The sequence below is a fragment of the Metopolophium dirhodum genome, chromosome 8 (genome assembly GCF_019925205.1).
Source record: "Metopolophium dirhodum isolate CAU chromosome 8, ASM1992520v1, whole genome shotgun sequence".
NCBI lineage: Eukaryota > Metazoa > Arthropoda > Insecta > Hemiptera > Aphididae > Metopolophium > Metopolophium dirhodum.
Genome location: NC_083567.1, coordinates 7,410,665 through 7,640,361, shown reverse-complemented (window position 1 = coordinate 7,640,361; position 229,697 = coordinate 7,410,665). Strand labels below are relative to the sequence as shown.

Below are 229,697 nucleotides of genomic sequence, written 5' to 3'. Positions count from 1 at the left end.
TAACTAGTATAATATATATATTATATAGGTGTTAGCTAAAGTGTTAGTCATAATGTTTGAACTACCAAATCACATGCCTACTAAAGTTATAACCCTCAAACTTTTAAGTTCTCTATATAAAACCAAATTATGTTTATTATGTATAATTAGGCCAAGATACATTGAAATTTACGTATCCAAAACGTGCAAGCAACCATATGGTAATCCAAGGACTCAAAGAACATTGAAGAATCGGCATCTGGGTCATCGTGTACGATTATGTATATGATTCACAGTGATAAATTATTTATTATTCTTTGATGACAACGTATATATCCAATGCTTTTTAAAATCATATCACGATGTAAATAGCTAATATATTATGAACGAATAACTATTGTTTTAAATTTATAATAGATAATATTACTCCAAGTTGCAACTGAAATTAATATGTGATAAATAATAAGAACAGTCCGATTTTCCGAAGTAGTAGGTACCCATAGTACCTATATATATATATATATATATATATATATTTATACCTAATACATTACACATTATGCCAATTAGTCGGACGATATAAATTACAAATTTGTTCGTAATCAATCTACCGACAAATTAAATTAATTAAGACAAGACTTAATATATTATATGTGTATATATATATTCATGCCCAGAACAATTCGAATACCATTTAAAAAAAGTTATTATTCATCGAATTAGTTGACACGTGTTGCGCAGGTGTTCGACTTGTCCATTTTTGAGTAAAGACAGATCAAGGTTAAAACATAATTAGAATTGATTAGGTATTTAAAAAAACAAGCAGGATAACATAGGTAGGTACTATCTTAATAAAATAATTCAATATTCTGTTTTAAATCCACGTATATAATAAGTATAGGTTGGTATATAGAGATAACGATATAGTAAATTAGATAACCAATATTATAGAACAATATAGTTTAAAACATTGTTTAAAAAATGAACATTTATGGTAGGTACCTACTATTATTGTTTTTGTAAAAGATTCTTTGAACATATAGACATTAATAGTACGAGAACATTTTAGACTATAATAATTTATAGTGTAATACAATAATATTATACCTAAGTGTCACTATCCAGTAAGGATGGGCATTAATACGAGTATATAAGTTAAAAATTAAGCTTATTTCAGCTTATTAACTCAATAATTACAACAGTTTGATTATTTTATAAACTTAACTTTAACTTAACTAATCTATTTCCACGTTAACTTAAACTGATTAGTTATTACTTATTAATTATTATATATGTTACTGTTTACTTTTCCTATTAGGCATACAGTAAAATTTACTGAGTCAAGTGTAAAAGTTAATTAAGTCAAGACTCAATAAAGTTTTAATAAGTTTATAATAACATTATAAAGATATACTTGAACATCTTGAAAACAGTAACAATTATTACTATACATATAGTACATACATTATACACTATACACCTTTATAGTACATAAACATTATATTCATTAATGTCAGTAGGTAACAAATTGAAGAGAACATATTATTTGGAAAATAAAAATATGAAACAATGAATTATTCTTTGAATTAGCGTTAAAATTTAATTCCTCGACGAGTTAAAGCGATCACAGTAAAAGTATGTAAATACATAATTCTAATTCTAATACCTACCCAGAAAGGGGGGACGTACTCTGAAGGGAGTAGGTGAACGGAAACTAACCCTCTCCCCGCCCACCAAGGTCTTTTAATATTTTCATAAGTACATATTTCCTGCCACACAACCGAATACCGCTGATACTAAAAACTAAAAGTAAAAACCATAACCGTATTCAAGGGAGGGGTGAACACCCTAAATGGATCTTTTTACACGGACATACTTGTAATTATAATTATTTTAACTATAAATATTTATGTATAGTAAAGCATGCTGGTGATTCATTGTCTAAGCAAAATAAGAATGCGTACCCTCATTGTATCTTTTAAAATTTTAATAATGCATTAATTTAAACAATTTAAGCCTTAAGGAAGATTTTCTGGCAACATAATATTGTGGCAATGTGTCCTTTTTAAACAAGAATCTGTGCTAAGGATAATATCCCTTCAAATGCATATGGTTTTACATAGAATAGAAAATAGATGTAATGCTTAGAGCTTTAGACTAGTATTTAATTCAGTGATTGAAGTGATATAGGGGGGGGGGAAGGGCAAAGTCCCTCTAATTAAAAAAAAAAATTTTAGCATACCCCAGACCTGTTCTAATTATTTCTTATATAAATCATTGGGCACACACATTTTTTTTACTCGTTTGTACCCCACTTCCAATTTTTTTTCAATCAAGCACTGAGCCATTTAATTATATTCAGACAATTTTTACAAGTCACAAAATGTTAATTGACTAATATTAGGTAATGACTAATCTAATAATAATTACTATAATATTCGAGCCCAAGTAATTCTTAAACTTATTATATCGTGGACTATTAGACTATTATTATAGTATTATATTTAGTATAGGAAGCTTAATAGGTAACTCAGAAACTACTCGTTTGAATTGTGATTTATAGTTTATACTTTATGCATACAAACATTTTCAAAGAAAATCATCTGCTTTGTGTGCCTAATATAAACATTATTTAACCCTTGTATTATTAAGCTCTTAGTTTATTTTCTTATCATTATAACGGGTCGTAGAAGTGCTCGAATAACTGGTGTGTATTCGCTCTATAAGGAACTTATTTGATGTAAGTATTACAGATGAGCCTAGTCTCGGCTCATTGCCTTCGGAAAACGGGCCACCCATTTCTATACTCGTACCATTTGAACTTGGTCGCACCGCACACTACTACCATTGATTTCATAATAATATATTTCTATAGTATACTATTATAAAATCAACGCTACTATAGTAAAGTCACTACCTATATTAATATACGTACTTGACACTTGGTACTCGTGGACGACAATATTGTCGTTAATGCGAAAATGGTTTGATCGACAATCGAAAGGCACGACGGACGCGGAGGAAAAGTCCGGTGACGACTACGTTTTTTTTAAAGACAACTGACCAACGACGATGGAAAATATCTTGCGATTTGCGAGTACACCGTAACGGCGTTAGTGCGTTTCCGTTTACTGAATTCATTCACTGTGGCAGTGTGGTCGGAGCTACAGCCGTCCATTTAATAATTATTGATGTCACTCGTTGGCGGATACATTGACGAGATTGGTTAGTCTTATAGGAAAACTGTGGCCATCGACTGTTTTCTCTGAGTTCACCACGGCACCTGTTCGATTCCCAACGGTTCTCGATTGAACAGTTTTTGCGCTAGCGTTTGTGACTTGTGAGTGCGTTTACCTACTGTGTTGTAGCAGTGCGGATAGTACGATGAAATTCTGATGAATCGAATCTGGCGAGACTCATCAGTATGGCTTGGAATGTCATTCCATTAAAATTCTAAATAATGTACCAATAAAATGTATTTTGATTTTAATATTTTACACAAGTTTTGAACCAAACAATATTTTTTATTAAATTAAAAAAAAAAGTTTTGTAGGACGCACAATTTCGTGTACTTTTAATCTGATAAATTCATTTTTCCATCGTCACTCGTAATCTCAATTTTTACGTTTGAAAAATTATGATTAATTTAATATTCAATTTTATACAACCTTATAAGCACGTTACAATTATTTTTTTAAGTAAGAATCTTTAAGTAAAATTAAAAAAAAAAAACCTGGGGTTTTAGTGGTAAAAGTCTCTTGAGCAAAAATTGCCTAAAAATTTAAAATTGTCATAAAAAAATAAAAATTCAGATTTTGATTAAAAAATACATGCAATTTAAATGTTATAAAATGAATATTGCATTACTAGCTTTGGAAACAATGCAAATTTCATCGAAACCCCAGCCCTACTCATCTGTAATCACTTTCAGTTAGACATCTTAGAAGATGCGGTATCGGTCACTTAATATGACATACCTACCTACATTATTAGACGGTTCTCCGGTTCTCCCGTCCCCGTATTATATAGTATGCCTCTTTGCAACCTTAGTATTAAAGTTTATTGTTTGATTGCAGATTTTTACATAATGAAGTACTTATACGCTTGTAAAATCCGATTAAAACTTAATGAAATAGTCGCGTAACCGCCAAGTCCTAAAATGTCATGAAAAATAATTTTAAAATAAATGGTTTTTAAATTCCAAGTATACTTAAAAATATGTATCTACATTTGTTGTTCATTTGAAATTAAAAAATATTTCTCTTTTTACACGAACACACTCGCACTGTCAGTAATACCTACTTCATTTTAACAATTTTTACTGCCTATAGGTAACTAAATAATTTATGACTTATATATGCGAACGTTAAAATACTTAAAATAACTTATTAGTATAACAACCACGAACTAAGATATAATTACATAATGTCTATTAGTTCGTGATGATAACACAAGTTACTATACCATTCTATTCCAGCTATTGCGCTATACAGCTAGGTACTAATGTACTATATAGGTAGGTGATATTTACCGAACATAATGATAATATTATTTTGTATATACTTAGATACTATACTACCATATACCTACCTAGTTAGTATTCAAAATTATACAGTGCAACATGAAACGCGTTTGTAAAATTTAAAATATATTTTTATAAGAACATAACAATTGTACTATATTGATTAATGATTATGGATGATTGATAAATTAGTACCATGTATAGGAAATTGTCGGGAAATTTTTACCATGACATACTAAAATAAATATTTTCCTTTGCTTAAAAAATCAAATAGGTACTAATATTTCATAATAATATGTAATTCGTTAACTAATTATTTATATAGGGATCATTAGATTTCAAAAAGCATTTATATAAATACTTATAGAATGTCCAAAAAATAATATTAAAATACTTAAAATGCTTTTATGATCTACTTAATCATCAACATTTGAACTTTAAATGTATATAAAAAAATCAAGGAGTATACGCACTGAATGTAGGACATAGGTATATACTTTATAGGTATATCGTATATGTATATAGTATATGTTTAGTAAATTTAATACATTTCATCGCTACGCTCAGAATCTAAAAAAGTATAATGAGGTAGTTATGGTAACTTATATATATTAGTTATTGGTTGCTAGGGGCAACCTAGGAAGTTTATAATATTAATTTCATGTTTGTTTTTGTTTAGTTGTCATGGCAACTGTAATGTGTAATCGCTCAGATAATATTTTAGGCTCCCTGCAGATGATGTTTCTAACCACGATAACGCTGATGTGTCAAAATAATTGTGAATATAATGTTTATTAAATTGAGTAGGTCCTTTCAGTGTCGGCCTGGCACACCAAAGTCCCATGGATCAATTTTTTTAGGGGGGGACCTATAATAAACAGTCTTGGGCCCTGTAGAGAAAAATTGAACTTAAAAATTACGAATGGTTAAATATTTTGTTGAGTTATATACTCCTTATATAGGAACACGCCTAGCAAATAAACAATTTACAAGACCCTAAAAAAAATTACAAACCTAATAAAATGTTCCTCTGAAGCACGAAGCTTTGGCTCTTCTATTAGGTACTAGGTATAGGTTTAAACTTGAGTATTTTACCGAGCAACAATAGTAGTATATAACATCGTGCCAAAGATTAAAAGACAAAGAAGTATACCTACGTTTTTTTTCCTTCCTACGATATTATAAAAAATATAAAAAAGAATGTTATCTACGAGCCATCTGACCACAGTAGGTATTGTTGTTACCGAGTCATTTGCGGAAATTAAAGCGCAGTATGTAGGTACTATGTGGCAATATGTATTTGACATTACAACTCATCGTCAAAGTACAATATTTACAAACTACAGTTCCTCAAAAAATAACAATGCATGGGTAAATGATATACAACCAGATTTGGTAGAAATTTAGAATATATTTATAAATGGAATTTTGATGCCTTGACGGAAGTTCTACTCAAAAAGAATACAAACAGAAATAATTAAATTATGTCGTATGTGATTCAAATCGTTTACATTATTGTACCAATTAAATTCGACTATATGAAATTTAAATAAACAAATAATTATTCGGAAAAATCCACTTCTATCGTCGATTAGGATTTAGGTTTTGAATACCTGTTCAGATTTTGTTAAAAAAAAAAACAAGAAGATGTCATTAAATATGGAGGAACGTATAAGTTATAATGGAAATCAAATAGTTAATAGACTATCGTGAACTAAGTTCAACTAACCAAACTCCAAAGTAATTATTGGTATAACAAATCTATACATCGATCATAAATTGTTGTTTACCATGGTGATGGCGGAAGAGTGTGCAATGCCAATAACCGTCACAAGTTCCCTGGCTTATTAGTTATTATTTATTACATTTGGGCTAGGTACCTCCAATAAATACTATAATAAGTAATAACTTTGAAAAATAGAACAACTAGGTAATAATGTAGGTACCTATAGACTTTTTCGTTTGGATTGTTAAAACTTTTAGTGACATTTTTTTAAATTCGCTTTCTTTAAGAATTTATGATATCAAATAATTTGTCTATATTTTCCTTTTCTTCTTTCCCCAAATTATGTAAATCATGTTATTTGTTTCCCTCTTATCGCACATATACTCATTATGTCTTAGACTCTTAGATATAGATTGTATATTTTCTTCTTCTAAAAAAAAAAAATATTTTCCTTTTTCAGTAAATTATTTTGTTGATTTTGAACTTATGAAGAAAACTCAAATTTGTTACTAGCAAGGTTATACCTACCTCCTTACACTATTCATGAATAATTGTGCAGCCAAAAAAACTTTCATTTTCTCAAATGGTCCAGGAAAAATACGGGGATTTGTCAGTTTTGGGACTGCTTTTAAATCACGTTTACAGTCTTGTTAAAAATAATGATTCTAATATTGCTTTCAATTAAGTTATTATTCAATTTTAAATTATGTTAAATACACAATTCTAGTCGATTTTAATAAATTAAGAGGGTCAAAAATATATATTATACCTACCTACATCTTATTTTTTTCATGGTCCAGACGAAATTGTATGCATAATTTTTCGTCACACTGATTTCGTCGTGGTAATAAACATCATCGTTATTGTTTTCATCCCCGCTGAGCCACCTGTTTATACCCTAGACCTATAAAAATATTTATTTAAATTATAACGGAAATCTTCATAATGTCAGGGTGCGGCAGTCAAATCTGATGATTTGAAAAAATACAAAAAAATAGAAAACAAGTTTTTATTAATTTTTCGCCAAACAAATAAAAATTACACAAGTAGAATTTTATGTTTTAAAAACTTCATTTTTTAAAGATTGTGTCAGGCAAATGCCTTCCTTGGTTGGCCACACGTTAGTACTACATATTATTGTATCATTACTTTGGTAATGCACTTTTACCGCGAACGCACGCTGTTCACTCGACCAATGCTCCATGATTACTAAATTCCAGGTATTTAAAAGCGATAAAAACATGAAATCATGTTAAAATCGTCGGGTTTGACTGCCGCACCCTGTATAATTTAACTATGACGAAGATAACATAGATTAAATAACACTATAAACCTTATTATATACAATCGTAATAAGATCTAAGTTAGTAGGTACTTATCACTTATGTATCACACTCTACTGACTACTAGCCCTAGCAAATACAAACGTTAGGTATATAATTCGATAGTGTGTTATTTATATTATGAAAATATAAACTAATTATAAAATAATTTGTACAAACCAGCTTTATATTTTTATTAATTTACACACCTATTGTCTTTATTTTTTATAATTTGATTTGGTGTAAATAATCTAATTTATAAAAATCACGTACCATCACGGTGTTTGTCGTCGCACTTCTCCAAAACGGCTTGAACGATTTTAATGATTTATTTTTTTATGTTTGGTAGGTATGAAAATGGGTGGTTAAGTATTTTTCACCCTACTAAGTTCAACCCGGGGAAGTGTTTAAAAGAGGATTTTGAGATTTACGGTGGACATTTATGTTAATAAATAGTTGCCATTGGTTAATCGAACAGATCAGGTGCAAGCATGCATCAAATCAAATTTTCGCACATTGCGTCATTGCCTACTTGATAATATGCTGTCACACATTGTCAAATGTAGTCGGATTGGCCCTACCTGGGATGCCGATTGTAGTGTTCCACCTTGCACCCAAAAGGAGTTGAGCAACCACAATTTTTTTGAAAAGTTGTAATTTTTTACGAGCAATGAAGTGCATGGGATCAGCTATAAGTATTATATAGTAGGTAATATTGTACCCATGGCTTTAATATACATTATATTTAAACCATGATTATACCGTAGAACACTAGAACAATAATAAATATACTAAATATTGGTATTGAATAATATCAAGATTGTCGTGATCATTTAGTAGATCGCGCAACAAGGCTGTGAGTTTTTAATATTTTTTATAAGAACCTTTGTCGCCGAAATATCCGAGCACGATTTAAGATAGTACTATCTTAAATCGTGTATCCGAGCGATCGAGATATAGATAAAATCATGAAAAAAATCTTCATCGTGGGACAGATCATAAATTTACAGAATATATAAATCGGATCAAAGTACAGAATCGATGAAACGTCATCATTCTATTCTGTGATCAATAAATCAGACCTTGTCGTGTAACCACAGAATAGCAAGTAACCATAGATAATATTATTAATATTCGTGGGAAGAACTGACCCAACCTCTCAATCATGGTATAAGTATTCTCTTTGAACAACGATGTAGATAAATCGTAGATTATCTACATTCTACTTCTACATCGTGCTTTGAACAACAATAATATTAAGATAATATTATCACAGATAGATCTGTGGCCTGTAATTATAGACTATATAATTATTGGTATACACAGATATTATTATTTATTATTAAAATGTACAATAAATTATTTTACTCCTGATCGTGAATTTGTCACAATCGCATTATTCAGTTATTCACTCAACTTCAGTGTCGTACTGTCGTGAACTCGTGATCAGTGATTACTAAATAATACAATAACAATTATCAATACAATTACACTAGTTTGTGTTACAGATCATTTATTTTAAAAATGAGAAGAAAACCAAATATTCTAATTACTGGTACGTATTTATAGTTGGGTTTTAAGTAGGTAGTGCTGAAAAATATAACACGTCTGATCCTTGACTGTCTAGCAGAGTTCTGAACACGATGGTTGTATTGATACTAAATTGACTAAATTACCTACTCTATAGATTCATAATTTGATTATTTTCATTGTAATTACATTTTATTTGCATATTTGTTCCGTTTAGGTACACCTGGTGTGGGAAAATCAAAACTGTGCGAAGAATTAATTCGTAATGGATTAGATATGGAATGGATTGAAGTTGGTCAAGTGGCTAAGCAGTGTAATTGTTATTCTGGATACGATGAAGAATTGGAATGCCATATCCTTAATGAAGACAAAGTAAGTATTAATAGAGAGTTTATTGTATTGCTAATTTGTAAATACCTAATTGTTTTAAAAAATGTAGGTGTTGGACGAGTTAGAATCAAGAATGGAAGAAGGAGGTAAAATAATTGATTACCATGGCTGTGATTTCTTTCCCGAACGATGGTTTGATGTAGTATTTGTTTTGAGAACTAATAACACATTATTGTATGATCGGCTTGAAAAAAGGTTTGTTACACAGACTAAAGTAGGTCAGAAACATACAATTTGTAAAACTTAGATTCTAAAACCTGAGAAAACTGTAAAAATTAAGTATATTGGTTTTACAATATTAGGCTTTTTCTTCGGTTAATCTTTGTTAGTAGAAAATCCCTAAAAAGTTTATGCTGTAGTTCTTTAGATTGGAATTTGAATGCAAATTTTATTTTAGACAGGTTAGGTTAGGTTGGGTTAGGTGTCTCTGTAGTTAAGTGATATTGCTAGGTTTGTAATAAATAGTAAGCAAGATTTATGCGCCTATAATTATGTGCTATTTAACAAATATTTTTTTGTTTTTTTGGGATATTTTTTAGTAAACCACTTAGAACCTGTTAAGTATTTATATTGCTTTGTTACAGTTTATTAATTATTTTATCCTTAGCATAGTAAATCATACCAGAAAACAACCATTTGATGATCTGTTCTCTCCATAGCAAATAGGAATTTTTGGCCTTAGTACTATTTTGTAGAGAAGTATGACAGAATTTAGAAAATATAAGAACACACCACATCCCCGTAAATTATGTGGCGTCTTCGTAAGCCTAAGTATAACCATTTAATCATCAAAATTATAAACTTGTAACCAATAATTTTGTTTCAACATTTATTTGATATTTCGGCCTGTTATATACAAAAACACTACTATACCCTGTCCAGCGAGAAAACATGCCAAACTCGACGGAAATCAGTTCTTTTGCGCATCCACTTGTAACACCCTGCTATAAAGGAACTGGTCTTGATGGCAGAGTGATAGTTGCATGGGGATATGCAGAATCGGTGTGTATTTTTGTTGGACAGAGTATATAAAGGCTGATAAGGTTGGATAAAATAATTTTGACCATTTCTAACACAATTTATGTCACTCTATTAAATAAATACATAATAAAAATTAATTATTTGTTCCATCGTTTACTTTTAATTTTAGAGGATATTCAACTAAAAAGCTTCAAAATAATGTAGAATGTGAAATATTCCAAACTTTACTTGAAGAGGCAATGGAATCATATGATAACAATATTGTACACGAGTTACGCAATGAAACCTATGCAGATATGGAACGCAATATCACTCATATAGGTGCTTGGGTAAACCAGTGGATTAAAGACAATGTTAACAAATAGAATTAAGTATATTAATTGTACACTTGTACATCCCAAAAAGTAAAACTTTTTTTTATTTAACATAACTCAAACTGTTACTTGATAAATAATTTAATTTTGATATTTTCTTTAATTCTTGTTATTACATTTTGTTAAAATTGAAAAAAAAAATCAATAACGAACATTTTTATATTATTTAGTAACTAAAATATTGTGTTGATTAAAAGAATAAATAAATTTGAAATAAAATAAAATAAATTGTTTTTATCACATAGCCATATTATTATACTATATAAGTATAGGGAATGGCTATACTTGTTATACTTTAACTTTACTTATTGCATTTGTATAATAATATGCTGTTGAAATAACCGAATCGGGATTACTGACAATCGTTGGTAGTCACAATAACTGAAAAGTACCAAATAATATGTCTGTATGTTTATAAAAACTAATACTTCCTTGGTCTTACTGTAATTAATTATTATATTATGGTTAGTAAAAAATACATATTTTCACTAGACAATGTAAGGAAATTGGTTTCATAGTATTTTCCAATATTATTTATGTTCCTAAATGTTCACCTACAAATAAAACTCATCCAATAATATTATGTGGTAATTACTTAATATAAATTAAAAATAATGTTTATTAAATAATGGATTCATGAAAGATAATTGAAGTCTTATAAATAATAATTATTTATTTAATTGTTCTCTTAGTTTCTGGAATTTTTTCGATCACATTGAAATACGTTTTTCTCAAGCAGTGGTGTTGAGTTAAGTTAAAAAAGGTAGTTTATTACCTGTGGTTCTCCAACTGAGGACTACCCATCTAGCTCAACATTCAAGAACCATGAAAAACGCTAAAATATTAATAATTATTTCTCAATATTAAAATCTAAAAATATTTTGATATTACTGTCCTGTCACAGGTTATGTATGTGAGATAATTTCAAGAGTAATAAATAATAAAGATAAAAGTCAAGATAAATTTAGATTTTTAGTTACCAATTTCGTCCTAAGAGAATTATTGCTATTCAATAAAACTAAAATATATAGAAATCATACAATCTGTGCATATTAATTCCATCAAAGGTATGAGTAATAACTTATGAGACAATACATCTGCAGATGGGTAATTTTTTTACATGGAAATAAACTATAAACCCTTTATCAATTCTCAATACCAAAAAACTTTCTAATAGTCCTTGTAATAAGGTACTCCATAAGTATGATTTTATATATTTTAAAATAGAGTGCGTTTGATCTATTACCAAAAACTTGTAGTTATAATACATTAGCTTAAAATTCAAGCCTTCTGTAATATTATTAAATTGCATTTCAATCTGAGGTTGCCTCAAGCCTGGATTGCAGTGGTGGACCTTAAGAGGGCGCTAGACAGCCGTTTCTTGTCTCCGTCTTACAAGTGCGTAACATACCAAATTTACGTTCCGCACATACTTAATAATACCTTAATATAGGTATTTTTAAGTTTTACCTACTTTATACTCACTAACTTATAATACTTCGGCATACACAAAATACTGATGATACTAAAAGATATAGCTGATGTAATATGCAGACCTAATGTAGACATTTTCTTGACTCGCTGGAAAAAAAAAAATTGCGTCACTACTTTGCCAGCCACCAGTCATGGTTTTTAGTTTTATTAAATGTGCAACCAACTAAATGACCCATAAGTATTGTAATTATAATTGTTTTCTTTTTTTATTTTAGCACCCTTTTAACACACAGATATTTGCCATCTGCGTCTTACAAGTATGTAACATACCAAATTTACGCTCAGCAAATCCTGTTTAGCTCCATTAGTTTAAAAATTAGAGTTAATTCGACCTATTATGAAAATTTATGGTAGGAACATTATCTGGGGTTTTTACGATAGTAAACATTTTTTTAGTAAATATTTTAGTAAGTTTTGCATATAGAATATAGTGTAAATTAAAAACTGAATTATTGTACAAAAAACCACATACAAATACATTTAATGTTCCTACCAAGGCCTATCTGGGGGGGGGGGGGGGGTTCAAACCCCCCCCCAAAATTTTTCGCGTTATTTTATGTTGTAATAAAATAACTATTTCAGTCTAGAATAATCGATAAACATTGATACGTGCATATACGAATGACAGCTATGGTCTACGTTATAAACTTAAAAATAACAATTTGTACCAGATAAATTCACTTTGGGTGTATCAGCCGGATTTCTTGATAATATTATAGGTACATACTACATAGGTATATATGTATAATACATTACCACCAGAATGTGTAATCGACAAAGAACTATTTCTTAGTATTTTAGTAATCTTATCTTAATAGTCTTTGATAATAGTTAAAACTTTTTCACAGGCAATATTAATTTCCAATATTTAGTTGACATTTGGTTTACGTTCTGACGTTTTAGTGTGCTACGATTTACGAAGTGTTTAATTTATTTATTTGAAATGGCAAAAAGACTGATGAATAATTTGAAAAATGAAAATTTTTTTAATGTGAATTTCATTAATAAATACTATTTATAATTCTACAATATTATGAATTTTTAACCATATTTTATTACCTACACAATATTATAATACAATTAGAACACACATTTTTGGCTTACAACCCCCCCCCCCCCCCAAAAAAAAAAATTAATTTCCAGTTACGGCCTTGGTTCCTACTATAAATTTGAAATCTAGTATCTTATATCTATATGTAAAAAATTAAAAAAACAAAGTTAAGTAACTACAATCTGTCAATCTAGAATATTTTCAAAAATGTTGAATATATCTTGTATCAGATATTTGTGAACATATCACAAAGGCTGTTAATGCCTACTATAAAAATTAAAAACTATAGATGTTTAGCTTTTTTTTTCACTCTGAATTAAAAATATATTATTTTACTCAAACAAAAATTAATTCCTACTTTTTATTATTAAAATACTTCTACCTTAAATATATAGTTTTGTTTGATACATTAATTCAATATATGAATGCATAATATACACAATCTGTATTAAAAAAAAAAATAAACTTAATTAGATTTAATAATGTTCCCATGGTTTTTCTGGTCTTTCTTGATCCCAAGGATTTGGGGACTTGTATCTTGGATCTTCTTCTAACCGTACACCGCCTTTTAATAAGTTTTCTAGTAATGCCTCAAGCTGTAATTTAAGTATATAAATATAATTATTGACTGAAATTAAATAAAACTAAATAATATTGTAAAATAATACTTACTTTACTATTTGGCAAAACTTCATGAGTATTAATCATATCAGAAATACCACATTCCAAACAGCGTTGTGCTAACACTTTTCCAATAGTTATGTATGCCATTTTATCTAAAGTGCTAAATAATAATATAAAAAAGATAATCAATAGTAAATAAACCACAACTAAATCAAATTTTTTATACTCATAGGTATTCTCATTATATTGTATTGAAAATGAATAATTAAAATAATTTGTACGACTATTTGTCAATAAAAATGTTTATAAAGTACGCATAAGATATTAAGGAACAATACATACCTAAATAATTATTTATTTACGACTTCTTTTAACATTTACTTGGGTACCTATTAGAAAAATAAACAAACCTGAATAGCTGTTTGCGTACAGCCCATTCTGCAGTAGTTGCCATTACCGGAACCACGCCTGTATGGTGTAAGACACTAGCTGTCACGTGTCTTTTACTAGTTGTTACTTGTAGTCTGAGAAAAAAATACATAACGCGAATATGAAAACTATTTTATGATACCTGACAAGACTATGAGCACCATGCGCACTTACTTATGCCAAAACTCACGACCCGGTTTTTCGAGATGGTAACCAGCCGGTTTGTAAGCAATTCTTAACTTCTCCAAATTTCTAGGGTTGCGATTGTATACAAATTGAGCATGGCCTGAATCTTCAGCCGCTGTGCCAAGACACCTTTTTATGTTTGTATTTTTTACACTGGATAAAATGTTTTTTGATTGCCGACCGACCAACATGTTAAAATAATTTTTTTTCCTTATTATTTAAATAAAACACTTATTTCATATAAGACTTGATTTGATAATTGATGGTGGTGGGTGATCTGTGAACGTGAAAACTAAAAAGTCTTCATCATAAAATATTAATCATAGATGATGCTTCATGGTAAAACGTAAATTGTAAATAATAAATATCATAATCATAGATAATATATTATCACTCAAGTGAGCCTTCCGGTCATTCTGTGATATAACGTGATATAACCTTAGACCTATAAACCAATGGACAGCGCTTAGAGAGAGAGGTCAGGGGTACGATATAGAGCAAATGAGAAAAGAGAACGTGGGGGGAAATATAGTATTAGTTTCGTACGTCAATGATTACCCCCTTTATGCCCTTTCTCTCTTTTCTCTTTTCGTTCTTTCTCTTATATGATTCCCGTGTATTGATGGCAGGGCCGACTGGGCCGAGTGGAATGCGCTGTCCGCGGTCTTAGAAGACCGTGGCGCTGTTCTTTAGTTTATAGGTCTATGGATATAACCACAGACATCGAGATGTATATACTATGTTGTGTATGATCCAAGCCCATAGATAATAAGGATATGGATAGGGCATAATGGTGTTATCAGCGGTCTTTGAGAAGAACAATATTGAGCCCAAATAAAGTACACCTAAATCGAGTGTCGACTATCAATTACGGCTATGGATGAAGGAGCCTCAATGCCTTCCCCTCCGGGAACGCGGCCTCAAATATATTTAACATAGCCGTGGCCACGAATTAAGATATATCTTAATTCGTGGCCGTGGCCTATCCATATCTTTATTATCTATGTCATGAAGATGATAGTTCATGATAGTTACCCTCGGACACGGACTAAGATAGAGAGAGGAATGGAAACGAGTACATTTTTTACATGGATAATAAATATATCTTTATTATCTATGATTTTTAACGGGTCCGAACACGGTCTAAGATAGTCTATCTTAAATCGTGGTCCGAACTCCGAAGTGCCTCTGCTGATTTCCGTTGTACACAGCAGCTGGTCTTAACGCTGCCTAGTGGCTGGGTGGAAAATGTAATGATGGTAAGAATTAAAATTATATTATACAAATAGTTGATATTTTACCAAGCAGATAGCGTGCGTGTTAGCTGTGTACAAATTTGGGCGGGGAAGAGTAGAGGGGCCGAGGCAATGCGGTCCGGCTCCCCGTCACCCGCCAATCATATCGTTTCCAGTCCTCTTTATCTTAGCAAATACTGTTGATTAGAAATCCATAGTATTTGATCTTAGTCCGTGCCCTCAGATCAACAGGAGTCTTCGAGCGTGGGTTGGAGATGTCGCATTATTATTTATTGTTACATTCTAAATTTCCGAGCCTTTAAATGACCACAAGCCAAATTGTGATCTGTAATGACAACTGACTAGAACAAATTACGATACCTTGGTAGGTAATTGGTTTGTAAGTAGGTACTTGAACTTCAAATCTGAAATTCCAATCTTCGGCTCGAAATCTTGAAACTACCTTTTATTAATATGTTTTTTTTGTAGGTACTTACATCTCCAGGACTACAAGATTGTTAATTGCACAGAACATACAACGACGTATTAATATAAATGTGTTATTATGCGTTCCGAAAATGATTCAACAGACACACAGGATTGTGTAGAATTATTTGAGGAAACTTTAATTCAAGTTGTCATGGATAATGCTGATGAAATGTCAATTTTGAACGCAAACAGCAATGTACGAGTGATAGCTGTGGACTCTGATTCTCCAGCATTACAAATTGAAAACAAGGTACTTACCTAGTTTTTAACTATTTTTTTATTAGTTTTTGTATCAAATTGATTGCGATTTGGGTTTAATATTGATTGACCAGCGGTGTACGAAATGTAAATTAACTTGGGGTAAATTCTTGATTTACATGTTCTAAGCGCTAGGCATTTAACTAGATTTCTTTGGATGATCATTGTGTAAACATTTTTTTAGGCCGCTATAACAACACTATAAAGACTAACCGATTTAAATATTTTTTAACTAAGTAGGTATAAAAATTAAATCAACTCATACCTAGTGTAGCAGGGGTGGACTGGCTAGGATGGCGGGTGAGTGATCCCCGCCTGGGCCTGGCAAAAATTTGGGCCGATAATTTATAAATATATTATTATTAATCCAAATTGGGCCCAATTTTCTTTTTCCCCGTGGCCAATTTTTATTCTCTGTTTGCCCCTGAAGTGTAGGTACCAATGGCAGTTATAGGTACAGTTCATATTATGTACATGCAAGATCTATGATGACATCCATAGCAAATAGGCAAAGGTAAAGTTTTCAGTGGACTCGACTCATCAATGGTAAAATTAAAAGATTTACTACAGATCAGTTGTCAATATTAATTTATGTACCTATAAGTGTTTTAATTATAAACAAAATAAGTAGGTACCTAACCCAAACCTAACCTAACCTTCTAATATTTAAATTTATTTTTCAAACATATTTTTTTTTAATATTACATACTTATATTTGAAATTTTTTTTTAAATAACATGCTGATTAGTTATTGAGCAGGGTAAATTACTTGTTGTAACAGACAATTGCCTATGTAGACTTTTTATTATTTGAGTGAACAAACTTTAGTCTGTTGACAATTGACATTGACCAATGTGTTAATGTGATGAAAATTGTTTATCACAACCGGGCAGGGGCAGATTTACCCATAGGCCACCAAGGCACTTGCCTAGGACGCAATATTTTTTGGGGCGCAATTGTTTAGTTAATTTTTACTTTTTAGTTTTTCATAATTTCATAATTATATATACCTAAATTTATATTTTATATTAATTTTTTTTTGTATACAACTGGCTCATGTAGTCACGTCGCAGTCAAGCCCGGATTAAGGGGTGGCACGGTCCCGGGGTCCATTGATTTATGGGGCTCATCTTTATCCCCAAAATATATTTTTTTAACGCGTCTATTAGTTTTCAAAAAAAAATTATTTAACTTGTAAATTAGGTATTTAAGTTAAAAGTATTTATGCATATTATACTAAATTTTAGAGGACCATACTTAATAACCTAGTGAACCAAAATTGATTATTTGACCGTCAAAATGTTAAAGAAAAACTTTACCGGAATCCATCAAAAAATATAGTGGTTACCATTTGAACAAACAAAGTCGATTTTATTATTGGTACAACTACGTGTTAAAAACTTTTGAAAATCTTATAATAAAATTGCCTGTTAAAAATAAAGAAACATCCGTTTTTTTGTATTTTAACAAAACTCCATATCATCGATCCATAATTGTTAAAAAAAAATCCACATACACTTTATATATTTTGTTGTATAGTAAAAAATTATACAATAATATAAAGTCGTTAATATGTAATGATACAATTATTTTGAAGTTAAAGTTGAAAGGGGGCCCACTAAGTGTATGGTGTCCCGGGGCCCAATTGATCCTTAATCTGGGCTTGGTCGCAGTAACGTTTTAATTTATAAGCTATAATAACCTTTCCGTTTGAGTTTAATCCAGCGACCGGCGCACGCCCCGCCGCGCCGCCACCGCTAGAGGTTCGACGAGGCAGTTGCCTATGTTAATGCACGGGAGGTGGTATACCCGGTGTGCGGCGTAAACACATACAATATTGTGAATGGCGCATGCGTAAAACGCCAGCCAAGGCAGTCAAATATACCGCCTCGGGCCGCTGGGTACATAGTATATAGCCGCTCTACTAGCTAGGTGGGGGACAGTGCTTAGCAAGTAAATTATTTGATATTAACTGGAATGACCCGCCTCACCCCGCACAGGGCACCAGTGTGCGCAGGCGCGCAGCCACCAAACTAGTCTATTCTTAGAATGCTGGAATTAATTCTGGAAATCAGATGTCTTGATAAAGTAATTAATAATAATAAACATTGCGACGACGGCAATGTCGCCCGTCTCTTGCATAGTGCATACTGTTCAGAAATCTGCTGATCGATTACGATTATAGACTAGAGTGCTCACCACTTTAATCAGTACCTACCAGGCTAGCTATAAGAAAGATTAAACATGTCCAGTAAAAAGAGTGGGCACCAGTTTAAAAAAATAAGGCAAGAAAAGTTGGCCAAACAAGAAGAGGTATTAAATAAATCAAAAAAACTTGATGGATTCGTATGCAAAGTATGTTTAAATTAGTAATTACTAATTACAAAACCATCTTTATTTAATTTTTATATTTTATAATAATATTTTATATAGTAGGATATTAATATATAATAATTAGTAATTATTATTTATATTTTTTCATTCTTTATTACAAAAATTATAACTTTCTTAGAATTCAGTAAAAACACCTATGGAGTTCAGAATTAAAAAGTTTATCGCTTATGTCCAAGGTATAAAATATAATATATGAATGGATTTGAATAAGAAAATAATTAATTTAAATAAACTTGTGATCGCATCTTGTACACTGTTATCCTTATCGGTCAAACTGCACGCATTATGCACTTATGCCGTTATACACGTCTTGTACAACAGTAGTTGTATGTTATTATTATACATAGTATCTATGAACAAACAATTTACCTTGAAATTACGTTTACAAATTTGGTTATTATTCTCCGTCCTCCGATTCCATATTAATTATGCATGCGTAGTTTATTATATTTTATTTTGTTTACAGTAATATGTCTGCGTGTGTGTGACTTTAAAGAAATATTTTGTTTGAAGTTCAAATTCTTACAAATTTATAAAATTGCCGGTTCTTATTAACGAAATTATTATATCAAAAATATAAAATGTTTAGGTTGATTTGAGTGGTGTAAATGTCGACGAAATGTGTAATGGTAAAAATTTGATGGAGGTGCAAGATCACAATTCAACAGAAGAAGTTCAGCGTTTTCCTACCGATCCGGCAGATTGGTTACGTACTTCAAGTTTTATAAAATTTTGTGCAGTACATGGGGTAGATCAAAATAAAAATGACAATTTTATTGAATCAAAAAATCAATATTCTGTAGGCAACGTGAGATTTTGTAACAAAACTATGTTTTTTTCAAAATTACCAAATGGTGAACAAATTTCACGTTCATGGCTTGTTTACTCTCATAAATTAGGAAAAGTTTTTTGCGCACCTTGTTGGTTATTTAAAAACGAATCTTCTAATTTAGCTTATGGTGGTTTTAATGATTGGAAAAATGCACATAAGCGTCTTAAAGAACACGAAGCATCGTTAAATCACAAAACATGTTTACTAAAATTGAAAAATTTAGGACAAAAACAAAGAAGATTAGATTCTATGTTATTGGTTCAAATTAACCATGAAAAAATGTATTGGAGAAGTGTTTTAGAAAGAGTAGTATCTGTAATTAAAACATTAGCTTCACGCGGACTTCCATTCCGGGGACAAGAAGAGATTTTCGGATCGCCTAAAAATGGAAATTACCTGATGCTTCTTGAATTGTTATCCGAATTTGACCCTTTCTTAGCACAACATATTTCGAAATACGGTAATTCTGCTAGTGGTACTTCATTGTACTTATCATCGACAATTTGTGATGAAATTATTGTATTAATGTCCAAAAAAGTTAAGGAAGTTATCATAAATGAGGTTAAAAGTCGTAAATATTATTCGATTGTCGTCGACTCTACACCAGATATAACACATTCTGGCCAACTTGCTTTTATGCTTCGCTATGTAAGTGATAAAGGTATACCGACAGAACGATTTTTAGAATTTATACCAAAAGTTGGTCATACATCTTTGGAAATAGCTGAAACAGTCATTATGACAATCGACAATTTAAAATTAAATATATCAGACTGTCGTGGACAATCATATGACACAGCTAAAAATATGTCAGGTTGTTATAATGGTCTTCAAGCTCGAATAAAAAATATAAATCCTTTGACATTTTATATCCCATGCGCAGCTCATTCACTTAACCTAGTAGGGTCGCATGCAGTTGAATGTTGTAATGAAGCAGCTACATTTTTTGGACTAATGCAAAATATCTATATATTTTTTTCGAGTAGTACACATAGATGGGATCTCCTCAATAATAATATGGTATTAAAATCACGTACATTAAAAGCCGTTTCCAATACGAGATGGTCATCGAGAGATTCTGCATGCCTGAGTTTAAATAAAAATTGGTCTGCCGTTTTAGCTACATTAACATATATAATGGATGATAACACTGAAAATAATATTACTAGAAATGAAGCAAAAGGACTAATGAATAAAATGAGTTCTTTGGAAACTGCAATCATGACAGTTGTGTGGAGTTTTTTGCTTAGTCAATTAAACTTTACAAGTAATAAGTTACAAAATGTCAATATTGATTGTTTGGATGTACTTCAGTTATACGATAGTTTAATTAGATTAATAGAACAGACTCGTGAAAATTTTGATGATTTTGAAACGGAAGCATTGGCAAAGGCAGTTAGGAAGGATTACAAAATAACTACAATAAGAGAAAAAAAGCGAAAAATTTTCCATGACGAATCTAATTCTAAAAATGTAAATTTATTGGCACGATACAGATTTAAAATATTTACATTTATTCCCATCTTAGATAAATTAAAAACTGAATTAGAAACTAGGCGACATGCATATGATATTTTCTGTAAACCATTTACATTTTTAACGCAAATTAAGGAATTGAACAATCAAGAAATTAAAAAATCGGTTGAATTACTTCAAAATATTTATAAAAATGATGTAGAATTTAACGATTTTATAAATGAAGTGTCACATTTAAAAGCTCATGTCGATCTAATCTCTATAGGGGGAAAACACAACTTACTAAGTCTTCAAACATTTCTATATGAAAAAGACTTAACAAATATTTACCCAAACATAGAAATAATACTACGCATTTTTACTTGCACAGCTGTCACCAATTGTTCAGCTGAAAGATCGTTTTCATGTTTAAAAAGAGTAAAAAATTACTTATGTTCTACTATGACTCAACAAAAAATGAACTCACTTGCGATTCTAAACATTGAAAATCAAATAACTCGTCAGTTATCATTTGATGAAATCATAGATAATTTTGCTACAGATAAATCAAGGCGCAAAATGATTTAATTATTGTACAAGTGTACAAATGTACCTTTGCAAAATTGTATTAATTTTTATTTGTTTAGCTGGTATGTATAAATATAAAAATACCTAAATACAATTTTTATGGTTTTGTTTTATTTCATGGACAATTGTTGTGGGGGGGCTAAATCTTAGTCAGCTGAGCCCCCTCGCCCCTCCCCTTAGTTGCGCCTATGCTGATACCAGGGGCGTATTTACGGGGTTAAGATCCACCCCCATGGATACATGTACTATTATATAGTATTTTTTATTTATTGTAGCGCATACCACAGTTCTGTAAGCTAAAATTCTTATTATCTTATTATCCCCTTAAAAAAAAATGCTAAATACACCATCGAGTAATACCCGAGTATTTTGCTAACAATATTGTATTTATATTTGATCGAGAATAAGTAGGTTAGATCTACAGACTATAAACATCCAATTATATATTTTAAACATGATTAAATCATATGAATTTATTAAAGATAAATAAAAAAAATTATAGGTATATAATTTTTCTTTGAAGTAGGGTCATTGGACCCCCCCCCCCATTTTATCATGTCGTCACGTCTTGTATACTTATACCCATATTACCTATTGTATAAATTATTACAGATTGTATATATTATTATATTCTTGTTTTCTAATAAAAAAAAATTTAAAAAAAATGTATCTATATTTATAAAAATGGAGCGTGAAAAATGTCGTTACCTCATCAATCGAGAACGGCTGGTCCGATTTGGCTCAAATTTTTTTTAAGATGTTCGTAATTGCCAGGAGAATGTTTTTACGAAAGAATATTTTAGGAAAATCTGGATGTAAAAAATACAACAGTGGCGTAACAGTGTATTATATTTTATATATTGGTTGGTATCGGTTAATCGGGCGTGTTTGTTGATTTGTATTATTATTTTTTGTCAATATATACATAAGAATGAATGTTTGTGTGTAGATTAGACCTCTGGGAAGATGACTGGCTAATTTAAAAATGGTTAAATTTGGTTTTTTTTTATTCATCGGATTTTAGTACGGTTAGGTAAGGTAAATTTGGTATAACTTAGATACTTTATAGTTAAATCATAAACTTACGAACTTACAGCACGATGTCCGCGATCTACCGCAGGTAGATTGCCTACCTGATAATATAGTGCTGCGAATCAGAATTTTTATTCCGGGCAACGGAAAAGTTAAGATAAATTTTGTACACCATACACCAAATATTAAATAACGATTTGAACAAAGTTTGAGTCGTATAGAGTTGGTACATTTAACGGGCAACGAAGTGCACGGGATCAGCTAGTTTATTATGTATATTCAATATTGTTAATTTCTGTTTTTAGATTTTTCATTTTAACGAATGGAGATATATACCTGGGACAGCTATGTTTTTTGAGCGGAAGAATGAAGTAAAAAAAATTGATCCTCTGTATGATAATAGATGTGGAACTGTTATGCAATATGTTGGTTCCACTAGCAAATGTTTAGAAATGACAAAAAAGGAAAATACACCTTAATCTTATTATTTTTCCATAGTTTAGAGTACTGAATTTGATATTTTTAATTTTAACATAATATAATTTAAATAATTTCGTACATAATATTATAAGCATTTTTTTTTTCAAAAATGTATTTATATTTTACATTATAGGCTTAATCATTGCAAACACCATATTCGTTGTTTTATTTTTTAATAAGACGTATTGTGTTTCTTAAATTAAGCATAATATAGTTGTTTAATGTTTTTACATGTGCCCCCTCCCCCTATTTGCGCCTATGCTTGTTGTTTCTTTACAAATTACTGTCCAATGGGTGTACACATTTTTTTTTTATTGAGCAATTTTATTAAAAATGTTGGCGACAAATATGAATAAAATTAATAGGTAGTGAAACATTTGTATCTATTAAATTATTTTTACGCTAATAGTTAATAAATAAATTATATTACAATAATAAAGATAAATACCTATAACATTATATAATAATTATAATAATAAGTAGTAATAGTAATAATATAATAATAATAATTAATAAATAATAATAATATAAAATAAATTTATAACATTGATTTACCGTTCAGTCAATTTTTTTAATTAAAAATACTAGGCGGGTAACTAAAAATAATGACTTGTACAAATTAGTCAAAATATAGGTATACATACAAGATGGAAGTGGAGAATAGTTAAAATATAATATACCTAATTGGAGAAATCGGTAGTATTTTAATGACCAAATATGCAAATCTATGTAAGTAATTATCATTTTTACTGATGCAATTAAATTATTAAAAAATCAGATTTTCTCTAAGATAGTACTAATAAAGTAAATGTAGCCACTGAAAAATCCATAAGATTTGAACAAGTCTATAATAAAGACTGATTTTTGGATCACCCTGTGGATAGAATAAATAATACAAGTTATCCAAATAAAAACCTAAATACAAGTTACTTTAAAAATTCTAAGTTTAAATGTGTTCAATTCGTAATATATAAGTACAATACATGACAGTAAAACGCTAAGTGCAGTAATCGTACTTGAAAATTGACAAGTTATTTCAAATTAGGAACAACCAATGAGACCTTATTTGAAAAAAAATAAATATTTGTCGTTTTTTTTGTTGTCCCTTGGTACGGTTACATATTTAAATTTTCTTTATAAATTTATCTTATTTATTAAGTCATTCGAGAGTAAATACTAAATAGGTACCACTCATGAACAATTATTAACATCCTCACAATAAGTAATAATTATTATGTTCTAAGAAAACACAAATGAACAATGAACGTTAACACTCAACAGTGTTATTCTCTAGTCTATGTACACATAGTAATAACTATTAATAATACAAAGTAAACGAATCAAAGTGAAAATTCATAGCTAATATATTTATCTAACTCTTTTTAATTTTTGAGAAAATATATTTATAATAAACTCTAAATCATACAAATAGATATTTTGTTAGAATATAATGACATAGTATAATATGTGATAATTAAAACAGTTGAAAATTAAAAATTGCAGTGATTTTTAACTTGCCATTGTAAAATTAAAACTTATTTTAACAACAGTTTGTCTATCTAAGTAAACATTACTATATAAAATATAGATAAAATTATATGTTTATTAGTCATAAACTAAAAATAATAAATATAATATAGACTTCAATATTGAAGTATTTAAAGTAAATCTTTTTACGCTGTTTATGTTGTAATGGTCCAAATATAAATGTAAGAATGATATCACAAGCTAGCTTCATATTTCTGCCCTGGAAAATATAAATCAATAAACAATTATTATACATTTGGTAAGTAGAGAATTAAAATAACTGCATTTTAATCAGGGGCGGCTCCAGAGACATGGTTTGAGGGGGGGGGGGGTGGGCAAGTCATAACTTTTAGAGAATGTCTATGATTTTTTTTTATAATTTTGTTTTTAACAGTAATTATAAAATTATTTAGAAATACAGCTTATTGGGGAGTGGCTCCTAGTGATCCCCCCCTGAGCCTCCCCTGATTTTAATGTATTATATTTTAAATACACAAGTTAGATAATTCTATATTTATTTAATTATATTATATGATATTGCTGTATATATTAGTTAATTTATAAACGGGTAGGTACCCTTTAGACTTAAGTAGTAATAGTACAGTAGGTAAGTATATTAATATAACATAATACATACCTAATACATATAACAGTGAAATTAAATAATATATTGTTTTAAACGAGTTAATATTTTTAAAATTAATCGTATTCCTGCTTATGAATCCCAACATATTAAATGATTTTTTAATTAAAGTATTAATATGTAATATACTACAAGTATTATCAATTTTATAATTATAGGTAAGTATTAACATCTCGATATTATATAAAAAATATAAAATACTTATTTAAAAAAACCAAAAATGTTACGCTCAGCAGATCATGTTAGATTAAAAATTAGAATGAGTTGACCTCTTATAAAATTTAAAGATAAGATTATCATATAGGAAATATCATAGGCTTTTTATTATATTTTAATTTTAAAGCTAGTTATGAGTATTTAAGATGTATAGTTATATTATATAAGTATTTGCTTTAAGGATTTTTTTCCGACAGTCACGAGAGCAGACTGGAACATATCGAAGAACAAAGAAAAATGGAAATACTTAGTTTCAGCAGCTAAAAGCCTACATATAGCTTGTAAAGCTCAAAAAAATAAAAATAAAAACAAGTGATATTTTTCATAGAATTGTATGTAGGGTTAATTTCACAAAAAAAATAATATATAGGTAGGAAATAGGTACCTAAATAATAATGAACGTTTTTTAGGCCAAAGAGCGAGATAAACATTTTGATGATGATTGACGCTTATAACTACCTACATGATAAAAAAATTATTAGCAGACTACATAGACCCAAAGAGCGTATTTTCTAAACAAAATAAAAACGATATATTTTATTATTATTATTATGTGACATGTAACATAGTACGGTAGGTAGTCGATTTACCATATTTAGATATCTACCTATTTAAAATTATCGTGTAATGAAAATAATGATGTAACCTTATTGTGTTATACCATTGATTATAAATACTATTAATAGTATTTATAATCAATGGTTATACTAATAAAGAAAAATATTAGAGAATTAGAATTCATGACCACCATGATGTGTCGATGCCATAATAAACTAGTTTATAGGTCTAGGGTCGATGTGGATATCTACAATATGGTTAGATCACTGAGTCACTCCTCAGTTTGATAAAGATAATTTCCACATTTTTATAATGGAAATTATTTAGAATTTAGGATAATTTATAGTTAAATTCTTAAGTAATATATAAGTAAACTAGCTTTATTGGAAATAATATAAGACTTACATCACACTATAAATAAGAGTTAAGATACGATTCGTATAAGCTATCTCACATAAACGGTGTTCAAATTACTTCAATTCAATAAAAAGAGCGTAGAAAAAATGTATATAATATCTATTAATACCTATACCTAACTTATTAGTTCATTAAGTGAATACATAAATTAATACAAATCGAATTTCATCATATAAAACATCTAAATACGCCGCAGTGACTCAGCGAACACGACCACCTCATGGAGACAAATATGTAATATATAATATCAGCTTTATATCGAACAATACGAGCAAGGTTAGTGAATTAAAATAGTATTCACATAACATCAGCTATACGTATAAAATAGTAGAGTAATATTGTATACAATATAGGTACACGGTACACCTTTTACTTTTTAGACTAATAATGTAAAACCACTAATCAACCTTAAATGACTCCAGGACTTGTCAACACAATAATATAATATAATACATCCATATAATCCATCATATATCATGTTACATAATATTATTATAAAAATACATACTATAATTTATTACACCGTTTAAACACGTGTAGCATTAGTAGCATGGCTCGTCGTGGTATCTTCCTTTTAGAAGAACCACGTCATGCGAACGGCTCACCAAAACTTGTCCTATGTAGGTATCTCTCTCTCGGACCCCCTGGACTCCACAGTTACGGCCTTGAAGTGGGGGGAGGGGGTACAACAACAAAACCCACCCCTTACATAGATGTTTAAATAAAGTATACACATTACACAGTAGGTACTCATAAAACGATAATAAACTAAATGCTTAACTATAAAATATTGATAACAATAATAAATTGAACTTTTAGATTATTTTACTAATTTTGTACAGTAAATATAATACAAATACTTATTACCTAACACCTAATGTCTAATGCCAAGATAAAACTTACATTATTGGAATTGATCTGACAAACACTTGTTGAATCCGTTATATTATCATGAAACGTTTATCCAACGATCTATGCTATACTCTAGAGCAGCTATCCATCTAATATAAATCAAGAAAATATACGATCGTTATAAATAATGCATTTCAATTGGTAATCCAATAATTATCATCACGTGATTTTCGTCAGTACCTTCTTTTGTCTACCTCGGTGTCTGTATAAAAATAAAAATATCTAAATGACAAGTCGGGTGGTATAAGCTCGAACGCAAATTTCCTTACGCTAGCGTTAACGGAACTTTGCACTTTGTAACCGTGGAGACAAGCCATTCCTGTGAATTTAAGAAACACGATAACTTCCAACGATTCAAAAATATTATTAAACGAATAAATAAATAAACGAATAATAGTTATACCGTTGGCAAATCGGGTTACGCTGTCTACGAAAAAATACAGCCTAGCACCTTTAAGAACGCAGTAGTATTTTTTCCACGATTTTCCACAGTGGTGTACCAACGTGGAGAGGAAACCCTGGCAGTCCGATTGCGGATCGATGGTGACAACAGATTTCAAGTTATCTTCGTCGAGCCATTCCATCGACTGTAAGAAGCGTGACAAATACATATATATTATAATATTATATTTGACTATTGCTGACGTGGTAACATATCGCGAATAGGGATAAATGGGCGTGGCCATTAGGACGTAGGGACAATTTGGATTGTACATAGGTATTATATTTTTAAAATGTTTGAATAATTTAATATACTGATCTATTTTTGGCGTATTATGATAAATATGTAGCACTTATTTGTTACTGTGTTTGAGTATTTTATTAGTAATATATATGTACTTTGTTTATTTTTTTTAACGTCCGTACGACCATGTCCATTTGTCTTAGATCAAACATATCATTGCAGACAAGTGACAACTGTACTTACTGGAGATTTGGTAGCTTCGCTGAGCGCTCCGATCCAGCGGTCCGCGTTTTCTGCACTGTTCGCTGCTATGTGTAACCTTGTTTTTTTGTGGTCTTTTCTTTCCAGTCGGAAGCTGTACATTCTTCCCGTGTCCGATGTCTGAATTACGGTGAAACCTTTGAGATTCAGTGCTCCCAGAGGATGTCTGTCCTAAAGGCATAGTAATGTATTAATACCTACAGAAATAAACAGAACTACGGGCGATTGCGAAAACGTACTCGCTTCAAAGACGCAGACTTATAGTAGTAGAGACAATTATCGGTCTTGAGACAAAAATATCTGGGCTGCCAACAGTTTTTCATTTTTTTCGTTCCAATGCTGAATTTCCACAGCTTACTGGCTATAACAATGCGGTCTTCAATTGTCGACGGATCGATCACTGGTGTTAGGATATCACATGTCCTGGCGACTTCCAATTCCAAGACGTCAGAACCACTATGTGCAACATTGACAAACTCGGAGTGTGACGCATCGAGAACACACATGTCATTGATGCTGATAATTATGTCACCCACTTGGAGACCAGAGTTTTCTGCAGCTGTTCCCGTTTCAATTGCTGACACTACGACCGGCTTAGCCCCATGAATACGAAAACCGAACTCTCCAGATTCGCGTTTTACCATTAAGCGTTCGTCACTATCTGTAAATATTTAAACACCATGTCGATATTCGTTTAATATCCAGACATTTTACAACATACCGAACGATTTTGAAGCTATTCTTTTGAACATTTCTAAACTCGATTTTCTGTGTACCATTCTGTGCGTGATTGTTTGGTATTTTACTCGGAACTCGTGCTCTGAACATGTGGATTCAATTGAATCTCTTCGTTTTAACTCAGGGGAACATTTTATGTCTAGATTAAAAAAAAAATAAATATTAAATATTTTACTCAAATCTAAAAAAAATAATAAAATAATAATAAATATGAATGCATGGCACATCTATTTGATACCTGGCAAATCCGAAGGTTTTTTCCATACATAGAACTCTTCTATTTCGTCTATGTATACCCACGAGAAAGATGTAAACGGTGTTGTATAGACGCCAGACCAATCATCATCATCTGAATGAAGGCTAGAACTACTTCCATTTAATCTTTCCATACTTACATTGGTCGATCTAGTCATTGGCCTATAATAAGTACATATTATACCAAAACATTTTACTATATTTTATATTTTACCTACCTCCCTTTTTCTTTTGTATGTTTTACCCTTTCTTCAGACTTAGCTCGAGTCTGTTCTGATCTAGTGTTTCTTCTTCTATCTTCTGAACGATATCGTTTGGTCAGTCGTTTTATAGGCGTATTAGGGGGTTCTTCTGGAGAATCCCCAAAACCTTCAGGTGGTTTAACAATATTTATGATATCACTATTTGTATTACTAGTATAATCTACATCAACTTCGGTATTACATAGTGTGCATCTAGATAATAATGATACCCTACTGCATGGTTCACTGTAGAAAACTGAATCACTTCCTGGGCTAATAGAACGCAGAGATTCTGCGCTCACTGTCTTCAAGTTCAAATTATTAATTTGAGATAAATAATTCATTTGGGACGACTTTGTTTGTATTGAACATTTAGGTTTGTCTTCTAGGTGAAATTCAGTTTTTGATTTTTCCATAGTATCTAGAGTTATTTGTGGTTTTCTAAGAATTTCGGGAAGCGACTCCCTCCGTTTTTCTGGTTTATTTACTACCGAAGGTTTCTTATCAATAGCGCTGAAAATTAATTTTAGTATTAATACATTATAAACATTTTATTATTTAACTTACTTAATTATTGTTAAAGCTCCTATACTTTTTCGTCTAGGGCTTGGCCTTCTACGTCGTTCTGGCGCTTTCGAAGATTCGTCGGAAGAATAGACAGGTTGTGATATTTTAGTCGCAAAACCGTTGCCCATCATCTTCTAAAACAAAACATTTTTAGCAAATTAACTCAAAGCATAATATAAATAATTAAAAAGTATTTACCTTAATTAAATTGGAATTAGTATCATCTGTATGGCATTTGGCTGTTACACAATTACCTGTAAAATATTTAATTTTATAGTAATTAGTTCATTTTTTTTAAATAATCAATTAATGCGTCATTACTTGATATTAGATCTGGATTATTCAACTTATTTGATTCTTCTAATGATTTTGGTTTGCTATTTGGTATGGACCTAAAATTATAAATTAATTATACGAAAATAAGTTTGTTTCACAAATGGATATTTCAAATGCATTAAATAGTTAGTATAAGTAAATAAAAGCAATAGAGTAGTGCACAGTAAGCGATTATTGATTTTGAAATTGTCTAAGCTTTACACATGCATTTCCATGAAATTTTATATTATTTGTATATGTACAATATATATATATAATATTTATATACTCTGAATGTTATTCTTCAACCTCCAATCGCGACCTAAGGTAAGGATTCTATGCTTAACGACCTGCAACGAGCGGACCCTAATAAGCTCTATTTTCTTGTCTAGAATTTTGCTTTATTACAACCTATCGTTGATGTGCTCACTTAGCCAATTTTAAGATGGATTTCGGTCTTATTCTTGTATTCTCGTCTGATGAACCAGAACTCCTATTATCCTCTATACTGCACTTCACGCTGTAACTAAAATAGTGATCGTGTTTATTCACTATCGAAATGTAATGTGTTGGTTTTTTTTTATTGTTTTAAAGTAAATCAAACTATCAAATGTGGGAGTATATTATGTGAAGTATAGAAAATGTGTGCTTGTCATGCATATAATAGATTGAGTAATAAAATGATAATAATGTATAGAAAATGTTAAGTAACCAAGAAGTCATACGTGTAAGAGAACGAAATATTATCAATAATACTTTTTTTGAAGTACCTAACGGAAACAAAATAATAAAATATGTACCTTCCGGATGTACTGCTTTCGTCATCACTTGAGTCTTCGCCGTCTCCGAGTTCTTCATCAATTGGGTCAGTTGGATCAAGCGTAGTCTGTAAATAACAGCCATACCTGTTGTAGTAATGTATTTATTTTTACTTTTTCGATACACTTACGTCGTGATCAAACATAGGATGAGGTAAACTGTATTTAGAAGATTCACTGTCAAATGAACTACTTGTAACTGACGGACCTTGAGTTGGGGTAGTGGTGTAAGAAGCACTGTCTGTAGCTGTTACATAATCTTCAGTAGAAGTTGAAACTTCAGACGGCTCCACCGCCGTCGGGCAATTAGTTCCTAAAGTGTTTTGACCATTTCCTTGTTCAATCAGGTCTGAAGATTTCAATGGCAGATCGGTGTATCTTATTATCTTCTTTTGTACTACATCACACAAGTTATCTTCTTTTAGTTTTGTTTTCTTGGATATACTTTCAAACTGCAAGACCTAAGCAATTATATTAGTGTTTTATTAAGTGAAATTACATCCAACGCAACTATTTTGAGTTCAATAGAAAATAATAAATACCTAATATTGTACATTTTCCATTTAAATATTAAAAATGCCCGAACACTTATCAGGTAGGTTCGCATTTATTAATTTAGAAGTATTTTAATTTTAATCAAGTCACGTATTTATTAATTATTATGTGGTAGAAAACTAAACGGGTACCTATTTTTTTCATTGGATGAAATTTACGAACAACATAGTTGTTGGTTCCCCTAATATAAATTATTAAACTATATGAGTAAAATTTGTATGTTAACTGAAATTGTTTAGTGTTTAAACAAGGTATATCAAAAATAATTGAATTTAAGTGGTATTTAAATACGAATTGAAGGGATGGGATTAACTCAGATTTTTTTAATCATATCATACAATTAATCTGTTATAGTGTTATTGCTTATAACATAATATTTTACAAACAAAGATAGTAATAACACTTAAGTATTTACAATAATAAAATTAAATATTGTTATATCGAGTTTCATTAAATTAAATATTGAACGGTGATAGGAACGCGCGCGTGGTATAGTTAATACTACTAATAATAATAATAAATTAAAAAACAAAATTATGTTAGGTTTACAGACGTTCTTCGCTCAGAATAGTTTCTCATCATATAAAATGATTCATTATTAATATGATACCATTTAATACTAATTTAACACATCCATATAAATTACCAACTCATTGACTAAGTACACTTGACATCTGCTAGGTATACAACAGAGTGAGTTTCCCTATTTTTATTAACACTTATTTTGTGGTTAAATTCTACTTACAGTAGTTTGAGATAGATCACTTGGTTCTTGTTCATTTGAAGACGATGGCGTTTTTGCTCTACATTTATTTGGCGACTCAGATAAACAAACACTACTTTTAGACTTATACATTTTTTCACAAAGAATGCTTTCGTTTTCGTGAAAATTCTCCAAAGAACCTTCAATAGTCTAGAAATACATTTCAGCGTTAATTTTTTTGGTTATCAATGTAAAAGAAAGAATAAAAACTATTTTTTCATAGGTTAATTTTAAATTTAATCATACTATATTATATAATTATATTTTATGGTTCTTACGTATAATGTGTTTAATATGATAATTTATGATAACGTGCGAGGAAAATAAAATTAAACTTATTCAAAACACAAATATCATATTTATGTTTTAAATATACCTAGCCTAATAACTAATAACTAATAAGTAATAACTAGTTGAATAAATAGTTTATATCATTCATTTTTAATTATACGAGTATATTAACTATAGTTAAAAATGATTAGTAATAGATAATATTATAGTTTTTATTAAGATTTTGATTATTTAATGGCTAACAACGTTTATCGAAAACAACTATAAATGTTATGACTTATAAATCTCGGGTAAACTATTATTATCATTAAATTATATGGTGTACAGTTATACTCACGCAAGAAGCAGCCACCAAATTTTTGTAGCATTGTTCACCATCAGACACCGATGCCTCTACATCCTCTCGACTCCTGCATCTTGCTATCTCACCGATTAAAATTTCACCGTCTGACACGGTTTTATGTAAGACCGTTTTGTTTTGCTTCCGATAAGGAGGATCTTTGGGCTCAAAGTCAATTAGTATCTCATTACTGAGAGGTTCCGATTGCCTGTGGTATATTATATTAATGGATGTTTAATTACGTACTGATTAGTACATTATAATATTATAATATATTAATATCTAATATTCATATAAACATTGAACATATGCACACAATCAGAGATTAAACATTGTTATATCAAATTATGAAGCAGGTATAAACTTAATTAATTCATTTCTTTCAAAACGTATATAATTTTATATTATGTTAAGTTCTATATAGTTTAGGAGTAGTATTGTTCACACAGAACCACCTCTGCTGTCGTCGGCTAATGAGGGAAAAAAAGTAGTATTTAATTTGAAATAAATCATAATAATATGCTGTGGTATCGTTAACATTGTATTTATATTATGCAACAACTAGTTATGGGTATAGTATATGGGTGGATGTGGGTGTTAGTAGAAGGAAAATAGGACATTTTAAAAGTTGGTAAAAAATCATTTGAGCAACACCAATTTTTTTTATATACCAAACTGACTATATAGGTTTTCCTATTTACCTATCCAATATAGAATTTATATAAAAGCGATGCCGATAAAAAGTTCAATACATCGATGATGGATACAAATATATATTTATATTAGCAATTTATATTTAGCTATATTAGCTTTACTTTACCTGATAATCGATTTCTGTATCTCATTTTGTTGTGTATTTTTTTTCATTACTGATTTAATTTTATGTGGCGTTGCTGGACTTGTATCTCTTGCTCCGTCTGTTTGTGTAGCTTGAACCTTTTGTGCTCTTTTTATCTTTTCTGTAACACACAAACATACTAGATGATTACTTACTCGACATCAATATTAATTATAATAATAGTTAAGATTTTAGTTTTTGGGTTTTAAATGATCACGCTAGTGCGTGTAAATACCTAATACAATAATTTTCGGAGATTCGACCGAGGAAACAGGTTCTGGAGCTTTTCTACCATCAATTAGCCTTTCTAACGATTTGCTACTGTTGGCTGATTTTAAAGAAACATTGTCGAATGAGGTCACAGTGTGTGATCTGGCAAAACTGACATGTCTCATTCTGAAAATACACATAGTAAAATATCATTATAAAATTTGAATTTGTTTATATTATTTTATCCAATATTCACTTAGTAAAATATAAATCTCTGTAATTGTTTAAATTTGTATGTAAATGTTAATATCAAATATTTTCATTGATTTAGATATTATTAAAATTCGTTTAGAATATTATCTTACTTATCAAAATTATAGACCTTAAGCGTTTCATTACCTCTTTATATAATATACAAATATGAAATAGTTTTTAATACGACTGGTGAATATTTTATAATTCATAATTAAATATTTATATGTAAATAATTAATAACAATTAAAATAAAATTGTGGTTAAGCTTCAAAAAACCTCTGTAATGCATACACATTTATTTTATGTTAATAATTGTTTGTTTTTAATTTTAACATTTTTAAATATTGTACTAACAAAAAAAATTACCAGAGTGTGAAATGTGATTAAATTGTACAATGCAGACGATTGGTTGTTAGCATTTATAATATTTTTGTGTGTACTCGTGGGCGTAACTAGGATTGAATAGTTACAGGGGCTAGAGTCTTACAAAACCAAAGTGTAAAATAACACGTGGAGGGTAAAGCCCTCCACTCCCCCCTTATAAGATTCACTGTAATTTAGTTGTTACAAAATGTCCGCTAAAACCAAAATTTATTATAAACCATAATTTTTTTAGGTCATCTTCGTTCTTAGCACTAAGTACTTGATTTTTTTAATTTTAATATACTGAACATTTTGATAATTGTATACAATAAAATCTAACGTATTTACGTATACCGTATGCGTACTCAAAAATAAAAATAACGGCTGTGACAGTTTGTAATAGTACCTACCTACTTTGCAGTCTGCACATACGCACAGTAAATTGAGAACTGAGAATTGGAAAATAAAATGATTATATAATAGTATTCAGCCACTGTACGAAAGGGCGATACAACTAATATAGGTAATACGAATACGGGACACGGGTACCAGCTATTTAAAGGTAATAAAATAATATATTAATATTATATATAATAGGGGCGTTATATAGGTAAGCTTGAAGCTAATAATATGCAATAAGCAGATAAGCTATTACTCTATTACCTTAAACACATAAATACATTTCTTATTTTACACATTATTTTTTTTTCGTAACGATTTGGGTTTTAACTACAAGTCTAAGGAGGGGCTAAAAAGTAAAACCTCATAGGGGGGCTAAATAGAAGTACGGATAGGCTAAGCCCCTAATCCCCTAAGTCCCCCTAGTTACACCGATTTGTGTACTGAATGAATGAAGCATACAATATTATAACGTATGTTTTTTAATATAATAATATGTAAAATAAGTAATAACATATTAGGTAATTAATAGCTATGGAAAATTCTGGACATAGATATAAATATCATGGTTTCAAATGTATATGTACAATGTACATTGTAAAAACAATAATAGCAACCAAAATAAATACGGATCCAAAAAATCTAGATACAAATTTTTTTTTGGTATTTGGATTTTACCAGCATCGACCGGCGTGTTGTATAGGCAATTTCGGTACATCACCATAAATTTGTCTTTCAAATGGTACAACGATGTGCTGACTGCCGGTGCAGACAAATGCGGTTACTATTTAAACGCAAACGATGACAATTCACGGAATTTAAATAGCGTGATAGTGCATACATAGATAGTGACTGTTGTAGTGATAGAGGAAATTTAAATCAAATAGGCAAACACAGAGACGTGCTCAGAATTTTTACTTCATCTTTTTGCTCCTCTTTCCATATGATTCAAAATATAATTTTCTGAAAATATCAGAACATGACGCTTTTCTGTGTGTTGCTAAATGATCGGTTGATCGGTGTATAACAATATTAAAACATTAATAATATTATAAAAATTATAAATGAAAAATGCCATATAGTGCCAAGTTTACCTGGCATACATATCTGATCCACGAGTATAAATAATTACAGGGTGATTTTTTAACCCATTACTATGCTTAAACTATAAAATTATAGTTAAAATGTTTATACATTTTTATAAATTTCGATGAATTTTAATAAATATATAGTTTAATTAATAAAATGTTAATCTAATTAATTTATTTATTTCGTAGGCTTTGTCCAGTAATTTATACATCAAAGAAAAAAACTTTATTCTGTATGAATTAGGCAATTAATATGTAACCTCATCAAACAAGTTAATAGCATAACCGTCACTATACTTAACGTTATACTAATTGGTTAGTGGAATTTTGAGTTTAGTACTTTGTCTATTGTCCTGATAGGTATTACCAAAACTATAGGTTTTTGTTTTGTTGGTACTTTTTTGATTCACGTTTAGATTTTATGTTGGGTAGTTTGTAAGATTTTACTTACCACGACGAGCATGTTTAGCATTGTAAACTGTAGTATAAATGTATAATTACCTGGAAGTCGATTGCTGCGGTGGGGGTGGAGGTGGAGGAGGAGGTAAATAGTGAGGCGTACATGGATGGAATTCGGGACAATCGAATCCCGCGACCCGTCTGTGGCAAGTTGGATGACACGTCCTATGTGGACAACCCTATAACAAATAGCAAATTGTCAAATATTCTATGCTACCTATATCATATTATTCTAGTTAAGGTTTTTATTTAAAACTGACATTCACATTATTTATACATAACACTCTTTCGTATAATATGAAGATGTCATAAAAAACTGAATAAACTGTTTCCTTGCTGTCATGTCATAAGTCTTAACCTAATTATTAATATTTTTTATTTATTGTTTGAAAATAAACATCGGCAATACAGGCCACTAGTTAACACGACCTAAATTATTATCTTTGATGTTTTGGTTGTTTTTCATATCATAGTCACTCAGTAGTGTATCGTTGTTTTTGAACGGAGAAGAATCAATGAGATGGGAAATAAACTACCTAAACAGTAGCTATTTTTTTAACTACAAACTTCCAAGAAACGATTAGTCCTTAGCCATATAAATATATGATATCCATTTTTATCGTTATAATTATGACTTTCTGCAACTAACCACCCTAACCTACATTAAGCATAATATATTGTAATAGGTATGCCGCATAATTTTAGACTATATCGCTATCCGACGGTCACCCCCACCAATATGATTATGATAAAAATATTATCATGTGCAGATTACTTCGTCTTCGGGGGGCCAACATTTGTGGCGTCTTGCGGCCGGCGATCGTTGGCACGGTGGTGGAGGCGGTGCTTCGGCCAAGTCCGATTGGTGGCAGTGATGCACGGGATATACGTCAGGATGGCAGTGATGGTATCTCGACCACCGTGAATATGGAGCGCAGTCTGCGGGTAGTCGCTTGTACAGGTCTTGGAGGTTCTCATCACTCGGTATTCGTCGCCGAACGCAGGCGGTCAACAGATTCGGTGAGCTCCTAGCACCACAAGAAGACGACTCCTGGAAAGTGTAAAAAAAAGTATACAATTTATTACTGTCAATACGTCTTTCTCTCAATATTTAAAATATGTGTTCTATGATCATGTTTTTTTTTTATAGCTACAGTAAATATATAAATCACTAAACATTAAGAAATAATAAATTTTACCGAAATTTAATCTTTTTAATTTTTGAAATAAATACGTATAAAATTATATTAATATACGAATTCATACAAAAATAAATAAATATGTTTAGTAGTTACAATTATAATCAATATCCTTACTCTGTGACTGGATATGCACCCAAATAACGCTGGAGGCTGTCTAACCCTGTTTAATACTTGTAATTGCTTATCGCTTAGGCAGTACTGTTCCACAATATCTTGTTTGGAATAGAATTGCTGGCTCCGACTTTTTGGCCCTAGTTTTTTATTCTCGTCTGACTCCATTAAATCGGCAGAGTTCATGTTAGCCTAAATTATAAATACCATATACATTTTTACCATTGCTGATATAATTGCCGTATTACATCATTAATTATTAGTTCATAATAATATATATTATACATGTGTCAATAAAAATTTAAAACTTAGGAAATTAAAATACAAGGTATAATATTTTTCTTGATAATTATAACGGTTTATTGACTTTACCTTGTAAGGTGTTACCACTGGGTAACCCCCCTAGTCTTACAACTAGTACTACAAAATAATTAATAAATTATAAATTTGATAAATGAACTTTAAATGCTTATAAAAAAAAATTGTGCCTATGTATTTTTAATATTTTTCAACTGCTATTAGAACGATAAATCAGGAGCCTTATATTAAACTTTCACGCTTTTTTACCCAACAAAAAAAATTTTATTGATATTTATGGAAAAAAAAAACTAAAAAAATTGAAAAATTACAATGTCCGTAAACCGCTCAAAAAGAGTCAAAATATTTTCAAAATTGTATGGTGTATAGAAAATGCTAATATAAACATTCAGTCAAAATTTCATGTCCCTACAGTCATTTGTTTTAGAGTTACACCAAAAACCAAAATCTATTTTCTCGAAAACAAATTTTGCGTAAAAATTCCCGTTTTTCCTTAATTTTTCTTTTGTTTTTCATGTCGCTTTTGAAAACTACTGGGAAATTTTTATTTTTGACCCCCCAAAGTACCAACTAGATTCACTTTCCATTCAGAAAAGTTCCTGTTGAAGAAAATCCAAGCACTTTTACTGTCCTAAAAGGTGTTGACAGACACAAAAATAAAAAAATTAAAAAATTAAAAAATTAAAAAAAAAACACACATCATTGTAAAATCAATACATTCATCGCTTCGCTCAGAATCTAAATAATCAATTTATGAACATTAAATTAAAAAGTAAAAACTTGGTTGACACTGCACTGCCCCACCACTGCATGCCATATTTCCATAAGACTATAAAAGTAACGTTCTGACGTTCATAATCAAGGGTAATACAAACCACTAAGTAAAAAAAAAATTTTTAAAAATATATTTAAAAAATATTTATTTTGTCATATTGTGTAATTTAAATATTTCGTTGGATACTTAAAAATACTATAATTAGATAGGTATTAAAATACTAGTTGTTAACTTAAATGAACCGTATAAAATATATATTCAAAAGATTTCTGTTTTTTATTTGTTTTATAATTATTTTATTCTTTAATTAAAACGTTTGTTCTAAAAAACTATAATTTTTAGGTCATATAGTAAGCCATAGTTTATGCAACTATAAAATAAACATTAAAAAGATTTATATTGAATACACAAAGGTGAATTCAACTGTAATAAATTGTGAATTGTTTTTATATAAAATGTTCCAGTGTTTAATAAAAATCTAAATACCTTCTGAATTTTGTATCTGAACCAGAAAAATTACCCCAATATTTGATCAACGAAGAAAGTTTCTAATTTACATAAAATACATTTCATAAGGTATACCTACTTTTTGTTGTTCATAACATAACAGGTAATGAAATTATTTACATTAAAAACATTTCAAAGTTTTGATGATGTTATTACAAGAGTATGTGTTTATTATATTAAACAAAAGGGCTTTCTAAAGAGTTTCTGAGTATATTATTAAACACGTTGTTTCGTGTTTGATAAAATTAAAGTAATGTGTCAGGTAACTAAGTCGGAATAATCGTTCCAATACTATTTCTACCAAAATAATATTGGCCGACATCCGTTTCCAACAAGACTCGTTTCTGCCAAAAATTAAAAAATATTCAATTTCCGTTTACGCCAAAAAAAAGTTTGAAAACTAAAATAAATACTATAATTTTTAAGTAATGCATTGCGTGCCAAATAATATTACATGTATACAATAGTGCTTTCAAATTAGTGAATATAACCGCTAAGACCGTATGTACAGTAATATATAGTAGTATACTAGTATCGTAGAGCGATAACCGTCAATAATGGTAAGTAAGTAGTTTATTTTATACAGTTTTTCTAAAATTATAAATAAAGTGGGTAAGTGGATGTCGCTCTGCTGTCAGTAGGTTACAAGTGATTCACTGTAATGGATGATGTTAAATTTGAATTCAATGATATAATATCATTGTATTAGAAAAACGATTCTGAGCGAAAACGATCAGTCAGCCTACTACATTACCAAGTATATTTGATGATATTATTGTGAATAAAGTAATTTATATACAACCTATTTACGTGGAGCCTTGTTCTAATTTTCAATCCTTAGCTATAAAAGTTGAACATTTTATAATTTTTTAACTACAAAATAATTATTAAATTTTATATTTGACAAATTTTGAACTTTAAATGCTTATAAAAATAAATTGTGCCAATGTATTTTTAATATTTTTCAACTGCTATTAGAACGATATATCAGGAGCCTTATATTAAATTTCCACGCTTTTTTACTCAACAAATAAAATTTTATTGATATTTATAGAAAAAAAAACTTAAAAAATTAAAAAATAACAATGTCCGTAAACAGCTCAAAAAGAGTCAAATTATTTTCAAAATTTTATCGTGTATAGAAAATGCTAGTATAAACATTCAGTTAAATTTTCAAATATCTGCAGTCATGCGTTTTTTAATTACAATAAAATAAGAAAATCGTTACATGAGAAATCGAGTGAATATCAAATGTTGTAAAAATATGAATTTTAAACGCTCATAAAAATTTAATTTGACTTTTTTGTAGACATTTTTTTTTTGGTAAGGGTAGACGAACTTATGGATAATCTTGTATTAAATTTTCAAATCTTAGATTTAAAAAGAAAAATTTTTATGTATTCTCAACTCAAAATAATTTGCTAATTTTCGTGATTTTTCCGTATTTTGTCAAGATTTGAACTTTAAATGCTTATAAATAAAAACTGTGACTAAGGATTTTTAATATTTTTCAAATATCACAGTAACAATATCGTAGGAGCCTTGTATTAAATTTTAAAGCTTTTTTAATCAACAAATAAAGTTTAATTGACATCCATAGAAAAAATTAGTAATACAATTGGAAACAAAAATGTTCCTAAACAGTTCAAAACAAATCAAAATATTTTTAAAATTTTATCGTGTATAGAAAATGCAAATATAAACAACCAGTGAAAATTTCATATATATACGTTCATTTGTTTTAGAGTTACACTAAAAACCAAAATCGATTTTCTCAAAAACAGATTTTGCGTAAAAATTCCCGTTTTTCCTTAATTTTTCTTTTGTTTTTCACGTCGCTTTTGAAAACTACTGAGAAATTTTTACTTTTGACCCCCCAAAGTACCAACCAGATTCACTTTCCTATCAGAAAAGTTACTGTCGAAGAAAATCCAAGCACTTTTACTTTACTGTCCTAAAAGGTGTTGACAGACACAAAAATAAATAAAAAAAAAACACACATCATTGTAAAATCAATACATTCATCGCTTCGCTCAGAATCTAAATATAATTTTAAAATAAAATAAAATAACATATAACATTTTTTATTTATTTGAACAAAGATATAGTATTTTATTACAGAGAATAATTGATTGATTCCATTATTTATGTTTTCTCATTAATATTTAATTTAAAAACAATTTTAATAAAAGGGAAAGTTTAGGTGACTTCTCTGCTGTACAGTAGGTGTCAAGTGTACCATGCCATTTAGTAAGTTACTGTGATGTATGTGTTAATAATTTGAATTCAATGATAAATCTCCTTCCAAAAACCGATCTGGTCTTGTCAGCCTATATTACCCTGTATGTTTTATGATATATTTATTTTGCCGGCAAAGTAACTTATTTTACTATCAGTAACATTAAGTAGTATTCCCAGTCATTTTCAAAAGGGTCAGGAACAAAATGAAAAATAAAAAAATAAGGAAAAACTGGAATTTTTAAGCTTTGACAATTACATAATATTCTTATTCTTATTTAAAATTGTAATATATGTAATTTACTGCTATTTCATATTTTAAAATTTTTAGTTTATTACAAATCAATTGACATGTTTGCACAAAAAAATTGAATAAATCTACTATACCGTCATGTTTCTTTTGGAAATACGTATTCTTTTTTATTGCACTGATTCAGGATTTGAAAAAAGGTACTTTATTGAGTAAAAACTAAAAACAAAAAGGGGCGATTGTAGGTAATATAATTTCGCATCCAAGAAATATAACAATATGAAAAGCTTTTCTTTAGGTTTCGGTGTATTCTTTTATAGGAAACTAGAACTTTATAATTTTTTTTATTCTTTTGAACAATGATATTATTAATCACGTTAGTAAATTATTATTTGACATTATGTTAGGTTAGGTTCGTAGCTATACCTACTGACAAACGTCTTAGCTTAAATTGTCACCCTAAATGTTTTATCAAGTCTTTTGATAGTTATTAATGGATATTTTTCATAATACGCAGTGCAATTATTTGAATATAAATTATAATAATATAATGTTTGTGTGAAGATTTTATATAAACACAGATTTTAACGAAATAACTATTAATTCTGATATTCATCTAAAACCAGTAAATAAACGAAAATTAAAATTAATAATTATTATTTTGTAAATATGTTTTTTTCAAATCCAATAGCTATTTTTTCAATAGGAATATTTTGTAATACTTCATTTTTAAATATGCAAAAGTACCAATTAGACCTAATTTGCTATCAGAAACCACCATCAAAGTTGACGATCGAAGCATTTTTCTACTATATACCTATATCTTGAATACAGACATACAAAAAAAATGATTACAGACTGTTACAGAATATTTCTTTAGTAGGATTACACATAGTATATCAATGCAATAGATTCAAACGACACTGTATTCTAGGGCTATCTCAACACAGCAACACGACCTGCTGATTGGTCTTAATATCCATTTTAATATCACAGTCATTAATCATAATAATTATGCACACAAAAACAATGTCACACAACCTTTATCATATTAAGGGAGAAATAAACACAGTAGGCAAATACTTATCGTATTTAATGAGTATCGGCCATTGAATCCACCTTTTTCTAATGTACACGAACAATCACACGAGGTCATGGAACGGGAAGTAGCGAGCGAACGTCATAAAAATACAGAAGTATATACATTATACACGTTATTGTACATTAACTCGTATACATTTATTATACATACATATATATTATATTTATACAATAAAATATAGTCAAAGAACAAACGTCTTGTGTTTTAACAAAAACAATAAGGGGAGTAAATAGGAGTTGCAGTGACCGATAAATAAACGAAAGGTTAGAAAACCACCCCGTTGTGCGACCACAATCTTACTAAACACAACGACCGGTTCGGTGTAATTACTTGTAAAATCGGTATTGTCCGAGTTGCGGTCGCAATAGACGAATTGCGGTCTTAATAATATTGAAGGTAAAATTAACGTCTTAATTGCGGTCAGTATCCGGTTATCGATTATCCGATGAGCTCTTATCCAATTTTGTGCATCGTTTGTGCAGAAATGTGCACCAGATCCCGACGTTTGTGCACAAAAACTCCCAGCGCTATCCAAAAAACAAAGTGAGGGGTATTAACACGAGGGTCCCCCTTTTTTGAAATTTTAAATATTTGTCATATTAATAAATGTTGTTTACGTACCTAATAGGTTTAATAGAATTTTACTATTGCCATGTAAACGTATGACAAATAAAATCTTCAAATATTTTTAATTTATCAAGAAAGCATTATCTTGTTCTAATGTTTTTGATTTCAAAATTGTATGAATAAATACAGTTTTTTCTTTATGCATTTCTTTACTTTATATTTTATATTCAAAATTTGTATTTTGACCGTTTCATTTTTGTATTTAGCATAATAATATGTAACTATGTCAATATTTAAAACATAGTATTTTGATATTTAACCTGTTTTGATCCCGACCGCAACTCGGATTTTTTTTTTTACCTGTTATAATTTCGACCGCAACTCGGTATCAACCGTAAAATCGCATTACTACCATCGTGTTCTTATCTTTCTCTCACCAGTCATCACACAGTCTTAATTTCATACACCCTTTCACATACTATCCGCTTGGGAAACACGGAATATTCGTGCTCGGGTCAAAATAAAGTGTACGCGAATCGGTTACCGAAAAAAATATTTATCATCAACTGTTCGAATTGGTTCCCATACGACTGCCGTAGTCCGCCAAAAATTTGGGCAGAATTTTAATCTACTTCAGAATGAAAAAACAACTGTCGCGTTTCGTTTGATGGACAACTAAGTTCGGAATTGTATTCCTCCCACTTAAATGTTTTTTTATCAATTGAAAAATATATCCATTGTGAATTTTTGAAATATATTATCTAAAACAAAGAACCACACAATTTAAGTCAAGAAAAACAGCTGAAAAGGAAAAGTTTGTCGGTGAAATGGTAAACAAATGAAAACATTGAACGACTGCCAAATTTGAGCTTATAATTTATAAATAATTTATGTTGCAAATACCTAACACATTAATCTTTTTATTATTATTTATTTATTTTTTGAAGGAATTTAGACTTTTTCTGTATTGAGTTGAAATACTTTATACCTAACTATATATTATTATTTTAAGTGTTATATAGAATACATATTATTCTAAACACTGTGTGTAAAATAGAAAGGAAATTGTTGTTGGTTACAACAATAGTCGTAGAAGTTAATTATTTTAACATACATTTCGTATTATAATGAAAGTTTATTGAAACCAATTTGTACTTTACCTAAACTCCTATAGACCATTCGGAAACCAATTTGAATATAACCTATGGTCTATGGAGTATCTGAGAACAAATTTGTTGAGTGGGAACCAACTCGGAGCCCGAAAGCGTCCATTGGCATTACCTCTTTCTTAATCTTCTCTTAAATTTAATTTAATTCAAAAACAATTAAACATAATAATATATTATAATGTACTATTATTTTTAATTCTTAATGGATTTCATCCTTATACTTAATGATTATCTACATAAAATCATACTTCTAGAAAATCTTTTAAATAATCCCGTGTTTTGATTTTTAGCAAAAATTACAAATACTGAAATACCTAACTAATTATTGTCCAGTTTGTATCCAGAATAAGTTAAATATTAATATGTGCATGTTTGTAATTCTTTTTTTTTGTTAGAGTATTTATCAGTTTAAATTTGACAACTATAATAATAACGGCTTGATTTCAATATTTTATAAATATAATAATATATACCTGTCTAGTGTTTATAGTAAGACAAACTTATTTTTACAAATTTGTTTAAATAAGAGTACTTAATATCTTAAGTTTTTATATACTTCATTATAAGTTTAGTAATCTTATTATTCATATACGATCAACACGGTATTGTAGCGTTAATAAGTGTCGCAAGTATTTGTCTATACATCAAACCTTTTTTAAGTAAATTTATATTTTATATTTTTCGAGAAAACTAAATTAGAAGGTAAACTTTAATAAGTGTCAAGTTTAAATGCGTATTAGAAATATTTTACAAGAAAATAAAACAATTCGTATAATTATAGGAGTGTTTTATTAATAATTACTGTTGAACATTTATGTCGACGTGAATCATCATTTTTTTTTCATCAGGTGTATTATTAGCGTGTATTGTTGCACGTTCATGGGTATCAAATGACCGAATAAAAAGGTAATAAAAGTAATTTTCTTTTCTTTAAGATAGACAAGAGATCGGACAAACAGCTTTGTTGTACCTAATCTGTTTTTTCTTTGGAAGAAAACGTTTTGTATATACCCGCTATGTATATAATATATATATTTATTAAAATACGAATATAAACTCGTATAAAAGTTACCTACATACAATATATACAGCCGTACAACATACCTACGCAGATGAATTCAAAACGGCGTTAACGTTTATTCCGATCGGACGATAAAAGCATAAAACAGTTTTTTGCCGTACAGTCGTATTCTCGCTAGGCGTGGAAAAAGTTTTTTCGTTATTTTCACCCGGCCGTTTAGTTTTTTTTTTCAGTCTCGCCTGTAAATTTTATCGCGATGACACACGGACACGTTGGCGGAGAAGAGCGGACGCATTGCCGGAATAGGTGGCAGGATAAGGATCGATGGGCGACTGGACGAGTGCGAACGGAGGTAGGTATATAAATATATAATAATATATAGTGTACCCATGCGCTCAAAACTAATCCACTCAAATCGCTCAGACGGGAGAATAGCATCGCCACCACCGATTTAGACCATCGTCCAACAACTGCAATAGTATTGTTTATTACCTGTGTTGTCGCATGATTAGTCTTCCCTTTGGTACTGGCAGTATCCGGTGCCGCTGCCGCCGGTGTGATGAATATCCGCTGAGACGCACGATTGAATTGCCCTGTAAACACAAATGCAGAGCTATATAGTATATATATTATTATAATTTATAGTACAACATTACAATAATAATTTTCGTATAATTGTTATACGATAGCTACGAGAGTTTCGTCTGTTTTCCGGATTTAGATTCGTGTCAACTACTTGACTATACTACTATCTGCTGCAGGCTAACGTGTAGTTAGTAAGTTAGTTAGTTATAATATTATGTATTTTAAAGTTTAAATTTTATAGCGGAGTGGAGTGGCATGCGGGAAAACCCCGAAAATTGTTAGTCCACTATACTAGCTACTCCTCTCATCCAAACTTTTAATTCTTATTTTAAATTAATAACTATATAAATATATTATATAAATAGGTGTATTACATTTTTAGATTCTATGTATATTATGCGGAGCAATAAGTGTATAATTTTACAATGATGTGATTTTTTTTTTTTGTAAATGTTTACATTCTACTTAATTGTGACTTGAGGTAGAAAAAATACTTTCATTTTCATTTTTGGGAGTAGTTTCTGGTACCAAATTGGATCTAGTTCGTATATTTAAGAGGTCAAAATAATAAATTTTTTATTTATCCAAAAAATGTATTAAACGTTCAATTCAGTTAAATCTTGAAAACTTAATACAAAGTTTTTTAGAAGTAATCAATAGTGGAACCCAAAAAACTAAAAAATATATAAACACAATTTATTTTATTGACATATTAGGAACATATTAGGCTAGGTACATTTTATACTATAGCCTATTTATTCCACGGACCTATTTCTGCGATAAGTAGGTATAAACTCAAAATTTAATAACCATATAATATAAAATATATATATAATTATAACAATAATTACATAATAATAAATAATAATATAATAAATGCAATATTTTCAGCTAAAGTTATTTTAACATTACTGATAGATAGTAAAATAAGTTACTTTTCCAGCAAAATAAATATATCATAAAATATACAGGGTAATAATATATAGGCTGACAAGACCAGATCGTTTTTTGTATGAAATGATTTATCATTGAATTCAAATTATTAACACATACATTACAGTAACTTACTAAATGGCATGGTATACTTGACACCTACTGTACAGCAGAACGGTCACCTAAACTTTCCCTTTTTTTAAAATTGTTTTTAAATTAAATATTAATGAGAAAACGTAAATAATGGAATCAATCAATATTATTCTCTGTAATAAAATACTATATCTTTGTTCAAATAAATAAAAAATGTTATGTTATTTTATTTTATTTAAACATTTTTTTTTTATTTTGAACTTATAATATTATAGCCATGTATTGATTAAAATATATTGGATATACTTTTAAATGATTTTTCTGCACAACGTAATTTAAAATACAGAATTAAGCTGACAAGTTAATATTACCTAAGATGTTAAAAATGATTGCTATTTTAACGGTTCATAGACCTTTAGCCACTAAAATTGTATAAAAAAGTTAAAAATAGTAGATATTCATAAAATAATTGATAAAAGTCTGAGAAATCAAATACAAATAATATGGATAGATACCTTCTTAATAATACCAATAACAGTTTACAATACCTACTTAAAAGCTGTATTAAAATATTTTTATATAGTTTAAATCCATTTTACACTTTAAGTGAATAAATAATATACTGGTTTCACATAATAAATACATTTTTATATTTAGTTGGTTTCTTTTGATAGGTTAAGTCATCATTTTGTGATTAATTACTATAGATTAGAACTATTATATTTTTTTATAACTTTAGCGGTATAATTTTTTTTACTCAAATGATTGTTCATTGTTTTCCTTTATTGTGAATAAGAAAAATCATAAAAAAATTGAGATTGAAAGGTGAATTTTAAACAGTTTTTCCAAGCGCTCAGAGAATTTACTGGCTAAGTAAAAAATAACCATCTTAAGGACCAACTATAGACTCGATTTTAAATATATTGATAGATAGGTAGGTAACAGACACACACGGAACTTTTGCACAGTTTTTATTGCTTGGAAAAGCATCCATAGAAAAAAAGGAAAGCTACATAATTGTTAAATCAATACAATCCTCGTTTCTCCTAGAATTTAGAATTGAAAACTTGGGAGTTATTCTGATTTTAAAATAACCATCAAGCAAATATAAAACCGAATTGTATCCACAATCACAGGTTGAAATTATATAAGATAAGTAGGTAGGTACTTATTGAATACACTCTAATTTTAGATTCAATACTAATTTTTATTTAATTTAAATAAAACAAAAGCATTTCCATTTTTAATTTTTATATTTTACTAGGTATAATGTATATACATTATAATATTATGTTTGTACGATTGTCAATTAATTTAAACACCTCATGACAATTTGATACTAATATATCCTGAATGGATAAATTATTTCTAACCATTATTTTCAAACTAAACATTTGAACGATTTCCATATTTATTTCGTCACTATTTTCACTATTGTTAAAGGCAATAATTTATTATTTTTATTTGTAAGATATTATATTTTACTGTACTTATTCAATTTATTATGATCAAAAGATTTGTAAATATTTACGGTTTCAAAAATTACACTCCGGACAAACATTAAATAATTTCAAAATCTCGATCTTAGTTTTCATTCAGAATCTAAAATGGCAATCTAGACAGAAAAGAAAAATACTATATTTAAGACTTATAAAATCCTCATTATGTCAGCTCGACATGCCTAGAAAATAAACAAAAAATGTGCCGAGTATTTTAATTAAATATAAGGGTATGCGGATAGTGCCCAAAAGAGACTTTTTTTTCATTGACATACGGCGCCTACCCTCCATCTCTGGTAAAGGTCCTTTCATGTATCGATCCTTTTTGCTTTCATTTCCATACGAACCCAAATTAACCCGTTGTTTTGTGGTGAATTCCTGTATAATGACATATACACCACACCACCATAGCCTATACAAACCCACGGTCACGATTCTGGGTTGAAATTGATATCCCAACGCTCGTTTTTCAACTGCTGCAGCTGGTCACCACGGCGCCGGCGCGTCGGAAGAATTAATTAATGAGTTAGCTCAGTAGCTACCATAAGTGCAGTGATAAAATAATGTGAAATCTATGTGATTATAACATGCGAACATTAACGAATTTAAAACTATTCACAAATATGTCACATTTTTTGGGTACAACCTATAATATTATTATAGTCGATGATAGAATATTTTAGATTATTAAAAATAATATTATCGTTCTCTAAACACTTTGTAATTAAATGTGAATTTTCGATTTTGTAAAAATCTTAAGTACCTATAGCTGTATGGATTTGTACATCTGACTTACGTCTATAATAAAATTATAACCACGGTAGATTATAATCAACCATGATTATAACTAAAGATAGTATCATTATTATATAGCATATTGCATTATAGATAATGATAATGGGAACGTATAACGTTAAGCCACCTTAATCACTAATAATATTTCTAAATAATGCTACATTTTCTCTTAAATTAAAATAAAAGCATCATTAAGAAATACAAATGTGAGCCCTAGTAATGCAACATAATATTTATATATTTTAAAACTAAATTTATAATATCATACTCAATAGGTACTCATCTTTTAATAGCACCTATATAATATAATCGTTGTTTATGTATAGGTACCTAGTAAAATAATATTAATAGTTTTTTTATTAAAATCAGCATGTTTCTATATTGTACACTGCGTTCACTCAGTAAGATAAAGATATACAACTAATATTACTAAATTAGGTTTTATAAGTAACATTTTATTTACATTACTCATATTCTACCAGACGTAATTTAGACTACTGATAATTTATTGGATAAAAAAAGCACCCTAAAAAAATATGATAATTACTGGATTCTGACATAAGAAAACCATTGAAATAAAAATATATAAATAATTTATTGTATGGATGTATGATGTACTTTTATACATTTTTACCTATGAATGATGCTTGGTAATTATATTAAAAAAAAATTCCCATGTTTACATGATAGGTCAAATACAAGTATAATAGCTAATTAGTATAATATGATAGTGCCTTTATAAATTATACCTATTGGCTATTATGATTATTATTATTTTAGTATTAAAATATCTGTATTATAAAATAATACGCATTAATTTAACGCTCCAATCAACCTTGTATTTCTTTTCATATTTTATTGTATTTTATTGTACCTGTTTCATTTTTTATTTGATTGGAATTGGGTAAAGTGATTAGGTGACCAAAGTTTCTCGACAAAGGAATTTGTTCGTGTTCTATTTCAGCGATTTCTGATCGATCTAGAGATGCGAATATGCTATTGAGATTTTTAAAACACTGAAATCTACTTAAAAATGACTTTCCCCCACTTGAAGTTTTATCCACTTAAGTAATTTAAATGCTTTTGAAAAATTACAAATCTTATGATTCAACTGACTGGAAACTTAAAGAAAAAAAAAACAATAGTGGGAATTTTGTCTTAAAGCAGATTTCCCGTTGAATTTAAATATGTTTTCAACATGTTTATCAAATCGCTTGATCGATCATGCAAATATAAAATATATTATAGAATGCGACTAATCTCTTATGTTTTATGTGTGACTTATCAGAGCAAACAGATCACTGCACTATCAAATGTCCTTTAATGTAAATTAATGTTGTACGTATATGTTAATCGAAAAATTTAAAGAAGTTTCTTTTCTGTCAACGTATTTAACAGGAATTCGGGATTACTTAAAAAATTTAAAATACGAAAAGTCAAATAATCAGCGCTTAACATGGTATATATTAAGAAACTGTACTAATCACAATATTTATTGACGCTTACTGCTTATAGTTTACATAATATTATAATAATTTTGTCGTTTATATGAAAAAATAATTTATTTAATATCATCTACCTATCTACCCACAACATGAAGCTAATTAATTTCGAACTTTTCTAGTGACAACACAATGAATTAATATCACGCGACAATTATATGGACGGTATTAGTGCAAGTCATTATAATGGTTTCTGTATACGACTGTAGGAAAGTATAGAATGGATTGAGGAATTTGGTGTGCGTGAACGCAAGTCACCGGTGACATACATAAAATACGAGTTTGTTGTACCTAAGTTTTTATATCTATACACAAAAGTCCGATCAAATTGTAAGCACTTAAAGTGTCTCTGTATACTTCAGTTTTGGAGGAGGTTTGAATTTGTTGTTCTGTTTTTACTTTAAAGTTTAAACAGATAATATAGGTAGGTACATTAATTGTCAAGGCGAAAAATGTATTCTACATTAACGTTGTTATGAAACTAAAGCATACACAAACTATAATTGGTTTGAAGTTCAAATCATATGTAAAACAAATGTATGTTAATAACTAATGGCCTAGTATAGCTGATGTTTTTATGTTCAATAAAAAAAAAAAACTATATGCCTACATTAAACCGATATTCATTTTAAACAAACTAAGAATAAATTAATACTTTTATAAAATATTGTTTGATATGTGAATTGGTCAAAATATGAGATGCACTCAATACCAGATTCAATACGGAGTACGTGATTTATAATACTCATATACTCAATTCTTGGAATTATAATTTTTTAAACTAAAAATATATTATAATATAGGTAGCTATATATAAATAATGTAACAGACAAAAGAAATATAAAAAAAAATACTCATCATGCTTGATGTGTAAAAGTACATGATAATAACGTGAACGATTTGTTTATAAAAAATGATGTTAATTTAATATTTAATTTTTTTTATCTAAATTAAATTATGATAACATTTTTTGCATTGGCTTAAATAATGCCCTTGGACATGTTTATATCCTTAGTATTTTTTCATATTGCAATTAAATTTAGTTACATAATACCATTTATAAAGGTGAAATATTTCAAACCTATGTAATACATAATTTCTTAACTTTAATCCAACTTTCTATTAAGTGTCCCCAAAAGGCAACTTGAAGGGTTGTATTGTTGTAATCTATTTTAATTACCGAATAATGTTTTATAATTTAAATTAATGCCATGGTGTCACCATTAGAAGACTTTTTCCATTTAAATTCATAAATATTCTATTATTCTTTAGGATTTGAAATGCTATATACCTACCCATGTTTCTACATTCGTTATGATGGACTAATATTATGTTAAAAACGTGAATATCAAACATATTTGATACATTTGTAATATCTTATAATTTAATTAATAATCTAAGTTTATCAAACATTTTGGGGATAAATTAAAATACTAAGATGTTACATTTTATAATTCGACGAGTTCTTTACATCTGAAACTCTTATAATTTATTTTTGATCTTCCCTAGTGACTTGTAAAAACTTTTATTGGATTTATGAAAATATGCGAATTCCAGTATTTGAAACCCCTTCTTCATTTTATTAAACTTTCTCCATAAGTCACATATTAAATAATATTTATCAAAACGACAAAATAAAAATAAAATACTTATCACTATTTGAATAGTTAATATTAATTTACTTTACAAATATTTTAGATTCTGAACAAAGCAAGGATGTTTATTTAACATTGTAGTGTTTCTACTTTGTATCTTTTACTATATTATATTATTTAAATCATACTTTCATAATAATATATTATGTAGCCATATAAATAGATCAATTATAAATGTAAGTATACAAATAAATATTGACAAATTTATTATTAACAAAACAATATAATTAAAATTAAAAAATATAATATGGCATAAAATATTATTTTATTTTGTAATTCAGGATAATGTAAAAGCTTTTAAAGGCTTGCAAACTGACATAATCTTATAAATTAAATAGGTAATTATTAAACCATGCTGGCTAAATAAATATGCATGCATGCTATATATAAAGTTTGTAAATTGTATGTATAAGTTTTAGTTTTAAAAAATTAACAATTTAAAACAAGGCTTACTATACGCGCTGGGTAATCCATTTAACGTAAAAACACTCATAATTTCTGAAAAGAATAATGTTTTAGAAAATATTTCTTGTACATAATGTTAAGTCATTACAAAACAAGATTTTTGGAAAAAAAACTAAATTTGTTTACACTTTTACATGACAATATCCATTTTAATTTAATATTTTGAAGCAGAATATTGTTTGGAGTATTTCGATCTATATCAAATTCCTGACAAACATTAGTTATAAATATTTAAAGTTTAGACAAGTGGAGAATGAACCAACAATTTACGGGATACCTACCCTTGTACCCTACTACTCGCTCATCAAAACATTAAATACTTATAACTGATAAACTACTCGTCCAAAACTCGATTTCTACTTTTTAAAAAACTCTAAACATTATTTCACTCTGAAATAATGAAAACTTTTTAAAAATAATAACGATAAAAACTATATATTTTTAGATGAAATGTTGTTTTTTATAGCAACTTAAAATTATTTACAAAAATGTTAGTGTTGAAATGATGATGACTGTTTTACGAGAAATGGACCACCCGGTATATCATAATTTTAATTTTGAGCATTGATAACATTAAAAGCATTAAAAAAACATCATTGAAACATCAATACAATTATTCCTAATTTCTTCCTCTCTTCGAAATCTCAAATTTACAAAAGTATTATGATGTTTACCAAAATAATGCAGCATGTATTTAAAATATTAATCAGTTTTATTCTATATAATCATGTCAAATTTTAATAATAATTAAATGGTGCAGATACTGGGGAAAATAATAAGTAATAACTAAAAGTAAACGACAAATTTAAATATGTAAGGTATATGAAGAGCAGCAATTTAAATATACTATAATTGAATTATTAAATTAATTATACCAACAGTTTGAGTAATTTGTAATTTGAAAGTTATAAATTAGTTTTTAAAAATAAACTTAAAATCAAAATGTATTAGACTTTTGCTGAATTAAACTGTTTTGCAAAATAACTTAATGAATAATTTGACAAGCCTTCAGAAACATACACATTCAGCATGGATTTTTTTAAACAAATAAATATAATAAATATATTTTAGCTTCTAAGTTCTAATGTTTATTTATATTTCCATCAATTTAGATTAATAAGCGTCACGTAGTTAGTTAATATTTAATTTTCTAAAAATATAAATGTACCCACTAAATGGAGAATATATAATATTATCCAATAGCCGAGGAATATTTTATTATTTTCAGAAGCTAAGTAACTAAACAAATGTAATTTAATAATAAATGTTGTGTTCAAAAAAATGTTTGTCACTTTAATCAAGTATAATTAATTCATACGTTACCTACATTGTTATTTATAACTCAATCTGTTTATCTTGATTTGGAATGGATTCTCATTTCTTTATGTGTGTGGGGATGGCTGACGAATGAATGTAAATAGAATATTTGTATTTATTGATTTGGTTAACAATATTTCAAAATATATTTTCCATAAGTATGTTATAAATTATAATATATTATATGATGTATTTTGTTTTAAAATTATCATATCGATGGCTTAATTAAAAAATGTTGTATGTAAAAAATAATGAAGTTTACAGTAGAGCCAATTCAATTTTGTATGTATCACTGAAGAGATTATATGGCGGGAAAAATTTCGTAGACGGTAGAAATGTTGTAAGTGCTCACGTAACACATTATTGCAAAACTGTTATTAGTACACAATTACAGGACTTAACACTTTTTAGAAATAACAATATTTATTTATAGTACTTATCACATAATAGTCCGCTATCTATTGACTTAAACATGTACAATATCACTTACCACATATTTGCAAACATACAATTATTCTTTATTTACATCTTATACTATTATGCACTTGACTCATTTTCGTCAAAAAATGTACTTACAACATTTTTGAATTAAGCCATCGATATGTAATAATTTCATTTAAAATAATATGTTAGTATACGCTTATTAACATAGTAAGTTCATAACAAATAATACGTTTTTAGATAAAAATAAAAATAAACCATAAAATAAACATTTTTTATGCATTTTAATATAACTTTCTAAAAATATATCTATATTTTTCAAATATATTTATTTCGTAATTCCATCTGAAATCTTTTTATTATTATATTTCATAAATATAGTTTTTAATATAGGATATTCAATTTTTAGTGCCTACCAAATTCATTTATAAATTATTAAATTTATATAAGCATAGCTAAAAACGTTTTATTACGTGTTTCCTTCCCACAACAAGTCAATATTTAATATTCTCTTAAAGAATATTTTATTACTGAAAATGTTATAATATTCATATAATTATAGTTAATGAATTTATGATTTAATTTTAATACTAAAAAGAAGTGTTCAAAAAGTTTTTAAGTAGCTACTTATAGAATATTTAAAAATCAAAAACATAGTTTATGTGGAAGTTTGAGGAGTTAATTTTTATTAGTTTCTTCGAATTTAAATACAAATTACTAACAATATTGTAGACAATTTTTTTGAGAAATAAAATATAGAAGTTATAAGCTGACATCCACTATTGTAGGTAATCATCTTTTAGAATGCAATGATTTATTATTGATTTCAATTTAATTTCATAATGTATAGGTACAAAATACTGTTATTAATCCTATACCTATGTGGTTTCTGTCTATATATATTCCACGGAGTTTTTGCAGTTTTGATTTTTATAAAATTAAATATAATTATAATTTTGACGATTCTCAAATATCTTTTAAATAATTGTCTAATAATTTAAAAGTTTTATTTAAATAATTTAGGACACATATTATGATACATTATGATTTTTAGAATTTTAGATTTATTTTTATCACAAGCGTTCATTAATTTAGTACAACAAAATAGTGTAATTTTGTCATTACATCTTATTTATTTAGCTATACACCTATATAATTTCCAAATACATAATAATATTTAAAACATTTTTAGGGTGTACTACTGTTGGCATTGAATATTTGTTTATTAATAAATATTAATATTATTCAATGCTCGACATTTTACCATAAAAATTGTTTTAATTGTAAAATCAACATACCCTGAAATATTGCATTTCATATCACACATTCAGTTCAGTACCGGTGTTTGTACTTCTTTTCCTTTATTTAAAATTCGAATGAACGTTTTAATATGGAACAACTATAAGTATTTTGTATTATAATTTTTGAGTCTATGTAAGCTACAAACATTCGGACATTGCCTTTTGATGTACATTTAAAATTTAAAATAATAAAAAATAACTAACGATTTTTTTTTTAACCAAATAAATTGGCTTAGAAAGGGCTTTTTATATTTTGTTATTATTTATAACTTCGTCCTACAAAATTTTTTTTTAAATTTTTTTTTGAGATATTTTAATAATTTATTGGTCAGATGGCGCTACTATAGTGTATTTCTATTTTCGTATTTTATTTCATAGTATGTCACGTCCAAAGTATTACTGATGTAATACTTATTGGCTCCTTTAATATTATAATAATTACCATAAACATAGACCTATATCAAATATTATGATTATTTAGATTATTGTAAATAAACCTTTATAGATTTTATATTTCAAATAATCGTTAAAAAAATTATGTGTTAAATTTTCATTTTTGCAATTTTACTCAAAAATACCTTTCCAATGATATATCTATTTTTCCCTTTCTATGTATACTAAAGAGGGAGTTATTGACCCGACAAAAAAATGCTTGCATTTAATATAGAATATAAAATATGTATAGAGCTGAGTCATTGCTGACATCGAAATTGAAAAAAAAATATCACTGAAATTATATCACAAATTTAAACATAACCATTTTAATGAAAGAAGGCGACTATATTTTTAAATTTTAACTTTACAAGTCCTGTGAAAATACAATAGAAAAACTTAATTCCGTATAGGTATAAAAATCTGATATAGTGTTTGGTTCAAAAAAGTTTGTTTATTGTGTCACGGTCCAAAAATCACTTTAAAAACTTTTAAGGTAGCTACAGAAAATGAAATACACGAAAATACCGCTGTGGTGGTGGTGAAACAATATATAGGTAGTATGATTACATCGTATATTCAGTCTCATACAAATTTTAAAAATAACTATAAACCAATTTGCAGACGCCTAATTTTAATTGATTTAAACTTTTTAATATAATGAAAAAAAAATAAAAAAAATCAAACAGTCTCAAAATTCACAATATATTTGATTCTGAGTGGAGCGATGAATGTATATTGATCTAACAATGATTTTTTTTTGTCTGTCGTCACCGTTTGGAGCAACCCCTAAGCAATTTATGGATGCAAAACGTAACACATTAAAAAGGGTAAATAACGCATTTCAAGTGTTTGGGTCTATTTTTGCATAGTAAAAAGACCCTAAACAGAAATCAACACTAGAATATAAAAAGACAACAAGTGATACTTCTGACCAGGGTTGACACTGTTAATAATGTAAATTTCGCGGATTCAAATAACAAAAGGTGGGTAAGTGGATGTCGCTCTGCTGTCAGTAGGTTACAAGTGATTCACTGTAATGGATGGTGTTAAATTTGAATTCAATGATATAATATCATTGTATTAGAAAAACGATTCTGAGCGAAAACGATCAGTCAGCCTACTACATTACCAAGTATATTTGATGATATTATTGTGAATAAAGTAATTTATATACAACCTATTTACGTGGAGCCTTGTTTTAAATTTTCAATCCTTAGCTATAAAAGTTGAACATTTTATACATTTTTAACTACAAAATAATTATTAAATTTTATATTTGATAAATTTTTAAAATAATTATTATATTTTAAATGTGATAATTTTTGTCAAAATTTGAAATTTAAATGCTTATAAAAAAAAACTGTATCTATGTATTTTTAATATTTTTCAACTGCTATTGTAACAATATATCAAGAGCCTCGCATTAAATTTTCACGCTTTTTTACCCACCAAATACTATTTTATTGATATATATACTAAAAAAAACTAAATAAATTGAAACCTGACAATGTCTGTAAACAGCTTAAAAAGAGTCAAATTATTTTCAAAATTTTATCGTGTATAGAAAATGCTAGTATAAACATTCAGTTAAATTTTCAAATATCTGCAGTCATGCGTTTTTTAATTACAATAAAATAAGAAAATCGTTACATGAGAAATCGAGTGAATATCAAATGTTGTAAAAATATGAATTTTAAACGCTCATAAAAATTTAATTTGACTTTCTTGTAGACATTTTTTTTTGATAAGGGTAGACAAACTTATGGATAATCTTGTATTACATTTACAAATCTCAGAAATTAAAAAGAAAAATTTTTATGAATTCTCAACTCAAAATAATTTGCTAATTTCCGTGATTTTTCCGTATTTTGTCAAGATTTGAACTTTAAATGCTTATAAATAAAAACTGTGACTAAGGATTTTTAATATTTTTCAAATATCACAGTAACAATATAGTAGGAGCCTTGTATTAAATTGTCAAGCTTTTTTAATCAACAAACTAAAGTTTTATTGACATCCATAGAAAAAATACAAATAAAATTGGAAACTGAAAATGTTCCTTAACAGTTCAAAACAAATCAAAATATTTTTAAAATTTTATCGTGTATAGAAAATGCAAATATAAACAACCAGTGAAAATTTCATATATATACGTTCATTTGTTTTAAAGTTACACTAAAAACCAAAATCAATTTTCGAGAAATTTTTACTTTTGACCCCGCCAAAGTACCAACTAGATTCACTTTCCTATCAGAAAAGTTATTGTCAAAGAAAATCCAAGCATTTTTACTGTCCTAAAAGGTGATGAAAGACACAAAAATAAATAAAAAAAAAACACACATCATTATAAAATCAATACATTTATCGCTTCGCTCAGAATCTAAAACTCTCAAGATATACGTGTAGTAATGCTTTTGATTTCAATAGAAGTTTAGCGTTGAGTTTCCACCGTGATTCAGTGGAATAGCTATGGGGAGTGCTAAACAAATTTCATCTATCTACAAAATTTCAGGAAAGTTTAAAAATGTTTTCAGTTTTCTGTAAACCTATTACTTAAGACCATATATTAAACTTGTAATATATATGGAGGTTGCTAAAAATCTAAAATTGTATAAACCCACGTCAACTGCAGCATACCAAACTTACCAGGGATCCGAGTACGCTATACAGCAAATGACCAGTCCCTACAAAGAAAAATTCTGACAACGCAACTGCTGAAACGCACGATACTCCAATTGAGTAAAATCAGCAAGGCTCTTCTTAAAAAAAAAACGCTTGCCAAGTCAGAGATTAGCATGTAAACTTTCTTGATTCTTAATTTTTAGAAATATATTAACTGATATCACATCCAAGTGGTATAACAATTTGAATCCAGAAAAATGTCGGTGTGAACAGCCTCACAAAAAATCATTTTTATTTTCATTTAGTGAGATAGATCTTCGAAACTGGAGAGCGGATTTTGTTGTTTGGGGTCTTGTTAGATTCACATTGGCTAGGAGAAGTGCACCGAAGATTTTCAGAACTTTACCTTTAATAGTTAATTCACTACAGAACTTTAAAAAAAATTAAAACACATTTTATTGGGCGTTTTTAGATGTTTTTTCAGCTTTTTAACCATATAGTGAATTAAAAATTGAAGATAAAGTTCTGAAATTCTTCACTGCACTTCTCCTAGCCAATGTGAATCTAACAAGACTTCAAACAACAAAATCCTTTATCCAGTTTCGGAAATCAACGTCGTTAAATGAAAATCTAGCAAAAAGTAACTCTTTTTTTTCTACAATTTTTAATTCCACATTTTATATTTACTTGTATCCCTTTTTAATGAGTGAACAACCAGCTTTCTAGCTATCATAGTTTAGGAGAAAAGTTAAAAATAGAAATGTTGGGACTGTTCACGCCGAAATTTTTATGGATTCGAATCGTTATACCGTTTGGTTGTGATATTAAATCTCCCTCAATAATATTTTATATTGAAGCTAGCTAAATTATCTACCTACTCATCATTACTGAGTTACAATTTTATTATTTTCCTATTTAACACAAATTCTTGAAGTTTTCAAAATGTACACTTTTTTCATTTCAATTATCACTTTTACTCGATTAAAAATCAAGAAAGTAATAAAAATTACTTTGAATAATGATCATTAATTTACCTATGTCTTTAATTCACGGTTTTACATCGAGATATAATATTATACATAGGTAATTTGTAATTAAGTTTTAGTTATTTGCAACGTTATATCCCAAACTTCCATGCTAAATTTGAATTAAATTATTAATATGGATTCAAATATTAAATAATTGTTTTAATTTAAAGATCTTTAAACGTAATAAAAATATGCAGGTGAATTTTTAAGATTTCCTACTTGCAACAAGAATAAATTATCCTTTTTAATTGAATAAGAGTGTGCTCAGCAGCTTGTGAGAATGATTTATAGAATAACAATGTACAAGCACTTAAGAAATTTAGACGTACAATTTTATTGACATCAATTTTTTGTTGTAATTCTAATTCACTTTACACTGATATCATATAACCAAGCCAACAGTTTTGAAATGATCGATTTTACATTACTTTTGATTACCTATTACATATTATTTTTCATTTGAATTGTTCTTATCGATAGTTATTAACTCATGACTTATATAAAGTTATATTAGAAAAAGCAGAAATATTTAATAAGTGTTTACACTTTTAGCATAGTATACGCAAAGGTCATAAGTCATAACTCATAGATGTAGGTATATCATTATGAAAAAAGTGGATTTAGAGGACGATTAACGTACATAGAATAAATGGATCTATATAATAAAACATAAAAAAAACAACCCACCTCATCAGTTTCACCAGTTTGGCTTTAACCCCTCCATTATAATACATGTCATCAAGTATAACGGATTTCCAATATAATAATGAATGGATTTGAACATAAATTATACACAACCACACTTTCCTTGACATGGAACAAGCATTCGACAAAGTTTGTCACCTAGGACTACTATATAAACAACACAAATTAAACCTACCGACATAATATCTTTACAATATAGACTAATAATTTACCACAAAATATACCTTCCATATACGAATAGGAATCGAATCTCTCAAATACTCTCTAACTTTATTTCAAATCAATAATCAATTAATTCGTTGGAATTATAAAGACTAGTCAGTTAATAAATATCTCGGAATCACCCTCGATGAATAACTTGTTGGAAAATACAAATCAATAAACACTTAACCAAGCCTATACAGTATACGTGATTGAAAATCTTGTATCCATTGGTAGTATTGGTACCCCTGGTGAACTCATCAATGTAGATTATATATCCAGTACTACTCTCCACATCAATCATAAAAATCCTCCTAATAGCTATACGCATTCCAGAGTATCTTAAACAAAAATAAGTAAGCTGAATAAATTTCGTAGAAAAGCCCTCTGGTTCATGCAATCGTGCATAATAAGCAACTCTAAAACGATACCGGATTATCGCGTATATGGCCGATTGGATCAAAGAACATGTCAAGCAATTATATACAAAATTCAATTCTAAATAAAGCTATATAGCTCTATATAACAAAATTTGAAATTAAAAAAACGAAATATAACTGACTGAGACTTTAATTATTATTAGAATCTAGTAATATAAACTAATTTGTTCATATTTATGTATCGGAATTAAACTGAATTAAAATTGTATAGCTAAATAAATTGTATGTTGAAATAATTAAATCAATATAAAACAAAACAAAAATGCCTGGAACAATGCAAAATATTGAGTAAATAATAGGCAAGGTTAGAGCCTGTCGTGACCAAATTTAGTTAAATAAAAATTGACGTTTTATCATTTTTTTTATTAATGTATACAACAAAATACTTTTCATTCGAACATTGATGTATCTATAAAATCGATTACCTAAGATTTTCTTGATTTTTGTTAAGATAAAGTATATAGGTAGGTAAGTGTATTAGTGTAGGTACCTATAACACATCCAAACCCGAATCTTAATTTTCTATTTACTAGAACGAAAACTAATAACTTAGTTTATTATTTTGACGAACCGAAACAGGAAATATCCATTAAAGTTCCAGTTCCCTATACATATATTGTTCAGGTTATTTGTTTCACGAGTGATAGTTGGCCACAGTTCATCGTAATTGTAATGAGAATGGACAAGTATTGGAAAATCAATTGATAGGTATAATATGGTGTTTCCTTGAAAATGTATAGTTATAGTTAGATCTGTTTGATGTGATAGTCGTTTCAAATGAAAGTGAGACGTCAGTGATACGAATAAATAATGAAAACAAAATTGTAGTATGTACATCACAGGGATGAAAGAAGATAGTGTTTTTTCCACTAGAATCTTATCAATTTTAGAATCAAACGCATGAAGTTATGTTATATATACGGTAGGACGATAATTTAATAATTTTAATTTTAATCATGCATTAGTTAGTGTTTATAGCTTTGCATAAATGCCATAAATATATCACACTAGTAAAACACATATGACATATTATAACTCAGTTTTAAATATTATGTTATATATTAATATGATGGTAAGGTCGATATTACTATTTAGAAATAATTAATGCCTTATATAATATATTGATTATACATGGGTGTATATATGCATAGGAGTAATTACCATAAAAATAAATACCAACGTTATTTCTCGTCCTTTTGAAATATCTAAAAAAGTTTATAATAACAAAAAGTGTTGTGACATGAATTTGATTTCAGCGGTGGTTTTTTTAAGAAAAGTGCCGTCAAGTTAAGCTTATGGGAAATTTTTAAGCAAACAATGGACTCTTAATTTACATAAATTCACTGTTGAATATTAAGTATAATTTATAAAAACACATCTTATATGACACATTTGTGTATATTTATTACACATTTGTTGATTACACAACCAAAATGATTTAAATAATTTATTAGTTTTAATACCTTTTATTTTTATCTTGAGAGGTTTGTCCACCTAATAATTATAGATGTATTCGTATTCTTATACACAATTGTAGTGTATGTTTATAGTGTATTTTAATTACAGTGTAAAATGTTAAAAGATTATTCCACGCGGACTTTGTAAAGGTAGGTAGTTGTCAAAATTCATGTCAAAATTGTATTTATTTCAGAAGAATTGAAAAACAAATACAATTTGTAAGTTTATTTTACATTATATACAGACAGTTATATTTGTTAGATTATTTAATGCAAAAACGTTGTGATTTCAGTTTTTTAAACAAATACGTTTATCACATAACCTAAACATACTTTTTTAGATTTTTTAGATAATACACAAAAAGTAATAACAAAAAAAATTTTTTTTTAGTACTTACCTTATATTTTAAGAAAAACACATTTTTAAAAAAGAACATTTATTTAAATACGCTGGGATGCTAAACAGTTTTTTTTTAGCACAACATGTACATTTAATTAATTCACTGAAATTTTAGATAATACCTTCTTCCAGCGATGAAAGTGGATGACTAGAGAAACATAATATGATCGTTTTTTTTCGCTATTTCCATCTATTAATATAATATCATGTCTCGAAGACAAAGGTGTTATTGCGATGAAAATTTTTCAAAAATTATCGCGTCATGCGTCATGCGTGCTTCCAAACGAATAAGTTGTATAAGAGAATGCAGGAAAACTGTCGAAAATCTTTTATTGCCGAACACGCACATTTATTCGAAAAACTAAGTCAGGTATTTCATTATCTGCTAGGGTGTCAGGGATGAATTAAGATTTAAAAATAATTCGGTCCTTATCTGACCGCCATCAGAAGCTTTATAGTATTTATAATGAGGCTTCAGGATAAAAAAACTTTTGAGTTGTCGCTTTCATTAAAACAGAAGTACAGAACTGTCACACTATCACACATACCATCAAACATACAAGTTTAAGTGAATAATATAGGCAAGTAAATTACAACATACAATTTAACTTGCTTAAGTCAAAGAACTATTGAAGAATACCTTTTCTATGATTTTGTGAGTAATTTATTGTAAAATACAATAATTTATAAAATTGCCAATATTATTAATTTCTAAGATTATGGTAAGTATTTACTATTTTGTTGTTGAATAACAAAAAGTATTTGAATCATTTGAGTCGTTTGCAAAAAATTTAGAACATCAAATATTTGTACAGGCACTTAAAATCAATCATCACTGCTTCTAAACAATTGTAAAAACGTAAATGAAACGCTATATTGACAAACTAAATGTAAAAAAAATCATATTATATTGATTTATTTTTAAATAAATATCATTCAAATTTTAAATCATAGACCTTTCATCATAATTAATATATTCACTCAAGATAATATTATTTATATAACATTATATCCTAAAAACAATTTAATACTGTATTTACTATTTATACTTTTAACAATCAATGAGCATAAATATCACTATATTATTATATGAACGTGACATAATAAAATACAGTATGCATTTTATGGTCTATACTCTATAGGGTATCTATGTAGTTTAAACAATACTATAAGGTATAAAAACAAATTTGATGGGTACCTACCTAATCATAATAAATCATGTGTTTATGTCTAGGATATTTTTCCGTAGTGAATTTCGTCGAATTAAATGGTGAAATAAAAGACCATGGGGCATAGAGGCATATTATTCCTAGTACCGTATAATATACCAAAGCTATACAATCAATACGAATTGCATAGGATATAATATTTTAGTATGATAAATGATAATACTTATCATATTGTTCGCGTCAGTACAATAATCGTAAAAATAACTTAATTTGAATATTGTATGGTAGGTATTTTGGACTACAAAATTATGTCCGTTGAAACATTATTAACAGCTAGTATATCCGTTTAATATCATAAATGCGTACTATTTCCTCTGAATATGTTATTTGGAATAGCTAAATAATTAACTTGATAATAGCTTGTCAATATTTGTTATCATTTATTTCATGTTTGATAGGTGTTATTACCTATTTTATTGTTTTTGATATTGTAGGTATTCAACTAATGATATTGTTAAATAAAAAATTGCGATGAAATATAGTACCTATAGTGTATAGTTTTTAAAATTTATATTGCAATTTTTATGTAGATAATTGCCACAGGTAAGTAGTACCTAAATACTATCCAGATGACTAACAAACAATTAATTTTTATCAATTATAATTATAATTATTTTGACCATTTTTTGTTTTATGATATCAACGAGTATAGGTACTGCCTTACTGGTACTTATCCTGAATTAAAATACACTTGCATCGTTTGACTTTAGATAATTGTTTCGTAATATCTTATTTCACACACAATGTCAAGTGTATTTTAACGTTTGTAAATTGAATTTAAAGGCTGTTGAGTTTAACGTCAAATGTATTAGTTGTCAGAGAGACAAAATTAATTATAGTGAATGCTTTCATCAACGCTGTTTTCGATTTGAAAGATATAGGTACATTGTTTAAATAATTACATTTTAGAATATATCTCAATTTATTTGTAGAACTCTTTTATGTAGGTATACCAAAATATATTTGTGGGACTGAACTATACGCCTGCTTAAACAAATTGCATTACATTATAACCCTACAAAAAAATTTAAATTTAAATGTAAAAATTATTAGGAGTTATTAAAATATGGACGATTGACAAAAATTATTGTGTCTTTTAATTTTAATTTTACTTTTACATTTTATAGTTTATTAAAAACAAACGTTTATCTTAAAAAATTAAGATAAAAACTATTTAGTCATCCAATAATGTGTGATAGTAATGATTTGTTACAATTCATAAAACACGAGATAAAAATATGAATATATTTTTACTTAAGTAGAAAAGGTTACAGCGTTTTTTATAAATTCATATTTATTTATGTTTACAATATTGTATTCAACTATTATATTGTGAAATGATAATAATATATTATTAGTTGGTCGTTAGTAGCAATTAAGGTGCATTCTATTATTAAAATGTAGACATTATTTTCATGTTTTAATTTTAGAACTCGATTTGGTTCCGATAGGCGATAATATAGGTAATGTACCTACTAATGTATTATAATTTATATGTTAATAATAGGTAGTAAAATGCATTCGACTCACCGTTATTATTCGATGCGTTTTCCCTTACCTGCAACAAAATTATACCATTATTAATGTTAATATATAACTATGTTTTTTTTTTATTGGCATGTATAATTATTTTGTCTATTGGCTCAAAGGATCATATAGCAATCAGGAATGTGTAAGGCGCTTCTTTGTTATACTTGAAGCAAATTTGATAGGGGAACAGCATATATTTTGTTATTACGACGAACACGAAAAATAATGTAAAATTAAAACTATAATATATACAATATACATTATACTTGATAATAATGTTATGAGTTGCTATGGTCTAGTCGTCATTTCGTCAAGACGAACGCATAAATCATATATAGGATTATAATCATTATTTCAATAGAATTTAAAATACACGTTGATGATCCAATATGTCTTCTCAAATAATTTTTGTTGTAGATCATTGACATAATAATATACAGGTAAGGGGGGACGAGATGGCCGAGCGGTCTAACGCGACGGATTCGGCACAGCCGGTCCGAGTTTGATCCTCGACCACCGGGCGGCATTTTTCTCCGTGCAAGTCACGGTGTCCGGAAAACAAGTGCCGCCATCCCCCCACCCGGGGCACGGCAGAAACCTACGGGTGCCCCATTAGAAATTCTGCCAAAACACAACACACACGTGTACCAACCTACCCAATATAAAAACCTACAGTGCCCTCCCCCACACCCAATGGCCTATGTTGCCACGGTTGATACCGAGTTGCGGTCGAAATTATAACAGGTAAAAAAAAAAATCCGAGTTGCGGTCGGGATCAAAACAGGTTAAATATCAAAATACTATGTTTTAAATATTGACATAGTTACATATTATTATGCTAAATACAAAAATGAAACGGTCAATATACAAATTTTGAATATAAAATATAAAGTAAAGAAATGCATAAAGAAAAAACTGTATTTATTCATACAATTTTGAAATCAAAAACATTAGAACAAGATAATGCTTTTTTGATAAATTAAAAATATTTGAAGATTTTATTTGTCATACGTTTACATGGCAATAGTAAAATTCTATTAAACCTATTAGGTACGTAAACAACATTTATTAATATGACAAATATTTAAAATTTCAAAAAAGGGGGACCCTCGTGTTAATACCCCTCACTTTGTTTTTTGGATAGCGCTGGGAGTTTTTGTGCACAAACGTCGGGATCTGGTGCACATTTCTGCACAAACGATGCACAAAATTGGATAAGAGCTCATCGGATAATCGATAACCGGATACTGACCGCAATTAAGACGTTAATTTTACCTTCAATATTATTAAGACCGCAATTCGTCTATTGCGACCGCAACTCGGACAATACCGTTGCCGCGGGTTACCCAACAAAAAAAAAAAAATATACAGGTAAACCAGTAAGGCATGGCAGTTAAAATATCCAACTTTTGTTCTAATCAATTTTTTTTTTATGTCATTTACAAACACGAGCGTTGCACGTAGAATATCACTTTTTATATTTTTATTGTTTCATACTGAAAACAAAAAAATTCAAAATAGCCAATTTGTAAATCTGGTTTTTAGAAAAATGTCGACTGTAAAAATATATATTTAAGTCATGTAGTTTATTTTTTGAAATCTCATTAATTTGTAAAGTTGATACAGTCGTGAAAATCATTTAATTTCAAAAAGTATAAACTTTTTTAAATATTATATTATAATTTTTAAAAAGCTACTTATTAAATATATATATATTTTTTTAAAGGGTTATTACACAAAATCATAAAGATCATAAAAAACAAACCACTTGCCTTAGATAAATGTTTTTACAATCTAAAGACCAGAATTACAAATTGGCTATTTTAAAATTTTCAAAAATACTTTAAATTGAATTTAAAATGTTCAGTATTAAAAAATAAGAAATTTGATATTATACGTGTAGCGTTCGATTCAATAGGTTAATTAGAAAAGAAAATTAACAATTAATATTGATCAGAATAAGTTATTAATTAGTTATTTAATTTGTCAGGTCTTACTGTTACACCCTGTAGTATACCTATACGATATACATGTCCTGCTTCTGCAATTTAAGGACAACGTTAAATACACTTTATCTCATTAATACAACGAAATATTATAATTTAATTTTATAACACGTTAAATTATAATTACATTGGTTTTAAATTGTAAGTAAAATATAATAATATTAGGTCCAATACCTATGTTTCTATTAATGCTCAACCATTAATTTACAAATCATATTATAATAATACTATCATTGTATTATATTGTCAAACAAGTGTATAATATATATGCTACTTGAACTATATTAATACATTTTATGATATTCATTGTTCTCGACTACTGTATGAAATAGCTCCGAAAATGAGCAAACATTTTGTCAGTGGTTACATACGACAGCGTTGATGAAACATAACCCGTTGAAGCCTTGATGGTGTGGGTTGTGAATTTATTATTTACCTGTCTTAGGTATTTGCACAAATTTACCACACATGGAAAGCATTACCAAAAACCGCATAATAAACACATAGGTGGGTAAAATATGTCATGTTTTTACTTTTTTTTTTCCATTTAATCTCCTGCATGTATTAATGTATTATAGGGCAGTAATAATATTCCACTGCAGTGAGAAGTGTGTCATATACACAGACGGAAATGTCAAACTAAAAAATTCCATCAGCAGGGTTATTAATTTAGCTGTATACGAAATATTTTAATCTCGAATTCCAAAATTATTTTCATCACAATGCGGTTTAATAATGATGTTCATGAATCTTTATAGTAATTACGAATGGTTGGAATATCCCTACTTCGCTCACTTCCACTGACAAATTAATATAATATGTTTTTTTTATTATTGTGTGAAGGTGGACGAATTGGTGCAATATTTTGGTACAAGTATAAAGACACCTGCAGTTACGCTGAATAATGATATAATATGATTTAATATTTACCATTACCACCCTAGATGTAGACAATTCGATGTAATGTCACAGCAAAATCAATTTGTTAAAGCTATACTATCATATAGCAAGATGTGTCCATACTCGAAAGAGTAGAAACATTTTTTTTTTAAATTCACAATAAAATGAGGAGAGGTTTGCGGGTGTGTAAGTTATACATATAGCAATATACGTACAATGTACACGTGGACTGACGCATACCTGATGTTATACATGAGTGTCTGATACGCAGCCGATAATAATATAATAATTCCATCAAAATCCAATATTTTAATAACCAACCATTAACTATTACTATACGATGATGTTGCAGCAGTATATTTCGTGGAATTAAAATATTTGTTATGAGTTTATAATACAACACGAACACTGTGGACCGATCGACCACGTACAATATAATATGACCTTTACAGTTTGTATAATGTATTTGTGGAATATTAATTAGTGGTGGGAGAAAGGGGGGGGGGGGGCTACAGTGATCACATAGTACAAACTGTAAAAATATTGAATTTGTATGTACAGGATAACGTTTTTACTCATCTCTGGATTTATTATCCGTATGGACTATAGAGTGTTTGGCTCCTAAAACCAAATTGCTAGTGACTCATAAGATTCTTTCAATTGTCTTGATATTTTCGCTCAACCGATTCAAAAATAGTTTCTGAGCCCGACACGTCCAATGGCGTCGTATCAGGCTGTTACGTGCTGCCCCTTCAGGGATCCAGAATGATGATGATTTGAAATGAAATGGTAGTCAAATTTGAATAGTAAATGCAATGTTATTTATTAGAACAGAATAAATGTATAATATCGTCGTTTGTCGTGCAGAATATGGCTGAGTGTGGAGTGAAGTAGCTCTTGTTGTTAACGGCTGTGGTCCAGGTGGCAGGTACATCTGATTATGCTGTGCTCCTGGCGTCCCTATATACGATGTCGGCTCCTTGTTCGACACCTCGTAATGGCAATTATGTTATGCTCGCTCAGTTTGATTAATTGTAAAGTGCATTTAAGTGGTTTGCTGAAATGTTCCTTATATGGAATATTTTGCAACTACGAGATCATAACATCTCAAGGAGAAACGCTTCTGCCCTGAGTAACAATTATATACCAACACGTGAATCGATTACCTATATACATATTATATATTAGTACGTAAAGCTATTCCTTTACAAGGCTTTCGTTTAGAAAACCATAGTTATTATTCTTCTCGATATATTTAATGATATTCTATTATTGGTAATTGGTAAAGAATGAGGATTCAGGCGATAATATTATTTTATATTCGTTGGTCGTTACAGTCGATTTCCGTATCACGGAGTGTATTGGTGAGATTCGATCGGTGTAATACCAAACTGTTCTTGGATTCTAAATAGTTTAATGGATAACATGGATGTATAGACGGATGCCGTTGATATTTTCCGTTTTAACGATGTTTTATTCTACTAGGTATATGAATTTTAAATACCACGACAACGGAGTTACTTTATTAATGATAAATGATGATACCTCAATCGCAGACAACTTTTCATGTAAGATTACATCCATTAGGTATAATCGTAGTCCGTAGATAACATACGGATATAAATAATAAAATATTTTTACAAATAAAATAATACTTTAATGTAATAATTAAGGTATAAAATATAATACTACTTACAAGTCAATTATTATGGTAATTACGTACCTACTGCAGTGTAGTAATGTGTTCAAATGTTTTAATTCAATTTTAACACGTCTACATAAAACGAAATGTATATTTAACACAATTGCACACGAGTCGATTGACATACCGGGTACTATCAAATTACTAGCAATATACTCGTAATAATAACGGTTTCGCAATAAATTAGGTACGTTGAAATAAAATTATATTACTTGTGAGTCCAGTGTAATTTTAGTTTATAACGTCTTACACTATCTATCTATAGGTACTATAAGAGTCTGCTGCACAAAATAGTACTGGTGGACCTCTCTTTCCCACAACAATTCGACTGATAACGTTGTCTCTTTTCAACACAAAGTGCATGTGCACCATAGACATATATGTTTATATATGTCTATGATGTGCACGACTCAGCAGTGCAGCCAACTGTGTTTTTAATTATTTACGATCTAATATAAATTATTTAACGTCAATTGGTTATTCGGGCAGATTAGGCATGCATCAAATCGAATTTTCGAGCATTGTTTACCAGGGTGGCTGAGTTACACTTACTGCAGCGTGTTCCACCCAAAAGGAGTTGAACAATCATAATTTTTTTTTAAGAGTTATTATATTTTACGGTTGACTAAGTGCGCGGGATCAGCTAGTACATAATAATAATTATTATATTATATTATATATATAGGTATTATTGAATTATTAATTTATTTTATACAAATAGTTTTTATTTTAATACCAAATAAAATAAATAAATGATATAATGAATATTCAAAATTTTATAAATTACGATGTACGAGCATTATAATATTTGATTGGATATTAGAGCCCGTCGAAAAGATTTATTTTAATTATAACAATTCACCATAATTTATTCTCAATTGCTTCGAAAGTCTAATAATTTAATCAGATAGTTTTAATAGTGGTGACTACGTCTTTTTCGAGACTATATATGGGTGGTTTTAGAACTTAATTCTAAATCTATAACGGGCACATAAATATATCAATTAGATAACATGATAATGAAAAGTGATGGGTAAGTAATAATTAGTATTTATTGTTTTCAACTATGGTTAAAACACCATTCAGTATGATATACTGGAACTGTTATTGGTAATTGGATTAAGTTTTTGTACGTCCATTGTAAATTATCAGTATACGCGAGTTCAGACGACAAAAGCACACGGCGAAACAATAATAAAAACAATACAGGCAGGTACATTTTAAGTAATTAAATAATTAAATAATTACATTTTTATATAACCTATAATAATTAATATAAAAAAATATCCTGATGACATTTATTTTATTCGGCAATCATTAGGAAATTAATTGCGTTTTATTTTATTTTATCTCAAAAATTTCACTATTTTTAGTTACGAGGAAAATATAAATGAAATACTTATACTGCTTTCTATCCTTTTTGTGTTGTTGTTGTTGACGTTTGGAACTAAAATATCAGCCCAGAGTCGCTCACTACGTTTATAGTAATGCATGGCGCATGCATATATTTTGTTTTCACATTTATTAATATAATAGTCTAATACTTCATATCAATGTGACTTATACTCACAGAGTAAACTTTAGTGGCACTTTGAGTTACACAGTCTGTCTGTTATGTGGAATGTATAGTTGTTTGTTTTACATTTCATTTTGTAATACCGTTTTTCAAAACTTAGAAAACTAGTCATGCTGTTTGTTTTGCCGGCAACTTTCCATGGATCTATTTTATTTTTAAGTTGACTTATATAATAGGTTGTAAATTGAGAAGTTTGTTTATATACATAAATTTATTCCCTTTCTATTTCTGCAATGAAATATATGACTTTTATTCAAAATACTGCTTCCAATATGTTTTGCTATTCATTTTCTGATATTTTTTATGTACATAAAGTGAATAATAATTATTATATTATTATACACGTATTTTTTAATACATAGATAAAATAATATTTTTAGAGATGCCTACATATATAAATATATTATACTTCAGATACAGAATACTATATTATTGTTTGATGTAAATTATTATTTTAAAATGTTCGCTTTTTTTTACAATACCATCAATAAACAATGAACAAGAATTGTATTCATTTATTAAGATATTTAAAAATATATATTTTGTTTTAAACCGTGATTATTATTTATTATTACTTTATAGGTACTATAGATCTGCGGATACCGGTAATTAGTTTTTTTTGCTGTTATAAATTGTAACGTCTTATAATTATACAATCAATCACTTGGAGTTGCCCACTGATGAGCAAGCGTTATTGTATTATAGTGAATTAAATTAATTCAAACAAACGGATGATTCTTTAAGAAATTATAGGTAATTGTATTATTATAATTAAACACTTTAATTATTTTTAGTTTAATTACTATGAAAGAATAAATAATACTGTCCGTGGTTTAAAAAAAGTATGACTAATAAAATTATCGATTATTATAATTATATTTGAACAATTTATTTCACTGTGAACTATAAAATATTATACTTGAGTAATTCATATGCAGTGTTTGTATTTATACCCATGCCTGCTTGCAGTGATATATTTTTATTTGGTTTTAATTTTCGAGTGCAAAATATGGTTATTGTAGATACAATTAATTTTGAGTTCGATTTGATATGGTGTAGAACCCAAAATGTAAATATTATGACACCTTTTCTATCCCTGAAGCATACTTTACACGCCATTAAACATTGATTTGAATAAAGTCACTGACTTATTTTTTATTGAGTTTATTTGAGAATATGATGGAAATAATCGTGTATACCCCACAAAAAAATTAGCCGTTTAACATTACTTTTACTTACATTTAAATTTTTTGTAAAATTGGCATAAGTTAGGCTCATATTAATAAATATGTATAACTGAAATACCATACCGCTGGTGTAGTTAACTAATCATACATCGTTGCAATGATATAAAAAGTTATTAAGAATCACAGACTTGTATATAATATTCTGTATTATATATAGAAGTTTGTGTAAGTCTGTGTTCACAGTTATTAAAGTTTTAATAAGGATTCCTAATATGTTTCAACTACACAAAATTTCAAAATGTTTAAAATATTTATCTCAGTAGTTTCTATTAAGTTATTAAGTTATTAATATTGTATAATATTAACGTCTGTCGGCTAAAATAAATATGGCCAATGTGGGTTAGGAGGGAGCTAAATATCCTCTTAACCAACCCCTGACTATGCTTTTGGATGGGCTTAGCAACATTTTAGGTGAATTCCTGTGAATATTTTTAGCTGTAGCAGTATTCTATCAAATATAGATTATATTGTTCTGGCTGTATCGCCCGACTTCGCCTAGGAGAAAATGAACACACCTAAAATTCGGTGCTACGTATATCGGCGTATCTCGGTATTAGATAATGTCATAAAGACAATACATTACCTACTAATCATTATAGTAGGTAATGTAAATGTCAAAACTACATTTTTTCGATAATGCAGTTTATATAATTCAGCTAGTCGCGTGACTCGTGGTATAAAAATAAAGTGATCGGTGTTTTCCATACAAATCTCATGAATTTAATATTAAAACTATAGTTTTACATATATGTAAGTAAGTAACAAAATGTATATTAATCTGTAGTTTATAATTTCGGTTAGTCTTTATCTATGACAGAGTGGGTAAACGATTATAATATAATCGGTGCATGTACATTTCTCGCAAACAACAGACATTAAAAGTATATTTCAAACAACAGGAATTGCATTTTTCTAAATAACAATACAATTTGAAATAATATATCACTTGGAGAAGTATTTGAAACAATTCTGTGAAAAAAAATCGTTAAATTATTTAAATGACATGCTAAAAACCCGTAAGATTTAAATACAATACACCCCCTCCCCACCACCACAGACAAAAAAATGAAAAATCGGGTGATATGGTGACACACGAGAAAGTCTTTGGAACAAGTCTGTGAAAACAAAATAGGCTAAAAAAATTGCTATAAAAACAGGCCTGTTATTTTATATAGGTACATAATAGGTATATAAGGATTCTAGTTTTTTTAGAAACATATTACGTTGAATGAGACTAAAAAATATATATCATTGATAGAAACGAGGAAAATATTAAAAATTCATTGTGTTGAATACCTAGCGTTAGAAGAATTGATAACACGATTTCCATAATATATACCTTATAGATTATTTATAAAGATTACAAATGCGATCGGGAATTGAATATCTGATGTGAAATTGCATTCTGAACATTACATATGTGAGATTTGAATCATTTTTAAATTACAATGTTTATGATTATAAGCGCAGACATATTTTTTGTAAGTGATATTTTTTACTCAAGTCGAAAAATATTTTCATTTCATAAGTATATTGATGTGTTATCATTTAATTTATCAGCTGTTACGGTTGAATTTTCTTTCGTGATCTAAATGTTATTTATTTTGGTCATGTCTGTTTGAATTATTTGGTATTATATTGAAGAACATTTTTAAAGAAAAAAAATTGTAAATATTGTAAATATGTGGAATTCATTTTTGGAATCCAATTACATATTTTAAGTATATAGGACATAGGTATAATTTAGGACATTGTTGTGATATGTTAAATAAAACAACATCCATTGTTCCTCGGTTCCGTGGTTTACTAACTATTTACTATACCCATCGTGAATGTACATTTTCTAATTTACTTTACGAATTATCTTTATGAAATTCCATTAATGATAACTGTACGTTAAGTTGTAGGTATACACGTTCTCATGTGTATGCTTTTAGAATAGTTAGTTCAAAGTGAATTTCTATATTTGTCTCTTAAATTCACGTGCAAATACTTTAGGTATCCAAGTAAAACTGCGTGGCATGCCATAATTTCCACTTTCTCCTAAAGGGGTTAAAATATTATCTTCTTACTTTGTAACTTTGGGGGATAAAAGTTTCTGTTTAATTGCCCTTAAATGTCTAACGATAACGAAAATTAATCATCGGTGTAATATTAAATTCACACTGCGCGCGACAAAAATGTATTCGAATAAAGTTTAAGCTTAATTATACGAAGATTTAATAATAAAATATTATTTTAACTCTAATAGCTTTTAACTCATATTTGAACGATGGTATATATTGTGGATTTATATTTGTTGTAAGTAACCCTCAAACTGCAAATATTATAAAATACTCTGATAAAAAATTTAAGAGGACTTAATAATATTATAAATTATTTGCGCGTGAAAGAACAACGGAAATAAGAATATAAAAATATATGATCAATTTACATAAAAATGTTGAACCATTCTAAAATAAATGAATCATGAATTACTGTCATTAATAATAATAATTAAATATTATTACCTATTTATAAGTATTTCATTTCGGACATGAATGAACCGACGAAGAATTCAAATATAATTTTTTTTGTAAACTATTTTTAAATCACAATAGTAAACATATGTATGTACAAAAACTAATGATAATTTTACTTAAGTATATTGAACAAAAATATTAAGTTAGTCTATCATCTACGCCCCTAATGAATATTTTTTCTTGATTTTATTTATAATATACCGATACTTAGATCATATAAGTTATATTAATTAGCACTATTTCCGGAAATTAAATTCGTTCTATGAGTGTTTAACAAGTTCAAAAACCAAAATAGTGTTAGAACAATGGAACCTCCAGTTGATGCTAAATATGCAACTAAATCAACATTTATTTTAGGTACTTACCTACCAATAATAATACGTTAAAACTAGTTTTCTTCACTTTTAATTTAATTAAAAAATTCAAAAGGCTTACTATATCTTTTTATGAATTTATAGATACGTAATTTAGTATTTACTAATAACGTATCATTAAGCAACGTAGATATTATTACGTATAAACACATCATATTTATTGTAGCTAAATATGTATTTTAAAATACAATTTAATATTAAAAATTTCAGCCCCATTATTTTTTTTACCATAAAAAAATCGATTAAAAAATGAGGCGATGGTAATCTTTAGAAAAAATGCATAAAACTTTACTAGCAAAATAGTAAACTAATTGTAACCAATGTAAAATATGTAGGTAATTTTTTTACATTTAATTTTACATTAATAAGCTTTAAGTTTTAATGATTGAATATAATAGAGTTCACTAGGTATTACCTACTCATTAGTTATTTGAAAACGTGGTTGTTAAAGGGAACTATAATTATTATAATTACATTTTTTCAGTTTGCCAGTTTGGTTTTGTTGTTGTCTGCGTATATAGTCAAGTGCAAAATATAGTTTTTAAGATTGTTACATTTTAATTAAAATGTTCCTATTTGCTTAGAAATGTATTTAATATCTATTTTCAGCAATTTTTTATTTATAATTATTTATACTTACGTATTTATCAAATTCTGTACTAATCTTTTTTTCAATTAATACTCGCTTAGTGTTTCTGCCCTATGAGATCGTATACCTACCTATTTAATAAAAATACGTCAAAAAGTTCCAACTAAGAGAATTAATTTACGTGTGGAACAATAATCTGATAACGTCCGTCGGCCAATGTTATTTACCGGTATGGCCCGACAAAATGGGATCGCCAATTACTATTTTTAGAACACCGACAGTTGATAAATCTAATATCGTAATTAGTTGTTAGTGGTTATATTGGCTTATCGTTGTTGATGCTACGTTGTTGCAACCGCCACGTGCGATCGTATCAACCGCATGGCGTTTTTCGAACCTTCATCAATTTTCCGCAAACTTCAATCTCGACCCGACGGCTGCACCACGCCATTATTATTTATCCCCTCTCCTCTGTTCGACACACCACCCCGCAGACATTTTGAAAAGGACTTTCGAACGCGTAGACGCAGACTTTAGAGTTAAGAGGATTCTTTAACTCTCGGACACCTACTATTAGGCGATCTACTTACGTTATAATGGCCGTTTTTAAATTAATCGGAACTGTATAATTATTATTGGAAAAACAGCGATAACGGTGCTGAGGAAACTCACCACACCTTGATTAGAAAAAGGGAGGGTCCTTGCACGGGCAACAGCGTAACAAGGGTGGTTAGGGTGTTGTATATCACTACCACCACATCCATTTTTTTTTTCGTCACGGATCCCTTGGTTGTATATTTTGCAGATACACTTGTGTTTATATTATATAATATACAATATACACAAAAGATTATAATATTATTATAATTTGTACCTACCTACTTTTTGAACCGCACCGATCGTGGTGAAGTAAGAATAATAATAATAAAATAATAATGGTATCTGGCGGTAGCAGTGCAATAAATTAAAATTTAAATAATACACCGTGTTAATAACATAATGGTCTTGTGCCAATGTGGTACACTCGCTGTTTTATGCTTAAATACGGGTAAGGTGGAGTGGGAATGGTTGAGTGATCTTAATCCTATAAAATAAGTACCAAGCCACAGAAAAAATCATTTCCTAGAATTTCCTATGGTTTTTCTTATAATATCTTTAAGATATAATTTTACTTCCATATTTTAAAATATACTAAATGTACTTTTTTCAATACATTACATTTATAAATACTGGTGTATAATAATAATATAATGGTACACTAACATCTAACAACACTACATATTATACTACGACTGTTTCAGCCTTTAGGTGTAGGGTATAAAATATAAATACGGTCAATTCAACACGCCAATATCACTCGAACGACACATAGAATAATTGATTCCTACTTCCTGTTATTAGTATTATATTCGAAGTAACAATGTATTTACAGACACAAACAATTTGTATAGGCGATTTTGATAGAATAGGTGTTCACTTATTTATGTTATTGTGCTCGGAACGTAACGTCCGAGTCGATTTCGGGAAAATAAAATAATTAAACCGTACCTATAATATTTTTCCAATCCTGTTTTCGATGATTCGCCACTTCGTCGAAAACTGATGAAATTTTATAATGCTTTTTTATTATATTTGTTATAAATTAATTGATTTAACTTTCACTAAATGGGTTTTTTCGGGGGAAAAATATTTTTAAAAAAATTAGCAAGTCTACAAGAGTCTTGCAGTGTCTTGTTTTGGTCTTATAGTTTTGTATAATCAATCTTGATCTTGGCCATGGTATAACCAGTACTGTTTTGGTCGTGGTCTTGCTGCAAGACAAAATACTAATTTGTTCTCGTTAGTTGTAGAATATAATATTCAATTATTACAACTGTAATTTAATTATTTTATTTATGCGAACAATGTATAAACGCCCCAGTGAACACTGAGGACAAATTAAAATTAAATATAAATAGTAATTAATATTATGTTGTACATTATTGAAGTAGGTAATATTGTTACTGAAGTAATAATTTGTATGGAGTTTAAAAAATAAACATCAGGTTTTATACCTGCAGTTAGGTAGGTACTTATATTTTTATACGCTACGTGCTTGTCGGTATTTGAATTATTAGTTATAATTTAAGTTGAATTTAGTTCTGACTATGCAAAATACATGCATTTTAATTATACTAGTTTGTTATGTGAAACCTTATATTCATTTTTTAAGCCTTGGGTATTAAAATGTAGAATTGTACAAATTTAATAACCGTAAAATAGTTTACTAATGTTCGTACTTCGTGATCTGTTTTAAGTACATACTACATTTATAATTATTATTTAAATACACAAGACATGAAAATAAATGTTATTGAAAAACACACTTACGTATAGTTGAATAAATTGGAGTTGATACAGTGGAAATATAATAATAGATTATTCCTCGATATTTAATTTAATTGAATATATGGGTTCAAATATTAAATGGTAATTATTGGTCTCTGAAATTTGATGATTATTGATTAGCTTTTGCGTCATATTAACAAATGACTAGTAGGTATTTGACGAAGAGGAGTTTCCAAAAATTAACAGAAATTACCTTTGATTTAAGTCAATTAATACGAATAAAACAAAAACCCATAATGTAAATTTTAATTTTAATTTTTAATCACATAAGTATCACAGGTGTTCAGTTAAAATTATAATTTATTTGTTTATCTCATAATTGTTTAGTTCTTTTCGATTCTCCATTCACAATCATTTTTTTATATTATCTGAGACTTTTTTTATGCCTGATAATCACCCAATTAACCAACTAATAAACTTTACTAATAACCCAAAAACGATTAGGAGAAAATTATAACGGTTTTTTTAAGTAAATTGTATATATAATGAAGTGACGATACCTATATAGTTTGTGTCTATGGAATAAATATTGATTTTCTGCTAAATATAAATTATACACTATATTCATCCAAAATGTAGAAGTTCAAATGTGTGATTTATAATATTATGTCACTAAAATAATAGTTACCTAATTTACATTAATTTACATTATAACCAATAGACTGTGTTATAAATAGTTTTACATTCATTATCCACCTTATAATATTACTTTAGCACATTTAGGATTCCGAAAAAATGCACGTTAGACGACGTTTAATAACGTTTTGTTTAAGTACGAAACTAATACTTACAAGACTGACGACATATTGTAATATCAAAATTAGATTTAGATGTTTCAATTTGTATTACTTAGTTGAATTGGTTACATATAGGTGCATGGTTATATTGATCTAAGATGTATACATAATTTAAGTGGTAAGTTGGTTATAATAATTTCTAAATAGCTAAACAATTTGCCTCTCCTAAAACTTTAATAATTTCCTATTTTAATTAGTATTTTTTTCCGTATGATAATTATGAGAGTTGCCCTCGAAGAGAACGCTATAACGAGCGAACAAATTATGAATTCAACATTTCAACGTGATAATATTATCTTAGCATTTGTGGTATTCAGATGCAGATATTTATGCTGTGAAACAGGATATTAAGTCACTTGATGTCAATATAACAACTCGAATTGCCTAGAGGGTAACTGTAACGTTATACTCGTATAAGATAAGAAAATAGAACTTTATGAAACATTTCAAACAATTTGCTCTAAATTACTCTTGGTATCTTATATTCTTATGAAATACGGTATATCTATAGAGTATAGACAATAAAAAAAACAAAAATGCATATTATTATATGATATTATTTTATATTGCTAACATTTATTAATAAAAAAAATGTATATTAAGAAGAAATACGGATAGGAAACAGAGAAATCCATTAGAGAGGAGGAGTCAACGTTTTTTTTTTTATTATAGTAAGCTTCGGCTACTACGATACCCGGCAAGGTAATCATTTAAATCATTAAATAAGTTAATATAAATAATATTATTTTCATTGAACAACATTTATTTTAAAATGTTTTTTTTTCTTTTATGGAGGGATGACTTAGTAACTGGAATGTCTTCAGAGAGCGATAGTCGTGTAGATCTCTTCATTCCGAAGTACATGACTACTTAACTTGACTAATTTTAATATTATTAACGCTCAATTCTATACCACAAGTAGCTAGAATATAAAAAAAAAATTATAAAAAATTATAGTTATATTTTGTTTTTCAAGATTATTTTAAAAGTATGACTGGGAAATTTCTTCTTTTGATCCCCTCAAATTTAAAAACCAGATCCAATTTGTTACTAGAGACCTCATTCAAAGTTGATGATCGGAGCATTTTTCTACTAGAATAACTGACTTCATACACAAAAAAAGCACACACACACACACCGAAATCGTATTCAAACCATTATATTCAATCATGCCTCGCTCGGAATCTAAAAAATATTAATGTATTTAATATCGTGTTATTTGTTTTAAATTGTAGTGAGTAGTGATATTGGTACCTTGTAATTATCAAGTAACTTACATAAAGGCGTGAATCCGTAATCTTATTACAGTGTGTAAAGAGGAGAACCGTTCAGTTGGCCCCTCAACCCTTAGTACATACATTTCGTATTAGATATCTATAATTGTTTGCACATGACGTGCTTGACAATAAGTCTAGAGCATTAATTGCTATTCCTATCAAAGCATTGTTTACTAAGCGTCTGATTGTGCTATTAGAGTTGTACACTCTATAGTCGCTCTATAAAATTTAACAGCTGATATTTTCTTAACATTATTTTTGACCTTCACACTTCTTTTGAAATATCTTTGGTATGTATATAGAAATGAGTCAAATTGTTGTGTTTACTATGTATAGATAACCATTTAAAAAAATAATATTTATCGATGTTGAATAACGTTATTGGCGTTAAGATTGTGTCTCTATTTGAATGATGACTGTCCTAGAAATGTGATAACTATAATGAGGTAATATTGTAATAAGTAGCACGAATTGCATTGTAAAATGACGCATAAAAAACCTACATAGTAGGGATTTAAGAATACTCCAATTACCGAAACTTTTAGGTATTTGTATAGGAATAAAAATATGATTATGGTAAAAACTTACTTTACTTTTTAAAATGATTTCATTTTGTGAAGTAAATATAAACATTTAACATCCACTTCTAACAAATAAGTTAGTTAGCTACTTGCATTATTAATACAAAGTTGTTTGGTAATTTTTCAATTCGTTTGATGATGTCAACATTTGGCATTATTTACAAGACATTTCGTTGAAGGAAACATTGTTTGTTGGACTCATTATTTTTGTCTGAAATAATGTTCATTTGATCGTTTGTCTACATATAGTGATACTTGACTGGGATTTGTGACTATTGCGTTTGATTAAGTGCTTATCATATATCAGGAAAGAGACTGGAAGAATAACCTTTTAACAAATCTTTCAATAGTTACGTGTCAATGATTTGGAAATAAAGTGATAAAGTATCTATAGTACGTTCAGATGGCTATTACCGTGATCGTTGTATTCGGGTATCTATGTGAAATGAAGGAGAAGTGATAATTCAAGATAATATTTAGAAATACATTGCCTCTGAAACTATATTTTGGTCTAGAGCCAAATTTCACATTGATATCTCATTCTATAGTAAAATATTTTATTTTTAGTGTACCTATAGAGAAATTGAGGTCGAGCGATTTTTTATTGATCACCCCACGTAAGTTTTAGTTTGTAAATGTTCAAATATATGATCTCGATTGGAGATATTATGACGTTGAACAAAAAAAATAACAACTTCGTTTGATAACGTTATCATAACTATACAATAAATTGCAGTAGGTATTATGTAAAAACTAAAAATTAATAATCGTGTGTTAGTTGTGACATTTTGACTCAGAGACCTGAGTTACTAATATTTGTCTATCTGCAGTAGTATCTTAGTATAATATACCTATTAGGGATGTACAAATATAAATAATATGTAGATATTCATGGGGTTTTATTGGTATATTACTATTACAGCTGTGTGCCAAAAACACATTTTGATTTTATCAAACGTTAGTCCTATTACTATTTAATCGATTACGGTTATTATAGTTATAAACATCCATTGTTAGTAGGTATTTTGAATTTATGATATCGAACATCATTATTTTCATACTTTCGTGTAAAATGTATGTACTTATTACCAATACATGATTAACTTGGAAATTGTTTTCATAATAAATTCATAATTCAAAACTGTTGTGTATATAATAATAATATCTTCTTAGTAATTCTTTTAATCATGTATTACGTCGAAGAGTATAACAGTTTTTAAAAATGTTTTTTTTTACATAATTTTATATTGCGACAACATTTTTCGCTTTATGTTTTATCGTTGTTATTTTAAAGTTTTTTATATTTTGAAAGACATCATATATTTTAAGTTTCATATACCTTAACAGAATTTTTGTGATAAATGACATACAATAATTGAATTCCGACGAGAAGGTAGTTAATTAGGTAATTATCATTGTTTAAAGTTTGGACGAGCGATAAGAAGTAGTGTACCAATATTTTGCACATAATCCTATGTCCTTTTTCTCGTCAAAATATTATAAATAGTATATAGGTAACCAATCGTTCTATTAAATGAGTTGATGAAGGAAAATAGCATCTTAAATCTTAAATTAAATGTTTTCATATCAAAGTCTTAGAAAGTATGTTTTAAAATATGAAATTAAAAATGTGTATGCTATTATTTAAAATACTCGAAATTTCAAAATATTAACGATAAAAATGTTGTTCCGTAACGACATACAATTATGTAAAGTAATTTCGTTCGTATATTATATATTAATAAGTAGCTATTAGGTATTTTTCCACCGTGAGGAAAATCGATAAATCATAGACATGATTTTGCGGTACAGTGCAGCAAAAAATGTTGTGAGGAATTTAATTACATTTTTTATTTGTTTTAATTGTTGATGTTCGTTTCTATGACAATAAATAAAGCTTTACGAAAATCGGCCTCAGAACAATCGGTTTATTATTATGGATGTGGTTGCGTGTAGCTCTGCCAGTGATCCAGATTGTTATAACTGTTAATTTATTTATGGACGACTTCCAACAGTATAATAATATGTGAAATCACCGAAATGGTTATTTATTGAACAGAACACAAGTCGTAGATGTAATTTTACATGCCGCGTCACGTTGTTCAGGACCACGGTTAAAGATAGTACCTATACCACGATTAAAGATAGTATATTATATTTAGTCGTGTAAAAGGACTCGACGGCCATAATATATGGCACCTACTATACATCTCGAAACGCTGTACTGCGGACTTCCTTATATAACTATATAAGAATCAAGAGTCGTTCCCGCCTCTCTTTCTTAGGTCGTGGATAGTCGCGTGGTCAACGTCCTTGTAGCTGTCGTTCGTTGGAAACGATGATATTGTATCCGTAATAATGCGAATAGTTGGGTTTACCATTAGAATGTTAACATCGGATGGGTCATCCAGGAATGGCCATATGATAACTTATAAAATATTGTCATTGTATCTGCTGCAATTGTTGAGCCGATTAAGCTAATCGGCTCATATGGGAAAACACAGTTTTATTAAGAGGATGTCAGCGCACTATTTGTTTTCTCTATCTGGCCCACGCGCAACATTATTTTTGAAGTCTAATACAACGTCAAATAGCAATAAAATATAAAATCGATATGTCATTCCCACAAAAATTTTATTTTCTATCTTTTTTATAATGGGTGATTCTACCATTTTTTGGTCATTCAATTTTTTTGAATTTAATTTATGTAGCTACTTAATCCTTGCTTCACAGTGTCCTATAAATAATGAATTTCCAATAAAATCTAGTATTAGAAAGTAATCAATTACATTTGCCGTCCTTAAAACACCACTGCTTATATTCAGGTGGTTGTATATTATTTCAATGTTATTCATTAAATATTGTTATAGTTTCTAGGAATCGTCACGATTTCATTAAATCATATTATATAACCACAGTATATTACCTAAGAGCAGTTGAAAAAAATCGTTTATAAAATATATATTACATACCTATTATAAGTATCATGCCGATAGATATTTTTCCTCTGCAAGGTAAATTGAGGAACTATAGATATGTTTTTGGGTATAGTGCACTGGAAAAATATCTATAGTAACATGATACATTTAGTTTAATTTAATTACATTTTTTTGTTTTATTTTTATTGTTGATTTGCGTTTCTATGGCAATAACCAAAGCGTTACAAAAAGTTGTACCCAGTCCAAAAACATATCTATGTCAAAAAAAATTCTTTCATTTTCGCATCACCTTCGTTTATCTATATATATATAGAGAGAGATAAAAATGATTGTTTGTGTGTGTCTGTGTGTGTGTGTGTGTGTCCTTTATGCATTCTTAAACCGTTCATCCGATTGCGATGACATTTGGTACAGAGATAGATTAGACCTCTGGGAAGATGATAGGCTAATTTAAAAAGGTTAAATTAGAGGTCCGAACCGGAGAGATGCACAAGCCACAAATAACAGGGATTTTGAGATTCACGATGGAAATGTTTGTATGTAAAATATAGTTGCTATTGGTTTTAATAACAATAATAATAACCGTTAATGCCTGTTGGCCTAGTGCAGGCGTTTCAATGTATTTCAGTACAGAGAGTCTGAAGATTAAATCACGGTTTTGGTGGACCAATTTTTGCATTGTTTTTTCTTATTTTTACTTTTTATTTTTCTCCTTTATCTATACACACAATGACACGAATGTTTGTTTTTTTTTTATTCATCAAATTTCAGTACGGTTAGGTTAGGTTAGGATTTTGTATTGGTCCGCCGTATGTTGAATTAAGTAAAAACGATAAACTTGGTATAACTTTGATATTTTAGAGTTAAATTATACACTCAAGAATATACCACACGGGGTCCTCGATCTATTGCAGGTAACTGGCCTACCTGATAATATACTGCTCGGGTAATCACAAGCAAATATTACGAACAACACCGGTCGGGTGGCCACACATTAAAATATAATATAATATACACCCAAAAGGATTGAACAATCACAATTTTTTTCCCGGACAACGCCGGGTAATTCAGCTAGTATAATATATACCTACCTATATCATAAAAATATGGTAGTGAATACCATTTAGTAATATACGAATAAAATATGATATAATTTTTATTTTAATATGATACATTCATAAATTATCATGTGGTTTAGCAAAAGTGACAATGCATATCATAATATAATATAATATTGTATTGATTGATAAGGTATATTGATATTGATGGACATCCTGTAATAATTCTACGTGTTGAACTAGAAATATGGATCGACAAAAGAAAAAAAAATAAACAGTACAATATTACTATATTAGTGTAATATATTTATTAATTCAGTAATCATAGAGAGCATTTGATTCGAGTTTATAATATACACCTATATAAGTGACCTTATGACTCTGTTACAGAAATACTCAATCTTCGCATGATTTATATTCGCAATGATAAAGTATATGATTTGGATAATTAATACCTATGCGGTATGTGTAGTCTTATATTAATTATATTTTCAACTATACCTATTATATCTCAGGTAGACTCGAAGTATATAATATATATACAGTTATTTTATAATCTATACCTGTTATTAGAAACAATATTCTTCTGCACAAAACTCGTCATAGTTAATACCTATTTGAAAATGGACAAGTGGGTTGGAAAAGTTGCTGTAGTGACTGGTGCATCTTTTGGTATTGGAGAAGCAATATGTAGGAAATTAGTTAAAAATGGAATGATTGTTGTTGGATTTGCTAGAAACGAATATAAATTACAGGTATGTAGCAAATTTGTTGTAAATCAAATAAAAATTACATTTTTAATTATTTCATTGGTTTAAAGTAAAAATATATGTATTTGAATGGTAAATTGAAAAAAATATTTTTTTGTTTTATATTTCATTTAAATTTTATAGTCTTAAAAATGTTAAGTAAGAAACTTTCAGTTTAATAAATTGTGACTGGTTTGGTTTTGCAGGAATTGAAAAATGAATTAAAAGACAATTTTCATTACGTAAACGTTGACTTATGTTCGGAAAAAAATATTTTAGATGCTTTTGGGTGGGTAAAAATACATTCAAATCTATAGATGTTTTAATTAATAATGCTGGAGTTTTGAAGCTAACTGATGTATTAGGTAAGTTTTAATAGTGTTAATATTATGTAAATAAATCAGGTATAAAATGTGTATTTTATAGATATTAATACAATTGTATGAATGGTTTTCAAATAATTTTACACTATACGTAGCTTTTATAGGTATAGATACATCCATCTATACCTTTGTTGGCTTTTGGATATTGTATGTTTCAAATTTCAATTTATTTTGTAACGCTTTAAATAAGTATATTTAATATTTATATAATTGCTAACGTTACACTTCCGATGATTTTTTTTAAACAATGTAGATACTTATAATTATATATAAATGATTATTAAGCTTATAATTAATTATTATTAAGCCATCTCGATTCTCGACTGGGGGTGCGGAAACCACTGTTTTGATGAATCTATATAGATAGTTGATACCTACCTATATCTTGTTATATCTAAAATGAACTACGGATCAATTTGTTATAGCAGTGCAAATACTAACATTCTAAAAAAAAACTGAACACAATGCATTATGGCGGTTTGAACCTAACTTTGGAGCATTTTGTAGTGACCTAATTTCAAGCATTCTATGCATTTCTAGAGAATTACCGCCTCTTTACTTTCGTAGAATTAAATTGTCTCTCAACTACATAGCTACAGTTTTATCAAATCCGGAAAACCCAAAATTATACAGCGTGTAACAGACCTGACAAAATAAATAAAATATGCTACTCAAACGTATGACAAAAATTGTGAAAATGTTATGATTAGTAAATAATTTAAGAAATATACTCATGTCAGGAAATTCCAAAAATAATATTTTGAAAAAAGTTATTACGTTCTAAATTAATTTACTCAAAAAAATATTGATATTTAAAAAAATTCTAAAATATAAACTAATTGACTTAGATACATTTTTTTACCATCAAAATTTTTCTTATAATCAGATTTACAAATTTGCTATTTTGAATTTTTCCAATAAAATCGTCCAGATAGCCACTTTGCAGTTGCCTAACCCCACAATTTATATTTGTACGGATTCCGGATTCACTGAGTGAACTTAACAGTCTAAAATATAATTTTCATTCAAGCACTCTAAGCAATTAAAATAGATAACATCATCTCAAGAGTAAGAATTGTAGCAAGATATGAAGAACATACGTTTTTATGGACATACCCGGTCATTGTGGCATTGTAGGAAACGAAGTGGTCTATAGACGATAGCCAAGTGGACTATAGCCACATCAATAAGCAATGCAAACACGGGAATACGTTCTTATTCCACTCTAATTGAACTACCATGTGGGAATTTGAAAGGCGCACATAGGGAATAATAAACTAAGGGAAATTATAAACACGCACAGTCGAATACTGGCTTAAACCCTAATCGTTTGATCGTAAAGATGAAGTAATTATCAACAGACTATACGAATAACTAACTACGACTAACTGGCACTCCAAGATGTGTCACGGCCATCTTATGAGAAGAGATAATCCAGTATTGTGCAAAACCTGTGGAGAACCTTTATCAGTAAAACGCCTTCTTTCTATAACAGTCGAAACCACGCCTAAAATATTAGATCAAATCTATAAACTTCAAACAACCTATACGAAGTACTGAACCCACAAGATGACAATTCTAAAAAGATACTTTCATTTAAAAAAAAATTAACATAATATACAACTTAATTTAAATACTAGGTATATTGTATTTACACTTATGCGACATAGGTATATAGTAAGACTATACAATACTACGGAGTCTCGCGGGCAACAAAAGCAATTCATATTATAAAGAATTTCGTTGAATATTATTAAATACATTTGGTTCTAATTTGATTTGGTTCTCAAAAATATTTCGTTAGACAGAAAATGTTGTTATTAAATGTTAGTTTGTTATATGTAAGTTTCACTGTAATTTTTATTTTTGTAAGCTAATAATAAATTTAGTAGTTGAATTTGTATCATGATTAATAATAATAAAAACAAAATATTATTAATATAAATTTAAACTAAATAAGAGCAGAGTGCAAGATAATATCATTAGGTATGACATATATTATACATATTTAACTACCTCTTCTATACTACCTCTATAAAAAATATTTTTATAAAAATTTTAATCCAAAAGATTATTTTTTTCGTATTTTTTTCCCATTTTAATAATGTCAATATAGTTACGTAAATATTATATTGACATTTATATTGAAATGTCAACATAGGTATTTTATTATAGATTAATATTTTAAATCTATACGGACAATATAATATAGATATAGTATTATTTAGGTAAATTTAGAGCATTAGTTTAGTATTCAATAATGTATGTAAATATTTAAAAAAATATTGTTTTATAAAATAAATAAAAGAATGTGCAACTCAAAATAGGGTTAAGATAAAAAAAAAATAGAAATTAAGATTATATTTGTAAATTGACCTGTGTTATAGCAACTTTGAAATTAACTTTCAACGTCTATACTCTATACATATCTATTATTTTTCTAACTCATTTGGTTATCCATTGTTCAACAGACAATTATTTTTAAACTGTAGTATCAGTATTCGACATTCGGATACGATCGGTCTATACTATGAAACTTTTGCAATACATCAACATTCGACATATTATTTGATTTGTATAATATTTTACTGTTTTAGTTTCATTTTACTCACTATATACCATTTTATAAACACAACCATCCTCGTGATGATTTAATGGTTGTGTAAACATAAAACAGTCCATCACAGATTTGTATAATATTCTGTCAGATATTGTATACTTATTGTTCAGTATTTATAGGTAGGTACTTTATTATAATTATAATCGCAATGCCACCACAGTGCCAGTGTGTGTTAATAATTATTTATTGTAATTTTTCGAGTCATTCCCCTATGATTAATAATTATTATATGCAATATTGTACATAATACTTTTATGCATAGGTTCAGTCAGTTCAATCGCATTAATTGTAATCAACTATATAAACTTCTAAACCTATATCTTTCAGAAGGACGTCTTAGGTAGATGTGTTGGTATAAATTATTATTATTACATTTGAAGAAACACGTTTCATTAATAATTTATCCCAAACACCTGCTTTGCCAATGTTGTGAAATTTAATCATTTTTAATAAATCGATAGAAACTATTTGACCAGCATTAAATATTTATGCGATGGTAAAATTCGGTTTTTTATATTTCCCCCTTTAGATCCGAAATTTATTTCAAATTTATTCAAGCGATACAGTTCATAAGTTGTAATAAAAAAAATAAGTCTCATGCACGGCCGGTTCTTGAAATGTTAGTTTATTTTATAATAATTGTTGAGCTGTTATTATTTCATTATAATTACGATCGTTAAAAATGAGTAAAAATGTAATGAAAAATCCTATGTGTAAAGTGTAACAGGTTAATTAGATCATAAAGTATTATCATTATCTAGATTAAATTTATTGCAGGCGCATAACAAATGTAATATTGTTAAATTTTGTCAAATTTTGTTCTAGGCGACACAAATGATTGGAAACTTATGTTTGATACGAATGTCTTGGGTCTACACATTTGCTGTAGAGAAGCTATTAAAATTATGAAGGAAAACGAAATTAAAGAAGGTCACATAATAAACGTTAACAGGTAGGCGTTAAACGAAATATTATATTTTTAATAGTTGATATGTAAGATGTAACTAAACTCCTGGGACTGCTGGAAGTAGCTGAGACCTTAAATAAAGTTTACCAATAGATAAATACGTTTAGTGTTAAATTTAAATATTCAAAATTATACATGTGATTTGAATGATAAATATAAATACCTACCTAACACAGTGTAACGATTTTTGGTCGAAGCTTTAGATCAAACAATGAAAATAAATAAATACAATTGTATTACGTATTGTGAATTAAAATTAAAAAATCTATGTTAAAATCCGACTACAACCAACAGATTATTTAAATTAATTGTTTTCATACATTTAAATTTCCATATACTTAGCAGTATCGAACCTTTTGTTTAGTTTTTATCATAAAATAGGTAGTAAAAAATATTTAAAATTCAAATTATTTACAAATTATACGAAATCTTAAAATTTTCTTTTTTTTTTGCCATGCACTAATCGTGAAATAGATACAAGTTTCAAACTACAAATTTATAAGTAATTAAAATAATTACACATTAATCTTGGTTTTTAAGCCTCATTGTAACACGTTATAACTGATAATATTTTAATTTTAAAGTACAATATTTTACCTGAAAAAAATATTGTCTAACACATAATATCGTGCGCCGTGTATTATTTAGGTATTACAATTAATATTATAGTCAATGAAAAATATTATAATCTGTATACAATATACCTGCACTTACAATGTATAATAATATATTTGATATCTTGAATATTTTGAAGAAAATATTGTTTTATATACCTTCATAATAATTTTGAAACATTTCTCGTTAAACATTAAATTAGTTTATTTATCTAAATAATAAATATTTACTCAGCAACTGTTTTTTTTTATTTTTAGTATAACCGGTCATTACATAATGTCTCGAATGAAAGATTTTTCAGTTTATGGTTCTACTAAGTTTAGCGTCACTGCGCTTACAGAATACTTAAGAGAGTTTATGAGCATGGAAAATCTACCTATCGGAGTGACGGTACTAAATGTATTCATTTTTTAAATAATATAGAAAAATTGTGATTGTAATATTATGTTTATCAATGAAATAAGACATAAGTTGATTTTTATATTAAAATACCTAACCTTACCTAACCTAGTTATTTTATATGAGTGCCTGGTGGCTGGTAGGTAGGTACTTACTTATTTTATTTTTTTTTTAAATGCACAACCACAGTTTGATTTTTCGATAATATCAGAAATTCTTATTTTTATAGTTAAAAGTCATTACAATATTACTATTAAATTGGTGCCGTTTTTATTCTAAAAGATATCTAATTATGTCAGATCAGTTTTAAAATTGTTTTATTTTAATTTTTTCTACGTTTTTTATACAAATTTGCAGGGCTTGAAACCGGTTACCGGTTTTTACCAAAAACCGGTAATTTCCCGGAATTTTGGGGAACCTATAATCGGTTACCGTTATTATAAACCTATTTTTACCCCCGGTTATCGGTTACCGGTTACTGTGACCATTTTTCAGCTAACATAAAACGTTATAATAACGTAATATGTTTTAACCGGTTAAGAACCGATTACCGGTATTTATAAATACTGACTACCGTTACGTATGAACTATAATAATATTATGTTTAATTTATCTAACCGATTAAATTAATAACGGTTTCAAGCCATGCAAATTTGTATTATTATTGCATAATAATTTTACATGAATATTAAATATACAATAAATTATCACATTCAATGATTATATCCGTTTAGGATTTATTATATTTTGTACTTACATAGTTTTAATGAAATTATTTTGTGTTTTTTTTTTTAACATCAGAGTATCAGCCCGGGATTTGTTGATACTAAAATGATCGCAAAATTCAACTTAGATAAAGTTGAAGATAATGCAACATTGCAAACAATTGATATTGCTGACGCCATGTTATATGCATTAAGTGCACCTAAACGTGTTAACGTAAGTCTGAAATGTATAAATATTTGAGTGTTTCCGAAAAAACCTATGAAATTATTATAAGATATAACCATGTAGGTATTTCCCGAATAATATTTCTCTTTGGTTTAAACATTGGGTCGCACATACTTGGAACAATGTTTCCTTAATGAGGCGTGTACCCGATAATAATAATTATAAGTAATAACATTAGTATTATACTATTATATATATGCCAAATACCTACCCATATATAACTTGATATACATTTATAGACATATTTATTTATATGTTTGATATGTTTCAGGTTGCTGAAATAATTTTAAGACCATCAATTGATAACATGGCACATATCGTTAACAGTTCATAAAAATATAATATCGTCTGTCATGTATGGTTAGACTTGGAGTTTATCCACAGGGGAAAAAATAATTGTATTAGACACTTAACTGATATTCTCCCATGAAATATAATAATATCTTATTGTGATTATTTTTAAATAAATTATTCATACATTTATATGGTAATTTGATTACAATTAATTAAAATATGTTGTAACGGGTACATCATATTAAACAAAATAAACAATTTACATTTATGGAAAAAGTGTTATAGTATCGGAAGCTATTCAATATTCTACAGTATAGTTTTGTTAATAATTGTTTGCACCTATATACTCAATTATACCACAAATAATCGCTATTTAAGTTAAGTTGGAATCGGATCAATAAACCCGCGTGTACTTCAGAGATCAAGCGGATTCAGGCCGCTACAGCTGAAGTATTATTTGTAAAGGTTTAAAACTAAAACTATTTAAAAGGATGGGCTGTAGTAGAGTACTGACGGTGACTCACGCGTAGATCACTCGTTTTGCATTGAAAATATATTTATTGAGCATTTGATATATTATGCATACATATGATACATCTGGGCCTAAATCTACAAATAAAAAGCACCAGAGAATTTTTTTCCTGTTATACGTAAAACAAATAAAGGCATCATCCTTTATAATACAGTAAACAGTTTTTTTATCCCGTCGATATAATGTTATTTCATTTGAAATCGGTTGGTGAGACGAAATTGTAACACCGTAAGATTCTTGTGAAACAAAGAAAAAAAACGTATTATAACGTAGATAGATACCACTTATTTTGGTAAGTTAATAATAACGTTAAACATATTATAAATAGGTAATGTGTTAAAATTTGTGAAATCGTATGTGAAAAAGATGTGATCAATTCTTCGTTAAAAAAAGAATTGTAAAACCCATTATAGGTACCTACATTCTTCATCTACCCCGGTCATAGAACATAAACATATATTTTTGTTATCCGCTTAAAAATGGCATATATATATACCTCTGAATCTTAAACGTGTCAGCATATATTATAAAATGTTATATACACGTGAATTCACAATGTTATCACATTGCACAAATTCAATAATGTTAAATTGTGTACAGTGTATACTGTATTTTTATGTGAAATATATTATGCATACATGCATATTATGACGTATTGTTTTTTTTTTAATTTATATTTATTCCACTTGGACGACTTGGCCATCAGTGTTCATAAATAATTGACACTCTTGCAATTTCATATATATTTTGGTTTGTTGAAATGTTGTACATAATAATATATTATATGAATGAAACATAAAACAAACCCAATATTGTTCGCAAATGCACTCAGTTGAATAATTATATGGTTAAAATATATAAATTTATAAATATGTATGAAGGTACCTACATAGTCTGACTATTGTATACCCGGTAAAATAATTTATTGTTAAATTATTGAAGATGTAGATTTTTGTTTTAAATTATACGTACCAATAATTTTAATGTTTAACTACCGAAGTTCATTTTTTTCAACAATTATACTTTCTGATTAACATTATAAGGCGGTCCCTAAAAATGAACTAAAAAGGTACGTTTAACTGTCATTAACAAAACATCACAGTAATCCCAATGCACTGTGTGCACAATAATATACCATCAAAATTTCCAATAAGTACTGAATACTAATATAGTGATATGTAATTAATTAGAGACGTACGCTGCTGGACTATAGGGTCGAGCACAAATTAAACACTGCGAGTCTGCAGTTTTACTTGATGGTATTTTTAATCCAACCAAGAGTATAACTTTTTAACAAACTTATCCGTCATTGAGAGTAATAATATATAATAAAGGGTAAACGAAAAACGCAGTCCGTAATAACTGTTGTGGACTTATACTTCTCTTAAAGTCTTAAATATAAATATACAATATATCTTAGGCGCCCGACATCCGTAACTATAATGTTTTACCTACATCGACATGGATCCCGCGAAACTATATGTAAATACTGCTATGGTAGTCAAACATCGTTAGCATAATATTAGCCTTACGTCTATATGAACTTAAAAAAAAAACACGATCATCATTCATTCTCGCTTAAGACTATAATTATGTTGAGAGATTTATGATAGGTAGTTTTAATAATGTTTATTGAACCTAGCTTAGGCAAGTGTAATTTACGATAGCCTGCAGTAGTTATTATTGTCAGAATTAATTTATCCGATGACCAAATGTTTAATTTGTTTTCCATGTTTTTTAAAAAGGTTAAGTAGCTTGGATATAAATAACTTAGATATATGTATACCTATGTATTTAAATTATTTAACTATGTATTCAGCTCATCGTAATAGATTAAGGGCGTCGGATCCGGTGCGTTTTTTAGTACAAAAACATGTACCTATTACAGGAAAAATTCTAACGCCCCGTAAAATAGTCGGATTTTGTTAATTTTTTTTTATTTTAAAGAAGAGAACATTTTGCAGGTCGGATCAAAGCCCGATTTTCAAAATTATAATTACAGCTAGATGCTAAAATATGCATTTGAATAACGCACAATATATTTTGTTCTTGTTCAAACGCATTTTTCTACCACTATTTAAAGTAAAAGAAAATTTGGCCTTTGATCTGACCCTGAAAAATTATCTCTTCTTTTAAATAAAAAAAAACTAACGAAATCAACTATTCTACAGGGCTTGAGAATTTTCCCAGTGAAGTCATTTTTGTTGATATAATACCTCCCCCTTAATAGGCATCGAGCTGTAGATTAGTGGAAAAGTATAACAATTAAGACAATAACTAAAATTTAAAATATAATTTTCAAATCTTATAGAATTTTGAAAAATTGGAAAACCCCTTAATTATTATTTTTTTACTTTTATTATTTCTAACTTTAAGGGTTTGTTATGTTTTTCGTAAAAATGTAATAGAATAAATATTCTCATGAATTTATTTAACGATCAATGAATAACTTTCTATGTATTTAATTGTAATAAAAAACAAAAGGAATAAGATAAAATAAATTCTCGTCTATTTCAACATTTAACCAGGTATCGGATATTAGGTATATTTATGTTTTAATTAATGAATATGTTTTTATTTTAGTTAAATAATAAAATTCATAAAAAATATTGATTTTTTAAATTTTCCTACAGATTAATTTTACAATATAAATTGATACGAACATAGATGCTTATATCGAGTTACAGACTACATCTGGTATATTCAATACTAAAAATATTCTATTTCTATTTTTATGACTATATTTTTATTTTAGTATTTTAAATTTTCTCTACAGATTAATTTTTCCACATAAATTGTTACGAACTCAGACGTTTCTAGTGAGTTATAATTCCCTTACTGCAGACTACAGCTGTTATACTCAAAAGTAACAATAAATTCAATTACGAAACGGAAAAGTGGGTAGGAACAGTTGCTGTATAGTCATAGACGCTGCATTTGTAGGTGGAGTCGCAATCAGTAGATTGCTGGTTAAAAGAGAAATTATCGTTGTTGGATTTGATATTGTAAATCGAAAATTTACTAAATGAAGTTATTTGTTTTAGTAAAAAATATTATTAATAGGTTGTATGATAGTAGATCGGAATTAATAAATCGTTTTAACTGTGTGTTTTCGAGAGTCAAGCAAAAAATGTATTGACCGGTGACTCAACCGTATTCCATAACATTTTCATAACTTACGTCTAAAAAAAAATATACTTTATGCTTTTGAATGGATAAAAAACGATACTGAAATGTGTTGAGGTTCTAGTTAATAATGATGGTGCAGTTTTGAAATGCACCGATTTGTTGGGTACCTATCTACGCTTCATTTTATTCTTCAATATAAATTCATATTATTTGTGTGTGGGGATTATGATTTACTTTATTTGTGCTAGTAATGCTTAGTACAAAACAGTAAAACGACGATGATATAAAATGCCTATGATGATGCTTGAATTAAAAAATATACATGATGTAATAATTAATATTTTTACAATTTTTAAAAGTTATGAGATAGGATCAAAGTCGTGGTGGGTACTTAATACTTATACCACGAATCACGAATCACGATACGCAATATCGTGTTTTGTAAACTGTCTTTGAATTCAGTAATTGTATAGGTAAGATTATCAATGTGAAAAAAATTAATTACTATATGTATTTAAATTATTATTAATTATTTATATTTTCTTTATGTATAACGGAGACATAAGTGATTGGAAAACGATGTTTGAAATGTTTGAATGTTTGATACGAACGTCTTAGGCCGTAGATTTGTAACTATGGCAAAGAAGCAGTGACAATCATGAATGAAAATATTATGAAAATGGTAAGACATCATAAATATTAATAGCAGGTAATATTTCCTATTTGGAGTTTCAATTATTATAAATACCTAGTTATTGAATAAATCCGCTTATGCAATCTATACGAATACTATATGACGTATAAGATGGGTACATTTATTGAAGTTATAAAATGCAAGTCCTTATAATATTACTATACTATTTAATAATATATAATTTATACTATATATATAGTATAATATCATAATATACTGCAAAACTTTCCAATCAGGGTCATGGTATTTTTTACTCGGTTTTAAAATTTTGTATTTCACTTTACTTTGCGTATTTTAAATAAAATTGCATTTTAGCTGCTGACATTCTAAGCACACGTGAGTGAACTTCATGAACGTTTAATTTAGGTGTTTCAAAACATATTTATATTTCACGGCTCTTGGACATATTCATAGCTTTTTTGTCCTTTTCAATTTTAGATTCTCGGTACTGGACTAATTGACGTGGAATTGTCTGCAGGGACCTCTGAAACGGAAGTTCCAAAATTGAAAGCCACAGAAGTAGTTGATACGATTGTAAATATTTTATTTTTTTCACAAAACATAAACGTAAGTAGAATAAAATATTTTTTTGATTTATTTGTAAAACATATAAAATATTAAGAGGACCCCAAATGCATGGGTAGCATCCTCTTGACTAGAATTTGTAAAATTGAATCTTTAACTAATAATAATTAATATATTTATATTATTTTATGTATTTATTATTTAAGTATCAACTAAATCAATTATGAATTACGTAAATATAATATTATTTCCAATGCACGGCTTTATAAAATATATAATAATAGTACCTACTGTAATTATATTTAAAAAATTGCATTTCAATTAGTTTTTTAGGTTTTAAAGGTTTCAATTAGACCTATAGTGAAACGTATCAACATTTTGTCGAGGGCAAATTAATATTGAATGATACAATATACTTGAACTATTAATTTAGTTTCAAACATAGGTTTCAAACATAGAATTCTAGATTTTCATATATATTTCAGTTATTATTTTTGGGTTTTTGTATGAGATAGTATTATGATACATTTTGAATTGATTATAAAAAAAGCTTTTTATGTTTTTTGATTTAATTACATTTTCTCGGAATCCGTGGAAATGCAGAAATGTAATAATGCAGAAATGCAGAAATGCAGAAATGCAGGGACATCTAGAGTAATTTTGAAATTTAACTATAATAAATGACATAAAACAAACTATACAATTATTCACATACAATATTTTAGCAATAAATTACAACAAAACTACGGAACACAAAGCAAAATATAAAATCTGGAGAACAGAAAAAATACGATACTAAAATATACAAGATAAGATATAATATTTTTTTTATTTTATTTTTATTTTTAATCTAGAGTTTAGTACAATCTGTACATAAAAAAAAAGTACAATAAGCATAAATGATGTTTTCGTTAAAATTATAATATACGTAGTAGCTTGAGCATCTTGAGGGAAGAACCAACCAGCGAAGGCACTTCAGCGTGAATTTACTAACTATTTAGGTTTTTTTTTTTATATGTTTAATTTATAAGATCTCGAGGCCATTGTCGCTTGAGTCTTCTTGGGGGGTTTTCAGGGATGTAGATGGATAGTAGCTTCTTAACATGAGAGTTGGTGTGATTATGAAGGCGATTTCTGAATTTAGAGTAAAAGAGCTTGGCTGTTTCAGTGAATTTAAGAATATGGAGATCTGTATGAAGGGTATAAGGAGGAGAATTGTTTATAAGTCTGAGGATTTTAGATTGGAACACTTATATTTTTTGTAAATTCGACTTTTTGGCAGTGCCCCAGACCTGTATGCCGTACAACCATATTGGCTTGAGGAGAAGATTATAAATGTGGATTTCGGTTCCAAGGGATAGTTTTGAGAACTTACCAAGGATGGGTCTGAGAGAGTAGAATCGTTTGTTTAATTTTATTTTTATTGTATGAATGTGTTTAGCCCATGTTAGACGTTTGTCGAAAATTAGACCTAGATATTTGGCTGTGTCGGGATTTGGTATGGGTTTGTTGTTTATATAAGATATAATATTAATTTATATTTTATAATTTCGCTTATTATTATGAGAAGACTAAAAATCGATCACATTTACATAGGCACTAGCATTCAATGACAGTGAACGGCTGGTCGAACGCATATTAAAGGAAAAGCTTAAATTAAAAACATATTGATATCTGCTAATTTACCTACGTCTACACATTTTAAATAATAAAATAATTTCAAATTTTGACTAATATAATAACCATTAATTAGGTATGAAATCGTAATGTATCTTAAATATTCAACGAATGCATAAAAAGACTCATGTATTTATAAATAGTATTATGCATAAATGTACTTTGAGACCAAGTGGATGACTTTATAAGACTTTGTAAGTTTGTAAAAAAATAATATTTTTAATTTTAATAATTATAACATTTTAAGTTTTATCAAAACTTGTTTTTACATGCATATAATATTAGGTTATTTATGAATGACATCTATAACCTACAAGCTATTAACACATTTTAAAAACTTCGTTCTTCAATTAAAATGTCAGGCTGCGTTTAATGTGGATAAAAGGATACACTGTCGGGCATAAAATATGACGTCGGATTAACAGTAAAACATAACATTATTCTTGCCATATAAGTTGAAGAGTAATAAGGAAAATACAAAATTTTAGCCAATATTTTTGGAAATAATCGACCCAGGTACAAGTTAAATAGAGTACAGACGACGGTTTACACATTATAGGGGTTAGTGGGTGACTGGATTAGACCAACAGATTCAGCCCATTAAACTCATTAAAATATATGACTATACATTTATAATTTAAAAAAAAAATTCCATTAAGTTCTGTAGGTTTTATACTTTTTCAAGTGATGATAAATTTTACTTTATTTAAATTTAATCACAAAACGTACCTACACAAGTTTTATGCACATAGTTATTATTCAATACTGTTTAATTCAATATGTATACAAATACATGTAAGTGTTGTCCTATAATACTCACATTGGCGTGTTTTATTGTTTGTTATTATTTATTAATATCTTAAATTAATGTTAAAACTTACTTTTAATCTTTTTTTTTTTTTTTAATTGATCTTGAGCCCGGCAGCTGAGGCCATTAGCTATTTTTAGTTTACTGTAGGTTATTAAGTCGGTAGGGGGAGGAACACGTGTGTGTTTTGTTTGGCAGAATTTTTGATTGGGCACCCGTAGGTATCTGCCATGCCCGGGTGGGGGGATGGCGACACTTGTTCTCCGGACACCATGACTTGTCCCAAGAAAAATGCCACCCATGACCGAGGAATCGAACTCGGGCCGACTGCGTCGCAGCCGACGCCTTAGTCCGCTCGGCCACTCCATCCCCCTTTTTTTTAATCTTTTAATAAATGTTTGTTCTGTTATTGTCTTTTATTTCTAGTGTCTGACCGGGATACATAATAACCGAATTATGTTTTTGTCCCAAGAATAAAGAAACAAATAACTTTTTTTTTTAAAACAAATGATATTACTATTTATATATTTCATTTGATGATAATATATTATTAGATTCTGATGTTATTTTATATGATTCGAAAGGATCACAAAAATATTATCGATTGTTATTTTTGACACCTTTAGTTTTTTTTTTACCAAAAATAGATATTCTGTGAAAAGCATACCTTACAAAAGCCTACGATTAACGTCATGCAATAGTGTTTAGTTTATATAGTTTTGAAAAATTAAGCTATTTATATATTATTTTAATTCTTGGTGTCTTATATTAGTGCTTATTGTTGAATATTAATATGTAGTATGTGAATAAAATCTTGACATAGATAATACAATATTATGAATTTAATAAATAAATAAGAAGTATCAATAACATGATACCTATTATTATTTTTTGAAAAAAAACTTATTCGTAAACATCTCAAGTTAAGTCAACTCTAGACTACACCTGCTCCATCCACTTCTCCTGTCCAAAATATTCAAGACATATATACTTTTAATTTATATAGCTGTTATCAGACCAGCGTGGTCCTAAGGCATCCAAATAATATTATAGCAGCTGTGGCTCTGCCAAACCTTGAAACTTAAGAACAATAACTTCAGTCCTACCAATCGATTTGCCTTTGTCAACATTGTCTCTGCTCCTTGGTTCATCAAAAATATTTATCCACACTTTGACTTAAAAAATCCAACACTTACTGAATCGACTTTTATACTACTTTTCATTCCATTCAAAGCTAAATCACCATCAAAACCCACTTATGATTTATGAACCAACCACTCTCCTGCTCAATCCTTAACATCCCTCAGAGACGTTTTGAACGGACCTCTTCTAGAGATATACTAATTTAATCTGTCGGGTGGCACTACTGAGTGGTTTCCCAATTCAGTTATTCCCCTCACTTTCACTTTTAAATTTTAATCAAAATGAAATTGCTAATTGTACTTTTTATGTATATATTGTAATAATTATTCATTGTAAATAATAATAATGATGTCTCAAATAAATAGATTTTCATCGCTACACTTATATAGCATAGATTTTAATTTTTAACAAAGTAATTAAAATAATATCACTGTTGAAATAAAAAATTAAAATTGTATACTTTCGATATTTTTAGAATTTCGCCATTCTAAATCTTTCATATAAGTATTCCAATGTTGCATTTTTTTTTTTTGTTGGTGAAGAATATGTTATCTACTTTTATATAGGTGGATGTAATCAGTGCCTAACTAATTTTGTTCTGTTAATTTTAAATGTGAAAACAATCTAAAGCCTTATTTGGCCACCTGGCTGCTCTTAACCACACAATAAATTAGTTACACACTAATAAGTAATAACTATACAGCGATATACTAGCCTTGAAGTACTACATTTGGGATGATAAATCTATCAAAAAGTATCAAAAAATAGTATGCACAAACCATGAAATGGATTTCTATTTGCCAAACTTCAATTCAAAGCCCACTTTCATTCCAAACTCTTTCTTCTCTAACGCAAGAACTCCCCGCCGCAATAAAAGATAAATAACTCTGCTAAGAAAATCCAATTACAAATTAAAACAATAAAATGTACAGGATACACTGCTGGTGGATAGCTTTATTTTTGAGTGTAGCAATTATTTGTATAATATCGTTATGTTAATTTTGTCAGTTTCATTGTAAATAATAATAATGACACTCAAATAAAGTAAAGGAAAACAATTAATTTTTATAATATTTTTGGTATAGTTTATCAAATATTGAATAAACAATTAATTATTTATAATTATTTTAAGTTCAGATAAGTGGATTGATGTAACACACATTTGAGAAGTTGTAGTCTCACTTCCTAGTCTATAGGTGCTATATTTATTATATTACGTACTATACTATATTACTAATTTACTATATTACGTACCTACCTACTGAAAAAATCTAATAAAATAATTCGATAAGAATTCGATATTTGATATTCAAACAACAACATACCAACTATACTATTTGGATATTATTATTTTATTTATTCATTCAGCCAAGACAATATTACAATTAAATAATTATAATAAATTGCATTAATAATAGCTGATACGAATACCAACTGAGCTTTAATCTCGTATCTGGTGTTCTGGTATACATAGTTCATTGTTATAACACTTCGTTTTTTAGTAAAATAAGATTAAATTAACTAAACATAGTATTATATAGTAAATAGATACTTTAGAAACAAAATTAACATCAGCATTACTGTTACATATAGGTACCTACATATTATTAAAAGATATTATGTTTAGACATATAGACTTATTATAATTTTATTGATACATACATTATCATCAAGATCACCAAATATTTTATTTATTGCCTTTTTCATATGAATATTACAGTTGATAATACCATAGAACAGTTCTAATTGGTTCGTTTTTTTGTTTATTATTTAACAACAACTATAGATGACATTTATAAAGAGTCCAACATTGTTGGATTATAAATCGTCATATTTCGTTTGAATATCTAATTTGGTCAACATTTTAACTTCAAAATAAATAAAAACGTTTGTTAATATTTTTTTTTTATATTTAAAAACCAACCGTAATAAAACCTCCTTGTGTAACTAAAAAACATAACTTTGCATAATCTAATAACTGTATTTATTGTTTTCGAAAAAATATGTGTACCTATGTAAACACTTTAAAGTATAATTGGTATATCAACAATATTAATTTAATGCGAAAATAATTTGTGAGTATGTATTTTGCCACACTTTATATAAACAATCCAAAGGGTATCTATCAAATTTATCTACAAATCTCGTGACTCCATACTTTTTGTAATGTAGGTATAATCTCCTATTAGTGTCATAGAATAAAAATCGGGAATTTAAATCATTGTGCGGATACTTGAATATATCTTTTTAATTTCTACGTTTATTTAACATTAATTGTTTTATTTATAGCATATATTTTCTTTCGTTTTTTTTTTTATTTGACCCTTATACATTATAGAAAATAATATGTCCGACAAATTGTCAGTTATCGCGAGGGATTATAGGTCAAATGATTAAATTTTCAATACGTTGCTAGTATGCTCTCTTCACTCATCAATTAGCTTTTGGTTGTCAATATTTCAAACTTTCCATAAATGATTTTTCACAAGTGTTTCATTAAAAATATTTTGCAAAAGTTTTGACGTTGTTAAAAATAAGAAAAAAAATAAATTAAAAAAACTTTCAATCGTTACAATAATAATTGCTTCTATTGCGTTATACGCATAGTGATGTGTTTGCGTCGATGGTAATACTAAAAAATCAGAATGAATATTTCTCAGAACATATTTTGAAATGGTTTTTTTTCTAATTTTTGAAAACTTTTAACAATATAATATATGGAATATATTCTGTATTTTATCAAAACTGTATGATGCGATTAACAAGTGGATCTTGAGTATAATTAATACTTTTGTTCATGTTATATAATAAATAAAATATGAATAAATTATACCTTGAAAAATTTCTTCATATATGAATACTATACGACGGTTTGACGATCATCTTTTTTAAACGTTCTTATCGTAACGAACATAATCGTTCAACGCATTTTAAAAATATTTTCACTGGTTTACCAAAAAAATAAAATTCAATGTTCGAACTGATTGCAGTGAAAACTATAAACATAAAATATCGTATTTATAAAACCGATGCTATGATACTCTGTTAGGTAGTCGTTATAACTTCCACTATTTCCAGATCATGATTTATTCTACACGTCATAATACATATATTATAGTCCTTTCTCCTTACAATATACTATGGATTTATCGTTAAGAGATTTCGGGTGGGACAATATCTCACGGGCATAATCGAAAAAATTGTGGCGGAAGAATGTCCCCTACCAGACCTTCAAAACAAATGGTGTCTGTCAAAACTAAGATGGGCAGGTTGGGTAGTATCCCGCATCGTACCTCTCTGCCCTCATCTCTACGGTGTTGCAGTCTTCATCTTCAGTAATGATTTATGGATTTTAAAATTTTAAACAAAATAAGTTAAATTATTCATAATGAAAATGCACGACTTTACGAAAACTTGGCAGGTACCTATTATACTTGTTTGTTATTATTGCCCCCGCCCGCCACCGAACCGTATAAAATGTATCACCTCGCCATCGGGTGACTTTACGGCTGGCTATTGATCTAAAAATTCGATATTTCTCTGTATCTCGATATCTTACGTACCTACCCAAATGTGGTAGGTATGTGATATGTTTATGGAAAAAGTAAGCATCTCATTAAATATATTATGTAAGAAATGCCGTTCTTAAAATATTTTTAAATGTATTTTATTATAATATTATAACCATATAAGTACAATATAATATTTTGTGTGCGGCTTGACACTATATTGTAGCGTGCACATATATTACAAAACGGTACGTATGAAATTAATTAAAAATTATATCAAAAATTAATTTTGATGAGCTTTTTTCCGCAATATTTGACACTGGGATTCAAGTTTACTACTATTGTGAAAATATAATATCGTTACAACAAATAAAATGTATCAGTGTGTGACATTCGAGGATCTTTAGGAAATTGTCTTATTGTTTTGAGTTTATTTACGTATGGTTATGAAATGTTGATACTATTGTATTGTTTATTATTAATGTTATAAACCTTATAATTTATTTATTATTATTTACTTTTGTTTGAAAGTTTTGTATTGGTATAGGACATAGGTATATACAAGTATAACGGATCGTCATCTATGGTGGGACAGTGATCAATTGTACGTTACGTTTGCAGGGCGATAACAAACTAGTACTAAATGATTTTAGAAAAATCAGGTCTATGAATTGTGTATATATCTACGATTATTCTTAAATAAGACGATAATTAATATAAACAATTTGTTTTCAGCTTATCACGATTAAAAAATAAATCCAATAAATTATTATTAACAAATATAATCAAATGATTGACTTGAATCAAATGGTAGCAAATGGATTTGAATAACAATAAAAAATACTAATAATTTTTAATAGGTATACCTACAAATTTTGTATTCTGTACTTATGGTTAGCTTAAGTTAGGTTATACAACTAACCAAACATATAGGTACATAACCTCTATAACATGGATGATACGCAGAGTAGTTGAGTCTTACATTGGATGTGTAATACTATGGATTTTTATACATTTTAATTTTCACCACAGACATGATACAATTATGTTATTTATTATAGTAATAGAAAAAAAAAATATGACTTGAGAAGTACAATATATTTATTTTTTTTTTACATCGAGCGAATTATCCGCACTTAAAATTCTTCTGTTTTGTAGCAATGAGTAGCTCACGTCGGTGATATAATGTTGCAACGAACATGAACAAATTTGTAATCGTACTACATTTAAACCAATTGAATAACATTTATACTAATGGGGAACGTATAGCTTACACCGTATTGTTGTCACGCATCTTGCCGGTCTTGTTATTATTATATTTCAACGACAATATTATTATAATATTGTCCTAATAATATGTACACATTACGCAATTTACACGTACATATCAACCCGGAAACCGACAGACCGGAAGAGCGGTTATATTGCATGGTACTATATAATAATTGCAGTGTACAAAAATATTGTGCCATCTTACGCGTCATGTAAATTATTATGTTGTGTACGTAATGCAAACAATTACGATATAATATATTATGACATCGGTTTAAGTCAAGATACGCACCAGACGACGACTATATTATAATATCCGCAATTCAATATATATGTATTGCTATATTTTCCATGGTGGAATAAACCCAGAGTATTTCTGTATGAAACTATTATAATTTATGACTAGAATAATACGAGTTACAGCGTTCTAAAATTTGACTTTGGGTATTAATGGTTGTATTGTTCCACTGCGATCCAATACGCGTTTGAGTTCAAAATACGAAAAAAAAACATTGTTCGACATAAGACGTCTCGATCTCAACTTACTTACATATATAGGCGCAGATCCAGGAGGGGAGGGGGCTAAAGGGCTACCCTCTCGAAAAAATATATATAATATATATTTATTACTATACCTACAATATAAGTCATATATTATTAATTATTATTAAATTATAGTTCATACATCTTAAATTCCATACATTTAAAATATAGATACAATTATAACTATTGTTATCAAATCTAACCAATTTGTTATGAATTAAAATTAAAATTGTATTTATTCTGAAAAAAATTCAAAATTTAGCCCCCCCCCCCCCTCCCCATTTAACATTTTTAGATCCGTGACTGTACATAATCTACAGAGGAGTGCTCAGGTTTTTGAAAGGCAGGGGGTTGACTATGAATTTTTGGCCATTCTCAGACAACGTTATATAGTGAGAAATATACGTACTGGTATTGATTATCATACAATATTAATGTTAATGACAAAAATATGCAAAAAGGGGCAGGGCCTGACCGGGAATTGGTCCCCAATAAACAGAAAATTTGGCTCAATTTCGGGCTAATTATAAGATATTTATAAGTCATCGTCCCAAATTTATTCAAGCAGTCCAAATTTTCACCAGGCTTAGGCGGAGATCAACCCCCCCCCCCCCACCCTAGCCAGTCCACCCCTCAAAGAGGGGAGTTACGAAACCTATCCACCGTGAGTATACGCCCATGTCACGTATATCATCGTATGCGTGGTGTAAATTATGTTGTGTATTATGTAATGCAATTTGCAAAGAATTTATTATAATAATATATACCTATTACCTAGTATATGGTATCGATTGAAGTCAAGATATACGCACAAGACGTCAGTAATACCCACAATGCGATTGCTATATTTTCCATGGTAGAATAATTCCAGTGTCCCATTTCAATATTATTATAATTTATAACTCATATAGTGTACGAGTTACGCAGTATTCTGCAATTTGACTTTTGGCATTAATGGTTATTGTTCCACTGCGATCCGCGATACGCGTATGAGTATAATATTTAAAATACGAAAAAAAAAAACATTGTTCGACGGAAACACATATTTTATTCCCAAGTCGAACGGCTCTTTGAAAAAAAAAAACAAATAGGACAAGGCGAATGTTTTATTATTATTATTATTATTATAGTCTACTGTTGGCTTTCGTTATTTATATAATACTCTCTTTATTGTTCATTTACTCATGATAGCACAGTCATCTCTGATCTTACTGAAATAATTTATGGTTATTATTTTTTCGATTGTTGAAATAGTAGTCAGAACACAACATCTAACACTCTACATATCATATTATATAAATTCAGAAATCTTTTGTCTATTTTAGTTGATTGATTCGACCTGTAATTTAAATTTGCTTCCATCGATTCTTAGTGATATTGCGCAAACATTCGACAATTAATCAGTAGGTTTCACTATTCACATTTGTTCAAAAACAACTGAGGGAAGCGTGGGGATAGATGCACAACAACTTGCCTACCGACGAGTATGAAGCTTTCAAGATTTTAATGATGCGCCTAGGCCCTCTTGACTAAATGAGTATAAGTTTTATACTCCCCCCCCCCCCCCCCCCCCCAAACCATTTCAAACTCGTAGCACACAGATTTAAGGTTGTCTAGACTCAAGAGGAACTCCCTTACAGAAATTATAAAATATTAAAATACATAATAATAATATTACTCACATAATTTACTGCATTAGTAATTACTAATTAGCTGCATCATAAAATTTAAAATTAATAAAAAATATATTTCGATATTTACCAATAGTACCTACCTATAATTGTATGAAATCACTGATTGTGTATATTATTTATGTAGGTATTGCCATATTATTAAAGTATGATACATAAATATTTATTTATTGATTTTAGCTGTTTAGGTTAATTTTATAGTTGGTTTGTTTTTTTTTACTTAAAATAATATATAAGGACGTACCTCGTCATTATGACAAATATTATCCATGATTTTTATTTAATTTGGTTTTAATTATGACTGTTGGTTTACGTGACTTAAATGTCTTTGGTATGATCTCTTAGTAGGATGTAATGATAAAAAATTAAACATTGGCTACAATTTTATTTCACATTTTTCGCTCTTAAATATTTTTTTAATATAAATATATAATTTTTTTAATATACATTCAATGATTACATAAATATTCTAAAAATATATTTAATTTATATATTTTACATAAAATGTGAATCTTTTTCTGTTGGTTTGCATAAAATGTACCTAATACTAATGAAGTAGTCGCGAGATATTTAACTACTTTTTATTTTTGGTACAGGTGTTAATGATCATAATATAGTTTCATAGCATACTGCATAATTTAAATTTGCACTGTGTATAGAATTGTTGAATGAAAATTACACTTTTCAATTATTGTGTCGAACCACCTATAACCACACTATATAATAATCAGGCAATGTTTACGTTCTCTTTTTTGAAACTATTTACGTACTTAGTTGATTGTATTTTGCACAATACTTTTATACTTATTGCCAGTGAAAACAATTATTACAGTTCAATAATTATAATATGAAACAGATAGTCGAAACTATTGAAATTAAACAAATATAATTATAACAGCTTTAAAAAGTATTATTTATATGAACATTGAACCAAAAAGTTAAGTACAATAAAGATCGACAAAACTGATTATTAAGTGTTTAACGAGATGAATAAGAATATGAAAAGTGCTCATTTCATTGTTGAAAAGAGTAAGGCCACTAAAAATATGAATTAAATCGAAAAAAATGTTCATAAAAACTTAGATACAATATTTATACACATTGTTAACCACCTATAGTGCGTAATTGCGTATACCTATAACGGATTAATGTCATACTTTTGGATTAGTTGTCGGCGTAAAGTACGGTAAGTAATTTTAAAATGATGTTATTTGTTCACAATAATTATCTTTACGACTTAATTCATATAATTTTATTTCCATTAGCCATTTATGAATTTAAGTTATTATTATTAGAGTTAATTGTCATATTAATAATTATTAGTATTTTACTTATGTGCGTTTAGGGTTTCGTACGTTAAATACTTAAATGGACACGGATACAACCTAAGTTATTTTGGTTGATATGAGAAAAAAACTTCATTTTCGACAAAACTAGGTTTACAGTACGGTGAGATGTCTAAAAGTTTTTGGTCATTTTCGAGAGAAACAAATTGATGACTCAATCTGTAATATCTCTATAGTGCCCATAATAGTTGAAAACTTTTAAATTGGTAGACGGTATAGTCACATGTCTTCCAATAAACCAATCATTTTCCTTTATTCAATAAATATAACTTCTTAACGCTAATCAAAAAGATAGCACTAAATAATTTGATTGAATTTCATACACAGCATTTTTTGTTTCGTGACGAATCTAAAGAGTTTTCGTTTTTTTTTCGTGAACAAGAAGAATAAAAATACGAGCTTCGATAAAAAGATATTATTGCGATGAATAATACGCGTCTCACACATTCATCAACTTGGATCGTACTAAACATTATTTTAAATTATTGATTTTGGTAAGACCGCGGTACATATTTTAGTAACCGCGTTTACATAATATAGCTGATATCCGTTACATTATTGTCTTGACACAGCGATGATGTGACAATTTCCCGAATATTAGCGTCATCGTTAGTGGCACCTACAGAATTTAATACTTTGTATAGGATTTGCATGAAAGTAGGCATCTGACTGCACGATATGAAATAGGTACATGTTGATTGTTTTATGACTAAACGGTTATTTTCTCGTTAGAGTGAATTTATTTTTTTTGGAATCATTCTGATTTTTTTTTCTATGTTTTTTTTAACAAAACGATTGGGCCAACTGTTACAGTATACGAATAATAAGCTTAATTTATGATAGTACCATATTGACGATGTTTATAACAGAGTGAATAGGTCTCCCAGCGGAGTATGAAATATTAGTCATGATTATCTTATAATAGTAATAATAATAATAATAAACTGATGACAATGGCAATAGTTATAGACGTATCTATATTATATGTACAATGTATGTTGCAGTGTTTATGTATAATGCAACCAAATCGTGTGGAAATAAAAAGGTTTTCAAGATCTGTGCATCGATAAAATGACCGTTATAAGTGATACAAAAATATTACCCCGTATAATATATATAATATATAATATTATTATGAACGTATGTCATCGGTGGAGTCGACCTATGCCGTCTGCGTGCAGGTAACGATTTAGTCACACAATACAAATGTATAGGACGTATTATTATTTAAAGCAAAACTGAGTACCGAGTTCGCTATATTATAAGACCGGAGGGATATGTCATCCAGCGGCATCGGGCCGTCGTCCAAAAAACGAGTCTAATAAATCGTTTTCGGATGCTTTAAGAATTGCACAGCACTTATCGAAAATTCGAAACAAACTCAAACGACTTTATACCGTCGCCGTGCCACCGCCGCCGTTTGACACTCTCGTGGAAAAAAAACAACAAAAACCTTAACGGATCTCGTATATATTTATTTTTTTTCCAGCTCTGCACAATGCGGCGGAGTCCGGTAAGTCCTGAAATATATTATGCATATAGGAATTTAAAAAATGTATTGTGTTTATCTGCCCGAGTGCTCTACGGCGGGACGTAGTGTTGTAACACGTCGAGTAAAAATGTTAATTTGTTTTTTTTCCACAGCAATTTCACGCCCCACGTGACTGCGACGAGATTTTGGGCATATTTTTTTTTCTCTAGCGCGAAAATAATAGGTAGACACGTTTTTTGAGGTGGTCATAAAAACACTCATAAGTTCATAACGCATAGATCATTAATTATTAATTCATTTTCATCGCAATCAAGTGTACACTGTACGGTAGTGTATCATATTTGTTGCATATAAATCTGTGTTGGATCTAAATTATAATAGTTAAGGTATCGAGGAGTTTGGATAAAAAACATAATCCTATGTAATATAAATATTATTACTTTCCATGGTAACTGTAAATTCTTTAAAACATGAAGGATGTACAGTCGACTTTTCAAAGACATAGTGTTCAGATTACTATGTAGGTAGATATCTATTTATATACGATATTATTTACCATACATTTTATTTCAATCATATCGGAACAGGATATCTGTACAATATTTAATATATATATCACAAATAATAATAATAATAATCATAATATTGTATGTCACATAAGCTAGGACGTTATTAGAAATATATATTATGATTCCGAGTGGAACTCAATCAACTTTAGTGCTTAGATCGAGACGGAAAACCGACATTTTTAATACACGATGCGGCTAAGATTAAAATGCCACAAGTAGGTCAGCACTAGCCATGTTTTCTCGATTGTTCACTTCGGTATGATACGTATACGGTATTGTGTGCCATCAATAGAAATATACTTCGACTGTAAAAAGATTCCGTAATATTATACTGGTATGCTGACCATGATAACTATATTTTTAATACAGCGAAGCGATATGTGAGTTATACAAACCACTAAATGAATTATAAATTATACTTGATAGGCGAGCTAGTCTAATATCACAATGATGACGTAGTAGATACGCCTAAAAAACAATAAATGCATTTTTAAAACAATGTCATGTTTTGTAAAACGGTGCTTTGTGTCGTACGATTGTATTGTAACGAATGTTAAAATCAAAAATCATTGTAAATCAAAGCGATTACAAGACAAAAAGACCATAATAGTTGATATTGTGTTATGAAATTGGATATTTATATATTATCATTGTATCTAATTATTATCATTTTATTTCCTCACATTAGATATTTTTAAACGAAGAACTGCGTATTGATATTAGGTACTGCAATAAATCGACCAATAATTATAGGTACTTAAATGCTCGACCGGAAAATGTACGGTTAAAACTGCTTATGAGTAGTAGTAATAAAGATAGTATGTTTATTGAAATAAAATGTACAAAAAAACGATTAAAACATCATGTCGAGCCTCCACTGCTAACATCATGTCGAGCCTTCAGAATAATGTGAGCAAATCGATCAGCTGTTTGACCGTCGATTCTATTATGTTCTATATTATACTTCTATATGACGTCGGATTGCCAGTGATATCAACTGATGTATAATATAATAGGATTGTGTTAAACACATTTAACGTTTTGATTCTCTTACATCGACCCTAATTGTGGCTTCGATAAAACCGTATCTTATATTGTGTATTTAGTCGTTGTCGGACTGTTGGAGGTTGCCGCATGTATACTTGTTCTCGAATCAATAGATATTATTAATATATAAAGTTATTATTTTTTTTTTTTTTACAAATCTTAACTCTATGTCTGCTTGAATTGTGGTTTTTATTACGAACAAAAAGCAGTTGAGTACTAGAATAAATGCTTGCAAAGCACAAATAATTATAAGACGACCAAAGGTTAAGGGGCACCAAAAGGTCGGCACGTCATCAATCCGATGCGATAAACTGTAATATGGAACCATAGATTAGTATATTATAACTCATGGAACGTCATTCTTCGTCAGACGTCCCTTTGTCAGTGCTATCAGCTAATGTATATGATAGGATTACAATGATTCTCTTACATCGATCCTACTTGGGACCTGGCCATCTACGTACCTACCTATCTTATGTTTTGTTTTTACTCATTGTTGCCTTACTTGTTATCGACTATACTCAATAACGTTTTGCAGATAAATTATTATTATTCTAAGTGATTTCATTTTTTATTTTTTACAAATTATGACACAGCGTTTGTGCGACTTTCAGTTTTTATTATGAACAAAAAGTCGTTGAAGCCATCGAACAAAAAATTAAAATAGGTACCTACCTAGCTATATAATGTGTCAACAAATGCATTTTCACCATACTATGCATACTATGCATAATACAAAATATAATATAGGTATAACAAGAAAAACTTTGAACAGCCGGTGTCATCCACAAGTTTCCTGAAAATAATTGATCATAAACTTTTATAATAATAATAATAATAATATGTATATAGAAACAAGTATAACAACGGAATATCATTCCGTCTCAGTTAAATATTTCACGTGCCATTTCATTGACTTTAATAATACTACATTTTTAGTACGCTCAGTCGTTATGATTTATGAATCTATATTATAATTAATATTATTATTATCGAATAAAATTACATAATATATAATATCATAAATTGTAATAAATAATCATAATACTACTGCAGGTAATATATCATTGACCGATATCATGTCAAATAGAATATACATCAGGTTTTATATTTAAAATATTTTGATATAAATGGTCACCATTTAAGTACGGACTTTATAATATATAGGTAACAATGTAGCACATAACATCTATAATATTTCATAAAATGTTATACGAGTTTTATTCGTTATACATATTATACACACACCGACGACATGTGCAAAAGTGTATTCAATATTATTAGTAGGAAATAGAAAACGATCAAAGTCACATTAAATGTGTATGGGTTTTTTATTATATTATATTAGTATAATAATATAAATGTGTTATACGCTATTAACTAACGCATAACTATATTATATTATATTATACGATCGTAGGAAGCGATCAAAACATTCGGAACGCATATTATTATATTTGGTTGTGGGTTTGTGGCACATGTTTGAACATCTAGAGTGCTTCCATCTGATAGCACTACAATAATGGTGAGAGATTTAGAACAAGTTTTGAAAATTCAATTATACCGACAAATTTCAAAGAAAATTGAAATAATTTATTAGAACCGTACTCCGAGAAACATCTCCGGTTTATGCACGGAAAATCGTATCCATTATCTGAGTTCCCCGGGCGGCGTTGCAAAGAGATGACTCGTTCGGGAAATTGTTCGTGCAGTATAAAGCAACAGTCTCGCGGGATGTGTGACAGGTCGCCTCGTCTTGTACGAACCGCAAATTGTCACCATTCGTAATAACATATCTTCCAGAGTAGATCGTACCACTGAGAAACCGTGGCGTGGTAAAGGATATTTCAACTGTCGCAGGAATAAAAATGACGCCGAATTCCAAACCGTCGCCGTATGATATAATATTGTCTTAAGCACCATATTTCGCAATAATTATTATAATATTGTAAACAAGTAGTATATTAAGATGTCTTGTATTAATTTAGTAGGTATGCCATGAGTTAGATGTTCCCATTGAACAATTAATTATTGTATTAATTTAGAACACAAACATTTTTTTTCAAACTGAAAAATGTTTTAAATGCTTCTAAAAATATAAATTTTACCTAACTTTTTCAAATACAAAGTATAATTTGCGATTTTTATGTTCGACGCATACCTATTACATGCGTCTAGTATTTATTCGACATGCGAATAATTTATCTAATGTTACGTATTGACGTATTGTATAAAATGTTACTATATCAGTATTTAAATATCGATACTTTAATACAATACAACCAATAGTAATTATTAGTCGGTACCGTTTCTATTGGAGATACAAAAGTATTCAACTATCAACGTTTCTCATTAATCAGCAGGTATAGTCTGTAAGTTGACTATAATATATGCATCAGTGACTGAAATTAATTGAAAAATAAAATGCAGAATTTCGCCGACCGTCAAGGACATCACAAAATTAAATAATAATGAAATTACCTAGTATCTCGAGTATAAGCTTAAAAAACCTTTTTATTTAAAAACTAATTGGCAAGAAATGGGGGTTTTTTTTTTTTAAAATTAAATAATGATAAAGTATAGTGTTAATCAAATTATTCACCAATCACCGTAATATAATCTTCTAAGGATATTACTGGCGATTTGATTGCATCTATTTCCAATATCTTATACCAATTTGTTTATGAATTAAATTGCATTAGTCCACATACCGGCCTCCTACAAACAGTTCTATAATTACACTTTTTCCCAAATGCCTCATATTTCCTAATCTCCGTCTTTTAACACGTAAATAAATAATCAGAATTTGTTTTATGTTTATAGCTAAATTTTCTTTAATTTTTGTTTTATAATCACTCATGTCAATTTAAAATTCACTATTTAGCAGTTAACATTAACTACATCGATGTATTACTTTTACTTTAATAGTTTGTATTTAATATTATAAAGATAATTATCGTAAGGCTTATTAGCAAAATCTTATTAAAATATATATATAATAACATAATCTGTAAAATAAATAACATCTAAATGTTTAAGCATTTAAAACTATAATATACTTTTAAGACGAAAGAAAAATATCATTTAATATGTACTAATTGAAAAAATGTATTAATTTCAAACAACATTTTTGTTTTGAACTGAAATTTTTTTTAAATGCTTCTAAAAATATAATTTTTACCTAACTTTTTCAAATGAACAAAGTCTATTTTATGATTTTTCTTGTTCGCCAATAATTTTTTGATTAACAGTTCAATAAACCCTAAAATACTCTTCTCTTTATTTATTTCAAAAACGTAAGCAATTATAATTTAACCGTAGAGGTTTAAACTGTTCAAGATATATTTGCATTTTTTAAACATGAAACAGCTTTCAAAATATTTTCGTTTATTTTGAGCTATTTAAAGAAAATTTTTTACGTCTTATTTTGATATAATTTTTGGTTTCTCGGTCAAAACGCCCGAAAATGTATATACTGTTCTTCATCAGTATAGTTGTACTTACAGCAGTAAAACTATATCGACAGTTCTAACCCTATCCACACCAATACACCATTCTAGTCAATATTGACTTATATTTGCAACAAATAGTTTAAACCTTCCGATTAAAGAAAACAATAATAATATTGTAAATAAAATATAATTTATACATTAACCCATTGATATCCATAAACATAGATCAGGATCTACGTCGCGCCCGTCTCCTTAGCTCGGAATCGGTTTTCTTTGTACATATAATGATTTATCATTCAATTAAAATTTAATACAATATCCATTGAAGTGAGTTGTTCAATAACGATGTTCACTAGAAACATTCTATTCAGCAGAGTGAGTTCTTCGGATGTTTTTTTTTTTAATATAAACATATATTTATAAAAACTCGGCAGGATTGTTCCTTAGTCTTATGGCTGTATGCAATATTAAATGTTGATAGATCGCATGATATCCAAGTCTAAAATAAATTAATCATAAATAATTGCATAGCTCGCGCGCTGTAGTGTAGTTAGATATTTTCCACGAGTCATTCGAATTAAAAATACAGGTAAAGCATCTATAATATTATAGTTATATTATTTGTCCATGAAAATGTTTTTCCTTTATCAGCTGGTACATATGAGTACGATTTTCCCGATATGGATTTATTTATGTTTTCGTAAATAATGGACGGAGCGTGGCGAACGCGTTATGGAGTATGATTATGTGTATAACATACGGTAATAGGTGCGTTCTTGAGAAAACAACGAAGAATGTTAAATAAATACTTTGGCGGAAGACACAGCTCGTACACGTGTCTCGTTGTGCACACACATAGCTATATAAGTAGCCACTTGTGCGCCGAAAGCATACACCAGGCGAATCTCTCTCTCCCCTATCTTTCTATTTCGGAAAAAAAATAAATATCAAAACGTCGAAAGTTGTTATTGTACAGCGCGTTTTTGTTTTCTTTAAACCGCGAACAAAGTAAACGGCGCACACGCCACTCGATCGCGACAAACAATAATAACGTTTTTGCAACGCGCCACTGAACACGCGAATTCGTCAAAATGTCGGTAGGTCGTGGGTACAAACAAAGCGGTCGTCGTCGTGCCCGTTACCCCAAAAATTTGCCAGACACGCGTCCAGGACAAAACCGCACGCGGATTTTAAAATTACTTGTACTGAAATTTAAGCGATTCCAATTTATGGCACGCAATTAATGGCGGTCGTATATTTTTCACGCGGCGGCCGTAGCTCGGAATTTGAAGACATTTTGGCCGGACACTTTTTTTTTATTGCTCTAATCGTCTGTAAGTGGTACATTGCAAAACTCTTTAGACAGTACAGGCATCTGCACCCTGCGAGCCATCTGGTTTTATTGTGGCCCGGTAATGTCTAGCACTCTGCAGTTTCAGCCGCATCACAATTTTTTTTTTTTGTTTTTCATTCTTGGTTCACCTTCTGAAAACGGGACATTTTCATGTCCAGAAGATTCACCAGGAGACAACGGGACAGAGGTACGAAAAAATGGGACCGTTCCGATCACCCTATTATGTTATATATTATTTACTATAGTGATGACATTTTGAATTGTGAAAATATAAATATAAATTAGGTTGAAGGGGCCCCCGCTTAGCTCCAAAGCTCCAGTTACCAAAATCTAATAATATTTTTTCCATATTTTGTATACTGTCACATCAAGTCATTACAATACTAGTACATAATAATAATAATAATAATAATATATTGTTAATAGTAGGTATGCCTGTCACCTATGTATATTATGACCAATAAAATAGGCGTAGACACGAGATACCTAAATAATATAAAATATTATGTATTTATAGCTGAAAGAGCGTTTGAAGTTTTTTTTTTTTTTATCTACCATTGTGCGCGTTTATTGGAATATCCGAACCGACAAAAACAATACAGAGTCACAGGGATGGGTTAAGACTTGAGTTTAACTACCCACTTGAGTTTTTTTCCTTTCAAAGTTTTCTGAAGCCGTTCTTTTATAGCATGCGACCACGCGTACAAGTGACGATCTAATTCCGCACGATTTGTATTGGTAAAGGCTCGGGGGCCCGTTTAATCCTTCAATTATAACCGGATCAGTATACAAAATAAGTGAGATTACAATCGATATTTATTATATTATGCATATACACGTCGAGCATAGTCTGTTTGGATTATTATTATTATTACTATTACTATTATTAGCGGTAGTCGCACGAAAATTATACTGGCAGCGATTTCCGTCCAATGTATATATTGCCTACTAAAATTTAAATATACAATTCCCTCACTCCATTGATATTTTTTTTTTTATACAGCGGTGTGCGTATAATATGATCGGGTATTTCACGAGTAGAACGTAATTAAATCGCATGAATCCGGGGGAAAAAAAATTTAAAAAAATTACACGTGTTATTGTAATATATTCGCCTCGCGTAATGGTATCATAATAATGATGAAGAGAAAACAATTTCCGCAACACTGTGAGGAGTTAAAACCGGAAATAATTGGATTGCGTTCCAGTCGCCTGGAATTGAAATTTTAGTAATTAAACATTTTTTTTTTTCATGTTTTTCATTACCTGCACGTTATAAAACAATTACTCTTGCCGCATGTAGTCGAAAACTCCTGGAAAAATAGCACGAGACAACTCATTTTTTTTTTTTTATTTCATAACTTTTAATAGGTAGGATAATAATATTAGGACATTGGTGTATAAGTTTATAGGATTCGCGACATTGGTTTTACGCAGCTTACGTTCATTTTTGATGAGGCTTTTAAAGTTGAACAAAACACAGTGTAAACATAATATAGATATTGTCGATATTGTAATAAAGAATAATTAGCCGCAAATCTCGCTCTGTTTTATGTTGGGTTTTGATTAGGTCGATGTAACGGATGCGTCACATTTGAATTCAATGACGATCAATCGTTGTACACGAAAAAACGATTCCGGGCAAAGGATAATTATATTCCAGGTGGATATTATTTATTTATTTCTACGGACAGTCATGTAATATTTATATTGTTGTTATTAATAATTACTATAATTTCTCAATTATAATTAATAATATATATTATATAGGTCGATTAAATGCTCGCCGACAATATACCAGATACCTAGTAACAACTCGGTACCTATATACGTACCTGGCATAGAACAGTGTCGATTGCAGGTTCGCAGTATAAATAGCTAAAGATTTGACTAAATATTTTTTGAAATTACATTTTGTGTGTATAAAGTGTCAATACAAATAAAAGTCAAGTCTCTACAGTTATTACTTTCTGCATTGCATCATGAAAACGAAATCGATGTAGTCGAAAACTAAATTGTGTTGCGTTTAATATTCCCGTTTTCTCGCTTCAACACTTTTGACACCCGAAATTCCAACTAGATCAAATTAGCTACCTCCCTCCATTTTGAATAGGTCGGCGAAAACGTTCTGCTCCGAAACGTGACATTATAATATAGTATCAGACGACCCATAAAAATACACAAATCGTTGCAATACCAGTACTTATATACATTCAAGTATTCAACACAAAAGTACCTAAACTATAACCGTATTATTTTATTAGGTACTTATTTAAATCTCGATATATCAAATGAAATGTCACGACTTGTTTGTGCTTAAAAACAACAGCTCGAAATTTAAAATCTGGAAATCCGCATAGGAATAATAATCTTATCCTCACCTACGAATACTCTTACACTTTAAACACGTATATCAATAATTTAATTTCACAATATTATCACATGCAACACATCATTAGCGACATATATAGGTACATAATATTATTTTATTCTTGTGATTTCTATGTGTGAATAATTAACTGTTATATTTCAAACACGAAATCCTAGATAACTTAAATATTAGTTGCACTTAATGTCGAAAAGAAATTCGCTTGGTGTATAATTGCTTGAACGGCGATTGATAAAAATATTGTAAATTCAATAATCGACCCACGGAAACTTAGTTGTAATAATATTATTATACACAGTATGGGTGTAATAATAATTTCGACATAAAACTTATATTATCATACTAATTCTGAAACTAATTACTTTTACAAAAACTATTTCTTCTTGGGAAATTTAAATGGCCTTATTTTTCTACCATAATGTTCAATCACGTCTAATTTTAATTATTTTAAAACCGTGACCTATATTAGTAATTTAATTAAATTTTCATATATTGATTATCCGATTATAATTTATACTACATTATATTATTATATTTTAGTAATATTGTAAAAAAGTTGATGATAAATATAAATTACTGAATGAGTAGGTATTTTTTTAATCATTTCAAGTTTAGATACGAGGAGTACAGTAGCAAGAGGTTTACTTTAATATTTCATATTAATTGTGATGCACCGCCTCACTCACCTAATTTTTAAATGTATCTAAATGCAAAATAATTCGTCTATTATTTGCTATTATATGATAGACTTTGCAACATTTCCATGCTTCAGATTATAAAATTTAAAATATTAGTTGCTAAAATACCTATTACACCTAAACTCGATAGTGGCACTGGCTTCACTAACAAATATAATATAGACAAATAAAGAGAAGCACAAATTCTAAAATAATGCACGAATCTCAAATTTTCTAAAAAAATTGCAATTTAATTTAATACTCTTTGAAAAAGTGAATGGCACGTTTGATTTTAAAATGATCACCCCGTGTAATAAAAATGTTTGAAAATTATATTATTCTATATATTACAATATATACGAAATCATTAAATTTTTTAATGGATTAGTTTAAGCTCGACTTCTGCATTGTTTCACACGATAATTATATTATACCAGATTTAATTTCATGCAAATAATTCACTGGCTCTTCAGCTTGGCTCACTTTGCCGGACATATATGTGTATAATATAGTATGTCCTACGAACTTGAATGTTTTTCATGAACCCGAGTTAGGTCAGGCTAACTAATAGCCACTTGATTATTCGTAAACGCCAAAAACTAGGAAGTAATGTGAAATTATAATTGAAAAATTAGTCTTCACTGATAAAAAAAATGCAAATGCTCGGGTAAAAAAACACGTTTTAATCCGGAAAACATATAACCCTAAAATATACACGATAATCATAATCAAATAAGGATAAGATTTGTCAAAAACGCAAAAACCCAAAACTACCTTTTTCTCAAAATACAGAAGTTATACGGTTTCCTTTTTTTTAAATAATCCAAATATGATTACGGTTTAGTATAGTATATAGTTTCGGTGTCATCGTTTTCGAATACACTCAAAATATATTTTTATCGCCGGGGTAAAAATATCTAAGGTCTATGTTAAACCCGGTAACCCTGCGGAGGAGGATAGAAAAAAATCATTCGTAGATTTTAGTGGTCCGATAAAAATGGTCTAGATAATTTTTACAACCAGTTGAAATAGTCAAATGATTCCACGTGACCGCGCCTTACGTCCTCGGAAAAATCGTCATCGTAAACGGTGTGCTATCGCAAGATTATAGAATACAACAATTTATTATATTAATGTTACCATTATATATATGTTCGGCCGTGGTGAACTTGACATTTTTCAGAGGCTGGTCTGATGTATTTTCACCCACTCTGCGCAGCGCCAATATAGCGCGATATAAAAGCATTCGCCGTTATATTATAATTGAAATTACATGTCGCAGTTATTAACTGAAATACTATGGCCGATACTGAATTATCACCTATTGGCCATATTACCCACCCTCCTGGAAACTCAGAGGTCTCGATTATCCCTTTGGCCACGCCACTGATATTGACATATCGTGTACCGTATGTATAGCCACAAGCAATTTATTGCACTTCGCCCCAAAAGTGTGGTCACAGGTCCGAGATGTATATGCGGCATGGCTATATATACAGTATGCACCAAAACAGCATTTTTATATTTAACCGCTGGTAGGTATATATCTGTTCGCGTAAAAATATCGTAGGTAACCTGACCTACCTACATCGTATAGGACACGCGAATGTTTGTGATGCACTTTTGGTGCATCATCGTTGCACTGAACGACGCCCGTCTGTACTGCAGCGGCACAGTTTATACGCCGAAAGAATATAAAATAATAATATACAATATACGTTCAAACGTTTGCGATGGTAAAAACTGTGCCCGACGCATACAGATCGGTTTGAAATGGCTTAAAATACTTCAAATTATACGAAGACGTACTGCGGCAGGGGTTGTTTTATTTATAAAAATGCATCAAATCCAAATTACGGAACTGGTGCATTGCGACTATATCATTGCCTATAGGTTATAATTTAAAATTTAAACAGTCCTATACGTTCGACAGTATGTTAACTCTTCCACATTCATGACATCGTTAAATGTTCGCCGGCACAGAATATCAATACAACTACTGCCGAGTCGCCGTATGTGTTGGCGATTTCGATACAATATATTTGAGCCCATATTAAATGAAGTCCTACCACGGGCCACCGATTCAGACATTTTTGCAACTCCATTAATGTTAAATATATATATATATTTAGATTATCATAAATCTTGGCCAGTTGACGCCGGCTCAATCGATTGTAATTGCAACTATTTTGAATAAGTGAGGGCAACCGGGGGTTAAGCGAGGGAGCTCTGTCGTCGATAAATCTGTAAAGAAAAAAAAATCTTGGCAGTTATTTGGTTAAATGGTACGTTATAATATTATAATATTAGGATGGGAGTTAAATATAACGAGAATGGTTTTTCACATGTGTCGCATATAAACAGAAACAATTACACAGTCACAGTATGGCAGATGTAGATAATTAGATAACTCATTTAATATTTAAAATATATAATGCTCGTGTGACATAAGATTTTCCGATGTACAAAGAGTTTTTTGTGTTTTAGTTGTATTCATTGTTTACAATATATATTATATAGGTACTATATTTGAATTTTGATTTTACGTTTTACTGTTTATGAATAAAGACGTTTGAATTGGCACTGTAGAATTCGATTTATAACATCATTCTGGTAACGAGAATGCTAATATTATTATAATATATATATAATAACTTATTATTATAGTAATGTTATAGTAACAAAGAAAACGTTATTACATTCGTTACACAAATTGCATTAAACTATATGTCATACTTACCCTGCTGCAATGTTACAGTCGTATAATGTTATATACCCATTTGATAATACTTATTATAGTTATTACGAAAATGCCACAGGTTATTTATTATATGTACTTGTTAGAATATAGTATTATGTATTAATACAAATAACTTGACAATGACGTGTTGACTAGTATTTTATTGTTTTTTATTTTAAAAAGCCAACAGGTCATAATATTATGATTGACTATTAATTTTTAACAAATGATGACACGCAAAAATGCAAAGCAAAGAAAAAAACGTTCTCCAAATTTAATACATTTTTATGGGAAGGTAAATTCGACCAATAGATTATCCTATAAGTATCATAGGTTTAAATTACCTCCGGTAAAAATATACTAAGTTAATTTTATCCACAGTACAAATATCAGTGTGTAAAAATAGCCAGTTACAGATATCTGTTTGAATATTAAATAATATTTTAAAATTTTTTTTTTGAACTAAAGCCCGGCGACTCAGGTTATTAGCTGTTGTGGGTATTATGAACTGCGCATAACACAGCTGTTGTGGTTATGTTAGGTTGGTACGGTAAGCCGTTGTTACAGTTCTTAAAGTAGGTGAGCAAACACGTTTATGTGTGGTAAGGTTTTTACTACTACGAACTCTGGTGGTCACCCATCCGGGAACTGTAATAGCAACGGGCGTTACTTACTCTCAGTCACATAGCGTGTCTTGTAGCAGCCAACGGGCCAAGCCACAATATTATATTATATATCTCTTTTAATCGTTATAATTATTTAATTGGTTTTCACAATGTCATACATTTTTCTTTTAGCGCAATCCTTTTAAGTATTAATAATTTGGTAGGTATTATTTTGTAAATAAATATTATGTGTTGTTGTACTTAGTGTAGGCTATAATGCCTCTTCATTTCCTAAAGGAATTGATATTAGTTTCTTTACACGTTACCTTTATGCTAGGTATCAACAAAAAGGTACCTATTGCAATTTTTACTCTCAAAAAATCACTACCCAATTGATCTTTTTTTGCCCTTTCTATTCATTTTCGCACCGCTGGTTATATATTATTCTCGACGAGCAAGATAAAACAGAATAAATAATAAATGCATTAAAATATTCTACACGTGGCTACCTTTTGTTGTTTTACCACGCTTCACTTACAAAACACAAATATTGTCGAACCGTGGATACGGTTTGAACGTATTTTTATATTAAAGTTTGAAATATTCAATATTTATAAAAATAAATATAAACCAAATTTATAAAAAATGGAGGGAAATAATGATTTTTAGATTTTATTCTATAGTTTGAAACAAAATAAAAACATTTAAACTCAGCTGGTTGAAATATAAAATATAGATACGTTTGATCTTTACAAGTATTAGTAAATATCAATTTAATTAAACAAGTTTAAAATAATATTATTACACCTATAGTAAATTTGTGTATCGTAAATTTTATGTACCTATAATACCTATATAATATTATGATTTATCGTAAAAACATACACTATACATTGTACACGTTATTTCGTTATTTCAAACGCATTTCGTTAGTTTGTTTTCAATTACAATTTTTTTTTTATATTCTTTAAGCATCAATTACATGGTTATTAGCCTACACTTATTAAACAGTTGGACTTGGATTATTTTGATACACGGGTAGATATTTACATTAGATTTACATTATATTATATTATGTTGTACAGTTCAATTCTTTTTAGGAAAGTAATTATTTTTTTGGTATCTTCTTAGGACCCCTGCTATTGCTTCGTAAAGGAAATCGACATTTTTCTCTGGCCTCTGTGAATATTGTACAGTAGATAATATTATGCGTTTTGTCGTGATGACTGCGTTCCATGAATAAGGCATATGGAATGGTCCGTTTTTCCCATCAGCTATCCATCATGTGTAGCTCTCGTGTGACCAATTCTGAATCCGTTTAATGTGACTCCTTCATTACGGATTAAACTGTTGAGTTTTGGGCAAGAGTTCGACCGAATTACAATTATTATAAGTTAACTGTTAGTAATTTATTTAAAGGCTTTTTAATTTTTGTTGGTTTTTTTTTTTAAGTTCAATAGAACTATAATAAATAAATGTAATTTCTCATAGTAAAAATTTAAAATATAATTGATCATTTCTATAATTTAATGAAATTTAGACCTAATACAAATATCTATGTGACGAACTTTTTATTATTATTCATAACCACACATTATAATACATAGGTACTTAAAAAAATTATAATTTGTGTTTGAAAAACGGACAACTGTTTATAAACTATACATATTAAATTAAACAAAAAAAGAAGCACCAACTATTTATTATTTTTATTATTGTTCAAAGATACTTTCGGCAGCAGTGGCTATTGGGAGGAGTGATCAGCCGCAGTTATTTATTTAAATATGAATCACACGCAGTTCACCGTCCGTTGAAAATACACATATATTCGATTGTGTGTATATAGCCAAGAGAAACAATAAATTGGCATAGACAACGAATTAAGATGACGGAGATAGTGTCGGGGTCTTGATTGAGCGATTCGGCCACGATTCCTAAAGCATTGAATTGTTTCTGACCTAAGCGTACAGAAGCTATACACACGAAAGTCGGTTAAAATAGCTTTGCTGTTGATTTGAAACCCACAATGGGTGCATGCTGGAAAATGCTTTTTGGCCATTTGCAACTTTGACGTAAGCTTTTTGATACGAAACGATTGTTCAACTCCGTTCCGTAATATTGATATTATTTTTCGTTTGTATCCAAGAACAAAACACTCAGACTATACCGCAATGTTGTCTTAGGGAATAATTTAGATTTAAGTATAGTTCTTTTTCACCGTAGATTATACTTATAACGATGATCCAAATTTCGAACAATTTATCTAAGTATGTAATTGTTATTAATGTAAACGTAGGATAATGACCAAGCCGCCAAAGCTTTTGTTCTTAATACAAAAAAAAACAATAATTCAAGTTTAAGAGTAGTTGTGCAAATACATTTGTTTTACGTGATATAGGTACTTGATTTACTTGATAGTACGAAAATAGTTTATAATATTATTAATATTAGAAAAGACAGTTTCTGTCAATCGTTTAAGAATAGGAGATACAAAATACTTATTTACCTAATCACAACAATAATTATGTTTAAGATTGTTCTAATAATCGGGGGAATGATAATAACTAAGTTATAATTTTGTGCATAATGGTAATATCGCATTTTTTATGATTAAATTTTCTAAGCTGTATGTTTAACAAATAAATAATTTTGTTCAACACTTACAGAAACTCAGACCTTTAATACAATATATTATTATATTCAAATCAGTGTATGAAATATATAATAGTGTGTAATACCTCGTATTAAATATTGGTATTTGATAAAATTATAAATTGGACGTGGACTTTGTTGATTTTTTTTTTTTAGTTTACAAGACGTGCAGTGACGGTTTGGTAGGTTGAGGTCTTGTGATGGGGTGCTTGTGACCGTATTTTGTGTTTAAGTGTAGATAGATTGAATGGCTGCGGTGACAATACAATTGACGACGAAGTGGGAATTAAGGGAGTAGTTTTAATGATAGCCACTGGGAACCGGGTGGGAATCAATACTGGACAACGGCGGAAGTTGGTGGCCACTGCGAAAAAGTGATAGCCTTAGGAGTCGCTTCCACACCGTCCAGGACAACACTGCGGTAATGTAATTAATTTTAAGTTAAGTCGAGTTTGGTATCAGTTTAAATAACGATCACATAATATTATTATATTCTAATAGATGTAGTTGAATAATGCATATCATATTAAATTAATATGGTAGGTAACTATCGTATCTATACCGGCCGAGTGTAGCGTTAGGGACTATATCGCCCATCTCCTGGGCCCTAGGTGGGGCTCGTTAACAGAGGAAACTTTGCAGGCACAAGCCGAGTTTTCAAACGATAAAAATACCAGAGATATAATGTGTTAGAGAGGACCTAACACAAGTTATCAAGTCCATTTTCATTACCGCAAAGGTAATAATATTGTAATAATTCAAAGTTAAACTATAAATAACGAAATGCATTGCAGTGGACACGTCCATAAAATGATACGTTATAATATGTGGGTGTAACTAAAAAAACATTCGACGTCTGTTCTTATTATTCCACAAAGGAATCTCTTTTAATTAAAAAATGTATGTATACATAACTATTAACGAATTTTTAATTATATTTCATTTACGTTATTGTTATACATACATTTAATTTATAACATACAGAATAAAGGAATTTTCGAATAACAGGTGTATAATAATCCTATAGTCTTTCGTATTAAAATAATAATACAATTTTTCTTTTTTCTTTTTTTGTCTAATGCAAGAGTAATAAATAAAAACACCAAAGACTTATAATTAGTGCTAACAGTGTATGTTGCGGCTTAATGAAATGTGTTGGGAAATACTTTTACATCCAAACATTTTAATAGGTACATATAACAGTAGGTAGGTACAAGTGGTACAAGACTGTATGTTTAAAAGTTTAAGCATATTAATTTAATATACTTACTCAACAGTAATGTATGGTTGAATTTTGAGTTCTGTAAAATCTTCAAATCTTTTTAATCTTCAACAATAAATTCTGATTCAGGTCGTATTGTTAATTATAAACCGTCGCTTTATATCGTTTCGAATCGTACAAACCCCAACTACACGCAGTTGCTTCGATACTTTATGTAAAATGTTGTTTTCACACACTGCGAATACTGCGATAGGGCTAATAAATTTTAATTTTCAAACATAAACAAGTATCTATGGTTGTCTGTTATGCCACGAAAATCAGTTTTACAAAAGATATATTTTAGTGCGTCAGTAAGTTGGTTTCATTTAGTTTGAGTATTGATCTTCTCGTTTTGACCCATTTTGTTTGTGAACATTCTCTACTTAAGTAAAATATTAATGAACGAAATTTTTAAGTTTATCATAAGCTCGGTGTTTTTAATCGGATATTATTGAACAAACGATCTTTATGATCTTTATGTAAATCAAACATTCTATTACGTCCAAGATAGCTTTATTTGACGATTTCGATCCAATCTGATTAATATTCAATATACATTTTTAATTCGCATCAGTGTACTGTTGTACCTATACATTCATGTGCTTACAATATTACAATATTTATGACGGATTAAAGTAATATTGGTCGTTTGTGTCGTTCAAACTCAACAGAAAACTACGTAAGATGATTTCTTTGCCGATTGAATACTATCGATTAAAACAATTAATAGTAAATATATACCTAATAAGGTATAAATAAAAGGTATAAATAAAAGGTATAAATGACTACACACCGAGTTTCATCTATAACAGACAGTGCGCAGGTACTTACGCATAAAAACATCGAGCTCACAAAATCATCCATCGTAAGTGATTGGTTTAAACATTGTAATGTATTTTAATTAATACTTTTTACTTAAGAAATTACCAACTGTGATCTCATTAAATGCTGCGATGAACCATGAACGATGATATTATATAAGTTGTTATAAATTCATTAAAACATACTTCTCGTCAAAATATTAATATAAAGTTTGAATATTTTAATACTGGCTTCGTATTCATGGCATTCAGGCATATATATTTTGTAAAATAAGTAAGTAAATCGCGATGATGGTTGTATGCCAAAAACATATTTAATAAATACAGGATTTATAAACTACTATGTATATATAAGTAATATATTATATACATTTCAAAAATAAAATATGTACCATCATAAAATGCATTGCAGTAGGTAAAAAGTAAAAAATGTCCGGTACTTTGTTTAATAATTTTGAAAAAACTATGCCATTTTGTTCTACGGTAAGTCTGTATAGATTTAAAAAAGTGAATAACAATAATATATTATTATGACATGAATAATATATACTATTATAATAGTTAAAAATTAATAATATATTAAATGCAATTATTTTGTAAAAAAATTGCTTCAACATACCGTATTATATTTATATAGGCAATAAAATAAATTACTAGAATAGCAGTACAACTTTATAATTTTTCTAACAATAAATTCAGACATTATATACTGTAGCCTATATTGGTTATTTACATCAATGGATAAATACAGAATAGGGCATATATATTATGACTATTCTAACACGATAATAGTTATAGTAATTAAATATAATAATAAAAGTATAGTAGTTATACACTATAATACCTATACGTATAAGGTTGGTTAAACATCGTGAATAGATAACAGTGTGGAGGAGAAGAATTTAATTAAAACATATATGATAATAAAGTTACACGGTATAATATGATAATTTATTAGTAATAAGATCATGTGGACGACCGCATTTAAGGCGTATTTGGAGTGGTGGGCGTATTATACTATGTAAATTAAAATTGATTGAGCCTGTTGATCTATGTGACCTATGGAAATTTACAGCCAGGACTCTTTTCTTGATTTTTTTTCGTTGATTTGAAGGTTTTTTTTGTAGGGTTTCGTTACGTATGAACTACGGTGCCTTTATTATTACTCTAAGACAGGGTCGGCAATGCGTGGACAATTTTTTGTTGGCTGCACAAAGATATTACATTTTCAAGTTTTATTTTTGTTCAATAATATTTATCATATTATTTTCAATACAGTATAGTTGTTTTGGTCTGCAGCGATGATTAGTATATAGCCTGTGATCACGTCCGCATGTTTGACTGTGTGCGTTTGTAATAGTTTCATTTTATTAGTTAGTTCAGACATAATTATGGAGGCTAAAAAAGAACAATTTTTGATGATATCGTTTTTTTTAATGATTCTTGGGTTGATTTATACTTTTTGGTAGGAACCTTTATGTCGGATTTATGAAAAAAAAACTGTACCAGTCATGAAAGAATATAATATAAAACGGCATTATGATAGTGAACATAAATCAACTTTAGAATATATCATTGGTTATTTAAGAAAAAAAAAAAGAAAAATTAATCATTTTAAATCTTTGTTAAATAATAGTCAACAAAATATTTTTAAAAAACAAATTAATCAAAATAATTCAGTACGGGCTAGTCATGTAGTTGCACAAACTATATCGAACAATTATCGTCTTTCACGGATACTGAATTCATTAAAAAAATTAGTGATGAACATTTTGCACACTATATTATGAGTTTCAACGACAACTTTGCAAGCTGATATCGAAAAATTAAGTAATAAATTGCAGGCACAGAAATCGCATTAATTTACAATTTTATATTATTTTTTTCAATTTTATTTTTTCTTAAAAGAAATTATTTTCTGTTATTTTTGTATTTTATACTCATATTTCCATACAATTCATAGTATTAGATATATTATATCTAAAATTTTTTTTTTTATTTATGTGGCCCTTGATAAAAAGTTGAAAAAATATAGCCCCCGTTGATAAAAAGGTTGCAGACCTCTGCTATTATAAGGACTTTATTTTGAAAATTCAAATTGCTTACTATGTGTGTAGTTGAACATTTACCCCAGATAGGACAAGTGTGGGTGACTGCAGAGGCGGCGGCGGAGTATTGGTCGTGTCGTGGAGGTAGGTAGTTGCTTATATTATATCGATATTGAACATTTTTTGTGTACAACTGATTTTTTGTTTATTATTGGAAATAAAACGGAGAGGAGCTGGTGTGCTTGTTGAAGTTTAGTTGAAATATTCAAATATACGAGGCCACCAGGGTTAGCATCTTGTCTAATGTAATACCGAGAAGTGTTTGACAGGCGATTGCCCAGGAATAGACTCGTTTTCAAATTGTAGAGGTAGTGGAGTGGAAAGCGCCGTAACCTAAATATGACACCTGTGCTTCTTGAATCGTTGATTTGGATTTTCCAGTTTTTACACCAGTTTGATAACCTAACCTTAAGGTGATCTCGTAGGTTGTTGGTTATCGTTTCAATATTACGGGATACAACTACGTAGGCAAAATATAATAAAATACACTTAAAATTAAATATCGATAGCCGATACAAAAGGGTAACATATTTATGTACGCTCATAGTCTTATGGGGTGGGAGGGGGGGATTTTAACGCATTACTTTATATTGTGTTAGTATTAATGGTCTATATTACACACAAATATCACTGCGTGCAACCGAAAATTAAAAAGTTTAATTATGTGGCACATAAGTATTTTCTTTATATGATGACACATAAGTTGACTGTATTATGCATTGACACGAGCATTGGTAATATATGCTGACAGATCTTTTTCACTCAAAATCGTTTGTCGTATCTGACGATGATTCATCATTTAATTCGAATTTAATGTACATACATTACAGCGAGTGACTTAATGACGAGATAAACAACTCGACAACTATACAACTGTACAGAACCACTGTTCTTATCATTCTCTTCCCCCTTTTCACTTTAAGTCGTTTGAATTGGCTTGTGATAATTACAAAAAAATAATTCTTACGCCTTTGATTTGATTTGTACCATTTCAGTTTTAGTTTAGTATGTTTATTTTAAATGTATGATTCTCGTTCAAAATGTTTATAATTATTTATTCTGGAAGAATATGTATTATGAAAAACTATTTAACGTATAGTGTTGTGAATAATAAAATCACTATTTATTATTAATTAACGAAAAAAATCTGCTCGTAAACATGCGTGATAAATAATAATATAATTTAAAAGCTTGACATGATAATATCATAATACATGTTATTCTAAGTAGTACATTTAAATAGATTTTATTCAATCTTTAAAATAATATATTTTTTTTGTGCTTTTTATGGAGAAATTTGTTCATACTTTAAGAAACATTTTGCCACAGTTTCATCATTTTAGGATGGTCCCAAAGGAATCTCAAGTGAGTCATTATTCATTCCAAGATATTCCCACTATACTGTACCTACATTAGTTGTTTTAGAGTAAACTATGAGAGGAAGAATGATTTTTTCCAGAGAATTGAGAATAAAACGCTTCTTACGTAAATTCAAGGTTATAAATTAAACCTGTCATATGATAGAAGTTTTGAAATTCTGAATCTTGTATTTTTCTACGTCGAAACATACACATTAGTTATTTTGAATGTTATGGCACACTTCATTCACCTGTTACAACAATAATAATATAATGGGGCTCATCTTGTAAAGTGTTAAAAAGTATATTTCCTACGACCCACACAAATACACAACATTCAATTTTTTTCTATAAAATACAATACGAGGCGGCCAATAATTTTTTTTAGCGTAATATTATTGTTTTCAATAATAAAATATAGAACGTTCCAATAAAACAAATTATTCGCATATTTTTATTAAACGTTTAAGATGCGTACACACTGCTAAAAGACGTATATCCATTAAACACGGTAATAATATTTTATTGGATTTCAAATAGATTTTTATCACACTTATGAATAGTCATATGAATTACAACTGTCATTGCACTTATAAAAGTAGGTATACAATGTTATAGTAATTTGTTGTACCCCATACATTTTTCTGCTAAACGAAAATTGTTTTAAAATGTATTTGTATGGAAATTGCGTTGTTAAAATATTATAATCGAAAGGTATATTATTCAAACAAAGAGGAAATTTAAATAAAAACGTATGCAGGTATACCTTTACTAATTTAATTACTTTTATATTGAAAAATAAAACCATTTAAGTACCTACAATAAATAAATATATAATATAAATAAAGCATCTCTGTGTTTTTCAATCTATTTGAAATACAGTTGACACAAACATTTGAAGCCAAGGAATATATAAATGGAAATTTAATTACAAAAACACAAAACTAGCTACCTAATGTTTTTATTCATGTAATATATTATTATCTGATTATTGCCATTAATTTACAATTCAAGTACCTACGGCGTGTTAAGAGTTAAATGGGTTTAAAAAATCTCCACTTCGACTAGATTTATGAAATGTCCGATATTTTGTTGATTATATTACTGACGTTTTGGTATGTCTGACTTTTGTTTGCACGAATAGCGTTATTGGTCAGACCCAAAAACGTTGACATATCCCAGTGGGCAATTCAAAAATGACTAATGTTTAAAGAAAAAGCATAATCGTTAGGTATCAATAAATTTTAAGCACAATTATATTATGAGCGTTTAAAATATTGTTTAAATATATACGAAAATAAAGTTTAAAAACGATACGCATAACAAATGTTTCGATGTCCGTGTAGTTGTAACGCATTAAAAAAAAAATAAAATCAATCAATTTAAACATGCCATATTAATATATTATTCTAAAACCGTATCCCAACGAATATATTATTAATCATTCAGGGTTCAATTGTTATTATCGATAGAAAAAAAAATGAAATTTCAGACTGCATGTGAAGTCCAAGAGTAATGATGAATGTATATACGTGTAATATATTCCAAGTATTCCACGCGCATGCGCATAAATGCATAATGTTAGTGTTGTTCGGTGTTACACGCCCAAAAAAAGTAATTTCACTGCGTAAAATAATGGCGTTTCGTCGTTATTATTATTCGATTTTTTTTTTTCTCTAAAACATTGTTAATACTATTCGATCTATACTTGAACTTAGGTCATTATAGTAGGTACCGCAGTGCACAAGGGACGTTGGTTTAATACATAATATTATTATAATATTCGTGTAAGTATTTATTGAAAACGAAAACCCAGTCACATTGATATTCCACAATATATATGGTGTCGTTTAGATATCAGTTTTTGACAGTCGAGTATGAAAATGGTGGAAAATAACTCGACATGAACTTATTTTATTACAATATTATGTTCTATCGCAGTGGAACGTTTACAGACGCTTCGCTTTTTCATATCGGTGTGAAAGACTTGGACAATTTTTAATAAATATTGACATTTGTAGACTCGTAGTGGGAATGACGTCGCTTAAACACCGATTGTTAGGTGCATCTGTAAGTTTTGCCATGGAAAATAAATCCTATACAAATTTTACCGCGAGCTCCGTTTAATAATTATTCGGAGTTTCCGTTCAGTTTATTAATCGCTCGGGGTTCAATTCAAATATTATCAATAATAATAAAAACAAAAAAAAAAAAAATGAAATTTGAGACTGTCCGTGAAGATTGTGAAGTCCGAGAGTAATGATCAATGTATGATAATATTATATTCCATTTCCGTGCGAATAAATGAGTGAGTGTTATTCGGTGTTTCACGCCCCAAAAAAGTAATTTCACTGCGTATTATGACAATGGTGTTTTGTTATTATTATTTGATTTTTTTTTCTAAAATATTAATACTGTTCGATCTATACTTGAACTTTAGTCGTTAGTACTGTGTAGGTACAAGGAATACGGTTTCAATGCATATTAAGTATTTGTATAGTAAAAAGGAAAATCTAGTGACAATAGTTTTACACAAAATATAGGGTTGTTTGAGTGTGCGAAAGACTTAGATTATTTTTACTAAACACGATGATAATATATTAATCAGATATAGGTTAAATAGGTACATAATATTTGTACAAGTACTGAAAAATAAAACCTAGAGAAAAATTGTCCACAAAATATAGTGTTGTTTATAAGTTTTTAATAGCAAATAAAGCGGAAAATAACTCAACACGAACTTATATTTTATCATGTCGTATCCGCGTTGCATAACTTTTGCGGACTTTTCACTTTTCAAATCGGCGTGAAAGCGACTTAGATCATTTTTACTAAATATTGTTTCGCATTTGACGCGTTGTCGCTTATACAGTATTTATATACCTTCGCCGACTTTTACACCTGCAAATTTTGTCATCGAAAATAAGTCCTATATACACATTTTAAGCGTTCCGTTCAATGTAAAAAAAAAAAAAGTATTTAATAATGACTGACCGTCAAAAATATAATGTTTTAACCATGATTCAACGTTGGCTATGATAATATTAGTATAGCATCAGACTTCGTTTTTAAGTTGTTATTCTCAAGTTTACAATATTTGTTTTGATTATGTAAAATCAACTGCGAGAAATAAAACAGCTGTTTCCATAGCACGCGCTACGAACTCTGCCGAGCCCTTTTCCCGTATTTCTTTCATTAAAAAACCGTGTACGACTTAAAGTAATTCGAACCATGGAGTTCGCTTTAATTTCGAGTGAATAAAATTTATAATTATTATTCACGCCGAATATAGCTATAGCTGTGTCGTCGTTTCAGTGGCACTGAAACACCGATCGAAGAACCTTATATCCACGACAAATATTGAACTACAAAATATAATATCATACGTCTTGTGACACAACAACAACGATAATAATAATATGTCCCTGAGTTTTTATCGACCGCGAAATCGGTTCAACTCGCGGTTATATAATAATATGGAACGTATAATATACCGTGACCGTGGTTTAACCGCACTCATATATTTAAGTTCGTGTTTAACTGAATGCTCGATCGTTAATCAGTATCTATGTCCCTGGAAACTTTGAAATGTGTCGTATTCATTATTGTTGTATTATATTCCAATGGATAATTAATTAAATATACAGAAACAACGACCAGCGGTGATCGTTGTTCGTCGGGCTGAGGTATAAAAAGTCACGTAACAATCTCCAGCACAGTGAAATCGAAACAAACCCCAACGTTGCCAATTACATTTAATGAAAGTGCTCCTACGCAGCTCTTAAGTTCTTGAGAATAATTCATTGTTTCGAGATTTTCATTAATGCACTAAATGAAACCGAGGGAATGAGTTTAAATGAAATGTGTACTTTAAAAATAATATTTTTATCCTGTTATCGGAATGGCAATTATTATTGTTTGTTTTCGAATCGAAATCTAATTACAAGTTACAATCTGAAGAAAAATGTTGATTTCATTAAACTATTGTGTCCAGGCCATTGTTATCCATATAATATCAACAATGGAGCCCAACGCGTTAAAAAAAAGTACCAAACATAAATTAGATTTACAAGTATTATTCATTAGAATTAAAGAAAGAATCTGCAGGGTTACTATTTTCACGACGGAACTCAATAACACATTAAAATTATATTATATTATGTTTTACTCGATACACGAATATACGATATGAGTTTTTATAATTAATTATTATAGAATTATTTGTTTAGAAAAAAATTTTAAAATAAAACCGTACTTACTATATTTTAAAGTCGTGCTATACGTTTGGTGAATTGAAAATTAAGTATAAAATATATCTATTTTATGTCGTAATTTATATGTACATACACTTCAAAGCTAACTATTACCTACATATTATTTATAGTAAAAACATTGATTAAATTATCAAACTCCGTTTTAAAATTAAATTTATTATTGCGAACTGAGACATGCCTTTAAATTTCTTCAATTATACATTAATTATAGTTAAACAAAATAAATGTTGCCGGAGTCGTCTTGTTTGAATGCGAATGCTAAACGGTTGAGGTTTCGTCGTGCAATTTAATCACTCTAAATACATTAAAGAAAATTACTGACCTAAAAGACAGCGCTATTTCAATATTATAATTTACCATTTTGTACTGTTAACTTTTAATTTACAATATTAATATAATCCTACTACGGTATAATTAGTATGTCAAATTTGATATATGAAGTTATATCAGATAAAAAAAAAATATTAAAAAACGTAAACAATTCTAATTAGTTATTACATTGATTTGTGATGTTTAAAATATTTGAGTTTTTGTTATTTTCACCGTCCTAATGAAACATTAAAACGCAATATTATTTTGAACTCAAATAGTTCCTTTGTAAGATAATATGAATTTTAAATGTTGATTTTCCAATTTTAAACTTTCCCAGCGAAAAAAAATATAATGGTTTTTATAATTTATGACAAATCAATAAGCTAGACGTATTGTTTAATGTGACTCCTTTACAGCTATATTTTGTATTTTTTTTTAATAATTATAACCTTTGTATTATGAATTATTTAGATATCATAACACATTATATAATATTATGTTTATATAGGGACCTATGTATAATATGTGTACAGTACCTAAAAATTATTTTTGCATATATTTATATTAAGTAGTTATGCGTTATAATTTCTAGCACATCATTCATAATTATTATTTAATAAAACATTAACAAACATTATTAAACTATTCTATTCAGGAAAAAAGTGGGACGGAGTAGCCGAGCGGACTAAGGCGTCGGTTGTGACGCACACCGACGCTGGTTCAAACCTCGGTTCACGGGCGGAATTTTTCTTCGGGCAAGTCACGGTGTCCGGAGAGAAGTGCCGCCATCCCCCACCCGGGCATGGCAGATACCCACGGGTGCCCACTAAAAAATCTGCCAAAACTACACACAAGTGTTCCCCCCCCCCCCCTATAAACAAAAACCAACAGCTAATGGCCATAGTTGCCGGGTTTCACGATCAATAAAAAAAAAAAAAAAACAATAATATTCAAACAAAAATAATTTCAAGTTATAAGCCGTCGTCGTTAAAAAACTCGAATATCATTTACAGAATCGTTTTAGTTAAAATTGATTTTATTTCAGACGAGAAAAAAAAATCAACTTGAATCTTCGTTTCTTTTTTTCTTTTTTATTGTAAAACGATCAGAGACATATATTTTTTATATTGTTTGTTCGTAAGCGATTGAATTTCTTTTACAAATTGGAACACCTGTGAACCATGAAGGCATGAACCCATTCCTCGTGCCTTCGTCTAACATTTCATTTTTATGCATTCAAATAAATTATCTTTTGATACACGGGCAGGTATTTTTCATTTTAGATGAAATGTTCTTCCGATAAGATATCACAAAGACTTTGTCTTTAATAGTTTGTTATTATTATTATTATTATTATCGTTATTATGTATTTATTTGTTTTTAGTCACATTTCTTCATGGATATTGTTTTATAAACCACGTAGAAGGGTTGAAATAACAAGAAGTATTGTACCCATAAATAAGTCCCAAATGGACCATAATAAGGATACTTTTCACTGTATGCCGAGTTTACAACAGTGCAAACTTTTTATCCTTATTTTAGATTTAACTTTTCTTTTTATTATTTATCTTCATTATTATTTTTTGTTTTTAATTCAAACGACCCAATTTTCAGTAAAACAATAAATTATCACTGATAATAATATATCCTAGTTAACGTGACATTTTTTAAATTGTGATAAACCAATTATGGAATTAACAAGTAACAAATCACTAGGGACATCAAAATAAATAAATCTAATGAATATCTCCGTCACATTTTTAAATTAATGAAATAGTTTATTTAAATCGTTTTTATAGTAATAAACAAAGCATTACGCAAAATCGGTTAGAAAATAAAAATATCTGTACACAGCCCAAAAACATATTTATGTTAAAATAGAATAGAATATTATTGCATACTATTTGCATGGCTTAAAATATTAACTATAAAGTAAATTATTTTAAACAATGTGCGATTATGACTCTTTAAAAATTATATTATTATTAACTCGATTTGACTTTGACTCGTACGTGTTTCATTTTTAATAATAAATTAACTGGTGTTATAAAAAAAAAAACTCAAACATAATTTAAATGTTTATAACGTCGTCCTAATAATAATATCCATAAATATATAATAGGTCTGCTTATAATATTAATATAATTAATGCATTAAACTGAAAATAAAAAAAGTAACACCTATATGCTACGGATATTAAATTACACTTTGAGAAACACTCAGATACAATACATTATTATACACGGTATTCATTGTTTATTTTTTGTACCATAACAAGCAGTACCTAGGTACAGTTTTTTGTGTTCGTGTTTTTATTATATTTTTATAATTATATACACCATCCAAAATATACGTTTGATAGTACCTAATAATATAATGGTATCATTATTATTGGCGAGGGAAAATGGGCGAGAATCTAGAGGATTTACATAATAATGTATAATATGCACAATGACATTTTTTGTAATAGTGCGAGCGTTGTCCAGTTAGTCCTTGGATTTAGAAGTATTTTATTTTTTACTATAAGAATCCTAACAGTATAACGATCCTAACGGTCTAGTGATCTTTTGTCAACAGACGACAAGAGTATTACTAATTGGTCGGTCTGAATAATTTGAATATATACATTTTTTTCGAATTTATTTTGGATCATATTCTGCACACGCATACGTCGTCTTCATTGCTTGCTTTTATATTGGTTGTCATTAATTGTTACAAATAAATTAATAACTACACTCAATGACTCTATATACTATTGATATAATTATAGAACAATTAGTAAGATTGTAGATTGTATATAAAGTTCTAGATACTATAGCTAGCAAGTATAGTATAGTACACTAGCTAGTATAGGTACTAATCGTAATGTATTAGTTTTGGAATAAATTTGAACATTTATATTTTAATAAAACGAATGTAATGTAATTAAATAATCAACATACAAATCATATTTTAATTTCAGATGATGTGGACTAAAATTGAACGGTAGAAAAGAACATTTGATACTTAAATAATTACGTTCAAAATTAAGAAACACGATGATGAAAAATCCTCTTTTCCATAAATTGTTTTTTAAATTTCATTTCTAATTTCTAGAGTTGGAATTACAATATATGTATAGAGACAATCTTTGAAGAAATATGGGTTGTACTGTAAATTAAATGAACTATAGTACAAAATAAGTACACGACCTTGTCAAGAAAGAACATAGTAAAAATAAACCCTATTTTAAAATGTAAATGACTTGCGGATAATATTTTGTATTTTTTTTTATTTTATGATCGGGAAGCACTGGAAGTTGTAATTTTACTTCAGCTTTCAAAAAATTATATATTAAATATTTTCTTCCACCGTCGCGAGATAACAAAAAGTGTTTCAAACAAATATTGTAAAAACAACATTCAGACGAAAATGTTTGTTTCTGAACGGCGCGGCGTGAAGAATCTATTGTTTTTACAATTATGTATATTACACGACAAAAAAATACATTTACCAATTTTTTTCTTTCAAAAATACATTTTACTACGGGATGTGTTTAATGCAAAGAGATTTCTAGAGGTAAACTATTTCTGAAATGTCCGTAGAACACATAAATCCCGTGGGTTATCGATCAGGTAAGCTCCAGATCGACTCAAAAATGTGGGCAACGAGAGGTTTGGTTGGTCGTTAAGGTTTGAGCAGGATTGATGATTACGATTTAAAATAGATCTATGCTGTAATACGACTTCATATTTTATTGGATTAGCACGCGACAATCAAATTAATAAATCTAGGCTGAATAGGAAACACACATGCGCATCGAACGAAACAATTTGATCGTTTTTGTGTAATTGAATACGTAGCGGTAAAGTTATCATAATAATATTTAATAATATATTATATATTATTGTTGTTAGTAACATTTGACTATAATGTGGAACAATAATACTGTATTTCGTGGTTTATGATACTTCATTTATTACAGATGCAGCTACCTATCTATACTTTATTCAAATATTTTAACCCCAGTAATGGATCGTCATTTATATAACGTTACAAATTTATAAATTATTACACCTAAATATATAACTGCTGCAGATGTGCACAGTTTATAATAATAATATCGCATAAGCAATTAAATCGTTTACGTTAAGAGTATACGAACATAAAATATTGGCACTCCCGGAAATTTCTGGGAACATAATCTCTGGGAAGAATATTCTCGTTCCAGGCAATCCCCTTATTCCGGACATTTTCGGAATTCCCAGGAATACTCGAAACGCCGCCGAAAATTTTTTTCAGTAATTATATTTTGTTATCGAGACAGTCGCGTAAACACGGCTCTTTTTAATGTATTTTTTACATGGGGATCTAAAACTATATTGTTTCTGTGCATTTAAATATTTTCGAAATTGCTTATAAAATCCTATACTTTCGTACAAGATAGTTAGTCGTCATAAGGTACACAGTTAATATGTTTAACAGAATAAAAGAGTATAATTTGGTTCAGAGTAAGCGTAATAGTAAAAAGGTGGATAAGTGAATGTCGCTCTGCTGTACAGTAGGTTACAAGTGGGTCACTGTAATGGATGGTGTTAAATTTGAATTCAATGATATAATATCATTGTATAAGAAAAACGATTCTGAGCGAAAACGGCCAGTCAGCGTATGATATTACCAAGTATATTTGATGATATTATTGTGAATAAAGTAATTTATATATAACCTATTTACGTGGAACCTTGTTTTAAATTTTCAATCCTTAGCCATAAATGTTAAATATTTTATACATTTATACAAAAAAAAAAACACACATCATTGTAAAATCAATACATTCATCAGAATCTAAAATAATATAGTATGTATATATTATAATGCTACTCGACTACCGATGAAACCTTTTTAAGTAGGTAGTTTTTTTGGATTCTGAGAAGAATGAGGAAAATATAAAACATAAAATTCACACAAATGTTTTGTTGATTATTCATTGTCATTGGATCAGTATAAACACCAACACATACGTTATACATACCATGTGGATAAGCTGCTCCTCATTTATGTTCTCTATTTGCCAGTAAAAAACTGTAATGCGGACAAAGTCCTAGGGTGTCCAAACCGGGATGTTTCCAGGAAATATTTATCGGAATTTCAGTATGTCCAAGATAGATAATTCAGTATTGGTTATAATTCGTATTGGATCGTTTATTAATTTAAACACTACCTTTCTGCATAATCATTCGTCATAAGAATTTATTTATCATTGACATTTCGAGTGTATTAAAATTTAATATTTAAATAAATGAATAATTATTCCATTATATAGCTTTATGATACATAAACCGTTCACTCGATTTCTGTATGATGACTTCCCGCGCGTTCCCGGGAATCACCAATCCTTCCTACGTACGCAATTTAAATTAAATCGTTGGGTAAAAAAAAATTATTTGGGAAAAGAAAATGCACTGACTGTATGCGTCTTGCAAAATGTAGGACTCTGACCCATCCAAAAATTAATATTATACAATATTATCGGTAGTACACATGGATGAGGGCGAGACGACTCTTTTCTTTTAAAAATATTTAAATTATATTTGATATTGAGTACATATAAAGTGAATTTATTTAAATATAATGTTATAGTAAGTATTTAATTTATATTTTAAGAACAATTATTTTAGTAATAATCAAAAAATAAATAAATAGTCTCAAGCATTGATAACAACTATAATATTAAACAGAAGTTCTACGGTGTAAAATCGATGTGATGGTAATGTTTTAGATGCAAAAAATATAATTAAAATATTGACGTAAATTGTTTTCTTGAAAAAAAAGTAGAAATTACTTCATAAACATTTTACTTGTACAATACTGCATGTATATTATACGTCATGTTTCAAGTGACATTTGATGTTCAGGATAACGAAACTAATAATTAAGATTGTAAGACAATCAATAATATAATGACAAAAGTTAAGACGTTAAGAGTGTGCTGTACAAACACGCATCCGTTGTCTTGCACAAATAAACTAAGTATAAAAATATACATTAAGCGCTCTACAGTTTTATTGTTTTTTTTTTTAATATCGAAGCAAGTTTACGTTTAACCGAACACAAAAAGGCGATTGCATTGTTCCGTCGGCAGTTTTTTCATTCGAGATTTTCGTTTTTACGCGAGTTATATACAAAATATAATTTCGTGTAGTTTATGAACTGTCATAATATTTGCATTTACTTGTGATAATTCGCTTTAAGCTTGAAATAATGAAAACGTTCCCGGCGGGAGAGCACGCGCGGGGCGTGTAAAGTTATCGTCTAGAAATTCGATAATAGATAAATGTTTATACTCGCATTAAAATAACACCTAAACCGTATAAGGAACGAACTATAATAATGCAATATTATAATAATATACGTTACATACCCACTTTACGTGTGTGCAAGCCGGAGGCTGTATACAATGAACGGATGCTTTTGTATACAGTCCTCTCGACGCGCGTCATAATGTTTTTTTTAAATTTCCGCTCGTCGTAAAAATGTATATAATATATATATATATATAAAAAGAGAAAAAGTAAAAGAAAAAAAAAAACAAAAACATTTCCACCGCGGCGGTATCTATAATACGTGTTCTGTGTTTGTTATGTTATATTATCTGTCGGTGGATTATGTTGGATAAAATGCTAAACACAAAGAAAACGATACGTAGTTCGCGGTCATAGGTAGGCATGCCCACCCGCTCGACAACCACTTCCCCCCACCCACCCACCCATCGTATATATATATATATATTATATAAATTGTTATGTGCGTGCATAATAAATTCAAGCGTGTGTGTAAAAACGCAAATATAATGTAAATATAAAACTTAACGATTTCTAAGTTTCGCCGGCGATGCGGACGCCCGCGGGAGGGGTGCTTAAAAAAACACACACGGTGCATATAAATTATTATGCGGCCCAGGGAAGCAGGAACAGGAAGAACAAGAACAAGGAAGAGGAGGATGATGAGGAGGAGAAAATAAAAAAAAAACGGACGCTCTTGGTAAACGGTTTTGGTGTGCGACCCCGTTTTCGCGGTGGTATAATATTATTCGCGGCCGTCGTCGCCCAGGCCGCAGCTAGTCACCGAATTTCCGCGGAAAGTTTCACAAATTCAATAATACCCACAGCGTTGTTCATCGGTTGCCATTTTTCCCCGGGGCTATTGTATTAATAATGCAGTCTCGTCCGTTCGGCTTTCTTATTATGGGTCGTACAAGGTGTTTCCGGGTTTTTATTTTTCGCGCAAACATCGAGAACGATCTCGTCCGCAGTTACGGCGAACGCAATCGAAAACCCGTTTTTACGATTTACTGTGCAAACGCGGGATTTCGAAGCGCATACACGACGGGGCCCTACCATTTAATTTCAAATAAACATCGATGTACGTATACTGCATATATATATACACACACAGATACACCACGAGTGTTTTCGTACCGCAGTATCAAAGGTTTGTGTGTGTGTGTGTGTGTGTGTGTGTGTGTGTGTGTGAGAGTGGAACAGGGGGAAAGGGCGAAATGTCACTTAGGGAACCTATTTTTCATTGATGTAACAATCAGAGAGCACTTATACAAATTAAGCAAGAGTCCGGATAAAGCTACCGTGAGTACAATGACAATAATATTATTGTTATTCTCGTATTCGGATAACGCGATATAGTTCTTCGATACAAATCGCTGCAGAGATCATGGAGACACGAGGTAGTCATTCTCAAAGTGTGAACAAAAATCACTGGGACATACTGTATGCATAATATAAAGAGTTAGACTCACACACACGCACACACACACTCAAAACGTACACGCCTGTGGATCATATCTGGTTTGGAACGTTTTGTAACGTTTTCTTTTCGCCGCACAACACTTGCACAGTTCGGCTGTAAACTTAATTACTTGCGCCTTTGTTTTCGTTTTATTTATTTTTTTCGCTTTCCCGTTGTATCTTCTCCGGTTTTGTGCGCACGCGTGCGTTTTTATAGACGTAACCGTTATATACCGGCTGCACTATATACACCACACTATATTTTTGCGCACTCCGGAAAACTGTTTCGCGCCCGAAATACCTACTTAATGGGATTACAAGATAATCGGGGTTTCTGTGAAATTAAATATTTACACTGTGCACTATATTATACTTGGCAATTTTCATTCGCAAAGATAAATTGTTATTGCAAGTTTCGCGCCGGTAGGTATACATAGGTGCAGCAGGCGTATATACAGCGCCGATGGGATAATTTCGAAATGTGAAAAAAGAAACTTCAAGTGTTATAAGTAGGTATCTAAAGAAAATTTAAATAAAAGTGTGAGCTTGGCGCTATTTTATTTATTTTTTTTTTGGCACATTATATTTGAAGTCTTCTCGCGAATGATTATAGTTACCAAGGGTTTTCAGAACGGACGCGAGAGGGAAATAAAGCATAATAATATATTATCATAATAACGAGAGACCTCTATTGCGGGCCAAATATACGGCTGTAACTGCGTTTAATTGACCATGGTAAAATAATGCTGGCCTTATAAAAATAATTCTCGTATCGAAAATATTTTCCTGTTCTTCTTCATTGAAACAATTTATGACCTCGATCCACTTTCGAGATGATCCTATATTATATTTTACGTTCAGAACAATTTTCATTCGAAAAATATTTCACAAACTTTAAATTGTCTTCCCGACCAAATCTCCGAATCGCTTTATGCATAAATGCATAGTATAAAGGGCGTATATATTATAACGGATATCTCAATATATTTGTCATCGTATGTTGTAACCGCCTGCCCACTATATTATTGTATGCGATATGAATAATATACTACATACACTAACTATAGCATCCGGCCCGAATAGAATGAAGTCGTCTAATGAAAATTAATAATTCATCTATAATAATATTGAGTAATAATAAATTAGCACATTGGATCTCAGTTTATTAAGTAGTTGAACACAAAAAATATAATTAACTTAGAGTTTAAAGTCAAATGATTAAAATTTAAATAAATAATTAATGCATGCATATAGTATTCATAAAAATCAAATTGCATAAATATAGACACATAATAGTAATAATAATAAAATACGGAGCCGAGTACAGTAATAACTAATAACGAGTTAACTAAATTAAATTAAAAGTACCTAAATTGTATTTTATGCAATAAAATATTTATCACTCTTAAAGTTTTGGGTCTAAACAGTATAAACTAGTAAAACTGCAGCGTTTCTGTATTTTATTAGATTTTTTTACATATTTTCAACCATTGATCTATTGATTGGTAGGGTGTCATTACCATAATTTTACCACGCATGTTATACTAGGTTACAGCTACTATCGCCTTTTTATAAAACTAATGTTATGTTTATAAAAATAAAACATATAATAAGGAATTTTCTGGTTCAAACAATATTTATTTGTAAATACGCATAGTTTGTTATCGAAAAGATTATAACTAACATTGTTTTTCCTGTTATAACATTGCAACCTTTATTTAAGATTTATTGAAGATTTAAAGTTAAATAAAAAGTGGATGTATAGACATTTTAAAATTTTAAAGTTCAATAAAAATACATCAGTATTCGATTACAATTTGGTTTTTAAAAGTGTATTGTTTGCTGAGTATCTAACGATAAAACGTTGGTTGTATGCTTAATACATTTTTGATATCAAATCAATTGTTTTGATCGTATTTCTTATACTACAGAAAACTTCCTTACTGTTTGGTTCTATCCAGGGATTCTATCGGTATAACTTTTATCAAGTTAATAATTTTGAACAAGTTTAATTCAAAATATGTATACAACATTTACTATTTCATAGTTTTACTTGTATTTTTTGCATTTTATGGCTGTGTAATATTTTCGATTATTTATATAAATTTCAAAGCAAAGTCTACAGCAGCCATAGGCTTACAAAATAGAGTTGTATTAAACATAATTTTATATACTTAAAATCTATAAAGTAATACTGAATAAAACTATTATGATTGTTTGTAGAAATAATTTCTGAGAATAAAATTATTCTTTTTGCAACGATACTTTATGCACGAATGAAATCTTAACATATATACATTATTGTTTTATTTTTATGGCATGATATATTCCACATAGGTATGATAATATATATTATATGGTATATAATATAACATTATATTATAGCTAAACTACGTTTTAGTATACATATAGTGGCATAAAGTGATAAATATGTAATAGAATTTATAAGGTTATCGCACAGTATAGGTAGGTCGTAATGCATACTTCTGTGTCTGTCGTATTGAAATTCAAAGAACAACATACAAGATGCATTGTAGGTATATTATATATCTTAAAATAAATTAAAAAACTAAATAAAAAACAAGTTTTATGGTAATAGTGATTTTATAAAAGCAGATAAAATAACAAGGAATTCATACATCTGCCATAAAAAAACTACCATCTAGATATTCTAAAATAATAAGAAGAAATTAATGCAAAATGTATTGTCTAGTGTTGTATGCTTTAAAATAATAGAACAAACTATATAGCTTAGTATATAACTATATAACATATAGTTACCTATTTTGAAATCTAACATAAAATTATTATAACGTCATATATATTTTTAAACACACAAATAATAATTGAGTTTTATTTAAAATTTATGATTTCTACCAATTGGTCAATTTATAATAATTGTCGTAAGAAATTCATTTACAGTAATATTAAGAATTTAAGAGGTATGCTTACAAATCTATGATATATTTTATAAAGTATATTTTTTTATATATTTAGTATTATAAAGTAAACATTTCCTAATAATATAATGCACTAATTTCATATTAACCTGTAGTACCTACTTCATAGCTTAATGCCCAGCTGGAGTATAATACACATTTTTGCTCTAAAACATGCACCCAAAAAGAATTAGTTTTTTTTTAAATAAAATGCAAAGCTCATAATCATCACTAAGACGCATGCACTATAAACTTAATCTCGAAGTAAGTCATAATTATTGCTTATGTACACTGGTATACATTAGAAATTTCGTTATAATTATAAATACAATAAAGATCACGCGTGTAATTTGTTAGGGCACCTTAAACTATTATGATGTTAAGTACTGGTCTGGTTAGTGATATTAACAAACACGTTTTTGAATAAATATGGATACAACTCTAGTACTTAAGTATCTATTGAATACAACACAATTATTTTAAGTTTAATAAAATACCAAAGAGTGCTAGAGGTAATAATTGTGGTCAGCCCGGTTTATTTTAATTTATTAATATGAACTTAATGTGACCGGTAGGCAGTAATGACCGACGATATGTTGACATATATTGCTATATTAGTATATTAGAAATATTCTATCATAAATTCATGAAATATAATTATGCAAATAGGTTAATGCGTGACTATAAACGTTCCACGTTGCTTATTATAATATTAAATTACTATAATATAACTTTACATATTTCAGTGGAATACCGAAGAAGAGATGAATCGATAGAGAATGACACAAAAAAATCTCCTGTGAGTAAGTAAGAGAGGCGAGGGAACAGAGCCCTATAGAGGTGTAGGACAAGCATGGACGACTCCATGAAGTTTGGAGCCAAGGGTGGAGTAAAAGAAAAAGAAGAAAAATAACTTTATGCCTTTTATGGTTGTCTATGTTTACTGGGTATGCAATAATATAATAAAACGTATCGAGTTGCCTTAAGTATTTTAATACATTTCTACTTCAGTTATGTGAAATAAAACATAAATAGTTAACGGTTAAGAACGGTTAAAGGGTTTTCAATACTAAAAACCTTCCACTAAATCATTAATATATTTTTTTTTCTTATTTTTTTTTTTATTTTAGTCTTTTATATCATAATAATAAACTATTTTTATTTCAAACGATGGATATATAAAATTTAGTAGGTCTCTCAATGTGTTTGTTATTATCTTAATAAATGTTCACTGAAAAATGAGTACACTGCTTCCAAAAAAATCATGAAGTTAAAACGATTCGTTAGTGTACTTTGTCTGAAATTTGATTTTCAGTTCAATTTACTATTAATAAAAGGTTCGGGTATTGAAAAAAATTGTTTTTCATTTTCATTTGTGATAATTTATTTTAGAAACGTATGTCACATTGAAAAATTGTATACAAAACTGAAAACCAACGACAATCTTTCATGTTATTTATGTGATTGTCTGTGTTTACAATACTGAGTATTTTTACAAAATGTGTAGTTTTTAAATATTATTATACATAACAGATTATCGAAAAACTTAACTTGATACGCATATTAACTAAATAAAAATAAATTTATTTTCAATAATATTTCTATTATTTAATCTGATCACATTTGCATTCATAAAATGCAGTCGTGTAAAGAATTAGATATCTTTAAAATAATAATAAAAAAAAACAGTGTTTACAAATTACAATATGTATAAGAGCTTTTGGCGCTGGCTCGTGGTGGGGTGAGCATTTTTTCACGGAGTTTGGATATAATATCAAACACAGGTGGCCGTGATGGTGACAATACAATATTAATGATGACGTGAGAATATTAAGGAAGAAGTTTTAATGCTAGGTACGGAGAAATGTGTAAGAGTCAGTGCTGTGCATATAACTACGTTAAAAGGCTAAGGAGCGGTTTCTGCGCAGTCCGTGGTAACAATAGTAATGTAATTAAATTAAACAAATTATAACTTTAGAAATAAAGAATACATTTACATGGTCACACCTCAATTAGATGAATAATCCATGCATAATAAAATGCAACCCACTAACCCAAATCCAGTAGCTGAACTCAAGGCCCTATAGGTCTTTAACAAGACAAGGGAAACTTTACGAGCACCATCCCGATCATTTAAACATAAATATACTATGGATTTAGTTTGCGAGAGAGTTACATATTATATTGTATAATACCAATTACTATAAAGTGATGATAAGTTAGCAAAAGACCAATTATCTGCTCGGCGGGAGTAGGATAAATTGAATAAATAAATAAGGATTTCACAATCAAAAAACCAAGGTGGTTTTTCCACATACGGTTTTATTTTTTACCAAATTATTTTGATAATCTTAAATTGAAATATTTAACAGCATATATATAGGTAGGTAGGTATATATATATTATATTTATACTTTTGATTTTTGTCAATAGGTACAACGATTTTTATTTTCAAAATCACTAGCAATAATATCATTTTATGAATTTTATAACATATTTTTTAAACTTTTTATCAAACTAACTTGAATAAACTAAGTTATATAAATAATTTAAACTTTTTTTATGGTTGAATATGAAGATTCCATAAGACCTCATAAAGAAAAAAACCTGGATTTATACAATTTAAATATATTTTATAGAAATTGTAAAAGTTTTGAATTTACTTATGATTTTATACTCAGTTTTGTTCTACTGGAAATCTTACCAACGCTCATAATAAAAACTTCTTAAATCAAAAAACTACGAGATACCTATAATTCTGAACTTTGTAAACATATTTAAAAAATATATTGTTTTTCCCTCTTTTATTATAATATATTAATCGATTAATACAATGTGCAGGAAAAAAAATAGACATTAAATATGTAACTGATTAAACTGTATCTTTACTTCGTACAGTATTTTATTTATATTTGTGGAGTATAAAATAATCGTATCTATTTATTGCAAATCAGAAACAACGTCATTGAATTATATCGTTCGTCGACGACTAGGTAAATATTTAGATCAGTTAGTATATATAGACATATTGTTATCTGATTATTTACACGTCATGTTATAAAAATTTAATTAAACTGAACACATGTTTTATCATATTGATACAATTTTCGTTTATTTCAGTCATAGGTAGGATAACATAAACGTGATTAAAGCTATACTTACCGAGTGGTTATGTTATATTAAAAGTATATACGTACCATGACGTTTTAGCAGCCAAATCGTCGATCGGCTAGTATACTGAGTTTTAAATGAGTAATTTATATTTTTAAATAATCATCAAATGTGTGGCAATTTTGTGCGAGTATATATTAATATCTATTAATTGATAAAACAATAATATTACGTTTACCAATATTATCTACATTTAGATTTAATTAGGTAAGTACTACAATAATTATTAGTGTACAACTTTTTACAGAAATAAAGTTGTTTGTTTAGTTGCACACTTGTATACCTAAACTATAATATTTCCGAAAACTATTTATCATAACTTTGTACCTAACGATTCTATTTAACTCTAAATGTATAGAATATTTTCTATTTCTGTAGGTATTTGGGTCTCGGGATGAATGTACACGTGTTGTAAGTATATTTTATTGTTGACGGAATGTAATAAAAATTGTTATTCGTAGCTATACAACACACAAAAATAAGTGGTAAAATGCGTTTTAAATTTAACATAGATACCTACCATATTATCGAATTTCAAAACCCATCAATAACCTGATGACTTTTAATTCGTAGTTACCTATCAAAACCATTTATTTTTTGTAATCAGTCTCTGTAAATTGCATAAATTGATCGACCGCAACCATTTGATGACTACCATAATTACGTGCGTAGAAAAAAAATAAACTAGTTATCAGCATCAGCGTGAATGATTTATTTGACTAAACCAATAGGCAAGTTTCATACAATTTTACTGTATTGTCAAGATAGAGTGATTCATCAAGCATGTTCACTCCCATTTGGAATAACAAATAATTCAATTTCTGATTTTTGGAATTTTATAAATATACATTTCATATTTTCAAGTATCAAGATTATTCGCCATTTAAGGAACGTCGATAAAATCCTCACTTTTTAAAATGAGAACAGCCTTTTTTCACTGTAAATTATTATCAAGCAGATGATTTGTTTTTACGTTTGATGCATCTAACGAGTGGTTTCTGGGTTATTAAACTTAAGATGGGTACTAGGGATAATAGTTTTTCTTATTATTTATATTAGAAACGGTCAGTTTAAGATGGGTGTTAATTACAGGGGTTATAACACACACATACTCATCTCTAGCCAAATTAAAATGTTTACTAAAACATGTACTATTTAATTATTTAGATATTAATTTCAGAGCCACGTACCAACTTATTCAGTGGGGTACATAATCACTCTTATAATTATTATAACTATAAAGGGGGGGGGGATATAAATCACTAAAAATTAGAAAATAAAAAATGTGGTGTTGTCCCGAAATATTGGCACTGGTTTGAAGTCGATCGCTCAAATTATAGGGAGGTGCTGCGTTCCATCAATAAATCAGATTTTCCGGAGAATGAATGATGTTGAAAATTTCAAAATTGACGTTGCAATTCGTTTCAAATCAGTTACAAAATATTGGCACCGGTTTAAAGTGGATAGTCCAATGTGAGGGTGCTAACTTCTCAAACGCCGCATTTAAGTGTGCCTATCACAACATTTTCATAATACGAACTATTAACAACAAAAATAGTCCGACATTTTTTTTATTTCGCCACTCACTCGTTAGCTATATTATAAAATATAGTGTTGTACGCATCGTGCAATCATAATATTATAGTATCGATTCGGAAATCACGAATTCGCATGTGGCCAAGACGTACAACGCGCCTGGTGCATGCACCAAAGTTACGTGCAAAGTATACATTATTATTAAAAACGAGTGGGTAGGTACCTAGGGTTTTTGGGTTAACGAAATATACACACATACCTCTCAAACGGTCCGTGAACCGAGAGCCCGAGTGGATTGTTAACGTGGGTTTTTCTTCCCCTCCTGCAGCAGTATACGATCGCGGCCACCCCTCCCTACACATTACACCGTACTCTAAACAAAAAGTAAAATATCGTTGAGTTATTATAGTTGTTGTAGGGTATAAGTGCCGTGTTACGAAATATCGGGCCGACGACGTGAGATGGGTGATGGCTCTCGAAGGGGTGAAATCGATCGGGACAGCGGATTATTGATTACCGCGGCCGGTAACGGATGGTATTGGATGGTATTGCTGCAGGTATCACGTATGGTCACGTGTGTGACGTCTAGCAATAATGATAATACGATATGCGAGAGATGAAAACTATGTACGCGTCTCTAGTATTGCGCGGAACTATCATATCATATCGAGAGTGTTCGATTTACACCCATCGATATATTAATATGTACAACGTACACATTATATTATTTATGCAATAACAGTCAGCACTTGTCCGCATCCCTCTCCCCACGTGTTGCGAAATACTACGTGACCATCCCTACAACTGCCGAACCAATATTCGTGAAAATTAATACAAAAATAATGAGGATATAATTTCTAAAAAAAAAAAAAACATGTCGTAATAATGAATGATAATATTTACAAAAAAAAGGTAATTCTGATTTACTCTATACAATCTAGATAATGACATGATATTATATGGTTTAAATCAGCTAAATAAGTAAATATTATTATGTTAAATTTAAAGTACCTATATATATAGTAATCGCAGATGATTGTACAGATATTAGAAAAAATTAAATATTATGTAGGCATTCTTCGCGCGTACAATATCATATAATATTAAAAACATAATGTCATAAGAATGCACTTACTTCTTAATAGAACTGATAATAAATACAAAAATGTGCGGAACAAAATATCTACGTTGTTGATTTCAAAATGTACGTGCGGACACTGCAATAATATCATATGTGTTACAGTACGCGCGTTAATATTCGATGGCGAAGATGGCATAGTACCTAATATAGTGCCACAATAATTTCATATATTCTGTGATAGTGCCGTCAGAAATAATAATATTACGTGAAATAGTGATTTGAGTCGTTGATTTAGCCACGGTTAGTTGATTTTAAAACGCAGAAGCTCGTGTGTTTACAAAATGTATATAGTGAACACGTTATTGTGATACCTATGTGTACAACTGCAATGCGGAGAAAAACAAACACCATTGCAGCCACACCGCGATCGTACACGGTCGTTAGCCGTGACCAATAATAATAATTGATGTTTTATTTGTTCGGTTATTTTCAAACGCAGAAATTCCTAAGCACGCGTGTCTGATTGTATTCGTTATATTATTATAAACAAACAAACCCTATATAATAATGCATTATTGTGCGAGCGAATAAAAAATACAGTGTGGTTCGCGGTGCAACGATTCCGTTTTCCGGGGCATTTCAATCGCGGATGATCCGCATAATATAATATGGTTATGATGAACTATTATTCAACCGTCGTCCGTAACAATGATAATATTATATTGCACGATAATAATTATTTTAATCATCGCAGATTACGATTGATTTGAGATTAATAATTATTATCTTAAACCGCGACGTGACGTAAATATTATATTGTTATACTCGCGGTTTTCGTTGTCCGACCGAAAAAAAAAAAAACTTTTAGACGACAACAACAATGATACAGTGCATTATTATTGTATTTGGCCGATCGCCGCCGCCGCCGCCGCGGTATACCGTGGTCGTGCTCTATACCAGACTGTTTCTCGGTATCGTTAAACATGCGAGTATATTATTATTTTTTATTCGCCTCTCCTCCCGTCTCTCTCTCTCTCTCTCTCTCGTATGCATCCATGTAGACATCTTTCGAATGTCGTAGAAAAATATCGCAAACCACACGGAACCACCTCTGGCCCCTACAAAATGCGTTCGTGTATTGATTTCGGTCGTCCCCTTTTCCACTCCAATCATCCCACTCGTTTGACCCTAGCCACACACACACCACCAGCCTCTCCATATATCCGGTGCAATATATAATGTCCTATGCATATACGCGCGCGTCAATTCCGCAGTGATCTCGGCCTTATACCTGTGTGTCGCAACCAGGGTAGTAGTTGTTATAATATTCATAAACATTTTAGTGCGTCCCGCCTATACTATATACTCACTTATAACAGTATGGACCAGCCCCGTAATAATAATAATAATAGGGACGTTACGTTAATTTCCGCGTCCGAGGGAGGGCCTGCTCGGTACGAATGTGTGAAACTTTTATTACCTATAATATTATATTATTATCACGAGGGATATACCTCCGCCCCGCATTTTCCTCGCCGCCCCATCGCATATCATATTTCATATTTTATACTATTGGGATGGACTTGAAAAGGTTGCCTCTTTGTGCATTAAAAATGATTTTGAAAGTATTTTACCGCTTGCGGAATATCCGACGACGCCAGCTCGCGACGTAAGTAACTTTCGTTTTTGAAAAATACGAAATTAATTGATTAATTAATTTTGCGAACTAATGGCGAAGTGCGCGCGTGTAATAATTACTAACCTCATTACGTATAAAATACGAGGGTGGAGTTTACTACGTCGTGGTTGCACGGTGGCCTATCTATGTTAAAAACATTTCATTTTTCTTTCGGACCCATTTACTTGCCACGGAATAACTTTAAAAAAAAATTTTTTTTTTTTTTAACCGTCACCAGCCGCGGTGGGATATAAATATATATATATAAAAAAAAAGGAAGACCCAGAAAATATAAATAAAATACAAGACTAAAGGACGCCATTGCGGGGGTATCACCCCGGGGAAATGAGAAAATATCTCGGCCATCAAAAAATGTCAACAATGCATCCATAAATCTCGACGACGTGATTCGGTCGGTGCTGCACCGTGCGCGCACGGGAAGTATACTGTGTAGGATTTAACGCGTTGTTTTTTTTTTTTTACATGGACCTGGAAAGGCCAGCTGTACCTGTACACACGTTCGCCGAGAGTATATAATGCAATATGTATGCGAAATATTACATCGGCGGCGTAATAAAAAGAAGTAAAAAAAAAAAATGCACGAAAAGCTCATACTGACATGATACGCTGCTGTGTATGATTCGCCGTAAAAGCGCTCCGTCGTCCGTTCGCGTAGAAAACCACAGCGGCGGACGAAGCGCGTTCACTTCATCTGCCAGCGGGCTCTACCTTTTTTGTTCGCTACGGTTTTAAAATTTCTTTCATTATAAAATAATATGATATATTGTACGCGCCGTATAGTGTAGGCCGGATTATAAAAAACGGTTCAAAATAATACTATAAAACGATTATAATCTAGGGTTAAATATATTTTATTAGATGTTTCTCGCATCAACTTGTATTATTATGATAATAATGCGTTATATTTTAAAAATATTATTTTTACGCGCGCCGCGTTATCCATTAACATTTTTTCAGAAAAATCATACTTCGTACAAATCGACGATCAAAATATTTTTGAGTCAATCGTCAAAATACAACGGATCACAACGCTATGACGCTCGACGAGTGAAAATAAACGTATTATAATGTATGGGTACGACGTATAACCCAATAACTTATGATCGTGCTATTCATTATCATGTGATGACGCGTGAAAATCGAATGATTTTTTTTTCATTTAATGCAGACGGAGCCGAAAATTACGACCATCGTCCGTGACATAATACCACCGGCTGCCACGGCACACCAGTCGTTTTCGACGACGCTGCTTCCCATTTTTCTCACTGCGAAATACACCGTCTTGCGATATTATATTATTATTATTATTATCCGCGAGGAATTCGCTCACAACAACGCCTATATATACACAACCGGTAGACGTAATCGTCAAAAGTCGAAATCCTCGCGCGTCATTTTTCACACGGCCGCTGCGGAGTATGATGTTATTATTATTATTATTATTATTATTATTACTATTATATTATATATAGATTTGACGTTTCTGTCCGGGTCGTTTGTCGTTAGGGTCGCCGGGTAGGAAGGCGGCGGAAAGCGATTATAAATGTGAGCGAGCGCCTTTTGTCAGCCTCCCGACCCTCTTCCTCCCCCCCGCGCGTCCTCGGTGCGGGGCTAAAGGTAGGTACGCGTACACACATTATATCTATATATATATAATAATATAATGGTCGTGTGCGCGTATATAATAATACTGTACGTATATTATTATGATTGTGCCGCCACCGCCGTCGTCTCGCCGAGGGCAATATATAGCAAGCGACTCCGAACGTGACCCATTTCACCGATTATTAATGTTATTATACGCGCGGCGGCAGTGGACGAGAACAACGCGTCCATTATACGCGGGGCGAGCACCGCCGCTGCGGATGAGCGCCGAACAAAGCTGCCCCAGCTTTTGACGCAGGCGCCTTAGGTCCGGCAACGGTGCTGGCTGTAAAGCTCCGGTGATAATGCCAACGATAATAATAATAATAACAATAAGACGGAGACGGAGAAGAAGAATATATTATTGTTATATTGGGCGGGCGGCGCCGTTGCAGATCCGTTTACGCGTCGACACGCGGCTCGTCTTGTATGAGATCGGCCGAGTCGACTTTTGTGATTTGAAAGAAAAAGAATGTCTTAACATACATGTTATATTATGAACTGAAGTGCGTGTAGGTATAACATGTGATTTTTTAAAAAAACTATCATCTAACTATTTTTTTACCATAATATTATATCATGATGGTGTATCATCTTTGGTTTTTATATTTTCAAATTTCCCGATCAAATAAATATGGCACCTACGCGTAGGAAAGAAATCAAAATTTGTCAATTATTATGTGCCGAGCATCTCTACTGCATCGGATGAGCGCCGAACAAAGCTGCCCCAGCTTTTGACGCAGGCGCCTTAGGTCCGGCAACGGTGCTGGCTGTAAAGCTCCGGTGATAATGCCAACGATAATAATAATAACAATAAGACGGAGACGGAGAAGAAGAATATATTATTGTTATATTGGGTGGGCGGCGCCGTTGCAGATCCGTTTACGCGTCGACACGCGGCTCGTCTTGTATGAGATCGGCCGAGTCGACTTTTGTGATTTGAAAGAAAAAGAATGTCCTAACATACATATTATATTATGAACTGAAGTGCGTGTAGGTATAACATGTGATTTTTTTAAAAAAAACTATCATCTAACTATTTTTTTACCATAATATTATATTATGATGGTGTATCATCTTTGGTTTTTATATTTTCAAATTCCCCGATCAAATAAATATGGCACCTACGCGTTAGGAAAGAAATCAAAATTTGTCAATTATTATGTGCCGAGCATCTCTACTGCATCGGACGATCGCCGAACAAAGCTGCCCAAGCTTTTGACGTCGGTTCGGCAACAGTGATATAATAATAATAAAAATAACAACAACAATATTAATAATAATAGTAATGATAAGATTAAGGAGAAGGAGAAGAATATACGAGGCGGGTGATCCGTCTACATCCGTCACGCGACTAGTCTGATTTCCTGAGTGAACTTTTGGGATTTAAAAAAAAAAAATGTTTTAATATTATGGTTTTTCAAAAACTATAATCGTTTATTTTTTTACCCTATGGGTTGTTTAGTATTTTATATTTTTAATTATCCCAATCAAATAAATAGGTGCCTACTTCGGGTAGAAATCAATATGTGTATAGTATTAATTAATGTACACTAAAAATTACCATACATATAGAGCTGCAGCCATCGATAAAACGGACAATAATTGTAAACTGTGACAAAAATACCGTTTTGATAAAAATATAATGACTATGTGTTAAGTCCACCGGTTTTATTTTCGTACCTGTGATTGGCACATGGATTTCACTTCGCAAAACCTGTCACCGGCAAACTGATAAAATATCATTGCTTTTAATTTTGTCACTCTATCTGTACACTAATTTTAAATAGTTATAGTAATTTATTGGTTCGTCTTTACCCGTGTGCTAAACTAATTTTGTACAAAATAAAACTTATTACTAGGCAAATTATTAGGTCGTTATATTAAATGACTATAAGTATAACAAAAACATAAAATACGCGCCTGGTAAATAAAATGGAGATGCGATAACAAAACAATTAGCCAAGTACAAAATTTAAATTTTTGAAATATATTTTGATGTATATTTAATAATTATTGTAATATTTTGTTCGGGCAATTTATATTATAAAAATTATGATTTTTTTTTTATAATAATAATAATAATAATATATTCTGATAAATTAAATTTACCAAACCAAAAAAATTATGGATAAAGATAATATAAAGCTTATATTTTTACCTAGATTTTTTTTCTGGCGGAGTTAACGGTAAAAATATAAATAACATATTATATTTTTAACAATATGTTATAATACATATTGAGCAACGGATATTGACTAGCAAACTAAATATTATGTTTACCATAATTATTCATTATTACGTAGACACCAGTTAGCATGTCATCATGACAATTCTAGTCGTGCGTGCCATTAACTGATAATGTCATCGTGTATTTTGTCAACCAAAAGTCTCGATAAAGCCCGTCGTCCGTATTATTTTGTTGAAACTATTCGAGTTGTATGACACATCAATTGCCTACTGTGTGTGCAATCGAATTTGTTGACAAAATAATAATATGCACTTTTACAATACAGCGATCCAAATCCGTAGCGATACCGCTGCACATTCAAAACAAGTTTATTTGTGACTTATATTATAATGCCTAAATATTATAGTCTGCAGTACATAATATCATAGTGGTACAGGATCGATATAATAGTGGTCTTCTGAGATTGGACTCGGGGACACATTTTCAGAAAACAAACAATTCGACGAGTGATGATGGAGTATGAATGATGGTTTTTGATAACGCTTTTTATTATTACTCTAGGCGAGAGTTGTTTACCAAAACATGCTCGAATTTTCGTTATGAGCTGATGGTTTCTTGTAAAATAAATAAGCGATGATTAATTTGCAGACCTACCAACGGCTTTTCGGCCATAAAGCGAGTGACCTACTTACATTTTCGTGACATTTTTTGTGCATGTCTTAATGTTTATTTCTAAACGATTCCAATAAGAGTAGGTACAAGTTAATATTTAAAAATTTTTTTTATAAATTTTAAAAATCGTTGGAAAAAAAAAACAATGATGTTAATTTCTGCGTACTGTCGTAATTCCTCCACTTATTCAAACTTTATCCCAACATTTACAGAAAAATCCAAAAATATGTTTGTTGAAGAAAAATGAATATTTAATAATATATTATCTTAAAGAATACGATAAAATAACAAATTACATTTCTGATAAGCACTACCATTAATAACTATAATAATAGCATGTGCCATATAGAACAACCACATTTTAGAGATAAAAAAATAATGTACATGTATATAACTAAATTATTATCTTAACATTTATAAAATGTAGAAATATTTTTAGAGAACAACGTAATCTTATAAAGTTTTAATGTTTCGGAAAATCAAAAATCTTTAAAAGCACGTGGCACCCTTCAAAGTTCAAATATGTCAATGATATTTTTATTAAACGGTCCAAATCCAATAACTTATTCGACACATTATCCTCCTCCCATAGTGAATCCATTTACCTCGTCGCGTGGTCGTGACATTTCGATTTTCGACCACTTGACACTTACGTACAATGATCATATAATTTATTAAATTTATCTACTTTATATCATTTACTGTATGAAACTTATCTTCATTAATCACAAATGGCCCTAACAGTATTCTTTAATAATAAGACTTGCAGGTTACTCGGGTAACCACTCATTTCATACCTACGTATTCTACGTATAACACTTATATACGTCTAATGGATATTACTATGTATTATTATTCCTTTATTTGTTCTATTTTATTTGATTTTGCATATTTTTCCCTTAAAGATTTATACAATTATTTGCATCTGCTTTTGACGCTCATAATATACAGCTTCGTACCGTATATGTCCATTTAAAACTACAAGATAAATTTTTTTTTATGTATATAATATATAAATATAGTACTTTGAAACATAATTCCGATAATATTTCACGGTATTAATGTAATCCTCTTAAAGTATATATATATACATATACATATTGCTTTAAACCAAAATCATATTTTGCATTATTTATTGTAATTTTTACTATATTTATCTGCAATTGGCATTTTATTGTGACCATTTTTTTTTGTGGTATTTTTTATTTTATTTTAATGTAATCGACCAATTTAAATATAATAAATCTATTCACAGTTTTTTTTTTTTTTTTTATTGTGTTGCGTGTTGATTAAAGTACGTATAGGTTTGTTGAATAGCACTTGATAAATGCGGTATATTATTTTTTTATCAATATCAATTAGACTTTAAAATAACTAATATCAACACTGAACGTTGAATATTTTAAAATGTACTTTTATAATTTTTAATTTACCTACATTCATTATTATGTAATATTTAGTAGCAGTACCTATACCTAAACCATCATACAAATTGATTTCAAAGTTTCTTGTAAATGTTTGTTTAAAGTTTTCAAGTGCTTTTTATACTTATAAACGCAAATTATTATTATGTCTTAGCTTGTAGATATATACTTTTATTAATACAAATTTTATTATACTAAACTAATATTAGCGTATAATAATTATCATACAGTACTTCAGATGGCATCTTGATAACATTATTGCGGTACTATACCAACGTTTCTAGTTGAACAAGTTTTTTTTATGAAATTCTTGTACCATTAATTAAAAATGTACAGCCAGAAAAGTTGCTAACCCTCTATTACAAAATACAATAGTTGATTCAGCAGCGCTTAACTCTCACTAACTAAAAATTAAACTTTCAGCTCAAGACTTTACAGTGGCAAAATAAAAATAAAAGGAAAGTGTAGATCCAAGCTGTTTTTTAATAGGTTTGAGGTTGCGTCTCGAATAAAATATAATAATTATTATTCATAATTATTATTATTCACACTTAAATTTTACTGAATAGTTTTATTATTGTAATATAGAATATAATTGTATTCCAGTGACCCTTAGTTTCAATATATTATTCTTCTAACACGTGTACCTATATTTATATAATACTAAAACTATATTTTTTGAACCCAAGTTACTATAGGTAGACCGACGTGTTTTAGTGTACACGAGTACAGCCTAGTGTCCAGCCGTAAAATATAAATTTACACATTTTAAATTAAATTACAATTTTGTTAAAAAAAAAAAAATACTTTTTGATTCCTTATATTTTACTGTTTACCAACACAATATACCAGTTGTATAATTTACCAGTTTACAACATGTTATAAACATATAGTACTAAGGTAAATTATTATTTTATCTTAATTATACTGGCACTTTATTGTAAAAAACAAATAATTTATATCATACTTATCAGATGTCGCAAATAATATCAGAAGACAATGGTTGTTGCAATGGTGTAGCTAATTTGCCTATCCAACACGCCGTGTTACTCGATTTATAAAAACTCATTCAAAATAATATGTTTACTTAATATTCGATACCGAAAAAGAGCCAACGATACCAACCACGCTGCTACAAAAAAAATTGTTAAAGGATACGGAATCTCTTATGTCTAAGTGATTTTTCTGGTCGTTGTGGTGTCAGGAATGGCCTCGTGGAACGTGCATGGGGCGAAATCCAGTCGAACTGGCACAAAGCCGATGTTTATTTTAACACTATGGCGCGTTGCGTGAATGTTTGTAGTATTATATTCATTCTTAAAATATGTCTAACACGATTATCATACAAAGTGTACTGTACATTATTGTATCTGGTTGAGTTTCAACGCAACATTTCATTTTCAGTCTCCCCTTTTTACTATTTTTTTTTTAAAAACAAATAAAGGCTTCATCATCTCAGGTTATTAGCTTATAGTTTATTAAGATAAAAGTGTGTGAAAAGACACAAAATAAAAATTCAGTTAATTATGATTCTCAATGAAATTGGTACCTATTAGATTTTTATACTTGTATTCGTTTACTGTCCCTTTTGTACCCCATTGTGGTCTATTCCAGCAACACATCTGAATTCCTAGCAATAATCATTAATTGAATGGTTCGGTGCAATAACCAGATATCACTGTAAATTGATATATTTTTTTCTGGTTTGGTATTTATTTAAATTATAAATTTTATACGGAAATATGTTTCTCTGTAGTATCGTGAGATGGCTGAGCAGATTATTGCCAACACTTGATATTTATATTCGTAATAAAAGAAAATTCTACTTGAGCTTTATTGTAAATACCTCTATACATTGTTACGTCATATTTTTTATCCACAAAGCACAAAATTGAACTTAATATTGAATGTTACGCTTCAGCGCTATACACAAATAGTATATGGGTTAAAGGAAATTTATGAAAAATTCGATTTGATTATTGTTGTAATAAAAAGTCACAATGCACAATTTAATGTATAGAATGTATTTCTCTTCATATGTTATATGTAATATTTCTATGGATTTTTACTTAACACTCATCGAACAATAAATTCAACAAAAATGTACATATGCTTTGCATACTGTTTGCGTTGAAAATTGTATAAATTAATTTTTGACAATTATTAATAATATTTTGAATATTTTAAAATGATAGGTTGTATTAATAGTGTTATCAATATTATGTTAATTGTATAAATACCTACATATTACTATATTTAAGGTAGGTACATGGTACATATTTAAATGTTTCAATAGCTATTTATCTAATTTAATAATTATATTAAATACATTTTATATTTACAAGTTTTATAAGTAGAAGTACCAATATTATTTCATATTAATTCATCGAGAATATCAGTTTTTTTTTGTAATTCTCCTGATTACTAGAGAAATGAGGTACGTATGTGGTTTTTAATATTTTACTTTTTTTAACCATAAAAACTTAAATGTACATTTATTATTAGGCTAGAAAAGTACCAACAACAACAGCTTATAAGTCAAAGTTTTCAAAAAGATTATAAATATTTTTTACGGATGTTATTATTAAAATTGACTAATTTTTTTTTTCTAGAAAATGTTGATAAACATGGAGAACATTAATGTTAACGCTAAACATATATTAATCAATATATATGTTGACTATGTCAAATTAAAAAAAAAAATTACTTAGAAATTCATGATTCAAGATACATTTTTAAACAAATTTGTTTATTTTTGAGTATCATTAATTTAAAAAATGTGTGGTTTTTTCAAGTGTAAATACTATAGTAATTAGACAGTTTTTTTAAAATTTTTATAACAATATTGTAAAATTCTAAAATTATTGAGGGAAGTAATATTAATGCGAATACAATTTTTCAACCTTTTTTTATTTCAATATTTTTCTTTTCAAATGTTATGTTTGGATTAGGTACATATCAAATTAATAACAAAAAAAGAAGTTAAAGGAATTCCCTAGAAAATTTTGATAATTTACCATAGTCATTAATACCATGTACATTAAAAAATGTTGTGGTAAGTACCTACCGGTTTTAATCGTTTAAAATATTTAAAATCTTCACCGTTTTTCGATTTGTGGAATTATATTAGACCCCAATGAAAATATTTTTAAAACTTCTTATAAATATTATTATAATAATTACTTCGATACAGATCTGCAGGATTATGTTTGCTAAGTTTACCATTTGTATACATTTCTAGATAATAATACAAGTATTTGGCTTAATATCCAATTCTAGGTATCAGTATCCGTGTCTTTTTGATAGTCTCGAGTCAAATTAATTTCAACTTAATAAAGGATTCAATAGATTAATTAAGTTATTCGTGTTATATGTCATTAACTCAAAAACTGACATTCCACAACTAATCAACTTAAAACCTGCACAGCGCTGAGTGCATATTATATACTGCAAATTCCTATCTCGCAGTCAAATTGAAATTCTCAGATTCAGTGTCTACTAATGTAATGAAAGTTGAAACGAGAGTCAGGCCGAGAAGATTTAATTTGACGTCTATCAGTTATATATAATTATTAATATAATAATCACAGTCATTGAGTATAATCAAAGCTCTGCAAAAAGCTGACACAGAAACAATTTTATACGAAAACGACAAGTAGGTAAATATTTGCGAACTAAATTTTTTTGGAGATTTTCAGTATATTATTATAATGAATATTTGTAAAAACAAAAATATAAGCAATTTTAATCAAAAGCCAACCTTGGAAGTTTGAGTATTAATTAATTATATTTATTGTGGTTTCTTGTATTAATTAACACGGATTTACTTCTGTTGGAGTAAGTAAATCAAGTATAGTTATCCCATAATATAATTTTCATTTTAACTCAATACCTAATTAAACATTGGAAATTTTTTTTCTAAGTCTGGTAATATATTGTGCACAATCTCTTTTCATTACTCGCACTTTCTTTCTTTCTTTTCATCTCTGGTCTCTGGAATTCGTTTTATTTGAAAAAGTATTAAAACAATGTTAACAATTAGTTTTTTTTTAATAAAGCTGCGTTACAGTTCGTTTTGGTGTACAACTCTATACACCAAAAAACTATAGCTTTTGCGCTAAATGACTGACGGAATTCGACTCATGTATATTATATTGTGTACAAACACTTCTCGTCAAAGGCAAAAAAGTGAATTACAATTGATAAGATACAAAGGTTTCATATATTAAAAGGTTAAATAACGTTCATTCCGTAATGAAAATAATTAATATCAGTCGCCAATGTTATCAATTTCATTATCAAAATCCATTTTCTATTCAGAGAGATTATTGTATAGATGAACGTTGAAATGTGAATTGAAGTGTGTATTTTATGAATTATTTTCATTCAACTGGCTAATAAAAGAATACGTTGGCAATAATAATTAATAATAATAATATTAATAATATAATACTTAAGGACGTTGAGATAAAAATTTTAGATTAATTATTATATTTAAATATTTTGTATTATTATGTAACCCTTTGAACTTTTAAACGCCTTAAATAAATCTCATAATTTGTAAAATTTAATTATCATCGTCGTTTACACCAATATGGCATTCTCAAAATATCTTAGACGTTTCCCATTTAAAACAACTACGTTAACGCTTGACAGACTAATAAGTTTACAATACTTGTCGTAATTATGTACGATAAATAATAACAGCTATAAATATACGAAGACAAATATGAAAAGTTCATTTATAATTTCACACTTGTACCAAATATTTTTGAACTCGATCAAAATGATTACTTTTTGATTTGTTTTCTTAATTATAGACATATTTCTGATGTAAACACATAATGGTGAATACCAATATTAATGATGATGGATTTACGACGAGTTAAGGAATTGTTAAAGCATCCATTTTTTTGTTGTGCTTATACATGAAAAAAATATGTCTAGAATATTGGGAAGTGGAAAATCATAAAATAAATCTTTGTAATTGTGTTTGTATTATAAATTTCAACTGAAGCAAAACCGAAAACGATAGAAACGTAGATTAGTTTTAACGCGGTCAAAATTAATAGTTCTATTATTTTCATTACGCAAAAAAGCTCGAAATAATAAATCATAAGATATTGATGTATATTACATCATTACAATATGATAAGAATATATTATTATGGGTAATAGATAATAATATATTATATTATAATAGAAATGTATAAGAGACTTAAAGTTTTGTTTTTCGTGTTTTTTTAATTCTACATAACTCGCATAAATTTTGTCTCATTTTATACAATTAATTATTTCAGAATCAATCAAAATCAAATGTCGTCCAACATTGTTAATATAAAAAATAATAATTTACATGAAACCAACGATGATTAATTTGATTTTATAACCGTAAATATTTTTCGTCCGTGCATTGTTGAGTCTTATAAAATAATTCAACTTTACACATTACTCTAGGCCACACTAAAAATCATTCATAAATAAAAATACAATGGACATGCGTCGTAGTGTTATAATTAATTCACGAAAAAATTACACCAACGCCTTTTAAGTGGCACTTAAATTACAATACAAACTACTGTCCATTCACACGCGAACTTTCATTATTTGTTGGCATTCAGAGCGCACAAAGACCATTTCATGCACTCGATAATGGACCGAATGCTATTTTTTAGTATTATTATTATTATTGTTATTATTGTAGAACAATAGAGCCTGTAATATAACTGACATTATGTTCAAAAATCGATCCAATATTATTTATATTATTATATGACTTCGTTGTTTCTAGCTGCTGGTGTCTGTGCGTAATTGTGTTTGTATGTTAATATCCAACAATGTCAGTCTGTGGAATGCATTCCATATGCATAAAGGATTCATATATATATATTATGTATATGAATATAAATAACTCATCATTATACACACGATAATATACGATAAACACGGGTATTACTAGTCAAATGTAACAAAAATATGATAATATTTCGTCTGAAACCGGCGTTGAATATCAAACTATGGTCTTGTTTGGTCTAATGTCGAACGATAATCGTGTCCTTGGTAAATCGCAAATTAGAGTTATATACCTACAAATGTTTTTAAGGATCTAGTAACTAGATGTTAATTGATAAATATAGTTTCTAGCTTTATAGTAACGAATAATATTGTATTATAATAGTATTATCATGGAATAGCATGACTTAAATGCATGTCTTGTTGCTATACTGTTTGTAATAAACAGTCGATGGTCAAGGGGTTGGGGAAATTATTTCACTATTACTGTACTATCCCGCATTCGTCACCCGGTTGTGCAAAAATGTGATCGATAGTAATATCGAGATCGGCGAATTCAATAATTGTACTCTTGGTTTTCAATAAAACATTTATCATAATAAAAAATGAATATCACAAACACTATAGGTATAGCTGTACCAAAAAATGTAACATAAATTGAATATTGTATTTAATATAAAAATTACTTACCCTCGACGAGACAAAAACAGGCGTCGTCATCTGAAAACAAAAATAAATGAATCATAAATGTAGGAAAATAAATATCAGATTGCATTAGATGTACGGTCGTATCATGTCAAAAAATATAAATAAATTGAATTAAAGTGAGTTGTTAAAGAAATATAAACCAAACATGATGCAGAGTACTACGCTGAGAATAAATTAAAGTTAACAGTCACCTCAAGTAAATGTTTAATGAATAAAAAAAAATTTTATTACCATGAATTACAAAGTAATTCAACTACGGAAATCAATATTGCATTTTCCAAAATAAGAGATTTCCACCGCGTCATTCCTTGAACGAATGAAATGAATTATTTTTGAAATGCAATTTATTTTATATCAGATTAAAAACTTTAAATATGGTAAACCACGACACGATGGTTATACTTAATATATTGTGCGTTTGCAGAATATAACTACAAGAAAGTAAAAAATAAATCATTCAATTTATGATTACATTAAAACTTCGATAAAAAAAAAAAAAAAAAAAATAGATAAATAAAATATGATTACATTTTTACATTTATTTGTCGCACACAATATTAATATGTTAAACATTCCAATAATTTAAATCGTGAACGAGATAAACAAAATGCGTGAGCTGTTTTCAGCGAAAGGTTAATATAATAAACATAATATTATTCACATTCGACATGACATACACGCACACACCAATATACATAATATTTAATTATATATTTATATATATAATATATATATTGATATTGTTTTTATGTATAGTATTATAATATATTAAAATGTACATAAATATTTTTCGAGTCTTATATTATATTGGCAATAGGTAGTATGTTTTTTTTAGATTACGAGCACACCGAGGGAGCTATTGATTTTACAATGATGTCATACTTTTTTCTATCCAGCGACTATTTAGAGGAGTAAAATACCTCAATAAGTTGTATTTAGCACCACTGCTGTGTATGGGGTGTTGCACACTGATTGTACTTTACAAACAAGTCATTTTTAGAATTCCCCAGTAGTTTCTGAGAAAATTGTAAAAAAGAAGAATGAAATGTAAGCAAACACTAGATTCTTACAAAGACTTGAAATCTTTGGGAAGGAACAGTGATCTCCAGTTACAATCACAACGGTCTTATATTGTTTTAAAATGGAACGATACCTAACTTCTATATAACACTTAACACTTTTGTAGTTTTGTGTATTCATTGCAACGTATGTACGTTGCACAATTATTGCGGTTTTTGGAATTTTTCCACCCACACGCATGTCAATATAGCCTATAAGTCCTCGCATATTTTTAGTATAGCGAAGTTCATAGTTTTCTGTTAACAATCTAATTTAATGCATCAAACAATAAATTTTAATTCATATAAATTAATTTTAATTTTTAAGAAAAATTGTACCAAAATTAATATATACGTAAGTTTAAATGAAAAAAATTCAAAAATACATTTAATAGTCAAAATACTTTAGGTCACAGCGCTCTTCACAGTTTTGAACACAAACATAATAATAAAGTATAGGTACATCGCAATTTCTTTTTCGTTGAAATCATAGCAATTATAATAACCCCGATTGATCTTATGAAATAACATTTTAATTGAGTAGAAAATATTACTTTAATTGCCACCATAGAATAATTAGGAATATAAATTTAAAATATGATTTCTCAATCATTTAGGTTTGATAATAAATGCGTATTTATTACAAAAAAATTATTACATTTTGAAGTTCAGAACTCGCAGTTGTGTTGCATATCAACTAATAAAATCCAAATCGAATACTATTTGACTATTGAATAAGCAAATAACGGTGTTATAACGCAATTTAATTTACTTCGCCAATCCGTATAGTATGTAGTACATGGATTGAACCCTATTCCATTTCCTCAATAATATCGACGAAATAGTTTAACCTCGATTTTTAAGCAATATGGACTTTCATTTTTTTAGAAGCAAATTCAAATATGATACATATTTTATTATAGCAGTTAACGTTTCTTTTATTTAAACAAAAGTTACAATATCGTTGCAACTAGGCTTAAGTTAGATGTATGACGTTAACATAAAATATATTTGTTTTTAATATTATTGGCCTTTTTGGCCTTAGCATAATGTCATATCTTCGTTCAATGTTTGAATGACAATACATAATATTAGGTACATTAGTAAAACCATATTATATTATTTTTTATATTATGTACTATTTGGTCGATATAATCGTATTTAAATATGACCCAATTACCTATGACGTGCAATAACAATATAAAATTAGTATTGAATATTTGAATAAGTAATACATCCACGCTAGAATAAATTATTAAATACTTCAAATGTAAGTGCATACTTTTAGCAATAAAACAATGTAATAAATTAAAACATTTAAATAAAATACGAAAACAAATAATGAGGAAGTTAAAAATAAAAATAATATGATCTATAAATGTTTGTGCATAAAATCAAAAAATATAAAAATAAGTAAAATATATTAAGAAATTTCGTCTGATTATTTCAACGCATTTTTTATATAAAACAGGAGAGATATAATATTATGGCTATAATCTATACCAACCAACCATATTTTTTAAATATAGTAATGTGATGCTTGATACTTTAAGCCCTATGTATATAGCAGTTTCGTTTTAATGAAGTACTTCATTGGAATAATTTTACCACATTTACATTTCACCACTATAGTATAATAAAAAGGTATCTCTTTGTGAGATTTTACCTTTAGATTTAGTTATAAATATAAATTATAAAATATAATATATTTGTTATTTGTATATATATATATAAACCACTAATAATATTTTGGTGGACTATACGCGCGGTGCAAAAAAATATGAATGCACAATTTTTTTTTTATTTTTTTTTTTCAATTTTTGGCATTATTAAGTTAAAATACAGTCTTAATAATTATTAAAATATTATGGTGTTTTGATAAATTTTTGGTCGTTTGGTGGTGCGGAAAATCTATGAAAAAATATTATTTTGTATTCTACGCTCATTTACTGGGACCTTCTGCTGTATTAAGCGCAAATGTATTTTAATATGTTTTATTTTATCACAATATATATACAGTCGATAAATTACACGGTCTTACGTTTAAACTATAATATTATGTATGTCATATTATATTATCTAAAAGACTATAACTAACAAACAACAATATATTTTGCTTAAATGTGTACTGCACATTATAATATATATGATGTACATTGTACATACTAAAAAGCATAATTTACGTTTGTAAAATTGGTCTCAGAAAAACATGGAAGACATTTTTATTATGTCAAGGTTTTATAAAAATCTATCATAATATATTAATATCACCCGCACAAGTAAATGTTAAGTACAATACATAATATTATGTAAATAAACTTAATAAAGTGTCGTTAGCGCCTATAAGAATTCGTTGTGTTAATTTGATCACAGTAAAAGAAAAATCGAATAAAAAAAATTAAACGATGAAACATAATTCCAACGAACCTGTATTATAGAAATTAAAATAATTATTATTTTCATAAAAATTGATAAAATATTACTTGTGTAGTTGTGTATATGAGTCGTTTTGATAGGTTTTGAATAACCAATTATTGCGGCTAACCATAGAAAACTACCTAATTGAGTGTGTTTATTGTACTCAGTTTATAGACGGTCGTAGTAAATAGTAATGTATAGACGCCTGCACTAAATCTTCTAACTTTTGGATATAGCTGATTTAATTAGTTTCGATGGATTATTTATCGGAGCAAGTGCCGATTTTTTTTTTTTTAAACCGAAAAGTCTAAACGCCGATAAAATACCAATCGTTGTCGGGCATTGTTGGTATTAAAAATTTGATTTTGAATGAAGAAAAAAACATTCCCTTTATCGGTCCCGAAAAACGCATTCCACAAACCAATTGGATATTATGGTATAATATGCTCGCTCGTTTTACGAAACGGTAACCTTTCGAATACCTACACGAATATTGTGATTTTAAAACCCATCGTTACAGTCGATGATATTATACAAACACTGAACAATATTATGACGTCGCTTGGTTTACAAACCGACGGCAGTGGAAATTGTTTTTATTAAATCGATATTCAATAACGAGATCGCAATCGCCACTAGATTTTTCAAGGGGACTTGTGCGGAAAAAACATTTTAATAATTTGATAATATATATTATTTTTTTTCTATGCTAAATGGGGTTTTGTACTCAACATTTCGGTGCATGATAAATTATACACGCGATCCGTATAAAGTATAATAAGGACGAAGTTTACCGATTCACACCTTACTTAAAAAATGTAAATGTTACATATAAAAAACATAAAACATAGATTGAATATTCTTAATTTATATAGATGTACATGGTCGTTTTCATAACGTTTTTAACGTTTTTACTTCGTTGTATTGAATTAAATTAATATTTATCGCTTAAAGAAACCGAAGTCCTAAATAAAAATGACCACGATAACAAATGGCTTGTAGAAAAAATTACGAAAAAATATTGTGTGGCAAGTGGGTACATTAAATGAAGTGGGTGTGGTGCCTTTATTATACTTTTTCAGTGGCATAAAAACGTCGAAACCCGTTGAATAAAATAACGGCCGGTGTTTTGTTTTAAAGACGTCAGCGTGTATAATTTTCCTGGAAAATCTTTGTTTCATCCATTTCAATCTCAAAATTCCAAGTATAATATCAATTAATATTGGATGGAAATACTATTGTACCACCAACGTGGTAAAACTGAATTCCTGGATATTTTCTAAAATCGATTATAAAAAGTATAATATTACGATATACGTTTGTATACCTAAATTAGGACAATTAAGTGCCAAATTTAAATGATAATAATAATAACAATACAATTAAATAACTAATACATTTTATTTTTGTAGAAAAATCAACAGCACAGCTGGCCACAGCGATAACGCTCCAATGACCAAAGTCACCGCATAGTATACAACTGGTACGAACGTTTTTATAGTTTTTATATTTATTCGTTTATCTAAGTGAAATCGTTTATTCTTCTTATACTTGGTTTGCGTTTTCGACTATTTTTTTAGTGAAACTAAAACTTTTTTTTCGCGAAACTAAAATTTGTTAAATATTAAAATATACAAATATAATATTTTAAATTCAAATTGTATTATACCTGCATGTTGTGTTTTATTCAATTTGTATTCAAATATATTTATTTATTTATTAAAACAAAATTTGTGGACATTAAACAATTGCCGTGTCAACTTCCCTTCCATTCACATTTATTTATTACGGTCACGTTACTTTTATTTCTATGTTGCCGGAATTCTACGTTTTTAAATTATGTTTATCGTTCAAATAAGAAAAAAACCACAGATACAAAATTATTACTGAACGTCTTAAACGTTGGATCTAGTGGCCCATAGGCGTAAGTTTTAAAATTTCTTTTTATTAATCCATTTATCTACATTGTTATATTATATTGAATAATGCCACGTTTTAATACAAGTTCTCAGCGACAGACAACAAATCTTATGTGCGTCCAGCAATGCACCCATTAATATTACTAATAGGATCTCTGTCTCAAAATTAACCACTGCCCGGTGCGATTGTATAATTTTACGTAAAAATAATGATGATGACTACATCCGGACTTACCGAAAACATCTAAAAGTCACAACATCTCACCCGATTCATCTTCCAATCAATCTATCTCATGAACACACAGCTGACAACAATACTGAAATTAGCTTCTCTCTTTCGGTTTCCCAAACCGAAGATCCAAATTAGATGGAAACCGATTCTACCAAAAATAAAAAGCAATCGTAATGAATTCAATTGAAAAAGTAATCTAAATGAATTAAAACTACAAACTCATATATACCTGACTCATTTAGGAAAATTATACACTGTCTTATACGCACTAGCGTGTCCAGGAATTTTCAATGGAGGGGGATATTTTAAGTAGGTAATAATGATAATACGTTTAAATTAATAGTGGTGGTAGTACCAAACACACACATAAGGGGATTTATGTGACAATAGGGGAGATATAACCCCTAACCTCCCCCGCCCTGGGCACGCTACTGCACCTAAAACAAAACGACAAAAAGACGAAAAACCATACTAAACCTACTAATAATATGATCTTACAAAATAGGAACTAAAAGGAACACTTTAAACAGCTGTTTCAGTAGTAAACGTACATCAACGGCTGATAATAACTCCTCTACCTCATTTCTTCATTGATTTGGAACTAGACAAACACAATAATATTCAGATGTTTTTAAACCAACTTCAATCCGTCACACTAAAATAAAAGTCATAGAACCTCGTCACCGCCGTCGTCATATTGTTCGATTCCGACGTTGCCCTAAATTTTGGCCATACACCAATCTATTGTTGTAACCATCAACCACGTTCAGTTAAATGCAGTGAATCTTATTTGACGGAAAACTGTCAAAAAAAAAACTAACCGATCGACCACCCGAGCGTACATTGTGTCAAGGATAACATCCCACTATACCTATGTATCTCATAACACAATTCTTACACTACAGTAAAAGCTAAGAAAAAGTAATGTTTGTATCTGCTACAGACTAATCGCAACCAATCAAATTCCAGAAAATACGGCACACTCGACCAGTGGAAATCTCATAGGTGGCAAGCACCTACATGATTTTGAGGGAAAAAAATAAAAATATTATGAATGCTACAAATTATATATTTACAAATTGATTTTATGAACATACATACGACGATCAATATTTAACTCGGTTATATTCTCTATAAATTCTATCAAGTGACACGTGAAGATTTTCCAAATGTATGGGTGGTACTGGAATATCAAAAGAATCTGCTTTAGGTAATGCTTTTGAATATAAAAACCCGAAATACTACAATCGTTATGCTAAAATTGTATTCAAAGACAGCATTCTAACAAGTAATAACTGGTCTGGAATACCAAAACAACCATGACTCATTTAATTTGACAAATCAAATCTCTTAATAAATTAATAATCTCAAACAATTCAATATAAACCCACTTATCACACAACTACTCACAATACCTAGTATTTCGGAAAAACCCTTCTAGAGATATAACTAATTATCGTGAACCCCATTCCAAATCAACAAAACCCACCACTCAGTTCAAAACTAAAATATAGCATATAGAGACCTGCAATTAACAACTAAGAGGCATTACAAATGGGTGATTTCCACATCGTGATTCATTCATGCCATGTTCTATTGTCTATTAATTATTATCAAATATGCTTACTGTTCCGTTATGTGCATACATAGCTTGTAAATTGTCTTGTTTTTTATGTAAAAAAAATACATATAATAAGCCACCTATCAACGAACATAATATTATAATAATACATCAAATCGATTTTCGTATAACAAAAGCCATTGTTTGTTTTACTAACTAACTATATAGGGCTTGTGGTGTACATAGTAAATATGAAAATGCTGAAGGATATTCTCTCTCTCTTTTTTAAAATTATTTATTTATAATCTATACTCTGTTTACAATAAGTAAATTTGATCTTACTACTGAAATATAACATGAAGGCGTGAAAAGGAGCCCACAAAAGAGCCAGGAGGATATTCTTATAATTTAATTTTGTTCCTTTTACGATGAAACTGTAAACATGACGTCATATTATAGTCAATAGGAATTACGAGACCTCAATAGATTTTTATAATAACATAATAAATAATAATCGAACGAAATAATATTTGAACAACTTTTTAGTTATTTCAAAAAAAAAACAAAACAAAACAAAACAAATATGGCAAAGAAAATCGTTGTAGCAATAAAACCTTGGAAAAATATATTTTGATTTAACTCTAATAGAAAACATGTCTGTATTATTTAAAACATGTTAATAGAATATTGTTCCCGAGAAGAAGAATTTTTCAGTACCATTTGAAAAATATGGTTTGTTTGAATAGGTCTATCCAAGCATTTTAAAATTCATTATTTTATCATATTAATATAATATTTCATACACACAAGAAACAACAATCACGGTTAAAAATACTATACAATCAAACATAAATACTAACGAATTATATTTAGTTTTATAAAGTAGATCATGTATAGTCTGTTGTACCCTAGTAATTAATAAAAACACTGCAATTCAGGACTAGTTTTCGACATTATAAATATTTATAGGATTCAATAAAATTAACTGAATAAATAAACTAACAGTTAGTTACTAGCTCGTTAATTAAAGTGCTTTAAAGGGGCATAGTTTATAATAGATAAATAATAAATAATTTAAAAAGTTTATGTGTAGTATTTAAAAATAAAAATAATACAATACACTATAGAAAATTGTAATGTATAGAGAATTTAAATCATTCAAAAATGCTGTGGAAAAATCCAATACCAATTTTACCAAAACAACTATCTAGACCAGAGGTTTATCAAACTTTTTTTCTCATTCCACTCGACTGTATTGCTGATCACACAATAACAAATTAAGACTAAAGACTAAAACTAGAACTTTTCAAGAACATTTGTATTGAAATGAAAAGGCTGTAAAAAATACAAAAGAAGTTTTACAAGCCATCTGTCTGTATTTTTATCTATCAAACAAATTACAAAATTAAGATTACGGCTTATGTTGACATATTTTCCGTGAATCTGGATGTCAGTAATAATAGTTTACAGATATAACAACAACAATAATAATAGTCTACAAAAAATATAAAATAAAATGGAGCCAACACAAACATTAATAAACAAAAAAATACATTTATTTTCCGCCCTATCGTTTGACCTCCCACGTACACATTTTGATTCAGGCTTATATAAAATACCTAGGTACCTTTATAATATATTTTTGAATGAATTTTATTTTAAAATTGGGAAATTGTATAGTCAGTTTCCAATGGTCCTCATCATTGAGTAAGTCACAGCGTAATAAAAGTGTTTAGTTTCAATTCAATAAAAAATCGTTCTATATGATTTATATATATATGTATAACGACTGTGAGTTGGTGTGTCAAAGTCGACGTGTCCTCGAAGATATGTTCTAATAATTATAAAAGAAATAGTGATTTATTTGTCTATTAGCAATAGAGAAGGATGAACTAATAATAATTGCCAAAACATCACATACCTATTATATTATTATTATTTTAAATTCTTAGCGATGAATGAATTGGTTTTACAACGATTTATGTGTTTTTTTCACATGTTTATCAACACTTTCTAGAACAGTGAAAATGTTTCAATTGTTTTTAAAAGATAGTTTCTGATAAATCTAGTTTATACTTTTAAGGGGTCTAAGGAAAAAAATTCCAGTAATTTTGACAATAATCAGAATTCAGAATCAACAATAAAAAAATAAAATTAAGGAAAAATTAGAATACTTGCCAGAAACCATTTTGTGTTGTGCTCCATAAACGATTTTCCGTAGGGCCTTGACCTTTTCACTAAATATTTGTGTAAACCTTATCTAGACATACTATAATTTTCTAATATATTGGTTTTTTGTTATTTGCTATTTATAGACGTTTGACATTTTCAACTTAATTTAGTTTTTTTGACGATTTATGTATGATAAAATAGTTATTTTTAAGTTAAATGACTTGAGAATTGTATACAAGGTTTCAAATAAGTTATTAATATAATATGTTATAGTGATTCAAAAATATTTAAAATACATAGTCAGAATATTTTTATAAGCGTTTCAAGTTTAAATTTTGACAAATTTTTTTTTTTGTAAATGTTGATAAACATTTTATTCTGTCAAAATACTTGATAATGTAACACAAAGTTCTTCATAAGTTATTGTTACGGCTTACAGCACTCTAAAAATATCGAAAATACATGCATACGATTTTTTTTATAATTTTGAGAAAATTGAATATTTTAGAGAAAACTAAACGTTTTTTTTTTTCAAATAGTCTTGTTATATTATGTCGTAAATCAAAAAATATAAATCAATTGGAAACACTTCACCGTTACATATGTATTATTGTTTTCTATACACAATGTCATATAAAAATATTTATTCTTTAATATTTAATCTTTTTATACTGTACTAAGAAGTAGTACTACCTATTCACAGCGTTATATTGCACCTATATCTATATGCGATATTACATTTTTTCTCTATTCTTTGCACAGCTTCAATAACTTAGGTTATTACTTCTTCGCTTAAAAATATTTAATATTCATTTTAAATTTATAAATATATGAATAAATACATTGAATTTCCTAGATTCAGTTATACACATTATCGTTATATTTAAGGAATAAATGATTTTATTGCTGTTACATTCAATTTCGCACTATTTGTTTTCTCTCTCTGGCCCACGCGCAACATAGACAGAACGCATTTACGCAGAATCATTTTTTCTATGTTTTTAAGTAATCTTAGAGTAAAATCCCCTATTACAAAAAATATAGAGAATAATATTTTTGAGGGAATGACATATCGATTTGTCTAAATATTGCCTCAAAACAATTTAAACATATTTTAAATTTACAAAATTATTTTGTTCATTTTGAAAGTCGAATACAAAGTCAAATAACAATAAAATATAAAATCCATATGTCATTCCCTCAAAAATATTATTCTCAATCTTTTTTGCAATGGGTGATTTTACTCTAAGATTACTTAAAAATATAGAAAAAATAATTCTGCGTTATTGCGTTTTGTCTATGTTGCGCGTGGGCCAGAGAGAGAAAACAAATAGTGCAATGACATCCTCTTAATGAAATTTTGTTTTATTGAACTTAAAATATTTAACATTTCCATTACAGACCACAGGGTCATTACTCACTGACGAAGTACTCTCGAAAACGAGCGACTCACTCGGTTATTTGTATTGTGACCAATGAAATATTATAGGCCATCGATATTTAAAAAGTTTTAAAGATGTGTTGATAATAATGAATTGATTAATAATTTCAAATAGAAAAAATACATTCATCGCTTCGCTCAGAATCTAAAATAAACATTTATTACGTATGAAAGTATGAATAGTTTAGTGGTATAATTAGCTTAAAATTAGTCTAAATATTTTGATAATTGCATTGTGCATAGAAAATGATAATACGCAAATTTCAAAAAGTTTTAGGTCACAAAACGATTAATGTTTGTTGAATATACAACACCATAAATGTCTCAGTACATACTCGTCACTTACCACCTGTTCTATATCATAAGTCCTAATGTATGATAATACGTGTGTGTCCATATTAATACGTGCATGTACTAGACGTATGTTAAATATCCTTTTTTATCCTTTGATTGGTTTTTATGAATGAAATAAACAGTTATTTTGTAACTTTGATGTTAAATCTAAAATGTGCATTATAAATTTACAATAATACATTTACAAGTAGCTTATTGAAATTCTCACCATACAGCTGTAGATGATTTCCTATTAAATATTATAAATGGATAATATTATATATTATCCATTTATATATATAAACTATATTACCAACAAGACCCTGGAGTCATTTCCAGTACAAACATCTCCACTCCAAGAAATTTAAATTAATCCGTTTGAAAACTTCTATTTGGGTCGACTAAACAAACTTTAGACTTTCACCGATCGTTCAAAGCAATTTTCGACTTCGGTGTAATTAAGCTTGTAGCGTAGAAAGTGAGGATATGATTTGGAGAATGTTTCGAAAACATGTTTATATGAACCTTTGCGGTTACTAGCAAACAATTAAAACAGGTTTTTTTAAGAACGAAAAAACAGATACAAAAATGTTTTTCCATTATCTTCTATACGGTATTTATTTTAACGGGAATGATCTAAAAAATAAATATAATAAATAATAAACTTGCTTTTTAGTTTTATACAGTTATATTATTTCCGTCGTGTATATTATATTACGTCATTTTGAAATTATTTTCCAAAACTATTTTTTATTAAATATTATTATTATTGTACCTAAGTAGTAATGTGTTGAGGTTATTTTAAAACTCCTACACTTAAATTTAAAAGTACACTAGTACACTGAACAACCAACTTCATCCCATCATGAAATAATATTGTACTGTTTTACTGGTCAGTTAAAAAAGTTTTTTAATGTCCAGCACTTGAAACGGTTTAAACAACGTGGGACATGAATAATGTCAAAATTTGTTAAACTTGAATTATAATGAAATAAAATATTTTTTTCAGTAGACATTTTCAAGAATACAATAAATTAATGCTACTAGTTTATCCAGTACTAACAACTAAATTCAAATCAATGGTTAAATTAAGTTAGTTTGGGTAATGTCCTTATAATTCTTAAATTAGGATAATTCTCAGTATTAAAAAAATATATTATTGTTTAAAATATAAATTACATTAAAAAAAACTCGGACACAATCAGAGATCTAATATGGGTCAATCGTCTTGCTCCACTTACCTCGGTACAAGATGCAGTGTGTTGTAGTATTCAATTTGAAAGCAATGATACATTTTATGATTCAATAAAATGAGTCTGAGCTACATAGCTCGCTTTGAATTGTATTTGCATTCAATTTCAAATTTGATCGTCCGCTGACCGTTATTTTATTCCTAACGCTATCGAAACGACTATTTAGAAAATTAAAAAAATAATTTATTTATATCGATCTCCGAAGTTTCTACAATCATAATATAATGTTCTCTATCCTTCAAAAAAATGGTCCATGGAAACAAATAATAAATAACGTATTAAAAAAATAATAATAATAATAATAAAAAAACATCATTTGTTACTTTATTCTGAATTCAAGAGATGAATTAACATTCATCTTTTGAGTATCTTTATACTTTATTATTTAGTGTTTGAAGTTTGATAGTTCCGAACAAAACAATGTTCGTGGCCCATACTACATAAAATGTTAAACTTTTTTTATCATCGCTGTTTTTAATTTTATTCCAGCCGGATAAAATGTGCCTCTTTATGCCTGTCATTTATCAAAAATGATGGTCTTGACCAAATATAATTAACCTAAATAAAACGTATTTAATGTAACTTACTAACTTTTACTTAATATCATGTAAATCTGATTACCTTCTCTTAACTATAACAGTATAATACGATGAACATCATTTTTATATTGAAACATACAACTTCTAATGTCATTTAGTCATGAACAAAAACTCAAAGATATACTTTTTTCTCTTGTTATTATTAAAAAAATATATTTTCAGTCACTGCTATTAAATCTTGGGCTAGTCAGTAGTTATAAGGTGTATTTATTTAAATTAAAAAAAGCAGTTTATTTGATCATATACAATACAAGGCATTTACATCATAAAATAAAAAAAGGTGGGTAAGTGGATGTCGCTCTGTTGTACAGTAGGTGACAAGTGGGTCACTGTAATGGATGGTGTTAAATTTGAATTCAATTATATAATATCATTGTATAAGAAAAACGATTCAGAGCGAAAACGGTCAGTCAGCCTATGATATTACCAAGTATATTTGATGATATTATTGCGAATAAAGTAATTTATATATTATAACTTATTTACGTGGAGCCTTGTTTTTAATTTTAAATCCTTACCTATAAAAGTTGAACATTTTATAAATTTTTAACTACAAAATAATTTGTAAATTTTAAATTTTATAAATTTTGTCAAAATTCGAACTTTAAATGCTTATAAAAAAAATTGTGCCTATGTATTTTTAATATTTTTTAACTGCTATTGTAACAATATATCAGGAGCCTTGCATTAATTTTCACGGTTTTCTACCAAACAAATAAAATGTAATTGATATTTATAGAAAAAAAAACTAAAAAAATTGAAAACTGACAATGGCCGTAAACAGCTCAAAAAGAGTCAAAATATTTTGTAAATTTTATGGTGTATAAAAAATGCTAATATAAACATTCAGTCAAAATTTCATGTCCCTACGGTCATTTGTTTTAGAGTTGCACCAAAGACCAAAATCGATTTTCTCGAAAACAGATTTAGCGTAAAAATTCCTGTTTTTCCTTAATTTTTCTTTTGTTTTTCACGTCGCTTGTGAAAACTACTGGGAAATTTTTACTTTTGACCCCCCAAAGTACCAACTAGATTCACTTTCCTATCAGAAAAGTTACTATTGAAGAAAATCCAAGCACTTTTACTGTCCTAAAAGGTGATGACAGACACAAAAATAAAAAAAAAAACACACATCATTGTACAATCAATACATTCATCGCTTCGCTCAGAATCTAAAATATATAAAAACTTTATGCATAAGTATAGTATCAATACCATCAATACATTACATAAGTTTCGATTAGTACCTAGTCAAAAAATGCATTTAAATAATATATAAAAATGTATATCAATGTTTTTAAAAAGAAAACCGAAATAGGTATTAAATTGTGTTGGTATTTGATGTTGGTACCTATTTATTTTGTTTTTTAGGGAATTAAAATTCACAATTGTAAGAAAATAACTGTAATTTAAAAGTTTGTTTGGATTTATTATGACATGTTTTTATCCATAGGTAACGAGAAAATAAGAACTAAATAATTATAACATTTCCAACTGTAAAAGTCAGATATTTTGTAAGCGTGCTCAAAGCCTAATTACACTTTTATCGGATTTGTGCAATGTTTAAACCATACGCAAAACTAAAATCCTCTCTATAATATTATACCAATATCATTATGACCAGGCTCATTTAATTTATTCAATTAATAGTTATCTGCACACCAAAATCTTCGTTATCCGATCAAATACATAATAGTATACAAACATTCAAATTTATATAGGTATAATATTTAATCACTATCAATCACTGTCATGTTATCGAGTGACTATTAGTTGACAGTAATGTTTTTTTTTTTTAATAATATAAAGTAAAAAAAAAAAACGAGGCAGTCTACCAACAGGTGTCAAGTGTTTTTTTTCAGACACTTTTCAATAAAACTAATTTTTTATCATTAACGTCATTTTTATAATACGCGCCACACTAAACCAATAATACATAATATGTAATGTACCTGAATAACCATTAATTAAGGGTTTAAAAAAAAAAAAAAACAACTACTAAAGTACTAACTACAAAAGTGAAATTGTTTACAGTATAAAGTGTATTAACTAAAATAATTTAATTTAATAAATAATAAAAATGGCTGTTAGTTTTTAATTTTCTTTTTAAAACATTTGAAGCGTTAAATACGGTTATTGCACGGGCAATAGAGCTCAGTTGAAAGGTTTACCCTTTGGACATTTTATTTCAAAATAAATTTTAATTAATGAGCTGATGCACTGGTTACAACAAAATATAATATTATAACGATATAATATTTGTTCCACTTCTAAAGGATCAATAATTATCCATTGTATTGTTTATGTTATATTGCAAACATAAAATTCGAAACACCGAGCCAGATTTTTATTCTTATCATTTTGTATGCGGACCCGCGCAATTAAATATCACTCGAAAATTTTGATTTTTAGATATTATAATATACCTCACCGGTATCTGGGACCATTCGATTGATCTTACTCAACAGTATAATATTATTATTGCTCGGTAATGGCACGTTGAACGTATTTTAATCATTTTCTGATAATACGTTTTACATAAATATTCACCATCCCTGCGGTACCTTAATTTTATTATAAACTCAATTATTGCTATCCATATTATAATATAATAATATGTACAATATTGAATACAGGTATACTGTTTTTGTGCAGTGAGTACGGATAGGCTTCGAAAAATTAAACGTAATGAAGTAACCCGGGTAATATTATGCCGACTACTATACCCTACATTTTAAACATTCATAAATCCCAGATAAATATTGTAATACCACTTTTAGTCCACCACTTCGGATTATAATAAAACTGGGGGTGTTTTTTTTAATGTATCAACCGTTTTTAAAATGTTTAAATGCATAAATTGTGGTAAAAAAAAAACTAAACGTTGCTTCGACCGATAACACACGATTTCGCCCATTATGCTTATTGAATAAAAGATTCACAAAAATACACATCACCCGAAACTGTACGTTTACGCCATTCGTTTTGCGTGTATATATTATTGTGCTTGCAGTTCGGATATTATGTGGGTCACAAATTAACTATGATCTGTATCCACGCTGTTGCAAAATTACAAAATACTCCCAACTCCGAAGGGCAAAAAAAGGATAAGAAATCATTATTGTTGGCTATCATCTATACAGGCACTTCTAAAAAATCCGGAGAATACGGTTTTGCATTGTATTTGCGATGAACAAAAAAAAAAAATTGTATACGCTATGAATAATATAAGATAATAAAACGGGGCTATAACGCTGCGTGCTATAACTGTTTTTATTTTCTGGCTTTTGCCAAGTGTTGCGTGATATTAAATATTGTAATATTTGTGACCCGGTGTGTCGTTATACAGGATGATTCACCCATCATTTCTATTTTTTTCTTTAATAATTAATTTATTCAAATTCTGATTTTTGGAGTCTTAAACATTATATTTAAATACTTATTACGCATTCATATTCGATGCTTGAGAATACGTATTGCTTAAGCTATACTATTATGACTCAAATGAGATTCATAAACGAGACTTTAGGAAAATAAAAAGTATTACTTAAATTAAGGTTGGTCGAGATCTACCTTAAGCATCCTTTAAGTTACTATCACAAATTTTGTATTTTTTAATTTATCGAAATTAGCTTAAGCAATACTTATTCTTAAGCATCGACTATGAATACGACCCTTAGACTTTTATACCATTTAATGAGTGTCCTGTCGTACTGATTCCTTTTTTTCAAACGATAACCAGCTTTTTTACAGTAAATTGTTGATCAAATAACTTTTTTGAAAAATTTGGTGTCTAAATAAAAATTTGTCCGAGTAATTTCTGAATTATTAAAACGTATAATATACTAAGGATAATATTATAGACCGTAAAAATAGTTTTATAATTATAAATATATATAGATGTAAGATTAGATCTAGTATTTATTATTCTCAGACTAATTTTGTAAATTTTTAAAATGTTGATAGATTAATATTAATAAAATAACTATAATTTTCAAATTTTATATTACCATATCTTTCAAATCTAATACCTTCCTAATCTATTTCCTAAGTGAACCAAGTTAAGCAACTCAACAACTATATTGTAGTTCAAAATTGTTCAAAATTCGATTTAGATACATTAAATTAATGTTCAAAGAACTTATTAATAATTTACAGGAAAAGGAGGTGATTTTTATTTGAAGAAAAGAAATGGGTATCATCACAAGGCAATCACTAAATGGCATGAAAAACCTACAACAAATTGCTTATAGTTGAAAATTGCAAAAACCAGAATTTGTAAAAAAAAAAAAATGGCGGTGAGCATGCTTGGTGAATCATCCTGTGTATGAAAAATATAATAGTGCTTCGTTGTATATTTTGCTCAACTATACATTATGATTATGGCATATATTTTTTTTTCTCGACCTTTTCGGCTTTTACACGTTGAAAGATATCATAGAAATATATATTATAATACGCCATGCAATGATTTCACTACTGCGTCATATTTTGTAAAGACGAACAACTGTACTTACATTTATGACACTGTAAACAATTCAAGTTACAACAATAAAATTATGTAATTTTGAATAAAATAAAGTTTTTTTTTATAAACAATATTATTTAGTTATTATACAACATCAAAAAAACATTTTTGACATTTTCCCTTCGCGAACAAACAAAGACTTGATTTCTTTAAAAGAGTAAACTAAGTGTTAGTTTGTGTTTCAATTAGTAATTCACTGGTACTTATTTTATTTTTCGAAACAGAAAACATTTATATTTTTTTTTTTTTACGATATTTTCGAATGTTTAATAAACGGACAAAACGTTTCTAATTAAATGTCGTACTACATTTTGTAAAGAAAACGTACCGAAACGTAACAATTACATGAACGTATTATATATTAATTATATTATACAAAGGTAAGTACAGTATATATTCTACGGCAAGTAAGTTGAACAAGATACATTATATTCCTGTTGTATTTTGACCAAGCTCAAGTATAGTAATATGCGTAGTCCTTATGTATTATTAATTAGATTGTTTTACATCAAATGGCGTATAAGAATACAAATTGAATTGTCATCATTGTAAAGTACCGAATTTTCCCTAAGTCGGATTCGACCCTTTGATTGGCAAAATGGGAAAACAAACGCCGAAAAGGAGACGTAATATTCTACCATGGTTAATACTATCTACCACCGTCTATAATTTTAGTTCATTCGTTTTCCTCGACCTATTCACATCTAATATTTTCTATAAATACATTACATTTTAATTTAAAAATTTGTTTACAACCCTGAACGATATAATATTATTGTGCACGATGAACGAAATGTTGAGTGCTTGAGGAGCAGTAATTCTTCAATTTTCAAGCATTATTCCTTATAAATATTAAATGCATTTATTCACGGAAACGGCACACTTTAAACTTAGGAATCGTAACTCCAATTAATTATCTCAAAGACCGGGATGAATTCAACGTAAAATAAATTACTAACCATAACAAATAAAGTTCAAGATGACGTGGTGGCTAAAGAAGAAAAACAGCAACGATTAGTAACAAAAATCTCAACAGAAACCGACAACCCTTATCGTTCATAAAACGGGACGGCTGCTGACTTTTTTTAATTATATTTTTTCTTCTGAAATATCAAAGTAAAGATAAATAATGAAAACTAACTACGATGCAATGCAAATATAAATTTAAAAAAAACCTAAATTATAAATAAAAGCAGCTGATAATTGTTTTAAAAAAGAGTATAATATACAATTAAATTGGTTTTTTTTTCAATAATTTAATCATTCGACTCGATAGTTTTGACAATAGAATTAATTTAAATTTATAATAAAATACTGCACAGCATACACAGTAGGTACTATATACATCGTAATAAAAATGTGTGTTGTATAATAATATTGTTACAAAAGGTTTCCTACATTTTTACAAATGGACAAATGGTACTACCTACCTGGTTGAAAAAATCGCGGAGTCGTGCTGTATGTAAAACACTTTATTGCGTTTTATTAAATTGGTTCTACGTCATTGTATTACTACGGATTTTATACAATATGTACATTTTATACAAATATATAAATCTCAGGATACCAGTGCTAGTAACTATAGTAAGAAGTTATTTGGAGATACTTAACCTGTGAAATCTACTCCGAATCGAATTTGAGCATATTACTGCAAAGTGCAAAATAATGTACAATGTGCACTGTGCATATTGTGCATCACGAACAATGAAGTTTTTTTCCCCCGTTTTGCTAAAAATCAAGATGAAATAGGTACATTTTAAATACTTACACTCACTACAACATAATGTTTTGCTACATTTCAACCTATAGAAGAGTAAAATATAAAATGTGAACCGAAAATGTTGTTGTTTTACAACATAAATAGCATTAAAACTAAAATAAAATAAAAGTTGTACGGAAATAGAAAATTCTGGAGTAAACCCATCTCACTCGTTACATAATCCACCTGTCAGCACAAACGTTTTTTATAATTAAAAAAATAACCCTAATTTATTTATAATTACATACAACCTTACACGAATTAAATTAAAAATGAAATAAATCGAAGTCGGCCAACATCATATTATTATTATTATGACAGTATAAACATCTTACATTATTAAAATAAAATACAGTCTTAAATGAACTTTTGTCGATGTTGAATCGCAATAAATAAAAATTTTCATAATTTATAATATCAAAAAATACATTTTAGAGTTTCCCGAAGTATAATATAATTTCGGCAATCAATTTTTAATAACTGCCCCATAAATTTAACTATATGCAAGGTAAAAAAGAGAGGAAAAGTTAGGGACTAACTAGTTGTCTTGTGAAAACGAGTCATCAATCATCGTCTTGTGTCGATTTCCATAGAAAAAGCTTCAAGTTTTTTTTTTTTTATCTTCAGATTCTCCGTTTGATCGATAGCAAAACAGTCACTTTGGAAAATGGATTGACAGGCTAAACGGGTTAAAATAAAAAAGACAGCCCTATCTGTCTAATGACACTTTTTATCTTAATACTGTACACCACAAGTCCACAAACATAGAAAAAAATAAAAGATCTTTTCTTTTAAAGAATATATGCCTATAAATATAGATGTTTACAATATATTATGTACATTCAACATAATATATAATATACTTTTTATATATTAGATTATGTATAAAATATTATACAATATTATATTATTATAATAATAATATTATTTTAATTTGAAGAGAGAATTGGATGTCCTTTACTAAATTTCAATATTTTTATGGGCATTTTTTTATAATATTGCTTTAAGTAAAGGTATATTTATGAAACGCGTAACGCACTAGGTAATATAATATAATTGTTACATTAAAATAAAATATACTTATCTACTATAGCTACTTATGCTGGTTATGACAATCGTATATTCCTAAAATACAAATCATGACGTGTATTCACTCAGTAATAATTTGATTAACATCCAGTTGATAGAATACGATCGGTTGGCGGTTAGAGTAAATGTGGTTGTCGCAATTTGTAGTATTATAATATTATGTAGTTATATTTACTTATCAGCGACAAACACGAATCACCTAAACATGGATTGTGATTTGAAATGTAATTTAACGAAAGTCGATAGTTTTGTTTTCAGTCTAAGCTCTATACATAGGCACTAAAGTACATAACCTAAAGTTATATTATGTCTTTAAACTAATGTTGTGGCTGAAAAAAGTTCCCTCGTTGTTCCCCAAATTTGCAAGTGAAAACCTAGAAAAAAATAATTACTTGATTATATTATAAGTCAACCGAGTATTGTTTTTTTTTTTTTTTTTTTTTTTTTTTTTTTTATATATATCGGTGCTGTTGCAGGCGTTTAGTTTTTTAGGGAGCTTGCTGAATTGTTGAGGGAGTAAAATCCCAAATACTTTCTTGATTCTCACCAGTCGTCAATCAATGGTTATCCAAAGATTTGTTAAATCTGTTGGTTCAATATTTAATAAAAATTGTACAGCATCTAAAAAAAAATTCTCAGACCGTCCAATTTACACCTCTGTATGTAAGTATACTATAGAATAAAGTATAATGTATATATATAGGTAAATTCTAAAATCGATTTCTTATTATTGTTGTTGTTATTACCATATTATGATTAATCATTATCTTATTATGTTGAAATTTTGTGTTAGTCAAATTATAAACCTGTGAAACCAAATATATTATACCTATAAATCTGTTATTTATCATTTGTATCATGTAAAATGGAATTTTCATCTCTCTTCTTCATAAATATATTATTATTATTATTATAGGTACCTTTATTCATATTTTATCCCGAAATGGTAAGTAGTTACTTTTTAGTACATTCATTAAAGAAAAATTTGATACGCTTTAATTATACGCTGTCCAGTTATTTATCATTATCAATGAATTATAGTGTTATCATAACACTGTTATGATATTTTAGAAGGTATATACTATTATTAAACTAATATCATGTACTCGGTACATTTTATTCAATAGTTGAATTTTACGAAGCCATTAAATTATATTTTAATTATTTTAAATATAACCATAAACAATTATTTTTTGTACTAAATCTGCAGTTCCGTTAGAGTTCAATATTGATTTGGTTTATTTATTATTATAGAACATAAGAACGGGGGACGGAGTGGTCGACCGGACTCAGGCGTCAGCTGCAACGCAGCCGACCCGGTCATGGATCCTCGGTCATGGGTGGCATTTTTCTTCGGACTAGTCACGGTGTCCGGAGAACAAGTGCCGCCATCCCCCACCCGGGCATGGCAGATACCTACGTGTGCCCAAATCAAATATTCTGCCAAAACTAACACACACGTGTTCCTCCCCTTGCCGACGTAAAAACCTACAAAACAAAAATAGCTAATGGCCTAAGTTGCCGGGCTCAAGATTAATTAAAAAAAGAACACATAAGAACAATAATATTTAAATGTATTATAACGACAACTCAGACCAGTGTCTAATATTATACCTATCGGTAATATCAACTTAATAATATTTCAGGAAACACTAGCATATTGCATACGTCTGAAAGTTCCACTACCTACTCGTATTTTAGATTTTCTGTAAAGTGAGTAATGTATTGGTTGTAGAGTGATGTTTTATTTATTTTCTTTTTATTTGAACACTTTTTAGGTCATTTTTTTATTTTTCAACAGTTTCAGTATGCACAAAAAAAAAACTTCCGACAACGTTGGGAATAATGCAAATAATATACGAAGTTTTTAAACAAAGCCCGCAAATGCACTTTTACAGGGTCCATTTAAAATCAATTTTCTAATGTGATGATGATCTATGCATATAGGTACTATTAAAAAAAATCAAGACGAAAGTCAAACACCCGGTTTTTGTTTATCGTGTATGAACTTATTTCAATTTAAATCGTACATAAATAATACTCTATAAATTCGATTTGTTTTTAAACTTCAGCATAAATCATAAAATAATATATATAATATATTGATTGTTGTATACAGCTGGTTTTCATATTTGTAATATACTATTACATTATAATAACCAATAAGTTTATTTTTTTGACAATTTATGATATTATATCTGTTGGATTTCGAATTGATCATAAGTATTTTATTTATTACTTTGCACTAAGCTATCGTATAAAATAATAATATATAAATAATAAATAGGTCGTGGTTCAAATATCGTTATTTAAAATACTACAATAAATAAATGTTTAAATTAAGAATAATATGTTAATCCATGCAACTAATTTATTGTACAATTTAAATCACATAATATTATTGAAAAACTTAAAATATGAAAACATAATAATTAATTGCACCGAGTACAAAGTATACAGTCCTAATAGTGTAAGAAGAAGATTATAACGTACTCATATTTTAATACAATATAATAAACACAAAGTTACATCTACGCACGTTTCCATAATAATATACATCGACGGAAAAGTGGATATATTATACGGATGACGTGTGGCGGAAGTAAGTTTTTTTTTTGTACATAATACTGAAAAAGAAATTCAAAACACAACATGAAATAATAAATCCCCATTGATAATTCATGCGACACACATAGAGCAGTGAAAAGTTAAGTTGTCGTCTTTTCGTTGATATTAAAAGTTTTAAAGAGCTAAAATTTCTTGACATATTATTACACACACCAGCTGCACCTACTGCTCACTTTGACGATCGATGAGATGTTTATTCCAACTTTAATCGGCCGTATCACGAGAACTCGCTCTACCTTATTTTATTTTTCATATTTGCCATTTGGACATTTTTCGCCTCAATCTCCGTGTTGATATTATTATTGAAAGCTGCGTAAGTTTACCCGCCTGCTATACGACTTGCGAGCAATAACGGTAATAATTGTAATATCCGTTCGCTGGAAATCCGAAGTTGAGGTATAATATTGTGAAAAGCACCTACTGCTCACTTTGACGATCGATTCGTGTTCCGACTTTAATCGGCCGTATCACAAGAGCACGGTCTATTTCTTTTTTTTTTTCCATTTTCCGTTTAGGTCGGACGACATTTTTCACCGCGTTCGATCGTCCTTTCGATATTATTTAAAAGGGTGTAGGTACCCTATATAGGAATAGGTCATTATATATAATGTATCCGTTTACTGGCAATCCTTTGAGTTATTGTGTACCTATCGGTATATATATTTAGACAATATTCACCGGTAGCTGACCGTCATGTTTACAAACGAGACGAGAGAGAGAGAGAGAGCGAAATAGAAAAAAAACCAATAAAAAAAAACCCAAACACCAAAAGTCCAATAACTTAAACCGTGTCAGGGATCCCTTTGTCCCGAGAAGGGTTAATTAAAAGCAAATATCCGACAACCCCTGTATTGTTTACATTTCATTATACTGCAGCAGACATACAGTGACCGTAATATTATAAATTATGTATATCATATAAAACAACGGGGCGCCGCATCGAGTTCGGATGACACGTGCGCAGGAGGAGCCGTCCCCGCGAATCGGAACGATATTATTTTCTCGTACATTTCCTGCGCAAGTTGCACTCTGTACACCTGTCACCTGCCTATATGTGCGAGAGTCGTCTCGTTTTTACTTTTTATTGCAATAGTTCAATGTGCGTATTGACTTCCATATCGGCGGTACCCAACTATTATCTAAGTACCTATGCACCGTGCGAGTAAATACGATATGTAGAGCAAAGTGGCGCCTTCCGTGGCGGCGGGGTCTCCGATCGTCTAATCGTAATTATAGTCGTATCCAACAATACGGCGACCGTAATATTATAAATTACGTGCATCACAGCCTATAGTCGCGATAACTCGAATAATTACAAATTACACGAAAAACTTGACGACTCAATTTTTTTTTTTATTACACTCATATCGAGGTCAGGTTAGGTTAAATTCGAGTTGGGCATATCGATTAATACAATATGATATGTCAAAGCGATTTTTTTTTTATCTCCCTCAAACTTCGAGTTATCGCGAATCGACTGTGCCTATACAATGTTCTATAAAACGGCGGGGTGCCGTATCGAGTTCGGATAACACGTTCGCAAGGGGGAGGAGTCCCCGCGAATCGGAACGATATAATTTTCTCGTACATTTCCTGCGCAAGTTGCTCTCGTACACCTGTCACCTGCCCGCGTCAAAATGTGTGCAAGTCGTCTCCTTTTTACATTATTACAATAGCTTATAATGTACTTATATTGACTTCCGCATCGGCGTAGGTAATACTTATACGCATTGTGCGAATAAACACCATATGTAGGGCAAAGTGGCGCCTTCCGTGGCGGCGGGGTCTCCGATCGTTTAATCGTAATAATCGTATCCAACAATACGGCGACCGTAATATTATAAATTACGTGCATTACAGTCCAGTCGCGATGGCTCAAATTTCAATAACACGAAAAACTTGACAACTCAATTTATTTTTTTCTAATCAGTTCATTGAGGTTAGGTTAGGTTAAATTCGAGCTGGGTATCTCGATTAATACATAATATCTCTCGAAGCGATTTTTTTTTTTATCTCCCTTCAACTTCGAGTTATCGCGAATCGACTGTACCTATATAATTTTCTGTAAAACGACGGGGTGCCATATCGAGTTCGGATAACACGTCCACAGGAAGAGCCGCCCCCGCGAATCGGAACGATATTAATTTTTCGTTCTTTTCCTGCGTAATTTCGTGTCGATCTCGTACACCTATACGGTAAAACGTGCGCGAGTTGTCTCCTTCATATTATATTTAATATTATAGTTTAATGTACGTGTTAAATTCTATATCGGTGGCACCTATAGGTACTGTGAGAGTAAATACGATTTACTCAGCAAAGTGGCGCCTCCTGTGGCGTCTGGGTCCCCGATCTGGCAGCAGGACGTCCCTCTTGAAAAGTACTTAAACGAATGTGATACCCGTACATTTCGTTTGGTGTCAATGTAAGTCGTAATAATAATATTTAACAATAATATAAATGTTTAGTCCAGATCCCGAACGCTATTCATATTAATTTAATTCAGTACCTTAAAAAATCCTTTTTGTAAAACAGAAGATTAATTGTACACCTTGGTTGAATCAGTGTACATGCATGTATTTAATTTATTAATATAACAATTATTTAAGTTTGCCTATGTCCACAGCTGCCAAGGATTTTATTTCTTTAATAAAAAAAAAAAAAAAATAAATATTAGGTAATATAATAATAATATTACATAATAATTATTATATACCTATAGCTATGGTTGAAATATACAAAGTTATTGCATACATACCTCTTCTCAATCAAATATTTGATGATAAAAACAAAAATGGTAGCGTAAACGGACCCAATAATAATCAAGTCTATATGCGCGGGATTTTGAATTTGTTAGCTATTGTCAGCGTATTTTTGATGATAAGAAAAATTTATATCTGTGATATCCCTTTACGCAGCCATTTTGTTTCTGATGATAACAATCCGAGTCGATATGCAATAACCTGTATATTTAAACCATGCCTATAGCCTACAGGTACCAAATACCAATGATGGTTAAAAGTATAAACATTTAAATGTATAACTTATATATTAATATAATGTCGTAGACCCTCCCAACTCAGAAAACCTCTAGTTGGGCTACTGTCTACTGATTTGGTGAACACTATATGGGTTTTTAGACAGACACCCGTAGTATCATTGTTGTTAATTGTAAAATAATAAAATGACAACTAACGAATTACCTGATTTCGTAAATCTTATCACTATAAAATTCAGCCGACCAGTTTCGTATTTACTGGATGTTGGAGGGTAAGAGGTGATGGCGATATGGAGGACTTAACCTTTTATTAAAAATAATTGTTTGAATTCCAAGAAAATATTTCTTCGTATATGGGTATTCTTATAATGCTGAAAATACTCGCGCCTGAGGTCTGAAGTAGTTGGCATTCAAATATACTTTGACAAAGAGCAAAGACAAATGTGAAATTGCAATAATAATTGATGATGCTCAATTCTCAATTGTTAGTTCTGAGAAAATTAATATGGAATATTCTAAATAACAATATAATATACACAATATTATCAAAGGTTCTATAGTTATTATCGCTATAGCCTAACAGGATAGTTCCCCAAACTATATATTACGAAGTTACGGGTAAGAATATATAGGCCGATCGCCTGATTGTCGTCGTGTCACAAGAATAACAAAATCATGCCAGATGAAACCATCGATGAGTTAAGTCTATGAATAATAAAAAATTACAAAGGTTGATTTTGTGTTACAAATGTTAATGACTACGACTATGATTTATGACTGTATACATAACAATAATTACATTTTATCCGTGATAATAATATAACTAAGTAGTAACTGATGAGTAAGAATGTTAATATACATATACCGTAACAATATGCCTATTCGGAATAGCATTGATACATACAGTTAAGACTTCAATAATAACTAAATAAATCTCGACAGTCAATAATTATTATTGTGAATGGTAATAGGTATTACATTTTGTTCCGGCCAAAACATATTACGATTATTTAACCTCTGTGGTAACACGGGTTCCGTATAGGTAATTAATTTTGGCAACGTATATTTCGTGTTTAATTAGCTATGCAGTTATCAAAATATTTTAAGGCGTCTCGGGCGTCCAGGGGGTGGTGGTGGTGGTGGTGGTGGTGAAGGAATTGTGATTCGTTTCGCCTTTATTACCCATGTGTTTATCGGTGTGTAATATAAATAATATAATACGGTAGGTATATAAACAATGGGGTACACTGCGGCAGTATACTGTGGCACGGAGCATACATTATAATCATACGATTGCATAATATAACGTACGCCGACAGGGTTGAAAGTGAATATTTTAGCACTCTTAAATGAAAACAATGACAAGGCAAAAGTAATTATTATTAATGGAATGTTCACCGATGTAACTATTATTTTTACTACCACTATACCACCGTCTAATATAGATACTATTTCTGCTATGTGCGAGTATACTGCGGAATATGGAAAGTGTCGGAAAACTCCGCCCCGGCCGATATTAATTGACTATAATATTTATTATATTATATAGATATAATACCTATATAGGCACCTATATAATACGCCAAGTCAGACTTTTTATTTTTTTATTTTTTTTTCATGAATCGTAGTTGGTTCGGGGAATAAGATCACAACTACTTCTATTCAGTGGCGTGCTCAGCTTTTTTGAAAGGGGGAATTTAAATTTTTGACAATTCTCAGACCACGCGTTATATAGTGGTAAATAAACTTTCATTGCTTTATCATATACCAAGACAAAAATGTCCTAAAGGGTGATATGACACCTTCACCCCCCCCCCCCCCCACGGTGAACACAATCCAGCTTCTACAGATACTTCAACTATTCTAATATTATTTATTACTACTACAACTACTACTTCTACCACTGCTACTACTACTAGATTTCTTTTTTTGTATGTTTAAGTCGCAACCACGGGGGGCACTTTCTCTTTTCGGGCAGTCCTTACCCCGTAGAGGCATCGTTTATTATATGCTCTAAGAAAAGAAAAACATCTCATAACATATTATGCTTAACACTAATATATATGGCATACATTTTTGGACATCGCCTAGGCACTACGGTAACAAATACTTAACGTTATTCACAATATAAACATTTTGGTTTTTCCCGTTTCTGCAGTCTTATATAATATTCTAATATTTACTAGTAACCTCTCTGGCGTTACTTTTTTTTCTCTTCTTGTATAGTCTACACCGAGTCACATCGATTTATTTGCCGATGACTTTCCACTTCCACTTACCCTTGAACAGTTCGCTAGGTAACTGCTTATCACTGGTTTCAGCTCCGCCTTGACGACCACCATAAGCTCTTTTCTTCGTCACCACCAAAGATCTCAATGTAAAAAAGTAGCAAAGCAAAGGCAGTTTTCTCACAGGTTCAGCAATTCAAAGACGAAAAAAAAACTATTTCTTCTATTACTGTGGTTCTGAAGTATTGCAGGCTTAGTAATTTGTATGTGATTAATACGCGTAATTTAGATAAACAAGAAAAAAAATAACGTTTACAACGGTAAAATGAGATCAAACTTTCAAAACTTGTTCATCAACTGTGCTTGAAACTGTTGTACAGTTTTTAACTCTCTCGACTTATAAATTGCCGAGGCTGGCGATGGTGACTTTTGAATGTTTAATGTATGCCGTTATTTTCGAGAGTGCATTATATTGTTCAGCTTTTATCTGAGTTATTGTATGCATTAGGTACATCTTGAAAAAAAATTCTTTTTAAAACACAAACTTCACAACACATTATAATATGTGTGCAACGCCATTATATATTATAACCGTTCGATAATCATATTATATGGCCGAAAATAAGATGTGAAATGAACATGATTTTAACAAAACATAAATTATTTCAACTACACAATGAATGTATATAATAATAATATCCATACTTCGTGTATAACCTATTATAAATGATCCATATAAAACCTTTTTTTTTAAACCAAATAAGTGGTGATGTGTACAATAAATTAATAAATGTCTACGTGTGTCCAAATCATAAAAACGTTATTATACCTACCTATAGCTTGAAAATGATTTATCCGATCTATTGCAAAATATAGATTATAATATTATGTTATGGGCATGTTTTATTTTTGTTTTACTGAATATTATTCCTGTCCATTCGTATAACAGAGCAATGCTTTATTGTTAGTAAATATAAATAATATTTCTCTAATAACAATTAATAACGTACAACATTTCCTAGAGAAAAATGTCAAACATGCCAATAAAATATATTTAAACATTATGGCGATGCCCAATATACATAATATGCAAAATGGTTTATTATTATACAAGTACAATGCAGTTTTTGGATTTAGTCACTGGTAGGTATTTTCTTGTTCACTGTTCAAAAACTATACCATACATCATTATGGACATATCGCTTTATTCAAGGTGATATATAAGCTCAATTACATTTGGCGGTTTTATTAATTATATTAAATCAACAAACTATAGTCATGAATCCCAATCACTTGAAATAATATAAACCATGTTAAATTAATACATTTCATCGTAATACATTATCTGTAACAGTGCAACGCTATTTCGTTATCACTGAATAATTTATGTACTAAACAAATGTTTATGAATTTCAATTATGTGGACCAACCACGACCAACCGAAGATAGATGAGAATGCTGAATATGTGACTTACTGATAGTAATCCGAACGAGGCGCATAATATATAAACGAAACCAATTCTGCGCTTTTCCTTCGGTCCCATTAAACTTAGGTAATAACAGTTAACGTAGAGAACTATTGTGACGGTTGTAATTGACTATTGATCACAATTAAGTTTACTATACAATTTTGAACGTCTAAATAATTAGGACAACAGGTGTAACCACCTGACACCGCTAACCAATTGTTATCATAACTAATAAAATAAAAATAATACGCATCCTACATGATAGTACATTCATCCGAATATAAGAATAAAATCCTAATACTCAACTAAAATGTTTATAAGTAAATTTTACTCTAATCAGTATTGCGATTTATTTACGTAAACATAAATGTTTTCGAAGTAGTTTCCGAAGTGTCGTATTTAAAATAATTAATTAATTAAATTAAAATGTAACAAAAATCGTAAAAGATTCAAAATGTACGATTAAAAGGTAAACCATTTAAAAATCAAGCCTTTAATTTCCATATTGGCAAACCTTTTATTTAACAAAACATTTATCATATACCTACATCCAGTGACAAAAACTCTTATAATAATGATGACGTATTTCAAAACTGTGCTTGTTGAATTAGCCACGGTCGTTGATTTTGAAATAATAATACAAAATGTAAAGATAAAATAAAATCAACTTAAGATGGAAACTTAAAGCTATTAAGATGAATCTAAAAGATGTGAAACATGATAAAATCTTATAAAAAAACTAAAATTTTAATTTTTTCTCAAGCAAAGTTTTTTGACTGATTCAAATATAGTACCCAAATATTCATTTAGATCTACCTTTTAATCATTAACGTTAAATTTAATTAAATAATACAACACGCGCCCTTGGCATATAATCATGAATCAATATAATATAATAGTAAAAACAATTGTTTTAATTTATACAATAAACAAAAAAAATAATTATAAATAAGTTAATAGCTAATCATCTTGTAATCGATATTTAATAGTTGGCCTTTTCACTTATATAATAGTATTATGTGGGGGGACGAGGTGGCCAACGGTCTAACGCGACGGATTCGGCACAGCCGGTCCGAGTTCGATCCTCGACCACTGGGCGGCCTTTTTCTCCGTGCAAGTCACGGTGTCCGGAGAACAAGTGCCGCCATCCCCCCACCCGGGGCACGGCAGAAACCTACGGGTGCCCCATTAGAAATTCTGCCAAACACAACACATGTGTATCAACCTACCCAATATAAAAAACCTACAGTGCCCTCCCCACACCACACACAATGGCCTATGTTGCCACGGGTTAACCAATAAAAAAAAAAAAAAAAAAATAGTATTATGTGCATTTTGAAATTAAAGCCCGTAAAATATTAAAACCATCGTTTACCGACATTTGAAAAATGTAATTAATAGTTTTTAATTAACATAATGTTTGTATAATATTATTATTTTTTTCACGTAATACTAAATTATGAAAAAATTTCTTTACATATACATATAATCTGATCAATATATGATAATATCTAATACTTACTTACAATAATCCATATAGCCACTAAACGTAGATAAATATCAATCTAATTTGTGTATAAATATGTTTATTTTTTTTACTCGCACAATAATATTATTATTATTATTAACAATAAAATCATGATTAATAATTAATAAAAATACGTGTTTCAATAGTACATAATAATTAATAATATTAAAAACGTTTTGGGTTAACTTAAGCTTAACTATAGTATAATTTAAAGATTATCTTTTATTTTAATTTTAATGTTTATGTGTTTATTAGTTCATGCTTGTGTATATTTATATATTTATATTATATATATATATATTCATCGACACTAAGCCATTATTAATATTGTTTCCGAAATACTTTTAAATCTATTTGGAATAAAAGTGAAAACATTTTAAAATAAAACTTATTTGTTCCTAGCAGTAAGATAATTTGAAATCCTTCTTTTTCATATAATATTAACGTTTTGTAAACAGATTAGTGTTATTATACATATTATAGCTAAGGGAACTTAACTATATAAATTAACCGAGTATCATATACTTCATAATATAAATCCTTTTATAAGCTCGCCTGGAAACTGGGTTCCCTGATCCTACATATTTAGTTTGTTTATTTAGGCCACTTCTAGGTATTATTCACACGCTGCTATGGAACAGAATGTACTGCGATAACCATCACACTTAAAAATGTTTTATTAAAAAAAAAAAAAGAAGCATAGAAAATGCAACATAATAACAACGAGTGCGTATCTAAATAAGTTATTGGTGTTAATATTTCCATCGTATGAATTATCAACATATTTTAAAAGATTTAAATGGCTTATAAAGTACGGTGGCGAAGTATAGAATAATAATTAAATTTAAATAATTTACGACTACCGTATTTAATTGTCCAAGTTAACGTGACTTGAGTCACGTTGATTATATGTGTTTGCCAAAAGGAAAAAAATTCTAACTAATGTAGCATAATATTACTAAATTGCAAGAAAAACTTTCCTCTACATATACGTTAAAAGAAAAACGACATATTTATTATTTAAAAAAAGAAAAATACGAAAATTGTGTAACTAATAGAAGAGAACTAGATTAAAAAAAATTGAAAAAGTATTTACTTGATAATTATTACTACCTTCAAAACTTAGGTTACCAAGTCAAATCTAAACAATCACTAATTCAGTGACGTATAATGCACCTCCTGCGCTGTATTGTTCGTTAGACGTCAAATGAATTTTTTCTTTCAGTTGCGCCACAACAAAATCAATTTGAAAAATATACTATAAAAAAAAAATATATTTAAATAAAGAATATCATATTATAGTTTTTAACATAATACTTATTACGTTTACAGGACTGTTTACAAAGAGGCAAGTATTATTATGTTGATTTTAATATTAAAATCATTCAAATATCCCATACTTTCTGACTTGAGATAAAAAAAAAGTATTTGGAATAAATACTTGAACACATCTTAAGATAGTATAAAAGTATTTAAAATACTTTCAGAATATTTTTTGTTTTAAATATTAAAAAAATGATATTATATTATCTTCGAGAAAATTGGAAATTATAGCCAATGATAAAATATATTGAAATTGTATTTTTTATAACATGACTGTGATGACTTATGATTTATAACATAACAATTAATATTATATTATATTAAATATTATAATAAAACATTTTATTTTGACACTATACGAATATTCCAAATACATACTTGAAAAGTTTTCCGAATATTTTCTTTGGAATAATACCTCCAAGTCTGCATTTTTATATAAACTGTATATAAGTTATAAGTAGGTATATTTTGGGAAAAGGATAATGGATTTTCCGTAAAATAATAACCAAGGTGTGTATTTAAGGCATGAAAATATACATAAAAAGAAGATCCACATTTTGATAATTTTGTGATGAAATAAAAAAAAATTATTCGTCTCTTATTACTTTAAAAAGTCAATTCCCACAAGAACTTTGTAAAAATAAAAACAATAATTTTTTTGTGTATTTATCTGGTTTTGTGAAAAACATTATACTTTCCGTGGGTAATTTATTTTTCATACTCCGCAGATATCATCTTACAGCTTTAGAAAGTATTTTACTTTAACGTAAATCTTTTAGAGCTAAGTTATAGAACCTATCAAAAAACTAATGATGATATAGGTATCTATACTTTTTCAAATGTTTTACAATAATTGTGAAAATGATGAAAGTAATAATTTAGGTATACAATTATTGAATCATATACACTATAAATATCATGATGTGATTTAAATTAATACCATTTTTATATGTATACATTTATATATTATAATATATAGCATATGATGTACATACGAATAAACGTCATTGGGAAATTTAAATAAGCAAAATTATCAATATTACTAAATCATATTTACTTTTTTCGATCAGCAAAATACTTATTTTTATGTAGTAGAAAGAAAAACCAAATCAGTATTTTATGACTTCACGTGTTTTAATTTTGCGCTTTACTTACATCTGTATATTATTATACATTTATACACTTTAGGTTTATTGAGTTTGCAAAAAAAGTTTTATACTACGTTTTCGAAGAAAAATATTATTATATAAATAATCAAAATTAGTATTTCATTTAAACATCTAATTAACATTCATAAAAGTGTTTGAAATATTATTTATAATGGCATAACTACCAATATAAATGAACGATATTTTAAGATTATGGTGCATTATAGTTAAAAACGAAGCATATTTATAACGTGAACGAGTATATTATTATGATTCGAAATTATGTAAATGTACATTATCATAAATTTATGATATCCCCAGGAAAAAAGTAAAATAAAAATCCTCAACCATACTAATATCTTCTCAAACACTTATGTAAAACAATATTTTTTTTTTCAAAATCGCATATTAAATTAAAATACAATATGATTTGAGTAAATACATTGAAAATTTACTAAAAACCCAAAACTATTACATCAGAAATATTTTATGATCATTGTTTTAATTAGTATTGTAGTTATTAATGATCACACTAATAATATGATCACATCATATTTTGTGAACATGATGATAATAATATTTCTAATTTTTAGCTATACGAAACGCGTTAAAGTCGAATTTTCCGACCGTTCCCGTGAGTACGTTTTCACAACGCATGGAAAAAACCACTTAGAATAGACCATATTAATAAACAATATGATATTTTAATACCATTATAAATTGGTAACACGCTTAATTAAAAATTAAATACTCGATTGCGCTTAAGAATCCGGCCAAAACTAGTTATGGTCGGCGACTACTTCGTTGAACTTATTGGGAGTAAGTCAAGGGGCGAGTAAACGACGTGAGAAAAATTTACTAAATTTGAACGTTACAACTACAACAGATGTGACAAGAAAATCTCTCGATAACATATTAAACGTATATGGTGATATATAATAATAATATATAATGCGTGTACTGTTATTATCCGCCCACGTGACTGGTAACGAGACGCTAAAAAACATAATATTAATAAAGGTACGACGAATACGCCTTATTGTTATTATTATAATCATCATCATCATCATTTCATACACATGGAAAAATCATCTTTGCGGAATATCATAAAAATTACATTATGTACCTATAATAGAATATTGTACAAAAGTTTCGACCTGCTCGACGCTGTACCGCCTCTCGTTGTTATAAGTATTTTTGACTCGGCCAATGCCACCTCCGCCGGCGAGGATTGCGTATACGATTCGACTTTTCGACCCCAAAAACGATTTCCGGAAGCGAGAAAATTGGACTCTAGCCATCTCATTTTATACAAGCTAGTGTATGACATACATACGTGGTACGCCCCCTCGTATCGTTGCTGTTGTACAAGCGCACCACGTTTCGTATTTATAATATTATTATTATATGTGGTGTAGGTAGATAAGCACAATATAGGTGGTACCTACGACAACTTATGGGTCTGTGGGGGGTACATTTTTCGCTACGGAAATCATTGCGAAACCTCCGTCGCAAAATACTGCGCAACGTAGAAAGTGATTAATAACGCGTGTCCATCCATTAATTATTTTGTCGTGCCGTGCAATAGCTAAGTGTAACGACGTATAGTAAATTGGAACACACGTGTGTCAAAACTCCACGGTGGGAAGCCCCCACGGGTTGCAAAATCCAAACTCATACTGACATTGCAACCGGCTCGGACGAAGGAGCGAAAAAACGTAACCTCGTTAAGATGAAAAATAAAAAAAAGCGGTTGGAATACAAATAAACCACTGGAAATGCACTTAATGATGATAATAGTAATAATAATATTATTATATTATAAGCCCCGCGAACTCGTGGGTGTCAATTAGTCACCGTCCCTCTAGCCGCATCCACCCTGCCGGCTGCACCTGCCGTGGCGTCGTCGTCGTAATTATAGCGCACGTAATGCGTTTTTAAAAGCAACCCTCTCGGTGACGACGGCAGGACCGTCGAGGGGTAATGCACACGAGCGCACAAGAATAGGATTTCTCTCTTGCTGTAGAATTTTTTTTTTTTTTTTTTGAAAATTATTTTTCGGTTCGTTTCGTCGGCGACCAAAATGCGTGTTATCATACAATAATTATTGTTATTTCATACCTGGGTATACTCGCGGGAATTGACGGCGGCGGGTGCGTGTGTGTCGTGATTGGCCTGCACGAATAGCTGCGACCGGGTATGCGGTTCGATGCGGACGAACACTTGGTATGCCGTATACAATAGTATACTGCGGTTCGGTTCGTTCTCTCTGACGTCGTCCGCGGCGGCGGTAAGTGCGGCGGCGGCGGCGGCGAAGTTTGAACACACGCGTATCAGCTGCTGAACCCGCGGCGGCGACTTCGGAGTCGGGGCTGTCGAGCGGTGGTGCGCTCGCGAGATATCCCACGGCGCAGGACGCCGGACGACTGACTCTCCACGTCGGTGCGTGCGGGAAACGGCTGGCGCGCGCGGTGAGATTCTGCGGCGGAGGGACGCAAGCGCGACGCCACGCACCCCCGGCCAAAAGTCTCACCGCCACCCCCGCCGATCCGACCTCACGGTTGATCCCCCGCGCTGCAGTCTTTCCCCGATCTCCGCCACCCCGTCCATATAATATGTGTGTACATGCGTGTGTGTGTGTGTGTCCGCCTGTCTCTATCATCCCCTGAATCTCTCCTCAACCTCCCCCCCCCCCCCCTCTCTCTCTCACTCTCTGTATATATATATATATATATATATATATCATATACGCGTGTGGCCTATACATCAAATACTCGTGAACTGCCGTCTACAAGGTATATAACCTCAATAATAATAATAATAATAATAATCAGTGGTCGCTATTTGCTTTTTCTTCGCTGCAGTGTGTGCCGTTTGGCGCGAGCGAGTCGTTACGATTTTCCATTGTAAACATAGCGCGATTTTCGATTTATTGGACACTATTTTTTTTTTACGAAGATTAACATTTTATAGCTAATAAAATAGTTTATTTTATTTCCTAGCTAATATAAAATTAATAAAATTGTATCGTACATTTTACCAATCTACATTTGCACGTCACAACAAAATCCTGAAATTAGGTACCTACTATCTACTCATATATTATAATATCGTGCTATGCGAAACTCACGCCGTGTTTTAATAAACGTGAATTACGTTTCTGTGAACATTGGAAAATTTAAAATTTGTTGCGCTTGGGATTTAAAGGGCTTGTATTCTATGGGATTTGTTATCTCAACTAAAAAGGAAAAAATATAGTCCATAAATTATTATATCTCCGTTTGCGTAAATGCACGGCGATGCGATTGTAGCGGCAGTGCGCATTATAATTATATTAACGTTATATATTTTAAATCAGTAATCTCATCCAACCAAAGAAAACGATCTATAAAATATATATAGTATATATGCCGTTATATGATAAGAGCTGAGTATAGGTAGATTATCATCATGGTACGTGTATGACGTGTAATATAAACCCCACAAATAATTAGGTACGTAGTTAGACTCGTGTGGTGTGATGCCGCGCGCGTTGACAATCTCACTCGCACGTTTCAAAGGTTTCTCCGTGTGAATAACAACTACAACGGTAGTAACAATAATTTACTGTGCCTTTCCCTCCACAGTTGTATAATTTAGTTGTCCTACGAGAAAACTTTGAAATCACACGTACGTCAAATCTCCACCTGCAGGTCTCGCGAATTCGGAGTCGACGACGACGACGAACACGTACAATATTATTATTACAAGTTACAACTAAATAATAATATGTATTAATAGCCCGTAACGCGTAGGTAGTTGAAGTGGCTGGATAAATACATTACCGACACGGACGAGTCAGTGGTGGCGGTGGTAGTCGCGTGTCCCGAAATCGGAAATAGTATACACAGTCAGCTTCTGCACAGTATGTATAGTGTGATAAAACGAAATTGTACGTGTCACACGGTAGGCTTGGTGGACATCGGACTGTATAATGTGCGAAACGTGTTTGCGGTGTCTGTTCATGTCCAATAGCACCCTATTTTGGGTGCTCAAATCCAATCGAATGGAGGAACAATAAATACTATTATACACTGATGGGCGAACCTAATTATTCTGCTCGTGTTTGAATAAAACTAAAAGAATCAGGCACGTAGTCAGAAAATATTCACTAGGTGGGCCAATGTTAGATGGGCCCCCTACCTAAATATATTACCTTGTACAGTTGTAGGGGTGTTCGACAGACGAGTTGACGACCATAATAATAATATAATTCTATATGAATCAATATAATGACAATACCCTTACTCAAAAGTATTTTAAAAATAGACATAAAAGTATACAACAGTCACTGTCTAGATAAGATAAGAATAACATGACATGCTAGTATACTATAATAATATGGTACCAGTGTTGGGCTTTAAATAGCAATTATTTCCTAATCAATCGTTGACGATATTATGATTTATAAAAAATAAATTATCACCGATTTTTAGTAGGAACAGAATTTAAATGTAATACAATATACATATTTTATTCCAGAAATGGACATGGATTGAATTTAGTTACGTAACTTATTTTAGATTCTAATTAAAACCCGATATATTTGGTTTTATTTGTGTAATATTTAGACAATATTAAAAACTTGAAATTTCATTAAAATTAAAAGCCCCCGTATAATAATGGGCCCCTCTGAATACTTTGGGTGGGCCGGCCTACGGCCGGACACATAATAGGGTGGGCCTGGCACACCCTGGCCTCCCCTTAGCTACGTGCCTGAAAAGAATACGTCAAACCAACCTGATATTGAAACGTTTTAGTGAATTTTTAAAAAAACTCAACCATCACGAAGTGTCTATAGGAACTTTGGTTTAAAAATGTCTGCTCGTTACCAGAAAAAGGTTGGCCACCCCTGTACGTGTCGCATGGTCGGCATGGTGAACGTCGGACTGTATAATGTGCTAAACGTTTTTGCGGTGTCTGTTTCTGTCCAATAGCACACTATTTTGGGTATTCAAATCGAATCAAAACGGAGGAACAATATTATAACAATACACATTGACGGATGAAGCTAATTATTATGTTCGTGTTTGAATAAAACGCTTTAAGCTAACGTAAAACGTCAAACCAACCCGATATTAAAAAATTTTTGTGCATTTTTTGAAAACCCTATTATCTCGAGATATAAGTGTTTATAGGAATGTAAAGTTTTTAAAAACTTTAATTTAAAATTTTGGCACGTGACCAGAAAAAGGTTTGCCTCCCCTGGTGGCTGATATGTGCATGTCGCATGGTCGGCTTGGTAGTTGGTGAATATCGGGGCTATATGTTAGGAATGTTTTTGCTGGGCCTTTTCAGTGGGTGTTGGTCGTTACTTTGGCACCTCAGATATATAGTCCGATTTCAACCCTATCGACGTATATAAATCTAATGACGAACTATGGACCCTATGATTTATTTTTGCAACAGGAGCCTGAATTGAGTGGGGCCCTGTACCGCAGCACAGCTCGAACCAACTTCAAGTCAACCCTACGCGTTCATTTCGACGACGTCGTGTCGCAATAAATAACGTTCAAGTTATTATTATCAAACCTGCACCATTACCATATTATTGTTATGAGATACAGTTTGATTAAATATATATATATACGGTAAAAGCTACAAAATCAACGCCGCAGACGGTCATCGTACATCGGTTTCTCATTATTTTTTACGATACAATTCAATAACGATAATAATATTATAGGTAGGTAGAAAATAAAAAAAGTAATCATTTATTTCACTGGTCGACGGAGCCATATGTAAGTGCAAAGCAATAGTATATTTTAAAACGACTTACTGTGGGTATATCGTATATGTATGATAATAATATTATTATTATTCCGTAAATAACGTGCACGCTTATAAATATAATATTGTAATGATATATTGTATTATAATATTATTGTATTGTTTGATTTATAAAACTCTGGTTGGCCGATGAAATATAACGATATAGTACGACATCGTAAGTTCTAGATGCTTGAACTTTTCCAAAGGATTAGTCACGCTTCAGAAACATTAATGGAGTTTTAATTAATCAACAATAATACAGTAAGCGCTTTAGTGGCATGTTAATGACAGTTCGAGGTGTATAATAATAGTAATAATAATAATATATAACAATAACTATAACACAACGGGCGAAACAACATTGCAATCGCACAAGAAATATCATTTGAAATCGTCGTGTAGCTAAGTCGTGCAATCTATTGGTTTACAATGATATGCGTTTTTTTTTATTTACTTAACAATGTATAGCTTTTTGTGAGATAAGTATAAATCTCAAAAAGTCACGTACATACTCAATCGGAATTATATTCGAGTTTGTTCTACTTAAAAATGCCGAAATTCTCATTATTGTGGTATACAATCAAAAATCAATTTCAAATAATATTACAGCGATATGATATAACAAAATGTTATAACTGTTATTGTTTATTGATTCTTTATTACATGATTTAACACTATTACATTAATATGTTAGTTCGTTTATTCTGCTTAAACTACTCATGATAGTCTTAATATGTGTCACCCTATTTTGTAATGGTTGACATAACGTCACATTAAATTATCTTACACTCATAGACCTTATACTTCTCATTTGTCACTATCATTTAACCACAATGCCTCTTTTTTTTTTATACATCGTAATAACAGTATAAAAATCAAAATTTTTACGTTATACATATTCATACCTCATTGTTGTTATATATTAAAATAATAAAATGTTTACAATAATAAATTATTATTTATCATACTCGTATAAATGGAATTGGGGCAATTTATAAGTCGTATATTTTTATCAAGTTTAAAAGCGTAAAAACGAACGAACACGGTAATGAAAATTGTATTTAAAAATGTAACTTTCCTCAATATTCTTTTATTTTGCAAATATGAACACCTACTGAATAGTAAATAAGTGAGTGAAAAGACTACTTAAGATATATTAAAATGTTTTGTCTTTACTTAGAACAAAAATAAACATGTTCTTGCAGGAATTGTTTATTATAATACCAGTTGTCACTTGCCGTATCAAATACGGCTAAATAAAATTATTGGTTGGTACCTGTACAAATACTAAACTTAATAAATGGTAAATGTTTTAAAAGTAATTCATTAGCTGGTCATATCTGCTATATTGATCAGGACAGATGGATACATTTAAGCTGATTAATTAGTATTTTCTTAAAGAATTCAAATGAAAATTCCTTACTAATAAAATATATTAAATTAAAAGAAAAGAAAGAATTTCATGGCTTAAATTTTCAACATAAGAAATCATGCAATTGGAAATATAGCGAAAATGGATCATTTATCTTACTGCCGTAAGAAATGTTTTTTAATTGCCGAGGAACAAACAATTTTAATTTCAATAAAAATAAATGCTCTTTTATTTTATGATCAGTAAGTCACAAAACTTTTAACAATTAAAAGTATAACAGGCAGACCCTATGTTAATACATACAAATATATAAAATAACAAAGAACGGTATAATCGATTGAACATTTAAAAATATTATTCCAACACTGCAGTAATTTACTTTTATTGCTTGTACGTTAATCGTCGTGTTAAAAAAAAAAAAGCAGGACAGCATACTAAAGTCCAAAACAATATGTTGAAAACTCGTGTATTATTTTTGTTATAATTATTCGAAATTCGATTTATCATATTTCAATAAAGCAATGCTGAGCAAATACCCAAGTTTACTATTAATAGTGTCTTAATGTCTTTATGTCATAGGTACATAAAAAGAAAATTTTCATTTTTTTTCAAACATTGCGTTTATACATTATTTATAAACAATACAACTGATTTATTAATAACACCAAGTTTTAATACAATAAGTGGTTAAAGTCATATAATACATGGCAATTAAAACAAACTAATTATTTTTTGACCCACAAAAAAAACTATACAATAAATTACGTCCGAATACAATAATTCCACGTATCATTACTTTTTACTTTTAAAACGTAAAGGTAAAACTATTTATACAGTAAAACCTCTCTATAACAGACAACGAAAATCCCCGTACAACGAAAATCTCCTTACAGCGGAAAATGACTAAAGTCCCGTATAACCTATATCCCGTATATTTTAGTCTCTATATAAGTTATAACGGGAAAACCATTTGGTGCCAAGCGATTCCGTTATAGGGAGGATTTACTATGTATAAATACTTTTTTTAACACTTATTTGAAAATATACAACCTGTAGAGATATTTTTACCATTAGCATATTATGTTATGTAAGGTGTTTCCCTATAATATTATATAAAATATGTTTTATACTCTCTATTAGATCTGCATAATTTCAGTCTCGAAATAAATATTTTGAAAAATAAATCAGACGTAGTTAAAGTAAATTGATTATATTATTATTATTATTATATTATTACATACTTTTTTAAATTATTCATAAATATTGTGTTACGATTTGTATGGTGTATCAGCACATTCACCACAAGTATACGTCAACGTTTATAAATTATTCATTATTCAAAATTGTCTTATAGTGCCAGTCGTTATTGACAATTCCTTGCAAATTAATCTTTTACAGTAAAATTAGGTATACTTCAATTTGAGTATTTGACAATATTTGAACGTGTGTTATACACCATATGAACAAAAAACAACATGTATTGTAAATGTCTTGTGTGTCATAATTCAGCCAAACTACAGCCCGCCAAGCTAATTAATGTTTTGAAAATTATGTATATTAGTTTTCATTGTTTTTAATTTATTGAATTAATTAAATAAAATTTCTTTTTCTTTTTTTCTTTTGGTGTTATTCATAACAACTTATTATAATCTTACATCTTATATACTAACACATAATTATTGCAGTTTAGTTTTGTTTCTTATCGAGTGTTGTGCATAGGCGGAAATCGCCGGGGGAGGGGGTTGTTTAGGGGACTAAGCCCCCCAGAAGTTCAAAGTATAGGTCTTAGCCCCCTGGCCCACAACATTTTAAACTGACAAAATATACAATAATTGTTATAATTGTAAAATTCATATTTAATAACTGAATTAAAAATAAATAATAATAAAATATTCAGTGATAAAAATTAAATTATATTCGTAAGATTTTACGAACTAATAATCATAAATTGGAACGATCGTAATTATGTAGTATTAATAATAAGTATAATAATACCAGCATAGGTTGTTTATCAGCAATCGTCAGCGCCACGTCGCGCATTGTCCCGGCTTCGATGAAATTACGTATTGCAATGGGGGTAACTATGTGATTTATACATTTTGTACGATTCACCTCTTATGGATTTGTTGACTTCATTTGAACCCTTAAATCCGCCATTAGTTATAATTCTAAATTAAAAATGAATAACTTAAACATTTCTGTTTAGAATACTTCTAAAATGTTAAAGATAAGGCACATAATTTTTTTTGTACTTAATTATGGTCGAATTGCTTAGTATGTCGAACTTTGTAAATTGTCTTGTTGAAATAAATAATTGCGAGCGGCTCTAGTACAGTGGTATCTATATAGGTGTAATGAGCATTAATGCTCAGCCTCCCCCCCCCCCCCCCCCCCCAGTAATCTCACCAAATTTCCGCTTATGGTGTTATGCCCTGTGCTGTATTTGGTATTAAATATGAGTTTAAGTAAAAGGTGCAAAGTAGCTCGTACTCTGACGATAGCCAAAAAAACTTTAACTGATGGTGAAATTGTAAAGGAGTGCATTTTGAAGACAGTTAAAGAGATTTGTCCAGATAGTATGAATTTATTCAAAGGTGTTAGCTCGTCAGCTTGTCGACGTACCACAGATCTCGAAAATGATATTGTTCGTCAGTTAAAAGAGACTGCTAAAAGTTGAAACGAAGTTTTTTATGGTGCGATGCGGGCTATCCGGGAAAAAACGTTCCTGACGAAAAACTATAATTTATAATATATTAAACAGTTATTTTAGCCAAAACATCCAATTTTTATTCCATCATACTGATTGATCTAGTAATGCGATAATACTTTTTAAAACTGATTTGAGTTCGTTATTATGTCTACTTGAGATTGGTTAGTCCACTTTTCCCAATTCCACCCCCCCCCCCCCCCCACAACATCTATAAATTTAGCTTGAATATTTTTAAATTTCGGAATTTTCAAACGTTGATTATTCGAGGTTTATTCGGAATTTAAACCAGAAATTATAAAATGTAGACTGGCCGATCTCAAATAGACATTCTAACGAACTCAGATCAGTTTTCTGAAATATTATCGCATTATTAGATCGATCGGTAGGATGGAACAAAAAAAAAAAAAGCGGGAGCGGTAAGTTGTAGTGACGGTCCGTGATAGATTGATTATAAATATCTTGCGTATATTGATGTTATAATTATTGATAATACATCACTACCTACACTACGTATATTATGCATTTAGAATTATTATAATTATTAATAAAATGCATATGTAATAAGTATATAAGGTAATATATTTTTTGTCGCGCCTGCACCGAAAGTTTGGTTTTCGACCGCGGTTGAAGCGTTGGAAAGCGACCTTTTTCCGTCCAGCTGGCCATAAAGTGGGAATCCCCATAGTGCCGGGCGAAAAAGTGGAAATCCTTAAAAGTGCTTGGCGCGTATATCACGCGTATTCCATGCACAACCAGACACTGAAATCTATACCACATAAAACATAAACTTTTGTTCGTAGGCGTGCGTACAGGAGGTGCCGGGGTGCGTGGGCACCTCCGGACCCTTCACCAAAAATGACAAGGGCCCTAATTATTAATTAAGTGTGAATTAAACTAATGAAATTATTGACGAATTCAAAAATGTTGTTCCTTTTAAACGTAAATTATAAGATTGTATATCTATATATTGTTGTGTAATATATTTATTATAACGAATAATAAAAAAAAATAAATATTTTTAGTGCATTTGATATCTTTAAAACATTTGTCTGTAACTATCTATAATTGTTTTCAAAATTATTGTGAGCCCTAATTTTTAATGTGCCCCCCCGGAACCAAAAGTCTGCGCACGCCTATGTTTTTGTTACATATTATATACATATTATGATATGACAGCACTCACTTTTCTTAAAAATATTTTTAACCGTAAAAAAGGTTGGGGACCATGGTATAACGTGTAGTCTGTAGTTTTAATATTTTTCGGAATATGGAAAAGTGTCCACTATTTTGTGGAATTATTCAGTGGCCCGTCTTGGTTGATATGTTTAACAGGTTGACCGCCACGGGATTTTTTTTAAGTTACTTAAAATCTATTTTGAGAATCTATTGGGGTTCTCAAAAATATTACTAGGATTGACAATTGAGACCCTAGATAGATAATAGATCAGGTAATAGATTATAGCAATAGATTTTCAGCGAGAGCTCGTTTAGAGTCACAATAATCAGTATTTAAAATCTACAGTGTTGCCACTTTCTGATGATATAACAAGCTTGCAGATATTATTAGTTTTTCTTTTATAAATTTTGGTTTAAATCGTCAAAACTGTTTCCAAGTAAACCTATGAAAAATCCCCGTGGCGTACGGGAGAGCCCAAAAAAGGGGCTCATGGCGGTCAACCTGTTAACCAATTTAATTTTCCAAAATGTATTTGTGAAAAAGTAATTACGGTAACCAAACTTCCAACTCTAAACACAAATACAAACAAACGTAGTTATTAAATATTAAATTGTTTTATGTTTCTTTAAGTATGTTTAACCATTTTTCATAAATAATAATAATTAAAACATTAGCGAAGATTTGAAAATGTTTACAAGCACTAAATAAACTCCAATGATTTAAATCAAATTACTGTAAATAATGAAAGTACCATAAGCTGGACTTAAATATATATTTTGCAGCGCGTCTTATACCAGCCATAAATACAGCAGATTTATTAATGATAATAATCTTCACTACAGTGAACAATTGACAATACAATAATATTTAATTAATTATGTCGGCTTGCTAACAATTTTATGGCACTGAGGCAGGACCTTATAAATCTAGGTTTTATACAGAAGGCACAGTGATGATAAAACCCAAAATACAAAACAAACGACAATATATTTTGTATAGATAGGCGGCTACAGTAATAATTTTCATCCCATATCTTGACATTTCTATAGAAACTAGTTTGAAAATGAATAAGCACATAAGAGAGAAAATTTAATCATTTTTAAATCTATAAACATAATTACACTTTAATCTTTTATTATTACATTTTATTTATTATTATTTATAATTATTGAGGGAATTCAAGTAATATTATACTTACTATAAAGTCAACATGAATTATTACAGACTTGTGCGATACACTTATAATAATATAATAAACTAATATTAAAATTGTAGTTTACCACGATCTGAGTTCAAAATGTACCATATTTTTAACGACCACCAAACTAAAACTAATATTTTACAATGATAAGTCAATTTTTCTCCGATAACTATAATACCAATAGTTATGCTTAATTATTATAGTATTAGGTAACCATTATTTATTTCATCATGTAAGAAAAGTTACATCTAAATAATATTAGGTATAAAGTGGTTTAAAGTTGAAATAAGAACTCTTGAATCATTCATAAGCTTATACCATTTGCTTTACAATAGTTATTTTTAAAGTGTATATTTTTCGAATAGGTAGGTAATAAATAAATTACTAACTTACTTACTTAATTATTTGTTGGTCAAATGGTTTATACATTACGCGTAGGTACACTGTAACGTATTGAATATCTAATATTCTATTTGTGCGTACGTGACTTTTGTTGTTGTAATTCGTTATCATTATAATTGTATTGTCTATTTCAAATCAAGTATATTATCGTAATTCGTAGGTATACATATTTAAAATAGATAACTTCCTCTTTGTGCGGTATCCACGCATCTTACAATATTACAACATACAACCATAATAATTAACTATTGTACAGAATATGGATTTGTTTTAAATTTTTAAATTAATAAATAATAACAAAAATGAAAATGTTTATTTTATGTCAGTCATAGTCAAAGCGATTATAAAATAAGAATAATATGATAGGTATAAACTTATATTTACATAAAACTCGTGAAGTCTTCTTGGTTATAATATTATAATACTAAATAAAACCATCATACAATATTTAATACACTTTATATACTATAGGATTTACAACACTGTTTATCACGAATTGCGAGTAATTTAGATGAGTTTATAGTTTTGATTATATAGTGCATTTCGACAAGTTTAGCATACTGCATACCTACATTTTAAATAAGTACAGTGAGTGTCATGTTAAGGGAAACCAGCTGACACGAGAGATGTAAAGGCGTGAAAATAATATGAAGAGAGTGTGTTGTATTGAGAATTGTAATATTACATTTTAAATTACTGATTAGCAAACAATGAGCGGAGTTCTATCAAAACAGAGATTTCTCAAATTTCTTTAGTTCTTTGATATCGAGTTCATAGCCATCGGGGATGCTACTGCAAAAATTTAAAAAATTGCTTCCTTGAAATACTTAATAGGTAATTATGCTATAATAGTGGACAACTACAATTATATGTATTATCTTATTTACTTTGACAGTACCAATTTTTATCTGTTGTTAGTTGTTTCTATAACACCAATACCACAACCATCGTAATATAACTTGTGAAAATGAGACAAAATGAAATATCTATTATAGTCAACTGAAACTAAAAATTAATAGGTGCAATTATATCATGTTCGTTGGGTTTCCATTGCAGTTGGCCATATAGTTGTTTTTCAACTAAAATGAAAGACAGTCTTGGAAAAATAGAATGTATAAGACAATTTGTTTAATTTGTAATAAACAATTCTTTTGTGCCATTCAGCTCTCCTGCTGGTATAAAATATCTTTAATTATTTTTTAAATTTCTAGTGACATTAACAAATTCAGAAGGGTCGGTTTCTTAATTAAAAATTACTCAAAACGTATATACAACGTCAGGGAAGTCTACGGTCTCACTACCTAAGTGGCCTAGAAATTGTATAAATAGATATTATATACAATAGAGCTAAATAATAGAGTTTTAAGAGTAGCAAAAGCATTCGTTAGTAAAAATGCAAGGAGAAATTAATTTACTGTTTAATTACAAATTTTTATTAAAAGCGACTAAATAGTAAATACAAACGTTTTGTTTATAAATTATTTTACGATTTATAAAATAATATAAGTATACATAATATCTGTTTGTTTTTGTTTTTAATAAAGATGACTGTGAATAAAGAAAAATATTTTTAAAAATATTATGAAAACATTAGACAAAAATATATAGTTCATTGATTTAGTTATAAGGTTGATATGTAAAAAAATTCTTTTAAGTTTTACTTTATTTTACCGTATTTTTTCTTCAAATTATTAGTTTTATATAACTTATAAAAATATTACCATACTTAGATAATTACAATGTATAATATTATAATTTAATGTGTGTTTTGGTTTCCAAACGTAAAAATTAAAAATGTAATATGTTTGTTTTATTGTAGATATTTTTGAAATCTGCAGAGTTACCCAATTTGTAGACCTAATTTAAGAAAATATTTTTAATTTATTAATTAATGGTCTACATCGTGAATTCGAATATTTATGTGATACTTTAGGTTTATAATAGATGATTGATATTTATATCTATAATAATAGTAGGATGCGTGAGATATTATGTATTAGTTTAATGACGTTTAGCGATTGGATAAATTATATTTACCGTCTGTGGACTCACGTCTCTGTTACAAAAGCTTGTACCTATATTATCGAGATTATCAATTTTTTGAACTTAAACTTGTAAGACGTATATAATATGATATATCTTACAGTTTATCGTACACTTTTACAACTGTTGCATCTAATTTATAATTATTCATGACAAATAGTATAATATTACTAACCTACTTTTATGATTTGTGTAAAACGGAATCATTGTGAAATATAATCAAAATAATTATTTTTGCGTCGTTAATATATAATAATATTATGATAATATAGTCTATGGATAAGCTGCAGGCACGTACGCAGGAAGGAAGTATAGAGTAAAAGTGGAAAAATATATAAATTTACCCCCCCCCAAAAAAAAAAAAAAAAAATGTTTTTGTGTACACGCCTGTGAGTAGACGGGTAGCTTATCGTTATTATTATTGAAGCGTTTCAAGTTGTTTTCTTATTAGATATTTGGCGCACGTGTTCGGATACGATTACAACCTTTTACCTTAACTATCTGAGAAAATCACAGCCTATCGTTGTCCACTTTATATTATGACGTCATCGTTCAAGACTAAGCTTTCGTGCACGCCATCGCGCAGACACGCGTCAAAAACGGCGTCGCAGTTAATTAATTTCGTGTGTGATAACCATATTATATTTCGTGATAGGTATAGGAACGTCGTCGAGACGAATGATTTATACAATTATACGAAAATACCGTCGTAAAGTCTGCAAGACGTACCATGTATATACATCCGTTTTGGCTTTATAATATACCTTTCCAGAAGAGCGAGCATAATGCGTCACTGCATCAGTTTTCATCTAAGTACAGGTAGGTAGGTAGATACCTACTATAATAGTAATAATAATAATAATAATAATAATAATAATAATAATAATAATGATAATAGTAATGAGCGCGCATCAACGGCGTATAGAAATCTAACCGATCACAAGACAAAAGCAGAGCGTCCCCGCGCCGCTTGTCCAGAAATACCTTCTGTAATAGTCGTCACTTACAACACTAAGAAATAATATTATTATTATTATTGTTATTATTATTGTTACCACTATGGCACTGTCGCTGCTGTATAACGTATTCAGACTGTATAATTGTAATTGTGGCCACGACAGTGGCGGTCGAATGGTGAGGGGGGGGATAGATCCCCATGGCATTTTTTTTCAATGTTTAAGATCCCCCCCGCTTTACAGAATCATTTGACCGCCGCTGAGTCACGAAAAGCTGTTGCTATGAATGCCTAAATAATATAATATGTGGGGACACCCACCAAATAAATTTGCGACGCACGATATCGGCTAACAACGGCGAGTATGATAGGTTTTGTCATATGGCTTTGTGTACATGCGAATGTTTTTTATGCACACAATAAAACGTACAATTATTTACAGGCTTTATAGTATTAGAGTTAATATTGACATATATTTATTTATTTTTTATTGTAGTTCTACGCGGTGACCAAATAACATATTGTTTATCGATTTCTGTGTGTTGTTGGTCTATATATGATATGCATACCATGGGATCGGCTATCTTGGGGTAATCTTTATAGATATAATTTATACATTGATTCTTTTCCGGCACCGAATGATTTTTTGGATGAGATGTTGTACGAGCGTAAATTGGTATCGGTGGAACATAATATAATCATTATATCGTTGTAATTCTACCGTGACGTAATATTAATTTTTTCAGTGAGATTCGCAATTTCGACGCTTTCCGAAGCGCGTAATAGGTATAGTTATAATGTAATAATAACGACAGTCCAAGGTATCGCCAAGTTGGCTAGTATCGACTTACACCGTTGATGACCGACTGTTGGCACTCGACACGGTCTTCGACTCCATACTTTTCTATAAACGAAAAATGAAGGGTACAGGAGTAGAGGGGCGAGTAGCACAAGGTACTGCTATTTCAAATAAAATATTTAAAATTTTTAAAATAAAAACGCCTCTAAGCCCGGGCAACGTAGCGTGATTCTGCTCAATATGGTACAATATAAGGTTGATGAAATCCATATAGCAATAGCGAAACATTGCCGGGTCAGCTAGCATAATATAATATAAAATATAAATGTTCGGGCTGCGTCGTGGGTCTCTGGAGCAGCATAAAAGGTGCGACACGTTCAGCCCGTAAGTAGTCACGAAAAGCTGTTGCTATAATGTGCGTGTCGAACACAGGCAATATAATGTCTTGTATATGGTAATATACCTAAACCATAATATTATAAATTTGTCCACATCGGCTGATGACAACGGTGAGCGTGATATTTTTCGTTTTGACTTTGTGTATGCGAATGTATCTATGCACACAATAAGTACAATTATTTACACACTCTATATTAGAGATAATAATATGGAAAAATTGTTGTTGCATGTATATGTGCGGCTTTTTTTTTCATTCAGTTTTAGATTCGCAACGATTTGTAATTTCAAAGCTTTCCGGTAATATATTTTTAATAATAACGCTTTCGTGACAGTTTAATAATAATATTAGTAGTATTAGTAGGTACGCCTATATATTATTATATACACATGGATATAATATTATTGGTTCATTTGTGACAAAGTACATATGTCAGATGCAGGCAACGTCTTCTGCGGCGTTTCAACGGGGCATAGTACTGTATAGAGTTGCCTCCGGGGGTTAAAAAGGTCGATCATTTTTATACAAGGGTATGCGAGTATTACCTCCCGACGTACCCTAAATTGTAATGTAAACGAAAATGGTCAAGTACTTACTATTTGCCTCCCAATGGACAGATTTTAAGTGTATAAGTGGTCCGTAAAACAGTATTACAAATATATTTAAATAATAGAAATAATATTATAATAATAATTTTATACAAATATAATATAATATATTATAATTTAAATCATATTCCCAAATGTTTTTTTTTTTATTTCCACTAATTATATTATTATTTTTAATAGTTGTGTATTATTTATATAAACGTGTACAATATATGCCTAAGATTGATATTTTTCAATATTTTACACACACCGAAGAACTTCTAAATAACTATATATTAAAAAATGTATTGAAGAATATCACAATATTATTATCAATAGTTTTAGTACAAAATTCTTGCTACACTTAAGACAACGATGTTTAATATAACAAAATAACTATAATAATATACCCATAAGACTATTTTTATCGTTATTAATAATATGTAAATACATTTCGATATAACATTATTGGTACATTTGTCATTTGTGACAAAGTGCGAGTGTCAGTTGCAGGCAACGTCTTCTGCGGCGTTTTAACAGATCGACACACTCGCACATTTAGGCGTAGAGAGAATCTTATCGACTACATCACATTTACCTACCCCCATAAAGTTACAATTCCCTGTGGTGGTGTAAAGATTAAAGAATAATATGCTGTCGGTATCAATTTGGTCGCGCCAAGTACAATCATTACATTGCATTAAAATAAGCTCTATTGCTTGATAAATGATAATATGCAAATATGTGTAAGTAGGTAAGTGACTATTAGTAATTTGATTTTGATGTCTTTACAAACTTAAAATTCATGAATTCATTGAATATAAAATATATGAATGTACACTTATGCGTAATAAGCACATAATAATATGTCCGAGACGCCTTTAAGAAAACACGTGTATAATATAATATGAAAATCAATTTTTCTTTTTATTTACATTATTATTATGAAAACATAAAAAATAATTTCTTGTCCATAACTAGGTAATTATAGCAATTATTCATATAGTAATTTAATCAAAAATAGTCAGAATTTTTAATAATGTTATGCGAATATGGTTGATTATTATTATTTAAATAATGTCCAACACTGTTAAAATAAAACACATTTCCTCAAAATTAAACTAAATTAGTAATATTGCTTCAGCCTAATGGCCCAATCCATCTTTGGTTAGTTGGATTCGTTTTACCTATGTGAATCTACATAATATTGTAAAATATTGTAACTTTCGTAGATTTACGTTTTTTTTTTTTTTTATCATAATATAAACAAAATAATATATTCTATTAATATAACATAATTTTAAATTATTTTCAACTATTGTTATAAATAAATAAACTACCTAAATAAAAGAGGAATTAAATTAAACTGTTAAAATTTACTAACATCGACATAACACAGCTTCTACTCTCATTTTAAAATTAAATTATAACTTGTTTTTGCGTAGGTATATTTGAAACTAGGTCAATCACATTCAGAACACAATAAAAACGTAGTAAAATACAAAATTATAATTAAATTGAAAACATATCATATAGTAATTACTTATTTTTAGCTATATTATTTATAAAGTTCAAATTATTATTTATTTCAGTTGAACGTGGTTGGTATTTACAATAATTGTTTTATATACCTATTATGACCAAACTAACAGGATAATATTATAACATGGTTATGCAACTTTGTTTTTGAAACAGTATTTAGAATTCAGTACCATACTTTTTCTTTGAAAACTCTGACTTTGTACATTATTCCGTATTTTTTTTATCATTATTACTCATATCCTATATTCCTATGAGCACAAAATATAATGACGCGTTCGACATTCTGAAATATATTTTACACCGACTACAGCTCTGGTGCACATTTTTCAGGGTATAGATAACTGGGAAAATATTAATCATTACTTTGACCAGGGTCGAGAACGTGTGATTCACGGACTGCATGAATACGACCCGTACACCACTCCCATTAATAGTGTCGTTTCCGTAAGGATTTATAAGCAGATAAATCCGGCAAATAAATTACCTCTAGCTTCACAGATCTGGCCAGTCGTCTCTAATTGTTTAAACTCAAACGGCACCTCGCTGGCCGTACTACCCATATCAAACGTATGACAAGAAAAAGCATTGAAGTAAATTGGCCATTATACTGTTGAACGTGTCATTCGAAATAATTCTTACGCTGTGCGCCACTCCAAACTCTTCTATATATATATATATTACGATTTCTTTATGTTTCCATTTTATTTTTATTATTTCTTTGGTAGGATAAAAAATTTTTTTTAAATCTACCAGTTGGTATATTGATCCTGTTCTCGTTGATATTGTAACATTTCAAAAAAAAATATACGTATATAATATATGTATATATAAGGAATAGGTTCCTACTTAAATAATAATTTACAACATAGACTTTGGTATATCTGTGTGTATAAGTGGTTAGGTACCTATACATTCCTAACAATATAATATATGATGGAATGTATATAAATACAAGCGTGGATATAACTTGATATGGGAGACAGTGGAATTCAATCCCCAAACCCTTAAGATCAATAATATTATATTGTATAGAAATAGAATTGTTATCTATATATGAGTGACTACCGACAACAAAATAGGGTATACAAAAAAAAATTATTTAAAAGCTAAATAAAAATAGAAAATAAATTAGTAACACAGATGTAAACATATATTTATTATATCAATTTTTATATTGATTTATAATTTTTTTAGCCATTCGGTGATTTTGTAACAACTATTTCTAAGCTTTGGAAATAGAAGAAAATTATTTAAAGACGGTGGGTTTAGAAAATAAGTTTGTTATAAATTTTTTTTTTATCTATATTAATAAAGGGCAATCCTACTCATGTTTCTGAAATGTTGTACATAGGTAATCCCAGATGGTACCTCTCCGATGAAAATTTTACATTTTAAAGAGGGACTCACACATAATATATTATTATTTAATGGCTCACGAAAAACAACTATTTTCCGTTTGGTTTTTATAAATTTACTATTGGTTTCATAAAATAAAATATTTATTATAATTTTAGACCTGTATTTTGTGTTTGGTAAAAACCATTCAAATGACTGTATTGAAAATATATATTATGTATGTAGTTTACATTTAACGGAGCTTTAGACTAGGGAAAATCCAACGACATTATTTAATTTTCCATTGGCAACTTCGCGGCCGTGCAGGATAAGCTAGAGGAATGTTCGACAGTCTAAATCAGCAGTAAATGTTTGTGTTTGTTCATCGTATATTTACTCAACAATAATAAAAGTTATATCAATAGATTTTTTGAGACTCGGAGTGTGTTTACAGCTGTGGCTTTCTGGCTCACACATGAATTTATAGTTTTGGTTCCTTCACGAAAATCGAATATATTTTTGTTTTATTTATTTCAAATTATTGCCATGGGTGGTTCCAGATTATATTATTACTACTATGATATTAGTAGAAATATGTCATAATATAATATAATTACTTCATTGTGTTTGTAGCTTATATTTCAACTGAGACAAAATGGAAAACGGTATGAATATATTATATTAATTTTAATCCGGGCGAAGTCAGGTAATACAGTTATAATCATAATAAATATATCTACCATCGTCCACCGAAGGTCCAAAATAAATGACCCTTATGCAAGTCCATAGTATTTAAACGATTTTCATAAAACTATCGTCAACAGATTCTGCAAGATCTGTAGAGTGTAGTAGGCTACTTTTCAATACTTGTTTTTAACTATTCAACTTACAAATGTTGAATTTAATTGAACCATGAACAACTATCTTTTTTTTTATACTTTTTTGGCATTAGTCACGGAAAATAAAATTGTTATTATAATTGGATATAATTATTGATCTGTATTTTATATTTGGTCAACACAACCCAAAATAACAATGTTAAAAATATGTGCGGCTTATACATTTAACGGTGTTTAAGAAAGGGTAAATTCACAATAATTTAATTCGTCACGGGCAACGGCACACTGAATCATCTAGTTATATAATATAATCCAAAATCTTTTATATAAGAACAATAAGTGTAAGTGGTGACAGTGATTGTATGACTTAAATAACGGATTCAAGATATCTTCCGGTGAAGGTATTTTGACAGTTGTTAAGAGTGATAATTTAAGTTAAACTAAAACAATAGTGAATTAAAATATTTAAATTACTAATATCGTTATATTAATTTATACAATTTCAGTATTATTAATGCAACATAATAATATAATATCGTGTAAGTAAGTCCCGACACCACCGCCTAATTTTTTTAAACCTTTTTTCGGGGATTACCATGCAGGTATATATATTTATTGACGCGAGTCCATTGATTAGTGAATTTGTATGGTTTTCAAGATTTATACTGAATTTCCCGCATAATGTCTTAGCTACATCGCGGACAGGAGAGATGGCAAGGCGATTATGTAAGGACTGATTTGAAGCGTAAAAAGGTGCGCATTAGTTATAGCTTGAAGGGTTTCGGATTGAAAACTCTGAATACGGTTGGTGCTTGAGATTTTTTACGGAGCACCGTAATTGGATTCAGTAGGTACGTCCATATTGGTTTAAGAAAGAGTTGGTAGATTATTCGTTTATTTGGCAATTTTACGTGTTTGGAGGGCGAGTGAGAGTGGAGAAGACACGAAATCGATCATTTAAGGATAAGAGTTTATGGCGTAGATGTTGAGACCTGGTAAGACGTTGATCAATGGCAATGTCTAGATAGCAAATGCATTGCGCGTTTGGCAAAGTTTGTTCATTGAGAGCAATATCTGGTGGAAATTTTTCCTTTAAAGAGTCAAGGTGCAGTGTATGAACCTGATAGCAGTGTTATGAAAATTTTAAACAAAAGACTGACTTAAGACAGGCACCGGCAACCCGCGGCCCTAGGAACTTTTTTCTGTGGCCCTCAAAATATATTTCATGGTGTTTAAAATTTTAATTTTATATCTTAAATTGTAATAAATAAAATCGAATCATAACTATTAGAGTGAGATAAGGTATAAAGGAGAATATAATCTAATCGCATATAATGTTTAACATCGTCGATTACTAAATTATTAGTATTATATCATATTATGTACAATTTTGTTTTTTTATTAATGCGGCCCTTGATGAAAAATTGAAAAAAATATGGCCCGCATTGTTAAAAAGGACTTACCCCTGACTTAAGAGACTCCTGCGTTAAATTATTTTAATTTCAATTAGAAAACTTTCTAACAACTAGGTAGGTATACGAATATAAATTCAATTTTATACTGAATTAAAATATATAGTTTAATAGTTAGGTACAATAGGTACATGTAAATATAAGAAGGTATTATTGAATTAGAACGACTATATAAATTATAAGTTACCAATAATAATATCATTAAAAAAATGCGAACAAGTGGGTACCGCTCTACTGTACAGTAGTTGTCGACCATGTCATTGTAATGGATACCTAGCATTATACTTGTATATAATATAATAAAATTTAATAATTAAAAAAAAATTAATAAAAATCAAAAATATCTCATGGCTATGAATAGTAACATGATAATATAAATAATTGGGAAAAATCCCAAGTTTCTAGGATTATTCGTTATTGAGTTACGCCAAAAAAACTCAATTTTTTCAAAAATTTAAATATTTTTGTATTTTGCTACACTTTAGAAAACTACTGGGAATTTTCCATTTTTACTTCCCAAATGCACCAACTAGATTCAATTTGCTATCAAAAAAAAAAAAATGCTAATGTCGAATATATGATCATTTTTACCACCCCAAGTGTTGACGACAGAACAAGAAAAAAAAAATACACAAAATATCATTAAATAAATACAATATACATTCATCTCTACGCTCAGAATTTAAAATAATATTATTAGTAATTACAGTTATTGTGAACAAATAACCTATTGATACCTAAAATTATATTTTGAATTTTTAGTAAACTTAAAAATATTTTATTTGAATAATAATAATAGTGTAGCTCTTGATCTTGCGATAAATGATAATAATACAAATTATTGTTTGGCATTTAACTACAAACTTATAATCCCTCTTATAGGCTTAATATTCGATAGAACTTTGTTAAGTATTTCCTCAAGTTGAAATGTTGAAAGTTACAATTGAAGATATTGGAATTAGCTGTGTACATTTTAAATTAATAGAAAACTGTTAATTTAATACGTCGTAGAATTTAACTCAAACTGTTTCTAATCGAGGAAAATGTCACGTTTTTCAAGAATAATGTTTACACGTCTGATTAAAGATGTTACGAAGCAAAATCACAATCAATCTAGTCGTGACTAGGTTCTTAAATTCTATTACGTTCCATACAGACAAATAAATCGCATAAACTACTATACCCACTTGGGATCTAGTTTCTTCACGTTTTTTTTTTTCGATGACGTTTTTAGACGTTTTTAGACGTTTTTAGACAGTTTTATTGAATTTCCCATCGAAATGTTGCATCTGTAATGGAAAGTTTGTGTTTATTCCAAATTTCTCTATCAAAATAAATACAATTTCCACATATTTTGACGATAGAAACCTAACGTATACCTGCTCTATTATTGGAACTACATTCAATTTGGATTTGTATGTTCTAATTGTTCGTCATAATAATTATGTCTATTTTCAGAATTGTACTTTAGTCTTGACTTTTAGTAAGCTAATGTCATACATAAGCTACGGGTGTACTGGGTCGGATAGAATAACTATATATTTATATTAAACGAGACGGTAATTATCTGTAGTCCGTTCGACTGTACCATTAAAAAACTAGAGAAAAAAAACCAATTTTCCAGTATTTTCATTGCGAACATTTATATAATAATAATATATACTCTGACAGTATATAATATATCTATATTAATAAAAAATATAAGTAAAAGTATATTTTTTCGTGACGTAAAAAAATGTCCGCGGTCATCTACTCATCACCGATACTTAATCTTCTTACAGTCTTTTGCGACGTTCGACTATCTTTTTTTCTTTTGCTTCTTTTTTTATCCCCGTGCTACTTTAATACAGTCGGGCGTTGAATAAAACGCTGACGACGCTGGTGGACTTTTGCACCACACACACACTATAATACGTGCAGGTGATTATTTTAACAGTAAATACTGATTACGATCACCCGAAATGGGAGCTATTTTTTTTTTTTTTCGTTCTAGAGAAAAATCAAGAAAACGGAAAAACATTTTTTGTCTCCATTGAAAATTCCCGTTCTGTGTACAAGCGCGCTTTATTCGAGACGTCGAGTCGCAGCACGCATTACGCCAAAAACAATCGCCCTGTATACACTGCGTTTGCGCACATTTTTTCTGCGAGAATCCGTTTGATTTATGGCACGTACAAGAGAGTTCGTAGGAAAATAAAAACACTAAATAAATACGAAAAAAAAAAATGTGCGGCACGCATTACGCGGGTCGTGTCGGAATCAATTACACTGCACGCACTTACACGAGTTGCAGCGGTCGGCAACGAAAGCACCTCTACCCATAGGTTCTTTTTATTTTTTTTTCGTTATTATTAGTAGTGGGACATAAGAGTAGGATGCAACAAGAGTAGAACGTACAGTCGAGTGCGAAGTTCCCAGAAATTCAAACGTCCCTCTTCGCTCGTCCGACTTCCAGGTATCATCATCCACAGGTCAGCACATCAGCTGATGCCAAGTACGATATACATCAGTCGTCGGGATCAATTATTATAATAATATATTTTACACGAGTGCGCGCGTGCGTGTTAATTTATTATAACAGTTTTAATTGAATATTAAACGTCGTCGGCTGCAGTGTTTCAATAATAATGTCCGTCGTACACGACGGGTCACCGCGGCGCGCGGTCTATATTATTATATACCTAGGTACATAATGTATTACGCGAGCGCACCAGATAATATAATAATAATAATATTTCGGTTGAAGTGATGTTATTATTGTGCACGTAGGTGTAAGTACGGTGTGGGTATAATGTCCCGGTACGAGTTTAATTACTATTATACGGGGACATATTATAATGCGCGCGCGTGCTGCAGTGGGATCTCGAACAATATATATATATAATAGAACGAGGAAGCTCACGCGTGCGTGTGCATAAAAGGACACTGAAGAAAATTATTGCACATAATACAACAACACTACAGCAGCAGCTATATATATATATATATATGCCTGCAAACCTAACGCCGGGAAAAATAACTATAACGATATATTATACACATCTGCACGGGCACGCGCGTAGCAGGTATAAAAAAAAAAAAAATCGCATTAAAATCTAATATCTGTTCGGACATTTTAGCGTTCAACGGAATAATATACTGGGCGGGTGGTTCAACAACAATATAGAAAATATTATGTAATTTACGCCGACGGTGCAGTATCGTCGTAAACGTGTCGGCGTCGTCACGCGTCCGCTGTCATCTCTCTCTTTTTGTCCGGCTAAGTAATTCGGTCAACCGTGTCACGGAAAACGGTCAGATAACAAATCCGAAAGTTATGAAAAAAAAAACACAAACACTCTTTTTGCGCACATCCGTCTATATATTATATTTTGTGCGTGCACGGTGATTCGTGGTCATCGGAATATAATATTTTCAATATTTAGTCAAATATTCAGCCTATACTGCAGTCTACTATGTAATTGAAATAGATATAAATGTGTATTATTACTTATCAAGCATCATAAAGCCTTAAAGTTCAATATCATTTAGCGGACTATTTTAATATTAATTGAAATATCTATAGTTCAAACGCTTATCTATAAAATGATATCAACAGTTTTAGAGCAGTTTGTTGTATACAGTTACTTAGCGTTATTTTTTACACGGAGTTAGGCGGAGTGTTTTTGTCGGGATTATAATATTATCTGCAGTTTATTCCAAAACGACAAATGTTGTAAGTATAATCCCGATTTCTCGGGTGTTTTACTTTTCGCAACGAATTACAATCCGTATATTTGTAGAACGTCGACGAATAAATATTTAATAGCAAATAGTTTCTAATAATTTATAAGTTTTTAAACTTTGGATAATCCGAGTGTAACTACGCGGTAACACGATATTGCGGTGTACCGCGTCTTCTGCAGCAGCAACTATAACTTCACTCTTCGCGATGCATAGCCGTGTAGCGTTGCACCTACCCAGACAGCAAATGTTTGACTAAAAATATTATTGTAACATCATGATAATATAATTCGTGATTATAATATTATCATTTCAAAATGCTGTCTGGGTACGTACTATCTGAACGCTTTTAAATATGACACTATACATACTTTGCCAAATACTCGCCGGACCTTCGATACCTACGTAAAAATGTAATATCGAATGAGAGAAGCCTAAAAAAATTATAGCGTACTTGCGTATTTTTTTTTCGCGAAATCGTTACATTATTTTTGACTCGAGGAAAATTACAGCGTTTACGTTAAATGAGCATCGCCCTGTATATATACGTGCGTTTTGCGTGCGCGTTAAACGCGTTTCGGCCGTGCGACCCATTTTTTTTTTTTTTTTTTTCGAGAAACCGTGTTTACGACAGCCCACTCAGTGCGGCACACACACACACTACACCGGTGGTGGGGTTGTGGGATTAAGTGAAAAGTTCCAAATCCGCCCGCAGCGTGACGTCTCGTCACACGCGACGCATCCATCTACCGCTGCTGGTCCTTCACCATAATAATAATATATAATATACGTCCGCAGTCCGCACAGTTCATCGGTGGTGGCGGCGGGGAAGAGTGGCTGCGGCAATCGATGCGAACGATTTAACCTGATGCTCCCCCTCCGCGGCCGCCACTGCCGATCGGTGGCGACGGCGCCACTATAATTTATACGTATACGTGTATTAGGCGTACAATAAATGCAAACACACACGCGCGCACGCGCGGATTGGTGTGACAGTCGATCTGACGCCACTGCATCGGTATATTATGATTGGTATAGTCCGTCAAAGTCAATATTATTCCCTCGCCACACACTCCGTCAGGCTGGTCCGGAGAGAAGTCGTGCTGCGCCTGGTCACGG

General features: G+C 29.4%; 4 protein-coding genes, 1 long non-coding RNA gene and 1 pseudogene across 12 annotated transcripts; 4 read left to right on the top strand and 2 right to left on the bottom strand.

The window, feature by feature from the left end:
- Nucleotides 1-8,548: 8,548 nt before the first annotated feature.
- LOC132950315 (adenylate kinase isoenzyme 6) lies at nt 8,549-11,255 on the top strand. Its single transcript, XM_061021719.1, has 4 exons — nt 8,549-9,104; nt 9,297-9,451; nt 9,519-9,664; nt 10,620-11,255. Exons 1-4 carry the CDS (start codon nt 9,074-9,076, stop codon nt 10,813-10,815), a joined length of 528 nt encoding a protein of 175 aa, XP_060877702.1. The 5' UTR covers nt 8,549-9,073; the 3' UTR covers nt 10,816-11,255.
- Nucleotides 11,256-13,696: 2,441 nt separating this feature from the next.
- Nucleotides 13,697-14,976, bottom strand: LOC132950432 (large ribosomal subunit protein uL18m). The gene is made up of 4 exons (XM_061021891.1): nt 14,597-14,976; nt 14,404-14,517; nt 14,042-14,153; nt 13,697-13,965 (listed from the first exon to the last, which is right to left on the bottom strand). The coding sequence occupies exons 1-4, from the start codon at nt 14,797-14,799 to the stop codon at nt 13,846-13,848; spliced, it is 549 nt and encodes a 182-aa protein (XP_060877874.1). The 5' UTR covers nt 14,800-14,976; the 3' UTR covers nt 13,697-13,845.
- A 594-nt stretch (nt 14,977-15,570) lies between these two features.
- On the top strand, nt 15,571-23,186 carry LOC132950430 (zinc finger MYM-type protein 1-like). Of its 4 annotated transcripts, none has more exons than XM_061021890.1 (3): nt 15,571-16,243; nt 16,333-16,582; nt 19,574-23,186. In XM_061021890.1, the coding sequence occupies exons 2-3, from the start codon at nt 16,409-16,411 to the stop codon at nt 21,857-21,859; spliced, it is 2,460 nt and encodes an 819-aa protein (XP_060877873.1). In that variant the 5' UTR covers nt 15,571-16,243; nt 16,333-16,408; the 3' UTR covers nt 21,860-23,186. The 4 variants fall into 4 exon arrangements, with proteins under 4 accessions (XP_060877873.1, XP_060877872.1, XP_060877871.1 ...); XM_061021889.1 differs by having other exon boundaries at nt 15,571-16,251; XM_061021888.1 differs by having other exon boundaries at nt 15,572-16,247.
- A 658-nt stretch (nt 23,187-23,844) lies between these two features.
- On the bottom strand, nt 23,845-204,634 carry LOC132950428 (uncharacterized). 5 transcript variants are annotated; one of them, XM_061021882.1, is made up of 27 exons: nt 204,335-204,634; nt 200,856-201,000; nt 168,515-168,544; nt 66,980-67,007; nt 46,839-46,939; nt 38,403-38,591; nt 37,862-38,137; nt 37,129-37,265; nt 34,548-34,708; nt 34,295-34,433; nt 33,472-33,682; nt 32,826-32,993; nt 31,657-31,986; nt 31,508-31,593; nt 31,138-31,233; nt 30,714-30,784; nt 30,591-30,646; nt 30,393-30,526; nt 29,802-30,338; nt 29,567-29,745; nt 29,312-29,467; nt 28,830-29,251; nt 28,573-28,761; nt 28,048-28,231; nt 27,825-27,963; nt 27,636-27,733; nt 23,846-25,118 (listed from the first exon to the last, which is right to left on the bottom strand). In XM_061021882.1, the coding sequence occupies exons 3-26, from the start codon at nt 168,542-168,544 to the stop codon at nt 27,682-27,684; spliced, it is 4,071 nt and encodes a 1,356-aa protein (XP_060877865.1). In that variant the 5' UTR covers nt 200,856-201,000; nt 204,335-204,634; the 3' UTR covers nt 23,846-25,118; nt 27,636-27,681. The 5 variants fall into 5 exon arrangements, with proteins under 5 accessions (XP_060877866.1, XP_060877865.1, XP_060877864.1 ...); XM_061021883.1 differs by lacking the exon at nt 200,856-201,000 and having other exon boundaries at nt 23,845-25,118; nt 30,393-30,523; XM_061021881.1 differs by lacking the exon at nt 200,856-201,000.
- On the top strand, nt 84,786-94,924 carry LOC132950431 (farnesol dehydrogenase-like; annotated as a pseudogene).
- On the top strand, nt 130,470-198,412 carry LOC132950433 (uncharacterized). Its single transcript, XR_009665205.1, has 3 exons — nt 130,470-133,314; nt 173,421-173,491; nt 185,677-198,412. It is a non-coding gene; the product is annotated as an uncharacterized LOC132950433 (long non-coding RNA).
- Nucleotides 204,635-229,697: the final 25,063 nt, after the last annotated feature.

What these genes read in the sequence shown, in the direction of transcription:
- LOC132950315 (XM_061021719.1), top strand. Translation starts at nt 9,074, where the DNA reads ATGAGAAGAAAACCAAATATTCTAATTACTG. An exon ending in ACCAAATATTCTAATTACTG is followed by an intron (nt 9,105 to 9,296) that starts GTACGTATTTAT and finishes TGTTCCGTTTAG; the next exon opens with GTACACCTGGTGTGGGAAAA. An exon ending in TATGATCGGCTTGAAAAAAG is followed by an intron (nt 9,665 to 10,619) that starts GTTTGTTACACA and finishes TTTTAATTTTAG; the next exon opens with AGGATATTCAACTAAAAAGC.
- LOC132950432 (XM_061021891.1), bottom strand. Translation starts at nt 14,799, where the DNA reads ATGTTGGTCGGTCGGCAATCAAAAAACATTTTATCCAGTGTAAAAAAT. An exon ending in GGTCGTGAGTTTTGGCATAA is followed by an intron (nt 14,518 to 14,596) that starts GTAAGTGCGCAT and finishes TTTTTTTCTCAG; the next exon opens with ACTACAAGTAACAACTAGTA. An exon ending in AAGTTTTGCCAAATAGTAAA is followed by an intron (nt 13,966 to 14,041) that starts GTAAGTATTATT and finishes CTTAAATTACAG; the next exon opens with CTTGAGGCATTACTAGAAAA.
- LOC132950430 (XM_061021890.1), top strand. Translation starts at nt 16,409, where the DNA reads ATGCGTTCCGAAAATGATTCAACAGACACACAGGATTGTGTAGAATTA. An exon ending in CATTACAAATTGAAAACAAG is followed by an intron (nt 16,583 to 19,573) that starts GTACTTACCTAG and finishes TAAAATGTTTAG; the next exon opens with GTTGATTTGAGTGGTGTAAA.
- LOC132950428 (XM_061021882.1), bottom strand. Translation starts at nt 168,544, where the DNA reads ATGACGACGCCTGTTTTTGTCTCGTCGAGG. An exon ending in TCCGAAAATTATTGTATTAG is followed by an intron (nt 34,434 to 34,547) that starts GTATTTACACGC and finishes TGTGTGTTACAG; the next exon opens with AAAAGATAAAAAGAGCACAA. An exon ending in GGAGCTTTAACAATAATTAA is followed by an intron (nt 30,339 to 30,392) that starts GTAAGTTAAATA and finishes ATTAATTTTCAG; the next exon opens with CGCTATTGATAAGAAACCTT.